This window comes from Leptodactylus fuscus, chromosome 6 (assembly GCF_031893055.1).
Source record: "Leptodactylus fuscus isolate aLepFus1 chromosome 6, aLepFus1.hap2, whole genome shotgun sequence".
NCBI classification, from domain to species: domain Eukaryota; kingdom Metazoa; phylum Chordata; class Amphibia; order Anura; family Leptodactylidae; genus Leptodactylus; species Leptodactylus fuscus.
In genome coordinates, this window is record NC_134270.1 from 117670520 (window position 1) to 117958877 (window position 288358).

The 288358-nt window shown below is 42.9% G+C and overlaps 4 protein-coding genes across 5 annotated transcripts in view; all 4 read left to right on the plus strand.

Moving 5' to 3' along the window:
• Nucleotides 1-22895: 22895 nt before the first annotated feature.
• On the plus strand, nt 22896-209868 carry KCNH6 (potassium voltage-gated channel subfamily H member 6). The gene is made up of 14 exons (XM_075277136.1): nt 22896-23404; nt 72855-73085; nt 167531-167689; nt 170294-170505; nt 190080-190505; nt 191574-191973; nt 193343-193542; nt 204444-204696; nt 205849-206042; nt 206199-206298; nt 206411-206713; nt 207646-207826; nt 207927-208125; nt 208236-209868. Exons 1-14 carry the CDS (start codon nt 23329-23331, stop codon nt 208503-208505), a joined length of 3204 nt encoding a protein of 1067 aa, XP_075133237.1. The 5' UTR covers nt 22896-23328; the 3' UTR covers nt 208506-209868.
• A 14129-nt stretch (nt 209869-223997) lies between these two features.
• Nucleotides 223998-233571, plus strand: DCAF7 (DDB1 and CUL4 associated factor 7). The gene is made up of 7 exons (XM_075277121.1): nt 223998-224228; nt 226880-227038; nt 227125-227236; nt 230396-230514; nt 231065-231274; nt 231386-231503; nt 232261-233571. The coding sequence occupies exons 1-7, from the start codon at nt 224091-224093 to the stop codon at nt 232431-232433; spliced, it is 1029 nt and encodes a 342-aa protein (XP_075133222.1). The 5' UTR covers nt 223998-224090; the 3' UTR covers nt 232434-233571.
• A 23967-nt stretch (nt 233572-257538) lies between these two features.
• Nucleotides 257539-277547, plus strand: PSMD11 (proteasome 26S subunit, non-ATPase 11). Its single transcript, XM_075277144.1, has 14 exons — nt 257539-257686; nt 261152-261253; nt 263842-263966; nt 265584-265655; nt 265856-265913; nt 266583-266777; nt 266936-267080; nt 268227-268287; nt 268961-269023; nt 269155-269280; nt 271655-271690; nt 272339-272390; nt 274483-274625; nt 276823-277547. The coding sequence occupies exons 1-13, from the start codon at nt 257596-257598 to the stop codon at nt 274623-274625; spliced, it is 1269 nt and encodes a 422-aa protein (XP_075133245.1). The 5' UTR covers nt 257539-257595; the 3' UTR covers nt 276823-277547.
• A 5813-nt stretch (nt 277548-283360) lies between these two features.
• CDK5R1 (cyclin dependent kinase 5 regulatory subunit 1) overlaps nt 283361-288358 on the plus strand; it is an 8896-nt gene continuing 3898 nt past the window's right edge. The window contains exon 1 of one of the 2 annotated variants that reach the window (XM_075277148.1): nt 283361-283899. The gene's annotated coding sequence lies outside the window, so the exon portion shown is untranslated. Of the gene's footprint in view, nt 283900-284136; nt 284154-288358 lie in introns of those variants that run through there. The other variant, XM_075277149.1, reaches the window with a different exon arrangement.

Below are 288358 nucleotides of genomic sequence, written 5' to 3' on the forward strand. Positions count from 1 at the left end.
GTCTGAGCTTCTCCTGTTAATAGCAATTTATGATATGCTTTGTTTTACTGTGAGTTCAAAGGACGGTGTGAATGTGACACATCACTGACTTAAGTGATTTTAATAAAAGATAAGGCCATGAAGCAAGTAAAAGATGATGAGAAACCCAACTCAATAAGGGAAGGCCATAGGTTGTGTGCTGATACCCCAAGATTTACAGGCAATTCAAAGAAATTCAAGAAAAATGATTGGATATCTAAGGTCAAATGGTTTAGCTGGTATGATGTGTATAAAATCCATCCCCAATGACTTGAACTTTCCAGAACTTGAAACAAGTCTTTAAGACTTGGGGCCACACGGTGGCTCAGTGGTTAGCACTGCAGCCTTGCAGCACTGGAGTCCTGGTGTTCAAATCCTGCCAAGGGCAAAAAACCATCTGCAAGGAGTTTGTATGTTCTCCCCGTGTTTGCATGGATTTCCATCCCATCTTCCAAAAAAAAAAACATACTGATAGGGAAAAATGTACATTGAGCTCTATGTAGGGCTCACAATCTACATAAAAAAAGTCTTTAAGACTAAACACAGAATTTGTTTCCAAACTGGAGCATTGTGTGTGAACCTAGACCTAGTTTGCCTAAAGTTTAAAAGTGGATTACAATTGTTTACTTTTATAGGAGACAGAGAAAACTTGCCCAAAAGAGAAACCATCTACTTACAGCAGCTCTATAACAATCAACTATGTAAAACATATAATAAAGACAAAAATGTATCACTTCATATACGTATAATCAGAATCTTTCTGTTAAAAAAGAGTGAGTTTGACATATTTTACAGGATTGTAACTATAGGGGGTGCAGAGGTAGCAAAGGCTATTGGCCCTCATGCCTGAGGGGGACCTCAAAGGACCCTCTACAGAATAAACCACAGCGTTATAGATGGCACATGTTAAAAGGGTTGTCTAGTTTATATTTATATGATTTAGTAACAGTTATTGGGGTTATAAACCTAACAAACCAGTACTGTCCTCTCCCTTTGCCTCCATTTCCAACGGTCATAGTGCTGTTGGTTTGTATACAGGTCCTGTATTGTTTTGTCAATGTGGACTACTGCAACCAATCACAGGCTTAAAGGGTCAACACATTTGCAAACAGTCAAGCATTGTTTATGATGAGGCCTGTGATGGGGGACAGTTGTAACCAAGCACAAATGGGACATCACTGGTGACATCAGCCAAGGGACTTGTATGTATCCAAAAAAAAAGACATGGACTGCACATCCCAGTCTTATACATTGATCTAGTGATTCTCAGAAAATTCTACAATACTGAACATGAGGTTCTTAGTATACATTGTAGGCCGATGGCTGGTCAGATAATGGAGGGGGTGTACATCTCATCCAGACTACTAAGGTGGGTGAGATGAGAACTCCAGAAGGAATGTTTGTTCTCAGCAGACGAAAGTTGGTAAATGCTCAGCATTGGGCTGGATATTTAGGAATGGCAGGTAGGTTGGTAGTGGAACTTGTCAATTCCCCCCCCCTCCCCCTCCAGTCCATACTTTGGGGATGTTCTGGCAGTGAGTCTGCTCATCAAGGGAGCTTAAGAAGCCAGCTCCAGCAGCAGACTTTGGGGCAGAGCTTGGCTGGAGTGCAAACAGAGGTCATATTCTTGGAGTGGTGTCCTGAATGATTCTACTGGCTTTTTGATTTGTTATTCTAGTTGAGGTAACCTATTCTATGTTTGTTAGTCTAGCCGGGCAGGTATTTATTTTTGTATTGTTTCCTTTTGTTGCTGCACTATTTTTGAGTGAAAATAAACTCAACCTTTGTTTTGGACTAAAGAAACTGGACTTGTGTGTCTGCCACCCCACCTAGCAACCACAGACCCTGACAACATATTGATCAAGGTGCATAAGCCCACTAGCCACTTCACGGCAACCTCTTATAGAGGGTCCTTACTCTACTGGGCAGGGCGCTGCACAGTGAACACCACAACACTGCGCCCGCAGGGGGAGCAACCCAGTGGTCCGGCAACACCCCTGCCAACAGACCAAGCCCCCAGTCTCTGTGCTGCCCCACAGGAGCAGCAGACACCATGCAGCACTGCAGCATGTGAACACATCTCAAAAATTCACCTTACCATATTGCCCCAGTCAGAGGACTGAGAGCTTGTAGGTGGGTCCCTTCTTGCAGTCTCCTAATTAAAAACACCTGGGCCAAACAGGAGCAGGTGCTGGTACCAAGGAAAAACAACAAAAATGAGGGGACAGACTTACCATATGTATCCAAAAAAAAAAAAAAAAAAAAAAAAAAGACATGGACTGCACATCCCAGTCTTATACACTGATCCTAGTGCTTCTCAGCAAATTCTACAATACTGAACACAAAGTTCTTAGTATACATATTGATCAAGGTGTATAAGCCCACTAGCCACTACACAGCGACCTCTTTATAGTGGGTCCCTACTCTTCTGGGTGCAGACTTGTATAAATGGCATGCTGCTGGAAATGGAGGCACAGGGGGAGGTATGTACTGGTTTATATTTATCCCCAGTGGCAGCTGAATGAAATCATAAAAATATGAATTGTACAAACTCTAACTCCAATACCTCTTGTATACTGTTTTATGGCAAAGATAATGTGTATGTGTTTACTCAACCTTATTGATTGTATCTATAGTTCTTGTCTATGTTGATACTTAACCGTAGCTGGTATATTCTAGTACTGAACTTTTGGGACCCACTGGCAATTGCCAGATTAGACATTGCATTTTGTCATGCCCACATGGCGCTAAGTTCACACATGCGTTTGGGTTTCAGTTTGTGGGGTCTACCAAAAAGTGATTACTCATAGACTATAATGGGGTCTGACTGGCTTCCACCCAAAAAATGCGGAAAGAGAAGTCTTTCTTGCATTTTTAAAGTGGAATGGGGAGTGGCGATAAGGTGCAAGTGTGAACCTAGCCTGAACCTGGCCTTTGGGCCCACTGACCTACAATGCTGTAGCGTTCCATAACCCTAGCTTAGCTAAGGCCCTACATAGTGGGCAGCAGCAAAAAAAAAAAAGTGCCCTGGGAATAGCTGCGGTGGCAACACATTGCACTGCACATATTTTTCTGCGATTTGTGGATGGGAGTTGCTTTACAGTAACTGTAAAATGCCACAGTTTTTGCCATGGCCAGACTGTGGCATTTACAATACATGGCACCCTTGCCTTAAAGTCCCATCTCAAAAAACATCTAGTTACTCCTGTCATTGCACTTGCATAGTCCCACCTCAGTTACTATGATGCAAGGATTTAGACAGTCTGAACTACGCACTTATTACAGCTCTGTTCTCATGACCATCATGAAGATTGGATCTGATCTGAGTTAGGGCATCACTTGAAGGTAAGTAGCTCTTCTCATGGTATATTCCAAGTTTCAATGGTGGATGAATGATATGGACAAAATTAATCTCTGGGATAAATCGTAATAAATCCTTCTCAGTAATTCAGATAATATACTTTAAATTGGAATAATAAAACTGCATGCTAATGTGAATACCTACAGTGAATTGTACTGAAATGATGCACATGATGTGAAATTAACAGGTTTTATCCCATTTCATCTTGCAGAATATTTGGAGAATTCTACTGTATGTGAGTAGTGTTTCCATCCCAACCAAGACATTTGCTCCAGGAAGTCACATTCACAGTCGTACATTGGAGAGAAAAAACATCAGGGAGACGTTTCACAAGTACAGGGTCCCTATGGACAGAGTTTTCCATTGCTCTTTAGTAACTAAGCTCCCACTACCACACAGATGTCTACAGGGAAAACGGCTAAAACGCAAGCTTTGCTTCTGTCATGGTTGATTTACTCACATCCTTCCATATAGCTCATGCATATACAGGTGTTTGCTATGGCTTTATAATGTTAAGCTTCTATTTTCACAAATGAAGTTTACGGAATTTTTTTCTGTGAAATTGTAGGTCAGATTGTGGAGTGTCTGTTTCTCCCACAGAAATAAACACGCATGGTTATGGTAGAGTTGGGAGAATATTCCGACAGATTTTCTAATGCCTTCTAGAATGTGGAGTAAGGCTCCACCTAGCAAAACGTAGGTAGAAAATAAAAATATGCTGCAGAAAACACAATGCACTTTCACTGAGTTTTTGTTTCCCTTTTTGCCTCCCCCATTAAATCTATAGGGAAACAGCTCACGATTCCGCATTTAATATTAACTTTCTGGATTGTTCAAGATACTGTAAGAATCCACAATGTGTGGTTGAGATTAATGATCTCATCCACTTTGATGGTACTGTAAATTTGTGTTTCATTCCTTTTTAACACCACTCAATCTGCAGCAAAAAGCATTGCATTTCCTCTGTTTGGCCTTGGGTTAACACAACTGTTTTTTTACCCGATATCAATGTGTTCTCAAACCAGCCGTGTGATGGCAATGGGCATTTATTAAGCTACTTGTACTTATAAACAAACACACACATTTGTCCAAAAAAAGGTCTCATGATAAACTCCCATTGTCTATTCACATGTCTATAGAAATCGATGGATCCATTTTTAACTGGTGTAACACAGACCCATGACATACATTTTGTATTCATTGGCAGTTAAAAATTGAGGCAGAAATGATGCCTCCTGGCCTTCAAAAATGGACGCTAAAAGTTGACGTTTACTGCCATTTTTAATGGTAAGATCATCAAAACTTTACTGTAATTTCAATAAGGCCTACAGGTATATTCACATGGGCTTTATAAGCAATATCTGCAATACAAAATCCACTACTGAAATCTTCCTGCCGTTGGCAAAAAAATTCCGGGTCCTGTTCTTTGGAATGTACCCAAAAATCAGACGGGACACTTTTTATTCTTTTGGAGTAAGAAAAAGCACATGCACCTGGATTCATACAGTTTAATATGCTCCCTGGAGCTGCTTCAGGTGAAACCTGAGAAATTTGACATATTTGTGAGGATCAGCCCTCCACTTTAGCACTATTATACTCTGGGGTCTGAGGAGATCTCACAGTATAAGTAGAGGCAAAGGGAAAGTGATTAAAAAAATAACACACTAAGGGGGCATTCACACTACGTATACTGAAGCTTATTCTGAACGTAAAACACGTAAAATATACGGCAAGCTCTGCTCATGCCGAGCCGTACACGCCGGCACTTCCCATTCACTTCAAAGGGACTGCTCACAGTGAAAGAAGCAGCCCATTCATTTCTATGGGGAGCGCTCGTATGCCGGCTCCCATAGAAATGAATGGAGCTGCTTTATACGCCGCTTATTCTGAACATGTTTTACGTTCAGAATAAGCTTCAGTATACGTAGTGTGAATGCCCCCTTGTACCGCTCCTTGCTTCATACCTCCTTGGCATCCTAGCTTTGTCTGGCTCTCTTCAGGATTTTCTTTGGCCCTGTTCTGCTAGCAACTGAGGTGACGCATCTCAGACATTGCTGAGGCCAAAGCATAGGCCCCAGCAGTGATCACACGGGGTGCACTGATGTCATTATGTCAGTGCCCCCTCTGTGACCACTGTGGCCCAATCGGTGTCACAGGTCAGAAGAGGCCGGGAATTGTCAGAAGCCCAGGAGAGGAGGATATGTATTTTTAGTCCCCTTCTCTTGGGCTGGCACGTCAAGCGCCTTTTAAATAGTATAGTGGTTGGGAAACCAGGCTTTCCCTGACCATAGCCAGCTGGGGGTGTGACTACGACAGTTACTCAATTGATAACCAGTGAGTCTTTTCCCTGCCAAAATGAGGAATAGTGAAGGGCTGCATAAACTGGCATGTACTGTATAAGGAAACCATGTGAAGTGTGCATGTCCACACTGATCAGGCATATAAAAGGAGCTACAGCGGAGTAGGCACCTTCCAAGTGTGACAATGAACTGAAGAATGACCTGATAATATGGTTCACTGTTCATTCGTGTCTATTTATAAAGCATTACTAAAGGGTTGTATAACTACACAGTGTCTCGTAAGCTAGAATTAAAGCTTGAATCTAGACTGTACTATATATGGTGCTTTAACCCTTCCACATTACAAATTTCATGTGTGTGGATGGATGGAGAGATTGAGTACCGTTTTACAAATGATGGAGGTTAACATTACAACACTATAAAACCTTAAAAAATTTCTCGGTAGTTAACAAAGCCTTCACCAAATTTGTTTGGGCTTCGAAGCCCCCTCGTATTGCCCGTAACATGCTTCCCCGGTCCAAACGGAGAGGAGGTCTGGCGGCCCCGGGCTCCGCGAAATACTATTTGGCGGTGGTCGCTACACGCATCCTTGATTGGCACCACTCTGCTAAGACTAAGCTCTGGGTCGCCCTTGAGGACTCATTGAGCCCCGTTCCCCTCACTGCGCTTCCCTGGCTCCATGAGAGATACTGGGCCAATGATAAACTGTATCCGCTTCCCTACGTGGCGCGTCAGACTATGGGAGTGTGTCGCAGGTATAGTGCCATGCGCCTTCTCTTCACGAATGATGGTCCCATGACTCCCATATCGGGTAACCCGGACTTTCCTGCAGCGTTGAGCTCTTCCTTTTTATCTCACCATGTGGGATCTCCCACCTTCCGCTTCAGGCAAGTTACTTCGACTTCCTCGCGCTTCTCCCGCTCTGAGATTCTGACCCAAACCTCTTGTCCAGATACGCCTCTCTTCCATTGGCAATACTCCCAACTCTCCCATTTTTACTCTTCTTTGTGGTCTTCTCAGAACCTTCATAGACCCCTGTTGCCGTTCGAACGTCTCTGTATCTCCTCCTCCCCTCCCTCCCATACTGTCTCCCTTCTATATGGTCTTTTAATGGATGGGGTTGAGGATTCGCGTCTGTCATTTACTGTCGGGTGGGAGAGGGAATTGGGAGTCTCATTCCCTCCAGAGGTGTGGTCATCGGCCTTCCGTGCGTGCCATACTTTCTCCATATCGTGTAGGGCACAGGAGACCAATTTCAAAATACTTTCCAGATGGTATAGGGTCCCGGCTCTCCTACATGATATTTACCCCTCCATCTCTGATAGATGCTGGAAGTGTCTCGCCGACCGAGGCACGATGGCCCACATCTGGTGGGGTTGCCCTCTCTTGCGCCCCTTCTGGACTGGGGTCAGACAGGTTATTCTACAGGTGACGGGGATTGATTTAGAAGATGATCCAGCGCCGCTACTTCTTTCCCTATTCTCCCGGACGTTTCATAAATCCACCCGTAGACTTCTTGGATTTTTGTTAGTGGCAGCTTGCTCAGTCATTCCCAGGCTATGGAAGTCCACGACCCCAACCTTGCTCATTTGTTGGCTGAATGAGGTTCTTGCCTTGCGAACTATGGAGACCCTGGTAGCTGAGCTCTGCCAGGATTATGCCAAGCATTGACAGACTTGGCTCCTTTGAACAAACAAATCACACAGGGAGACGTTACACAGGGGACATAGAAGGGAAGAGGGAACGGAAATCGGCAGAGTAATAAAAATGGTTCCAATTTTCTCTTCATTTTACCTGACAATTGATACTCGTAAGTTTCGAGGTTTTTGCACATGTTTTGTTTGTAAGCTCTGCTGCTCCAGCGCATTTATTGGTTTCCTGCCTATTTCCCATCTCCCACTTCCCCCTTTCCACCCCGTTTCTTTCTTCCCCATGCTTTGCCATCAATTGATACCTCTGTATGCTATTTTGGCCCCCTCCCTCCCCTCCCCCCCTTTTTTTTTTTTTTTTTTTCTTTTTGCTTCCTCTCCCCCCCCCCCCCCCCCTGGTTTTGTAGGATCCAACCAATCGTCTACTGCCTGTCAATCCATGTCTTATGACTCTACTTCCATAGCCCTTCTGTGGGATATCTTAAAACCAGAATTGCTAAATTATATTTATACAAAAAAACAAGTGTAATGTCATTATGAGAATAAGAGCCTGTGTTGGATATCCTGCCTATACTGGAGTATTGTATGGTGAATTATAAAGTTTGTATCTACAGTATATGTATTTACTGTACCATTCTTTTATATACACCTTTTATTTACACCATAATTTATTATATAGGTATGTGGATTTAGCAATTTTTCTATGGAATAAAAGAAAAATTGCGTTATGTACAGTCATAGGAACAATACATGAGTAATTTATGGTGTATGCAAGGTGATAAAAGGATTAATCCACTTTAGAGCTCTCCTCTTTAGTCACTAACCAATTGATGAAGATATTATCTATATAAATTTTGAAATGAAAGAATTATATGGGGAAACCAAGAAGTGAAATTGTGTTCACCAAAAGACCGTCTTAAGTGTAATGTTTGTGTATGAGATAGGGAGGGACCTGCCTGCAGTCCTCACATACCTGGTTGATCCTGTGAGGAAGTCAGCCTCCCTAGTGGGACATCAATAAAAAGCAAGTTTAAAAAAAAAAAAGGGAAAAAAAAAGTTGAAGAAAAGTGAACTAATTAAAATTAATCACGCAAAGAAATAGTTTTCGCCTTTATAAAAAAAAAAGCTATAAAGTGATCAAAAAGTCACATGTACTCCAAAACGGTACCAAGAAAAAGCACAGGTTATCCTGCAACAATAATTGATTTCTGTCCCCAAATGGCCTTTTTGTCCTACAGAATTAGTAATGCATCCTAATAATATTATAAGTGTGAAAGTTTGTGTGTTTGGATGTTTGTGAGTTTGGATGTTTGTTCCTCAATCACGCTAAAACGCCTGGACGGATTTGCGTGCAATTTTCCACAAACATAGTTTTCCCTTAGGATTGAGTCACAGGCTACTTTTGGTGCCACTAAACAACATGGCTTCCTAGCAGGAGACTCACAAAAGCAGGACTCCTAGCCCCAGCCATAGACTCACACACACTGCCTGGCATTTCCTGCCTCAACCTGCCTGCACACTCCTTACTGTCACCTCAGGAGTAGCCCTCACTCTACTCACTCACATTTTACATATAGCTTTCCACTATATAACACATCACATTGTCTGTATCACGACATACACAATACAACACATCACATTGTCTGACACAATACAACACATCACATTGTCTGTATCACGACATACACAATACAACACATCACATTGTCTGACACAATACAACACATCACATTGTCTGTATCACGCCATACACAATACAACACATCACATCACATTTGCTAGCCCACCAAACTTTTTAAAGCACTTTTACAGTTTCACACGTCTGTGTCCGCCCAATTCTCAAATCACCGTAGACGAAGTCGCGGGTAAAAGCTAGTTTAAAATAAAATAATTAAAAAAAAACCTGTTCCAGTTGTCCCACATCTCCTGGTTCTTCTGCTCTCCTGGGTCGTTTCCGATGTTGTACTGAAGCCACTGATTGACCTCAGCGGCCTCAGGAAGGAAGGACCTGGGATGTCTGTGTAATTCAGACACTTCACTAATAGACCTCAGTGGCTTCCACACAACGCTGGGAAGACACTGGAGCAATAGTGACAAGGGAGTATGCATTTTTTTTTCTTTCATAGTAATCAGACATCAGAGTTTTATCCACTAGAAGTAACAGAATGAATGACAGCAAGCAGAGATCTAGAAAACTCTTGAGGATTTGATACAGAAAGTTTATTGGAAAATTGTACAACTTTTTTTTTTATACAAACCATAACATTTGTCTTTCAATATTGGTCTGAAAGTGACAAATCCTTTTTAATTAAGACAGCTGTCAAAAGTGTATGGCCGCTCTTTGTAATGATCCCAGCTAATACACCCCTCTCGTCAAAGGTGTCAGATCAATGCCATAATCAAACACAGGTATTGCATTGTGGAGCAAGGACCATACCCTACTCTTAAGAGCAGTAGCATAACTAGGAAGGGCGGGGCCCCATGGCGAACTTTTGATATGGAGCCCCACAGACACCGAAGACCCCGACCAACCGACCTCCCCCCCCTTACATTCCTGCACGCACTATTATACCCCATAGCAGCCCCTGCACACAGTATGATGCTCCATGGTGGCCCTCGCACACAGTTTGATGCCCTATAGTGGCCCCTGCACATAGTATTATGCCCACTGTGGACACCCATGAACAATTATTATACTCTGTGGTCTTTTTAGACCCCAGAGTATAATAATTGGAGACTGAGGGCGGATACCAACATAAAAAAACACTTACCTCTTCCTGGCTCCGCTGCAGTCCTCTGTGGTGTTGGCAATCTTCAATGACGTAATGTTCCCTTACCACTCCTGGGCCTCCGATCATTATACTCGTGGGTCTGAAAGGATCTCTGAGTATAATAGTGCTTGTGTGGCCCACGGCATCACTTACCGATCCCAGTCCCTGCCAAGATCGGTAAGTAAATAGGGCCCGTTACTGGCTGGAATAACTCCAGCTGGTAACGGCCTAGTAAGAAGAAAACAAAACGCAGCGGTAGCAGCTGTCGCCGGGCCCCTAATGTCCCGAGCCCTGTGGCAGCTGCTACCGCTGCTACCCCAGGAGTTACGCCCCTGCTTATGAGACAAAAGACTATTGTGCAGTTTTAATGTCTTCAACATAAAACTAGAACTAGATTAAAAAACAAACAAAAAAAGCAAAAAAAAAAAAAATAGTCTTATGCACCTGGAAAGGTCATAGCTACTATAAAACATGGTATTAGAGGTATTTTGCAATATGGCATTCAGTACATTTGACATTTTAAGAATCTAACAAAAAAAAAATCACAGGCATGTGAATGATACAGTATGACCACATAAGTCTTCCTAGAGCAACAGCCTAGAGATTACATTTCTCTTGGGTCTGTGGGCCCTCCTGTAATGATGTAAAATCCACACCAAATATCTTAGTCTGCGCCCCACATGGGAGAGAGAGAGGATGCACTTAAAAGGTTTTATTTAATCCACTTGCAATAGGATTATATGCTAAGACATTGTAATTAGACATTGTATTGTGTGCCAGGTTAGACAAGGCTACTTAGACTTATATGGGTTCCATGTTACACCTTCTTAGTCAAAGCTCACATCAAGCCATACTATACTTGTGTCCATAAGCCCTAGGTCTTTCTATTATATATTTTTGTCGGTTTGACACTAGTTTTAGTCACGTAAACTGCCCTGTGTAAACCCTGCCTTATCTACTGCTGCCTAGTAGACTCTGCAGTATATAAAAGATATAAGAATAGAGTTTAAGCCATCCATAGTGCAGCACTTTTGACACTGCACAATAAAGGACATGGTATGAATTAAAATTCATTAGGAAAGCCAACATTCCTCCTATCATATGTTTAATGTTCATTTTTCAAACTTTTCCAGCCATGAAATTGCTTTCAGAATGATTTAAGGAGCGGAGGAATCGCCGATCTGTTGGTAGTCTTGTGTAATTGTATTGTACTAGGCCCATCTAATCACTCACCGCTATCTATAGTTATTTGTTAGAGGTTCAGTACAGATAGAAAAGACACACACAGTGCAATTCACTTATGTTTTCATGTACAGCAAGAAACTGTCCAAAATCCTGAGGCCAGTCTCATTGTCGGGACAAGTAGAAGGGATTACATCTACATTATATATAGTACAGTAATAAACCTATTCCCATTAGAACCGAACTACCAACATTGGCTGTTTTCTAAGGAGTCCTGTTCCTGCCTGACTTCATAGTTTTGGATAATTTTGCACTTATTCTCTTTTCTTATTAAATAATAGTATCTAGAGGTGTGCAACCTGGATTTGACCAAAACATGAGCTTGGAGTTCATGTAGGCTTTACCAGGGTCATAATACCTTGTATTGGCAAGGACTGTAGGTCTTGGGTCATTGGTGTCTATTTGATGGGTCATCATTGTTTCATCGGCATTCCAAAAAATTCAGGCACGAAGAGAAGGTGTCCATTTTGTGAGGACAGACTGGGAGATAAGAATACATAGATACATTACACATCCCCACTGCATGTTATTAATGTATTAGGACACATTTATAGAGATAGCCTAGAGTCACTTTGGGTCTGTCACACTCTTAGACCAGAAGCACAGCGTGTGTTCTGCAGCAGCTGCATCAATCTCAATCGCAATTCATACAGTCAAAACATTCAAATTCAATCTGAACTATATCCAAGAACACACAAGTTAGTCATGCCACATGGCACGCTCTTTAGAAGATTGATTGAAGGAAGGAAAAAAAACATGGTCCATTTAGTCTGCCTTACTATTGTCACCATTTTATATTAGGATAGATGTGAACATACCTGCTGTCATTGTACATACCTGGCATAATTTGATCTTTCCTTCCCAAATGTCCACGAGTTGTGAAGTATTACAACAAACCTTGGCCTGTTTTCTGCCTTGCCAGACACACTGGAGTTATATATACTACACTGTACTAGCAATTCTACAATTTTTGTTGTATCAAAATGGTACAGTGGAATTTGAACTGACAATTCTGAAACACATTGGTTGTGTTGATTGTGCAGCTCAAGATTCATTTGCATTATTATTATTTTTGTTTATGTAGATCGTGAGCCCCACATAGAGCTCACAATGTACATTTTTCCCTATCAGTATGTCTTTGGAGTATGAGATGGAAATCCACGCAAACTCAGGGAAAACATACAAATTTCTTGCAGATGGTTTTTTGCCCTTGGCAGGATTCAAACCCAAGACTCCAGCACTGAAAGGCTGCAATGCTAACCACTGAGCCACCGTGTTGCCTCAAGATACATTTACATTTCTAAAGAAACTGAAGTGACCATTAGAACAAAGTCCTCAGATATGATGGATCACACTAGAAATACTAGGTTCTGGGGATAATATCACTCCTTAAGAAGAGGTCACCTTCACAGGCATATGGAATCTTACAAAAGCCTTTTTCACTCTACTAGGGGATTATGGGAAAAATATGCACTCAGTTTTCCAAGATGTAAATAAGAAAACAGTGCCTCTAGAGGCAGACCCCTTAAACAGCATGCATGACTTTTTCAACAAGCCTTTAATGCTATGATATGAGGTTTATCCAAATCAGTATCCCAGCTGTGGACAGTGCTGTTTCGATCTGGTTGGATCTCCTCAGCACTGCGTAGGGAAAACTGATTTGGCAGAGATGAGAGACTTCTAGACCAGGTTCTGGAGATATTATCACTCATTAAGGAGAGATTACCTTCACATGTGTAGAAAGACTCTAATACCAATCTGGTTTGGTGTATGCCAGGAGAATCTGTCCATCCCAAAAGCATGGTGTCTATAAGGTGAACTGCAGGATTAAAGCCACTCCATGTTTGGTGTCAGTTGAGTTCCTTTAGTAAAGTAAAAATTTTAGCAGGGCTGTCTGATTTAGAAACTGGGCTGAGGAAACAGCCAAACTGAATCGGAATGGACTCTTAAATGGCTGACAGCCATGGTTAGGCAGTGGCTCTTCTAATTTAAAAAAAAAAAAAAAAGCCACTGATATCAAACAAGATTTTCAGATGACACCAGGCAAAATCAGAGTGGGAAGCGATCAAAGGTTATTTTAAGAATCTTCAATAACTGGAAGAAAAGAAAAGTAAGAATCTTTGGAAGAAATGTTCTAGATCCAACTTTAGACTTCTATAGCATAAGATATATTTATATGATAACAGTTTTAAAATTTCCTGAATTCCTATGAAAGTAAATATGGAACAAACTATACATCTAATTCATTATACAGTATTAAAATTGTTTAATCTGGTAACTTTTTTTTCTCCAATTCCCTACGAAATTGCCACAACTCTGAAGCCACAGCCCTGTTTAGAAAATTCCATTTCAATTGTTATTGAAAATTTTTTTTTTAGCTCTCCTCAACAGAGAAGAATTACACAAAGAGCTGCATTCAGATTTCAGGATCCAGCAGAGAAACACTTTGTAAACAGCATATTTTTGAAGGACAAATTTAACAAAAAGTGTTCTCCAAAGAACAGAGCTGTGTTATGCAGAATTCAATGATAAATGTAGGAATTGTGTACTAATGGCAGGCAATACTCACTTTGACTCCATTAAACATCTCTAGATGAACTGCACCTACTGAGAACCAGGCCATCACCCCTACTTGCCCACTTGAATCTTGATCATTCTGAAATCAATGGTTTTAAGCCTCAGGACATAACAATAATTTAGAAGGTCTTCAAATTAGGTAACACCTCAGATAATGAACAACACACAATAGATCACACAATGTCATTATTTATTTAAAAACAAGGCCAACAAGGAGAGCCATGTGTAAAAAATGAAGTGTAACCCATGAATCAGTAGCTTGTAGAACCCCCCCATCCCCTTCGTTCACATCTGCTTTCAGTATTTCGTTCGGGGGGTCCGCATGGGAACCCCCTGAACGGAATACCGAACGCAACTGCAAGTGGTGTGCAGTAAAAGCACACAGACCCCATAGACTCTGGTGACTCTGTCCCTCTCACACCCAGCACCATTCAGTACATATATAGAAAAGAACTCTACCAGAAGTGTCTGTTTTGAGCCTGGATTTCTTCTGTTTTGTTCTGCATTTCCGGCTCATAGACTTGTATAGAGAAGAGTCATATGAGTCATGTGACCTGCAGTCTGTCTTGAGACAGCAGTGACTTTCACAGTACAAGTCATCTCAGCATAGGGAGTGGGGCCAGGGACAACATCTGACAAGAGCAGAAAGAGGCATTTCTCTTTGATAAAATATATTACAAAGGTTTTTGTTTTTTTTTTACAATTTTCTGTACTATTCAGATATCCAAAGTTTGTTGAAATGACAGTGCTTTGTTTACATCTGCATTAGTATTCCGTTCGGGGGAGTCCGCATGGGAACCCCCCGAACAGAAAACCCAACGCATTTGCATCAGTGTGCAGTGAAAGCACATGGCTCCCCATAGACCATAATGGGGTCCGTGTGCTTGCCGCCAGATCTCCGCAGGGAACATGTGGACAGGAAAGTAGTTCACAATCTACTTTCCTGTCTGCAGGATTCATTCGGGCAGCGCGCGGTAAGCACACGGACCCCATTATAGTCTATGGGGTCCATGTGCTTTCACTGCACACCGCTTGAAAATGCGTTCGGTAGTCCGTTTGGGGCGTTTCCATGCGGACTCCCCAAATGGATTACCAAACGCAGATGTGAACCAAGGGTAAGATCATTGCTAATGTCATTACCCCGTGGAATGGTGTTGAAGCATACCTGAATGCTCCATACCAACAAACCACTGAAGATTCTGCTTTTCTACAGGTGGCCCCACCTGCTGATGATCAATTAGTCAAAGGCATTTGATAAGCAGCATCTGGCAACTACTTATCCTCTTAATTCCTATGGAGACAGTAAAAGTATACCTGCTTCTACATTCCTAGTTTTTATTAACAAATTGCACTGTATTCTGCTTATAATATCACTCCTTAAGGAGAGATCACCTTTGCAGGCGTATGGAGACTTGCAAAGCAATTTTTTCTGGGGGGTTATGGGAAATATGCAAATTGGTTTTCCAGGATGTAATTAGGAAAACAATGGCTCTATTGCTGCCCTCTAGGGACAGCCCCCTTAAACATCATGCATGACTTTTTCCACAAGCCTTATGCTATGATGTGAGGTTTAGCCAAACCAGTAAATCTAATCCAAAAGGAATAGGCCCTCCCTGCTACTTGTCTCCCTTGTGTTGGTGTCTCAGGGAGGCCTTAGTGTTGGGTGCAAATGAAGGCATTGTAGATCATAGTTGAGACAGACACAGCTTGGGATTCTGTTTCTTTTGGAATAGATTTACTGGTTTGGCTAAATCTCACATCATAGCATTAAGGCTTGTTGAAAAAGTCATGCATGATGTTTAAGGGGGCTGCCCCTAGAGGGAAGCAATAGAGGCATTGTTTTCCTAATTACATCCTGAAAAACAGATTTGCATATTTCCCAATTTGCACTGTGTTACTGTTTGTGGAATTTTCCTCTGACGTTGTATTTACCTAATTTTAAGACCTTCTAAAGTCCAGATTTTTTTTATTATGTCTTAATACATGAAACCATAGAATATAGTGGGTATACATAGTTTTTCTCATGACTATTTTTTTCTAAATCTGCTTTTTAATAAACAGAGCATTTTGGTTTACTTACAATTCTTAAAGGATTAAAGGCTACCAGATTTACACATCGATCTGTACATTGCTTTATACTGTCACAGGAGCAATAGGTGACCCAATTACTACAAGAACCATGAGACACATAACTTGCAGGCAGCCGAAACCTGTCCCGAGCAATATACAGCAAAGAGGTGAAGTTGAACTTTGAAATTGAGATCTACTGCTTTAATAAAGTTCTTACATGTTTTTTTTTTCAAATAAAGATGGATGAAGTTATACCATCATTTTCTAGGACTTCCACATGTTCATGTTCTCTCTCTATATATAGCAAATGCTGGATCAATAAACAAGATGTTCTTGGCTGATACCCTGAGCAAGGGATATGTATTCTTCAAGGATGTCCATTTTAACAGATCCCTCAATAGACTGAATCTATGAAGAATCCATCAATAAAATAGGTCCTGGAATGATGCAAAACAGCAGTGAAAAACAGACCGTTCAATCTATATTAGAGATGAGCGAACAGTGTTCTATCGAACACATGTTCGATCGGATATCAGGCTGTTTGATGTGTTCGATTCGAATCGAACATCACGTGGCAAACTCCAAAAAAATTCGATTCCCCTCCCACCTTCCCTGGCGCTTTTTTTGCACCAATAACAGCGCAGGGGAGGTGGGACAGGAACTACGACACCGGGGGCATCGAAAAAAATCGGAAAAAGTCATTGGCTGCCGAAATCAGGTGACCTCCATTTTAGACGAATAGTGGATTTCAAATCCGGGTCATATGAGAATGTGAACTTTGTGACTAAGAGACAGGGATAGCTGTACAGGCAGGGATAGCTAGGGATAACCTTTATTTAGGTAAGAATGTTATTAAAAAATAACTTTTTGGGGCTCTATCGGGTGTGTAATTGTGATTTTTGTGACATAAATTTTTTCCAATAGGAATGCATTGGCCAGCGCTGATTGGCCAGAGTACGGAACTCGACCAATCAGCGCTGGCTCTGCTGGAGGAGGCGGAGTCTAAGATCGCTCCACACCAGTCTCCATTCAGGTCCGACCTTAGACTCCGCCTCCTCCGGCAGAGCCAGCGCTGATTGGCCGAAGGCTGGCCAATGCATTCCTATGCGAATGCAGAGACTTAGCAGTGCTGAGCCAGTTCTGCTCAACTACACATCTGATGCACACTCAGCTCTGCTACATCTGATGCACACTCGGCTCTGCTACATCAGATGATGTACATCTGATGTAGCAGAGCCGAGGGTGCACTAGAACCCCTGTGCAAACTCAGCTCACGCTAATAGAATGCATTGGCCAGCGCTGATTGGCCAATGCATTCTATTAGCCCGATGAAGTAGAGCTGAATGTGTGTGCTAAGCATACACATTCAGCTCTACTTTATCGGGCTAATAGAATGCATTGGCCAGCGCTGATTGGCCAGAGTACGGAATTCGACCAATCAGCGCTGGCTCTGCTGGAGGAGGCGGAGTCTAAGATCGCTCCACACCAGTCTCCATTCAGGTCCGACCTTAGACTCCGCCTCCTCCGGCAGAGCCAGCGCTGATTGGTCGAATTCCGTACTCTGGCCAATGCATAGCTGGCCAATGCTTAGCACACACATTCAGCTCTACTTCATCGGGCTAATAGAATGCATTGGCCAATCAGCGCTGGCCAATGCATTCTATTAGCGTGAGCTGAGTTTGCACAGGGGTTCTAGTGCACCCTCGGCTCTGCTACATCAGATGTACATCATCTGATGTAGCAGAGCCGAGTGTGCATCAGATGTAGCAGAGCCGAGTGTGCATCAGATGTGTAGTTGAGCAGAACTGGCTCAGCACTGCTAAGTCTCTGCATTCGCATAGGAATGCATTGGCCAGCCTTCGGCCAATCAGCGCTGGCTCTGCCGGAGGAGGCGGAGTCTAAGGTCGGACCTGAATGGAGACTGGTGTGGAGCGATCTTAGACTCCGCCTCCTCCAGCAGAGCCAGCGCTGATTGGTCGAATTCCGTACTCTGGCCAATCAGCACTGGCCAATGCATTTCTATGGGGAAAAGTTAGCTTGCGAAAATCGCAAACTGACAGGGATTTCCATGAAATAAAGTGACTTTTATGCCCCCAGACATGCTTCCCCTGCTGTCCCAGTGTCATTCCAGGGTGTTGGTATCATTTCCTGGGGTGTCATAGTGGACTTGGTGACCCTCCAGCCACGGATTTGGGTTTCCCCCTTAACGAGTATATGTTCCCCATAGACTATAATGGGGTTCGAAACCCGTTCGAAAACACTCGAACAGTGAGCGGCTGTTCGAATCGAATTTCGAACCTCGAACATTTTAGTGTTCGCTCATCTCTAATCTATATGACAGACATTACTCTAAGCAATTGTGTGAATATAGCCTTGGTCTGATCATGGCAGTCAGATTTTCACATACAGTACATTGACTAAAATAAACTTCAGTGCTGGTGGATCCTGGAAATTTGCTTTCATAGGCTTTTCTAACTTCAGACATATATTGTTCTGCTCAGTCTGAGGCAGGTTGAATAGCAATAAAAGGTTAAAAAACAATTTATAAAATATGTGACTTTTTCTACTTCTTACAGAGCAGGGTTCACGCTCTCTTCTTTACAGTACTCTCAGGAGTATACTTTATTGCCCAATAAATAGATTATTCACTCTACCCAAACCATTAAAATAGTCTAAACTATGTGAACTACTGATATCTTTTAATCTGTCTCTTCCTGGATATTCTTTAGTTTTGATGGGTTCATACATTATATTATTTAGTAAAGAGAAGGTTCTGTTTTAGCAACTTAAGCAATTGGTAGGTAAATGCTAGCGGAGTGTTTGTTCTGGATGCACAATATGGAGTGGGTCTAGTATTAAAAAAAAATCTAAAAATGTGCTATTATTTGCAACTGAGGATATCGGTGTAGAGTTGACGTAGGAATAGGCTCAAGGTAGCAACGTATCTTGTTACTGTGGCTTCGACACCAAATTCTCTTAAAGACGTTATACCGACATGGTGAGGTTCGTCTCAGACTAGGTGATGGTGTTGAGTCCCTCGGGCACTCCCTGCTACTTGTGTCCCATGTGTTGGTGTCTCGAGTGGGGCCTTGGTGTTGGGTACGAATGAAGACATGATAGATCACAGTTGAGACAGACACAGCTTGGGGCTCAGTTTTCTTGGCAAAAGCAACATGGAGGCACAATTCACTTACAGGAGCAGGTTCCACACATATGGCACTTTAGCTGACAATTTTTTTTTGTCAATAATATGGGAACTGCACCATTAAAACAACCTCATGAGTGCAAGGCAATGCATGCATGTGATCATTTTAGGTTTACTATCATGGGTGACATCCTGCTGGAGCATGTGAATGCCCTGTTTCTATTCCTCAATGACAGATGACATTCGTAGGAGGGTTAAAGTACCCAATCCCCAATTGGGGATTATGGCAGTTAATGGGTTAAACACACATGCACTGCAGTGGCTGAAGGAGGGCACATTTCGGTCGTGGATACCCTACTTTCCACATTATTCAGCAGTGGAGACGGACAATAATCAGCACGTTTTTTTCTAAGGTAGGTTGCGGAGGGGTCAGGGGCAAAGCTATAGGGAATGCAGTAGTAACAATCAGTACCAGGCCTCATTACAGCATAATAAGGTACCAGTATTATACATATATACATCGTGCATGGTAAGTGGAGACCTGTTACAGATTTTGCACCAGGGGCCAGGAGCTTTTAGTTACATCTCTGGTTGGGGTGTTCTGGCTAGTGATGCGAACAAATTGATTAAGAAAGCTACTATGGTAGCTACATGTCTCTTTAGGGTAAGTTCACACAGAGTATTTTGGTCAGGGTTTTGAGGCCATATCCGCCTTAAAACCCTGACCAAAAAGACAGCTCTCATTGAAATCAATGGGAGCCACTCATCTCTTTTTTCCAGGAGCTGTTACTTCTCGCTCCCGGAAAAAAAAAACAAATTGCTTATTCAGGCCAAGTCGCCTCACGATTCCATTCCATTCATTGGGCCTAATCTTGAGCAGAGTGCGCAGCTGGATGCCGGTGCAGTGCACCTGCTTTCAGTTGCAGCTACATGGTTTTTGGATCGGAATCTCAGGTTCCGATCCAAAAATCCCTGTGTGAACTTACCCTTATAGGTTTGAGAAAGTTGAGGAAAACAGAATGTTGGTTAACCTTTTGGTCATAATGTGGAATCCAGTTCACCTGGTAAAGCCAATTCTGAATTCTCAGCGGAGTATGTTTAGTAATAGACTTGCTGAAATCCGCTATAGTAAGGACTAGTTTGGGAGATCTTTTTTGCCTAAGGCATTTGCTTTTTATGATGGCTCTGTGGAACTGCATTAAGGGCGAAGTAAAGTAGATTGACAAAAAATATTAGACCAAATGGGTTGGTAATAGATTTTAATTATATTATATTACATTTCAGTGTTGTATTAGTATTTTGCGCTATATTTTATACGTAATACACTGAATGCTATGTATAATTTATGCAGAGTTTTTGTTTCAGAACTAATTTTCCTATCCCAGAGGTTATAAAAGTGGTATCTTAAAGTGATAAGTATAATTTCCCACTCCATCTCTCTGTATTAGCTGGGGTCTGATATTATATAGAAGGGATGAATATATGCAGAGGGTCTGATATTAAAGGAAGCTTACCACCACCGAAATCTCTACTAAACAGTGGATATGGATATTTCTACCTTTTGCTCAGTCTACTCCTGATATTGGCTCAAAAAACTGCAACAAAATCTGCAACAAAAAAAAAAGCTGCGTTTCTGCAAGGTGGGGCCTAAATCTGTATGCAAAGTACCTATTTGGTGCACCCAGGGTGTGACTGCACCTGTCAGGGTACCTGTTTTTAGCTGTCACCCAGAACCACCCCATAACAAAGATTGCTATGCCCTGATGTGTGGTAACCAGGAAGTCTAGCAGATGCAGTCATGTGCCAGGTGCACCAAATAGCTTATTTTTACATGGGTTAAAAGGCATTTTTTTTCCAGCAGCAAGATTGCACTCTGAAACAAAAAACGTAACCTCACTATGCCACTTAAAGCTCCCAGAAATGGAAAGAAATTATTTTGAAGGTGGTAGACTTCATTTATTACAGCAGTCTATAAGGGTCTAATATTAATATAGAGGTCTGAATATATTAAGACTGAAGCCTCACGTTTGTAAAAATGCAGCTTTTTTTGTTGCAGGTTTTGCTGTGGTTTTTTGAGCCAAAGCCAGTAATGGCTACAAAAGGAATTGGATATATATAAGAGGTTCTCATACTATCTGCTCAATCCATTCCTGGATTTGGCTCAAAAAACTGCAGCAAAATCTGCAACAAAAAAAGCTGTGTTTCCGTAGTGTGGGTCTCAGCCTAAGGTCAGGGCCCCACGGGGCTTAAACAATGGAATTTGCCCACGGCAGAAATGCCGCAGGAAAAATTGTGGAGTTTCACAATCAGAGCAGTAAAAACCAGCATGGATTTGTAAATTGTAGCATGTCAATTATAACTATGGAAGCACACACTGAATTTCCCCATGGTGGGACTATTAAGGTTTATCTTATCTGGATTATCTTATCTTATTGTGCTGAATGTATTGAAGTGTCATGGCATGATGTCACCCAGGAAGTTGGAAGAGGACCCCAGGGGAGTACCAGACAAAGCAAGAATTTCCAGAAATGCTAAGGAAAGATGACTAACGCTAGGTTCACACTAGCGTTCGGGTTTCCGTTCTGTGGTTTCCGTCTTCTGCATGCAGAAGACGGAAACCTGTCAGATCAGTCCGGCCGTGAGCAGCGGTGAGCGTTTTATGCTCTTTGCTGTGAAACCAGTTTTTTAAATCAGACACAGAGTACTGCATGTCCGACTCTGTGTCCGATTTAAAAAAAAAAAATTTCCGACGGAGAGCATAAAACGCTCACCGCCGCTCACGGCCAGGCATCTTTCAAACCCATTCAAATGAATGGGTATGAAAGAGTCCTACAGGTTTCCATCTCCTGCCTCTGTTTTGTGCAGGGAACGGAAACCTGCAGAACCGAGACCGGGCGCAGATGTGAACAAGCCCTAATTGATTTTTAGGAGAGACCCCAGGAACCAAAGTTTTGGACCCGAACATGAAAGGAATCTTCAGACGTTCGATCATCTTTAGTGATGAGAAAACTACAACCAAACACATGCTCATGAAACTTGGAGGTTATTCTGAGAAATAAACCCTGACACCTTGCTATGGTTACCTTTCCCTCTGGCACTAGAAAGTTGTAGAACTTCATTGTTCAATGTATCTCCAAAAGTCAGGACTATCCCTTTAAATCTTTTAGTTTTTCTATGTTGTGTGTCTCTTCTCCGTCATAAACATGAGCACTCATCTGATCATCTCATCTTATTACAGATTAAATCCCGCATTATAAGAAAAGCAAAAAAAAATCCTAAAACATGAGATCCAGCACTGTAAGAAGATAAACCCATTAAAAATCCAGCTAGTAAAATATTTTGCAGGGAAAATAAATTGTAATGCTATTTGGAGGTGTAGCCTGCTGTATCTGGTGTACCAGCTGTCTGATGAAAAGGTAATCGAATGTAAAAATGACAGAAATGACAATAACCTCAGCAACAAAGACTTGTGCTTAATGTAGCTGGGTCCTATTGCATCAACTCCTACGTCTGTATCTCATAGGGAAGAACCTGTGTAACTATACACCCAGCTGCTGTGGCCACAGATCTGCCCAGCAACGAAAGGGTGAACAGAAGGGATTTCCTTGCAAACTGTCTTCTAGACACACAGAATAAGACTTGTCTGTGCATGCAACGTGAGTGTGGATTTAATAGAGAGCGGCCCCATCCACCCCCAACCGCGGATTACGCGCAGCACGTTCAGCACCACACACACAGGACAGCTCCTGCTATCTGCCCATTCATCTGGAGGGTGCAGGGGAGGCACCTGTGATCTCTGACCTCGGAGGGGACTTGGGCTGGGTTTATTTTAGGACATCAGGGAGCTGGGGCCGGATTGAAGTTGTCATCCTAACTCACAGTTGTGGCTGCTGACAACTCCTGTCTCCTGGCACATGTGTAGTTTGGAGGTGGGGGGAGCACAAGCTCTATGCACTGCCATTCCCATCCCTGCAAATCCCTAATCCTCCCATCGCCGCTGGTAGGATACGCTGGGATAACTGGTTTATGCTTCCAGAAGGGGTTAAACTGATCCGCAAGATGTTATTGCCATGAAGCTAGAAGATCGGATACGTGTTGTGACATTTCCATTGGAAAAAGGCGCAAATACAGGGGTCGCCTAGGGAGATTGGGAACTTTCTGCTGTGCTTACTGAGAGAAGACACCTGATTCCAAGATGCCGGTGAGGAGGGGGCATGTGGCCCCCCAGAATACCTACCTGGACACCATCATCAGGAAGTTTGAAGGACAGAGTAAGTACTTGTTACAAGTCTGCATTCACACTTACACGTCTATAGTCATCGTCTAGAGTGGGCCATGTGAAGGAGACTCACCACAAACAAGTGATTAGTAAATGGAAGGACACATAATAAAGCCTGCAGACAGATGCCACACCATGCACACCAGGCAGCAGACATAACGCACACAGGAAGGGCACAGGCTGTTCTAAACACTGGCTCCAGTCATCATGTCCATCTCATCAGCCTGTTACACAGGGATCTGGATGCCCAGGAATGATCCACATTACAGTCTCCGTACTCAGATGTGTAACCCAGCTATGGGATCACAGAGCTGCCAAGGCTGGTGTGCAGGGACATCAGTAATGTGTCCTGCCCTGAGGCATAAGCACAGCCATGCTCATAATGATTCCACTTCATGCTGCTTAATACAACAAAAGTAGGATCCTGTGTGACTGTGAGAGACGCCAGCTGAACAGACGATTCACTAGGTGCCATACACTACATGACCAATGCTCTATTGTATATTCACTTTCTACTGATCATCTTACCATCGCAATCATATGTCACAGCTCTGACCTGTCCCCATCTAATCCGTCAGTCCATGTGTCTCCTGGGCTAGATAAGTACTTACATCTGCCCTAATGATTTGTGAACACGATTACCAGGTACATAACAAAGATCAAGCACTGCACTCTTACTGAGAAGTTATGCTATTATAGTGGGACTTTACACCCAGCGCTGCAGAACCTCTTGCGTATAGCCATAGCATTGCAAAGGATCCCAGTGATAGTGAGCAAATGCCCATTTTTCGGCTTAGAAGTCAAATACCAATAATTGAAAATAGTGGTGAGGTGAAGGAGGGTGATACAGACCAATATACACCACCTGCTGTCTATATATACATATCTTCTGCTGATCGCACCTATTTACTTACTCTGCTAAGAAAGCACTATGTTCAGTTATTGTATATTATTGCATGAAACCAGCTTTCTGTACTGTTTCCCTTTATGTGAATTTCACTGTTCTTATATTACCGGGATCATGAGCACATGGTTAGGATCACTCTGGCACAATATGGGCAATGTTGCTTGTACCAATAATTCTGCTTCATAATGGTATAAAAAGTTCAGTCCAGTATATGTCCATGCCTATTCTTGCCCATTGTTACCTATGTATTTCAATTTAGTTACCATATTGTGTATGGTTTGTCTGCAATATACTGTACAGAGTATGGTGATAATACATGAAGAAGAGTTAGCCCGGTAATATAGATTAAGTTAACCATTCCTCTTATAATGTACGTAGTGTAACAGGTCCGTGATGTCTTGTAGGACTATCAATGATGTCTCTTTTATGATACAGTGTATGATACAGATATATGGCATCTCCCACCTCCCTGCTTAATACCTCATATGTAAGAGAACTCATTAAGGTAACAAATGCCTGCTATCAAATGTGAGGTCATAGATGACATGTATATGATATGGCGCACTCAGTCGACTTGCTTTAAATGCCATCTAAGCAAAATTATTCATTTTTCTTCATTGGTTATCTTCAGCAGAGTGATTAATACATATAGATATGTTAAAGAGGTATGCCGATGTTAGACAATGGTAGCATATCGTTCTCTGGCATTGTCTTCTGAAGCCCAGCCCACATGGCTTCTCTCTGACACAGTACCACACCGGACCAGGTATTATATATAGGATCATTCAATAAATGGGGTTTGTAGCAGTTCTTACACAGCTACTGTATATTGTGGGAAAGCTGAAGGAGCCTGAGCACTGCACTTTCTTTTGAAGCTCATTTGTTTTAAGAATTGCTGGTGGGCATTCAGGTTTTTCCCACTAACAGCACAGTATAGGTTATAGGTGTCTGACAGCTGGGGGTAGAACTGCTGGGACCACCAGTGATCATGTAAATGTGGATCCCTCAAGTCTCATGTCAATGGAGTTGTAGTGCTCATGTAGAACTCCTGCCCTATCCACTTCTATGGGACTGACAAAGAGTCCAACACTGCTTCAGTCCCATAAAAATGAATGTATTGGTGGTCATGCATGCATAATAACATTCCATTCACACAGGGGATTTTTAGTCCCTCCATTCTAGTGATTATTGGGGTGTGGGTTTTTGGACCCCCTAACAATCATCAACTATGCTGCGAGATTTGTGGCGAAACTTCGTTAATGGGAGGAACCACCAGAGCCCATCAAATGAGCCCAGCCATGTAGATTGATAGCTTAGGGTCACCTGACTCAGTATTTCCCCTTGTGATTTGGCACTTCTGTTACCGAGATATAGACTTTTTTATTTTTTTATTTTGAGCAATGATGCCATTGCCATTGCTCCATAATGGTTTGTGGCAATGCCCTCGTTACTCCAATTAGCTAATTTGCATCTTGACAAAATAGGCCATATCTTGGCAATAGAGAAATCTATTCACAAGGGGAACATACTGTCTACCTGCTGGGTTCTGGTGACAGACTCCCCTGAAGGTCTGACCCTCTCTGCTCAGAAAGTAATGGCATTGCCTAGCAATATTCCACCATTGTCTATAATCAGAATGTGTTTTCAATAATATCTTTTATTTATTAGAGCAGGAAGCCATTTTGATTATGAAATATATGAGTTAATAGCCAATAGCAACCAGTATCAAATATGTTTCTGAAGTTGTTTAAGGAAAGGAGCTTTGTGTTCCTTAGTTTGCTACTGTACTATTATACATAAGAGAATCCGCTTTCCAATAGCTTCCCAGCAGACCCAGGTTTTTCATAGAATATTGTGACTGCTGGCGCTTTGCAGGACAATACTGAGGAATTTAATTTTCCCACAACGCCTCCTTTAAGTATCAGACAGCTCCTGCATACAAGGACTTTCTAGGAATTACAATAATGTTCCATCCTTAGAATAGGCCAACAATGTGTCATCAGTAGGGTCTTCCCACCAGTGTCCCTCATTCAGTACCTGGGGAAAAAGTGGTGCTGTCCAGCACCGTCCATATTGTTCTAGGCAGCCGGCTGTGCCAGTAATCCAGAATAGGCAAAGGCTCACTCACATTTTCTTGAGATCAGACTCTCAGTGATCTTGAGGATAGGTTAATATAAGAATTATTGAAACCATAAAAAGGAAAAATGTCTGAATGCAACCTTTTATCATTCATGTACAATCTTATCTAAGATCCCACCAAACACACAATCATATCCAGCTGACCTATACTTAGTCTAAGCGTCCATGATGAGATTCATGAATACAGGGCAGAGTCGGCACTATACTACAACAGAATTACAATCCAATGTGCCGCTGAGCACAGACAATGAATCAGCACTCTCACAAATAAGAGAATTGAACCAAATGTAAGGACAAGTCAAAGGGTTAAGAAATCTGCAACTAGAAATAGAGTGAATGAAGATGTATGAAAACCTGGTGTGGGGGGAATACTAGATGAGAGCAAATGTGGCCTAAAATGTCCCATTATCTTTTAACAAGTGAGTGGATTCCCAGTTGTACCCTTAGGCCATCATTACACCAGTACTGCTAATACTGAGTACAATGTATCAAAGTAACACAGAGAGACGAGAAGAAAGGGACATTAGGAGATTATGGACGCTTTCTTCTTTCTAACACATTTTCATCACAGCATGTTTTTTTTTTTTTTTTAAATGTGTATAAAGACTGTATTACATGCCATAAAATATGGGGGGGGGGGGGGGGTTAACAGGAAACAAGCCATAGTAGATACTTCCTATAAGGGGATACGTCTTCAATAACAACTAAACCCGACCAATGTAAGATTAAGCATATCCACACTGTGATTTTCTCCATATCATATGCATGTGGTTCAATGTGTCCCTGTGTACATCTCGGTGTATTCCTGTGATCTATACACAATGATGTATACCTATAGACTCTTACTACAGGTGTACAACTTATAATAAGAAATTATAAGCTGACTAAAAGGATTTTATGGATAGGTTATACACTGTCTACCAATAAGTATTTGGACCCTTGTGGTAGAATAGAAAACAGCATTTATTCATATCCAATAGTTGGTAGACCCCAGCAGATGCTTCCTTACGGATGGTATTGATCCACGCAATACTCCCGGATGCCTGGTGAAACTCCTGGTGTATGTCAGCCATCGGTTGGGTGCGGTTTCTCTGGCCAGCACTCATCGGTCTCTATCTCCCAGTTTCGGGGGTCTGACGACTCGAGGCAAATTCTGACAATCACCATTCACCTTATTGGTAGACAGTGTATGTGTTATTGGGAGGCTGACAGGAGGCGGTCACATGGTACTTTACATGTCCATATTATATACAGTACAGTACAGAGCTGGAAGCATTTGGTTGCTGAATAGTAGCCAGGCACCCATACTGCAACAAATATAAAGTTTTGCATCTGGTCACTAAAAATATTCACGCATCATATGCCCTATATGCAGGAAAATAGGAGTCACTTGTAGAGACGTATTTGAGTGTACTTGTAGATCAAAGACTAAGTGATAGACTACAGTGGGAATGAACTATTAAAAAAGCTAGCAGGATTCTTTACTGTAAGGGTAAGTTCACACGATGTAACGTGCAGCGTGATCTGGCACGTATACAGTATGTCAGAGTTTGCGCTCCATAAAAGCTCCCATTCATTTCAATGGGAGTTAGGATCGTATACGACGCGTTATTTTGCGGCCGTGATTTAACGGCCGCAAAATCACAGTCGCAAAATAATGCGGTGTATACGATCCTAACTCCCATTGAAATCAATGGGAGCTTTTACGGCACGCAAACTGTGACACGCCGTATACATGCCAGATCACGCTACATGTTACATCGTGTGAACTTTATCCTAGCTGTGATGGTAGGGAAAGGCTTATGGAGGCAATTGATAGCCCAAACAATTCATTGCTTCAAGAAAGGCTTAGCCAATCCCTTGAAAGAAAACATCATACACACTTAAGTGATTGTATAAACCGTTTTCTGCATGGTGAACCAGCCTAAGCACATCTTGCAGTCAGGAAGGATTTGTTTTTTCTTTTAGGCAAGTTTTCCTGTACATAATGGGAAGGTCACATTCTAGGTACAAACACATTTGTAAACCTGCCTCCAAAATTCTAAGATTTACCACCTTTCTCCCAGTCTTCCTTTCATCTATATCCTGCCCCCTCCTCTAGATGAAATGGATGGCTGTATGCCTTTATGCTGCCATGTTGTGTAGTTTTGCTATACATTTCAGTGTCTTTCCAGGTTCAGATGCCTGAATTTAATTCTATAGAATGACGTGTATCCTTGGTTTTTTACATTTCTGCACTTTCTTTAGTTTCAGCACAGGTAGTATGTCAGTCTCAACTATCACTCTTAGGCCTCATTCACACATCCACACATCGGCGGACAATACCGCACCTTGTTTATTTGCTGTCTGTGTTTGATCTGCTTTTCTTGTCTTTGTTTTTATATATTATCTGTACTTTGTAGGTCTCTGGGTCAGTGAAAAACAGATCAAACAAGGATGTCATCTGTTTTTTTCTTACAGACCTGTAAACTTTCAGTGATGTGATACATCTGTGATAAATGTGACATGCTTCTGTTGTTTTCTGTAGACATGTGATTAAGGCTTTAAAGGGATCCTATCATTGGGTATCCTTATTTTCTGACTAACAATTAGGAATAGCCTTAAGCGGCTATTCTTCTCCAACCTTTAAAAGTCTTCTCCGCATCACCATTCGGTAGAAATCTGGGTTTTCTTCAGTATGCAAATGAGTTCTCTTGCAGCACTGGGGGCAGGCTCCAGTGCTCAAACAGCACTGGGGGCGTCCCCAATGCTGTGAGAGAACTCTCCAGCAACGCCTCTATCTTCTTCTAGAATGCCCTCTCCCTGTGTCTTCTTCTGTCCTGGCTTTCAATTTTCTAGGCCTTGGGCCTCGGGCAGAGCCAACTGCGCATGCCAGGGCCACAAGAAAATGGCCGCTTCCACAGTAAGCTGTGTAAGTGGCCATTTTCTTGTGGCTGCTTACACAGTAAACTGGTGTAAGCTGCCTTTTTCTTGTGACCTAAGCACGTGCAGTCAGCTCTGCCCGAGGCCTAGAAGACACAGGGAGAGGGCATTCCAGAAGAAGATGGAGGCATCGTAGGAGAGTTTTCTGACAGCATTGGGGACACCCCCAGTGCTGTTTGAGCGCTGGGGCCTGCTTCCAGTGCTGCAAGAGAACTCATTTGCATACCGAAGAAAACCCAGATTTCTGGTGGTGTGGAGAAGACATCTAAATGGTAGGAGAAGAATAGCCTTTCTTAAGGCTATTTCTACGTGTTAGTCAGAAAAAAAGGGTATCCAATGATAGGATCCCTTTAAGGTTATTAAGAAAAATTATTTACAGTATCTTATGGCCCTGCACTTTACATGTAAATGTAATGTCATAGGTTTTGTTGCCTGATCATTAAACTACATAAACTAAAGCTGTGGCATCAGAATCTCACTTTTTAGTCCTTATTCACACTTGAGTGTTTTAGTCAGTGATTGTAAACCAAAACCAAGAATGTGTCAAAAACACAGAGCAGGTGTAAATCTTTGTATTATACCTTATTTCTGAGCAGTCTCCACTCTTAGTTTTGGCTCACAAGTGATGCAAAACACTGATGTGTGAATATGGCCTAAGTTGAGAACATCAAGCTCTGGATCATCTGCCAGCTCTTGCTTCCTACTCCCGCTGGTGCCCCGGGGCTCACAATCTTGTCTGGACACCTCACAAATTATTCAGCCAGCGTGGGTGAGATGCTTTTTGTAGGCTGTTGCTGTGAAATTCAGAAGATATGCAGAAAAGTGTCTGATTTATGGGACACGTCCTTGTCGACAGTAAGATTGATTCTGTTTGCTACAGTTTATATGAGGATGTGGATCGTGTGTGAGTTATGATGACGTGAATGTGGTTAGGGAAAGAATTCACAAAGATAAAAATATTACTGGTATTAAAGCACTCTTTGTACAAGGTATTATATAGCATTATCTGCACTCATTCGTCATCCTGTTCACACTTCACATCAGTCATTCTCTCCTCACATTATGCCATTGTCATGAAAGTTCGGTACTGTTCACATACAGTTTTTGATGTGGATTTCAGCATGTTTTTAACACATAAATCTGCATGAAAAACAGTGATACCCTTTGTTCACATCTGGGTTCAGTTTTCCTTTCGGGGAGTCCGCATGGGGACCCCCCAACAGAATACTGAACGCAACTACTAGCGGTGTGCCAGTGAAAGCACTAGACTAGACCCCTGTTTAGACTATAATGGGGTCTGTGTGCTTGCCGCACCCTGCCCACACAAATCATGCGGACAGAAAAGTAAATTGTGAACTACTTTTCTGTCCACATGTTCCTTGTGAAGATCTGGCAGCAAGCACACAGACCCCATTATAGTCTATACAGGGGTCTAGTCTAGTGCTTTCACTGGCACACCGATCTGTGCCCCGGGTAAAGAACTAGTGGTCCCAGTACCGTAGCTCTTTACAGTCGGAAGGGCGTTCCTGACAGTCAGTCAGGTACGTCCTTCTTCAAAGTAGCGCCTATCACGCTGTACAGTGTGTGCGGGGAGGAACGCCCCCTCCCCTCCTGATAATACTCGTCTATGGACGAGCACTGTGAGCAGAGGGAGGGGGCGTTCCTCCCCGCTCACACTGTACAGCGCAATAGGCGCTGCTGTGAAGAAGGACGTACCTGACTGACTGTCAGGAACGCCTTTCTGACTGTAAAGAGCTATGGTACCGGGACCGAAAACTCTTTACCCGGGGCACAGATCGGGAAAGCCGACAGTGCGCTGAATTCAGCGCACTGTTGGCTTTCCAGCAGTATATAAAACTGCTTGTGCCCCAGACCATGAAAGATTAATCAAAAAATGTTGTCGCACACACAGGTTTTGTTGCCAAAAAGGGAAATAAATTTATTTACAACACCGTGTACATCATTTGTTGTGCCTTTGGACATAGGGGTCGCAGTAATATGAAAAAGACTAATAGATCACAATAGTTGACGTTTCGGTCGTGTAGACCTTCATCTGAACTGATCTGTAACAAGCAAAAGGTATCTATTACCAAAACTATTCATCATAGGAGATATAGTGATAATGCACAACAATAGTGGAAAACATAAAACAAATATGCACCGAATCAAAGTCATGGAAACAATAATACAGTCTGTATGAAATATAAAAAAATAAAAAAATCCAAAAATAAATGCACAGATGAAGCTGATAAGGTGAATTAAAACAGAAAGCAGCATGACAGGCAATAAAGTAGATATAAAGTCACTGAGGTTTATGTCCAAATCACTCATGTGGAGCAGAGGCAACCAAGTGTAAAGCAGGGGTTAATTTTGGGCCAAGCATGTAGAGAAATAGGTAAAAGGGGAGATATGGTAGACAGGATGGTGGATAAACAGTTGCAGAAAAAACAAGAAAGTTAAGGTAAAGAGGCAAAAAAAATAGGCCAACTGACTTACCTATAGTGTGAATGCAAGGCATGTAGGATGCGTCCCAGGCATAGGTAGAAGCAGCTCAGTGAGTCCCTGAGATTTTTCTCACGTTTGTAGCATGCCATCGGGGGGGTTTTGAACTCCTCAATACTAGGATGAGCCCGATGTAGAAGCGGCCAATGCTTCCGTATGATGTTGTATAATTTGTTAGAAAGGGGGTGGAACTTCTGTATAAAGGGGATTCTATTATGTGCCCTACTCCCTGGTGCGCTAACTGGAAGAGATTCATGCCTGCGGGCTTCCTGAAGTAGTTTGTGTGGATAACCCCTATGTAAAAAACGGCGGGACATTTCATTCAGTCTCTGTTGTCGGGTCAGTTGGTCAGACACTATGCGTTCTACTCGTTTAAACTGTGAGAAGGAAGCGATTTCTTTGTGTTCGGTGGATGATTACTGCTGTATGTGAGAAGGCTATTTCTGTCAGTGGGTTTGGTATATAAATCAAAATTGAGAGTGCCGGTGTTATCTTTAATGACCCAGGTATCCAAGAAATTAAGTTTATTGAGGTCATGATGTATAGTAAATTGTAGCTCAGGATATATACTATTAATGAACTCATGAAAAGTAAACAAAGTATCAATGGGGCCATTCCAGATACAAAATATGTCATCGATGTATCTGCGCCAATAGATGGCGTGTTGGCAGAACAATACGTTGGGGTAAATATATTTTTGTTCGAAAATATGCATGTAGATATTGGCATATGGTGGTGCAACATTGGACCCCATAGCTGTGCCACGAATCTGTAAGTACAAGTCATCCCCAAACAAGAAAAAATTGTTATGGAGTATAATGTGTAATAAATCCATGCAGAAATCTAATTGATCACCCCATCATTTATGACAGCAGAGTGCATTCCTCAGTGGAACGCACATGCTGTTTTCCCGGGCTTCTTTCAAGCAGCTGACTCCGCCCCCTGCATATCCCTGCCTCCTCTTCACTATATATACAGCTACTGAGCTGCTTCTACCTATGCCTGGGACGCATCCTACATGCCTTGTATTCACACTATAGGTAAGTCAGTTGGCCTATTTTTTTTGCCTCTTTACCTTAACTTTCTTGTTTTTTCTGCAACTGTTTATCCACCATCCTGTCTACCATATCTCCCCTTTTACCTATTTCTCTACATGCTTGGCCCAAAATTAACCCCTGCTTTACACTTGGTTGCCTCTGCTCCACATGAGTGATTTGGACATAAACCTCAGTGACTTTATATCTACTTTATTGCCTGTCATGCTGCTTTCTGTTTTAATTCACCTTATCAGCTTCATCTGTGCATTTATTTTTGGATTTTTTTATTTTTTTATATTTCATACAGACTGTATTATTGTTTCCATGACTTTGATTCGGTGCATATTTGTTTTATGTTTTCCACTATTGTTGTGCATTATCACTATATCTCCTATGATGAATAGTTTTGGTAATAGATACTTTTTGCTTGTTACAGATCAGTTCAGATGAAGGTCTACACGACCGAAACGTCAACTATTGTGATCTATTAGTCTTTTTCATATTACTGCGACCCCTATGTCCAAAGGCACAACAAATGATGTACACGGTGTTGTAAATAAATTTATTTCCCTTTTTGGCAACAAAACCTGTGTGTGCGACAACATTTTTTGATTAATCTGATTGTGGGGTCGAAGGACCCTTTGATGTCTGCACCACACTTTCTAAATTTGTGAGTGTGCGGCACCATTGCCTTTTTTTCACTTCCAGACCATGAAAGGTCCTCTTTAACAAATCTTTAGCCACCACTAGGGGGAGCTTAAGACTTAAAGGGATATTCCCATCTCAAGGATCCTATCTATACTGCTAGCTTATGTAAATGCTGCTTAGTTTTCCTGCTATGTGAAATTATTCCTTCCATTGTGTACAAGGACAAGTGATGTCACTTACTGCTCTCACTGTTCTCTACAGTTCAGCTAATTGCTGTTTGCTGTTAAAGCCCTGTCTGTTATCTCTCTATGTAAATACAGAGTTCCTTCTAGAGAGTCCCTTCTCTAGAAGCATGTGCATATTATTTAATCAGCATTTATATTAGATTTCTAGTAATTATAAGTATTGTTATAGTGTCCTGTTCAGCAAGCTGGGGGAAGGAGGCTTTGACTGTTTGATAAGGTATACAGGAAGTGAGAAGAAGAGAGAGCAGGCAAAGCTGCTGAAACATGGAGATGGGAAACCCCTTTAATCGCATACAGTATTATTATTATTATTATTATTATTATTATCATTATTTGACATGTCACTATAAGATTACAACTGCATCTTCAGTTACTTATTGAAGATGCTGTATATGTTGCCCAGAGATACTCATACAGTAGTAGATGAATGTGGGAAGAAACTTGTATAGACCTAAATACATGAACAACTGATGGTCAGAAAGCATGGAGCCTATACCAAAACTTTAGTAGGGCAATCCACCAAGCCATTTACTGTAAGTTGGGATGCTTAGACAGATTTAAGGTTAGGTTTGGGAATAAAAATATAAAAATTACTGGTGATACCACGTCTGTCACATTTTCGGCACAGCAGATTAAAGGAAAAGAATACCATCTACGACGATGAAACTGGGTTGCTCTAGAAGTAGATGCCATACAAACCTATATTCATAAAAGTGCAAAGCAGGCACTATGGGATAAAGCATGGGAGATCAGGATAACATTGGTAACACTGCATATGATAAAACCATATACAGAGTGAAGAACCCACACATTCTCAAAAACAAATACCATATTCCCATGTTCTGCCAATGTAACCAAAAGCCTCTGAACCGTCTTGTGTATGGAATGGTCAGACCAATACTTTATTCTCAAAGTAAAAAAATATTTCGAACAAGACGGGCTGCCATATAAAGTCCTGTTAAAAATAGACAATTCCAATGGCCATCCAGAATGTGCTTGCTATGAAGATGAAAATGTCGAGGTTGTATTTTTACCCCTAAACACAAGCTGATTGTTTCAGAGCATCATCTGGTGGGTCAAGACTACATAAACTCGCCTGGTATATGCTGGCACTCAGCCATTGATGTAGACCCTAATGTTATCGTAATCCAGTGCTGGAAATCATTTAACATTTATCAGAGCTGTACTGGATGGATTAGAACCAGAGGCTGTAAAAGCCTCCAAGGCGAATTTATAGAATGAAGCTGGGAATGATTTTGTAGGTTTTCCTGGGATCGATGAAGAAGTAAGTGGCACAGTAGAACAAGGTGGTGAAAAAGTTTTTGTTAGTATGCTCAAACTGAAAGGATGTCACAAAGTGTTAAATGAAGAAATATCCAACACGTAAAAAGTGCCAGCTACATCCAGGAGTAATTGTAGTTACTATGTAACTTTTTTAAAGAAGAAGATGCAATAAAAGTTAAATTTTATTACTATCACGGAATTTTGTTGATTACCTCTTGGATGTAGCTGGCACTTTTTACGTGTTGGATATTTCTTGTGGACGGCGGGTTGAGAGTCACCTGCAAGCCGGGCTCCCTTGAGGTTCCTTTCTTCATGTGAAAATACGGTGAGCTGATTTTTTTTCTCTTGGATTTTGTTAAATGAAGAATTGGAAGAATTTGTCAAGGGGAACCCGACAGATCTATTTAGGATACTAAATCATCTACAAATCCGTATGGACTGGTGTTATACAGTAGAAGTCTAAATAGCCCACTCCTAAGTGGGTGTTCACACTACCATTGGTGTCCGCTCAGCAGTGTCGGTGGCTATTGTTTGTACAAGATTTTAGCAACGGACACTAGCTGGTCTGTTTGCAATTTCCATTCATTTTAATTGGATTTTTACCTTGTGTCCTTTAGTTTCCGTTTACAACCATGTCCGTTTTTTTTTTCACTGTCTGTTTGTGTACATTATGATAGGTATCCGTTTGTTGTTGTTTTTTTTAATCGGACACCTTCTGAGTGGACACCAACAGCAGTGTGAACCCTACCTTAAACTGTCAGTGGCCACTATGGAAACAAATGACCCTTTAACACGTACCTAGAGATGAGTCTGCTGAGTCTCACTGGACTCTTTTCTAGTGCTCCAAGTGCCTGCGCATTCGTTCATTGAAGCCAACGCAGTAGATCTTTGTCTCACTCCACATGAATTCTGGTCCCAGGAATGAGCATTGAAGCCGAGATATACTATTCCAGCTTCAATAAATAACTGCGCAGGCACCAAAAGTACAGCAGATGGCTAAGTACAAATGTATATATTGTTTTTTGGGTTTTTTATCATATGTGCCAACAGGATTAGGAGTATGCTATTTGGGACACTAAATAGCAAGAGAAGGATGAATAGGAAAGTGAAAAAGAAGCAGCAACAAGGATATGAAAGAACTATGCCGAAGTGTACAGCCTTTACAGAACTAAGTTATGAATCGCGATTCTCAAATCAAATATGGAATTAAAAGATTTACCCACAAATACAGCTTATCCCCTATCCATAGAGAGAGAGTGCTTGACTGTTTCTGACTCTCCTTTAAAGATAAGCATCATAAAGGCAACTGGGGTGTCCAAAAGGTGTGGAGGGAGGGGCTACACGGTGGCTCAGTGGTTAGCACTGCAGCCTTGCAGCACTGGAGTCCTGTTGTTCAAATCCCGCCAAGGGCATAAAACCATCTGCAAGGAGTTTGTATGTTCTCCCCGTGTCTGCATGGATTTCCATCCCATATTTCAAAAAACATACTGATAGGGAAAAATGTACATTGTGAGCTCTGTGGGGCTCACAATCTACATTTAAAAAAAAAAAAAAAAAGTGTGGAGGGCACTCTCAAATAATATCCACAAATATATGTGTTGGTGAGTCAGTGGATGGCGGTATTCCACATGAGGAGTACTTCTCATCCATCATCCTTATGCTCCTCACTGCTATGTTTGCACTTTTTTTTTCTATTACGGCTTACTGAGTCTGACGAAGGTCAGCATTTTACCAAAACGTTACTCACTCTTCATATTTGTTATCTGTTGGGGAATGAAAACCACATTTCACTGCATAAACTATATATACAAAGGATTGATGCTTATTGAGAAGGGGGGTTACATGGGACGTCTGTCCCCATGATCACCAGAGTTCCAGTGGATAGACCCCCACCAATCTACAACTTTGCCTCTATTCTCAGAATAGAGGATGAGTTGTATCTATGGGAAAACCCTTAAAGTCATCTGCAGGATCTGCAGCAACATCTTGATAAGGTAAAAGGAAATAAATTAAAACTTTCAATCACATTTTTCTTCCAAAAGGTAAAAGCTTCTGTTATCGAGTCCCCTCAGACATCAACATTATCTGGCATGAAACTGATATACCAGGGTCACCCAAAGCAGATGATACTTTTGACATATCATGAGAGGGTTGACAGTCTAACACTATATCACAATGTCTATAGGATAAACCGCATTTCATCAGGAAAGTGTCTTTCATTATCACAAGAACTTTATCATATCTGCTGGGGTATTTAAACCCTATTTGCATTTACTGTGGATACCGGGCATATATATGTATGTATATACTGTGATAGCTGCCTTAGATTACAAGTGTATAGCATCATCACAATCTGTGGCCACAGGGCATCAACAATTACAATGATTCGGCTCAGCAGCTATTCTGTATTAGAGCAGATGAATTGATTTCCGCACACGGATGACTGAGACATACTGCTGTGCAGAGTCTTAGATAAGGAGTACTTCTACTTCTCAGGAATGTCTCAATGATGATTCATAAGCAGTCAGCCAACAATTCCTCACCTTTCTCTAGTCTCTATACACTCATAATACTGTAGATAGATTACAGTACTTTTCTTTGTCACTCACAAGACATTGACTTCTGTATTAATGGAGCGTGAAGAGCGGATTACCTGCATATGCAATACACAAATCAGGTAATGTAAAGTATATAGTGTCTGTCTAAACCCGAAAGGGCATCCTATAATTCTTATCATAGGGCAACATATTTATTCAAATGGATAGCATTGTCTTACTATATATCTCCTATAGCGGCCTCTTCAGGGTAAGACTTGGTGAGCAATATCAATTGTTCGCCAGGATTTTCAGAAATCAAATGCTACCTATTTTAATGGCAAACACATGTAAAGCTGTACGAGATATTACTAAAGATTTACATTTACAAGTGTTGAAGCTTTTAACTTGCAGAGTTTCAGAGATGTCTTTCCTATTTGACCAGTTGGTTTCTTAAGAAATGACACAATAATAACTAGCCACTTGGCTTGGCTCTTATTTACATGCCATCTTAGCAAACAGCCATATTATCATTTTGGAGAGAGGGATACCAATAAATATTTCCTAAACTCAAACATCAATAACTCAGTATAAATCATTATTTAATCAAATCTCTAATATGTAATCTCAATCCATAATGTATAAAGTTTCAAGGTATTCATAAAAACAATTAAAAATGTAAATGTATACAGGAAATAAATGTATAAGTAATCCACAATTCATAAATATATGAATAATACCACCTGTCCAGTACTAACATTACCAATAATCCATAAATAAACAATGTTATATATAAGGAGATCCAATATATACCAGTATTAATCCACCAACAAAAGGAAATAAACAAGGGACAAAACTGTACAAGCAGCTTCCTCCTCCCCAATACGCGCTTGTTCCACACTCCACCCAAACCTTAACGGAGGTAAACGTAGTGCACTGATCTGAGTTATCCGGTGTTATGTTCTGGAAACACATGGGGGCAAAGGGATTAGGTTATAAAGGTAGGAAGAGCATCATCCAGTACAGCCATCCATCTTGAAGAGTAGCCTAAAGTCTGGGAGAAGTATTGTGCAGTGCAAGTGACTATATAATATAGAGCAAATCAGCTTGTTTGGATTGACAGTAGGGACAAGAGGAATCCCTGTGCAACCCTATATAAAAGAGGAATTTATATATATATACATATGATGTTGCAGGTAGAGATGAGCGAACACTGTTTGGATCAGCCGTTCCGAACAGCACGCTCCCATAGAAATGAATGGAAGCACCTGGCATGGCGACCAGCCACCGGCAAAGTGTACGTGCCAGATGCTTCCATTCATTTCTATGGGAGCGTGCTGTTCGTAACGACTGATCCGAACAGTGTTCGCTCATCTCTAGTTGCAGGTTTAAATGAGATGCTTTGTGTCCTCCACTTATTGACATTTGATGTGGTATTCCCGGGATATGTTGCCAGTGACCATCCCCAAAGATAATTTCATATCCACTCCTCACAGCCCTCCAAAAATTGCAATTGAGACAACCACAGAGTATCCCAAAGGGTTCATGTCTTCAATGCCTTGGGGGCCTCTGAATCTTCCCCTATAGCTTATAGATCAAATAGAGGGTAGGGACTCTTCAGAGAGTAGTCCGGAACGTCTAAGCTAATATTCACAATGTTGTATTAAGGCAATGCCTTTGAGATCACCCAACCTCTCCAACTAGTACATGCTGTAGTTGGGTAATGTATCCATGGGTTAGGGACTGCCAAACCACCTTCGGCTTTCCCCCTCTGAGGTACCTCCAGTCTAATATGAGCAGGTCATTCCCACCACAGCAATTCGCTGACCATGCTATTGATTTTAGAGGGGGGTCCATACAAATGAGTTGAGCAGCTGGGGCATCTAATGAGATTTGCTTTGCCAACCATATTAAGGGACTATTTAGATCAGGCCTTCATTTTCGCTTGAATTTAGTGCGAAGTGGAATGAGATTCAGTCAAAGTTAGTGGATACAAGAGCAACCATTGAATTCCTGACCTGGGGTCAAAAATATACAGTATGGCACCATGGATCCTGTGTGATCACTCAGTCTAAACCAAGCAATATATGCATTTTCACATATTTCATGCAATTTACTGACTGACCCCTAGAGCAGGTTCTCCATCCATTATAAAATTACAACTTTTAGAATGACAATATCCTCGATGCACGTAAACGGATAATATAAAATTGCTATTTTCCTATTTTAATAATAGCTAACAATTTAATTTACAATAGATAATAATACCCTTAATGAAAAAAAAATCTGACAAACTGAAAAATGTCATTTCTAGCAAATGGAAGAAACACTGGAGCATTTAGCTGTCAGACGTAAGGTTTCCAAGTCTATATCTAGAATATGAAACAAGGGCAAACAATTACTGTAGCGACCATAAAAGCTAAGGTTTCCAGGGTGGAGGAAGAAATCCTTCTGTCCCCTGTAATTACCTTTAGAGTAATTATATTGCTATAAATGGATTAAGGTAATGAGGTCTGTTGATCCGGATTGATTGGGAAAGTATCAGGGATGAATATATCAATAATCGGGATAGTGATAAGGGTGAGCAGGTGCTGGTGGCTTGGTGTGACCTTTGTATTGACTACTAATAGGTTGCCATGCATAGATTATTGTCATAGACTGGAATGAATATATAATGGACAAAGGTCAGCTCCATACATGACTGCTGTGTGTACTGGTGCCTAGGGAATCAGTAAGCTTCTGTCCCCAAATAGCAGTTTCTAGGAAATAGGATGAGCGCTCTCTAATGTTACTTTTATAGTAGGGATAATAAACCTCAGGCTTCTCTTACTCTTTGGAAGGGTTTATTTACACACCGTGGTCTTGTTGCATTTTTGACGGGACACGAATCACTTCTTCTGGTGCTACTCTCACAACCTAGTTAGGGGAAGAGCTGGTGTACAGAGGAGTTGGCTTAGGTGAATTTCTGGGGATGAGTACCCTACTGACAGTGTTTTCTTATCACGCCTGGACTGTATGGTGGGCTCCTGGTGAACTAATCACCCACTTACAAACAATACAATATGTGACACAGAGTAAACCTGACTCCCTCCTCCTTCCTCCTTTGTAATATACAATGCAATGGTTCGCCCCTTCTAGTTAAATCTGATTGGGTCTCCTGTCGAATATCAGATGAGTTGCTTTTCCTGGAATTTCAGCGGAATCATGGCGGGCAGACAGCGTCGGAAGTGTGAACACCCCCAAAGACTGAACATGTATGGGGACTGTGGCGAGACTCAACTCATACTAATTACTCCCCCTAAGGTTCCATAACACTTTACACAGTCATCTCCATATCACATCTGCACCATGATCCTTCTCTATCATTCACCCTGAGTGGTGTCCGCCTCTCATATCATTCCAGGTTCATGCACAACAACTGCTAAATATGAAACTATATGCATAGATTGTTATGTATTCACTGTTTATGTGGATAGAGAGCTGTGGAAGGTTGATTATTATACTGTTCCTATTGTCCTTGTGCTGACAGTGCAGATTCTGCAATTGTATAATATGGTCTTTTGTCTATGGATTCTTTAATAAAACTAGTTAAAAAAAAAACTCTGTACAATGCCTTTTGGCTCTGGATCGGGTACAATAAATACTTGTGAATACTTTAATGTCTTACCCCAGCCAGGTTGTGAAGTAGCGCCATCAGGAGTTATCCATGTTTGCACTTGTGTATTCCCATGAAATAACCAACATAGGTGCCAGTTTTATTGGTGACCACTGCTGGATGACTCGGCTTAAAGGTCTCTAAAGCTTAGAAATTATTTGGTCATTTATCTTAAGACTCTCTTTGAAGTTGTGCTAAAGTCTTACACAACAATTACAAGTTATAGCACAATTTTATTTTCCTGCGATCATCTTTTTATCTGATTCAATATACTACACCTACAAAGCTCCTTCACCTCTGTCATCTCCTTCTGCTTTTCTTCTAATCGTGATGTTAGAAAGTAACATAAAAACAAGTGACACCGTGTAACATGTGAATAAGCTGTAAGGTGTCCAAGCAGATCTTAGGGTGCATTCACACTGAGTAAACGCTAGCTTATTCTGAACGTAAAACACGTTCAGAATAAGCGGCGTCTAAAGCAGCTCCATTCATTTCTATGGGAGCCGGCATACGAGCGCTCCCCATAGAAATGAATGGGCTGCTTCTTTCACTCCGAGCAGTCCCATTGAAGTGAATGGGGAGTGCCGGCGTATACGGTAAGCTCTGCTCATGCCGGAGCGTACACGCCGGCACTCCCCATTCACTTCAATGGGACTGCTCGGAGTGAAAGAAGCAGCCCATTCATTTCTATGGGGAGCGCTCGTATGCCGGCTCCCATAGAAATGAATGGAGCTGCTTTATACGCCGCTTATTCTGAACATGTTTTACGTTCAGAATAAGCTAGCGTTTACTCAGTGTGAATGCACCCTTAAGCTGGAAACATGTTAGGGATTCAAGAAGAACGTTTCTTTATGGCCTAAATGTCATAAATGGTTTATCAGCTAGGATGACAATGCCAATAGTTAATATAAAACTCTTCTTATTTTATACAACTAGCACCAAGTCCCAGGTCATGACAACTATGGCATCTGTCATGACCTGAGACTTGGTGCTAGTTGTATAAAATAAGAAGAATTTTGTATTAACTGGCAAGCAGGCTTCATACTACAGCACAAGGTGTAAGGTTTATGAATGCACAGGATAAGGATATGATCACACAGAGTTTTTTGCAACCTCCTCAAAAAAACACCTGTCTCTCTCTGCCATTCATTTTAATAGAATTCAGTGGCAGATTTTTTTCTTCTAGTTTGTTTTTTAAGCTAGAGGGGAAAAAAGCATCCAGCCTTATCTTCACCTAGATTCCACCTAAAACTCATATAGAAAGGTATGGGAGGCAGCAGCGCCGCACCTCCCATGAGGCGACCTGAAGCGACTGCTTCAGGTGGCGCTATGTCAGGGCCCCAGGGAGGGCGGCATTTTTGATTACCTAAGCCAGTCCAGGACAAGCTGTCCTGGACTGGCTTAGCACCGAGCAGTGGTTTGGGGAGGCCACTGGAGCAGTGCTGCTCCGGCAGCCTCCCCGCACGCTCAGGCAGAGAGCAGGTCCTCTCCATGCCTGCTCTCTGCCGGCGAACTGCACTAAGCCCCGCCCCTCCACGCCGTCACGCCCCCTCCCCATCCGCCACGCCCCCTCCTCTCCGCCCCCTCCTCCGGGGGGGGGGCGGCTTTCCGTAGTTCACCTCGGGCGGCGAAAGGGGTAGGTTCACCCCTGGGAGGCAAAAATATCTTAGGGTAAGTTCACATGGTTTTTTTAAGATAAGATAATCCTTTAATAGTCCCACAATGGGGAAATTTCATTGATACAGTTTCATCGATGGTACAGTAGTATATAACAAGAGAGAAAACACATACAAGCACATGGCAGATTGAGAAATCCTAGGAATCATAGCAACTAAAAAAGAAAGAAACACAGATAAAATGCAGGATTATTTAGTTCTCTGTGCAAAGTGATGTTGATAATACAGCCCGACCGTGGTTGGAGGACACGAGGAGGGGGGGTCACAGCATGTAGATATAACAGGCAGAAAGGTTTTTGCAGAGGTGGGGGACATATGCAGCTATCACGATAACATGTGGCAGTTCCTTTGGTAGGTAGTGAGATCTCATGCTCACAGCTGATAGTTCGGTATCTTGTATCAGCACTATGGCTCCTTAACCACAAAAATGCCCCAAATGTCCTTCATCACAAGCCCTCCTCCTTTCTTCTTACCACTGTGTTCTACTGCCCAAAGAAGTCTGAAGCCATCCAGGTAGACAGGCTGCTGCTCTGTTGCCAAGCTTCCATAAACTTATGGGGTAGGTGGGTGATGGTAGGTTCCCAGGCTGTAACAAAGTCCCACGTGTCCACAGTAAAAGAAAGAAATACCAGTCAGCCGTAGGCATCTTCACACATCAGCAATAGACTCCAAAAATCATCTCCTTGAAAGAAGTCCACACTTCCATGAAGGTTTCTCCTCCAGCTTTGTCTGCCTCATGGTGACCATGCTGTCCTTAGCTCATGGGGGGATGGTAACAGGCACATGTGCACACAGGAAATTCCAGCTCATCAGGTCTTGAGTCTTGTCCATGCTTTAACAATAGAAACAAAAGGAAAAAAATACTCCACAGGGTCTTCCATTCGATTTATAGTTGCTAATTCATAATGCTAGGTTGCTTGAGTAGAGAATTCTTGAAGATACAGACAAAAAGAGTGAAAAGGAGAGATAAAGGTTGCTCTCAGCTTGGAGCTCTGTATTGAGGCAGCCACTCAATGCGGCGCCATCTTGGCACCGTATCAGCCTCAAAGTCCTGACCAAAAAGAAATCAATAGAAGCCGGTCAGATCTTTTTTCCGGTAGCCATTTGTTCCGGCTCCCAGAAAAAGAAGTGAGATGCTCTTTCAGGCGGAGTGCCTGAAAACACTCCCTCCCGACTAGGCCCATTCATTTGGGCCTAATCCGGAGTGGAGTGTGCGACTGGATACTGGTGCAGTGCTACCCGTATTTTGGCCCGGAACCTGAGGTGGCCTTCGCCTCAGGCTCCGGACCAAAAAACTCCTTGTGAACTTACACGTAGGGGAAAAAAAATCATGTTTTTTGTTGCAGATTTTGCTGTGGTTTTTGAGTGAAAGTCATGAATGGGTACAAAAAGAATCAGAAATAGTAAACTCTTGTACATTTCCCTTCTGCTCAATCCACTCCTGACTTTGGCTCCAAAAACTGCAAAAAAAATCTGCAACGGTGGAAACACCATAATTTGCAGTTAATGTGAAATGCCGCGGTTTTTGCTGCAGTGTTTCTGTTAAGTGGGGCCCTGGCCTCTGTCAGATAAAAATCTCCATGTGAATTGAAAGCGAACATTTCAGATAATTTTTACTGCCCTTTCTGACTGCAGAATATGATAGAGGGAAAGAAGTAGATCTCTGTGATTTGAAGCAGGATTTTTCAATCCCATGCCCACTTTGCGGTAAAAACTGAGGTGTGGACATGCCACGATTTCCAAAACCGGCACGGTTTTGGAAATCGCATCATGTCAATTATACCTACAGAAACGTCAGTGGTTTCCTCATAGGTATAATTGTAACAGAAAGTCCACATAGGAAAATTCCATGAACTTTCTGTTTAAAGCGCTGCAGGAAGAACCGCAATGCGTTCCTGCCATTTTTTTCCAGCTGCGCTTTATTGCTGAGGGACGTCCCCTAGGGCCTGAATCCTGAAAGGACTCCTAAGGTAAGGAAAAGGTAAGGCTGAGTTCACACAGAGTTTTTTTTGTCAGGAATTTGGTCAGGAATCCGCCACAAAATCAGCCTAATCAGAGTTCTATTGGGAGGCTTTTTTTGGAGGCTGATTTTGAGGCAGATTCCTGACCAAATTCCTGAGCCAAACAACTCCATGTGAACGCAGCGGATTTACTCCTGCTCCAAATTATGTACATATATATATATATATATATATATATATATATATATATATATATCACAAGGCTCAATGCCTTTCCTTCTCTCAGATACTGATAGAGCTGCAGAAATCACCTGAATTCACTTAAAAGCAATGTATTATTTATAGTGCAGAAAATATTGATCTCAGTAATTTAGTAATCTGCTAAAAGTTTATATCACACAATATCAAAACTATGCAACAAATGGAACGGTCTAAATCCTGGTGTTACCGTCTACCCATCAGAATAGGCAATTTCCATCACTTCAGCTGTGGCTAGATCATACGTTACTAGCTGACCAGCCAGCTGGTGGAGGAGGCCTCATGGGAAATACTCTTCATAGCAGCTGGAAGGCAGACGATTGTCCAGTGTTGTTCCAGCCCTGAACATGCCCTTCTATAAATCCCTTTCTATTGGATAGGTTTGTGATGAATTCGGTACTATTCCGTTATCGGGCCAGCAGCAGCGCAGTTCAGCAGCAGCTTTCGGGACAGCAGTTCAGCAGCGGGAATTACAATGACATCCGAGGACTGCTGGCCCGATGCTTGTGCCCAGTAACCAGTACATCGATGACCCCCCTCCCCCATCCTTCTCCTCCTGCCAGTGCTGCCCCCCAGCTCTCCTTACATCTTCCCCGTACCCTCTCCCCGCCACACGACTAGGCCTCACCTCAGCGCTAGTACCGAGACCGAAAGGAAAGACACCGGGGCTCAATCCAGGCCCTGACAAGAAACACGCCGACTATAGGAACGGTGAGCTACAGCGAGCCGGAGGGACAAACTTTCTGCAGCGTCCGGCGGCTATCTAGTAGCATTCATTGCTCAAGATTTACGGTGAGGCCTATTACAGGGAGAGGGTACGGGGCAGATGTAAGAAGAGCTGGGGGGCAGCACTGGAAGGAAGAGGAGGATGAGGGCATCGATCGATGTACTGCCTACTACACACAAGCACGGCCTCTATCATCGGGCCAGCATCGGCTTAGTCATGTGGCGGGGAGAGGGTACGGGGTAGATGTAAGGAGAGCTGGGGGGCAGCACTGGAAGGAGGAGGAGATGGAGGGGGGGTCATTGATGTACTGGCTACTGGGCACAAGCATCGGGCCAGCAGTCCTCGGATGTCATTGTAATTCCCGCTGCTGAACTGAACTGCTGTCCCGAAAGCTGGTGCTGAAATGCGCTGCTGCTGGCCCGATAACGGAATAGTACCATGAATTCTTCCATTATTGTAACACATTGTACCTAACATGCCCTAAATGTGCCCTTGAATGAATTACATAACTGAGAGTGACAAGCCCCTCGATGAGCATAATGTCTAAGATTCCTGTGTCACAGTGACATCAGCCACCAGGATAGTTATCTATGTACACCACTGAATATCTAGGATGATCTGGAACAGGAAAATCCTGCAGGGTATCTGTTTGTAATTTGATCTTCTGAATGGGGAGTTAAATCCTTTGCTCGCCCTCCTCCCTCCGCCTCTTATGCAGGCTGTGCAGGTTTAGCAGTAGGCTTCCATGGAGAGGAAGGATTTGTATAAAGAGATAGTTACAGTATGTCTCTGGCTGGCTGCACAATGGCATATGTGTGTCTGTCTGAATATAGGGTGTGCTGACACTGCCAACGGAAAGCCTATGATCATATAACCTCTAAAAAGCAGACGGTTCCTCGCCAACAAGGAGCTAGCTAGTATTCTGGCTTCATACATTCTCCAACAACATCTTGTAAAGTCTAATGGCCTCAGCCTGATAGGTGAAGGCTTGCTACAGTTATATCCAGTCTAATGATTTTAGCTGTTATATGTAGTTCACCATAGAATTAGGTCTTTAATGTAATAAAAATGTGTAATGGTATTGGATTCTGGCACCAGACAGTTGGACTATGTAACACTCTACTGTGAATTCTGTAGCAATATACGTAGAATGAACCAACACATACACATAGTAAAGTCCACATCTTTTTGGCAGAATACCTGTGGGAAGAAAGTCTCCCTCTCCTCCCATATGTTAACTGTGGTGGTTGTCCTGATGACCGATCCTAGCTTCTGCAGTGCACCAGGACGTGCATATAGTATACTCGTTTTTTTTGCAACAACAAGAATGTAACTACGTATATTCAACTTCTTGCAGACACAGGGAATAATAATGCAACAGTTTAGATCCTTGGAGGAATAAGGAATAATCATCCAACTGCATTCCATCTCTAGTAGTAGAAAGGAACAATGGCTCAGGCTTGGTTCACTGATAAGTCCGTTTGAATTCAGTTTGAGACTAAAAACGGACTGATGCACATACTTATTACAAACTGACACCTTTTTATGCTCATAGCAAACGCTGTCCGTTTAAACTGTGTCAGGGCTCGTTCACATCTGCACCCAGGATCTCCGTTATACAGGTTTCTGTTTCCTGGGCAGGAAATGGAAAACTGCAGGCATTTTTCAAACCCATTCATTTGAATGGGTTTGAAAAGTGTCCGGCCGTGAGCGCTGGTGAGCGTTTTATGCTCTCCACAGTGAAACCAGTTTTTTTTAATCGGACACAAAGTCGGACATGCAGGACTTTGTGTCCGGTTAAAAAAAAAAACAATTTCGCCACGGAGAGCATAAAACGCTCACTGGCGCTCACGGTCTGACAGGTTTCCGTCTTCTGCCAGCATGGAACACAAGAGGACGGAATACAAGTGCTAGTGTGAACCAACCCAAGCATTTGCTATAGCATAAAAAGGTGTCAGTATGCAATCAGTATGTGCATCAGTCCGTTTTTAGTCTCAAACTGAATTCAAATGGACTGATCACATAAGCATGTGTGAACCAAGGCTTATGCTGGGAAACCTGTAAGACCATGTCCGGCCGTGAGCGCCGGTGAGCATTTTGTACTCTCCGCGGCCCAAAGGAATGGGTTTGAAAAATGACTGCAGGTTTCTGTTTCCTGCCCGTGAGCGACAAAACGGAGACCAGGGCACAGATGGGAACAAGCCCTTAGACATATACAATGTTAAGCTGTAGTGGGATCAGTTCAGACCTCAAGTACTAGTTTAAGTAGCTTTGGTATTCACAGTATCGAGGATTGGTTTCTCAGGGGCTCCAGTTATATTATTACAGGTTTGATGTCTTTACTCACTTGCTCCCAGGTTAAATACTGCTAGAACAGTAGTCTTGTAGGAATATTCTGTGGAAATGTTGTGAAGACTAGAGATGAGTATACACCTTGAGGCTAAGGTCCCATGTAGAGAAACACAGCAAAAAATGTAGCGGAAGTGCATTGCGTTGTTTTCTGCACCATTTTTCACTGCGTTTTTGCTGAGTTTTTCTTGTGGACTTTCTGCTCTTATTACACCTATACTGAAAAATCCACTATAGGCTTTTCCACAGGTATAATTGGCATGCTGCGATTTTCAAAAGCATAGGTGTTGTTGAAAACACCGCTTTTCCACTGCAGATTTTTACTGCAATTTGTGCATGGGATTAGTCAAAATCTCATTCACTTTGCAATTAATGTAAAATGCAGCGGTTTTTGCCATGGTGTTTCCACAGCGGTAAAAATGCTGCATTTTTTGCAAAATGGGGATTGAGCCTTAATCTACATCAATTCTGCAGGTTTCTGAGTTGCAATTTCCCAGCATTCTTTGCTGATTCATTCCCTGAGCAGAGTTTTCTATGGTCATCTGCATTCTGGGAAGTGTCACAGCGCAATAATCAAATAAAAAAAATAAAAAAACTGTTCTAAATTATTAGAGGTATGTTTAACAACAAAATCGCTGTTTCCAGTAACAACCAGCACATCTACGGAGTGTAGCTATGGATGTAGCAACTGTGCACATCCCGTTTTTTGTGCATGGCATGTCACTTTAAATATGGACATAAGTTATACAAGAAATTTATGTCAGTTGACTGGCATAGATTTCTATTCTGGTGCATGGGAGTCCAAAAACCATGTCCCTGCAACCACAATTCCCATCCACACATTGCGGAAAAATACACACAAAACCATTGCGGTTTTGCAAATTGCAGCCTATCACTTGTACCTCTGGAAACACCGTCGGTTTCCCTTTAGGTGTAATAGAAGCAGAAAGTCTGTAGAGGAAACCTCTGTAGAATTTCTGTGAAAAGCGTTGCCGAAAAAACCATAGTGCATTGACATGGCAGTTTTTCGTGCTGCGCTTTTTTTTGCTGTGGCTCATTAAGTGGGGTCTTTGCCTTAAAGAGGACCTTTCATGTCCTCGGGTACATGCGGTTTTATATACTGCTAGAAAGTTGACAGTGCGCTGAATTCAGCGCACTGTCGGTTTTCCCGTTATGTGCCCCGGGTGAAGAGCTAACGGTGCATTTACTGATAGGTCTTCATTGATAGCTCTTCATTGTCAGAAGGGCATTCCCAACAGTCTAACTGGGACCTCCCCTCCTGACAGTCTTTCCGCAGCACTGTACTGTGAGGGGGTGTTCCTAACCACCTACCCATAACGCTGAGTGGTGAGGAATGCCCTCTCCTCTTCCTGACAGTACTCGTCCATAGACTAGTACTGGAGGGGTGTTCCTCACCGATCAGCGTCATGGAATGCCCCCTCACAGTACAGTGCTGCGGACAGACTATCAGGAGGGCAGTCCCCAGTTAGACTATCAGGAGTGCCCTTCTGACAGTGAAGAGCTATCGGTAAATGCATCAATAGCTCTTCGACCGCGTCACATAACAGGAAAACCAGCACACTGTCGACTTTCTAGTAGTATATAAAACTGCATGTGCCCGAGGACATGAGACTTCCTACTAACATGCAAACACAACACAATATGCTGTCACTTGTAGTTCTACAGCAGCTGTACATATACAAGTAGCACAATCTCAGGATGTCGCTGGATGCACGCTAGAACATTTATGCACCGTTACGTTTTTACTATACGTCTGTCACCTCATACACCATTCTGTTACTAAACCAACTAGCTGTAACTCTGCATAATCCCCACCACTTCCATACATATTAAAACATGGAAAATGAAAAGCAATTAACAAATAAACTATACTTGAGAAAAAAAACACAGACAGCTGGGGCAGATGCTCTCCGAGAACTAGGAGGAATGTGGGTTATAAATAACCTGGAGAAGTGGTTGATATATGCAGATTTCTGATCAGGGCTTTTTTTTGTTTGCCTTAATTTTACATTCTGTTGAAATTTTCTTCCATATTTCACAGTTTGGAAACAACTGCTGCAACATTTCTGCTGAATGACGCTATCCCATTCATATCCAGGAATCCTGTGTTCTAGCAGCACAAGTCTATTACACCTAAGACAAATCCTAAAAATATATGCCGACATGATGGATGATTCATTATGAATTTAATTTAACTTTTAATTGGATTCGTTTTTAATAGTGTATCAAAGAATCCCAGTGACCCGACCTACAGTCAAAATGGAAAAGCACTCAGCTCATTTCTTAAGATCTCTTTATTCCTTTTAGCCCTGATAAAGAATCCGAAGAGTTCAGGGTGCAAGGAAAGCCTCATGGGTATTCCTGAGATTAGCAATGATGTACTCCGCTTATTGAATATCTTCTACTTTGCATATTCAGTGTTTAAGCGATGGGGAGGAGGTGAACATCCAGAGAGCAGGAGCGCAAGCTCTGGCTACATTAACTAGGTGTTTAAGGGCCAAATCGCGGTAGGTATAGAGAGTGGTCAGAGAGGTGAAGGGGATACTTTGTTGGAATAAAGGACGTTTTTAAGATAACCACTAGAGATGAGCGAACAGTGTTCTATCGAACACATGTTCGATCGGATATCAGGGTGTTCGCCATGTTCGAATCGAATCGAACACCACGTGGTAAAGTGCGCCAAAATTCGATTCCCCTCCCACCTTCCCTGGCGCCTTTTTTGCACCAATAACAGCGCAGGGGAGGTGGGACAGGAACTACGACACCGGGGGCATTGAAAAAAATTGGAAAAAGTCATTGGCTGCCGAAATCAGGTGACCTCCATTTTAGACGAATAGTGGATTTCAAATCCGGGTCATATGAGAATGTGAACTTTGTGACTATGAGACAGGGATAGCTGTACAGGCAGGGATAGCTAGGGATAACCTTTATTTAGGGGGGAATGTTATTAAAAATAACTTTTTGGGGCTCTATCGGGTGTGTAATTGTGATTTTTGTGAGATAAACTTTTTCCCATAGGGATGCATTGGCCAGCGCTGATTGGCCGAATTCCGTACTCTGGCCAATCAGTGCTGGCCAATGCATTCTATTAGCTTGATGAAGCAGAGTGTGCACAAGGGTTCAAGCGCACCCTCGGCTCTGATGTAGCAGAGCCGAGGGTGCACAAGGGTTCAAGTGCACCCTCGGCTCTCCTACATCAGAGCCGAGGGTGCGCTTGAACCCTTGTGCAGCCTCGGCTCTGCTACATCAGAGCCGAGGGTGCGCTTGAACCCTTGTGCACACTCTGCTTCATCAAGCTAATAGAATGCATTGGCCAGCGCTGATTGGCCAATGTATTCTATTAGCCTGATGAAGTAGAGCTGAATGTGTGTGCTAAGCACACACATTCAGCTCTACTTCATCGGGCTAATAGAATGCATTGGCCAGCGCTGATTGGCCAGAGTACGGAACTCGACCAATCAGCGCTGGCTCTGCTGGAGGAGGCGGAGTCTAAGATCGCTCCACACCAGTCTCCATTCAGGTCCGACCTTAGACTCCGCCTCCTCCGGCAGAGCCAGCGCTGATTGGCCGAAGGCTGGCCAATGCATTCCTATGCGAATGCAGACTTAGCAGTGCTGAGTCAGTTTTGCTCAACTACACATCTGATGCACACTCGGCACTGCTACATCAGATGTAGCAATCTGATGTAGCAGAGCCGAGGGTGCACTAGAACCCCTGTGCAAACTCAGTTCACGCTAATAGAATGCATTGGCCAGCGCTGATTGGCCAATGCATTCTATTAGCCCGATGAAGTAGAGCTGAATGTGTGTGCTAAGCACACACATTCAGCACTGCTTCATCACGCCAATACAATGCATTAGCCAGTGCTGATTGGCCAGAGTACGGAATTCGGCCAATCAGCGCTGGCTCTGCTGGAGGAGGCGGAGTCTAAGATCGCTCCACACCAGTCTCCATTCAGGTCCGACCTTAGACTCCGCCTCCTCCAGCAGAGCCAGCGCTGATTGGCCGAATTCCGTACTCTGGCCAATCAGCACTGGCTAATGCATTGTATTGGCGTGATGAAGCAGTGCTGAATGAGTGTGCTTAGCACACACATTCAGCTCTACTTCATCGGGCTAATAGAATGCATTGGCCAATCAGCGCTGGCCAATGCATTCTATTAGCGTGAACTGAGTTTGCACAGGGGTTCTAGTGCACCCTCGGCTCTGCTACATCAGATTGCTACGTCTGATGTAGCAGTGCCGAGTGTGCATCAGATGTGTAGTTGAGCAAAACTGACTCAGCACTGCTAAGTCTGCATTCGCATAGGAATGCATTGGCCAGCCTTCGGCCAATCAGCGCTGGCTCTGCCGGAGGAGGCGGAGTCTAAGGTCGGACCTGAATGGAGACTGGTGTGGAGCGATCTTAGACTCCGCCTCCTCCAGCAGAGCCAGCGCTGATTGGTCGAGTTCCGTACTCTGGCCAATCAGCACTGGCCAATGCATTTCTATGGGGAAAAGTTAGCTTGCGAAAATCGCAAACTGACAGGGATTTCCATGAAATAAAGTGACTTTTATGCCCCCAGACATGCTTCCCCTGCTGTCCCAGTGTCATTCCAGGGTGTTGGTATCATTTCCTGGGGTGTCATAGTGGACTTGGTGACCCTCCAGACACGAATTTGGGTTTCCCCCTTAACGAGTTTATGTTCCCCATAGACTATAATGGGGTTCGAAACCCATTCGAACACTCGAACAGTGAGCGGCTGTTCGAATCGAATTTCGAACCTCGAACATTTTAGTGTTCGCTCATCTCTAATAACCACCTATGGTGAGTGCCCCCCTTTTCTTCCACTTTGGTATTATAATACATGTAGTTGATCTGAAACACCTTAGAGATCACTTAGTGGATCAAAACCTAGAAGTCCTTCAATCTTGTACATTTCCAAAAGATGCATAGAAGTGTCCCCTCCTCCATGCCACAATGTCAACATCTCAGGGAGGCGGACGGATAGATTTTGTGGAGTTTAGACGGCACATGGTACCATCTGGTCAATAGTTTGTATTCAGCCTCTTGATACTCGATTGAACCCTTATTAGCAAATTCCAGGATTCTGGAACATTGTGAATCAGACAAGACAAGATTCAATTCAGTTTCCCATTTGTTTAAAAATGCAGGCCGATAACCAGGAGGAGGGAAATCAGCAGAAAGTAGAAGCCTAAGGGCCAGTTCATACGAAGTTAACGCGTGCACATTCTGGCATGTATACACGTGTCAGAATGTGAGCGCTTAAAACAGAATCACATTCATTTCAATGTGTCGTTACGGGCGTATAACGCGCGTAATTTTGCGCGCAATATATATATATATATATATATATATATATATATATATATATATATATATACATACACAATATTAGTGTCAAAAGATGGACGCTTACTTTAAAGTCATTTCTAACTTATGATGGTACCCGCAGCATCAGTTTACTGATACAAACCATGAGCATAGGGGCATTACTAAGGACTGTTTCCATCATTTCTGCCACACAGTTTTCAGCAGAATATTTAGTCATGACAAAAGACCAAATTTTTGGTGTCACCCATTAGTGACATCATAGCCCCATGGCAGGACTGAGAACAACGTAATTTGACAAGTCATAGATCTCAGTTATTTATAATTCATTGCATCTAGCCATAGATGATGTATTCATTTCAATGAGAGATATAAATAGTGCTAAGAAATGAAAGCGCATTATAGTATCCGCAAGGTCTATTAAAACTGAATAGGTAATAAACTGCTAAAATACATTGGTAAAATTCTGAAGAACAGTTTGTCTACTATGACAAATACATTCATTTCTAGCTATGAAATTAAAGAGGGTGACAGACTATAACATACAGTATTTTATGAAAAGTGACATACAGTATTTATATAAAGATCAAATATAACATTTTATTACTTCGGCTCTGACTATATAGCCGAAGCAAAATGGCATTAGGAGTGAATATTACAAAATTCTATTTGAGTTTATGTAAAACCTAGGAACAAATTTGAAAGCATTTTTTATTATTGCATTCTACTTATTTAGGATTAAAAATACATTTTTCCTATAGGACTCTAGTTAAAACTTTCAGCCAGTATATGGATATTTTCCAATTCATTGCAGATGCTTAGTCCCTTTGTCAGTGGATTTGCAGCGTTCCTCTGGAAACATCCAGTCAACCTCTGCCAAATTTTTGAAGAGGTTGCCTGGGTTAGTTGTTGGGGTGGGGTTAATCCATTGAGTATGGATTTTCCATGTTTTTCTTAAACCTACAATACTGTTAGTAGAACAGATATTGTATTTGTAAGGTAAGGTACAATATGGCCCAAGTAGCATCAGACCATGTGCTTATAGAATCTGCTATCCAATGTGGTCTACAGTGTCTTACACTTATTATAAGATACAGCAGATCTACTGCCCAAACTATCTTCTTAGAGATAAACTGATTGATATATGGATGTTTAATTGATATCTGACGCTTACCTTCAATTATAAAACATCTTTTCATAACTCACTAGCACATATTAATATATCAAACTTCATAATATTATAGAAATCTGTTTCCTTCTTCACTTATTATTCTGCTGTCTTCCTTATCTTCACTCAAACTGGATCTGTATAGAATCCTCTTTACTCCTGCATACACATAAGTTTATAGAGAAGGGGGGGAGGCTGTTAATTGATTTATTGCCCCAATTAGTATAAGGTAGCAGAGTCCTATATGGAAGATATAGCAGTGTCAAAACAGCTCCATCGCTCACAATGTATCTGAGCCCTTTGTCTCCCCTCTCCATAGACTTCTGTGTTAAAAGTAACTCAACATGATGAATGGAAAAGGAAACATATTTTTTAATAAAGATATATTATAAAGTTTCTTACATTAATTTATAAAAAGCTTTTTTTCTACAATTGTAGGTATGTCATAAGGAGATTAATAGAGATTGCCCTTTTTCCCTCCTCCTAGATAAACGGTCTATTAAATACATGGTCATGGAAGGTCCTCTGAAGTCAAAGATACTTTTTGTAGCAACAATGCACTTAGTGCTAGATGTGCCATGCTGCAAAATTATAGGTTTGCCTTTATTTTTTCATACATTGATAGTGCAAGTGAAGGAACAACCTTTGCAATAGACTTTACTAACGAAAAATGTTTGTGTCTTTAACTATTGTTACTTCTTATGTCATTTTTGAGTTGTTTTGGTCCTTACTCTGTACACAAGTTGTGTCAGTTTACAATGAAGCCTATGGAGGTTCTTAGTGTGAGATCCATTCCTCCTGTGCATTAGTGAATCCCTGTGGTCCACTCTCTTTGAAATCTGTGGTAGACTAGTGATGGTCTACTAATGCTTGGCAGGCCAATGATGTAATCCTATCTAGGTCAGGCCAATGATGTAATCCAACCTAGGTCATACTGTGATGGTCTGAACCCTGACTGTCTACTGTGCACAAGGTTAACAATGGCTATTTAACCATGATTTGTATGGATTTAGTTTTCTAAACTAAAAAATATAAAAAGTTTAAAAAGAACAATGGCATGCTGAAAAGAAAAGCTCATTGTAGCATACCTTAAATTGACAGAAACAAAGCAGCCTGGCGACCTGATGAATAAGGTTCCTGAGTATTTGTACAGATGTAGGCGCTGACTGCCGAGGACTAATGTAACAGTGGCTGAAGGCCTGTTGCTATTTCAGTTGTCCATTTAATTATATCCAGTGGCGTAGGTAACAGATGGCTTACCCCACGCCTACAGAGATCCCCGCAGGATCAAACAGGACACTTTACACAGCATGGATGATAGCTGTTGTCAGCTGTATTTCTGCATTAACCTCTGCAACACCTGTTAGTGAGGCTTAACTATTACAAGAACTCCGGGAAACCCAGGAAATATTTCATTTCGTACAACTGTCTATTAATTCTTGGAGACACATTATCACTCACAAGTATACGGACAATGATGTATCTATCTACTTAACTGTCTGGATTAGTTCTTGGACTGACAATGTAGAAGCAATCCTTCAATCTTCTCCTTACTAAAGGTGGCTATACACATTACATAAATGTCAGCTGAACCTGCCTGTGCTCCCTTAGACCCACTTATTCCTACCAAGTCCATTTGTGCGCTTCAATGTAAAATACACACTGATGAAGTAGCACCCCTCAGTATAATGGACACCACACAGTATATTGTCCACTAAGTAGCCCCACACAGTAAAATGCACCCTAAAATGCCCCCCAAGCGACCCACCCAATATATCTTCCAAATAGCCCCACGTACTACAATGCCCTTTTAGTGACCCTCACAGTATAATGCCCTTTAGTAGCCTCCACAAACCATAAGTGTCCCACCTAGAGGATGAAAATGTGCAGAATTTATTCCCGATATGATCGGCCTGCCTGGGGGATGAGTGGCCCATCATGCAGTATAATGCCCTAACAGTGGCCGTATTATGTTCCCCACAAAGTACAGATTTAAGAAATGTCGCCACATCCTGAATGGTGGAGCAATTAGCTGATGGCTTTGTGCTCTGCCATTGTATTCAACTCAGCCAAACATGCCAATGTATGGAAGGATTAAAAGGAATCTCTTATTAATACTTTAATTTTAATTTTGGCGCTCTATGCTCGTCTGTATACTGCTTTTCCAGCATACTCAGCCACCAGGCTATTTCTGCTGATATATTTTGGCCTCCCTCCATGCTACTTAAAGGTCTAACATGCACACCTATAGCCCGTGGTAACCAATCCCACAAAGGCCTGACCTATTTACAAACACTCAGCCTTTAGTTCCTGTGAAGGTACCTTGGTACGATGTTCCTACTTCTTTATTTACCTGTATACTGACTTAGTTATTAATTCCGACTTGATGACCTTCTGTATATGACCTCTGACTGTCGCTGACCTGTGAACCTGAATGGCCCATCCTGATCTTTTGACTCGGTCTGACTGCACTGACTTATATAAAAACTTTTCATATCTCTCAATGAAATCGATGTCACATGGAGGTAAAGTTTCGGCCCCCAGACTATTGTGTGGACTTATACAAAGCGGTTCAGTAATATGACGTGTACGATCCCTTACTTGAATTTGCAGAGGTGTGCAAGGAATATAAATCACCGGGCACCACATTAATAGAAAAAACCCTCATACACTTGTATAGCGTACACGTTTCTTTCCGGCAGCAGTGTCACTGAGCATGTTTTCATCTCCAGGCCATTATCCATACCCAAGATTAGACTCATATATCACGTGCAGAAATTCACTCTTTCCAGGCAGTCTGCTCCAGCCACAAGCCAAAACTGCAATAATATTATTGTAACAATGCCTTCAGCTCTTCCCGGGTGTCACCTGTTTGGCAGCACTATTATGTTCAGCGGTCTAGTCAGATACAGTATGTGTTTGTTTTATAGTCATGTTGTCTTTGTCAAAGTACTTTTTTTTCCTAGAAGAGCAATGTCTATTAGCGTGAAATGGAAACAAATATAATTCCATTATGAAAGCAATAAATTGGTTGGGAGGACGAGCTCTAAGCAGCAATTACAGGGCTCAAGTTTCTCCATTAAGGGTCGGTCCACTTGTGGCTATAGATTGCAGGCCTTAGTAAACATCTCAAGCTGCTTTTAGGCACTAGAAGTCATTTACAGCAATGAAATGTTCTGGGCACAAGTGCAGCCGTGCAAATGGCATGTTCTACGCACCCAGCCATGCCCCTTACTATTACTTATATGCAGGTGTTACCTTTAGCCCTTGCTTGCAGGGAAGGTAGCCCTGGGTTTTAAGACTGTAAACTGAGTGGAATGACTAGGCTTTCATTGGTAATGCAATCTTACAACCAAAAAATAAAAACTGTGCTTCAAACCTTCCACGTATTCACTCTGAGGGCAAAAAGCTAACTAGAGATGAGTGAACCTCTCAGGGTTTGTTTTGTTTGGGCTCCAAGATTCATTTAGGGCCTAATAAGTTTGGTACACAACACACCTTAAAATGACTTAACCCATAGTGTATAACACCGTCAGGGCTCCTAGGAACCTATCTATCTAGTTTCTAGCTATCTAAGGCAAACACAGCAAAGTTATGTTAACATTAAAGATGAGCGAGTAGTATTCAATTGAGTAGGTATTCGATCGAATACTATGATATTCGAAATATTCGTACTTGATCGAATACTACTAGCTATTCGCAGTAAATATTCAATTCAGAACCAGCGTTGATTGGCCGAATGCTATACAGTGTATAGCATTCGGCAAATCAACGCTGGTTCTGCAGCAGGCTCGTCCTTGCTAGTCGGAAGAGCTGGCAGCTTTCTGTTATGAGGGAGCTGACTTTTTTGTCATAGGAATGCATTGACCAGCGTTGATTGGCCAGTGTACAGCATTCGGCCAATCAACACTGGTTCTTCCGGAGGCTCGTTTGTGATGAGGCGCAGTCTAAGATCGGACCACAATGGAGACTGCTGTGGTCCGATCTTAGACTCTGCCTCCTCACAGATGAGCCTCCAGCAGAACCAGCGTTGATTGGCTGAATGCTGTACACTGGCCAATCAACGCTGGTCAATGCATTCCTATGACAAAAAAGTCAGCTCCCTCGTAACAGTAAACTGCCAGCTCTCCCCAACTAGCAAGGACCAGCCTCCTGCAGAACCAGTCTTTGCTAGTCGGGAGAGCTGGCAGCTTGTGGTTACGAGGGAGCTTAATTTTTATCAGCGCAACTGCAAGCGCTGTGCAGTTAAAGCGCATGGACCCCATAGACTATAATGGGGTCCGTGCACTTTAACTGTACAGCGCTCCTCCTAAACACTCTCCTCCTGCTATTCGTGAACTTGGTGACTCTCCTTTAGTCGAATAGTGGTTTCCCCTGAAATGAGCATTTTTTCCCATAGTCTATAATGGGATTCAATATTCGATCGAGTAGTCGTATATTGAGGCTCTACTTCAAACGAATCTGGAATCTCGAATATTTCACTGTTCTCCCATCTCTAGTTAAAATGAAAGTAAGATTATTATATACTGAGGTCTCTTCAGAGGCCCAAGGAAGGATATGCACCTAATGTTACCTCTTTTGGGCCTCCTCGCAGCATGCTATGCACGCTCTCAGCCTCCTTGGTGATGTCTGGCACACTAAGGTAACCGCTGAGGCCCAACATCATGACGCTTGGCATGTTCATGTGACCACAGCTGGTCCAATCACAGGCCTCAGCGATGACCCTGGGCACATGACGTCACCAAAAAAGTGCCAGACGCCATGAGGAGGCCAAAAGAGGTAACAGAAGGTAAGTATGATTTATTTTTTTATCTTTGTCCTGAAGAGACCCAAGAGTATAATGCGACAGCCATTTTAGCTCACCTGAGATGAATCTTCATTTGTTCAGTTTTGGAATATTCGGGTTAAAACCTGCTCAGTACGAGTTGATTTGCTCATCTCTAATGCTAACCCCATAATACACCGCCATAATAGATCTCATGCAGCTAAAAAGATTTTCCCATTTACAATCCCAATTCCAAAAAAGTTGGGATGTTGTTTAAAATGTAAAAAAAAAAACAGAACTACGATTTGTAAATCTCATATTTAACATATAAATATATAGCACATAGAAAACATATCAGGAACTGAAAGTTAGACAATTTTCCATTTCATTTGATAATTTTAACTCAGAAATTGATGGCAGCAACTAGGGCTGCGGAATTAATTGAAAGATAACTGAAACGACTGTGTTCTTTTTTTTTTTTTTTTTTTTTTTTAAATGTAGATTGTGAGCCCCGCATAGAGCTCACAATGTACATTTTTCCCTATCAGTATGTCTTTGGAATATGGGATGGAAATCCATGCAAACACGGGGAGAACATACAAACTCCTTGCAGATGGTTTTCTGCCCTTGGCGGGATTTGAACACCAGGACTCCAGCGCTGCAGGGCTGCAGTGCTAACCACTGAGCCACCGTGTGGCCCCCATGACTGTGTTCTTTTGCATGTCCGTTGTTTCGGTTTGGCTGTTAAAGTGTTTGCAAGCTTTTACTTGGAATTTGGTTCGGATTGAAAATATCTGAGGTGGAGCTGCTATTCTACTCTGGGGTCATTTCAACAAATGCCAATGGGAAATGAGCAAACATAAAAGCAGTGTTACTCACCTCCCTTGGACTCCAGAGTTGAACTCCATCCACTTCAGGCCTCCTGAATGATGTGATTGGGAACAGTGGTCACATGACATTGTGACACAAAGACACAAGCACAGCACATACTTTAAAGTGGGTGTGGGTTTCTGAAAGGGATGTGGCCTAAATACTTGCCTTTAATCGTAATTAATGTAAAATGCCTGATTAATTGCAATTTTGAATTAGCTCAGAATCGCCCAACTTTATCAGCAACACATCTCAAAAAGTTGGGACAGGGCTTTGTCTACCATCGGGCAGTATCCTCTCTGTTTTTATACAACAGTGTGTAAACACCAGGGAAGTGAGGATATCAATTGCTGGAGTCTTGTGAGAAGACTATTGTCTCGTCTGACGTAGGATTGTAACTACTCAACAGCCCTAAGTCTTCTTTGCTGGATTCTTCATTGTTATGTCAAATCACTGAGGTTCTGCTCACTGGGACCACAAACAATGGTCACAAGAGTGGGGTCTAAAAGCCATATGAAAAGAGTGATGTTGCCCATGTGTGACCACGGCTTCATTCACTACCATTGACGTGCTGGGAGGGAGATCTTAGAAGTCATTGCACACCTTATCTCCCAGTCTTCTTTTAGCCATCTGTCCACTGTAGTGGTTAGCTTATAATGTAGGAAATACATGATTCCAGTGAACCTGGCCCAAATGGTCTGTCATGACGGTAAGCAATGAGCGCGCTGAAAATAGCGATGAACATTTGTTTATTGGAAGCTAAGCTTGGACAGCTGACACTGCTAAATATATCTGAACTTTTTGACAGTAAAATAGTCAAATTCTGTGAAAGACAAGTATCTTTATCACTCTACAAGGACTTGTCATTAGTCAGAGATTTTAAATTAAAGGGTTTTTTGGCCCCAATTCCATTTTTTTATACTGATGACTATCCACAGATAGACCATAAGTATCTGTTCTATGGGGATCTGACACCCAGTCCTAACGGATCAGCTGCCTCGGGCACTGGAAACTACAGCAGTAGTCAGGGAGCAGAAGCTGTCTACACCTATTCAGGTATCAGGACTGAGCTGCAGTTTCCTGGTGCCACCACTATACAGTGGATGAGATGGCAGCTCTGCTACTACTAACTGAATTGGCGTAGACTGCTTCTGCTCCCCTTCATCTACTGTAGCTTCCAGCACCTGGAAGACCCAGCTGATCCGTGAGTGGTTTTGGTGTTGGACCCTGCAAATCTGATACCGATGACTTATCTATAGATAGGTTATATCTATGAAGAATTAATTTGTCGCTGGAAAATCCCTTTAAATATAATAAAGGACACATAAGCAAATAGCTCTCCCTTAAATGGAAGTAACCTACAGGTGGCATCAGATATGCGGTTTTCTTCCATCTGGAGGACAGCTATTTTGCAAGCTTTTACCCAGAGAACATCGCCCTGGAATTAAAACTAGTCCTGGATCACTCCAAGGTGATTCAGTGCTGAGAAAAATAAGAGAAAAAGCTTAATCTCCCAGTATTTCTGCATCTGAAATGATCTGAAAATAATGCAGGCTGGTCAGAATGCAAGTATTGTCATATGACAGTCTAATCCTAAAGTGATCCAGCGGGTTAGCAGTATTACAGTTTCTCATGTAAAAGTTGTGGATTATACCATGAGCACAAGAAGACAGTAAAGGAAACAATGGGGATGATCGTAGAATCGGATACATTTGGATACTGTATGTATGTCACTGTGTGTCTCCCTCATACTTACATGGTACTTACATGGTACTGCTATTAACACTTTATAAAATGCTCATCGGCTCTCTCCTTACACTGTATATGCACAAAAAGTGATAATAATTGATAGTAAGAGAGCCTGTGTGGCCTCTTTCCTTGAAAAGTTGTGAAATAGTCACAGCAACCAATAGGCTTATAAGTAAACACAATTAGGGTGGCAGCGATCCTGTCCTTGCGTCCCTTGAAGACGTCAAACAATGTAGGCACAATAAGGTGGAACACCCACGGACAGGGTAGGACAATTCACGGCACTTGCACAGGCAATACTTAATATAGTTGAACGTAGATTAACTCTTTATTCTAAACATATGGTACAACGCATTTTGGGATCTGCTGTCCCTTTATCAAATGCATACAATCAAGCTAAAGATGCTTTCTGCGTGCTAGGTTAGTGGATAGTCCACACAGAGAGCAACTTTAGCTTTATTGTATGCACTTGATAAACGGGCAGCAGATCCTAAAACGCGTTGTGCAATATGTTTAGAATAAAGAGTTAATCTACATTCAACTATATGAAGTGAGATGTTTTGCCTGTGCAAGTGCCCGTATTGTCTTGCCCTATCCGTGAGTGTTCTGCCCTATTGTGCATACTTTGTGTATAAGGAGAGTAGAGTATCATTTACAGCTGCACAGACTCTATGGACACAGCTATGGTGCACTCAATGTCTGCTCACCCTACTCCCAAGAAAGAATATTTGCTGCCTTGGATTTAGGCTCCGCAATAGATCTGCTGATCCCTGAGAGACTTGGCCCTGTATATCACTATAGTGACCTGTTAAATTGCTCTATTCCAGGTTAATGGGACTCCATAGGAACACCATAGAAACCCAATATTGTTGTTTTGCATACAGTGCACAGAAGATCTGTATATTGAAAATCGCCAATAATGTCTCAAGTAAATAACACAATATATGGAAAGGAAACCATGAATTGGTTTCACAGCAACTGAAACGATACATTCAGAAAATGGGATAAACAAGTCTGAAACAAACAGCTGTCAGATATGGGCTTGAAAAGGGCAGAAAGTAGGAAATTATTTTAGAAAAAATGACTCAGCAGTGCAGCGCTTCTCAAGACTATATTTGTGAATGTGGATCTTGTCCTCAGCAGATAACGCTCACTAACAATATATACAGGCCTTTTAATGGATCATTAAACTAACACAGATTAAGATTATACATGTAAATGCATGGACTTTGTCAATATGACCATAAAACCTAAATGTAACAGTATCAATAAACCAGCGTCTTGCGACACAAATATAAACATTAATCTATATACCACACATCACATCTGGCCATAGATAGTCATGGCTGTATTCCATTCTTACTACGTTATGTATAGGGAATGCTGTACAAAACAGGGCAGTGATATACTGTAGTGTCACAATGGGTCTGTAACAGGACCACCAATCAGTGTCACGAAATACACTCTCTTAGAGTAACTTATATATAAACCAGTGTCTCCATAGAACCATGACGTTCCTTGTCACTTTATAAACACAAAATTAAAATCAGGAGACGTTTTATAGGACAAGCAACCATACTTGTTTTGTAACACTCGTATCACTAGAATAGACAATTCTACACACTCCATATTGAAAAGAAAAGGTCAATTTGAATTCATTGGGCAATGGGTAAAATGTGAACGGATTAGAGTGGGAGGTAGGAAAGATAAAAAACAAAAAACTTGAGTCTTCAGTAGTTGATACCTTTTTTAATGGCTAACTAATAATGATGATAGATTACAAGCTTTCAAAGCTCTCAGCTTCTTCCTCAGTATATTTAAAAACAATATCTGAAGGATGCATATTTATGTACAGAGGGACACATAGGAATACAATTTTAGGTGGGAGGGTGGAAGGTTATTGGTACATACAAGTAAACAATTCCTCAGTTCCCAAGGTTCTTATCAGTTCAAAGAGTGGTCTTTTATGGCTGCTTCAGGTCAGAGACTGGAAGGTGTCAACTGTTCTGGTGGGTTTATGAGATGATGTTCTTCTTAGATACCATCAAAAACCACGCAAGGAGAATTAGGAGAACTAGGTACCAAAAACAATGCAATGAGAAAATGAATCATTTGAGTGCTCAAAGCAGCACATTAAAGTTCTATAGTATCAGCACTGCAGAGCAGTAAAAAACGTTTTACAACAATAAAGAAAAACAACTAAACATTAATTAGGTCCCTGGGAAGGAGATCAAAGATTCAGACTGTATGCTATGGCAGAAGAATCCCATGGGTTTTTATGTAGGAGTCATAGATCCGGTATATTTCCATAAGTGGTTGTGGGGTCATTAAAGTTTAGAGTCGGAGAGCATGATTAAGCTCGAGTAATTGTCGAGAAACCTATCACATACAACCATTTGTATAAGGTAATTGTTGGAAAGCTACCACACTCAACCATCTGCGAAAAGTAATTGTTAGGGTGACCTACTGTACTCAACCATCAGTATAAAGTAATTGGTGGGGAACCTACCACACTCAACCATCTGTACAAAGTAATTGGTGGGGAACCTACCACATGCAACGATCCATATAAAGTAATTGTTGGGGTGACCTACTGCACTCAATCATCAATATAAAGTAATTGGTGGGGAACCTACCACACTCAACCATCTGTACAAAGTAATTGGTGGGGAATCTACTGCGCACAACAATCTGTATGAAGTAATTAGTGGGTCATATACCGCACTCAACCATCTGTATAAAGTAATTGGCGGGGAACCTACCACACGCAACCATCTGTATAAAGTAATTGGCGGGGAACCTACCACACACAACCATCTGTATAAAGTAAATGGCGAGGAATCTACCGCACTCAACCATCTGTATACAGTAATTGGTGGGGATCCCACCTTACTCAACTATCTGTGTAAGTTGATTTGTTAAAAAACTACTCCTGTTTGATCAATGTTCAAGTACTATGTCTCTGTGTGAAAAGTGTTGAGTTCATTTAGCAAAGTTGAACTAATGGACTTGTGATAGTATTATTATGATCTGAGGATGAGGTGAATGAATATCCTGAAACATATAATCTTGAAGACAAAATAAGGATTTAGCTGTTTCTGTGCGGAAAACTTAAGCTCTCAGATGACAGTATTTCACTCCACTTCTCCATAAGCATGGACACTAGAGCTGTGCATGTGCCTTGAGTGAGGAGAGGGGATAGAGCTGTAGCCAGAGAGCTCCGACAGAACAAAATGGATCAGCGAAATAAAATACAACTGTCTAATCTCTCCAATGATTGCCATTGGAGGCGAATCTGAAGGATCCCATAAACATTAGTTGGTCGATTGGTAGGTTTGGCCAACCATCATCTAATGTGAATGTCCAGCTTAATACAGTTATTGTATATAGTTTTACCACTAAATACTTGTTTGTAGGCTGAACTGATCTTTCATGTAGCCACAAAAATCTTCCTATGTAGACAATAAATGATAAAATTTCAGAGTCTTCAGCAGTTTGTACCTTTTAATGGCTAACTGAAAAGATAATAGCAAATAGTAAGCTTTTGAGACTACTTAGGTCTCTTCATCAGGCATAGTATACACGATATCTAAAGAATCATATATTTATACACACAATGAGATCTGGTCATGGGTTGTGATGGACAAGGTATCATCTGTATGGGAACAAGCAATCGTAGTAATAATTGATATATATTGAAATCTTCTCCAGTTGACATTGGCCATTGTGATAGCCCTGTAAATAAGCTTCATATCATTGTTCGGCTTGCATACTATCTAAAATGACCCTTACAGAAATGATAGTTTGTCCTCAGAATTGTACAGCAAAGAACTAATAGTCATCAGCATAAATTATTGGACATTATCCAAGGACCTAAACATAGCAAGCAGTATTATAATGTTGTGAAGCAGACAGCATGCAGTGTACCCTGCTATATGACTTTCTCTGGTTGCTGGACATAAACATATCCATTATTAGGGATTATTACAATCCGGATTAAAGAAATGCAGATGTATAATGGTGATATATAATACCTACCGTATATACTCGAGTATAAGCCGAATTTTTCAGCACAGTTTTTGTACTGAAAAAGCCCCCCTCGGCTTATATTCGAGTCAGCAAAAGAAGAAAAAAAAGGGTTTTTTAGGTTTTTTTTTAGAAGGGGGGGAGGGAGTCTATGACCAGCTGCAATATCAATGTATAGAATCTCCCATAAAATAGTGGGAAAAAAAGCTATAAAAATAAAATAAATAAAAATTCTAAATCCCTCCTTTCCCTAGAATACATAGAAAAGTAGGAAATTATTGTGAAACACATACACATTAGGTATCCCTGTGTCTGAAAGTGCCCGGTCTACTGAATATAGGGGATCTGCAGTGCTCTTCTTCCGTCAGGAAGGGCTTAATAGGAGCACTGCAGATACCCTATATTCATCCAGGCTGAATTCCACGTGGGGGAAAAAAAAAAAAGTCCTCAAGCTCAGGGAAGGGGCAGACAGACAACCAAAACACCCCCTCCCCTTTCCCAGCAACTACTGCACCCAAACACCAACTAGCTGCTACATTCCCCCCCTGGGCTTATACTCGAGTCAATAAGTTTTCCCAGTTTTTTGTGGTAAAATTAGGGGGGTTGGCTTATACTCGGGTATATACGGTACATAAAACAAAGCAAAAACACTTTAATTAATATAGAATAAACTAGTGCACAACATATATACACCCTGTCACGATAATAAACATACATTTTCTTTTTGTTTGTTTTTTACAGACTATGAGACCTGAATAAAAAAAATCATGGCATGCATTGTGTTTTTCTCTTTACTCTACTCATCCATGCAAGTCTGTGGAGCTGTGAAAAAATAGCACCTGTGTGCAGTCCATGTTTCATCCTTTTCTCAGATTCAATGCTAGGTGGTGCTGAAAAATGAAGAAGACACATGGATGGCACACAGATTGGAAAAAAAAAGATATAATAGAATGTACTTTTTTTTTTTTTTTTAAAGCCCTTAGGCTGAGGCTCAACTTTGCAGAACTGCAGCTTTTTTGTTGCAGATTTTGTTGCATTTTTTTTTTAGCCAAAGCCAAGAGTGGATTGAGTAGAAGGGAGAAGTACAAGAACTTCCTATGTATTATCTAGCTCATCAATAGGAAAAATGGGAAAAAGGAAAGCACAGCCGACTCACGAGACCTTCCATGGAAGTCAATATCCTGGTTCACACCGTTATCTGTGGATGACGGATGCTTGGACCAATAAGCCCCATCGGCTTGAAGCGAGATCAACACGGTAAAAAGGATGATGTCCAGCAATCAATCGCATCCAATAAAACTTAAAGGGGCTCTATCACTGGGAAAAGTCATTTTTAAATAATCACATCCTTGTATAGCCTTTAGAAAGTCTATTCCACACCTACCTTTAGTATGCAGATTGCCTCAGTGGTTTCTGAATAAGTCTGTTTTTATTCGTATGCTAATTAGACTGGTGCACGATACATCGTGCACCCCTTTGCTATTGTTTCTTATGGGAGGCTGCTGTTGCTGCTGATGATGAATCAGCTTCCTGTTTGCCTCACACACATAGGAGATAATAGAAGAGAGGAGGCTGCTGGGAACTTCCTGTGCTGGCTGGAAGCTCATTAGCATATGAATAAAAACGGACTTATTCAGAAACCACTGAGGCAATCTACATACTAAAGGTAGCTGTGAAATAGACTTTTTAAAGACTATGCAAGGATGTGATTAGTTAAAAATGGCTTTTCCCAGTGTTAGAGTCCCTTTAACTTTTAATTAAAAAAAACATATTACAATAAAAACAGGGGATGCTGTACGCAAAAAAAATATAACCCTGACTGTGCTATGAATAAGGCTATACTATGCTAGGCTATGGCTAAGGAGATGAGTCCCTCTGAAACGTGTCAGCCAGACACTTTAAATGCACGATAGGGGTTATATTTTTTTGCATACATCATCCCCTGTTTTTATTGTAATATTGTTTTTTATTAAAACTTAAAGGGATCCTATCTTTCAAACTCTTTTTTTTTTTTCTAACTAACACTTCAGAATAGCCTTAAGAAAGGTTATTCTTCTCCTACCTTTCGTTGTCTTCTCCATGCCGCCGTTCACTTGAAATTCCATTTTTTGTTGGTATGTACAATAAATGAGTTCTTTCGCAGCACTGGGGGCGGGCCCCAGCGCTCAAACAGCACTGGGGGCATCCCCAATGCTGCGAAAGAAGTCTCCAGCGTCGCCTCCATCTTCGTCTGGAACAAGGTCTTCACCACATTTTTCTTCCGGCGGTGTCTTCTAAGTTCTAGGCTTCGGGCCTAGGGCAAAGCCGACTAAGCATGCTTGCGGCCACAAGAAAAATGGCCCCTTACACAGCATTGTAAAGTGTCATTTTCTCGTGGCCGGCGGGCCATACCGACAAAAAACGGAATTTTAAGTGAACAGCGGGGCGGAGAAGACAAAGAAAGGTAGGAGAAGAATAGCCTTTCTTAAGGCTATTCTGACGTGTTAGAAAAAAAAGGGTTTGAAAGATAGGACCTCTTTAAGTTTTATTGGACGCGTTTGACTGCTGGACATCATCCTTTCTACCATATATATTTCACATTCGTTTTGTAGGCGTTTTTGGATTTGACTCAAAAATCTGCAGCAAAATCTGCAGCAAAAAAAAGCTGCATTTCCTCAACATGGGGCCTCGGCCTTAAAATGGATTGTTCATGTAAATGCAGCCTGAAAGTTACGCCTGGAGGTGGGGGCAGCAATAAAAATAGGCTATGGCCACCTTTTTTACTAAACCAACAGATTTATAATAAAATTAAGCATGTTTGCAAGCAGCCATGTCTCTTTCCTAGCATTTTGTGCCAGACACATGGCAGTCTGATCCTGTAGTCATACTCTGCACTGTCTACCCCCTACTTCTTCTAAACATGCATTTGGTAGGTTAGCATGAATTTAGGGGCAATATGACTGTAGGATCAGACTGCAGACAATCTTTGCTTGTAATAACCATACAGATACAAAATGGTAGCAGAGCTGAAATCATTTGATATCAGGTCCTATTCCTGTCTGTTTTGTGACCCAAGGTCACTGAAGGAAGTCCATGGGCCTATGGAGGTTTGGGCGACACGGATATCATTCATATGCCCCGGCCTGAGGACACATTGTGGTGTACATTTGTGTGTACATTTAAACTATATGTAAGAACCTCTTGGAAAACAAGAAGTAAATGGCACAACACAACACTAGTAATCTGCATCAATTCATCTGCATCCTTTATGTTGTCATGATGTCTTAATTGCCATGCTGTGTCTGCTTAATTACCCTGCTGTGCCTCCGGCATTTATTAATTATTTAATCTATAAAAATAAAAGTATTATTTAAACCTTAAACCACCCTTTCCTGTCTGAGTAAGGCTGAAGGCCCAAGTAGCGGTACACAGAAAAAAGTGCTGTGGAAAAAAACTGCATTTCTGCTATTTGGTGCACCTAGGGCCGTGATGGCGAACCTATGGGACGGGTGACAGAGGTGGCACTCAGAGCCCTCTCTGTGGGCACTCATCTGTGGAGCAGATAATACTGTGTGTGGGCCTCTGTGGAGCAAATTGTACTGTGTAAGAGCCACTGTGGAGCACTTTGTACTGTGTGGGGATCACTGTGGAGCACATTGTAATGTGTAGGGTTCACTGTGGAGCAGATTGGACTGTGTGGGAGCCCTTCACTATTTATATCACATGATATCTGGTTTTATAGCAGAAATGTGATATTATTACAGGTTATAACATTAAAGAGGACCTTTCACCACTTTTGGGCACATGCAGTGTTATATACTGCTGGAAAGCTGACAGTGCGCTGAATTCAGCGCACTGTCGGCTTTCCCGATCTGTGCCCGGTGTAAAGAGCTTACGGTGCCGGTACCGTAGTGCTCTATGGTCAGAAGGGTGTTTCTGACCATTAGCCAGGGATGCCCTTCTGCCTCGCGGCGCCAATCGCGCTGTGCTGTGGAGCGGGGAGGAACTCCCCCCTCCCGCTCCTGATAATGCTCGTCTATGGACGAGCTGTGTGAGCAGAGGGAGGGGGCGTTCCTCCCCGCTCCACAGCACAGCGCGATTGGCGCTGCGAGGCAGAAGGACGTCTCTGGCTAATGGTCAGAAACGCCCTTCTGACCATAGAGCACTACGGTAGCGGCACCGTAAGCTCTTTACACCGGGCACAGATCGGGAAAGCCGACAGTGCGCTGAATTCAGCGCACTGTCAGCTTTCCAGCAGTATATAACACTGCATGTGCCCAAAAGTGGTGAAAGGTCCTCTTTAAATGGTCACTATAAAACAGATCTGTCCAATGTAAATAATGAACATTAATTGTTCAAAAGTACCAATATTTCAATAGTTGTTTTCAATATTGAAAGCTCTGTAAAGCCACACGACTGTATTTTGCGGGTGGCAGTTTGGGCACTCGGTCTCTAAAAGGTTCGCCTTCACTGACCTAGGGCGTGGTCACACCTGCGGGAGCACCAAACAGCTTATTTTTATATGGATTAAAAATGTATTTTCTTGGCAGCAATATTGCACTTGAACCACAAAAATGTATCTCTAAATGATCACCATGCCACTAACCAGCCCTACAATGGCACAAAAGCGATTTAGATGCTATTTTGGTGATGGTAGACTCCCCTTAAGCTGAGACCCCATGTTACGGATATGCTGTATTTTTTGTTGCAGATCTTAATGCATTTTTTGAGCCAAAGCCAAGAATGGCCACAAAAGGAATATATACAGTGGGGCAAAAAAGTATTTAGTCAGTCACCAATAGTGCAAGTTCCACCACTTAAAAAGATGAGAGGCGTCTGTAATTTACATCATAGGTAGACCTCAACTATGAGAGACAAAATGAGAAAACAAATCCAGAAAATCACATTGTCTCATTTTGTAAGAATTTATTTGCAAATTATGGTGGAAAATAAGTATTTGGTCACCTACAAACAATCAAGATTTCTGGCTCTCACAGACCTGTAACTTCTTCTTTAAGAGTCTCCTCTTTCCTCCACTCATTACCTGTAGTAATGGAACCTGTTTAAACTTGTTATCAGTATAAAAAGACACCTGTGCACACCCTCAAACAGTCAGACTCCAAACTCCACTATGGTGAAGACCAAAGAGCTGTCAAAGGACACCAGAAACAAAATTGTAGCCCTGCACCAGGCTGGGAAGACTGGATCTGCAATAGGCAACCAGCTTGGATTGAAGAAATCAACTGTGGGAGCAATAATTAGAAAATGGAAGACATACAAGACCACTGGATAATCTCCCTCGCTCTGGGGCTCCACGCAAAATCTCACCCCGTGGGGTCAAAATGATCACAAGAACGGTGAGCAAAAATCCCAGAACCACGCGGGGGGACCTATTGAATGAACTGCAGAGAGCTGGGACCAACGTAACAAGGGCTACCATCAGTAACACACTACGCCGCCAGGGACTCAGATCCTGCAGTGCCAGACGTGTCCCACTGCTTAAGCCAGTACATGTCCGGGCCCATCTGAAGTTTGCTAGAGAGCATTTGGATGATCCAGAAGAGTATTGGGAGAATGTCCTATGGTCTGATGAAACCAAACTGGAACTGTTTGGTAGAAACACAACTTTTCGTGTTTGGAGGAAAAAGAATACTGAGTTGCATCCATCAAACACCATACCTACTGTTAAGCATGGGGGTGGAAACATCATGCATTGGGGCTGTTTCTCTGCAAAGGGGCCAGGACGACTGATCCGGGTACATGAAAGAATGAATGGGGCCATGTATCGTGAGATTTTGAGTGCAAACCTCCTTCCATCAGCAAGGGCATTGAAGATGAAACGTGGCTGGGTCTTTCAACATGACAATGATCCAAAGCACACCGCCAGGGCAACAAAGGAGTGGCTTTGTAAGAAGCATTTCAAGGTCCTGGAGTGGCCTAGCCAGTCTCCAGATCTCAACCCTATAGAAAACCTTTGGAGGGAGTTGAAAGTCCGTGTTGCCAAGCGACAGCCCCAAAACATCACTGCTCTAGAGGAGATCTGCATGGAGGAATGGGCCAACATACCAACAACGGTGTGTGCCAACCTTGTGAAGACTTAGAGAAAACGTTTGACCTCTGTCATTGCCAACAAAGGATATATAACAAAGTATTGAGATGACATTTTGTTACTGACCAAATACTTATTTTCCACCATAATTTGCAAATAAATTCTTACAAAATCAGACAATGTGATTTTCTGGATTTGTTTTCTCATTTTGTCTCTCATAGTTGAGGTCTACCTATGATGTAAATTACAGACGCCTCTCATCTTTTTAAGTGGTGGAACTTGCACTATTGGTGACTGACTAAATACTTTTTTGCCCCACTGTGTATGTATATATATATATATATATATATATATATATATATATATATATAGTTCGTATACTTCTACGCTGTGCTCAATCCACTCCTGACCTTTAAAAGCTGCATTTCCATAACATAAGACCTTAAACTTTTACTAGCAAAGAATCTATCCATATAGCAAAATTCATATGCATGATGATGACAGCACACTGAATGCACTTCACCTGTAGCTGTATAGCACCCTCCTAAGGATGTGTAAAGTATTGCAATAACATGACAGTATGTTGCTTCGGTTTAATTACTTTACAAGTTATATTTTTATTTTGTCTCTTTCTCTGCAGGTCGAAAGTTTCTGATAGCCAACGCCCAGATGGACAACTGTGCTATAATCTATTGTAATGATGGTTTCTGTGACATGTTTGGCTACTCCAGGGTGGAGGTCATGCAGCGACCTTGTACTTGTGACTTTCTTACGGGTCCAGAAACCACCCACAACAGCATTACACAACTTACTCAGGCCCTACTAGGATCTGAAGAGCGAAAGCTGGAGATCTTATACTACAGGAAGGAAGGTAAGGAGACTATATATCTAAGGCCCTCAATACCCTCAATGACTAGGTAAATGGGCATTGCATTATTTAATTTGCCTTATAAATAGCCTAAAGATGATTTCCCACAATAATGTGTGTCCATATATGCATACATAGATCACCAGATACGGGAAATGGCTGCTCAGCCAGTCATTGACTTCAGTAGTGATGTGCCTCAGCAGTGATGGGGTGAGGGAGAATTTCCAGGTATTTCCAGTGTGTTCATAGAGGAACAGGAAGCAGTGACCCAGCAAGCACCAGAACAGGAGCGTGAACATCAGTGAGATTCACTTTTTATGTTAGGACCCTCATCTTTAGGCCCGGTTCACATCTGCATTCAGATGAACGGAAACCTATACGCATCAAAAAGCGGTTACTTGGGAAAACACACGGACCCCATAGACTATAATGGGATCCGTGTGGTTTCCGTTCTGTCTTCGATGAAATATGCGGAGAGAAAAGTGCTGCTTTCAGTACTTTTCTCTCCACACGTTTCGTCTGGACACCGAGCAGAAACCACTCGGACCCCATTATAGTCTATGGGGTCCATGTGTTTTCCCAGGTAACTGCTTTTTAAAGAAAAAAACAATGAAGAAAATGCAGCAAAGAGAAAATTAAAAAAAACTGCTGCACTAATAATTTGCATCAATTGTCTGTATGAGTCTGTAGGTTGGAGGTGTAAACAAAAAGAGGGAATTTATTAAGACTGGCGTTATGTACACCGGTCATAAGTCCCCACCTTGTGCAAGATGCGCTCAAATTATTGTGACTTCGGCCTCTTAATAGTTCAGGCGCATTCCCATGTGCCAGAATTGAAATCTACAGCAGTCAAGAACTGGGGAAGTTTTCAGCTATAAGTCAGTAGCGTGAGTTACAGTTAATTTGTCTCAGCCTGCCTTGAAAGAACAATGTGATACATCTTTGGTATGAGAAGGGGCTGTACACCAAAGATTCACCACATTTACACCCATCTATGCCAGAAGAATCCCCCTAGAATTTGTATTCACTGAAAGCATACAGAGATCTTGCAAATAGCGAACAAATATAAATATATATACATTACCGGTAATCTTCTGCACTATAATAATCTATTCCTTCCAGTTTGTGGGTTGTGATGTCACGTATTGTATAAGCATAAAGTGATAGGAACCATAAAAACAACTATATCGTGGTGAAATACATTTCGGCATAAATATACATACTATACCAATATAATAGCAGCTTTAGTAGTGACATTTCTTACTGGAAGCTCCCTTCTTTCTCTAGCATGTTCTCACCTTGAATTACTGCGGGCTACAGGATCCATTAGATTGCTAGCTTTAGAGGGCAGAGTCTTGTGTTGTGTTTCTAAAGTCAGTGACCTATATACACAGGCCTTTCCGTAAAAAGCCATCTCAATCAGTGAATGGAGAAGTAAGTGGTCCTTCCACCTCATACCATTGGGACTCGCACAACGACAAGTCGCTCTTGCTGGTATCATCATATTAGAACATCAAGAGGAACATTGCAGCAATAGGGATGGCCTGTTAAAGCAGCCCAAGGGAGCCTTCAGTGTGTGACTGGATATGGGAATATATTAATGCAGAAGCGGGAAGTCCCACTAGAGATCTGCTTACTATTTAGGGCAGTCAAAGAGAAAGTCACGTTAATTGTTCATTCTAAATTAGGACCGAAAATAAAAGACGAAGGAGCAAGAAAGAGAAGGAAGGACGTGATTCTTACATGGCTGTGATAAACGCCATCTCTAGGGAGGTTACAGATGTTCAGCTTGTAATTGCTCAGAGAAATATACCGCAGCATAATGTAAAGGCGCCATAAAGTACCGCCAGACATGATTTTGTATCAGATTTAATACATGATATTTTACAAAGAAATGTTGTACTAAGTACCATCTAAAGTTGGATCCCAGTGATCACACAAGATGTTTAAAGACTGCCACTTGCCATGCCAAGGTCGTGCCTGCTTTTAACACTACCCCAAGAGACAGCTATCCCAGAATGCATCTGGAACATACTATAACATACTGAGTGGTAATGAGCAGTGTGTTTTCTGCTATAGAAGGTGTGAAGAGGTTAGCTGGTCTTAGGGTTTAGAGGATTCATAGGTAGTCCTAGAGGTTAGCTCGTCATAGAGTTTAGTGGATTCATAGGTAGTCTTAGTGGTTAGCTGGTCATAGGGTTTAGTGGATTCATAGGTAGTCCTAAAAGTTAGCTGGTCATAGGGTTTAGTGGATTTATAGATAGTCCTAGAGGTTAGCTGGTCATAGGGTTTAGTGGATTCATTGGTAGTCCTAGAGGTTAGCTGGTCATAGGGTTTAGTGGATTCATAGGTAGTTCTAGAGGTTAGCTGGTCATTAGTGGATTCATATATAGTCCTATACATTAGCTGGTCATATGGTTTAGTAAGTTCATAGGTAGTCCTAGAGGTTAGCTTGTCATAGAGTTTAGTGGATTCATAGGTAGTCCTAGAGGTTAGCTGGTCATTAGTGGATTCATAGATAGTCCTATACATTAGCTGGTCATATGGTTTAGTGGGTTCATAGGTAGTCCTAGAGGTTAGCTTGTCATAGAGTTTAGTGGATCCATAGGTAGTCCTAGACGTTAGCTGGTCATAGGGTTTAGTGGATTCATAGGTAGTCCTAGAGGTTAGCTGGTCATAGGGTTTAGTGGATTTATAGATAGTCCTAGAGGTTAGCTGGTCATACGGTTTAGTGGATTCATAGGTAGTTCTAGAGGTTAGCTGGTCATTAGTGGATTCATAGATAGTCCTATAGATTAGCTGGTTATAGGGTTTAGTGGATTCATAGGTAGTCCTAGAGGTTAGCTGGTCATAGAGTTTAGTGGATTCATAGGTAGTCCTAGAGGTTAGCTGGTCATAAAGTTTAGTGGTTTCATAAGTAATCCTAGAGGTTAGCTGGTCATACGGTTTCGTGGATTCATAGGTAATCCTAGAGGTTAGCTGGTCATAGGGTTTAGTGGATTCATAAGTAATTCTAGAGGTTAGCTGGTCATAGGGTTTAGTGGATTCATAGGTAGTCCTAGTGGTTAGCTCGTCATAGAGAGTTTAGTGGATTCATAGGTAGTCCTAGAGGTTAGCTGGTCATACGGTTTAGTGGATTCATATGTAGTCCTAGAGGTTAGCTGGTCATAGGGTTTAGTGGATTCATAAGTAATCCTAGAGGTTAGCTGGTCATACGGTTTCGTGGATTCATAGGTAGTCCTAGAGGTTAGCTGGTCATAGGGTTTACTGGATTCATAAGTAATCCTAGAGGTTAGCTGGTCATACGGTTTCGTGGATTCATAGGTAATCCTAGAGGTTAGCTGGTCATAGGGTTTAGTGGATTCATAAGTAATCCTAGAGGTTAGCTGGTCATAGGGTTTAGTGGATTCATAGGTAGTCCTAGAGGTTAGCTGGTCATAGGGTTTAGTGGATTCATAAGTAGTCCTAGAGGATAGCTGGTCATAGGGTTTAGTGGATTCATAGATAGTCCTAGAGGTTAGCTGGTCATAAGGTTTAGTGGTTTCATAGATAGTCCTAGAGGTTAGCTGGTCATAGGGTTTAGTGGATTCATAAGTAGTCCTAGAGGATAGCTGGTCATAGGGTTTAGTGGATTCATAGATAGTCCTAGAGGTTAGCTGGTCATAAGGTTTAGTGGTTTCATAGATAGTCCTAGAGGTTAGCTGGTCATAGGGTTTAGTGGATTCATAAGTAGTCCTAGAGGATAGCTGGTCATAGGGTTTAGTGGATTCATAGGTAGTTCCAGAGGCATTTGACTTTTAGTTATATGTCATTATCTACACCATATGCTCCACTACTATGTTGTGTAGTTTTTGCTTCTTTTACGGTAGAAGCATATACTGTATAGTAGTTATATCTACCTTACTGTACCCCCTGAAGATATGTAACATATACCAACATTCTAGATTCTGACAACCCTTTCCTTCATAACAGAATATTCCTGTATTAAAGTTGTAGATCTGTACAATACATGTATCAAGGGGTGGACTGCATACCTCCCAACCGTCCCGATTTCCGCGGGACAGTCACGATTTGGGTGACATGTCCCGCGGTCCCGATTGGAGGGAGGTATGTCCCGATTTCAACTCAGATCTGCGTCCAGAGGACGCAGATCTGAGTTGAACACATATGCGGCTGAAGCAAGGAGCTGACACAGGTCAGCTCCTCGCTTCGCCGCTGCCCGCCTCTTTCCCTGACACACGCGGCTGAAGCTGCTCGCGTGCTCGCTTCGCCGCTGCGTCTCTCTCTCTCTCGCTGACACATGCGGCTGAAGCGAGGAGCTGACCTGTGTCAGCTCCTCGCTTCGCCGCTGCCGCCGGCTCCTGGCTTGTAGACGCGATGTACAAGCCAGGAGCCGGCGGCAGCAGCGAAGCGAGGAGCTGACACAGGTCAGCTCCTCGCTTCAGCCGCATGTGTCAGCGAGAGAGAAACGCAGCGGCGAAGCGAGCACGCGAGCAGCTTCAGCCGCGTGTGTCAGGGAGAGAGGCGGGCAGCGGCGAAGCGAGGAGCTGACCTGTGTCAGCTCCTTGCTTCAGCCGCATGTGTCAGCGAGAGAGGCGGGCAGAGAGCGGCGAGGGAGCGGAGGAGAAGGTAAGTTTAATGTAGAGGTGGAACGTGAATCTGGGGGCAGATGAAGGAGAGGACGGCATGACACTGGGGGCAGAGATGGAGAGGACAGGAATCTGGGGGCAGAGATGGGGGACATGAATCTGGGGGCAGAGATGGAGGGACAGGAATCTGGGGGCAGAGATGGGGGACATGAATCTGGGGGCAGAGATGTGGGACATGAATCTGGGGGCAGAGATGGAGGGGACATGAATCTGGGGGCAGAGATGGAGGGACATGAATCTGGGGGCAGAGATGGAGTGGACATGAAACTGGGGGCAGAGATGTGGGGACATGAATCTGGGGGCAGAAATGGAGGGACATGAATCTGGGGGCAGAGATGGAGTGGACATGAAACTGGGGGCAGAGATGTGGGGACATGAATCTGGGGGCAGAGATGGAGGGACATGAATCTGGGGGCAGAGATGGAGTGGACATGAAACTGGGGGCAGAGATGGAGAGGACATGAATCTGAGGGCAGAGATGGGGGACATGAATCTGGGGGCAGAGATGGAGAGGACATGAATCTGGGGGCAGAGATGGAGGGACATGAATCTGGGGGCAGAGATGGAGGGACATGAATCTGGGGGCAGAGATGGAGGGACATGAATCTGGGGGCAGAGATGGAAGAGGGACATGAAACTGGGGGCAGATGAAGGGTGTATATGAAACTGGGGGAGAGATAGAGGGGGGGACATATAATTTACGGGTGACTGTAGGAGGATTATACTGTGTGTGGGCACATGAAAAATTAACGAGTGGGCGGAGTCAACACAAAAGTGGGCGGGGCTAAATTTGCCGCGGCGCGCTATGCGCGCCGCACATTTTGTCCCTTTTTCAGTTCTTCAAAAGTTGGGAGGTATGGGACTGACCTCTCAGGCATTAGGGCAGTGCCCAAAGGCCCATGGCCAGAAGATATCCACAGTTCCTGAATTTGATGCATTAAAGTTTCACAACAGGGCAAAAACAAATCAATGAAATCCATTTGTTCTGAGATTGTGTTTAAATGGCTCAAATGTATTACATATATGGCCATTCATAAAGGATCCTTGACCATTTTTGCAAAAAGTGGCAAGTGGCAGAATGAGAAATGTGTGTGGTTTTTTGGTACAATTAGAAGTAAAGATCTGCCATGTTTACACCTATCTACACCAGAGAACTGGCATAGGTAGATTAGTAAATTCCCCAAAGTGTTTTAACTGAAAGCTTCAAGAATTCTTGCAAATAGTGAAGAAATGTAAAAGTACTCACCTTCTGTCCAGCCTGGCATGTTTCCATAAGTACTTCAGCACGTTAAATAGAAGAATTCTTTCTCCAGCACTACATTTATACATTGCAACCATGTATAGATAATAAGAGCTGCTATTCTATGGTAGGAGATCATCCTTCCTCTTTGTAGGGTATAAGAAGGAACTAGCTATTCTAAAGGTACCCGTGCAAATTAGAAGAAAGTCTGTAAAACCCATTGATGTCAGTGGGGTTGACCAACTATCCCATGTGGATGGTGGTTTACTAATTCTACCCGCAATAATAGATGATGTGGGAAAGAAGGATCTACAATTTTGCATGTTGATAATTCCCTTCTCCCCATTAAAAACTAGCGCAAACTCTGCCAAGATGAGTGTTTACATGTAAAGGGGAGTCCTGTTGAATAGCTATATTGATGAAACACACTGGAGGATGGGAGTAGTAGAGATGGTGGTGATGTCACAGGTTAGGTCCAGTACACTCAACTGAACTACTCCAGCCCACCTCCTCTGTAGTGCATCCAGTTGGAGATGGGTCCTCTCTAACCCTAAACCATGTAGTGGTGGTCAGAAGGTCCCTGATGGCAAGCCCTGGAATGACTCGGGAGGAAGTGGTGCCAAAATGAAACATTACTCTGAGAACTTATATCACACAACTTGTGTAGATTCCCAATGGAGGTAATAATTTCCACCTGGTTGCCTATTCCCAGGCTTGGGGTAAGGGACGAATAATGTATGATGGTTATGGGGTGCCTTTACTCCACTCCAGTTAATGTATAATACTCTGCCTCTCCTGGTATAGAGTATAGAGAATGAATAAAGTGAAGTCCCAGGGGCCCAGATACCGGGATGCAAAAGGAGTCCTGGCTTATGGCCTCTCATGAAGCATGACTACTTTTCTCCTGTGAGACACACTTTTGATCTTTAAGGGGTAGGCAGTGAGATCTTCCCTATCTCAGGGTAGTCTTCAGTAGATAATGGGCTTCAGAAATCACCACTCCCTCAGGGGCTGCTAAGGACACGCACAAAGGTCCAGTCTCAATGCCAGAACATACTAGACTAACTCTCCAATGGTCCTCTGGATACTAGAGTCTCCAGCCACGGCCCAGTGGCTTGTGATAAAGGGCTTGGTACAGCGTTGGCCTAACACAGAGGGGTAACCAAACAGTGGGATAAACCAAGGGGAAATAAACATAAGGGAAGTGACACAGAACAAGAATAACATAAAACAAAATGGTTTTAGCAGTGTCCACTGGGATGCTATAATATGGCTGACAGACACCGAGGATGTATGCTGAACATAGAACTGTCTACCTGGTTAAGGGGGTTGAAGGTTGATGTCATATATACTTCAGCCATGTCCTTTATAACTCACAACCTGAAGGACCTTGCAAATTGGACTTTCACACAAAGGTGGAACAGCACTTTAAATCTTAAATTCTACCTCAAACACATGAATTCTACTCACGTAAACCTGAATATACAGACGCGGGCAGCGGGCGCACACCTAAGTACGCAGCACTCGAGGTGAATTAACATAAAATACTGCTGCTTGAAGCAAATTTATCTCATAGGCAAGACAGTAAATAATAAGCCAGCGGAGTTGTGTAGAGCTATAGTTAGAGAAATAAAGGGCTTTATTAGAAGTCTAGACATGAAGGTAGATTAGGATTTACTCCGCATTTTTCTATTAATTGATGGCTGACATTTCTGAGCAGCATATCTGAAAGCGGTAAATATCTAAATATTGGTGCATAGGAGGATGACATCAAACTAGTAAAGGAAATCCTGATATATGATTATAAACTGATATAAGGAAAATGTTTGTTCTTGTACCGTGTTAGCCAGTGGGTAGAAAATATAAAAAAACAAAAAAACAAAACAAAACAAAACTTGAAAGTCTTCAGTAGATCTACTGAAGACTTTCAAGTTTTTTTTGTTTTTTTTTTATATAAACTAATATTACTTTATGAATAACTTCTGCCTAGAATTGCTCTTTATAGAGATTGGGGCACATTTATTAAGCTACTTGTATTTTCTGTGTGTAAATTGTGCCTTTTGTATGAAAAAACAAACAAACAAACAAAGGGCTCAGTGCTCATAGCTTATAAAGGCACATCTCAACTAACACATGTGCACAACATTTAACATGGAGGTATATCTATGTCATAGGTAATGTGTGATGCTGTAGCCCAGTGGCGTAACTAGGAATGGCGGGGCCCCGTGGTGAACTTTTGATATGGGGTCCCCCCCCTCCTTGACCGATACCAAAGACACCGACCAACACCCCCCACCCCTACCCCGCACATTCCTGCACGATCTAAAGGGTTACGTCTTATTGATTTGCACCATTGTGCAGTGCACCTCTTTAGTAGCCACTTTCTGGCAAAAGTAATAGAAGAAAATAAGAATTATTATTTATGAGGTTAGAACATTATTAATAAGCTACAGCTCTTAATGATTTTTGTGGGGGTCATTTTGGGCACACAGTATCCCATAGCCCATATATTTATTTCTACACTGGTAGGAACATTATATGTTTACCTGATAGATCGGATCTGATTCTCGTAGCAGTTGCACCTCCATTTGCACCATCTGGCAGGAACCGTACCAGCCATTAACTATGTCAACACTTCTGTTTATTTACACCCTCTCCTAAATGTAGTAACACCTGCGCATATGTCAGTACAGAAACAAGGCCTATGATATAGAGGTTCATCACTTTGTGGCATCACATCAATGGTATCTGAATGCTACTGAGTTATAGACCATGTATAATTGTTACAATGTACTATATATTTGTACTATACGCTGTTTAACCCCTTCCCATCACAGCCTGTTTGTTTTATGTCTCTTAGCTGTATCAGGGCTTATTTTTCACGGGATGAGTTGTGTTTAATGGTGTTATTTAATGACACCATTTCTGGGTACACATAATATACTACAAAACTTTTATTAATTCTTTAATTTAAAAAAAAAAACAGGAATTCTGCAATTTTTTTTTTCATTTGTTGCATCTTAATTTTTAACTATTTTTGCATAATAAATACAGTTTTTTATGAAAAGCCTTTTTTTTGTCACTATATCTTAACTGCCATAGCTTTTATATTTTTAGACAGTACGTTCAAAGTGAATGGGATTCTAACTAAACCCTTCCACAGATTGCTGAAAAATATCCGTAGCAGACATGCTGCAGTTTCAAGAACCATTGCATTTTGGAAATTTCAGCATGTCAATTATACGCTAGTGTTTTCTGTATAGGTATAATTGAAGTTCTGAGGGAAAAACAGCGATCTGTTTCCACTGTGGGGAAAACCGCAATGCGTTTCCACCGTGCAGTGCTTTATGGCTGTGGCTATATTTCAGGTTGTGCCTCAGGCAGCGCCTAATAGGCTTCAATAACTGACAAACTCAGAGGCCATTGTGAGACCTTTGTCTGCCATAGTAACCAGTACCTCAGAGGCGTGATGGAGACCGCTCTCTCCTTCTGTAAAACAACTTAGATGGAGCAATGTCTATCCCGGCTGTCACAGCAGTACAGTTGCTGCCAGTTACAGCCATACCATCCTCTTTGCAGGTACTGTAAAACGCTGTTTTAAATTTTTAAGGGAATTTATTTAAAAAAAAAATCCAGTATATGAATATGGTATTTGAGATGGAAAAGTATAATGAACTTTTCAGTATTGACCTTTTAAGCTCTTACTTTGGCTGGGGCTAATAGGCATCTGTTAGGCATGGAGATAAGGGGATAGGGCTTTAGCTGTCATCGTGACCCCTCAGCACTCTGAAATTGCAAAGGTGGGGCCAAGTGAGTGGGGATCGATATAAAAATACTTAGATGCCATAATCAATATTGATCTTGTCATGCAAGGGGTTAATCTGCAACTTTAGTAGTGAGAGCTGACAAGCAACATCCAACATTGATGGTCCAGACACCTGAGCCAGTCTGAGATCCATACAAATATGATGCTGAACATTACATACATGCTTGGAGAGACTAACATAGAGCAGGGTTAAGATTAAAATCACTAAGGAGTTAAAATACCCGTACCTGAGGTAAGCTATATGTAGTCTACTATAAAAAAAAGTGACATTTCATGAGGGTTTTTCAATATACAGTATATGTTCAAGTGATTCTACAGATGGAGTTTCCTTTAAATATCATTAGCATTGGTGATATCTACCTTTTAATATACCATATAACTTTTTGACTTCCATGAATATCCCTTCCTATCAGCAACATCACAGGAGCAAATTATTCACTGGTACTCAATCCCAATGAAAACAGTGTTCCCTGCCCATCCCCCAAGCTCCGTAAATGGTTTTACCACCAGCTACAAAAACAGCACAGCTCATTTACTAAGATGTTACCAAAAATATAGCGTGCAGGAGAAGAGAGGATAGAAGCATCTTATATTCACATGAACCATTTCCCAAAAAATTTGAAATGACAGCTACCGTTTTAATCCTCAATAGTGAAAAGTCGTAAAGGTGTCTCCACATCAAGTCCCCATTACAGGCCCGCATACAATAAGGACTCACCATTACAGGCCCCTATACAATAAGGGTTCCCATTACAGGCCCCCATACAGTAGGGCCCCCATTACAGGCCCCCATACGGTAAGGGCTCATGTTACAGTGCTCCATAAAATAAGGGCCCATGTTGCCTATAGTGTATGGAAGCCTGTTACAATGGCCCTTACTGTATGGAGATCTGTAAAAGGGAAGCTTACTGTATGGGGATCTACAACAGAGGCCCTTACTGTATGGGGGCCTGAAACATGTCTATGCCCATGTTTCAGACCCCATATAGTAAGGCCCCCTGTAACAGTCCTCCCTTCAGTAACGGCCCCTGTTACAGGCACCCATACAATAAGGACCTCTGTTATAGGCCCCCACACTATATATTCTCCTTCCATATAGGCCCCACCAAAGGTACTTTAAGCCTGTAGTTCCAATCCACTGCTGTCTCCGCTAAGGCTTAGGCCTTAGGCTCAGCATCAAAACACAAAATTTGGAATGTAAGTAGGTAAGTGAAATCATCCATTACCCGCTGAAGTAATCCAATAGGTAACAGTCTATTAATAAAAAATAATAATAAAAAAGAAGTAGTTTGTAGGGGGGCATGCAGGATGCCTAAGGTTATGGGGCCCCACAACATGGGCCCCAATAGCCTAAACTTTGAGAAAAAACTGCAGGATTAGCTACTCTCATAGCTTGGATCCCAACAATAAGGATTAAAGTAGCAATATTTTCCATGTAACATCCATATGTGTCAGCCTGTGTTTTTATTGTTCCTTTGGATCTTTTGCTAATACTCTTTTAAGAAGCAGAGCTGCGGGCTGTGCGCTGTTCTGTTCTGCGCATAGTTATAACCGAAAAATACAGAGACATTCATTTTCTGCAGTAATGTCTGGCCTGTGTCCTGTGTATTAAACTGCTACTGAAGATTTGTTCTGCAGAGCTTAGGCACAACATTACAGGGTAATGGCTTCTATGTCTTATCTGCTTTCTTTTTGCTTGGATTATTATTGTAAAATATTACTTGTCGTTTTCTTGTTAGATCTTTTGTACACAATATGATTTTTTTTTTTACCACTAGCAAAACAAATATTCTATCCTTTTGTAGCATTGAAAGTCTCTTTTGGCTCTGTTGCATACGTTTTTGCATAAATAGCAGCTAAACATAGGCACATTTCTGGTGAATCCCATGAACATATTGCAGAAAAATACGCAGAACCGCGGCAATATCCAAAACCATCGTGTAGCATGTCAATTATACCTACTAGAGATGAGCGAGTACTGTTCGGATCAGCCGATCCAAACAGCACGCTCCATAGAAATGAATGGATGCACCTGGTACTTCCGCTTTGACGGCGGCCGGCCGCTTAACCCCCCGTGTGCCGACTACGTCCATTCATTTCTATGTGAGTGTGCTGTTCGGATTGGCTGATCCGAACAGTACTCGCTCATCTCTAATACCTACAGAGACACTGACGATTTTCCTATAGGTATAATGGAAGCAGAAAGTTTCTAGGAGAAGTGCTGTGGGAAAAAAACAAGATGCGTTTTTCGCAGCACTTTTTTGCTGCGGCCCACTATATGGGGCTTTAGCTTTAAAGGGGTTTTGAATGGTTTGAACATGACTGCCAAGGTGTCTACAGATCCGGGGTGTGGATTCAGAGTCAGCGCCAGTCTTTGGTTAAATCAGAATCCGAAAAAAAATTATTGACTCTGACTCTGGCTTTAAAATAGAATTATTATTTTAAATGATATTATCCAAATATCAATATTATATAATTAAGTGGATTCAATCATTTGAATCCCATTTTTCTCCCTAACACATAGGAATTGCCTTAAGAAAGGCTATTCTTCTCCTACCTTTAGAAGTCTTCTCTGCACCACCATTCTGTAGATATCCCTGTTTTCTTTGGTATGTAAATGAGTTTTGAGGGACGCCCACAGTGCTGCAATAAAGCCTCTGTCTTCTTCTGGCACGCCTCCCCACGATGTCTTCTTCAGTACGCTCATGTAAGCGGCCACAAGAAAATGGCTGCAGACACGTGTAGTCAGCTGTGCCGACTGCGCATGCGTGAATTTTAAATCCGGAAGAAGCCATCGGAAGAAGACATGATTGAATCCCTTTAATTGGATATACGTTTGTTGAATATTTACTTTCATAGGAATTCAATCACTACCTTTGTTTTCCTGAATTACAGGAGTTTTATAGGATCCTTTTATGAGTCATTGATTTGGCCTACTGAATTAGTGCCCGTGCAGTCAGTCAATAGCTGAAGCAGGTCACCATGGAGGCCATTGACTTGCTGAGTGAGGATCGGTTGAGTTAAGTATAAATTCTTTTGTTTTTATCATATGTACTTACTGACATTTGTGGATCTGGCAAACACTTTAAATATTTCAGCTGCTTTTTCTTTGCCTCCATTTCTAGTTAGACAGTCCATCTCTCCCTGGAGGACCCATGATGTCCTTGCATTACATGGTCAGACCATTTATTTCAGACGGCTCTGTGTAATGGTTAATTTCCCCTGTGGTGTTGCTCAAGGGAACCTTCCATGTTCCGGCTGATCGCTGGAGGTCTCAGTAATGATGATGTGATGATTTTGTTGTAAGAGATTGTCCAAGACAGATTTGTGCAAAAGAGCAGTGGACATGCTAAAATGTGTCATCTAGTATGCTATTGTCCTCAATGTGGACCCTAAATGTACACCAAATATAATACTTATTGACAATATAGAGAAAGGGATCTACATCCATGATAATATTATCTCGTATTGAGTCACAGTTTACATTGAAAGTACATTTTTTAGTAGCATAATACACTGAAATTTGCTATTCTCCAGCAGCCGGTGCCTATTTTAGAGGTTCAGTATCTATAGAGACCCTCTTATCCTGTTTTGCTGATCAGTATGCATAGAAGTAGTTATATTTAGCATTCTATCTAAATAAAATCCATAGGAAGCAAAGGACTGACAAACAATAGCATCATTGTATCTATAGTAGGCTATGAAGACACGGTAACCACTAAGGAACAACTTTGTAGAAGGACACGATACTCGCTTGAAGAAGCAAATACATTTGTTTTTATTAGAAGCCATTTCAAGAATAATGTTCTTCATACTTCCTAGAATCTGGCTGCCTATATTCAATATCCCATATTTCCTCACCTCATTGCTTATTTATTCTTAGTCATCTGAAGTATAACTCCCTCGTTTCTTCGCTCTGTTCTTGTATCTAGAAGAATGCCATTAATCATATCTTGTGGTTTTAGACTGTCCTAAATGCATTATTTTACACTTGCCTGCATGGAAGTGCAATTTCACATTCTGAGAAATTGTTCCTATTCCTGCTAATGTTCACTCAATCTGTTTAGATGGTTGTAGAGGTTAGAAATGCTAGGTCACCTGCAAGACGGAGTCTCACGTGATCCATTTAGACAAGAAATATTGATAATCTTCCACATTATGGCTTGTGATACAAAAAATACTGTAATTTTCCTTAATTTGACAATTTTAGCTGTTTGCTAGGCAGTTACAGTAAAAGCTTCATTTTTTTTTCTTAAAAAATAATATCATAGGATCCAGGAGATCCTGGTAGCATCTGTAATATCATTCCATACCAAGAGCAGGGGCGTAACTACCGGGGTAGCAGGGGTAGCAGTTGGCCACAGGGCCTGGGACATTAGGGGGCACAGCGACACCCGCTACCCCTATGGTTTTTTATGCCTTTTAATAGGTCATTACCGTCTGGAGTTACTCCAGCCAGTAACGAGCCCTACTTACTACTTACGCCGCGGGCCCCACAAGCACTATTATATTCGGGGGTCTTTTTGGACCACCGAGTACAATGATTGGAGGCCCAGGAGAGGTAAGGAACATAAAAAATAGTGTTACTTACCTCTCCAGGCAGGCTTCGGGCCTATTTGCGTGACGTCACATGACTGGGACCTGCGTCCATATGCGTCGCGACGTAGGCCCTCCCCCGGTTACATGACATCCCGGACATCATTGAAGATGGCTGACAATGGCAGAGAGTGCATCGGAGCTGGGAATAGGTAAGTAACAGATTTTTTTTTATGTTTTTATCCCCCCTGGGTCTCCGATTATTATTATTATACTCTGGGATTTGAAAACACCCCAGAGTATAATAATTGTTCACAGGCATCCACAATGGAGCATAATACTGTGTACAGCGGCCACTATAGGGCATAATACTGTGTGCAGGGGCCACTATGGGGCCTAATACTGTCTGCAGGGGGCACTATTGGGCCTAATACTGTGTGCGTGGGCCACTATGGGGCATAATAGTGTGCGCAGAAATGCAGGGGGGAGGATCAGTTGGTCGAGGTCTTTGGTGTCGGTCAGGGGGAGCCCCATGTCAGAAGTTTGCCCCCGCTATTCCTAGTTACGTCACTGACCAAGAGAATGCATTGAAATTAAAGGGATTGTCTGGTAATATAATATTGAGCTCCACTTCATTGTCTCAGGCCAGTGACATCAAGTCCTTTAGGCTTATAGCCCTTCTGCAGCTAATACATGGGGCTGAACTGCAATACTAAGAATAGCCACTTTATGATGTATGGCACTGTGCTTATTAAGTAGGGAAACGGCATCAATATCATAGTCTTGGATAACTTTAACTTGAGATATGTGGCTGCAAACAATTTCAGAGGAAAGAGGTAAAAGATTCTTGGCTGATCATTTCCTAGCATCTCTTCACATGGGTCAAAGCTGTTTTTTGGTACAGTTCTCCAAAACGATTCCATTCACACAGAGTTAAAGAATTATTTTTTGACTGCCAGTATCGCCTTAAAGGGTTGACCAAGAAAAAAAAAAGAGATCACTTGCAGCGGGGGCCTCCACTAGAACAAGTTCTGAGGCGCCGCGGGACTGGACATCGGCCTGGGACACCGAAGCACTGAGGACAGGTGAATATGTTATTTTTAATTATTTTTCCCCTTCCCCAGCCTCCAAGAAAACAAAAATGTTTTTTCCTGGACAACTCCTTTAACCCCTGTCAGATCTATACAGTCACATTGAACTTCTAAATTCACTTTTGAGGTTGGGGCCCCAAGTAGTACTAATGCAGTGATTTTGGCCCGACAAACGCAGCACTTTTTTGCTGTGGCTCACTGCGTTGGGCCTTAGCCTAAAAGGCTGGGAGTATTATGGGAATCTGATATGGGTCTATCCCAGAATGTCCCTTTAGCCCATTTCTGTCCATGCTGACTGTATTATATAGTTAAAAAAATCAACATTATTCTGTAAGCGGTAGATAGCATAGGAAAGCAGAAAGCATGTGTTGTTGAAAGGCAGATGCTGAGCTCTGTATCTTTAATCTTTTTTCTTGTTTTGACATTAAAACTTAGGTTGATTTGAGGCTTCGCTGTTCTAGTTATTACCAACAAATGAAATCTAATTAAATAGAAAGATATAACAGAAAGGAAGCGTAGTCAGGAAGCGGATGATCGATACAGCTTAATATCTCACTATTCATGGCCTGAATATTCCAAGTACTGGGGACTATGAAGAAATACATGGGTGCGGTATCTATCACTACTGTGTTCATTTTCCTTACATTAAGTTCTTTTTGGGTTTTTTTGGTTTCTTCATAAACTGCCTTTTTTAATTCCTAAACCGTATATCTCCAAACCCTGTTCACAAATAGAGCAAAAAATCAAAGCTTGCTGCGGATTTTACAGGTTTGTGTATAGACTGACCTTTTCACAATGTATTTTTAAGGTTCAGCTGAGGATTTTTTAGTGTTTTGGAAGATATTATTGCAGTATAATTCAAATATGCTTTCACCTAAAGAGGACCTTTCTTGTCCTTCAACATGCGCAATGTTACATGCTGCAAAGCTGACTGTGTGCTGAATTCAGTGAGCTCTGGTAACAGAGATATTGGTACCGTCAGTTTCAATACCAATATCACTGCACTGTCAGAGGAGCCAGGCTCACAGCACAGTCATCACTATGTAATACAAGTCTATAGCAGTTTGCCATCAGGGGGCGTTTCTCACTGCCCAGTGATGGTACTGAGCTGTGAGACCGACCTGCACCAGTGCAGTGATATCTGTGTGGAAACTTACAGCACTGATATTTATGGCACTGGAACACATATCTGCAAAATTGACTGTGAACTGATTTTCTGTCAACTGTCAACTTTTGCAGAGATATGTAACATGGCACATGTTATAGGACATGAAATGTCCTTGTTAAAGGAGATGACTTGGGCTATATGAACGTCACAGAGACCAGTCTTTGACAGGTCATATATTGTATACTGTAGAATGTGTAGCCATTAAAATCAGATTGTTGGGGGTTCTAGGAGACAAACTCTTGAGAGTAGTTTCCAAGAATACATATACATACTGTGGGGAAGTTAGCTCGGTAGAAGCAGATAGCCAAAAAGTCATGACAGGGACACAAAATATGCAGCAAACAGGAAAATAAATAACCACATTGCAAGAAGGATCCGCAACATCTTGGGTACGTATAAAATTTAACCTTTAATCCATGAGTTAAAAATAAGCCCCGATGGGCAGGCAAACAAGATAACTAATACATAGTAAAGTGCAGAAAAAAGTCAGAAAGGTGGATAAAAAACCGCAACTAACGCGTTTCGGGGTCCTTAAAGCCCCTTAATCATAGTACTCTGGAGCACTATGATTAAGGGGCTTTAAGGACCCCGAAACGCGTTAGTTGCGGTTTTTTTATCCACCTTTCTGACTTTTTTCTGCACTTTACTATGTATTAGTTATCTTGTTTGCCTGCCCATCGGGGCTTATTTTTAACTCATGGATTAAAGGTTAAATTTTATACGTACCCAAGATGTTGCGGATTCTTCTTGCAATGTGGTTTTTCAAAGAATTTTGAAGCTCCTAGGAGTCAGGAGACAGGGTCGTGCACCTGGGACGTCTATTTCAGGGTGAGCTAACCTCTTGCATTTTTTCTTTTCCGAGGAAAATAAATAAACCTTGACTTCAGGCACAAAATGAGTAAAACAAACTTCAGGCAAAAGCAAAATAAAAACCTGCTCATGTGAGCCACTAGCTAAACAGATCGGATAACCTAACCATATGTGTGGCTTATTATCAGCTACATGAACACAACAAGAGCAATATAGTCTCACCGGACTCAGGGTTACAGGACAGACTCACACACCTCCTTTCTCTCCATGGGACTGCACTGGAGTGCAGGATTTGCAGCCTTTTCTGTACCAGTAATAAGTCAAGGATCTACAACTGGGTTGAGGTCTACTCCAGATCCGCCCTGGACCACACATATGTCAGAAACCTGGGGCTGATATATTTGGACTAGGGTTGAGCAATCGGGACCGGGGAAGATCGGATTCCGATCGGCAATCAAATAAATTTCACGATCACCATCGGGTTCCAATCCCGCCTAAAAAGATTGGGAACGAAATTCTGATCCTGATTGCTCAGCTTACCTGCAAAGATCTGCTGCCGCTCCCTGTTCTTCTCGCTCCTCTTCTCTCTCATTGACATGCCTTCAAAGCGCCCTGCGCGCCCCCACAGGGCTTGTGGCTTAGGAGAGTGTGGGCGGGTACTGGGAGGGGAGACGTGAGTGATGCACTCATGTCTCCCTGCCCACACTTTCCTAAGCCACAACAAGCCCCGCCTACTCCCATCATCTCTAACACTAGCCTAGGGAGGTGGGGGCGTGCACAGCGCTCTGAAGGCATGTCAATGAGAGAGGACCAGACCGAGAAGAACGGGGAGTGGCAGCGGCAGCGGATCTGTGCAGGTAAGCGGACACCAGGGGGGCTAACTAGCTAGGGGATTTTTTTTTAATCGCTACACAGCGTGGAGTCCAAAAATTTAAACAATTTTTGGACTCCATGCTGTGTAGTGAATAGGATCGTTTTTAAAATCTGATCTTCGATAATTTAAAAAAAATCCCATTGACTTGCATTAGGATCGGAATTGGGATCGGGATCGGGTTCAGATGGAAAATGATCGGAAATCGGATTTTAAAAACGATCCTGAAATTTCAAGATCAGCTCAACCCTAATCTGGACTCAGCACTTTGCCTGTCACCTTCTCACAATATATATAAGGGTGCATTCACATGTGCATTGTTTGATCCATTCTTCTGGTCCATTGTAGTATCAATTGAACAGATTAACCTTAAAGATAGATCATTGTAATGATGGACAATAACTAAGGTCTTGAGACTCCAATGACTATAATGGAGTCTGTCAGGTATCAGTTTTTTTCCCTGATATTGCCGGACTACAAAGTAATGCTTTCAGGACTTTTTCATCTACAATTTACGACTAGCTCTGCATTGAACTGATTCCATCATTGGTGGGAACATAGCCATAGCCCTGAATGTTGGCTATCTTAGTACAAGAAAACATTAACGTCCATTTATAAGCCTCATTCAGTCAAGTTTACCTATCTCTAGTTCTTCATATTTCAGATTTAATACCCGCACCATCTGCAGTTTTCATCCTGGTTCAGCAGAACTGCTTCTTACATCCATAATATGGACTGTTAAATATAGGTAAAATACATCCATCTAAATGAGGCCTTATTTACAGGAAAACAGATGGTACAAAAAGTATATTATAAAGTTGCACGGCTTATTAATATGCAATAATTAAATATGCAAATCTTTTTATTCCCGGCTATTGTGCTGAAAACAATAATGTTAATAAAATACTTACTAGACAGACTGCAGCCAAATGTATTGCATTTGCAACTAAGTCTCAGTTCAGATCTGCATTTGGGTTTCTGTTCGGTGAGTCCACTTGGTGACCCCCTGAACGGAAGCATATCTGCATAAAAAAGCAGTTACCTTAAGAAACCGGCAGACCCCATAGACTTAGTGGGGTCTGTGTGGATTCTGTTTGGTTTCCACATGAAAAATCCAGAGAAAAAAGTGCTGCCTGCAGGACCTTTCGCTCCGCGGATAGGGGAACTGAATGGCCTAATGAAACGGGCCTAATGAGGCCACATATACTTTACTTGCCTCCTCACCACCTTATACATAAATATTTTGTGTGAAAAACTGTCTATAACAAAAAAATGGCTGAACTGAAGACTGATGTATAAATAAGTATAAAGACTGAGAGTTCTCAGTAGTTGATCCCTTTTTTAATGGCTAACAAAAGAACTCTCATTCTTTACATTTCATATCCACTGGCTAATACGGTACAAAGATACATTTTTCTTGTATAAATAAATAGCAGAGGGAAACGGTACAATAAGGGTGTGTTTACACAACGGAAAATGGATTCTGCGTATGAACATACCGTGCGGCTAGCTGCCACAGATTGCAAATGCAGTGCACTGACATCCCGTTGCGGCATTCTGCTCTGGATTAAGCCCGAATGAATGGGCCTAATCGGGACGGAGTCCGGAGTCAGCTGCAGAATCTGCAGCAAGATAGGTCATCTCATTACTAACTAGCGGAAAAAAGAAACAAGCGGCTCCCATTGAAGTTAAAGGGAGCTGTTTTGGCAGGCAGATTTTGAGGCGGATTCCGCGTGAAAATCTGTTGCCAAAAAACTCTGTGTGAACTAGCCCTAATAGAGGGGGTAGGGGAATATATATTCCAAATGTTTACCCAGTACCTGAAAAACAGTGGACAGAGAAATATGGTCTAATTTCATGGATTTCTACCTACAGTCGGCTACAACAAATGTTTCTGGAATGAGAGTATATTTCAGTTTAATGTGTTTGCTTATTGTTGTATAAAAAGCTATAACCACTTTACTGCACGGCTGACATCTCAGAATAAATTGGATTAATAAGAGTAAACTTATGTTCTTCCCTTACATATCCTGGTACCAAGAAGAATCTTGGGAGAAAAAGTTTAAGCAGAATAAATTAAGGGGCAAAATCACACTACTTCTATGCAAAGAGGCCTTACAATAGATAATGCAGGGTATATTATGTTATATTATATTATATATTAATACAACTCATTTGCCTAAAATCCATTCTGGACAGAAATCTCAGCGAATATTATTGAATTATTGCTAAAACCATTTTATTACACTAACCTTCGGTAACTGGAGTGTGATCTAACCCTATAAGGATGCAGGGTAGTTTGATTGTTAATGCTCAGGGACTTATTTAATATTTTACATTTATAATGTATTATTTTTAGTTTTTTGTCGACATATCCATGTGAGGGCTTCTTCTTTGCATGACAAGTACTTTTATGGCACCATTTTAGGGTACATACAGTCCTATGAAAAAGTTTGGGCACCCCTATTAATCTTAATCATTTTTAGTTCTAAATATTTTGGTGTTTGCAACAGCCATTTCAGTTTGATATATCTAATAACTGATGGACACAGTAATATTTCAGGATTGAAATGAGGTTTATTGTACTAACAGAAAATGCGCAATATGCATTAAACCAAAATTTGACCGGTGCAAAAGTATGGGCACCCTTATCATTTTATTGATTTGAATACTCCTAACTACTTTTTACTGACTTACTGAAGCACAAAATTGGTTTTGTAACCTCAGTGAGCTTTGAACTTCATAGCCAGGTGTATCCAATCATGAGAAAAGGTATTTAAGGTGGCCAATTGCAAGTTGTTCTACTATTTGAATCTCCTCTGAAGAGTGGCATCATGGGCTACTCAAAACAACTCTCAAATGATCTGAAAACAAAGATTGTTCAACATAGTTGTTCAGCGGAAGGATACAAAAAGCTGTCTCAGAGATTTAACCTGTCAGTTTCCACTGTGAGGAACTTAGTAAGGAAATGGAAGACCACAGGGACAGTTCTTGTTAAGCCCAGAAGTGGCAGGCCAAGAAAAATATCAGAAAAGCAGAGAAGAAGAATGGTGAGAACAGTCAAGGACAATCCACAGACCACCTCCAAAGAGCTGCAGCATCATCTTGCTGCAGATGGTGTCACTGTGCATCGGTAACAATACAGCGCACTTTGCACAAGGAGAAGCTGTCAGGGAGAGTGATGAGAAAGAAGCCGTTTCTGCACGTACGCCACAAATAGAGTTGCCTGAGGTACGCAAAAGCACATTTGGAGAAGCCAACTTCATTTTGGAAACAAAGATTGAGTTGTTTGGTTATAAAAAAAAGGCGTTATGCATGGCGTCCAAAAAGAAACAGCATTCCAAGAAAAACACATGCTACCCACTGTAAAATTTGGTGGAGGTTCCATCATGCTTTGGGGCTGTGTGGCCAATGCCGGCATCGGGAATCTTGTTAAAGTTGAGGGTCGCATGGATTCCACTCAGTATCAGCAGATTCTTGAGAATAATGTTCAAGAATCAGTGACGAAGTTGAAGTTACGCCGGGGATGGATATTTCAGCAAGACAATGATCCAAAACACCGCTCCAAATCCTCAGGCATTCATGCAGAGGAACAATTACAATGTTCTGGAATGGCCATCCCAGTCCCCAGACCTGAATATCATTGAACATCTGTGGGATGATTTGAAGCGGGCTGTCCATGCTCGGCGACCATCTAACTTAACTGAACTTGAATTGTTTGTCCAAAATACCTTTATCCAGGATCCAGGAACTGATTAAAAGCTACAGGAAGCGACTAGAGGCTGTTATCTTTGCAAAAGGAGGATGTACTAAATATTAATGTCACTTTTCTGTTGAGGTGCCCATACTTTTGCACCGGTCAAATTTTGGTTTAATGCATATTGCACATTTACTGTTAGTACAATAAACCTCATTTCAATCCTGAAATATTACTGTGTCCATCAGTTATTAGATATATCAAACTGAAATGGCTGTTGCAAATACCAAAATATTTAGAACTAAAAATGATTAAGATTAATAGGGGTGCCCAAACTTTTTCATAGGACTGTATAATGTTTTCAATAGCTTTTATTAACGTTTTGGAGGATTCAACTGAAAAAGAAAACACATTTTGTTTCTACAATCTTCATTCTCCATTAAAAATGACAAGTTATTAATGTTTTAGGGGGAAGTTGACCAAAATGCATTAATTTGAACGTTGCAGTATATATATATATATTTTACAGCGTTCACTGTATGGGCTAAATAATGCTATTTTTGGATACAGAGTATAATAATCGGAGACTCAGGGGAGGATACAAACATAGAAAACAATGTTACTTACCTCTCCCTCCCTGCTGATGTTACTTACCTCTCACTCCCTGCTGATTTTGGCTATGTTCAATGATATATGGGACATCACTAGAGCCAGGCTTGCGTTGAGATGCAAAAAGATGCAAACCCGGCTCACATGACATCTGTTACATCACCAAGTAAGCCCAAAACCTTCCAGAGCCCAGGAGAGGTAAGTAACTGTGTTTTTTATGTTTCATCACTAGAGATGAGCGAACACTAAAATGTTCGAGGTTCGAAATTCGATTCGAACAGCCGCTCAATGTGCGTGTGTTCGAACGGGTTTCGAACCCCATTATAGTCTATGGGGAACAGATACTCGTTAAGGGGGAAACCCAAATCCGTGTCTGGAGGGTCACCAAGTCCACTATGACACCCCAGGAAATGATGCCAACACCTCTGGAATGACACTGGGACAGCAGGGGAAGCATGTCTGGGGGCATCTAACACACCAAAGACCCTCTATTACCCCAACATCACAGCCTAACAACTACACACTTTACACACTCAATACCACCTCTCTGACAGTAGGAAAACACCTTGAAACATGTGTATTTGGCACTTGCAGTGAGGAGAGCTTGTCACCAGCAGTGAATTTGGCCCTTGTAGTAAGTTGAGGTTGGCACCAACATTTGTTTTGAAAATCAGGGTGGATTGAGCCTCTAACCAGCAGAGTTTGGGCAAATTCATGGTGGAGGGAGCCTCTAAACACCCCAGTTTGGGCAAATTCATGGTGGAGGGAGCCTCTAAAAACCCCAGTTTGGACCAATTCATGGTGGAGGGAGCCTCTAACCAGCCCAGTTTGGGCAAATTCATGGTGGAGGGAGCCTCTAACCAGCCCAGTTTGGACCAATTAATGGTGGAGGGAGCCTCTAACCAGCCCAGTTTGGACCAATTAATGGTGGAGGGAGCCTCTAACCAGCCCAGTTTGGACCAATTAATGGTGGAGGGAGCCTCTAACCAGCCCAGTTTGGACCAATTAATGGTGGAGGGAGCCTCTAACCACCCCAGTTTGGACCAATTCATGGTGGAGGGAGCCTCTAAACAGCCAAGTTTGGACCAATTCATGGTGGAGGGAGCCTCTAAAAACCCCAGTTTGGACCAATTCATGGTGGAGGGAGCCTCTAACCACCCCAGTTTGGACCAATTCATGGTGGAGGGAGCCTCTAAACAGCCCAGTTTGGGCAAATTCATGGTGGAGGGAGCCTCTAACCAGCCCAGTTTGGACCAATTAATGGTGGAGGGAGCCTCTAAACACCCCAGTTTGGGCAAATTCATGGTGGAGGGAGCCTCTAAAAACCCCAGTTTGGACCAATTCATGGTGGAGGGAGCCTCTAAAAACCCCAGTTTGGACCAATTCATGGTGGAGGGAGCCTCTAACCAGCCCAGTTTGGGCAAATTCATGGTGGAGGGAGCCTCTAACCAGCCCAGTTTGGACCAATTAATGGTGGAGGGAGCCTCTAACCAGCCCAGTTTGGACCAATTAATGGTGGAGGGAGCCTCTAACCAGCCCAGTTTGGACCAATTCATGGTGGAGGGAGCCTCTAAACAGCCCAGTTTGGGCAAATTCATGGTGGAGGGAGCCTCTAAACAGCCCAGTTTGGGCAAATTCATGGTGGAGGGAGCCTCTAAAAACCCCAGTTTGGACCAATTCATGGTGGAGGGAGCCTCTAACCACCCCAGTTTGGACCAATTCATGGTGGAGGGAGCCTCTAAACAGCCCAGTTTGGGCAAATTCATGGTGGAGGGAGCCTCTAACCAGCCCAGTTTGGACCAATTAATGGTGGAGGGAGCCTCTAAACACCCCAGTTTGGGCAAATTCATGGTGGAGGGAGCCTCTAAAAACCCCAGTTTGGACCAATTCATGGTGGAGGGAGCCTCTAAAAACCCCAGTTTGGACCAATTCATGGTGGAGGGAGCCTCTAACCAGCCCAGTTTGGGCAAATTCATGGTGGAGGGAGCCTCTAACCAGCCCAGTTTGGACCAATTAATGGTGGAGGGAGCCTCTAACCAGCCCAGTTTGGACCAATTAATGGTGGAGGGAGCCTCTAACCAGCCCAGTTTGGACCAATTAATGGTGGAGGGAGCCTCTAACCACCCCAGTTTGGACCAATTCATGGTGGAGGGAGCCTCTAAACAGCCAAGTTTGGACCAATTCATGGTGGAGGGAGCCTCTAAAAACCCCAGTTTGGACCAATTCATGGTGGAGGGAGCCTCTAACCAGCCCAGTTTGGGCAAATTCATGGTGGAGGGAGCCTCTAAACAGCCCAGTTTGGGCAAATTCATGGTGGAGGGAGCCTCTAACCAGCCCAGTTTGGACCAATTAATGGTGGAGGGAGCCGCTAAACAGCCCAGTTTGGGCAAATTCATGGTGGAGGGAGCATCTAAACAGCCCAGTTTGGACCAATTCATGGTGGAGGGAGCCTCTAAAAACCCCAGTTTGGACCAATTCATGGTGGAGGGAGCCTCTAAACAGCCCAGTTTGGCAAATTCATGGTGGAGGGAGCCTCTAAACAGCCCAGTTTGGGCAAATTCATGGTGGAGGGAGCCTCTAACAGCCCAGTTTGGACCAATTAATGGTGGAGGGAGCCTCTAAACAGCCAAGTTTTGGGAAATTCATGGTGGAGGGAGCCTCTAACCAGCCCAGTTTGGACCAATTCATGGTGGAGGGAGCCTCTAAACAGCCCAGTTTGGGCAAATTCATGGTGGAGGGAGCCTCTAAAAAACCCAGTTTGGACCAATTCATGGTGGAGGGAGCCTCTAACCAGCCCAGTTTGGACCAATTAATGGTGGAGGGAGCCTCTAAACAGCCAAGTTTGGACCAATTCATGGTGGAGGGAGCCTCTAAAAACCCCAGTTTGGACCAATTCATGGTGGAGGGAGCCTCTAACCAGCCCAGTTTGGGCAAATTCATGGTGGAGGGAGCCTCTAAACAGCCCAGTTTGGGCAAATTCATGGTGGAGGGAGCCTCTAACCAGCCCAGTTTGGACCAATTAATGGTGGAGGGAGCCGCTAAACAGCCCAGTTTGGACCAATTCATGGTGGAGGGAGCCTCTAAAAACCCCAGTTTGGACCAATTCATGGTGGAGGGAGCCTCTAAAAAACCCAGTTTGGACCAATTCATGGTGGAGGGAGCCTCTAACCAGCCCAGTTTGGACCAATTAATGGTGGAGGGAGCCTCTAAACAGCCAAGTGTGGACCAATTCATGGTGGAGGGAGCCTCTAAAAACCCCAGTTTGGACCAATTCATGGTGGAGGGAGCCTCTAACCAGCCCAGTTTGGACCAATTAATGGTGGAGGGAGCCTCTAACCAGCCCAGTTTGGACCAATTAATGGTGGAGGGAGCCTCTAACCACCCCAGTTTGGACCAATTCATGGTGGAGGGAGCCTCTAAACAGCCAAGTTTGGACCAATTCATGGTGGAGGGAGCCTCTAAAAACCCCAGTTTGGACCAATTCATGGTGGAGGGAGCCTCTAACCAGCCCAGTTTGGGCAAATTCATGGTGGAGGGAGCCTCTAAACAGCCCAGTTTGGGCAAATTCATGGTGGAGGGAGCCTCTAACCAGCCCAGTTTGGACCAATTAATGGTGGAGGGAGCCGCTAAACAGCCCAGTTTGGGCAAATTCATGGTGGAGGGAGCCTCTAAACAGCCCAGTTTGGACCAATTCATGGTGGAGGGAGCCTCTAAAAAACCCAGTTTGGACCAATTCATGGTGGAGGGAGCCTCTAAACAGCCCAGTTTGGGCAAATTCATGGTGGAGGGAGCCTCTAACCAGCCCAGTTTGGACCAATTAATGGTGGAGGGAGCCTCTAAACAGCCAAGTTTTGGGAAATTCATGGTGGAGGGAGCCTCTAACCAGCCCAGTTTGGACCAATTAATGGTGGAGGGAGCCTCTAAACAGCCCAGTTTGGACCAATTCATGGTGGAGGGAGCCTCTAAACAGCCCAGTTTGGGCAAATTCATGGTGGAGGGAGCCTCTAAAAAACCCAGTTTGGACCAATTCATGGTGGAGGGAGCCTCTAACCAGCCCAGTTTGGGCAAATTCATGGTGGAGGGAGCCTCTAAACAGCCCAGTTTGGGCAAATTCATGGTGGAGGGAGCCTCTAACCAGCCCAGTTTGGACCAATTAATGGTGGAGGGAGCCGCTAAACAGCCCAGTTTGGGCAAATTCATGGTGGAGGGAGCCTCTAAAAAACCCAGTTTGGACCAATTCATGGTGGAGGGAGCCTCTAAACAGCCCAGTTTGGGCAAATTCATGGTGGAGGGAGCCTCTAACCAGCAGAGTTGTGGGAAAGCAGGGTGGAGGGAGCCTCTAACCAGCAGAGTTGGTGGAAATCAGGGTGGAGGGAGCCTCTAACCAGCAGAGTTGGGGGAAATCATGTTGGAGGGAGCCTAGTATTAGCAGAATTGTGCAACGCTTATGGTGGATGAGTATGAGGATGCGGAGGAATTGGAGAGGTTGAGTACAGACATGGAGTTTCATGTTGGGGTGCTTTACACAGGTGGGCACAAAAAAGAAGGCTCTATCCAGTGGTGGTTCATTTTTATCAAAGTGAGCCGGTCGGCACTCTCAGCTGACAGACGGGTGCGCTTGTCAGTGATGATGCCACCGGCTGCACTGAACACCCTCTCAGATAGGACGCTGGCGGCAGGACAGGACAGCACCTCCAAGGCATATAGGGCAAGTTCAAGCCACAGGTCCAACTTCGACACCCAATACGTGTAGGGCGCAGAGGGGTCGGAGAGGACAGGGCTGTGGTCGGAAAGGTATTCCCGCAACATGCGCCTATACTTCTCACGCCTGGTGACACTAGGACCCTCCGTGGCGGCACTTTGGCGAGGGGGTGCCATCAAGGTGTCCCAGACCTTAGACAGTGTGCCCCTCGTTTGTGTGGACCGGTGAGAACTTGGTTGCCTACTGGAGGAACTGCCCTCCCTGCCGCCAACGTCACATGCTGGAAACATCTCCATCATATTCTGCACCAATTGCCTGTGGCAAGCATTGATGCGATTGGCCCTCCCCTCTACCGGAATAAAAGACGAGATGTTGTTTTTATACCGGGGGTCAAGGATAGCAAAGATCCAGTACTGGTTGTCCTCCATGATTTTGACAATACGCTTGTCGGTTGTAAAGCACCCCAACATGAACTCAGCCATGTCTGCCACAGTGTTAGTTGGCATGACTCCTCTGGCCCCACCGGAAAGTTCAATCTCCATTTCCTCCTCATCCTCCATGTCTACCCATCCGCGCTGCAACAATGGGACGATTCGAAGTTGCCCGGAAGCCTCCTGTATCACCATCACATCATCGGACAACTCTTCTTCCTCCTCCTCCTCCATTAAACGCAGTGAAGCGGACAGATGTGTGGACCTACTCTCCAGCTGTGACGGATCGGATGCTATCCCTAACTCCTCTGTGTGATCTGAGTTATCCCTGATGTCAATCAGGGATTCTCTCAGAACACACAAGAGCGGGATTGTAAGGCTCACCATCGCATCCTCAGAGCTCACCCTCCTTGTGGACTCCTCAAAGACCCGTAGGATGTCACAAAGGTCTCTCATCCATGGCCACTCATGGATGTGAAACTGAGGCAGCTGACTTTGTGGCACCCTAGGGTTTTGTAGCTGGTATTCCATCAAAGGTCTCTGCTGCTCAACCACTCTATTCAACATCTGAAACGTTGAGTTCCAGCGTGTGGGGACGTCGCACAAAAGCCGGTGTTGTGGCACATGCAGATGTTGCTGGAGAGATTTTAAGCTAGCAGCGGCTACTGTCGACTTGCGAAAGTGGGCGCACATGCGCCGCACTTTCACCAGTAGCTCTGGAACATTGGGGTAGCTCTTTAGGAAACGTTGCACCACTAGGTTGAAGACGTGGGCCAGGCATGGAACATGTTGGAGTCCGGCAAGCTCCAGAGCTGCTACCAGGTTCCGGCCATTATCACAAACGACCATGCCTGGGCCCAGGTGCAGCGGCTCAAACCATATTGCCGTCTCATCGAGGAGGGCATCCCTCACCTCGGAGGCAGTGTGCTGTCTGTCCCCCAAGCTGATCAGCTTCAGCACAGCCTGCTGACGTCTACCAATGCCAGTGCTGCAACGTTTCCAACTCGTAGCTGGGGTCAATCTAACAGCGGAGGAGGAGGCGGTGGCGGAGGAGGAGGCGGTGGCGGAGGAGGAGGCGGTAGAGGAGGAGGAGGAGGGGGGTGTTCTTCTCGTGTCCCTGCCAGGAATGTTAGGCGGGGAGACGAGGTACACCGGGCCAGTTTGGGAAGCAGTCCCAGCCTCAACTACATTCACCCAGTGTGCCGTCAGTGAAATGTAGCGTCCCTGTCCGCATGCACTTGTCCACACGTCGGTGGTCAAGTGGACCTTTGTGCAAAGCGCGGAACTAAGGGCCCGCCTGATGTTGAGTGACACGTGCTGGTGCAAGGCGGGGACGGCACACCGGGAGAAGTAGTGACGGCTAGGGACGGCATAGCGAGGTGCCGCAGTTGCCATCAGGTCCAGGAAGGCGGGAGTTTCAACAAGCCGGAACGCCAACATCTCCTGGGCCAGCAGTTTAGCGATGTTGGCGTTCAAGGCTTGCGCATGTGGGTGGTTAGCAGTGTATTTCTGCCGCCGCTCCAATGTCTGAGAGATGGTGGGTTGTTGTAAAGAAACGCCTGATGGTGCCTTTGATGGTGCAGGAGAAGGAGATAAGACAGGACCAGGGGAGGATGAGGTAGAAGTCAACAAAGTGGCGGAGGCAGATGAAGTGGTGTCCTGGCTCGTCCTCTGGAGTGCATCGCCAGCACAGTCAGCAGTGGCAGTGGCAGAGGCAGTGGCAGAGGCAGTGGCAGTGGCGTGAACGGCAGGCGGCCTTTGTCCTGCCGTTGCTGCCTGCCACTGATTCCAGTGCTTGGATTCCAAATGACGGCGCATTGAAGTGGTGGACAGGTTGCTCTTCTCAGAGCCCCTAATCAATTTCGAGAGGCAAATTGTGCAGACAACACTATATCTGTCCTCGGCGCATTCCTTGAAAAAACTCCACACCTTCGAGAAACGTGCCCTCGAGGTGGGAGTTTTTCGGGGCTGGGTACGAACTGGAACATCTTGGGAGATTCCGGGTGTGGCCTGGCTTCGCCTAAGCTGCTGACCTCTGCCTCTGCCTCTAGCTACCCTTTTTGGTGCTGCACCTGCCTCAACATCCACACTACTTTCCCCGCTTGACATCCCCCCTGTCCAGGTCGGGTCAGTGTCCTCATCATCCACCACTTCCTCTTCCAACTCCTGTCTCATCTCCTCCTCCCGCACAATGCGCCGGTCAACTGGATGCCCTGACGGCAACTGCGTCACATCATCGTCGATGAGGGTGGGTTGCTGGTCATCCACCACCAAATCGAACGGAGATGGAGGAGACTCTAGTGTTTGAGCATCTGGACACAGATGCTCCTCTGTTAGGTTCGTGGAATCGTGACGTGGAGAGGCAGGTTGAGGGACAATGAAAGGAGCGGAGAACAGCTCTGGGGAGCAGGGACAGTTTGGGTTATTGTTCTGTAAAGCTTCGGAATTTTGGGAGGAAGGAAGACAAGACTGTTGGGTAATAGGAGGAGAGGAGGCAGAGTCTGACTGGCTGCTGGACAATGTGCTGTAAGCGTTCTCTGACAGCCATTGCAAGACCTGTTCCTGGTTCTCGGGCCTACTAAGGTTTGTACCCTGCAGTTTAGTTAATGTGGCAAGCAACCCTGGCACTGTGGAGTGGCGCAATGCTTGCTGCCCCACAGGAGTAGGCACGGGACGCCCTGTGGCTTCACTGCTACCTTGCTCCCCAGAACCATTCCCCCGACCTCGCCCACGGCCTCGTCCACGTCCCTTTCCGGGAGCCTTGCGCATTTTGAATTCCTAGTTAGAAATTGGCACTGTATACCAGTAGTAAAAATTGTGGGTGCACGTAACCCCAATATATTCTTTGAATTCCCAGTCAGACACTGGCACTATATGGCAGTAGCAAGAAATGAGGGTATTTGTATTCCCAATATATTCTTTGAATTCCCAGTCAGACAATGGCACTGTATACCAGTAGTAAAAATTGTGGGTGCACGTAACCCCAATATATTCTTTGAATTACCAGTCAGAAACTGGCACTATATGGCAGTAGCAAGAAATGAGGGTATTTATAACCCCAATATATTCTTTGAATTCCCAGTCAGACAATGGCACTGTATACCAGTAGTAAAAATTGTGGGTGCACGTAACCCCAATATATTCTTTGAATTCCCAGTCAGACACTGGCACTATATGGCAGTAGCAAGAAATGAGGGTATTTGTATTCCCAATATATTCTTTGAATTCCCAGTCAGACAATGGCACTGTATACCAGTAGTAAAAATTGTGGGTGCACGTAACCCCAATATATTCTTTGAATTACCAGTCAGAAACTGGCACTATATGGCAGTAGCAAGAAATGAGGGTATTTATAACCCCAATATATTCTTTGAATTCCCAGTCAGACAATGGCACTGTATACCAGTAGTAAAAATTGTGGGTGCACGTAACCCCAATATATTCTTTGAATTCCCAGTCAGACACTGGCACTATATGGCAGTAGCAAGAAATGAGGGTATTTGTATTCCCAATATATTCTTTGAATTCCCAGTCAGACAATGGCACTGTATACCAGTAGTAAAAATTGTGGGTGCACGTAACCCCAATATATTCTTTGAATTACCAGTCAGACACTGGCACTATATGGCAGTAGCAAGAAATGAGGGTATTTGTATTCCCAATATATTCTTTGAATTCCCAGTCAGACAATGGCACTGTATACCAGTAGTAAAAATTGTGGGTGCACGTAACCCCAATATATTCTTTGAATTCCCAGTCAGACACTGGCACTATATGGCAGTAGCAAGAAATGAGGGTATTTGTATTCCCAATATATTCTTTGAATTCCCAGTCAGACAATGGCACTGTATACCAGTAGTAAAAATTGTGGGTGCACGTAACCCCAATATATTCTTTGAATTCCCAGTCAGACACTGGCACTATATGGCAGTAGCAAGAAATGAGGGTATTTGTATTCCCAATATATTCTTTGAATTCCCAGTCAGACAATGGCACTGTATACCAGTAGTAAAAATTGTGGGTGCACGTAACCCCAATATATTCTTTGAATTACCAGTCAGAAACTGGCACTATATGGCAGTAGCAAGAAATGAGGGTATTTATAACCCCAATATATTCTTTGAATTCCCAGTCAGACAATGGCACTGTATACCAGTAGTAAAAATTGTGGGTGCACGTAACCCCAATATATTCTTTGAATTCCCAGTCAGACACTGGCACTATATGGCAGTAGCAAGAAATGAGGGTATTTGTATTCCCAATATATTCTTTGAATTCCCAGTCAGACAATGGCACTGTATACCAGTAGTAAAAATTGTGGGTGCACGTAACCCCAATATATTCTTTGAATTCCCAGTCAGACACTGGCACTATATGGCAGTAGCAAGAAATGAGGGTATTTGTATTCCCAATATATTCTTTGAATTCCCAGTCAGACAATGGCACTGTATACCAGTAGTAAAAATTGTGGGTGCACGTAACCCCAATATATTCTTTGAATTCCCAGTCAGACACTGGCACTATATGGCAGTAGCAAGAAATGAGGGTATTTGTATTCCCAATATATTCTTTGAATTCCCAGTCAGACAATGGCACTGTATACCAGTAGTAAAAATTGTGGGTGCACGTAACCCCAATATATTCTTTGAATTACCAGTCAGACACTGGCACTATATGGCAGTAGCAAGAAATGAGGGTATTTGTATTCCCAATATATTCTTTGAATTCCCAGTCAGACAATGGCACTGTATACCAGTAGTAAAAATTGTGGGTGCACGTAACCCCAATATATTCTTTGAATTCCCAGTCAGACACTGGCACTATATGGCAGTAGCAAGAAATGAGGGTATTTGTATTCCCAATATATTCTTTGAATTCCCAGTCAGACAATGGCACTGTATACCAGTAGTAAAAATTGTGGGTGCACGTAACCCCAATATATTCTTTGAATTACCAGTCAGACACTGGCACTATATGGCAGTAGCAAGAAATGAGGGTATTTGTATTCCCAATATATTCTTTGAATTCCCAGTCAGACAATGGCACTGTATACCAGTAGTAAAAATTGTGGGTGCACGTAACCCCAATATATTCTTTGAATTCCCAGTCAGACACTGGCACTATATGGCAGTAGCAAGAAATGAGGGTATTTGTATTCCCAATATATTCTTTGAATTCCCAGTCAGACAATGGCACTGTATACCAGTAGTAAAAATTGTGGGTGCACGTAACCCCAATATATTCTTTGAATTACCAGTCAGAAACTGGCACTATATGGCAGTAGCAAGAAATGAGGGTATTTATAACCCCAATATATTCTTTGAATTCCCAGTCAGACAATGGCACTGTATACCAGTAGTAAAAATTGTGGGTGCACGTAACCCCAATATATTCTTTGAATTACCAGTCAGAAACTGGCACTATATGGCAGTAGCAAGAAATGAGGGTATTTATAACCCCAATATATTCTTTGAATTCCCAGTCAGACAATGGCACTGTATACCAGTAGTAAAAATTGTGAGTGCACGTAACCCCAATATATTCTTTGAATTACCAGTCAGAAACTGGCACTATATGGCAGTAGCAAGAAATGAGGGTATTTGTATTCCCAATATATTCTTTGAATTCCCAGTCAGACAATGGCACTGTATACCAGTAGTAAAAATTGTGAGTGCACGTAACCCCAATATATTCTTTGAATTACCAGTCAGAAACTGGCACTATATGGCAGTAGCAAGAAATGAGGGTATTTGTATTCCCAATATATTCTTTGAATTCCCAGTCAGACAATGGCACTGTATACCAGTAGTAAAAATTGTGGGTGCACGTAACCCCAATATATTCTTTGAATTACCAGTCAGAAACTGGCACTATATGGCAGTAGCAAGAAATGAGGGTATTTATAACCCCAATATATTCTTTGAATTCCCAGTCAGACAATGGCACTGTATACCAGTAGTAAAAATTGTGGGTGCACGTAACCCCAATATATTCTTTGAATTACCAGTCAGAAACTGGCACTATATGGCAGTAGCAAGAAATGAGGGTATTTGTATTCCCAATATATTCTTTGAATTCCCAGTCAGACAATGGCACTGTATACCAGTAGTAAAAATTGTGGGTGCACGTAACCCCAATATATTCTTTGAATTCCCAGTCAGACACTGGCACTATATGGCAGTAGTAAAAATTGTGGGTGCACGTAACCCCAATATATTCTTTGAATTACCAGTCAGAAACTGGCACTATATGGCAGTAGCAAGAAATGAGGGTATTTATAACCCCAATATATTCTTTGAATTCCCAGTCAGACAATGGCACTGTATACCAGTAGTAAAAATTGTGGGTGCACGTAACCCCAATATATTCTTTGAATTCCCAGTCAGACACTGGCACTATATGGCAGTAGCAAGAAATGAGGGTATTTGTATTCCCAATATATTCTTTGAATTCCCAGTCAGACAATGGCACTGTATACCAGTAGTAAAAATTGTGGGTGCACGTAACCCCAATATATTCTTTGAATTCCCAGTCAGACACTGGCACTATATGGCAGTAGCAAGAAATGAGGGTATTTGTATTCCCAATATATTCTTTGAATTCCCAGTCAGACAATGGCACTGTATACCAGTAGTAAAAATTGTGGGTGCACGTAACCCCAATATATTCTTTGAATTCCCAGTCAGACACTGGCACTATATGGCAGTAGCAAGAAATGAGGGTATTTGTATTCCCAATATATTCTTTGAATTCCCAGTCAGACAATGGCACTGTATACCAGTAGTAAAAATTGTGGGTGCACGTAACCCCAATATATTCTTTGAATTCCCAGTCAGACACTGGCACTATATGGCAGTAGCAAGAAATGAGGGTATTTGTATTCCCAATATATTCTTTGAATTCCCAGTCAGACAATGGCACTGTATACCAGTAGTAAAAATTGTGGGTGCACGTAACCCCAATATATTCTTTGAATTCCCAGTCAGACACTGGCACTATATGGCAGTAGCAAGAAATGAAGGTATTTGTATTCCCAATATATTCTTTGAATTCCCAGTCAGACAATGGCACTGTATACCAGTAGTAAAAATTGTGGGTGCACGTAACCCCAATATATTCTTTGAATTCCCAGTCAGACACTGGCACTATATGGCAGTAGCAAGAAATGAGGGTATTTGTATTCCCAATATATTCTTTGAATTCCCAGTCAGACAATGGCACTGTATACCAGTAGTAAAAATTGTGGGTGCACGTAACCCCAATATATTCTTTGAATTACCAGTCAGACACTGGCACTATATGGCAGTAGCAAGAAATGAGGGTATTTGTATTCCCAATATATTCATTGAATTCCCAGTCAGACAATGGCACTGTATACCAGTAGTAAAAATTGTGGGTGCACGTAACCCCAATATATTCTTTGAATTCCCAGTCAGACACTGGCACTATATGGCAGTAGCAAGAAATGAGGGTATTTGTATTCCCAATATATTCTTTGAATTCCCAGTCAGACAATGGCACTGTATACCAGTAGTAAAAATTGTGGGTGCACGTAACCCCAATATATTCTTTGAATTACCAGTCAGACACTGGCACTATATGGCAGTAGCAAGAAATGAGGGTATTTGTATTCCCAATATATTCTTTGAATTCCCAGTCAGACAATGGCACTGTATACCAGTAGTAAAAATTGTGGGTGTATATAGCCCCAATTCTATTGCTAGGGGACTTGCAGGGTATTTCTGGGGTGAAGGTGGGGGGGCACACCGTTGGAACGGGTATCGGGGTATATATCGGGTATACGGGAATACACTGACAGTGTATTCCATTCAGGATCCTGGGAAAGCTGGGTTGTGGCGATTGAGCCCGTCAGTGCCACGTTACACTGACAAGCTTCTCCCTGGAATTTAGCTCTTACAAGAGCTGTTGTGGTTGTCTTCTCCTTCCTATCCTAGCCTGTCCCTGCCTACCCAGAATCTAAGCCCTAGCTAGCTGGACGGAAACCTCCGTCCTCGGTGAATTGCAAGCTCAGAATGACGCGAACCTGGGCGGCGCTGTTCTTTTAAATTAGAGGTCACATGTTTTCGGCAGCCAATGGGTTTTGCCTACTTTTCTCAACGTCACCGGTGTCGTAGTTCCTGTCCCACCTACCCTGCGCTGTTATTGGAGCAAAAAAGGCGCCAGGGAAGGTGGGAGGGGAATCGAGTAATGGCGCACTTTACCACGCGGTGTTCGATTCGATTCGAACATGCCGAACAGCCTAATATCCGATCGAACATGAGTTCGATAGAACACTGTTCGCTCATCTCTATTCATCACCTCCCCTGGGCCTCCAGTCATTATACTCCAGGGTCTGACCAGATAGTGGTGTATGTTGGGTCTGACCAGATAGTGGTGTATGTGTATCACAGCCACCTTCACAAAAGCCAGGATTGGTAAGTATATAGGGCCTGTTACCTACTGGAGTTACTCCAGCAGGTAATGGCCTATGAAATAAATAAATAATTAAATCTGCAGTGCTAGCCGCTTCTGCCAGGCCCCCCTAATGTCCCAGGCCTTGTAGCAGCCGCTATCTCAGCTACCCCAGTAGTTACACTGCTGCTGAGGCTTTGGTCTCTGCTCAACATAACCACCCCTAGCTGCCTCCCAGTTCTGTCCCCACTCTTTGAGTAAAATTTTCCCATTTGCTCTCACTATCTGTATTGCCGTAGCTAACATAGTACTGACTGTACTGTGCATGGATGATGACGATAGGCTGCACCCACAAGAGCACGAGGCCACTTCAGAAAAATGGGAGATGTCACTCAAGCACTGGGAAACGGAGCTGGGCTGTATTCTCCTTAAACACAATGCTGGAATATTCATAATATCCTTCCATAGATAGGCATCATACAGCAGCAATAATAGTACCAATGGATTTATAGTATGGAGCTATAAGAACCTTGTGATCCACTCTCGGGCAGGGCCATGTACATAAGGCACAACTATACAATGCTCAGTAACCAGCTACCTGTAAATACAAATGATAACCATATATATCAAACTGATGGGTCTCATTTGCTGACGGGTCTGTCACATGTACAAAAGAAGATGGAAAGTGTTAGTAGCACTGTAATAATTGATAAGGATGGATCCTGCCCAAGTACTGCAGCAGTATGCATATAAAAAGTATACGGACAACAAATCGTGTTGTTGCCTAGCTAGACATTAATGACACCTATGTGGCTTGGTCTTTGATTTAAACCCTTAAAACGTATTGCTAAAATGCAAATATTCACTAGAAATGTCTCTAAAAAAGAAGAAAATAGTGGATTCCTGTAGAGAAACATTGTCATTTTTATGAGGCAGGATTGATGATAGTGTGGTAAATTCACTCAAGGGCCATATAAGTACTGTATACCTGCAATCTATCCTCCTACCAGCAGCCCCTGCGTACTTATACAGCATTACCATATCATCATTGCCTGTGGTATCGGGAGCTTTGTGATGGAATTTGTCTATTTAACCTGTTAAAGAAAATAGTTGCATGCCATCATTCTGGATTTGATTGCATTGAATATGTGACCTGAACAGAGTGAGTCCATAGACTGTTGTAGTCCTAGATGTAGTCCTAGTCCTAGATTGGCTTTGTTGTTAACGGTGTATTAAAGGGGTTGTCTAGTTTCAGCAAATAAATGTTATCGTTTGTAATTTTACAATATACATTCTATATCAATTCCTCGTGGCTTTCTAGATCTCTGCTTGCTGTCATTCTTTGTTTACTTCCAGTGGATAAATAGCAGACCATAGTCATGTGACCACAGGTGCAAAGTGGGGTGCAAGACAGATTTCTAACTACTATGCTGTGACTGTAATGAGCTTTGTGTCCAATACAATGAACTGTATCTCCCTGTCAATGAAGATAACTGAGGTTTATGCAAAAATACACAATATACTAGACTATCTGCGACATAATCATATGTAATAAAATCCCTGGGAATACCAAAATAAATAGAGATCTCCTAGACTCCTGGCAAAGCAGCCAATATTCCCTAGGCTCCTGATTCCAGAGGAAAACACACCCTCTACAACCCTTTAAGTTACACCCTTGGTCTTAGGCCGGGTTCAGTTGGGGTTTTTTGGTCAGGATTTTGATGCGTAATCCACGTCAAAATCCTGGTCAAAAAACGGCCTCCCATTGAAATCAACAAGCCGCTTGCGGAAAAAAGAAATGACATGCCCTTTCTTCAGGTGGATTCTGCGGCTGAATCACGACACCTCCCTCCCGACTAAGCCCATTAATTTGGGTCTAATCTGGAGCGGAATGCCACGACTGGATGCTGGTGCACTGCATCGGCATCCAGGCGCAGCTAGCCGTTTCATGGTCCGGAATCTGAGGCGGCCTCTGTGTCAAATTCCGGACCAAAGAACCCCGTCTGAACCCGACCATAGCATCATTTATGAAAGTCCTGTGATAAAGAAACAGACTGCTGAAAGCTAGGTGGAGGAATGGAACCATACTTTCCTAAAGGGATTGTCCAGTTTATAAATCCCATTGCAATCCCATATGGGTCTGCCAATGGATGCATCTTTATAGCTGTTTTGCTCATAAAAAACTCAGACAGAAAAGAATGTGATCTGAACAGGCCCTTAGTGTATGTTTGCTGGTATCTGAACAAATTAAAAAACTTTAAGGACTGGTTTCTATTTCTTTTAGCTTGAGGATTGGGAGTATAAATGGAAGGCTATCCATCTATCATAGTGTAATAGGGCAAGTCTACACTACAGTGGTGAATACCTGTTAAAAAATGTTTTCTTCTATATTCAGTGAGATTAGTAAGAGAAAGCCTCATTATATGTAAAATGATTTCGGCCTGAGCTTGCATTTAATTGATTTAACAGAAGAAAACAGCAGGATGTGCTTTGTTCTCTGCATTTAATGAGGCTGCTGATCTACAGGAACAGGAATGTGGGTAGAGGGGAATCCTTCATGAATAAGAATTCACAAGTCATTGTGGATAATAGACTTGGTAACCGTGTTATTAGCCCAATTGGCATAGGAATAATCAGTGATTTTATATGCGGCACAGCGCAGAACATCCAAAACGAAAGAAGAGTAAAGAAGCCGCACTCTTCTGTAACCAGACTTTATTCAGGGTGCATTAAAACAGGTATCATAGGTACCATAAAACGGTGACGGGCCGTTTTGCACACTCCAAACTTCTTCGGCTCAGAAATATGTTAACTCTTTAGATATCCTTGGCAAAGTTTTCCTAGGGAATGAACACCTGACATTCTGACTATATTACTATCAGTGCCGGATTTACCAATAGGCTAATTAGGCTTCAGCCTAGGGCCTCAAGATCAAGAGGGACCTACATTCAAATTGTTAGCAAAATTAAAATTACACTATTCTAAAAACAGTGAACACTAAAACACAGCCGAAAATAAGGAGAAATTCTACGCATATGACTAATAAACAAACATAAAAATGTATTGGTTAAGATTGTGGCGGAGCTACCACCAGTTTGCAGCAACAACTTGCCCGCGACATACAAAAACCGGAAGCTGACGTAAGTCACTCTCTCTTCTACTTTGTATTCGACGCGGTGAGCAGCAACGAAAGATCGCGCTCTCGACAATAAAGTGTTTGTTCAGCTAATCTAAGAATGAGTAAAAGATTTGAACGTGGCGCTTGCAAACGCAAACAAAAGAAGCTACAAGAGTATGAGGCAAAGAAGCTAACGCCGATTACTGCTTACATGCATGTGCCAACTAGTACTACTCAATTGGAAGCAATGCAGCACGTTGTATGTGAGGACACGGTTGTTGCACCAACTCAAAGTGACAATATGGAACTAATTCAAGATTAACTTACTGAACATGAAAGAAATTTTCTGAGAGAAGTCCTCAGTAGTTGATACCTTTTTTAATGGCTAACTCAAAAAGTTTTTTGATGACATATTTCGAGCTTTCGGGACTACTATAAAGGTCCCTTCATCAGGATGGTATAACACAATGTCTGAAGGTAGGCATATATATACAGAGAAATGGAGTGTTAGATGCAAAATAGATGGAAAACAGAACATAAACAGTTTTAAAAAAAACACATATATATCAGTTCGCAGGAAAGTTCTCTGGGTTTATGGCTTCTTTGATCAGTGACGTGGTGTCTAGTGGTTATAAAAGGCCATAAAACCCTGGGCCCTGTTTAAACCTTGTTGGAGAGTGCGAAAGGTCTTCATAAGTTTAAATTCCCATATGAGGCGATCTTTTCTGTCTCTGAAATTCCCCCTTAGTACAAGGATATATTTTTTTTCTTTTACTGAACATGAATATACAAACGAGCCACAAGAAAATAATACGAATATTCTGAATTTTTTTCAGACAACTAATGAGAAACACCATGTTCAAGCTGTTGCAAATTTAGATAGTGATGTCAAATATATGTCTACTGTAACAGATGTTGGCTTGTGGACAAATTTATCGCAAAATGATGTATCATATTGGGTAGAGAAGGGCCCTTCTCAAGTTCTGCATCACTGTGGACCATTTTTAAATTCTAAGCGAGAATAGAAGAATCAGTCTAGATTTTGTACAAAAGCAATTTTTTATTCAACAAAAGCCAATGGAGAAAAATATACCCTAGAATGGTTTGTGTATTCTCCCTCAAAAGGCCGCGTTTTTTGCTTTGTTTGTAAACTCTTTCCAAATATTGCATCTTCTGCAACAGCATTAACTTCCGAAGGGTTTAATGATTGGAAAAACCCTGCTATGGTTCATCAGAAATAATGTTATCTTAATTGAATTTGGTTTAATTTGGTTTAATCTTCAATTTATTGAATATATTTAATTTAATTTGATATTTGATTTGCGTATTTTATTTTTGTAGTCAAAGATTTTCATTATTTGAATTTTGTTTCTTTGTAAATGTTGTATGTTATGTTTGATTAGTTATTGTTACAAGTACATATATAAGTATATATGGTGCTGAGAATAAATGTCCAAATAAGTGTTCCAGACTTTTTTTTTTATGTATTATCTGTGTCACATTTTTTTATAAAGGTTACTACCAATAACAACAAGTTTCATTTAACATATTGATATACAGTATATCACAGTAATGATGTATTTTATTATCTCTCAAGTAATTTACAAACTTAAAAATGGGAGGTGAAAGGGCCTCATAAGTGGAATAGCCTAGGGCCTCTTTTCATCTAAATCCGGCACTGATTACTATGGCTCAGTTCACATCTTCATTTGGGCCATTCCGTTCCCTTATTCACATGGAATATGCGGAGAGAAGAGTCCTGCAAGCGGCACTTTTCTCCCCGCATTTTTTGTGCGGAAACCTAGCAAAAACCACACAGACCTCATTGTAGTCTATTGGGTCCACTTGTTTCCTAAGGTAACCGCTTTTTCATACGGATTAGGTTTCCATTTGGTGGGTCCCCAAGTGGACTCCGCAAATGGAAACCCGAACATAGATGTGAACCAGGCCTATCAAAGTGCTCTTTACATATAAAAATGTCCTTGATGGCATTAACAGAAAGGCCTCAGTGTAAGGTCACCTTAGGGGACAAACTGACATAGATATGCTAACAGTACAGCAACTTAACTAAAAGTCCAACATGTTCTCAACAACTTGTATGTTGTAGGTGGTGACAGAGCTGAGACTACACTTAACACAAAAAAAACAAGGCCGGAAGCAAAACAGTGAGGCACAGTTACTCCATAGGACATTGGAGTACCAAACAGGCATTAAGCAAGGACAGCCGAATTCTACCCAAGTAGAACACACTATGTCAAACCAACATTATGTTGGTAGATGTGAACGCATTTCTATTTGATGCATGTGTTGTTTCAGTTATTCAAAATCCTTCTTGCCATGGACAATTTTCATTTTTTGCATTTCCGAGGACCTCGATCACAGGCATTACTGATCAATCTCTGTATTTAAAGAATCTCATATTTAAAGAGCATAAAAATTAAAATAAAATACCATATACATCATTGATTGTTTCCACTTTTAGTCACTTATCCTTTAACCACAAATAGGGAACAATTGTCTGATCACTGGGTGCAACCACTGTGACCCCCAGCAATAAGAAGAATGAGTGATTACAAGTTTCTCTGAGTGCTCCACATGAATGGAGTGGTGGTGCTTGTCTACTGCTCCATTGACTTCTATTGGGCTGTCAAAGATTGAATAGTGGCCACACATACTCACTATTGCTTTTTTCATATAAATGCACATGAATTTAAGGGAACTTTCAGGCCTCCATCTTCTTGTTCACTAGGAGTCCAAGCAGTTTGAGCCCCAGTGATCAGACATTTATCCCCAATCATCGGGTTGTGGCCCAGTACTGGGGCATGGATCACCTGGTACCAGGCAGCAGGATGCTTCACTTCTGAGCAGCAATGGAGGCAGGAATATAATGGTAAAGTAAGTTGTTCCAATTGACTAGAGTTCTCTTTCTTAAAGGGGTTGTGCAGGACTTCGAAAACATGGCTACTTTCTTCCTACAAGGAAGTGACATCATGTCTGATGGTCACATAGTCATACTGTAGCTCAGTTCCATTCATTTTAATGGGATGGAGCTGTGGCACTGCCATGTGAGCAACGGACGTGGGGTCACTTCCTAAGCAGAATAAAGCAGCCATGTTTTCGAAGTCCTGCCTTTTAAGCTTTTGTGGAATAAATGTAGAAGTGCCTTCCATTCAGATTCAAGAGGCCTATGACAGAAATAAGACACATACTTGTAGCAGGTGGCTTGTCCAATTCTCCACAACAGCTGCCGGCAAATACGTCGTCCCTGGCATCAGTATCTACAAAACCTTCCTTATTATAATTTTAATTTGATGGATAAGACTGAGGGATAAAATAGTGGATATTGGTGGGTTTTATCTGGCAGCTAGGCAGTGACAGAAAGGTATTCTGACAGATAGTTAATTACAATAGAGGAAACTGCAGATGCAGCAGTCACAATCTGTACCGTCATATGCGAGGACTATGTGACCAAAATGGGGGAAAGAATAGGCAGAGGCAGGGAAGGATGTGGAGAGAATAACTAGGGCAGACAGTTATTTATGACTAAGAGAGAATACTGGACACAATGTCGGAAACACAGGTCACCTGAAGAAATTGAGCTGAAATACGAGAATCCTAAAGATTTAGGTGCTCCTCAATCCGCTTCAAAGCAGTGACCTGGTCCTTTACGTCTTGTACATCAATACTTCCGTAGAGGTCTGTTCGGTCATCTTGCCGTGAGCAACAGTTTTCTTTCTCCATTTCCCACCTATATATACATCCATTTTTTTTCTCCTATTGCTTTTGTTCTGCTGTGTCATTTGCAATTTTTGACTCTTCACCACCAGTCTTGCAAGATATTGCACTATCACTATGACGATGGTGCCTGAGGCTATGTATCAAGTTATACCATAGGCTAAATTTAATTTAAAGCTATAAGTAATGCACAAGGTATAAGTGCCTACAGCGTCTGAGCTCTGAGGCCTCAGGCACATGACAGACTGTCTTGTACAGAACCGTAATAGGAACATGGGGCTTCTACTGTACCTTTGTCTTATCTCCAATTTTATATTAACTTGACAGAAAAGAAACATTTTGGCATGTTCCATAGGACACTATAAGTATGGAGATATTCTTCCGTACTATATATACTATACCCAATAGCAAAAAAACAGAATTGGGCCAGGGTAAAGGGTCCGGCTGACATAAAGTAACCTTTTCAGTTACATTTGCCTCAACGGCCTCCATTATTTGACTATATACTGACCTACTGATACTTATTAATGTAAGGGGTAATGATTTACTGAAGTATCTGGAAGCAAAATACACTGGGCAGGCAACTACATTGTGTAGAGTTTACGAATCAAAAGTATAGCTGGAAGGAAATAGCTTGAGACAATATGTAATATATAAAGATATAACGCATGCCCCAAAGGGGATAAGTGGCCCATTTGTACATTGTCATAGTTTAGTGTTGTTACGTATGCACCATATAGGTATGTACATCTATCTCTTAGGCTTAGAGTTCACATCTTGCAGACTTAGCAAGGACTTTCTAAAACACCCTTGCAAAGTTACATCCCAAACCTACAAATACCATTGTTTGGTGTACACAGGTATGGAACAAGACCAAAACTCACAACTGGAGTTACGGACAATAGGAATTGCGCTCCACCACAAATATTCGAAAACACAGCTTTATTTGGCAAACAGAATGCATTACAGGCTATCTAGAGCCCTTTTTCAAGTGTAGAAAGATGCTCTGCCAGGCCAGATGCGCATCGAATATTTGTGCTGAAGTGCAATTCCTATTGTCCGTAACTCCAGCCGTGAGTTTTGGTCTTGGTCCGTACCTGTGTATCCGTTTACACTTGAGGGTATTAGGAGTTTTGCTGCTGTAAACCCCTAGAGAGGAACCCTATGGCCTGATTGGTTCCAAAGCTTCTAAGAGAGTTGTGGCTGTTCTGACAACTCACCAAGGTAAGAACCTCTCTTATAACCACCTCACATGTTATCATGCCATGAGACGCTCGGTGCTGTTTTTTGTTTTTTATTAGTGTAGGTACCATATTCCTCTAATGTGGTAAGCGCTTACTGTGAGCACCACTGTGAAAAAAATCAATGGCATCTCTAGCTTTGGGAACTCTGGAAAACAACTGGAGGAAGCTGGGGCCATCCATACATGTAGTATTATATGGCAGATATTTCGATATACACTGATGGCTTGAGATCACTGGATTGAGAGCTATTCTTCTGGCTCATGGGAGGGGTTCTGAAATGGAGACCCCCGATTACGTCTGTATGCCCTTAAAGGGCATATAGTCAGTGGTTGCCTTCACTAGGAAATCCCTTTAACCTTTACTACTCAGTCTGTGTGTCCTTCACTTCTGTCACAACAATTGACATTCCTGCAGGCTTAGCAGGCTGTTTGTTGACAGCATGTCATCGCCACTATCAGCTGTAGTTACTAAACAGGGTACAGGCAGGCAGGGGGATTAGCAGTGAATTTTTTGTTATCTCTGAGCACTTCTGAAGTCAGTCACATAGGCAGCCAATTGTGGTGTTAGATGTAGAGCCGTGCCCAGACGTCTTGCTTCGCGTGTCATGGTCGCTGTTTCAATGACATCTGTTATGTCAGAGTCACTGGATAATTCCATGTTCATAACGATTACAATAACTTGGTAGCATGGAGACAGACGGGAATTAAATGTGACACACGCAGTAGAAAGAGATGTTCGTGGAGTTTCCTTCTTGAAATGACGGGAGGTGATATCTGCCTCTCACCCTATAAAGAAAAACATACAATATTAGCAATATTCCCTTATTTATTGTGAATGTTAGGAACCTGATGCAACAAACCCTGTAAACCCTGGGCAACTAGAATCCTCAAGCGCTGAGGCAAAAACAGTCCTGGGTGTGCTACGCTCTCCTAACCGGAGTGGACCCAGGTTCCGGAGTTCTTCGCCAGAGCTCCTGATGGTGGAGTTGGACTTGGTTAAAGTCTGGGGCCCTACTTGAATTAAAAAAAAAAAAAAAAAAGTCCAGGGCCCAGATCCACAACCTCCCGGAAAGCGTTGTGCACTCAGCGAACCCTCTGTTAAGCGTTTACTGTGAGCACTACTGCAAAAAAATCAATGGCATCTCTAGCTTTAGGCACTCTGGAAAACAACTGGAGGAAGCTGGGGCCAGCCAAGAGGACCCAGAAAGACCCAGACACTAACCTTAGAGTGAAGTCCAGGAGAGCAGAATGTTATGGAGAGGCAGGTGTACAGGAAGGTAATCCAGGAAAGTCAGACAGGTTCCAAAGGAACAAATCCGTAGTCAAGCAAGCCAAGTCAATAACTGGAGGTCACATGGTAACAGCAGGCAGAGGCAGAAGTGTAGTCAGGAGAGCCGGGTCTTACACAAGAGGTTTTACGGAGTAGCCAAATCAGAATCCAAAAGGAAGGTCAGGAGAAAGCCAATAGGTCATACATGGGAGGTCAGGAAGGTGCCAAATCAGAATCACAGAGGAGAGGTCTGAAAAGCAAGCCGGGTCATACACATCCACAGTGAAACAGGGCAGGTCTGAGGCTATATAGGCCTCATTCTGGTCCTGGCCCGCCGCTGACCCCCTGACCCTGGCAAACCCCAGCTAAGGCTTCGGGTCTACCCCACGCTGGAACCAGCTGGACAGAGCGGGCTGTGAGCCTCCGTGCATCGCAGAGAAGGCCCCGGGCCCCCTTACAATGACATTGACTAACAAGAAAAAGTTAGGACTGTAAACTGGGGCTGGTGCAAATATACAATACCATCGGGATATGATGGGAGTTGTAGTTTCAGTGAATCTAGCTTTGTTTGAGGATATTACCATTAAATCCAGGGCTAGTACGGATCTCACATAGTACTGAATGATTTCTTCTAACCTTGTAGCCGTTCCTGATATTGAAATCAATGTCTCTCAATCTATTATATTGTGTTCCCAAAGCTCATAGTTTTTGGTTACCCTATTGGGCATCACAGTTTCGCAGTTCTGCCACGTGAATTTTAGTTTTACTTATTGAGGGAGATATTCCACTCTTTATGGATACAGTTGGATCATTTTCCCACCAAATGTGATCTTAGCATTAGCTATACTATTCTTGGAGCTGGATACAAAATTCTTCTCTGTTCACATCTCGTTTTTCAATTACTTTTGGCATATACATAAGGCTCTGTTCACATTGGTGGCTTCCAGTGTTTTTGACTTCAGGAATATCAGTTGCAGCACTATTTGTGCAGCCGAAATACAGGAACTTCATGGGAAACCTCCCAGGCCCCATTATAGGTCATTAGGATCTGTTCGGATACATTGAGTTTCTGCTATGCCAGTCATGGCTCTGTTCAAAAATGGAAGCTATGACAGCAGTGGGAACAGAGTCTAAAAAACCAAACCAATGTTATTATATACATATGGAAATACCAAGTATTTATGACATAATAAAAATATATGCAAAAATGGTACATAGGGACATTACAATATACATCTAGATATGTTAGTTTCTTGACAAATCGCCCCCATCTCTGCCATGTGGCCTCCCTGTATCTCTCCCCCCCTCTCTGATAAACATTTGTAGTGACCTTTCAGACTGATTTGTGTCCAGTTCTTTCCCCATCTCCTGCCCTCGTCGCTGTTATATAACATTGGTACAGATTTAACTACTGCGAATCCCAAGGATTAATTCTGTTGGACGCTGTCATACAGAATGGGGGAGGGGCGGCTCAGTGCCCAGGGTGGAGCTCATGAATGGATTTTATGATCTAGTAATGGATACCAGCAGTCTGGAGCTATACGCGGTACTTTCCAGATCAATGTGGTCTCCACCTTATGCTGATCTGAGCAGGTTTTCCCTGCATCCTCATTAATATGCACAGCAGTAATTAGGAGGCAAAACACTGTGAATTCAAATTAGTTACATTTATTAAGATTTCCCCCATGTAATGTCCATATGTTACTCAGAACTGCTAACAAGGTTCGTGTGCGTGACAGATAGCTTTCTTTTTGCATTAAGGAGTTGCAATAATAAAACCTAACTTGGAAATGTGCTAGTTGTGTATGGTAGAATAACACAAAAGTACCCGGGCCATTTTCAGGTACGTCCTAAGCCCACATGAACATACAAAAAGATCTGGGAGCTGAAGTGAAAAATTTACCACTGGGCACTTCTTTCCAGTCACCGGCCTGGGTAAGCTAATATAAGACTTTAAAGAGGACCTTTCACCTTCTGGGCACATGCGGTGTAATACACTCGTAGAAAGCCGACAGTGCACTGAAATCACTGTCGGCTTTCACTTTCTGTACCCCCGCTGAAGAGCTATCTGTGCCGGTACCATAGCTCTATACCGTAAGAAGGGTGCTCCTGACAGTCAGTCAGTAATGCCCTTCCTCACAGTAGCACCTATTGCACTGTACTGTGAGAGCAGTGAGGAATGCCTCCCTCCCCTCCTGATAGTACTTGTCTATAGACGCTGGGGAGTAAGCAATGACCCCTCTCAAAGTACAGTGCAATAGACACTATTGTGAGGAAGGGCGTTCTTGACTGTCAGAAACACCCTTCTGACAGTGAAGAGCTATGGCACCGGCACCAATAGCTCTTCACCGGGGGCCCAGAATGGGAAAATTCAGCGCACTGTCAACTTTCTAGTGGTATATAAAACCGCATGTGCCCCAGGAGGTGAAAGGTCCTCTTTAAATGGGTTGTCTCATGAAGACACTCCCATCTGTGTGTTGTATTAGGACCACTTGGAGCGCAATATCAAGGCTCTCCCTCTCTCATTTTGCTCACTACCTGCCAGCAGCGATCCACACCATTAATCCAATTGTACTGTCAACCTCACTGACCTCTTGCAACAAAATCAATGGGTACCAAAGGGTTATCATGGCAGCTGGGGCCTAACAATGCTCCACCAGTGGCGGATCCAGGGTTTGCGGGGCCCTGGGCAATTGACTTTGGCGGGGCCCTACGTGCAGCGCACCGCAGCAAATTAGGCCCCGCCCACTTTTATGTTGACTCCGCCCATTCTCATTCATTTTTCATGTGATTCCACACAGTATAATCCTCCTACAGTCACCCGTAAATTATATGTACCCCCTCCATCTCTCCCCATTTTCATATACACCCTTCATCTACCCCTAGTTTCATGTCCCCCCCTCTATCTCTGTCCCCAGTTTCATGCCATTCTCCCCCTTTATCTGCCCACAGTTTCATGTTCCCACCCCGTCTCTTCCCCAGTGTCATGCCGTTCTCCCCCCTTCATCTGCCCCAATGTCATGCCATTCTCCCCCCCTTCATCTGCCCCAGTGTCATGCCATTCTCCCCCCCTTCATCTGCCCCAGTGTCATACCATCCCCCCTTCATCTGCCCCAGTATCATGCCATTCTCCCCCCTTCATCTGCCTCAGTGTCATGCCGTTCTCCCCCCTTCATTTGCCCCAGTGTCATGCCGTTCTCTCCCCCTTCATTTGCCCCAGTGTCATGCCGTTCTCGCCCCTTCATCTGCCCCAGTGTCATGCTGTTCTCCTCCCTCCATCCACCCCAGTGTCATGCTATTCTCCCCCCTTCATCTGCCTCAGTGTCATGCCGTTCTCCCCCCTTCATTTGCCACAGTGTCATGCCGTTCTCCCCCCCCCTCCATCTGCCCCAGTGTCATGCCGTTCTCCCCCCCTTCATCTGCCCCAGTGTCATGCCGTTCTCCCCCCCTCCATCTGCCCCAGTGTCATGCTGTTCTCCCCCCCCTCCATCTGCCCCAGTGTCATGCCGTTCTCCCCCTTCATCTGCCCCAGTGTCATGCTGTTCTCCCCCCCTCCATCTGCCTCAGTGTCATGCCGTTCTCCCCCCTTCATCTGCCCCAGTGTCATGCTGTTCTCCCCCCCCCCTCTATCTGCCCCAGTGTCATGCCGTTCTCCCCCCCCTCCATCTGTCCCAGTGTCATGCTGTTCCCCCCTCCCCTTCATTTGCCCCCCAGTTTCTTTGGGCCCCCTCCATCTCTGTCCCCAGTTTCATGCCGTTCTCTCCCCACCCCCTTCATCTTCCCCAGTGTCATGCCGTTCCCCCCCTCCACTTCATTTGCCCCCCAGTTTCATGGGCCCCCTTCATTATGTTCCACCTTAATATTTAATACAAAACAAACACTTACACTCACCTTCTATCGCTCACCTTCTATCGTTCCCCCGACGCTCATCTCTCTCACTCCAGTCACATACGCGATGCAGGAGCTGTGACCTCAGCTCCTGCTTAGCTGCGGCCCGGCTTGCGTGTGTAAGCGTGATGTGATGATGTCATCGTGCCTACACACGCAAGCCGGGCCGGAGCTTTAAAGCAGGAGCTGAGCTCACAGCTCCTGCTTTAATCGCGATTCAGCTCATCGGCGGACGGACGCCGATGAGCTGAAATCGTGACAGGCAAGTGCCAGGGCCCCCAGAGGCTCTGTGGGCCCCGGCACTTGCCCGACTATGCCAAGCTGACCGGGACCATTTTGTTAGGGCCGGGCCGCGGGGCCCCGCTAAGCGCGGGGCCCCGGGCGGTTGCCCGGCTCGCCCGGACCTGGATCCGCCCCTGTGCTCCACTCATCTATATAAGCCTATTAGGTGCATCTAATAGGTAGTCTGTTAGATAAAATCTGATGCTGCCTACAACTAACTCTACACTGACACTGGTATAACACACTGCAATACAAGATTTATAAGGGATCAGTGTTATATATGTTTAAGCTCTTTAGTAGGACTAACATAAAAAAATAAAAAGAGAAGTTTTTCAAAATGTATTGAAAAAACACTTTATTATTTTTTTAAAAAAAAAAAAAAAAAAAAAGAGAGTACTCATATTCTGTATCTCTGCATCCCTACCAACCCACTCTTTAAAATAATATCTTCAATTATCCCATCTGGTTCGTATTCTAAAAATACTAAATACCAAACAATTATTTATTTTTTTTATTTGCACACTCCCCCCCAAAAAAAAAAAAAAAAAAAAAACAATAAAAAACGTTTAGAAAATGATGTTTACACCAAAATAGCAACATTACAAATATCAATGTGTCCTGCAATAATTGAAGCCTTTTTTGCAAATGTATGGACTAAAATTACTGGTAAGTGGATATGTAGGACTTTTACTAAAAACAGTGGCGTAATACTGCTGTACAGGCTGCCACAGGACCCGCGATCTTTGGGTGCACGGTGGGATCCTAATTTTTTTTATTTAGCTGTTACCTACTGGAGTAATCCCATTAACTGGCCCTATTTACTTTACCATCCCCATTCCTGTTTATGGCCGCCTCCGCTTCCCCTCTGCCCTCCAGGTGGTCTGTGCTTCTCAATCACGTTGCTGGAGGGAAGAAGGGGAAGCAGTGGTGGCCGTTAGCAGGAGTGGGGATTGGTAAGAAGGCCACGGGCCCACAGCAAAAACCGAATCAACAACGCATCAAAAACCACGTTAAAAAAAACGCGCTGTGGAATCTGCCTGATGATAGGTCATGTCACTTTTTTAAAAAGAAAAAAACTGCTACTGGCTCCCATTGAAATGAATAAAAGGCATTTTTGAGGTGGATTTTGAGACAGATTCTGCCTCAAAATCAGCCTGCTAAAACTCTTTGTGAACATACCCTTCAGAGGCAGGGATACCTAATGTGTGGCCACCCAGTCTGACACTGTATGTCATCTAGGGTTATGATTTCAAATGTAATAATTTTTAAAAATATTTTTTTAAACCTTTTTTTTTACGTTTATCTTCCCTAGTGCATTAGGGAAGTCTCTGGGTGTCTCACTGACATTACCTCCAAGTCTTCACTGTGTAAAACAGTGGTGATGGTGTGGGTATAAATGTTTAAAGTCCTAACATCTGATCCTGTTGTCAGAAAGGAGTTAAAGGTTCCAGAGGGGTTTCTATCCAGTCCTAGAACAGGTTTGTTTTTTCATCCTCTCAATAAAGAGTTAATAGAAATTAATTAAGTTATATGCACTCAAAAATGGTACCATTAAATATACAGCTCACCAAAGCAATCCCACATATGGTTATGCTTACAGAAAAACAGTTATGTGTTAGGAACCAAATAGTGTATAGAGCGGACAATTAGTCCCAGGCAACTAGACTCCCCTGCACACTCAGGCAAAACAGCACTGATGCCCTCCAAACCAAAGTAGAACCAGGCCCCAGAGGTCTTCGCCAGAGCTCCTGATGGTGGAGATGGACTGATAAATTCTGGGACCTAGAACCACAGCCATCCAGAGGGCGTCACACGCACAGCGCACTCCAAGTCACAACAGGACCCAGAATTCCGAAAACCACTCACCTAGGTGGCTGTAGAAACAGATGATGCTGGTCAGCGGAGTAGATTGCAGTAATAGGAGTTCACCAGAAGATGGTGAAAGCACTGCAGTGTAGTCGTACTAGGTCTGTACTCAGGAGGTCACATAGTTTCCAGGGATGAGACAAAATGTAGCCAGACAAGCTGGGTCATACACAGGAGGTCACATGGTACAGAAATATGGAGCAAATAGGTAAAGCCGGGTCATACACTGGGCAGCACGGTGGCTCAGTGATTAGCACTGCAGCCTTGCAGCGCTGGAGTCCTGGGTTCAAATACTGCCAAGGGCAACATCTGCAAGGAGTTTGTATGTTCTCCCCGTGTTTGCGTGGGTTTCCTCCCACACACCAAAGACATACTGATAGGGAATGTAGATTGTGAGCCCTATATGGGACAGTGACTGACAATATCTGTAAAGTGCTGTGGAATATGATGGCGCTATATAAGTAAGCATAATAAATAAATACACTGGAGGTCATGATGTATAGAAGGATGGAGCAAATGGCTAGTCAGGTAAGCTGGGTCGTACACTGGAGGCCACGAGGAATAGAAAGATGGAGCAAATGGCTAGTCAGGTAAGCCGGGTCATACACTGGAGGTTACGAGGTATAGAAGGATGGAGCAAACAGCTAGTCAGGCAAGCTGGGTCATACACTGGAGGTCACAAAGTTCAAAGACACAGGTCAAGGAGAGGTGGTCTGGAAGGCAAGCAGGGTCATACACAGGAGGTAAATGACAGATACACAATAGAAGGGCAGGAAACAAGGTCAGGAGCAAACAAGATAATGCAGAATGAAGCTGATACCAGGGAACTGAATAACCGGCGCAGACAGAGGAGCGGGCCGGCAGCCTCTGTGCACTGTAGCGGAGGCCCCGTCTGGCTGTTGAAATGTAACAATTACGAAAAAAAAAAAAAATTTGCTTGGACATTAAGGCTTAAAATAGCTTGGTCATTACGTGGTTAAGAGGCCCTATTATTCTTGTTGCTTATTTAGCGCTTATGTACAGTTTTATACAGAGTGGTAAAAATCAGTGTGCCCACATATGAAATTGGTAGTATACAGAGCTACAGCAGAGGCCTAAGAAAGCCTATAGATCAATACAATGGAAATATTAGTTTAGAAAATCCAAGTCAATGATGTTTACCCCAGCTGATCTGAAAAAAGCTAAAAACTGGGCAACTGGGCACATTCCTGGATTGACATTTTACATAGTGCTTTGGTAGCGCCAATTATATGTATACTAGTCAGGTTCCAACTGCACAATCTAATAGTTGTTGCATACAAATGCTTTGACAGACATGTTAGTGAAAATTATCCGTTAAAGTTAAGGAAACTTTTATTTTTTCAAAAACCAAATGTGCAGGTGAAGGGAAAAAGGAATTTTTGCAATATATCACACTACAGAAAGGTATGTGTTTCTTTATTTGTGTGCTTCTGTCTTTGCTTTTTAAAGTGATTTGACTGTATTCTATACGCAAGTAGGGTCAGATTACAATGAAGTCTATGGAAAGTGTTAGAGGATATAGGGGATATGCAAACATCTACAGCATTAAATGAGTCATTTCTGTCAGGTGAACGCTGGATAGTAATGCCCGATAACCCATCAGTGCTGCGAATACCGTAACTCCATAATGTAGATGTCTCTCTGTATTGAGGAGCTTTTCTCTTCATAGACTTCTATTGTACAGATTTGATCAGTGGCAGAAGAAGTTAAAAAACAGGCCAGATTGTTACCTTCACCTGCACTACAGATTTCTGAAAAAAAGTTTATTTTATGCTTTAAAGGGGTATTCCCACGTCGCATACTTACCCGTCTTCGTTCCTCTAAAATCTTCTGTCTTCCGGCTTTGTCTCGTCATTGGTGGGCGGGGTCACATATGCAAAGCCAAGCGGCGAGATGCCGCCGGCTCTGCGTCTGCGTTCGCGCTCATACACCAGTCTAGGCTTCACAATGCGAATACAGACCCGACACCCTGCGGGTCTGTATTCGCATTGTGAAGGCTAGACTGGTGTATGAGCTTGCACACAGGGCCGGCGGCATCTCGCCGCTTGGCTTTGCATATGTGACCCCGGAGCGGAACAGCATCGCTTCTGCCGCTTCTGTCTTCATGCAGGGCAGAAGCATAGCGATGTGCCTGCGTCTAACAGTCCCCAGCATCCGCCTATTACAGCGGGTCTCGCTCAATGCCCAGCCATTGGCTTTGAGCTGGAAGAGTTCATCAAATTTCATGCTAATATCTTCTATAGAAAGCTGTAACAGGTCCCAGAGTTAGATGCCGGCACAGGTGAAGCCAGCAACATCGCTATGCTTCTGCCCTGCATGAAGACAGCAGCGGCAGAAGCGATGCTGTTATTCCACTCCTCCGCCTTCCCCCCCCCCGCCCCGGAATAGCAGCATCGCTTCTGCCGCTGCTGTCTTCATGCAGGGCAGAAGCATAGCGATGTTGCTGGCTTCACCTGTCCCCCAAAGGGTAAACTACCTCCCCCCCTCTCCAGGCTCGCTCCCATGTACTTAGCCCCTCCTCCCTCCCCCTGAGAGCAGGCAGACACATCACTTGACTCAGGAGCAGCTAGGTCAGGGCTGTGGCCACAAAAAAAATGAATAAAGTGAGATAGTGGCGAAACAAAGCAGTTTTGCTGAAGCAATGTATTTAGGAAAAGTCTTACATTCACATTTACAAGCATTATAGATAGGATCCTTGTGACGGGACAACCCCTTTAATGCATATTACAGTAACACATTATACTGTACGTTGTGGGGGTTCTGTAGTCTCAAGCAGAGTATGCAAACCATTGGCACTTATTAGGCCCAATAATGCAGAATAAAGGACTATTAATGTATAAAAAAGTATAAAACAAAAACCTTTACACATTTTATAGGTCTCATCTTGCTGAGTTAGACTGTCTCATCTGTGATTTAACTTAAGGTCACCCATTGAGAATGTCAGGGAAATGTCCCACAATAATTTGGACAAAATCTCAGATATTTTGGAATGATCTTTTGCAAGGAAAAGCACTTTTCTAATGATATAACATTATAATGTGAAGGTAGAGATGGTTCTTCCTGTATAATGAAGTGCGATCATATAGTGCACACTGTAGAATTGTAGTATTAAAAGCTAATGTCATTCCCGGAGCCCATCAGATTGCCTTAGTGCCTATGCCCCGCCATGATTAGTCAGAAGATACAGTCATGCACAATGGCTCCTTCTACGTGACCATGGTGCCAGGTTAAATATAGGTTTATCCTATTTATAAGCAATGGGATAATATAGGATTTCTGTATGTTTGTACTGTTACCCATTTCTTCATGCCATAGCATGAGCTGTAATAGTCACAGCTTAGTAACACTGTGGTTAGGTACTTGAGAACGGCACTGGAATACAAAGAAGACTGGCACAGCTTGTGAACGTGCGATGAGGACATTGCGTATTCATCAAGTGCAATCGTGTAACATGTATCTCTGCCCCAGCTGGGTTACTACTCAGCTGGAGACTATCAAGAATAGGACAGTGCTCAGAACAGCCATTACAAGACATTCTTGATATTTCTTACTTTGTAGCTTCATAAATATATAAATTGTGGCTGTGAGGAGGGCGAAGTGAGAAGGGTTATGAACTGATGGCTAGGATAGAAAGTAAAGTATCACAGTATAAAATAAAAAGTTCTGATTAATAATATTATAGGCATTGTACTTTCAGCAAATGTTGCCTAAGTCAGTGGCAGTGGTGAACCTAGCCTTTCTGCTGCCTGGGGCGGATGACAGAAAGGCGACCTCCCCACTGTAGCGGCAACATTACAGTGAATACAGTGGTACAGTAGTGCGTAACATTTTGTGGTGACTTACCAGAGACGTGGAATCAAGTAGTAAGGAATGGCTTGGAACACTCTTCGGGTATAAAATTTCACCTTTAATTTATTTCATAAAAAAAAATACAGCTTCCACACCAATAGAAAACGTGACAGAAAAAAAGAAAATATAGAGAGTGCGTTTACAAAAAACGGAGACGTCCCTAACTAATCACTCACGTTTCCCGTCTCTTCCCTCTGGACTGCCATGACCACTTCTTCCAGCATGTGATTTGTTTCTATAAATTTTGCAACACAGACATCTTTGACTCCTCACTTCTCCAGGCACCTGACCCATATTGTCCTCACCTACACAAAGCCCCTTAAAGAGGACCTTTCATGAGTTGGGGCACAGGTGGTTTTATATACAGCTGGAAAGCCGACAGTGCACTGAATTCAGCACACTGTTGGCTTTCCCGTTCTGTGCCCCCAGTGAAGAGCTATCGGCCCTTTTTAAATAGTGTCCAATATTAATAATACCCCCCTCCCTTATATTAATAATGCCCCTAACAGTCCCTATATAATCCCCTCCCCTTGTATTAATGATATGCAGAATTTATATGCATCCTATTAATATTATAAATGTGAAAGTTTGTGAGTTTGTGGGTTTGTGGGTTTGGATGTTTGCATGTTCGGATGTTTGTTCCTCAATCACGGAAAAACCGCTCCACCGATTTGGCTGAAATTTTCCACAAACATAGTCATTACACTCGATTAAACAATAGGCTACTTTTCGTCACAATAGCGCACATATGTTTGTGCCAGGACCCCCACAAAACCCAAACTCACACCACCATCTCTGCAATCTCACACACTTTGGACCATAGCAAGCCACAAACTTCCTATTGCCCTCTACAGCCTCGCCCCTAACCCCACACAATCTCATATACATATACTTTACCACTTTGCCCCTCACCTTAACGATTCTCTAGGTGGCGCTCTTTAACGCTCCGGAGCAGCCATGTTTGCCGACCCCCACCACTCTGACACTCCGCGACACCGCCCACCCATGTCAATACCCCTAGGCGGTCTAATAAATGCAAAAAAAAAAGTTTAAAAAAAGTAAAAAAAATATAAAAAAAATAAATAAAACGGATTAAAAATTCAAATCACCCCCCCCTTTCCCTAGAACACATATAAAAGTAGTTACAAACTGTGAAACACATACATGTTAGGTATCCGCGCATCCTAAATCGCCCGCTCTACAAAGTTATACAAATATTTTTCCTGTTCGGTAAACGCCGTAGCGGGAAAAATGGTCAAAAGTGCCAAACTGCCATTTTTTCACTGTTTTGATTCTGCTAAAAATTTGAATAAAAAGTGATCAAAGCAATAACATTTCCCAAAAATGGTAGAACTACAAAGTACACCCGGTCCCGCAAAAAAAGACGCCCTATGCATCCCCGTACACTTACGTATAAAAAGGTTATGGCTGTCGGAATATGGCGACTTTTCAAAAAAAAAGTTTTTAACACAGTTTTGGATTTTTTTAAGGGGTCAAAATGTAAATAAAACCATATGACTTTGGTATCCCCGGAATCGTAACGAAACACAGAATACAGGGGACAGGTCATTTTGGTTGCACAGTAAAACCAAAGCCCGTAAGAAAGTCGCAGAAATGCATTTTTTCTTCAAATCCCCCCCATTCTGAATTTTTTCCCTGCTTCCCAGTACATTATATAGAATAAATAATGGTGGCATCATGAAGAAAAATTTGTCCCCAAAAAATTAAGCCTTCATATGACTCTGGGAGCGGAGAAATACAAAAGTTATGGGGTTTAGAAGGAGGGGAGTGAAAAACGAAAAACCAAAATCAAAAAATGCCATCGGCGGGAAAGGGTTAACTTCAAATACTTCTGTCCCAAAGTCACTATGTAAAGTTTCTCACAACACCGTATATATAGCGGCTCAAATACAAAGTAACTTCAACACAAAAGTCTCACGTATTCTCTGAATTACAGCAAAAAACAAGATACAAAGTTACATTTCATATCCCATACCTTATACACACTACTAAAACCTTACCCGCGCCTGTATATACCCACTTCTACAATCACCGCAGATGAAGTCGCGGGTACCAGCTAGTAATATATATATGCAGAATTTATATAAGGGCTGTTATGGGGCATTGTTAATACAAGGGGGGTTATTTGTATAAGGGCTATTAGGAACATTATTAATACAAGGGGGAGGGTTGGAGTGCTGTGGGGGTTGGGGTGCTGGAGAAGTAGGAGGGGGGCTTTTGAATGTCTGTCTGGCCCTTCCTCTGGCTTGAGGACTGTTTTTCTTTTTCCACCCACTTGCAATTCTTGCTCTTGGGGGTTAACAGGAGCACTAAAGTCTGTAGCGCTCCTATTAACCCCCAAGTGCAAGAATTACAAGTGGGTGGGGAAAAAAAACCAGTCCTCAAGGGCCAGACAGACATTCAAAGCCCCCTCCCCTAGCACCCTAAATCCCCCCCCCCCCCCCCCCCCCATCATCAATCTCATATTTATCCGCTATCCGTAGGATAGGGGATAAATACTTGAAAAATCACTTTTATCTCCGTGCTTTTTTCAGCAGCAGCGTACTTACTGTTGTCTGATCTTCAGCCTGCGCAGCAGTCTTGTGAGACCAGGTAGGAGCGCAGGCACACGTCGGGTGCGGGCCTGATTATGTCGGGTGCGGGCCTTATTAGGAGGGGAAGGAGAAGGAGGAGGGGGCGGCATTAGCATGCAGAGAGCAGGCAGGGAAATGACCTGCTCTCTGCTAGGGTTAAGGGGCTGCTTCTAATAGGGGAGAGTTAAAGCAGCGCTGCATCCACAGGCCTACCCTAAGGCACCACTCGCTTCCCCTGCCGGGATGCCATAACGCTAAGCCAGTCCAGGACAGTCAACATGCAGCTTGTCCTGGACTGGCTTAGGTCAGTAAAAAGGCCGCCCCCCCCCCCCAGCATAGCGCCGCCTGAGGCAATCGCCTCAGGTCACCTCATTAGAGGGCGGCACTGGTCAGTGGTACAGGACATATAGGAAACTTTGTAATCCATCATATTAGGGAAAAAAACTTATGTCACTTATCAGGCTTCTTTTCTCTTCCCTGACTTTGCTTCCTGAATTTACTGCTAAATCCAGCAAGATGGACTATAAATTCACTGAGGGATTAAGGCCTGATTCACACCTGCGTTTGGTATTCCATTCGGGTAGTTCACTTGGAAACCTCCCCAAACGGAATACCGAATGAATTGACAAGCGATGAGCAATGAAAGCACACAGACCCCATAGACTATAATGGGGTCCATGCGGTGTCCACAAGAATCATGTAGAGAGACAAATAGTTCATGAAGTACTTTTCTCTCTGCATGACTTGTGCAGATTCTCCGTGGAAAACACACTGGCCCCATTATAGTCTATGGGGTCCATGTGCTGTCATTGCTCACCATTTTTCAATGCATTCGGTAGGTTCCCAAGCGGACTCCCCGAACGGAATACCGAATGCAGATGTGAACCAGGCCTAAGTTACATTGAAGTCCATGAAGGGGGAGGTGGACAGGAGAAGGGGAATTTTTGAGAGAGACAGTAGCAGATACACAGAGACATGGCTGTGGCTTCTAGTGTATGTTATACCTCACCACAGTTCTGGATTGAGAGCTACACTGGTCGCTTCTTCCCTATAAAGTACTTAAAGGGGTTGGCCACTTTCAGACCAATATTGAGAGACAAATGTTATTGTTTGTATAATGAAAAGTTGTACAATTTTTCAGTGTGCTTTCTGTTTCATTTCCTCATGGTTTTCAAGATCTCTGCTTGCTGTCATTTACTTACTAAAGTGAAATAAAAATCAGTCCGTAATCATGTGATATACAGTCCGTGATCATGTAATATATAGTCCATGGTCATGTGATGGACACACAGGTTAGTAATAAAACATCTGCTTGGTAACGAGCCGTGTACTTGTGCGTTCATCACATGGCCATGGACAGACTTTTATCCATTGACAGTAAGCAGAATGAATGACAGCAAGCAGAGATCTAGAAAACCGTGAGTTACTGATACAGAAAGTATATTGGAAGATTGTGCAAACCATTATACAAACCATAACATTTGTCTCTCAATATTGGTCTGAAAGTGCACAACCCCTTTAATGCTATCGCTGCTTCTGCATGTGTATCTGTATCTCCTATTCTTTATCTGCAGTCTATGGGCTATATCCCAAAAGTTCAGAAAAAAAATGTAAATTAGAGATGGGAAAATGTAAGTTCTACTATATTAGGGAGAAGAAACTGGTGAAAAATGGTAGAAAGTGGGCAAAATAGTGGTACTCCTCATGAACATACTCCTCATGAACATACTCCTCATGAACATACTCCTCATGAACATAAAAATTTAAATGTCATCTGAAGTGACCTGTACACTTTAAGTCTATGTGAAATATTCAATAACATTTTAAGTACTTTGATACTTGAGAACTTCACTTGGTTTAATTGTGTTTTTTATGTAAAAATTATTTTAGAATTCTACAGGTTGCCTATTCCTGGAGAGCATTGCATTGTTGGATCTCAGGTGACAATGCCACAGTTAGGCTGTTAAAATCAGATGGTAGTGATATACTGTTGCTTCTTTCCATGGGCAGATGTTTAAAAGCATTTAGGGATAGGTTTGTTAGTTTTTTTCGTGGTAGGTTTTGTCTTGCACTCAACACAATGGAAACCCAGATGGCCTTTATTTCTATACAGTGTCGATCACAGCTTTGTTATTGTCAGAAACCATTATACAAGTGGAAACAGTGTTTAACTATGCTTATAGGGTTTATTACAGTGTACAGTGTGTAAAAAAAAAACGCAGCGGCAACACATCATGTTTAGAGATGAGCGAACACTGTTCGAATCAGCCGATCCGAACAGCACGCTCCCATAGAAATGAATGGAAGCACCTGGCACGCAGACCTTGCTGGCGGCCGGCCGCTTAACCCCCCGCGTGCCGGCCGCTTCCATTCATTTCTATGGGAGCGTACTGTGAGCATGCTATTCGGAATGGCTGTTCCGAACAGTGTTCTCTCATCTCTAATCATGTTTTTTCCTTAGCATTTTTCATTGTGTTTTCGCTGAGTTTTTCTCTGCGGACTTTCTGCCCATGTATATGGAAAATGCCAGTGTTTCCGCTGGTACAATTCACATGCTGCACTTTACAAAAATGCAGCTTTTCCACAGTGGATTATTTTCTGCAATGTGTGGATGGGATTAGCTTCACTTTGCGGCTAATGTAAAATGAATGGCAAAAACTCTGCATTTTCGCAACGTGGGGTCTTAGTATTTGTTTATTTAATATATCTGGCCCTACCATAATTTTTTTTTTTTTGCAAGGTCAAATTAAGGCTATCACAGGACCCACATATAGTTATGGCTGTAAGTATTGGCACCCCTGAAGTTTTTCCAGAAATTAAGTATTTCTCCCCAAAATTTATTGCAATTACATATGTTCATGTTTATTTCCTTTGTGTGTATTGGAACAACACATAAAAACAAATGACAAAGCCAAAAATTATATAATTTAACGCAAAACTGCAAAAAAGTGTTGGACAAAATTACTGGCACCCTCAACTTAATATTTGGTTGCACGCCATTTGGAAAAAATAACTGAAATCAATCGTTTCCTATAACCATTAGCAAGCTTCTTATACCTCATGTGGAACTATGGAGTACTCTTCTTTTGCAAACTACTCCACATACTGTATCTCTTATATATGAAGGGTTCCTTCTCCCAACAGCACAATTTTAAGATCTCTGGGAGTTAGATCCGGACTTATTGATGGCCACTTCAGAACTCTTCAGTTATTTGTTTCCATGCATTTCTGGATGCTTTTTGAAGTATGTTCAAGGTCATTGTCCTTCTGGAAGACCCATGACCTAGGATGCAAACCCATCATTTTGATATTGACCCAAAATCCATTGGTAATCTGCAGATTTCCTGATGGTTTGCACACAGTCAAGGCACCCAGTGCCAGAGGCAGAAAAACAACCCCAAAACATCTTTGAACCTCCACCATATTTGAAAAAAATACAATCTAGCTTTTTATGTCTCTGTTTCAGTAGTGGGGTGGTCTTGGCTCTCCTGCCATAGCGTTTCATTTCATTCAAATGTCAATGGTTAGTTCACACTGACACTGATGCACCCTGAGCCTGCAGGACAGCTGAATGCCTTTGGATCTTGATTGGGGCTATTTATCCACCAACCGGATTATCCCGCGTTGCAACCTTTCAACAGTTTTTCTCTTCTGTCCAGATTCAGGGAGATTACGGGACTAAGGGATACACTAAAACACTAATGGCATTGATGGGTGTAGATCAACCTACCCAACCCCTGTACACTCATACAGACAAGTGGTTACCAGTTGTCTGGAGTACAAGACATAGACAAATCACAATTGTTTGCACAAATTGTGGTTTTGCGCAAAAAAATTAAACTTTTTCCTTTCTACACCACCTTCAGTATTTTTCTGAAAAAAGGAGCAGTGAGGGTATACAGGTAGGCTATCATCCCTGTCAGATTTTTATTTTTTTTTTTATGTATATTGTGATCCCCATATAAGGATCACAATGTACTTTTTTTTTCTTCCTATCAGTTTGCAGAATGGGAAGAAATCTATGCAAACACAGGGAGAACATACAAACTCCTTGCAGATGTTGTTTCTGGTGAGATTCGAATCCAGGACTCCAGTGCTGCAAGGCTATAGTGCTAACCACTGAGCCACCGTATTGCCCCTGCCCTGTCAGATTTATCATCATTTACACCAGAAATCTGGCAAAAATTAAGCCAGAAAACTATGCTAGTTATGAACTGGCATAGATTTCCCCTGTAGGCACAAGGCTTCGTCATAAATAAGGTGCACCCTTTATCCATTCAGGATTTATGAAGACTGACTCATAAACCCTATGTACCAGGGTCAGGAGAACCTGGAATCCCATCCACTTTGCCCTGACTATAAAATGCCACAGTTTGTGGCAAATTGTGGCGTTTACGCCCCACAGGGCCTTAGCCTCACCTGGGCTATCTGAATGCAGACATTAACCCTTTAGATGCCTTGGTAAAATGCAAGTGAAGGCATCTTGTGAGTGGCAACTTATGTGCACTGCCATGTTGATAAGGATCACAATCTTCTAGAGAAGGATGATGGCTGGCAATCCATTATTGGTCTGAAAACATAACAAAAACTATATAAATTCTGAATGTTGTAGGGTCCATTCACACAGAGGAAAGTGGCGCTTTATTTGGCACTGAATTTCAGTGCCGAAAAAAAAAAGCTTCCCATTGATTTCAATGGGTTCTGCTAGCTTTTTTTTTTCCACTAACGGAATTTTCCACGCTGAAAAAAAGCTATAGCGGCACCCATTGAAGTCAATGCGAGGCTTTTTTTTTTAACACTGAAAATTCAGTTCCAAATAAAGCGGCATTTTCCTCAGTGTGAATGGACCCTTACAGTTTCTCAGTACATCAAATGAAATACAACACATCTTGCTAGAAGTTAGACACTATCCCTTTTTAAAGGTAAATCTTAGTTACCTTACTTTATTTTGCACTAAAAAAAATGGTGCATTTCAGAGGTAGATTTGGGTATACTATATATTTAGACTTGCACATTACTAATACATTTGTCTAAATGAATATGCATCTAATGGGAAGTCAAACTTAAGACATAATTATGATGCAAGAACCATATTAAATGTAGGCCATAGTGGGAAATTTATCAGTTGGTCTTAAAGAAATCATTGCCCATAGAAACCAATAATGGCTAACAATGTAACATTTACTACAATGGACTGAAAAATCAAAACTATGCTGCCTGGTGGCTACGGGCAACAATGACGTGGGTGGAATTCATTAAAGGTATCACCAGAACATCCTGTATTAAACTATAAATCAGATAGTTGTATAATGAGCTGTTTGGTCCAATGAGGGTCACCCAAAACTGCTTTAATCATAGGGCAAACAGTGGATCTGCACCAGGCCCTATGGTAGAGAAAGACTATTAACTCATGATGCAGTTGAATACAATGGTGGAGCATAGAGGTATCAGCCATGTGCTCCACCATTCAGGCTTACAGTGGTGCAGCGTAGAGGTATCAGCCATGTGCTCCACCATTCAGGCTTATAATGGTGGAGCATAGAGGTATCAGCCATGTGCTCCACCATTCAGGCTTACAATGGTGGCGCATAGAGGTATCAGCCATGTGCTCCACCATTCAGGCTTACAATGGTGGAGCATAGAGGTATCAGCCATGTGCTCCACCATTCAGGCTTTGGTGTGGCAGGGAGGTCCTATGAGCACTGAACCAGAGACAGCACTACAGCTGGAGCCCACATACTACTCCATGGGAAGGATGGAAGGTGAATAAAACTATTGAACTCTTTACACAAAAGAACCTACTCCCTGCTATGATAGTCAGGACCAGGCAGTGTACATGCGCACCATAGCAGGAAGGAATGGAGGGACTGGGCACTGGAAGCATAGCGCCTGGGCGTGTTTTATTTACATGAACCCCAATTATCTGACTGTGCTTATATTTCAACAGGGACTGTCCTAGACACAAACTTCTTTTAATTCCCATGTGCTAAGTATTTTTGCCCCTAAAGTGGGTAAGATTTTACAATTTTTTTAGGTTTCTAAGATTTTACTATTTTATGCCTAACTCTTAATTTTTACAACAAGCAGAAAATCGTGATTAGTAGACTTGCATATATAATATGTGGAGAACAGACCTATCTCTCTTTCCATTGTGGGGTTAAGTAATTCCTGTCATTAATCTTACTTTATTTTTAAACTATTATAATAACTTGCCTCTGGGAAGGAAACCTGCTCCTGAATTAGCCGGCGACAGAGCAGTCATAAATGGGAGTATAAAAAATGCATGGATCGTACTGGCCGCATGGTATCCCAGAGCAGAGAACACGGCCTTATCCAGTTACACATCATTGTGAATGGGCCTTATGGAATTTTCCCAAGATAACCAAATAGAGTTTACGCTCCGTGTATTCTGTCTACGCTCCGTGTATTCTTTCCATTTTACGCGTGTAAAAATACACGTGTTAAAAATGTAGTTAGCCATTGAGTTCAATGGCTTGTTCATATAATGCGCGTCTTTTTTCGCAAAAAGACGAGCGTTATACAAACAAGCCATTGAACTCAATGGCTAACTCCATTTTACATGTGTATTTTTACACGTGTAATATGAACAGAATACACGGAGCGTAGACAGAATACACGGAGCGTAAACTCCGTGTGAAGGCATATACAAGTATTCCTCAATATTAGTTAGTTCCCTGGTGGCCAGTTGGGAAAGCGATTATATTTTATATATATGCTTATTTGAACAAAGTGAGTATGAGATAGAGTGAGAAGAAAGAAAGATTATGAATGATAATCTGTTTTCCCTTAGCCCAAACAGCAGCACAACTGGGGTATTTCTGCCCCTAATGAGCTGTTAGGACAGGTGGAATTTTTAATTACCTAACAGCTTTTGACCCCTATAAGAGGCCGGAAGACAAGTATGATATACAGAGAGCAATTTATGCCAAGAGCTACACACACATGCACAAAATCTGTACAACAGTACCTCCTAGGGAGGGAGCCTTGTGCTGCTGTTTGGGCTAAGGGAAAACAGATTATCATTTATAATCTTTCTTTCCCCCTACGCCCAACAGCAGCACAACTGGGGATTTAGCAAGTATTGTTTCCCCTAGGGCGGGTCCTCCTGGCAGGCTGATGCCAAGACCGAGTGCCCAAATGCTGTAGCATCGGCCGTACGCCAGTCCAATCTGTAGTGTTTGGCAAAAGTCAGCTGTGAGCTCCACGAGGCTGCAGCACATATCTGCTCTAGAGAGAGGAACCGTGTCTCTGCCCTTGATGTCGCCACTGCTCGGGTGGCATGGGCTCGTAGGAAATCTGGAACAGGAAGATTCTGGGCCCGAAGGGAACAGCTGATAGCTTCTCTGATCCATCTCGACAGGGTTACCTTTGATGCTTTAGCACCTCTATTGTGGCCAAACACATTAACCAGAAGATTCTCTGATCTTCGGAATGGTGCTGTACGGTCTAGGTAAATACGTAGCGCTCTTACCAGGTCCAGTGTGTGTAGCTTCTCCTCCTGCTCCGTAGCAGGAGAGGGAAAGAAACCCGGTAGGGTGATCACTTGGTTGGTGTTCTGAAGTGTTGGTACCTTTGGCAAAAATCCTGGAACGAACCTTAGCTGTACCCTGTCAGGGAAGAAGGTTATGAAAGGTTCGGAGGCCGCTAGGGCCTGCAATTCGCCAACCCTCTTGGCGGAGGTTATTGCCAGCAGGAAAGTCACCTTAAATGACAGGTACTTCCAGTCCACTTCAGACAATGGTTCGAAGGGGGGCACACATAGCCCTTGTAGAACCGTGGCCAGGTCCCACCTGGGGACAGGGGGCCGTACCTGGGGGCGGAGCCTGGCAGCCCCCCTAAGGAACTGTTTGACAAGAGGATCTTGTGATAACCGTGTCTCCAGGAGAGCAGATAGAGCTGACACTCAACCTTGAGGGTGGCAGGTGCTAGTCCTCTCTCCAGGCCGTTCTGTAAGAACTCTAGGACTGCATCTCTGTCTGGATCGCGGTGGCTGCCTGTACACCAATCTCGGAATATCCGGGCGATCCTTTGGTAGCTCTAATTGGTTGCCTCTGCTCTTGAATGGGCTAAGGTACTTAGCACTCTCTGGGACAATCCTCTGTCTGCGCGTATGGCGCGGTTAGCCTCCAGGCAGTGAGGTTGAATTTGTCTAGGCCCAGGCACGGCCGACTGTTCAGTGACACCAGGTTCCTGACTGGTAGAAGCCTCCAGTAGTTCCCCCGACTCATAAGGATAAGATCGGTGAACCATGCCCTTTTTGGCCAGAACAGCATGATCACTATTGCCGAAGTCTGGTCCTGCCTGAGTTTCACCAATACCTTTGGGATCATCGGGATGGGAGGGAACACGTATGCCAGTTCGAACCTCCATGGTATTGACAGGGCATCCACAGCCAAAGGGTTGTCTTCCCGATACAGGGAGCAAAACCTTTCTACTTTGGCATTGTGTTGGGTGGCCATCAGATCCACCTCGGGGAGACCCCACCTCCTGGTCAGGTAGTGGAAGATGTCCTGATTCAAGGACCATTCGCCTGCGGTCAGGCGGCCTCTGCTGAGTTGATCCGCTAGGATGTTCAGGCGGCCCTGGATCTGTACCGCGGCCAGCTGAGAGAGGTTCCGTTCTGCCCAGGAGAAGATCAGGTTGGTGACTTGCAGGAGCGAGGGGGACCTGGTTTCTCCCTGCTTGTTGATATAGTGGACTGTCGTCAGATTGTCTGATCTTACTTTGACCGCTTTCCCTCGTAGAAGTGGTGCAAATGACAGAAGGGCTCGATGAACTGCGGTAAGCTCGCGCCAGTTGGATGAGTGCGTCCTCTCCCGCTGATTCCATGTACCTTGAACCTGGGTCTCCCCCAGATGAGCTCCCCAGCCTGTGAGGGAGGCATCTGTAGTCAACAGGGTCCAGGCGGGCTGGACCGAGGACTTTCCATCTCACAGATGGGTCCACCAGGGCAAGGTTTGCCGGGTGCTGATGGTTAACTGGATTGGCTTCTGTAAACCTGAAGGACTGTGATTCCAGACTCTCAAGATCTCGTTCTGTAAAGGGCGCATATGCCATAGGGCCCAAGGAACTGCATCTAGGGTAGCGAACATCAATCCAGGACCTTCATAGCCGTCCTGATGGTGACCTTCCATGTAGAAGACAAATGATGTGCTGCCCGAGCAATTTTCCTTTTGCGAGGAGAGGGTAGAGAGACCGTCATGTTGAGAGAGTCTAGAATAAGTCCCAGGAACTGAACTCGTGTTGATGGCACCATTACTGACTTCTGCCAGTTTACCAGCCACCCCAGCTTGTCTAGTAGAGCTACGACGGTCTGCACCTGCGTGGTAAGAACCTCCTTTGAATGAGCCTTCAGAAGCCAGTCGTCCAGGTAAGGGACTATGAATATGCCTTGAAGGCGCAGGGCGGCAGCGACCGGAGCTATGACCTTTGTGAAGGTGTGGGGGGCGGAGGATATGCCGAACGAGAGGGCTGCGAACTGGAAGTGCGCCTCTTTCCCTTCTATGTATACGGCAATCCTTAGTAACTTTCGGTGTGCCGGAAAGATGGGTACGTGGAGGTAGGCATCCTTCAGGTCCAGAGTGACGAAGTGATCTCCAGGGTGCATGAAAGGTAGCACTGACCTGATGGTCTCCCTGCGAAACCGCAGCCTGCGGATGAAGCGATTCAGATACCTGAGATCGATGATCATACGCCACTCGCCTGATGACTTGGGGACCAAGAAGACTGGAGAATAGATGCCTGTGCCTTGATCTGCGCGAGGAACCACCTCCAGCGCGGCTTTGTCCACGTACTCCTGAATCAATTTCTCCAGATGAAGTTGTTTGGGGCCCTGAAGAGGGCGGGTTCTTACCATCTTCTCTGGTGGCTGGGAAACAAAATTAATTTTATAGCCTTCCTGGATCGTCTGGATGACCCAGGGGTCCCGAATATTCTGGCGCCAGGCATCCACATAGTGGGAAAAGACGACCGCCCACTCCGGGGGAGGGGGGGGGGTGAGGAGAGGGGACGTAGGGTGGAAGGATTAGAAGGAGGTGCCCTTACGTTTACGAGAGGAGCCCCGACCTCTACCTCTGCCGGATCGTCGCTGGCCTCTAGTTCCTCTTCTGGAGGTGCCTCTTCCTCGAAAGGAGGGACTCCGACCTTCAAGGGGCTGTGGCAAATTCTTGCCTTTGGAGTCGGCCAGAGACTCCATAATCCGGTCGAGCTCCCTCCCGAACAGCCGTCCCGGCTCAAAGGGGAGACCACACAGGCTATTCTTGGAGGAGAGGTCAGCCTTCCAGGGCTTCAGCCACAAGGGCCGGCGAGCAGCAGTAGCCAGTGCCATAGATCTGGCGGCCAGACGGGTCTGAAAATGGGTCGCCTCCGTCAGATGATCCACCAGCAGAGAGTGTCCGACATTGCTGCCAGGAGGTCATCTCGATCCACTCCGGAATCTATGTCCTTGGCAAGTGACGAGAGCTCTGCCTGCAGACCAGTGGCCACCTCGTTTGCAACCATGCCCAGGGAGGCCTGGGCCGAGGAGGCCGAATAGACTCGTCTCAGTGATCCTTCCACCCGACGATCCATCGGATCCTTGAGACTCGACCCGTCCTCTGTCGGGAGGACAGTGCGCCTTGACAGCTTCGCCACAGCGACGTCAACCTTCAGCGGAGGACCCCACGCCTTTAGCTGACCTTCAGGGACCGGGAATAAGGTCTTAAATCGCTTGGATGGCGCAAAGGGTTTTTCCGAGTTCCTCCATTCGCTCTCCATCAGGCGAAGCATTTCCGAGGACGGTCTGAAGGTACGAGAGCTTCGACTTGGGCCTTCACCACCTTCCCGGTCTCTGATCCTAAGTGTATTGAACACCCTGGACATCTTCTCTAAGGGGAAGATCTCCTTTTCCTCCTCAGAATCGGATGATGACTCCACGTCCCTAAGGCGCAGGTTCTTCAGGGGCGGAAGGGACAACTCGCAGTCCAGCCGTGGTCTTTTGGCTGAGGACTCCATCCTTTTCATGGAGTCCTGGATGAAGCCCTTCACCCAGGATACCATCTCCCGCATGGGGGTTGCCTCAGAAGGGGGGGCTCTACATCCTGGACAAAAACGAAACTGGGAGTCGTCAGGCAGTGGGACTCTGCAGGTAGCGCATGAAAGATGTTTCCTCTTTGCAACGGCCTTCCTCCGAGGAGGAACAGTAGAGGAGGAAGAAGAAGACATTCTGAGAAGGAACAATGAAAAAGAATACTATCAACCTTTGCCCTCCCATAGTGGGAACCGCTACCACCCCTTCCCCCTGGCCGCCTCCCCCAAACCTGAATCAACGGAGCTGCCTTCTAGGACAAATTGACCAAGGAGTTTCTCTAGTTGAGGTGCCAGTAACCGGAGCAACAGGCACTGAAAGATGGTTTTTGGAGGGGTTATATAGGCCAGGGGGCGGGACTACAAAAAGGAACGCCCATTCCTTCCTTGGAGCAATCCTTTTTTTTGGGGGGGGGGGGGGGGGCAAAGGCAAAAACTCACAGAGGGGGCCCCTCAATACTGACAGGATCCCCAGAAACTGGAGGGGCCCCCCCCTCAGGAACCCCGGCATCCGCTCGTCTCCAGGGGGTTTCATTCGCCCGCCGCGCGAACCGCATACCACGCTTGTGCGGCGGAAGAGTAGGGCGGCGGACCCGGGGAACCAGAAAACGGTTCCCAGGAGAAAGGTTCCTAGCCACGCAGGGAAGCCCGGCTCCGGCACGGCAGCACCCCAGGCGCACGCATGAGCCGGCGGGCTCCCCCGGCGGGGGAGGAAGCAGCAGAGGCTCAGAAGAGCAAAAAGAAAAGAAAAATATAGCAAAGTCTTCCGCTTGTCAGGTAAGAAGGAGGGGGGAGAGAGAGTAGCAGACCCCTATGAGAGGTCAGAACCCCTGCTCCCCCTGCCACCTGTCCTGTCCCACAGGACAGAAAAAAACACAAGGGAGGAGCATGTCTTCCAGCCTCTTATAGGGGTCAAAAGCTGTTAGGTAATTAAAAATTCCACCTGTCCTAACAGCTCATAGGGGCAGAAATACCCCAGTTGTGCTGCTGTTGGGCGTAGGGGGAAAGCAGTATTCTGTGGTGCCAAGTAGGAAAATGGTAAATTTATATGCTTATGGTAATTTATATTAGGTGCCCTAGGCAAGGGGATAGAATAAGGCTCCGTTCCCACGGAGTAAACCGCTGCTCATTTAGACACGTAAACACATGTCAGAGCGAGGCGCTTCAAAACAGATCCTATTGACTTCAATGGGTGCTGGCTTACGTGCGCTACACATTGAAATCAATGGGTTATAAAGCCTCCCATTGATTACAATGTGTAGCACGCGTAAGCCGGCACCCATTGAAGTCAATGGGATCTGCTTTGAAGCGCCTCGCTCTGACACGTGTTTACGTGTCTAAATGGGCGGCGCGTTATTCCGTGGGAATGGGGCCTTAGGCTAATGCCCCACGCAGCGGGCCGCAGCAAAAAAGCGATGTAGGGAAAACCACAGTGTTCTTCCCTGAAAGACTCTCTGACTTTATTACACCTATAGAGAAACTGCCAACATTTCCATAGGTATAACTGACATGCTGTGATTTCCAAAACCGAAACAGTTTTGGAAATCGCAGCATTTTCCGCTGTGCGTATTTTTCTGCAATATGTGAATGGGACTGTAAAATGCCACAGCCAAATCGCTGCATCTACTTCACATGGGGCCCCAGCCTAAAAGGATTAATTTATTAAGTTATTTTCTCAAGGGTCAAGATATAAAAAAAATTCACAATTTGAAAAAAAGTGAACAGGGTTTAACATGTGGATGTGGTCAGCCATGATCTGACAAATATACTTTAATTTACTCTAGAAACTGCCTAAACTATAAACTATACTGTATATCTAGCTCATAGCTCCAATAAACTAGACTTGCTGGTGCAAGGGCTATTAGTGATGCGCCAAATGTGTCTCTTAATAAATTTGGTGCATCTTAGACCCATTTTACTGGTGCCCAGAAATCTACCATTCTGTAAGGGATGTTAAACAGAGTACACTCTTTTAGCCTCCATAAGTAGATATGTGCGTATGGGCCAGTTTACCATATGCACCAGGACCTTTACCAGGGTATACAGTAGATATGCACAAAGAAGGTAATGTGAATGAGTCTTATACCAGGGCACTCTTGAAACGCCAGTCTTAATTACTTACCCCCCAAGGTGTGGCAACAGTGTCACAGGTCTAGAAATGCTGTTGACTGCTTCATTTTCAGACACTATCTATGGCACATGTACAAAGCATCCTTGTTTTACATGGATACCAGGAGTACATGAAAACTATTTAATATCTGGGCACAGTCACATAATACCAGGTGCACATGTAAAGTATGCCTATAGTATGCATATAGGTAGAGAGAATATTAGAGATTGGTAAGAGAGCTACATATCTGTCTATAGTGAAGACAATAGTGAAGATAGCAAGAGGATGCTGAGGAAGTCACTGAGATGTTATCAGAGGTTAACATCAAGTTATAAATTCCTATGTCTGCAGGTAGAGGTAGGATATGTTGAGGAGATAGAGGAGACAATGTTTGTTCCCATTACAATGTATTTACAATATTGTACAATGTTTCTTCTTCTGCCTCAGAATCTGAGTCCAGCTGAGTGGGTATAAAGCCATTGCACACTCTTGGGAACTCATTATAGGATTTTAAGCCTCAGGACGTCACCAAATACTCAGAATTAATAAGGTTCTTTAGACATTAGCATGTTAACTCTTCCACTATCAACGATTTCTAATCTCCAGTGGGTTGGAAAGGGTTAACAGGTTCACATTTCATCGTTCTATGTACGTGTCATGTCTCCTTTCGCCACGTTTGAACACATTCCTTTATTTTTAGATCTCACTTGTGTTTATATACTGATTAGATTTGGCTCATTCTGTTTATAAATGGGGATTGTGTCTTTGCAGATCAGCAGGTGGAGGGTTAAAGCCATAACACGGCAAGGAGACCCCCACCCACAGGTTTAACTCTGCCGCGCTGTGACGGGAATGCGAGTCTGTGTTCTGCTAAATCCCTACCTTCCTTTTAATCTCAGTCCCATCTGTTTTGGTTTAATATGAAAAATTAATCAGATGAAGAGGTAGAGAGAGGGAAAGACCTTGCCAGCATGATGACCAGATTGTCCAGGAGGTGGTCCTTGCTTCAGTTGTGGTCCCCACTCATCTGTGTGTCACCATGTCCTTCCCAGAGAGGTCAAAAGGCAGAGGTCAAGGAACGGCACCAGCAAATCTGTTTATAAATTCTAAATAAGCAGTAGTGAAGTGGCGGATATAGTGCGGGTAAATACGGGGCAGCAGTGTAAACAGCGGTCAGACATGATGCTCAGGCCAACCCTAGATTCATGCTGGACCACTGCTGACACTTAAATACTTCATTTATTACCCTTGAACACATTTTTATTTCAACAAATATTAATTATTAAAGGGATTCTACCACTAAACTAAATTTTTTTTTCTAATTACCATGTCGGAATAGCCTTAAGAAAGGCTATTCGTCTCTTACCTTTAGATGTGGTCTCCGTGACGCCGTTCCTTAGAAATGACGATTTTAACCGGTATGCAAATGAGTTCTCCGCAGCAATGAGGGCGGGCCCCAGCGCTCAAACGGTGATGGGGGCGTCCCCACTGCTGCCCGAGAGCTCTTTCCAGTGACAACCCCGCCTCTTCTGTCTTCCGTCTCGGTACAACTTCCGACACCTGCGCAGTACGCTCCTGTATTGAACTACAAGATCAAGAGCGGCCTCCCAAAAATGGCTGGCCAGTGGCTATTTTCGGGAGGTCACTCTTGCTCTTGTAGTTCAATACAGGAGCGTACTGCGCAGGCGTCGGAAGTTGGACCGAGATGGAAGACAGAAGAGGCGGGGTTGTCACTGGAAAGAGCTCTCGGGCAGCAGTGGGGACGCCCCCATCACCGTTTGAGCGCTGGGGCCCGCCCTCATTGCTGCGGAGAACTCACTTGCATACTGGTTAAAACTGGTATTTCTAAGGAACGGCGCCACGGAGACCACGTCTAAAGGTAAGAGACGAATAGCCTATTTTAAGGCTATTCCGACGTGGTAATTAGAACAAATTTTGAATACCTTTAAAGAAAACTGTGCTAAAACCAATAATAGAAAAATACAGATGAAATTTACAGACTTTGGCTCAGATTTACTAAGAGATAGACAATATGAGCTTACCCCTCGTTCACATCTGCGTTTGTATTCCGTTTGGGGGAGTCCGCATGGGGACCCCCCTGAACAAACTACTGAACGCATTTGCAAGCACTGTGCAGTGAAAGCACACGGACCCCATAGACTATAATGGGGTCAGTGTGCTTGCCACCAGATCTCTGCAGTGGACTCTACTTTCCTGTCCGCATGACTCATGTGGAGATCTGGCAGCACTGTAGTCTATGGGGTCTGTGTGCTTTCACTGCACACCGCTTGCCAATGCGTTCGGTAGTCTGTTCGGGGGTCCCCATGCGGACTCCCCGAACGGATTACCGAATGCAGATGTGAACGAGGGGTTAGGCAGTCACTATTTTGCCACATTTCTGGCGCATCATGGCTAATTTAAGTCATGCCGCCATTTTCTGAGAAGCCATCCCCACATATATAGCAGGTCAAACATTTTTGCATAAACTAGATGTGTTAAGATGCACCACATTGTGCCAAAAATGGGCCATGTTTACACTACTTGAATTACACTACAGAATTCTCAAAGATATATGGATTTATGTGAGTTGGGTGGCTTGGATCTGAACAAAGTATAGTGGCTTTTTCTGGAACACACCTCTTGATCATTGAATTAAGGTGCTTTGTATAGTCCCATTGCCACAGGTGTATAAAATTCAGCACCCAGTCATGCGGACTGCCCTTAGGTTAAGGCCCACAGTTGTAGAAACACAGCATTTTTGGCTGCTGTGGAAATACAGCGTAAAAAAACGCTACATTTTACAGTAGTTCCAAAGTGACTTGCTGCTGACGCTGGGTTCACACCTGCGCCTGAACTCCGTTTTCAGGTTTCTTCATGCAGAAGACGGAAACCTGTCATGCCGAGTCCGGCCGTTTATGCGCTCCACGGCGAAACAGTTTTTTTTTAAACTGGACACAGAGTACTGCATGTCCTACTCCGTGTCCGGTTTTAAAAAAACAATTTCGCCGCGAAGCGCATAAAACGCTCACCAGCACACACAGCCGGAGACTTTTCAAGCCCATTCAAATGAATGGGCTTGAAACATGCTGGCAGGTTTCCGTCTCCTGCCCCTGTTTTGTGCAGGAAACCGAAATCTGCAGAAAAGAGTACAGGCGCAGATATGAATGAGCCCTTAATCCCATCTTCAAATGGTGTGAAAAAAATGCTGGGAAAAAACAACAGCATGTCAATTTTACCTGTGGAAATGCTGGCATTTAATAAGGGAAGAAAAACACTGAAAATTGCTGTGGAAAAAAAACAAAGCAATGCTTTCTGCTATGATTTTTAGCTGCGTTTGCTACGTGGGGCCCTGGCCTTATAAACATTTATGAAAGAATGGCTAAAGACCCCACTGACTTCCATTTGTAATAGTGCAGTGCAGTATAAATGGACAAAAAGTCGATCTCTTGGATTAAAAGTGGAGCGGGCAGATATGTTGGGGAAAAAACAAGTAATCCCAACTATAAAATAGCATATACTTATAGTACTGCTGCTGAAAAGGCAACTCATTTCACAACATGCACTCCCAGCAGCTCACCGTTAGGAACAGTTTGTCTTCATGCATGTTACCACACTTTTACCAGCCGCTCATCTTCTCATTTCTTTCACCACTGCAAAAGCAGACTGCGCACATGGTATAATACCATACAGTCTCGTTAGGGTTAACATTTTGTATTATTCTCACAATAAGCATAAAAAACAGAGCTCATCTCATTAAAATCTCCCCGTGATGTTGCCTGACCCAAGGTTTCTCCCATTCGTCTCCCTTTGAGGCATGAAACTTAGAGAGGACCTTTCATGTCCTCTGGCACTGGCGGTATTATATACAGGTAGAAAGCTGATGATGCACTGATTTCAGCACACTGTCAACTTTGCCAGTATGTGCCCGGATGCCAGAGCTATCAATGCTGCTAGCTTCAGCACTAAATCTCTTCACTATCAGAAGGACGGGCCTTACTGCTCAGCATCATCTCTGCACGGTAAAGAACACCCACCGTGACAGTATATGGCTGAATACAGCGCACTGTCAGCTTTGTCAGTATTTGTCCTGGATGCTGGAGATATAGGTTCTGCTAGTTTCAGTATCAAATCCCTTCACTATCAGAAAAACGGGCCCAGCATCATCGCTGGGCGGTAAGGAACATTTCCCATGACATGGCTGAATTCAGTCAGTTATTATTATTATTATTTATTTCTATAGCACCATTAATACCATGGTGCTGTACATTATTATATTAATTCCATGGTGCTGTACATTATTATATTAATTCCATGGTGCTGTACATTATTATATTAATTCCATGGTTCTGTACATCATTATATTAATTCCATGGTGCTGTACATTATTACCGTATTTTTCGGACTATAAGACGCACCCAGGTTTTAGAGGAGAAAAATAGGGAAAAAAAATTTCAGGCAAAAAATGGTAAAATATTTAATATATGGGAGTTGTAGTTTTGGAACAGCTGCAAGACCACATTGACAGGTGACCCTGCAGCTGTACGGGGATGTATAGGGCGTTTTTTTTGTGGGGCCAGCTGTACTTTTTAGTTATACCATTTTGGGAAATGTTTATTGCTTAGATCACCTTTTATTTAATTCAGAGGCAAAACAGAGAGAAAAACCCGGCAGTTTAGCACTTTTGATTTTGACGTTCACTGTACATAAAAATATTAGTAGACCGGGCATTTTCAGACACAGGGATACCTAATGTGTATGTTTCACAGTAATGTTATACTTTTATATGTATTCTAGGGAAAGGAGGTGAACTTTTATTTATTTTATTTTTTATTATATTTTTTTAAGTGTTTTTTTTTTTTTTTTTTTTACTATTTTAATATCCCCCGCCTAGGGGGCTTGAACCTGCAATCATTTGATTGCAAGTCCCATAGACGGCAATACAAGTGTATTGCCGTCTATGGGAGATTCTATACATTACTATCGCGGAGGGTCATAGACCAGCCGCGATAGTAATATATAGCTATGACAGGCCTGGGAGCCTTCATTAGGCTCCCGGCTGTCATCGGAACAGGTCGGCTCCTGCGGCCTCGCCGTGCAGGAGCCGGCCTGCATCACTAAAGGTATGGGGCCGGTGGGGGGGGGGCTAACTGACTGCCGGGACCTGCGGAGGAGGAGCGGATTTGCAGCATGGCCGCGCTACTGCCACCGCTGGTTTTCTTCAGCGGCAGTAGCGCGGCAATCTGCAGGCCCCGGCAGCTAAGACAGTCCCCGGCATCTGCTGTAATAGACCGGCGGATGCCGGGGAGTGTCTTAGCTGCCGGGGCCTGCAGTATAGTCACGCTCCTGCCGCTGAAGAAAACCAGCGGTGGCAGTAGCGCGGCAATCTGCAGGCCCCGGCAGCTAAGACACTCCCCGGCATCCGCCGGTCTATTACAGCAGATGCCGGGGACTGTCTTAGCTGCCGGGGCCTGCAGATTGCCGCGCTACTGCCGCTGAAGAAAACCAGCGGTGGCAGTAGCGCAGCCATGCTGCAAGCCCACTCCTCCACCCACATTCAGACTATAAGACGCACCCTCATTTTCCTCCGAAATTTGGGGGGAAAAAAGTGCGTCTTATAGTCCGAAAAATACGGTATATTAATTCCATGGTGCTCTACATTATTATATTAATTCCATGGTGCTGTACATTATTATATTAATTCCATGGTGCTGTACATTATTATATTAATTCCATGGTTCTGTACATTATTATATTAATTCCATGGTGCTCTACATTATTATATTAATTCCATGGTGCTGTACATTATTATATTAATTCCAAGGTGCTTTACATTATTATTAGAGATGAGCTCTAGTCACCCCAAGGGCCAAAAAATGAAACACTGCTGCTGCATGGCTTTAGTCACCAAAAGGGCATAAAACACTGCTTTTTAAAGGCTGTACTCACTCCAAGGGCCAAAAGCACTGTATTTTAAAGGCTCTACTCACTCCAAGGGCCAAAAGCACTGTATTTTAAAGGCTCTACTCACTCCAAGGGCCAAAAACACTGCTAGTGCGAGGCTCTACTCATGCCAAGGGCCAAAAGCACTGTATTTTAAAGGCTCTACTCATGCCAAGGGCCAAAAACACTGTATTTTAAAGGCTCTATTCATGCCAAGGGCCAAAAACACTGTATTTTAAAGGCTCTAACACTGCTTTTTAAAGGCTGTACTCACTCCAAGGGCCAAAAGCACTGTATTTTAAAGGCTCTACTCACTCCAAGGGCCAAAAACACTGCTAGTGCGAGGCTCTACTCATGCCAAGGGCCAAAATCACTGTATTTTAAAGGCTCTACTCATGCCAAGGGCCAAAAACACTGTATTTTAAAGGCTCTACTCACGCCAAGGGCCAAAAACACTGCTTTTTAAAGGCTGTACTCACTCCAAGGGCCAAAAGCACTGTATTTTAAAGGCTCTACTCACTCCAAGGGCCAAAAACACTGCTGGTGCAAGGCTCTACTCACGGCAAGGGCCAAAAACACTGCTGGTGCAAGGCTCTACTCATGCCAAGGGCCAAAAGTACTGTATTTTAAAGGCTCTACTCACGCCAAGGGCCAAAAACACTGCTGGTGCAAGGCTCTACTCACGCCAAGGGCCAAAAGCACTGTATGTTAAAGGCTCTACTCACGCCAAAGGCCAAAAACACTGCTGGTGCGAGGCTCTACTCACGGCAAGGGCCAAAAGCACTGTATTTTAAAGGCTCTACTCACGCCAAGGGCCAAAAACACTGCTGGTGCACAGCTCTACTCACGCCAAGGGCCCAAAACACTGTATTTTAAAAGCTCTACTCACGCCAAGGGCCAAAAACACTGCTGGTGCGAGGCTCTACTCACTCCAAGGGCCAAAAACACTGCTGGTGCAAGGCTCTACTCACTCCAAGGGCCAAAAACACTGCTTTTTAAAGGCTCTACTCACTCTAAGGGACAAAATCTGAATCTCTGCTGTTTAAAGGCTCAACTCACCCAATGAACCAACAAATCTCTGCTGGTGCAAGGCTGAACTAAGTTAAAGGGCCTAAAACTCTGCAGGTAGAAGGCTGAAGTCACTTGAAGGGTCTCAATCTCTGCTGGTAGCTCAGCTTAAGGGCCTGTAACTTAATTTGGAAGGGCTCCTGTTAAGGGCTAGAAAAGTGAATTTTGGAAGGTCTTACCACATCTCACACACACACACACACACACACACACACACACACACACACACACACACAATGACAGTTAAGGGTGGAGGCGTTTGGATTTCCCATTGCCTATTCCATCTGTGGTTGTCATGGTCAACGTAATTTAAAGGGGTGCTTGTTAATGTTTTTTTTAGCTTAAATTTGGGTTTGTGTCCATCCATTTGGGGAGTAAAGAAGGTTTCCAGGTATTTTCCCACTTTGATAGAGTTTTTTTTGAATGTGGAAAGTGTGTAGTTGTAAGGCTTTGATAGTGGGGTAATAGAGGGTCTTTGGTGTGTTAGATGCCCCCAGACATGCTTCCCCTGCTGTCCCAGTGGCATTCCAGAGGTGTTGGCATCATTTACTGAGGTGTCATAGTGGACTTGGTGACCCTCCTGAATCGAATGGTGGGATCCCCTGAAACAAAGCATTTTCTCCCATAGACTATAATGGGGTTCGATATTCATTCGAATAGTCGAATATTGAGATGCTATTCGAAACAAATATCGAATATTTTACTGTTCGCTCATCTCTAATTATTATATTAATTCCATGGTGCTGTACATCATTATATTAATTCCATGGTGCTGTACATCATTATATTAATTGCATGGTGCTGTACATTATTATATTAATTCCATGGTGCTGTACATCATTATATTAATTCCATGGTGCTGTACATCATTATATTAATTGCATGGTGCTGTACATTAATATATTAATTCCATGGTACTCTACATTACCCCAAATGGTACTCTTCTTTTCCCCAAATTTTTGGGGAAAAGAAGGGTGCGTCTTATAGTCTGAAGGTGGCGCCTGGCATCCGCTGTAATAGAGAGGCGGAAGCCGGCAAGTGATAGACGCCATTACAGGTGCCGGGGCCTGAGACATCGCTGCGCTCCTCTGCCCTGCATGAAGCCAGCAGCGGCAGGGGCTCCTCCGTCCCCCCGCTGCTGGCTTCATGCAGGGCAGAGGATCGTAGCGATGTCTCAGGCCCCGGCGTCTATCCCTCCCCGGCATCCGCCTCTCTAGTACAGCGGATGCCGGGTCAGTATCCGTGGCCCCTTCTCCCCCGGGGCCGGTCCCCACCGGCCCCATACCTGTAGAGTTGCAGGCCGGCTCCTGCGCGGCGATATCGCAGGAGCCGACCTGTCCGGGTGACAGCCGGGAGCCTAATGAGGCTCCCGGGTCTGTCACTGCTATATATTAGTATTGCGGCTGGTCTCTATGACCAGCCGCCGTAATACTAATATACAGAATGTCCCATAGACGGCAATACAGTTGTATTGCCGTCTATGGGACTTGCGATCAAGTGACCGCAGGTTCAAGCCCCCGGGGGGGAATAAAATAGTAAAAAAAAAAAAAAAGCTTTAAAAATATTAAATAAATAAAAGTTCTAAATCACCTCCTGGTTTTTTTTTTTCAATACAAGGTGATCTAAGCAATAGATATCCCCCAAAATGGTATAACTAAAAAGTACAGCTGGCCCCGCAAAAAAAACGCTCTATGCATCCCTGTACAGCTGCAGGGTCACCTGTCAATGTGGCCTTGCAGCTGTTGCAAAACTACAACTCCCATATATTAAATATTTTACCAGTTTTTGCTTCAAAAAATTTTTTCCCTATTTTCCTCCTCTAAAAGTCCGAAAAATACGGTATATGCGCTCATTTTGTATTTCCCATTCCTTTTGTACCCACAAAAAAAACAGCAAAATCTGCAACAAAAAAGCATTTCTTCAACTTAGCCTTAAAATACAACAAGTTTAAATTCTTACCTGATTTCCATTAACTCTCATGATCTGTCAGTATAACTAAAAAAATGAGTAGGTATCAACAGGTCACATGATTAATACCAATCAATTATGTCCAATAAAAAGAACCTCATTCACAAAGTAAGGCACACAGAAGACAATAAGGATAACTCCACAATACTACAATTACAATGGGCATTTCTGACCAGTCACATTACAGAATCTCACCTATTCATAATATAAGCATTTAAAGAGGACCTTTCACCTCCTGGGGCACATGCGATTTTATATACCCCTAGAAAGCCAACAGTGCTTTCAAGTTTCCCATTCTGTGCCCCTGGTGAAGAGCTATCGGCGCTGATACCGTAGCTTTCCACTGTCCGAAGGGTCAGTGGTGAACCTAGCCTCTCTGCTGCCTAAGGCGGATGATCAAAAGACCCCCCCCCCCCCAGTATTGAGTCGGGGGGGAGGGTGTTCATCTTTTGATCATCCGCCACAGACAGCGGGAGGGGTTGGGGTGCTAGCGGTAACATTACAATAAATACAATGCAGTAACATTTTGTGCAGTATTACTCAAAGGAGACAGGAGACGTCTTCCCACATTTCACGTCTCTTCCCTTTGGACTGCCATGACCACTTCTTCCAGCTGTGACTTGACTCTGTAAAGTTTGCAACACAGACATCTTTGACTCCTCGCTTCTCCACGCACCCTACCCTATATATAGTGTCGCACAGCAGCCTATATTATGCCCCACAGTGGTACAATAGACTGTGAGGCATAATAGAGGTTGCAGGGGGCCGTAGTGGGGCATAATGCAGGTTACAGGGGCCATAGTGGACCCTTCAAGCTCTACTATGCCCCACAGTTGCCCACCCAACTTATTATGCCCCAAAGTTGCACACCCATAAACTATTATTAAAGAGGACCTTTCATGAGTTGGGACACATGTGGTTTTATATACCGCTGGAAAACCAACAGTGCGCTGAATTCAGAAGGGCCTATAGCACTGTATTGTGAGACGGGGGAGGAACGCCCCCCCCCCCCCCCCAGTACTCATCTATGGATGAGCACTATCAGGAGGGGAGGAGGTGTTCCTCCCCGGTCTCACAGTACAGCGCTATAGGCTATAGAACGCCCTTCTGACGGTGAAGAGCTGCAGTACCGACACCGATAGCTCTTCACCTGGGGCACAGATCGTGAAAACTGGCAGTGTGCTGAATTCAGCGCACTGTCGGCTTTTCCAGCAGTATATAAAACCACCTGTGCCCCAACTCATGAAAGGTACTCTTTAACCATGGAAAAAAAACCAGACCTCAAGCCCAAGGAAGCGGTAGACAGACATCCAAAATCCCCCCTCCCCCTTCCCCAGCACCCCAACCCCCCGGCACCCCAAACCCTCCCCCCAGCACCCCATGGATAGGGGATAAATACTTGGAAAATCACTTTTATGCAGCAGAAGCTTACTTACTTCTGCTCTCCAGCCTGCGCAATGGTCTTATGACTGGAGACTGCGTACGAGTGCAGACACATGTCGGGTGCGGGCCTGAGATTACGTGGCCACATCACCCGACGTTGTGGGGAGGAGGGGGGGGGGGGCGCCGATAGGATGTGGAGAATAGGCAGGGAGACCTGCTTTCTGCTAATGATAGGGGGCTGCCAATAGGTGAGTGATGAAGCAGCGTTGCGTCCACAGGGCCGCCCCAAGCCAGCGCTCACTTCCCCTGCGATAATGATAAGCCACCCCAGAACAGTTTGCATGCAGCTTCTTTTTTTTTAAAAGTGGCCTGTCCTGGACTGGCTTAGGTCAGTAAAAATGCTGCCCCCCCCGGCATAGCGCCGCCTGAGGCAGTCGCCTCACCTCGCCTCATTAGAGGTGCAGCGCTGAGAAGGGCGATTCTGCCAGTCAGTCGGGAATGCCCTTCCTCACAGTAGCACCTATAGCACTGTACTGTGAGAGTGGTGAGGAATGCCTCTCTCCCCTCCTGATAGTACTAGTCCATAGACAAGGCTTTTTTCGGAGGCTGATTTTGAGGCGGATTCAGCGTCATAATCAGCTTCAAAAAACTATGTGTGCACTGACCCTAATAATACTCACCACAAGTAAATATCTCCCCACATAAATAATACTATTACTTACTTATGTGCGGGGGATTATTACTTATGGGGGGCACTGTTACTGTAATAAATGCCCCCAAGTAACAGTCTCCTCCCACATAGGTAATAGTGCCTCCAGATAATAGTTACCCCCTCACATAAAGGAGAAGACTATTACCTGTGGAGGAAGGGGATAACTACCACCTGGGGGATAACTATTGGAGTATGTGGAATTCAGTGACATTACTTCAGGTATGTGCCCTGGTTGTAGAATATATCAGTGTTGTTAGTTTTGGCACCAATATCTCTTCACTGTCAGAGGGGTCATCCTTACAGATCAGCGTCATGACTGGATGAGGAGGAATTCCCCCCTGACAGTACAAAACTATAGAAGTGTACAGTGAGGGGAGCGTCCCTCACCGCCATAAGGCTGGCTTCTTTGACAGTGCAGAGATATATATAAAGTAGCAGGAGAGACAGCAACCCAAGCACAGGAACAGAGGTGAAGGTGTAGGCAACTAGAAAGCTTTTTCATTTTTTTACACGTCCTCTGCTGCCTGCATACTTTATTTTTTTAAATCCCGGATAAACCATTTCATATAAGGGAGTATGAGGGAGCAGTATGTACACACAGGGGCATCCAGGACATAATATAAGGGGGTGTTAAGGGCTATTACCCACTAGGGAATTGGAATGAATTAATTTTAGGTGGCATTATTAATTTATTTGCACTATTAAAGGGTACAAGAGGTATTATTAAATGAGGAGACACACGGAGGCTTTATTATTTTAAAAGGGCACACAAATAAATTTATTTGGCATACAGGTGGTATTATTAATTTCCAGGGGATTTTTATATTATATACTTCATAATTGGGGGCAGCAACGTGATGGGGACTTTGTGTGGGTGAGGACAATGTGGGTCAAGTGTCTGGAAAAGTAAGGAGCCAAAGATGTCTGTGTTGAAAACTTTACAAAGACAAGTCACAGCTGGTAAAAGTGAACATGGCAGACCCGCTGGAAGAAAAAGGAAATGTGCACAATTAGTCACAGACTGTAATAGTACTGTATACAGTCAGATGGTCTGCAGACCCTGTGTAGAGTCAATATCTACCACTACATGGTCACTGTATGATGGTAATATTGGCACTTGGATATGGTTTCCTCCCCTGTACTGAACCCTTGCTATGCCTCTGAATACAACAGTACGGTGTATCACCTGAGATTGTAAGATTAGCACATCAGGGATTTGGAGGTGCAGAGTCAATTCTTATACGTACAGATAGAAGGACATGCATGCCCTGCTTTTCTCTAGGGAACTTGTTATGTGAATATTAGCCATCTCCGGGCTTCTCATTATTTTTAGTAAAGGAATTTTTTATGCAGTTCTTTTCTCTCCTAAATGAGGTTAACCCCTAGTTGCAATTTAGTGAAGATACCTTCACTAACTGGATTCATAATTTTCAACGAATGTCAAATGGGCACCATGTTAAGCATCCCTAAGCTGTATTCGACTAGCACTTGTCACTGTGCCACTGTATTGACTGAGTACAATATGTGTGATCTCTGTTAATCAGATGAATGGCTTCCAATTTTTAACAGGTGTCTATTGACCTTTCAGCTCTGCCAAAATGACTATTTTCATAAATACTTGTATTCCCCATTAAATGATAATTATGGATTATCTTTCCTTAACATGCCCATCCATTTAAGAAGAGGAATGGTGATACCAGTTTGTCAATTTATTCATTTATGAAACACTCCAGTAAAAAAAACTAAAAAACCCTTTATTCCATCACCTGATTGTCCTTCACAATTCAGGCTTCTTTTATGTATATTGCACCCAGATTCCTGAAATCCAACTGCTCACCTGTTCACTAGTGTCCCTTTAATGGCTAAGATAGATAACAGAGGAAAGGCATAAAAAGAAGCTTTAATAGAAGCTGCTGAAGAACTAATATTTTATAGGAGCCATCTTCTTACTTTAAGCCACCAGGTTAGGGACTTGCACCCCTTTATTTTCACTTTATGATAGTACTTAAAGGGGTATTCCCATCTTCTCATCTTTGGACCTGCATCTATCTCGTGAATCCATTAATCAAAGTTATTGCTATAACAGTGGGTCACATAGGTGGCATATCTTATAGATATAGCTATAAATTCCAAGATGGGAATACACTTTTAGGCTAAGGACCCACATACTGAGCTGCAGCTAAAAAATACTGCAGAAAAAAATGCAGTACATAATAATTGAGTTTTTTCTGCAGCATTGTTCATTGCGATTTTGCTGCATTTTATCTGCAGTTTATCTTCCCTTATTAAATATATAGGGGAAAAGGCTCACATTTCTGCAGCTAAAATTCATATGCTGTGATTTTTGAAGATCTTCTGTGGTGGTTTCTTCCATAATGCATGGATGGGATGAGCCAGAATCTCATTCACTTTGCTGGTACCAAAAACACTGAGATCCTACAATTTGGGGCTTTAGTCTTCCGTTCGGAGAGACGCATGGGCACCCCCAAATGGAATACCAAACGCAACTGCAAGCGGTATGCAGTAAAAGCACACGGACCTCATAGACTATAATGGGGTCGGTGTTCTTGCTGCGCGCTGCCCGCACTAATCATGTGGACAGGAAAGTAGATTGTGAACTACTCTCCTGTCCGCATGATCCCTGCGGAAATCTGGCGGCAAGCACACGGACCCCATTATAGTCTATGGGTTCTGTGTGCTTTCACTGGCACACCTCTTGCAGTTGCGTTCGGTATTCCGTTCAGGGGGGTCCTCATGCGGACTACCCCAGATGGAATACCATTGCAGATGTGAACGAGGCCTCATCTAGCCACATTTTTGCAACCTCTATTCTTTTGATTCCAGATTAGGCAGTAACACTGTCTGGACTATGCAACGTCATAGGAATAAATTGTGAAATCTGCTTCCTCCAAAGGTCGAAACATAAAGAAAGCAATAGCACTCAGTACCTGAGCTTTATTTCAGAAATGTCCTTGGCTAATCTTATGGATGGCGTTCATGAACCTTGATCAAAGCATCTCGAGAGACCTGTGAAATTTGTGATGTATACCATCTACTTGATTAAGCCTGGTTAGGATGACAGCGACTGCTGAAGGTTCAGTTCACCATAAAACATATCCAGTATACTGTTTGCAACAGAACTTCTCGTATGAATTGGTGTAATGCCAGTCTGAGAAAGATAGGTCAATAAATCAGAGATTATCGATTTTACACTTAATGTTTGATCTCTGTAACTTGTTTAGCTACTTGGAAATCCAGAAGGTGCTCTGCCCTAATTCATCGGAAAAAAGGACAGAACATAGTATAGGTAGTATTTGGTTAAAATGGAATACTTGCAATAATAGGATCTGGAAGAAACTTAAAGGGGCTCTATCAGCAAAATTTTGCTGTATGAGCCCCACATATGCGTGAATAGCCTTTAAAAAGGCTATTCAGGCACCCCTAATCTTATTTTAAACCCCCATCCCGTTTTAAAATAAGACTATAAAAACATAGATGTAAATCATACCTTTGCACGCACGGGGGGGTGGTCGTGCACGATACGACGTCATCTTCTGGCACGCCTACCTCTTCTTTCTTCTTCTTTCGGCGACACCCTCCGGTCCTGGCTCTTCCCGACTTCATCTTTATCTTCTTCTGGTGGTTCGAATACGATTGGTTGAAATCCGGCGCATGCGCAGTAGCGCTCCCTCCGCAGCTACTGCACACACTCCAGCGCCATTTTTCTCAATGGCAGTACCACCAGAGTGTGTGCAGTAGCTCCGGAGGGAGCGCTACTGCGCATGCGCCGGATTTCAACCAATCGAATTTGAACCGCCGAAAGAAGAAGATGACGAAGCTGTGGAAGAGCCAGGACTGGAGGGCATCGCCGAAAGAAGAAGAAAGAAGAGGTAGACGTGCTAGAAGATGACGTCAGTGCACGTTCAGGTATGATTTACCTATATGTTTTTATAGTTTTATTTTCAAACGGGACAGGGGTTTAAAATAAGATTAGGGGTGCCTGAATAGCCTTTTTAAAGGCTATTCACGCCTTTGTGGGGCTCATACAGCAAAATTTTGCTGATAGAACCCCTTTAACAAACAGAATCTGAGAAGTTTCCCAATCATTTATTCAGCTCAAGACTGGACAACCTGTACATGGAAATCCCATAGCAATAGTATGGTACTTCTAGATGTATTGTGTGCTGGCCAATTCTTAATGAGTACAGTTTATGTCCCAGAGTGCAAGAACTATTTTGGCATAATGCTCCGCGTGGTCAAGCATGAATTCAGAGCTAGATGAATATGTAAAAAATACTTGAGGAAGTTGCCCCTGTGGATGCCATATTTAATATCATTATATAGATGCGTTAGGGTGCGTTCACACAATGTAACGTACCACGTGATGTGGCACATATACGGCGTGTGAGAGTTTGCGCGCCGTAAACGCTCCCATTGATTTCAATGGGAGTTAGGATCGTATACGCCGCGTTATTTTGCGGCCGTGATTTTGCGGCCGCAAAATAACGCGGCGTACACGATCCTAACTCCCATTGAAATCAATGGGAGCGTTTACGGCGTGCAAACTCTCACATGCCATATACGTGCCATATCACGCGGCACGTTACATCGTGTGAACGCACCCTTAACCTGACCCACAGGATTATATGCAGCCAAACTGGCTACAATTGAGTTAACAGATGCATTGAACATCACTATCCATTTTTTCTGTTTATAGACATTCACTGAGAGAACCATAATATATTAATTTTGCTTAAAGAAGCACTCAATTAAACTTTGTTTTTAACCCTTACATTGGAAAATGAGCCTGTGTGTAGTGTAATTGTCATGAATAAATTACTGACAGCTTTTTTGTGATGTTGTCTACTCCTCTCCAGAGCAAAGAATTCCTCTCTGTTCCTCTGTCATTCCTGTATGAACCGGAGGTCAGATCCATAATGCAGGTCTATGGGAGTCAGATTAAGACTGTAAAAGTTTGACAAAGAACATTTTATATGCATTTCCTATTCCAGTTGTAATCTACTCCATCACTGGTACAAGATGAACTAGAATTATTAAAGGGGTTGTCCAGGATAAACTGATAATTATCCCCTAAACTAAACTCTCTCCCCCCACCTAATTTCTAATTTACTTCAATTAAAAAAGTGTGTAATTACCCATATCCTTGGAGCAGTCATGTGAGGGACACTTTCTGATAATCCAGTTATGTTCCATTTCACCACTTCCAAAACAGAACGCCACTATCACTCTTCCCCCTTCTCTAACCCCTGCAATACTTACTAAGCCTTCCTGTGTCTGGGGAATGAGTCCTTCCCCTCTTCCTGTCTTCTAGCGGAATAGCTTAGCTAGGGAGACAGGGAGAGTGGGAGGGACTAGTAATGGGCGGAATCTCTAGGCTAAAGAGAGACAGGGCAGGGTGGGAGGGGCTAGTAATCGGCAGGATCACTAGTCAGTGAGGGTGGGAGGGGTTAGGTTAGTGGCGCGGAGGGTTTGTAATGGAGTGAGAGAGGAGGGGGAGGGGGCCTGAGTGAGAGGGAGTTAGTGCAGCAGCTACGCAGGAAGCTGTATAGCGAGAAGGTAACAGCACGTAAACAAACACAGAGGATGCAGCAGCAACCGGAGACACCCAGAAATCAAGCAAACACTGCTAAAGGTATATGGATGTATTTGTTAACCCATCACTACCACTAACACACCTTTATAAAAAAAAAAAAAAAAAAAAAAAAGATTTTCTGCCTGGAAAACCGCTTTAAGAGACTGGAAGACCAGGCGCACTCCTTCCATGCACCAGAAGTCAGAGACTGGCACAGATGCCAGGTATGACTCACACCATAGTAGATACGAAGAACCATTTACACCAGTTTTTGGGTATAGATAGGCATAGATGTGGCCCAGGCCTGTTGTGACATCTGCCCCAATCTAACCACTTTCATAAAAAGTTGCGAGAGAGGTGCAGAACCAACAATGTGATGCAACTTTGCCCATGTCTCAAAGACATGAATGCCCATCTATATTGATCCTCCACTGTGTGCATCAGAGTAGCAGAGAGGAGGTCAATGCTTCAGAGGGAAACATGTAACTTCAGAATAAAGCAGTTACTAAGTTATTCACTAACATTACAGGCATATTTTCAACCACTTCAATTCAATTTAGAAAGTGCCAGCCATGTTTCTAATCAGTAAGAAGGTAAAGCCTTTATCTCTTGTTAAGTATAGGTCTTTACTTACAAGGACTATTAATAAGGGATATTAAGAAAGCCTAACCTGGTGAGGCAAATTAATCTTTTTGCTCCTTCATGAAACTGTGCAGTGTACAACTCAATAGAGGTGATAACTTCTTGTGATCGAGTAGCTGAGACTCCTATATCTGCACGGACTATAGATTGCTGTTAAAGGGAAGTGTGCCATATGGATTGTTCCCAGGGCTAATTAGATTGATTCTGGTAAAGTCTCTGATTTACGATTATTGCTGTATAAGCACCACATTTGGATTAGAAATGGAGAAATTTTAGAGGTTTATCTCCACGCATGTAAACATTGTACAGGTATAGTGAACAGAGCCAAAATTGACCATTTTCCAACTCTGCTTAATAGAAGGAAAATGGGTGTCAGGAGGGAAGAAACCTCCATATTATGATCCTTAAGTGAAAGGATTGGCATTACAACAATACACAGATTTTCTGCAATTAATAGCCTCATTATGGCTGCAACACTTTTTTACTTTTTTCCCTGAAGCTGTGGGCATGTACAATACAGTCAGCCCCCTCTCTTATTACTACTACTAATGTGGATATACATGTAATTCAGCCAAGAGTAACTGCAAGTGAACATAATTTTAGAAGTCAAAATTTGACTCAGGAAAAAAATAAAAATCTATGAGCATGGTCAGGAAAGCTGCTGCTGTCTATGACTAACATCCCATCAGTAATAACACAAGCATTCAGGCATATGTAAAAGTGTATAGTACATTTTCTTACAGTGAATGGTGGGAGATGCTGTCAATGCAGTGTACAGAGAAAACCAAGGGCAAACATGTACAAGCTGTGAAGAAGGACCAGCCCTTCCCCTCTCCATTTACTGTGTGAAGAGATCTCTGCCTCTGCTCCCTCCACTCATGGTGAACCTGCCTTTATAAGGGGGGCATTCACAAGATGTAACGCGGCGTTGATTCTGACACGTAAACTCGTGTCAGAATCAGCACTGCAAAACAGAATCCCATTGACTTCAATGGGTTCCTTTTAGCGCGTGTAACACATTGAAATCAATGGGAGGCTTTTTAACCCATTGATCTCAACGTGTTAATCGCGCTAAACGGAACCCATTGAAGTCAATGGGATTCTGTTTTGCAGCGCTGATCCTTATACAAGTTATCGTGCAAGAATCAGTAACGCGTTACATTGTGTCCATGCACCCTAACTAAGGATGGGACAGGGAGTAAACAGCAAATTCACTAGAATGGAGATGCATAGTGGCAGAATACAGAGAGCTTTGTCAGGCAGAATACAGCAATATTTTAAATAAAGTACACTACATTTTGGTGCAGAATCACATGTTTTGTTAAATCAGACTAAGTTGTCTAAAAAGTTAATGACCATGTAAATACGGAGCCTATAAGTGAGTGGCGCTGTTTTTTTTTCTTCTAAAAAGGTGTGATTCATTTGCGGTTCATATTCCGTTTTGCCGTGGCATCTTTGTAAAATATTCAGTACAAAGATTTCATCAGAAATCAGTGCAGGAATTATCCATGGGAACCCAGCCTTAAAGGGAAAATTTTGTTATGTTCACCTGTTCACAAGTCATAGACATTTGCTGTGTCATATAATTGATGCTTTTGAGGCCGGCAATTAGGGACCATGGGCAGTGCCCTCTGGCAATTCCTGCCACTTACCAAACCATTAATTAAATCGAGTGCACTGAAACATAGACGTGCAGAAAGTACATGTTAGAGCTGGTTTAATTACTGATTTGGGTAGAGAAATACCACACTGTATATCATTACCATTAAACGCATTGTATATGCCTGGCTGGAGAACTACTTACCGCATCAGTTTTTGTGAGGAACATTTGGGGTAATGTGTAAATATATCTGATGGAAATCTGTATACAGCAAAAGCAAGACAATTCCTGCAAACCTTGTCAATGAAAATTTAGAATGAGCACTAGAACTGCAAGACAAACATACAGAAACCTGACTTTGTCATCTATCGTATACTGTGTGTAATGCTTTATATTTTCTTCTTGCAGTATAAGTAACTTAGTAATCTTTATACGTAGAAATCCATTGTGTGAATTTATATAGAAACCCCTTATTACAGCTTCAACAAGGACTTTAGTCTTGCTATACCTGATACCCTGCATATCTATGCAGAATTACAGGGGCAGGGTATAGCATTGCTGATTTATATACAGGACTCTGGTTAGACTGCTAGCCCTGCTTGGCTCAGTGAGTAAGGACATTGATGGGGATTCATAAAGACCAGCGTATTGTACACTGCACGGGTACAGGATGCAGTTAGTTCATGAAAAGAGATATCCATGCAGCTAGGTCATTTACTAAGTGGTATAAATGATATTTGTGGCGTAAAAGGGCAGGAACCCTGCACCAATGGAAGACAATCTTGACTGAAGTCTCCTGCACCTTTCTCACAATTAGGCATTTATGTGAGAAGTGGAAAGGACAAGTCCATTGGCAGTCAAACTCTTTCTCGAGCTACACTTCCCAACTGCAGCAATACGCAGGCAATTCTGAAGTGGTTTCAGAAGTAAGAAGTAAATCAAGGAAATGGCATGAAGGGTAGGAGAGGACGCCAGGCAGAGTCACTCAAAATCAGTGGGGTTTCAGTGGAGCCAGAAGGAGGGGTTCAGGGAAAGGCAAAAGTGGGATAGTTGGCTATAGTAGTAAGGGGCCCTAGGAAGTGATTAGTCAGAAGATACCAGGTCTTAGTGCTAGAGAGGAGCCAGATAGAACCTGTGTAAAAAATAAGGGGATCTACCCATGAAACGATTTGAGGAGACACCTAGATTAAGGAAGGGTTGTCGGAAATTGTAAAAAAGGGCCCATGTGGATTTATGAGAGGACTGAGTGCATGCATATATCTCAAGGACACTAGGGTGAAGTGTGTGCTGAACAGGGCCGCCACCAGGAATTTTGGGGCCCCATACACCCTAAGTATCTGCCCCCCCCCCGCCATTTTAACACTACTTTATTTTGTGACATACCAATTATGTATTACCTCCCAACTTTTGAAGAGTAGAAAGAGGGAGAAAATGTGCGGCGCGCTCTGTGCACCGCAACAAATTTAGCTCCGCCCACTTTTTTGTTGACTTTACCCATTCTCATTCATTTTCATGTGCTCCCACACAGTATAATCCTCCTACAGTCACCTGTAAATGATATGCCTCCCCTCCATCTCTCCCCCAGTTTCATATACACCCTTCCTCTGCCCCCAGTTTCATGTCCCCCCTCTATCTCTGTCCCCAGTTTCATGCTGTTCTCCCCCTTTCAACTGTCCACAGTTTCATGTCCCCCCATCTCTGCCCCAGTGTCATGCTGTTCCCCCCCCTTATCTGCCCCAGTGTCATGTCATTCCCCCCTTCATCTGCCCCAGTGTCATGTCATTCCCCCCTTCATCTTCCCCAGTGTCATGCCATTCCCCCCCTTCATCTGCCCCAGTGTCCATGCCATTCTCTCCCCACCCCCTTCATCTGCCCCAGTGTCATGCCATTCTCCCACTTCATCTGCCCCAGTGTAATGCCATTCTCCCCCCCTTCATCTGCCCCAGTGTAATGCCATTCTCCCACTTCATCTGCGCCATGTGAAATGCCATTCTCCCCCCCTCATCTGCCCCAATGTAATGCCATTCTCCCCCCTTCATCTGCCCCAGTGTAATGCCATTCTCCCCCTCTCATCTGCCCCAGTGTAATGTCATTCTCCCCCCCTTCATCTGCCCCAGTGTCATGCCATTCTCTCCCCACCCCCTTCATCTTCCACAGTGTCATGCCGTTCCTCCCCTCCCCTTCATTTGCCCCCCAGTTTCATGGGCCCCCTTCATTATGTTAAACGCAAAACAAACACTTATTTACACTCACCCTTCCTTCCATCGCTCCCCCGCCACTCCTCTCTCTGACACTCCTCTCACTCCACTGACAGGTGTAAGCATGATGTGACGTCATCACATCGCGCCTACACACGCCGAAGCCGGGCGCAGCATTAAAGCAGGAGCTGAGCTGAGCTCCTGCTTTAATCACCTGTGTATTCAGCTCATCGGCGTCCGACGGACGCCGATGAGCTGAAAACGGGACAGGCAAGTGCCGGGGGCCCCAAGAGGCTCTGTGGGCCCCGGAACTTGCCCAACTATACTACAGTGATGCCGGCCCAGGGCACAATTGCTGCTGCGAGCCCCAGGGAGCCGGCCAAAACCGGGCCCTCCCCCATTCTTCAATTTGGCCGGGCCCCTGACGCCAGTAGCGGTAATACTGGCCTATCGGCGGCCCTGGTGCTGAAGGACAAAGATTGCAACAAGAGGTCAGGTTGCAGACCCATGGAAGGGTTAAAAGAGTAAATTACCTGTGCTAAATGCACCCAGAGTTTATGCGGCCAACCATTAAAAAAAGTCTAATACATGTGCACGGACCACTGCATAGTAATATTTCCGGCACTCCGATAAACCATACCCACTTCTATCTTTGAGTCTAATTCATGTATACAAACCCAGGCACACCTTGACGGCTAGCCAGATGAAATGGATGAAATGACTCTTCAAAGTTGCCCAGAATGCAGCTGAAATAGGGATAGGGATTGTCGGTAGGAGGTATAATAATCTAGGGAGGTTATTCATTTTCCAAATGCTAATGTGGCCAAACCAGATTTCAGGACTCAAGATCTTTAATGAGCATGGGTGAAAGTTAAGATCACACAAGTCACTATGAGCATTCACCCCCCAGTTGCATATACCAAAGGGGGGTCATTGAATTATTTGAGTAATAATTCCAGAGGAGGGCAAGTTCCTCAGGTGGAAGAGAGACGTTCAGGGCCTCTGATTTGTCCATGATAACCCTGAAATTTGACCAGCTGCTGAAGTGATCAAGTTAAGGCATTAAAGAGGGAATGGAGGTGTGGGGATGGGTGACATACAGAAGAAGGTCCTATGGTCCAGATTTTAACAACCATTTTTTTTAGGTTACAGACGCTTAACCTGACACATGGCCAAAAAAACTGATGAAAAAATAAATCACACATTGATGGAAAATGGATGCTAAAAAAAGTTTCATCCATTTGTAATGCCTGTTTTTGGGGGTTTTGTTTTTTAACTGTCATGTACATGTAGCGTAATCCTTTTGTTGTTCTTGGAGATAAGCTGCTGCCATGGATGCCTGGCATCAACTCTCCCCACTGGAAAAACATGCATGTCAAAATGAGTGTGTATGTACCTGGAGGAGTTGGGAGGAATAGCTATTGGCAGACAGCTATAAAAGGTGTTTATGTATGCTCAGTGAAATAAATCACTTGAATTCCACGTCCAACCATTGTGAGAAGGTGACAGGCAGAGTGCTGGAGTCACGGTATATCTCTCCCAGATTAATGACATATGTGTGGTCCTGTGCGGGTCTTGAGTAATCCTCTGCTCAGGTGTGGGTCCTGGGTTCGCTACTAGGCCAGAAAAGGTTGTAGAGCCTGCACTTCAGGGCAGATCCTAGGAGTGAAAGTAGACGCCTGAGTCTGTCCAGGAATACTGAGAGTCTAGTGAGACCTAACTGTGCTACTTTGTTTGTTCTTGTGCTTGGTAGTAAGCCACATGTATACTTAGCCTTATTTTGCACTAGAGCTCAGACGAGCAGGAGTTTAATTTTACCTTTTTGCTTGAAATTAAGGCTGTATTTTATTTTGCTTATTTTTGTACCTGACGTGAAGTTTATTTATTTTGCTATTTTTCAAATAAACCTGTTTGCACCAGACATTGTGTCCCTGTCTCTGACTGGTTGGATCGGCATCATTGCTACCACCAAGCTACCAACCCCTCACCATTTAAAAGATGTTGATCACGGGTATAGTGGTAAAGATATGTTACATGTCATTTAACATTTTGACAGGTCCTCTAAGTATCAACCCAAACATATTGAGACTATTGTGTCCCAGAGCAATTTGTAGGTCAAGAGGAAAAATCCAAAGTCTTTGATTTTTTTTGTGTTTACTAAGAAAAGTTGGTAAGTGCCAAGTATGAATTTATGGCTCTTATTCATCTGTACCTTCATCTTTTTGTGACTGCCCTCTACAGGTTCCTGCTTGCGGTGCCTGGTGGATGTTGTCCCAGTAAAGAATGAGGAAGGAGACGTCATCATGTTTATCTTAAACTTTGAGGATCTGGCCCTGTTGCTGGCAAGAAAAGCCAACAAGACTCTTCATCAGAGGTTGACACGAGCTGCCTTCAATTCAGGTCAGTATCTTCTGTAGCATGGCTCTTTGGTTGGTTAAAACCTTTGCTTGGAGAAAACGTTTGTGCCTGAACAAATAATTTGAGTATCTTTCTGTCTGGCCTAGAGTATAGACCATATATGTAACAAATATTTTATATCATTTATATCCAGGAGTGTACACAGCATTTCTGCTGCATGAGTCAAAATATGAAATGGAACCCCCCTCCCCCAATATTAGGCAAGGTTCACACTTGCACCAGTCTCTCCGACGTTTAGGTCCACCAGGGGTTCATGGCTTCATGTATGTCTGGGCCCACTGCAAATGTTTCTGCTTGTGAGCACTGTTTAGGGGTGGCCGTAAAGTAGGTGTATGCACAACTGCAACACCCTGGAGGCACTTACACTTTGAGCTTTGTGGGACTCCACAGGCACCAGCAGCTTCAAATACATGTTTGCTGCTTTGTAGTGGTATTTAGCAACTACTCTCTTGACCCTTTAAGGACGCAGGATAGTTTGTATGTTAATTTTTCTTTATACTTTCCTTCCCCGCCTTCCAAACTTCATAACTTTTTGGATTTTTTTTTGTTTTTATGTAGATGGTGAGCCCCATATAGGGATCACAATGTACATTTTTTCCATTTAAGTATGTCTTTGTAGAATGGGAGGAAATCCACGCAAACACAGGGAGAACATACAAACTCCTTGCAGATGTTGGTCCTGGTGGGATTCGAACTCCAGTGCTGCAAGGCTGCAGTGCTAACCACTGAGCCACTGCGTTGCCCCAACTTTTTGCATTTTTCTGTCAACTAAGTGAGGGCTTATTCTTTACGTGACGAATTGTACTTTCATTTGGCAACATTTTGGGCTACATATAGTGTTTTACTTACCTCTTATTAACATTTTTTTGAGGATCCATGTTTAAAAACCCACAATTCTATTATAATTTTTTTGTATTTTGTTTTTATAGCATTCACTCTGCATTAAAAATGACAAGGCAACTTTCTCTGGCGGGTCATTACGATTACTATATTTATATTGGTTCACCCTACGGGATAAATAATGCTATTTTTGGAGTGATGGCTTACCGTATTTTGCAGACTATAAGGCGCACTGGACTATAAGGCGCATTACCTGTCTATAGTCCTGTCTAGGTTCATATATAAGGCGCACCGGACTATAAGGCGCAGCGTTGTCCGGTGCGCCTTATATGTGATTGAAATATGCGTGCCAGCCGCTTCTATTCATTTCAATGGCACGCTTCTATTGAAATGAATGGAAGCGCTCGGCACGCGAGGCGTTAAGCGGCGGCCGCCGGCAAAGTCTGCGTGCCGCTTCCATACATTGCAATGAGAGTACGCTATTCGAATAGTATTCGCTCATCTCTAACTTTAATTGTAAGAAGGCGCACCGGACTATAAGGCGCACTTTCGATTTCTGAGGAAATCGTTGGATTTTATGTCTGGAAAATACGTTATATGCGCATAGGGATACTTAACATGTTTATTTTTTGTTTACATTATGTGTTTTCTTAAAGGTAAATGAGGTTTTTCTGAAATTCTTGTTTATTTTTATCTTTTTCAACTTTTTTTTTTTACTTTTTCCTGTCCAACAAGAGGACTTGAACCTGGGATCTCTGATCACCAGTGCAATGTATACATAATATTGTAGAACATCACACATAGGGAGCCTATGCATAAAGTGCATGGACAGTCGGGAGGCCATTTCTTGGCCTCTTGGCTGCCATGACAACCTCTCAGACCACGCAATCTTATCTCAGGGAATCGGAAGAGAGACGGAGAAGAGATCTTGCCCCTGGATGCCGTGATCACTATATATCACGGCATCGTGGAGCTTAGTCTACCGGAGTCAGAGTATCTTCCAACTCCAGTGCCTAGTCCCGGGTCTCAGCTGTGGTACAGAGCTGTACTATTACACACTGAGCATTAACAACACAATCCACGCAATGTAAGAGAAATGCACAGAGTGCAAAGGGGTTAACCTGCTGAATTTGTCTAACAGAAACCCTTCTCATTATACCTTTATCTGCACAAACCCATCTGTTCACTGAATCAACCTCAAATCTCTTCACAGCATAAAGATCACGCTTAAGTTTTTGTGAAATATGTAATGTTTTCATACCCAGTCTAAGGCATTGCTCTATTTGACACTTTTCATCAGCAGAGAGATCCTTTTTCTTTGTCATGTTGATGGAAACCTGTGGTCTGCTCAATACGGTGGAATGTCTTGCTTAAAGGGGTTGTCTGGGATAATTTGAAAGCCCTACCCTATCTAAACACCCCCTCCTACTTTCTAAATAACATTATTAATAAAAATTAAAAAAAAAAGTAATTTTATATATATTACTTCGCAGTGAGCACCTGTTCACACTGGGATGTGCAGTCTTAACCTTTGTTGTGTATCTATCCATCCATCCATCCATCTATCTCTATCTATCTATCTATCTATCTATCTATCTATCTATCTATCTATTTATCTATCTATCTCTACTTCTAAAAGTCTATATAGCATAGAAACCGTCAGACACCGTCAGGGCAACAAAGCTGTGCTGGTCCTTCACCATCATCCATGCTGTTTCTAACTCTTTTCTCCATTTTTTTCAATAGAGAGGTCAAAAATGAAGCCGAGCTTCTTAAATTCCTCTTCTGATGCAGACCTCATGAGGTACAGGACCATCAGTCAGATACCCCAGTTTACTCTCAACTTTGTGGAATTCAACCTAGAAAAGCACCGGTCTGCTTCCACCACAGAGATTGAGATTGTTGCCCCCAGCAATGCCTTCGAGAGGACACAGAATGTCACGGAGAAGGTGACCCAGGTGAGATCTTTTTTCCTCTATTTACCACAAACATGGCGCACAGAAGAATACTACATATACCAATCACCATTTTCCTCCCTGGTGGGGAAGGCAAGCACACAACTATTCAAGTGAAAGGGTCGGCTTAGGTTGCCTGCACTAATGTACAAGGAAAAACATTGAAAGCCATACAGTAAAGGTCAGAACCCCTCTGACCATAAAGTGATAGCATATCATTGCAACATGTTATCATGCTCCTACAGTTGTATTCTGATTCATTGTTATGAGATAATAATGTGATTTATGTGATTCGGAGGAACACTTTAAAATCTACAGTGGGTACAGAAAGTATTCAGACCCCTTTCAATTTTTGACTCTGTTTCAGTGCAGCCATTTGCTAAAATCAAAAAAGTTCATTTTATTTCTCATTAATGTACACTCAGCACCCAATCGTGACAGTGATTTTTGGCAATCTCTATGTGGGCTTTCATATGTCTTGCACTGAGGGGCTTCCTTTGGGCCACTCGGCCATAAAGCTCCAACTGGTGGAGGGCTGCAGTGATAGCTGACTTTGTGGAACTTTCTCCCATCTCCCTACTGCATCTCTGGAGCTCAGGCTCTTCTCCCATGATTGCTCAGTTTGGCTGGACGGCCAGGTCTAGGAAGAGTTCTGGTCGTCCCAAACTTCTTCCATTTAAGGATTATGGAAGCCACTGTGCTCTTAGGAACCTTGAGTGCTGCAGAAATTCTTTTGTAACCTTGGCCAGATCTGTGTTTTGAAACAATTCTGTCTCTGAGCTCCTTCGGCAGTTCCTTTGACCTCACGATTCTCATTTGCTCTGACATGCACTGTGAGCTGTGAGGTCTTATATAGACAGGTGTGTGCCTTTCCTAATCAAGTCCAATCAGTTTAGGAGCAGTTCACACTTGTACCCGGTGTACGGTTTCTGTCTTCAGCCCCGGGAAAACTGGACAGGGGATGGAAACCCGGTGGTAAGTTTTAAAACCCATTCACTTGAATGGGTTTGTAAAGTTGCCCGCCCATGTCTGCCTGCAGCCTATCCACGGGGAAACCGTTTTTTTTTTAGCCGGACACAAAGTCCTGCATGTCCGATTTTGTGTCTGGCCAAATAAAAACGGTTTCCCTGCGGACAGGCCACAGGTGGACACAGGCGGTCACCTTTACAAACCTATTCAAGTGAATGGGTTTCAAAACTGACCGCTGGGTTTCCGTCCCCTGTCCAGTTTTGCCGTTACTGAAGACAGAAACCTGATGGAATGCGCAATGTCTACGTTTCTGAGTTTTTTCTGTCAAAATGGGGTGCTGAGTGTACATTAATATGAATTTTACAAATATTTGTGAGGCATATCTGGGGAGTGTTGCCCAATAAATACTTATCTCCGTAAACTCCCATGCTCCACCACAGTAATTACTGTATCTGTGGATGCCTATACAGTAGATTATGAGGTCAGATTATAATGGGAGCAATTGTGAAATATTTGCTGCTGAGTATGCTTGCAGCTTTGGGTCCCAAACACATTACACCCTTACTATAATCCGCCCCATTTTTGCATGTTATTTCAGTAAGTTTCCACTAACCTGCTTCATAAATCCAGAAATGATGAGTTCCTTAGAGTCTGGCATTGTTTTCCTTCTTATAGATTTGTTCTGCATCACACAAGCGCCACCTAGTGGTTATTTTAAATCACTGACTGTGATGATTTTCATAAAGAGTATTATACGAGAAAAGCAATACAAATATGAATGATACTATTGTAAACCTTGGCAAAAAAATGCATAAGAATCATTCATGTAGAAATTCTGAGCACAAAACATAGCTTTCTATATTATATATATTATTATTTTATGGGAAAGTTGCCTGTGGTTTTTTAGACATACATGGACATTAGAGATGAGCGAACACTGTTAGATCGAATACATATTCGATCGAATATCACGAGGCAAACGCAGTAAAAATTTGTATCCCCTCCCACCTTCCCTGGCGCTTTTTTTGCACCAATAACAGCGCAGGGGAGGTAGGACAGGAACTATGACAATGGAGGCATCGGAAAAAATCGGAAAAAGTAATTGGCTGGCTAAATCAGGTGACCTCCAATTTAGACGAATAGTGGATTCAACATTTGATTAATTTGAGACTGTGATCTATGTGACTGTGAGACAGGGATAGATGTACAGGCAGGGTTAGCTAGGGATTACCTTTATTTAGGTGGGAATGTCACTCACACAGCCCTTTGGGGCTCTATCTGGTCGGGATCCCTGTCAGCTTGTGATATGCACGAGCTGACTTTTTCCCATAGGAATGCATTGACCAGTGTTGATTGGCCGAATGCCATATAGAAGATAGCATTCGGCCAATCAACGTTGGTTCTGCCGGAGGAGGGGGCGTCTAAGATCGGTCCACAGCAGTTTCCATTGTGGTCTGATCTCAGATGTAGCAGTGCTGACACAGCTCTGCTACATGGAGTAGCAGCAGAGCTCAGCACACACACCAGAGATGCAGCAGAGCTGAGTGTGCAGCGGGGTTCAACTGCTACATCTTGTAGCGGTGCTGAGTGTGCGTTGAACCCTGCTGCACACTCAGCTCTGCTGCATATCAGATGTAGCAGTGCTGAGTGTGCGTTGAACCCTGCTGCACACTCAGCTCTGCTTCATCTCAGATGTAGCAGTGCTGAGTGTGCGTTGAACCCTGCTGCACACTCAGCTCTGCTGCATCAGAGATACAGCAGAGCTGAGTGTGCGCTGAACCCTGCTGCACACTCAGCTCTGCTGCATCTCTGGTGTGTGTGCTGAGCTCTGCTGCTTCTCAGTGTAGCAGAGCTGTGTCAGCACTGCTACATCTGAGTTCGGACCACAATGCAGTCTGCATCTTCGGAGTAGGCGAGCTGAGTGCACGGCCAGCTCTGCTTCATCTCTGATGTAGCAGTGCTGGCCGTGTGCTCAGACCGGCTGCATCTTTGGAGTAGCCGAGCTGAGCGCATGGCCAGCTCTGCTATATCTTGGCATAGGAATGCATTGACCAGCGTTGATTGGCCGTATGCCATACAGAGTACAGCATACAGCCAATCAACGCTGGTCAATGCATTCCTATGGGAAAAAGTCAGCTCCCCATATCACAAGCTGACAGGGATCCCGACATAATACAGTGACTTGGGCTTGTTAGATGCCCCCAGCCATGCTTCCCCTGCTGTCCCAGTTGCATTCCAGGGTGTTGGCATCATTTCCTGGGGTGTGATAGTGGACTTGGTGACTCTCCTGAGTCGAATGGTGGGATCTCCTGAAACGAAGCATTTTTCCCCATAGACTATAATGGGGTTCGATATTCGTTCAAATAGTCGAATATTGAGCGGCTATTCGAAACGAATATCAAATATTTTACTGTTCGCTCATCTCTAATGGAAATACATGTCTAACTTTCTTTATTATTTCCAGAATTATCATCAATTTAAAAACACATTTGGGATGGCATATTATATGCAAATTCAGCTTCTCCAAATCCCAACTGTTTCTATGATACATCATGAAATGAGGACTCGAAGAAAGGAAACCTAATCCACTAAAAAAGTAGTTACCCCTGAAAGACAGTGTACTGCCAAGACTATAATGGGGTCCATCTGGTTTATGTTCGAAAAATGCAGAGAGAAAATTCCTGCTTGTGGGACTTTTTTCTTCACATTTTTTAAGCGGAATGGGGGACGGAAACCCCACACGGAGACCAAGCCTTAGTGTGAACCTAGCCTTCCCTGCTTTATTAGAGCCCATCGAGAAGCTAGTGAGAAAAGCATGGCAAATACATAAGGGACAAAAGTAGATTTCAGCACAGAATTTTATTGAAAGGAATCAAAATCTCTTCCCGGTTTTCTCTGAACTTTTATACAAAACCAAAAGGAGTGTATTTAGGTTACAGCAAAGAGATTGTAATAGATAGAGATAATAAAAAAAACAAAGAGACGTAGTTATGGAGAACTCTGATAGGGCAGAGAAGTCTGGCAAATGTCACAAAAAAGGGGTTAAAGAGGGCCTTTCACCGCCTCAGCAAATTCAAGTTCTAAGAATCTATACCGCTCCAGTGATTCCAGCACAGATGGAATTTTTTCTCTAGTCCCCACTATTCCTAAGCAACAAGCGTAGTTAGTTTTGGTGTCTGATGTGCTACTTTAAGGCTAAGGCCCCACGCAGCTTATTTTGTTGCAGATTTTGATCCAAAGCCAAGAATAGCTTCAAAAGGAATGGGAAATATATTTCTACCTTTTGCTCATTCCACTCCTGACTTTGGCTTAAAAAACACAACAAAATCTGCAACAAAAAAAGCTGCGTTTCCACAACGTGGGGACTTAGCCTAAGAGGACCTTTCATGTCCTTGGGCACATGCGGTTTTACATACCGCTAGAAAGCCAACAGTGGGATGAATTCAGCACACTGTCGACTTTCCCGTTATGTGCCCCCGGGCTGGAGATATTGGTGAGTTAGTTTCAACGCCGATCTCTGCCCACCATCAAAAGGGCGCTCCTGACAGCTAAGTTGTGAAGAACGCCCCTCCCTGACATTATTCGTCCATTGCCCCGTATGGTCAGAGGGGGCATTCCTTACCACCCAGGAATGACGTTGAGCTGTGAGGAATGGACGAGTACTGTCAGGAGAGGCATTACTCACAGCTCAGCCAGACTGTCAGGAACACCCTTCTGACAGTGGGCAGAGATCTGTGCCAAAACTAATTGCACCAATATCTCCAGCCGGGGGGCACATAACGGAAAAGCCGACAATGTGCTAAATTCAGCAGTATATAAAACCACATGGCAGGAGGACATGAAAGGTTCTCTTTAAGCTCTGTAATGTCAGAAGAGCGGTGTCAGGCGGGGGAGGGGGTGTTACTCAGAGCTTCAATCATAGGTAGCCACTTACAAATGTCTACTTACAGTCAACGTCACTCTCATAGGAGAATAAGCAGAATTGTATATTTGACATAGGAACATTGTCTAGCCTAAAAATCAGACTTGTTTTACTTCAAGGCAGTGCTTATCTAACTATTTTGACTATTTATCTAAAACAATGTATCTGGTGTTGCTTGGTTTCATGTAATTCCATCATAGGTGAACAATCTTGTTTACATAAAAAGGTCACATGTGAAAATGTCGGCAATAAAGGAATTAGCCGTATATTACATATATACAATGGAATTACATTTATATTTTCAATTATTAGTAAACACTAGTGTTGAGCGAGTAGTAGTCGATCGAATACCTGGCTCCCATAGGAATGCGTGTAAGTGGTCGAACACCAAGGGGTTAAGCGCATCAAATATTCACTGCGCTTAACCCCTTGGTGTTCTGCCACTTACACGCATTCCTATGGGAGCCAGGTATTCGATCGAATACTACTCGCTCATCTCTAGTACACAATATAATGATTATTTTCTTTAACACCAGTTTTAGACTGCCCATTGACTTATATAAGTCCAGATGGTTCATTCTTTAACCCTGCAAGGACACACCCTACATCGGATGTCCATTTGCATTCACCCCTATGTAAAAAAAAAAACAAAAAAACATGACAAACTTTCTTCCATCATGTTTTATACATTTCTGATGGGAAAAAAAAGTTGTGCATGCACAATTTTTTTTTTTTTTTTTTTTTTTACAAAAGTAGGCAAACATGCCGGAAGACAGCATGCATTATGTCAATGGGAATGGACACAGACTGAAGGGACAAGAGATAAGTGGGGCAGCAGCGGCATAATTAGCAAAGACTGGGCTCTACAGCAAAGTTTTGACTTGGCCTACCCACACAGCATAGGTATAGCGTAGGTACAGTGTCCCAAAGTGGCCCCTCCACAAAGTATAATGTCCCATAGTGGCCTCTTCACACGGTGCAGGTCTTTTGGCCTCTTCAATGACAGACATGGGATACACTGGCATCATCATCCACCGTGACGCCAGCCTGACTTACATGACGTCATTGAAGATGCCTGAAGACCCATGCTGGAGTCCAGGAGAGACGCATGCAGGAGTCCAGAAGAGCTGAGTAACACTGTTGTTTTATGTTTGTTCTCCTTCCCTGGGCTTCTGATCTGAAGAGTCCGAACAAAACCGCCAGGTGAACCTTGCGAATCAAATCTTGTGAGGTGCATACAGCAATACTCTTGACGCGTGCCTACCTACTGATCCATACTCCTTCTCAGGCTGCTTCTGCTTCCCCTTCAGCCCTCAAGGTGGCCTCATGTATTCCATATCACGTCCGTGACATGAAATAGGATGCAGGGAGCCCTCTGGAGGACTGAAGGGGATTCATTGGTGGGCGTGGCCAGGAGTGGGGATCAGTAAGAAAATAGGGCCCATTACAAGCAGGTAACAGCCTATTTAAAAGAAAAAAAACAGCAGCATGAGGGCCCACCAGGTCTACTAAGATTGCAGGCCCTCTAACAGTTGTACGGTGGTAGTTAGGATATACATCCACTTTGGAACTTGGGAGAGAGTATAGCATAGTATTTAAAATGAAGACTGCACCAACATGTATGAACATCATGGGCACTAAAACCACCATCTGGCTCAGGGAGGCCTAGAACAACTCAGTAGTGCCCTGGCAAAAACATTACCATCACTTTCAGGTAACCTGCAGGCCCCCTCTACACTGCAACAGCCCAGTAAGAAAGCTGGAGGATTTGGTCAAATTTCTAACCACTGTGATGATTGCAAGTATACTACTCCCAGCCTCGACCAATGGGCTGCTGTACGGGTGCAGTTGGGACTAGAGTTTAACCCTTCCCATGCAACAGGCCAAAATGTTTAGGGTGTGCATCTTTGCCACCTTATATACCTACAATGCATGTTATCTTACCTGTACTAAACACATTGATACCTCAAGAAAAACAGAATTGGGGCTATGTCTGACTGGGGTCATGGTTTTCTGCTAACACACAATGAATCTAAAGGCTTCTTGTTTCAGAATGCAGTTTCCATTACTTAAAGAACATTGAAACACAACACACTTATTCCACATTAAGCAGGGAACATCTAGCTCAGTCTTCCTCTTCCATTAAGAATAGGCATAGTTTGACACCCTCGAATAGCAGCCACTTTGATAAGTCTTGCCTCTAAATCACATGTAACATTTATGTTCCTTATCTACCAGTCTGCATTGCCATCAATTTCTCGTACACATTGAATTGCTATTACTTTAGATTTCAGCGTTGTATGCGATCTACAGAATGACCTTTAAGCGCTGCACAGTACCTATTCTGGGCAAGAGGAAATATTCTATCATACCCATTTATAATAGTGTGACTTTTCAGATAAAGAACCACAGAGGCTTACATCTAGTCTAGATTATTCTTATATCGTATAAGTATGTGTACACAGCCATTCAAACTGTCTTTGAGCAATGCAACATTATAAAAAAGAAATCAGTTGTCAGGCAGAAATCACACATGTAGTTTTTGTGTCAGTTATTGATGCAGTTTTTTATGCCATTTTTTGCAATAGTATAATGCTATGATGGTACAGCTCATGAGTTATGCAAGTGTAAGTGGCGTTGGAGTGACATCTAAGTGGCTATGGCAAGGGGAGACACACATTCACCCCCTTGACCTCTCATCCAAAGGCAGGACCTAACAGTTGTCTGCTGAAAAGTACAAGATACTGCACAGAAGTATTACTGAACAGAAGTATTGCAGCACATTGTACAAGTTAAGACTCGACATATAACTCAACCTTTATCCCATTATTAAAGTGTTACTAGTATGAAACTGAAGCTACAAATACACAATAGCTGTCCAGATAGCGAAACTACCATTCAGAAACTGAAACAGGACCACCTTCCCCAATTCCAATTGTTTACATTTTTCAATAGGCACAATTTCACTGATTCTGGCACAGTTGGAATTTTTCTGTAGCCCCCACCGTTCCCAAACAATCAGTGCTATTAATTTCAGCACAATTATGTCCTCTACTATCAGGTGGGTGGGTCTATGTTGGAGCAGAAAGACAAGGCCCACCCACCTGACAGTGGAGGACAAAACTGTGCTGAACTAACAGCAATGATTGCTTGGGAATCAAAAGTTTTTATAAGTTACAAAACAACATAATTGGAAGTTGAAATAACAGAGAAAATTTTTCTATTTTGCAAAGTTTTTAATTTTTTTATAAGGTATCAAAAATGACAAATTCTATATAAATTTGGTATCACCATGATTATACTGACCCACAGAATACAGATAATATGTCACTGTCACCACATAATGAATGCTGTAAAATTACATCCATGTCAATTTGGTGCAAAAAAATTTTTTTTTTCAATGTCATCTCATTCTGAATTTTTTTCCAGCTTCCTGGTACATTGCACAGGATACTGAATGGTGCTATTACAAAGTATAATTTGTTTCACAAACAATAAGCAAAACATGTAAACAGAGCAATCAAAAACGATGCCACAAAAGGCTGGAACCACCAAATTATTATAAAAGTATCAAAAAAAAACTTTATTGAAAAAATAAATAAAATATTACATATACACATAAAGAAAGAGGGAAAATATTACATCCATAATGCATGAACACATGGAAAGAGAACAAAGCATAGGAGAAAGTAATGCAGAGTAGGGGCCAACAAATGAATATATAAGGGCTCGTTCACATCTGCGCCCGGTCTCCGTTCTGCAGGTTTCCGTTTCCTGCACAAAACAGAGGCAGGAGACAGAAACCTGCAGGACTCTTTCATGCCTATTCATTTGAATGGGTTTGAAAGATGTCCACGTGAGCGGCGGTGAGCGTTTTATGCTCTCTGCCGCGAAACCTGTTTTTTAAAATCGGACACAGAGTCGGACATGCAGTACTCTGTGTCCGATTTAAAAAAAACGGTTTGGCAGCAGAGAGCATAAAACACTTACCGCCGCACATGGCCGGACCCGCTCTGACAGCTTCCGTCTTCTGCATGCAGAAGACGGAAAGCTGAGAACGGAGACCTGAACGCTAGTGTGAACCTAGCGTAAATAATAATAAAATTGTGACACAATGCATAAACCCCAAAAGCTAATATATAATATATAACCCCAAATGGCTAAGTGAGATCCCAATAGTGATGAAAAAATGTGACACAAACGAAAAATAATCCTGAATTAAGAAAGCCCCTATACATACAAATACTGAATGTAAATAATGCAAACACCTTACCAAGTGTAAACGTACCCCGACAAAGCCAATATGGCGAAACGCGCGTCAGAGCGCGTTTACACTTGGTAAGGGTGGGTTCACACCTGCGCCCGGTCTCTGCTTTGCAGGTTTCCGTCTTCTGTCCAAGAAACTAGGAGGTGGAAAGCGGCAGTCAGTTCTCAAACTCATTCATTTGAATGGGTTTGCGAAGTGTCTGCCCGTGAGCATCTTCTGCCTCTCTGCGGCGAAACCGTGTTTTGTTTTTTTTTAAACGGACACCAAGATGGACATGCAGGACTTTGTTCACTGGTTAAAAAAAAAAACGGTTTCGCCATATGACACTCACGGCCACTCACAGGCGGAAAATGACTTCCGGGTTTCCGTCTCCTGTCCAGCTTCTCGGGCAGAAGGCGGAAACCCAGAAAGCAAAGACCGGGCACAAGTTTGAATGTTCCCTAATGTGTTTGCATTGTTTACATTCAGTATTTACATGTATAGGGGCTTTCTTAATTCAGGATTATTTTTCGTCTGTGTCACATTTTTCGGCAGTCCTTGAGTAAGCAGATCTCAGTGTGACACAATCAAGTAAATCCAGGGAGTGTTGCGATACATAAAGAATGTCATAAATGCTCTAAGTTGACAAAGAAAGGTTCCATCTTGTTTTTAAAATTGCAGAGAATGGTTGTGGCTGCAAATGGAGGGTGTTCCGTCTGCATCTGCCTTAATCTGGGAATAACAAACTAAAAAGTGTGAACCTAGCCTTGCCTCATACAGTACACTAAGCACTGGTTGGGTGTACACATTAATACAGTTACCATACATATAAAACATTCATCGTAGTCTCAATACACTTTTCGATGCAAAAATATAAGGCTTTGTTCACATCTGAATCGTGGCTTCTGTTATAAATGTAAACCATGGCATAATGTCTGTTTTTTTCTCATTGCAGACACCACCTTTACCCAACAGATCCCATTGACATACAGTGGGGTCTGTTGAGTTTTATCAATTCATGCTTTTACATTGGACATTTGTAATGATTTCTTGTTGCAACTCCAGATACAGACTCACTAATATTATAGTATCAGTCCGTTTTGAAGTGTCAAACTGTATTCAAACAGACGGATGGCATACTGATGTGTGAACATACCTTAACATGGTTAAAACTTTTACTGCTTGTCTATCACTTAGCTATGGCCACTCACATACCAGCTGTCCAGCTCTGTGCAGATCAGTTACAAAGGAAGTACTATATATCACTTGGGGAATACAGCAGCTACAAAGGAAACAGAGAAAAGACAGGGGTTGTGGAAGGACAATAGCAAGTTTAGCAAGGGAAGAGACTATTAGGCTGCTTTCAGTTTACTACTGAGCAGTAGGCCCCCTTAAACCCAGTGTGCCTTGGCATCTGTCTGGGTCTGCCAGGTGCTTGCCTGGTCATGTTCATGGACTGTTTGCAGCTCATTCCCATTAAATAAATTGGGCACAGCTGCAAAATAAAGCATAGCTCCTATATAATGTACAGTGTTGTGCTTGGTAAGTAGTGAAGTAACAGAATGATGAGGCCTCTTCAAACAGCTGCTCTCATGTGGGAGGGACTGAATTTTTTTAAAGTTTCTTAAAGTTTAAAAAATATTTGTTAATGAAAAGTTGAATAAAAAATTATCAACATGAACATTTTAATTTTATAAAAGACATAAATTCTATATACATTTGGTATTATTGTAATCATAATGCCGTTGCAAAAAAAGTTAACTTATTATTTTTATTACTCCGTGAACATCTTAATAAAACTCCAAAAAAACATGGTGGAATTTCAGATTTCTTCCACACAGCACCCTCCTTACCGAAACAAAAAAACATTAATAGCAGTTAAACAATACATTGGGACAGATTTACTAATATTGTGTTTAGACAGAGAAAATAATAATAATCTAAAGTTTAGACAGTTGTATGATAAATCTTGTGCGTTGTTAGACTTTCAGGTCTTTTTATTGTAGGATGTTATACTGTATGGAGGCCACTATGTGACATTATAGTGTGTACAGGGGCTACTGTCAGATATTGTACTGTATGGAGGCCACTCTGGGACATTTTAGTGTATAGAGGGCCTACTGTGAGACATTATTACACTATTAATTTTTATTTATTTTAAATGTAGATTGTGAGCCCCACATAGAGCTCACAATGTACATTTTTTACCCTATCAGTATGTCTTTGGAATATGGGATGGAAATCCATGCAAACATGGGGAGAACATACAAACTCCTTGCAGATGGGTTTTTTTTTTTGCCCTTGGTGGGATTTGAACACCAGGACTCCAGCGCTGCAAGGCTGCAGTGCTAACCACTGAGCCACCGTGTGGACCTACTATAGGGCATTATTGTGTGTGTAGGGGTCACTATAGGGCATTATAGTGTGTGGAGGGGCACATTATTGCCTGGACCCCCCATATTATTTCATGCCCTCTGCAGACTTTGTCCACCAATGAGGGAGGTGGAGTGTGTATGTATTTCAAAAGTGGCATGAAAGTGAGGATGAAAGGGTTTTCCCATTTCCCTATCTCACTAGTTTGCCTGCTGTCTTTTCTTCTCACTTCCTGTACTCTTTAACAATTTGGTGGACGAGCTTTGACTGTTTGATGGACAGGACACTAAGAAGTACCTCAGTAGATATAGACATTGCCTTTACCATGAGAGATTATTTATTATCATTATTAAAAATCTATAATAGTAGATATGAATATTGAGCAATAGCAAGTACTAAGTATCTTACACCTCTGATGACAGAGCAACGATTCCATGTGCTCTAGAAACGCGTCAGCTGTAGGTGCCTAAAGAATTAGGAGATGAGATACGTCCTTGATTTGAACTAGTGGCGGAGCTCTATTATATATACCCTCTTCTCCTAGGACAGTGTTAGCTGACCATATATGTAGTCTTAAGCACACATTTGTGTTATTAGCCAGCTAATCTGACCTGTCCTGAAGTTTATAGTTAGTTGAGTTACTCTGTTAGGGATGTTATTTAGGATAAAACAATATTATTTTCACTCCACCCCATGGTTAATAAGGAGATTGGCCTCTAGCTATAGAGTCCTGAAAAATGAGTTTCTCCTACTAATTATAGGGAAGATTCTTTGGGAAGATCCTTGACCATAAGAAATATTGGTCATAGTCCCATATCCCCGTATATATATTTCTAGTAAAAGGTTATAGCTATCATACCCAAGATATTTTAGCTTATTATTAATAAAGATTATTAAGCTTTAGATACCTATTTTGGGATTTTCACATATCCTTAGTGTTTGATCCATGTAACATAAGGGGGAACTAGCTCTGTCTGCATAAAAAGGTTTAATATCCAGAGTCAACAAGTCCTATTCACTGTAAGGACTGTGTATCTGTCGAATAGCCTATCCCCAGAAGCTGGTTATAGCAGCAAATGCTGACAGCTTCATAAAAGGTTTCTATCCCTTCTTACAGTAAGGTTAGTACTACTATTATTTCTTTCACTTTTCCCATCAGTCATGCCCCTTCCCTTTCCAAGGTTGAACTTGAACTATGTAACGACAGGAAAACCAGATTCCATCTTCACTATACAATAATTATACTTTATTGACACACGTAATGGAAATCCCTTATAAGATAATAAGTGCGCCAGCTGTGCTCCGGTGATGTAATAAAACATTGTTGTGTGTATTGGAGTCCCTTTAAGGGATTGGCATTGGTGTCCCTAATGGCCTTTCAGGCATGGCTCCAGCTCAAGGGAAACTCCAGGTGCTGATCTCATGAGGATTGAGTAAACCTCTTCAGACTGATTCTGGATTTTGTCAGAGGTTACTTTCAATGCAAACATAAAATGTGATGGCACAGAACCTGGGTACTAAATGGTCCGTACTTAATCCCTAAATAACAACCTAGACCTTTCATAGATTTTTATATTCCCCTAAATTATCAGTTCTCTAACTGTAGTGGGATCTGTCAGCCATGTACTGTATACGGCAGTGTTTCTGGACACCGTTACTCCTCAGTATGAGCCTCTCTGCCGCTTCCTTTATGTTACTCATTCAGATGAGAATTCTTTCCAGCCTCCAGCCATTCCTATATACTGCATGTCACAATTCAAAGCATTTCCCTGCCTGTTCTATGTCCTGAGTTCAGACATGTTGTATCATGTCTAAATGTGATCCCGCAGCCTTGTACTAAAGTGATTTTACAACTGGCTCTTGTTTTCTTTAGTTACGTTCCAGTCCAGTACAACTAATGCTCCATAGCAACTCTCGTCACATGATGGCCACAGTTCTATTGCCATGTAACTTCATTGTTTCCCTGTCACAGGACAAATCCATGAATTCCCACATTGTTAGAATTCTTGTGATTGTCACAAGTTCCTTGTGACTTTTTCCCCATAGGGGAATACAGCGATCATGTGATCATTATGGTATCTATAACTATTTAAAGTCACACTGGTGCCCTACCCTTAAAATAATTGCTAAAATATAGCCTTAGGCCTGGTTCACATCTGCGTTCGGTATTCCGTTTGGGGAGTCCACTTGGGGGACCCCAGAATGGAATACCAAATGCATTAAAAAGTGGTTAGGGCGGGTTCACACCTGTGCTCGATCTCCGTTAAAAAAAAAAAAACAGTTTCGCCGCAAAGAGCAGAAAACGCTTGCGGGCGCTCACCGGTGGACACTGAATACAGGGTTTCCGTCTTCTGCCGACAGAAAATGGAAACCTGCAAAAAAGAGATCGGGCACAGGTGTGAACCCGCCCTTAGCTATGAAACCACACGGACCCCTTATATTATAATGGGGTCTGTGTGTTTTCCGCGCAATGTCCACATGAATCATGCAGAGAGGAAAGTGCTGCTTCCAGGAATCTACGTACGGTCACACAGCACAGATGTGAACCAAGCCTGAGTTATAATTAATATATCAGGCTACGGTATCCTCAGCCGCTCTATGCCCACATTTGCAGGAAGTAGTCTTGGACCAAAAATGGTCCACGTTATCCCCTATCTGCAGAAAACTGGCACAGATGTGTGATAAATTTTCCTCTGTGATTTCAATGTGTCCATTCACATCTGCTTTTTTTTCATGTCCTATTTTCATAGATCCCTCAATAGACTGACGTTTGTGAGGGATCTATAAAATTGGGTCCTAGATGGATTCAAGACGGTCATAAAATAAATGGATAGTTTCATCCAGTTTTCACAGCTGATTTTTCAATTTTTTTTTACAATGAACGTAGCTTTAGAATTACCTGCACAAAGGCAGATTTTTCCATTGAGGATGCCCTAATAGATTTTGAAGAAGAGTTCCACCTCTTATATTTAAAGGAGTGAAAATTTGTGAAAAAATTGACATGCTGTGTATTTTAAAATATGCACTATATGATGATTTTTGCACAGAAAACTTTTGCAGCCTGTGGATGAGATTTATTAAATCTCATCACTTGTGCTGCTTTTATACTATGCAGCGGATCTGCCACTTTAATATATGTGCAGCTAAGACTTTTGTGCATACGGCCATAGAGAGCTATAAATGCTACCGTATTGGTCGTCAGCCAGATTTACCCCTAAGAACTTGACAGAAGAGGATATATGTCTGTAGGTGACTTGAGACTCATGTAGTCAGGGTGTAGCGGTGGCACACAACACAGTATAACAGAACGATACTGGTATGTTCAGGAGTCAGAGGGTTGCTGATGCAGAAACAGATAAAGCCAGGGCTGCGAATGTTTGGAGAAGTGATGTCACGTAGGGAAGAGCTGCGAATGAGTCTCAGTGTCACCCAAACACACGAAGCATGAGCCTAAAAACACAGTTGAAGCCGGTAAGTGTGTGCTACTTTCGCAGCTTTGCAGCCTGGCACCTTTCCTGTTTTACCACCATCCTCCGCTCTGCCTTGCTTCTCACATATCCCGTGTCTTCTTGGTAGGACTTAAGCGCCCAAGGAGCGTCAAGTGTACTGTTTGCCTGCTCATCAGTTCAATAGTTAATACAGTCAGTTCTCTCTTCCAGTCTTCTGTCACACACAGACTATTCTCCCCCCTTTTGACTTGGGCGAATATGACAACAGAGCTATATTGAGCCAGGAGGAGGGGTTCTGGGCTGAGCTCGAAGGGGGTGTTGTAGAAGGCATAAGATCATACAAGCATCTCTGAATAGTGACAGCTCATCCTGGCTCTGATCTGTAGCTGAACCCGCTAAACCTACCTGTGTGTGTGTGGGAGGTAGGTGACACCCTACTCCTCCTGATCCCCAATGTGCACCCCAAAGTTCGTTTGTGATTTCTCCTAAGTCAGCCTGAGGCGAGTAGAGGAAAACATAATCCTACTTGTGGTTTTTACAGCTCAGTTAGTGATTCTTATCTGTAGCATAAAAGAGACATGTCAGTGCCAAACAATACCCAACCTCTCCCTACCTCCTACAACCCTTATCGCTGCCATATTGTATGTTCCATATGATCTGACAACTTTTACGGTGAGTAATGGGTGATATTTCCACTCTTTTGCCTATAGTTAAGAACAAGCAGCTGCTGTCAGACCTTATGTAACTGTCGGCTTTCAGTAAATTTGGCCATTTTATTATTTTATTCATATACTGGGAATTAGTTGGGTTGTTTTATTATCTTATTTATTGGAAATTAGGGCACAGCCGAAAGCTTTCGCAACCAGCGCGGACATGGTGCTTACTTCCTATGATATCTGTGTGTGTTCAGAAATAATGTAATGGAGCATTCACGTTACATGGAGAACAGATGAATTATGTATTGAGACAGTTATAGGCTTATCCTTACAATATATACAATGGAAAGCAATGAAACCAGGCGGTAACTGGCAGAGCTGTACTGTAATAACTGGGGCAGTGTATCCATGCGTTATTGTTATTGCTTATTACCCAGGCATGGAAAGTATAGCAGCGCTGCTAGAATGCAAAAAAATAATACTATTGGAATATGGTTGTATTATGTGTAGTAGTTAATAATGTAGCTTTGTGTCATAATCTAATCTAATGTATAAAATCAGCATTCACTACTCTTATAATAAAACCAGGAATTGTCTTACATGTGTTGCAACATTTAAGAAAAGTATAAATATATAAAAGTGTCGTATAAAATATACTAAGTAAGTATAAAGTATAGTATAAAATATACTTTATGGTTTAATTATTCACTATTCTAAGAATAAATCTTGTTTTTTTATTTATATCACCAACATATTCTACGGCACTTTACAAATCATCAAGCTCATGTACAGAAAATTTGAGACATTACAGAGTAATAAATCTATTCACGCCATAGGACTGAGGGCCCTGATCACAAGAGCTTACACTCTATGGGATAGAAGAGGTAACACAAGAGGTAGAAGTGCTTATAAAGTGGAACAGGCATTTTTAGTATATAAGGTTACACAAAGTTGTATGAGATGGTCACCGGTCAATGTCCTTTTATGTACAGATACAATGTCAAGAACTCTGCTAGATGTCAGAGGATAGAGACATTATTGTTCAGCCCTATATGGGACAGTAACTGCTAATGTCTGTAAAGCGCTGCGGAATATGATGGCGCTATAAAAATAAGCGTAATAAATAAATAAATCCAAAGACTGAACATCTGTCCAGAACATGTCAGTCGGGTACAAGTGCTCAGATGGTCGGTTGCTGTATGTGCAGGACATGATCAGAGCTGGTTTTCAGCTTCTGGATATTAACATGAATTGTTCTATTCCAATCGAGAAGAGTTCAAAAATATAGAACTCACCAATACGGCCATTTGTCAGGCCTAAAGAAGCATGTTGTCCTCATGAAATGGCCTTTCCCTTTTTGCTTGCTGTATCCATACTTGGATTGACAGAATAAAGCCCTGGTAACGAAAGGTATCAGTGAATATAACTCTTCTCCATTGGACGTATGTATATGATGATTGCATCTAGGCTAGGAAACTAGTATCCTTATATAAGCATTCCTTCTCATGTGGAAGATTTTGTCACAGAAAATCTGCGAATGAAATCCACTCCATTCTCAATACACTATTTTACCACCAAAGACCTAAACTTCTGCCAGACCATTCAGATGAATAGAGCCAATCTTTAGCTGCCGATTTTTTGCAACAAAATTTACCCTCTCGGCACTTGCAGAGGGGTGACAACACTTTCTATTGACTATCCGCTATGGACATCTTGAAAATGTGAAAAGATTTTAGCCACACAGTATCTTAAAAAATTGCAGAACTTTTCACTATGCAAATATTAATCTTTAAGTAAAATATTAAGAACCCATTTGTATAGCAAGTTTTGTACTGTGTTATGGAAATAGATGGATTATAATAACTGTATGCTAATCATACTCAGTACTATATTACATAACAGCACTGCAAGGACCATATATCCAGCCACATCCCCTGCATAAGTGGAGCTTATCATCTAATATCCCTGTTAACCATATACTTGTTATATAGAGACCACAGCCCCAGCTCTGTATCCAATACCGCTATGGTGATAATGTAGCGGTACTAAGTTTATCAGGCACTGTAGAGTTAAGTTTGTCATTTGGGAAAACTCATTGTGAAATCATGATGTGTTGTCTATGGTTTTTACATAATACCATTAACTCATATCCTTATCACATTGCAGGCCCTATAATAGTTAAATGACTCTCAGCTACCTCAATGTATCTAGAGCTTGTGTTTATGAAGACTATTGTCCAACACATATGGAACATCTATTGAATTCTGTTCTATATCATTATTATTGCATCATTTTCATTTCAAGGGTGGTCTTCTCATAGAAGATTGCTGGAATACATAATGTATGATGAAACTGAAAATCTTTCAATTACATCTTATCTACGCAGAGATGGTTTTTCAGCAAGGGTTCACTGTATTTACATTCTTTCTGGCAAGAGCCCCTATGGCCATGGAGCCATGATTGTTTCCTTAATACAGCACATATAATGTAAGATAGCATAATTCTAATCTTTGCACAGAGACCAAGCCCCTCCAGCAGTGAACAGGTCCCTTAATTTCCATAGTGGTTCAATGCTTTTAAACTCAAGGGTGAATAGGGGTTAATCATAGGCCGTAGGGGTTGGGGGAAGGGATCTTCTGCCTGGCTGACAAAACTCCTGCACCCTGCTGGCACCCACATTGATTGGGTCTAATTAGCATCCAGTCGCCTTTCCGATGCCCTTTGCAGACTCGTGCACTGTGTCCATAAGAATTAGTGTCTCTCTGTCCTGGATAGGCAACAGGAAGCCCACGCCTGCTTTCCCAGCCATTGAGCCAATGATGAAAGCGGATCATTGTGTAGATATTGCTCTTTCGTCCATGATTTCTTTTTAACGAAAACTGCGATGGAGACTCCAAACAGAATCTTCGATGCAGATGTGAACATAGACTTAGTAACGTTTTATAAATCTCCCATATCTTTGCACAGCCACAATGGATTAGTTTTGCACCTTCTAGTTTGCAATGAAGGGGTTATCTCAGTTTGAGTAAAAGCATGTGCTTTCTTCTCAGAAGCAGCAACATTCTCGTCCAGGGTCTGTATCTGGTATTGGTGCTCTGTTCCTTTCGAGTCATGGTGCTGAATCGCAATATCAGCCCATGAAAGGAATGTTACTGGCCCAAGAACGAACATCTTTTAATACTTAGACAACTCCCTTCATTGGTTCTTTATAGTCACCCAATATTGGTTGGTACCATGTTTTCTTTAAATAATATCCACAGATGTATTTCTGATGTATGCCGCATATATATGCACTGTATACAATTGGTGCCACTTGAACTTGCTACCAGCTTTGCCCGTGCCCAGTTTCATCTTCAGTAGTGCGCTCACAGTCAGGACATACACAAAAAGACAACAACTTGCTTGAAGGTCGTAACGGAATACTTTGGATGTGGCAGGTCTGCTATATATGTCTACTGAGTATGAAAAAAAAATATTATTGATATTCTTAATCATATAAATGTTTAAAGAATATAATTCCTGAACTATTTATTATATAATCCAGCAGCAAGTATTAAACTCTCTTGTGGCACTACCACAGGAGAAATAAAGTTCTCAATGGCGCCAATTTGCTGTTTATACAATCTATGAGGGAAGAGGGATAGAGACAGAAGGTGAGGGGAGAGTGTACAGATGGTGGTGTGACAATAGTGTTATTGGAGGTTGTAGGCCTTCCTGAATAGGTGAGTCTTCAGGGCCTTCTTGAAGCCTGTGATTGTGGGGATCAGTCTTATGTGTCTTGGTAAGGAGTTCCAGAGTATGGGGGATGCACGGGAGAAATCTTGGAGATGGTTGTGTGAAGAGTGGATAAGAGCAGAGCAGAGTAGGAGGTCTTTGGAGTATATGAGAAGTAATGAGTTACAAAGTAACTTTAATTGAGTTGCATTACATATGCTCATGAATTTTCCTCTTGCCATTTACAGGTCCTTTCCCTGGGGGCAGACGTGTTGCCAGAGTACAAGCTGCAGGCACCGCGGATACACCGATGGACCATCCTCCATTACAGCCCTTTCAAAGCAGTGTGGGACTGGTTAATCCTGCTGCTGGTTATCTACACCGCTATTTTTACCCCGTACTCAGCAGCCTTTCTCCTGAACGACCAGGAGGAAGAAAGAACTTGGGAATGTGGTTATTCCTGCAACCCCCTCGATATCGTGGACCTGATAGTGGACATTATGTTCATTGTAGACATTGTCATCAACTTCCGCACCACTTACGTCAACACAAATGATGAGGTGGTTAGCCACCCAGCCAAGATCGCCATCCATTATTTCAAAGGCTGGTTCCTTATAGATATGGTGGCGGCAATTCCCTTTGATCTGCTTATCTATAGGACGGGCTCAGATGAGGTAAGAATTCACCATAGCAAGATTTTTTGACAATGAAATTGTAGCAACAAACTTAAAAGATATAAGTTTTAATTTAAGCCATTAGAGAATAAGAGGAAGGTAAATAATGTAAGGGAGCCTTCACACGGAGTTACGCTGTGCTCATTCTGAACGTAAAAACACGTTCAGAATGAGCATGTAAAAAGCAGCTCCCATTGACTTGAATGGCAGCTGGAATACGTGCACTCCCCATTGAAATCAATGGGAGGCTTTTTTCCCTATTGCTTTCAATGTATTTCGCATGTAATACATTGAAAGCAATAGGGAAAAAAGCCTCCCATTGATTTCAATGGGGAGCGCACGTATGCCGGCTGCCATTCAAGTTAATGGGAGCTGCTTTTTACGCGCTCATTCTGAACGTGTTTTTACGTTCAGAATGAGCGCAGCGTAACTCCGTGTGAAGGCTCCCTTATACAGTATTCAGTTGTGATCAGCCGAGGCAAGTCTAGCTTCTGAACCCCTCTCCACCATCAGCAGATTTTTGTTGCATCTGCCTTTGCAAGAAGAATGTAGTTTTTACAAGGCGATCATTAAAATTAATGAGCAGCCATGTCGTTCAGGTTCTCCAGAGTGGGATTGTCTCTTCCTTACAAGCTCATTTATTTCATTTATTTGATGATTTGCTTATTTCAATGAGTAAGGGGGATAAACAGCTCTGACATAGTTCTTGTGGCTTCATAACCAGAATGCATTGAAAACCTATCCTTCCAAAGTTGGTGGTCCTGATGACATTTATGCACCATGTACGGAGGAGTACTGGTGGACCATTTCTATGATTTCTATATACCCCAACAAGGCATATGGGCCAGGGTTGTCTTTAAGAGACAACCACAGTAATGTTTCTTTAAAGATAAGCTATGCTTTGTAGATAAGAAAAGTATATGAAAATATATTAATATATATCCCCTGAATAAGAGTTCTGCTTTCCCAATCCATTTGATTTTTATTGGAGACAGTTGTGTAATTTGTGATATGCTTTCTTTTTAGATAAGGACACATGACAATGATAATTTTTTCCATCTCCTACAGACAACCACTCTGATTGGCCTTCTGAAGACGGCGCGATTGCTGCGTTTAGTGCGTGTTGCCCGAAAGCTGGATCGGTATTCTGAATATGGAGCTGCTGTCTTATTCCTCCTCATGTGCACCTTTGCCCTCATAGCTCATTGGCTTGCTTGCATCTGGTATGCCATTGGCAATGTGGAGAGACCCTATATGGAGCACAAAATTGGTTGGCTGGATAACTTAGCCAACCAAATTGGAAAGAGCTACAACGACACTGATCAGGCTTCAGGACCATCTATCAAGGACAAGTATGTGACAGCTCTGTACTTCACCTTCAGTAGCCTGACCAGTGTTGGATTTGGAAATGTCTCCCCAAACACTAACTCAGAGAAGATCTTCTCTATATGTGTCATGCTGATTGGATGTAAGTAACAGATCTACTGCTCCCAGGTGGTCCCTGAAATCTTCCTACAGAATTTATGGCCATTGGGTGGTATTTAAGAATTATTATTCAGCTCAGATTGGTTTTTAAATGTGTTCAGCAAAATGGAGGCCTTGTTCATTCATAATCTGCTATTTGATACAGCAAAATCTAAAAGGGTATTTCAGTAGTATGATATTGGTGACCTATCCTTAGACTAGGCCATCATTATAAGATCAGTGTTGGTCCAACACCTGACATATAGAATAGAATATAACACAACTAGTACACTGAATGGGAGACAGGTGCACAATGTACAGAGCTTTGCTATTTCCTGATCTGCAGTACCATTCTGGGCCACTGCACAGTATACAGAGCTGTGCTATATCTTGAGCTGCAGTACCATTATGGACCACTGCACAGTGTTCAGGGCTGTGTTATTTTCTCAGCTGCCAGGTTCCCAGGAATCATTCCCCTAACTGTCTGATATTGATGACCTATCCTAAACATAGGTCATGAATATAAAAGTATTTAAATGCCCAATCAATAGTAAATCCATAAACTTCAAAAAAGGGTTACCCAGGAGCAAATTATATTATTTGTGACCAACTGCACTCATGAATTGTACCAGCTATTGTTTCCTAGCTTACTTTCAGCACAGTCTGTCTATAGTTTGGTATATATGTATTTGATGCATAGAGGCCACAGTTAATCAGTAAAGTCCTATAATTTAATCTTGAATTTATAGCCGTTAAAAAGGACCTTCTTCCACCACCACCAACTCCAATTCTCTAGCTCCCTACATTCCCTAACAATCACTGCTGTTAGTTAGACTCTCTACAGTTTGGTGGGCAATCCTAGACTGGAGAATCTATACAGGGACCACCCACCTGACAGTAGAGAGCATAGTTGTCCTGAACCCAGCAGAAATAATTGCTCGGGAAAGGTGGGGGTTAGAGAAAAAAATCCAAGTGCATTGAAATCAGTGGACCAGTGTTGAAAGTTGTTCCTCTTTAAATATATGAGAATAGAACAGTGACTGCCATGTGTTCCCAGATAAATATATTGTGTAGAAGGGTTGGCAGAGCTTTTATCTCCTCCCAAAATTTCTTTATACATAATCAGAACTGGCTCAAGTCTATACTTTGTGGCACAAGCCTTCCAGGTATAATATTAATAGAAAAGAAAGTTTCAGTTCTCTTGAATGGGAATGAGCTGCAATTCTAGACACAAAGTCCTATTCAAAGCAGGCAGCTAGGCCCTTGTATGCACTATCTGGGTAAGCAAGTAAAGTATAAGAAGACCTGAGCTGATGTTTGTATCATTTCTGCTATGCGGTGAATGTTACACCTCTTCTGTATGTTTCTCTTAGCCCTCATGTATGCCAGTATCTTTGGCAATGTCTCCGCCATTATCCAGCGCTTGTACTCTGGCACAGCACGTTACCATACCCAGATGTTACGTGTGAAAGAGTTTATCCGCTTCCATCAGATTCCCAACCCACTGAGGCAGCGACTGGAAGAGTATTTTCAGCACGCTTGGTCCTACACCAATGGCATAGATATGAATGCGGTGAGTATGTTATAAGCATTATAGGTTGTAAATCAGATGGTTAGTTCTATCTAATAGCCAACATTTTTGTGGTCCCTAAGTTTGTCCAGAAAGATATTTTTCCACTTTCTAAGGATATGTCAGATTTACAGGAGGATACACTTCCAATTTCCTGATGTCATATTCAAAAAGATTCAGAAAGCTAAAGTTTATACTGCTGTTTGTCAGGACCTCTTCTAAGGGGTCGAACAAAAAAGGTCTCTATATCGCTAACTCAACTCTCCAAAGTCAAGAGCGCACAAAAGGGTAGCCCAGATCATAGGTCCCCAGAGAACGACTTGTAGGTAACTGCAATCTGAATTGATTTTAGTGAAGTCACGGTGTTACATTCCTTTAAGGCAATGGTAATATCCATTGAGGGGTTTTGTCATACTTTATTTCTTTGCATGTACAGCTTTGTTTCAGTGTGTTAATCTATATACTGTACGATCCTATTGTACCTGTTGAAGAGGTGAGTACTCTGGTGAGCACCTGAGCTCACCCTTGCATGGCAGAGTACACTTACTGTACTTCATATATGCACTCCTCATAGATGCCATGTAATCTGGGTAGTTTCTTAAATAATCTAAGTACAAAGTCCACCCACCATGGACCCTTCCGCCTTGGGCTCCTTCTCAATCACGCTCCAGGGAATCATCTTGTAGCAGCTTGCCACAGCTTGAGGTCTGCTTCTACGTGGCATGAATCCCTGGTTCACAGAGCTAAAAGGCCACTAGTTCAAGGCAAGAGCCAGACAGCAAACTTCTACCAATGCAAGGCAGCTAGTACTGAAAAATAATTTTATGTTGCCAACATTTTAGGAATTTGCGAACGAGTGTCAGGTAATTGAAACTGTATAGTGGGCCATCAAAATTAATATTACTGGTGGGCTCTTAGGCACCCCAGTCCAACATTGTACCTGCTTTTCACAAACATGTAAAGTAGAATATATTCCAAGTTGGGTTATAGTCTAGTAGATTACTATTCAAGTCATAGCACCAGTCGAGAAGAGAAGTCTCGCTGTAGCTGGATTAATCCCATGGAGAATATACAACTTGTATACTCCCCAGTTATGCAGTGTCTAGAGCCTAGTAAATAATGCTGTGTTTTATAGGATGTCTGAGGAGATGACATACCAGAAATATGGCATCAAATAAAGTAGACTAGCTCAGATATCATCAGCTTTATAATTATTGCGCTACGATCAGTGCTGGGAGAACACGACAGGAACACATCACTCTGTTGCTTTATCTTCTGGTTTCCTTGTGTGACTTTATAGCCGTGCTGTTTTATCAAGGGGCAGAGCTGCTTCACTACCTGGCCAATCTGGGAAAATAGCTATTTTTTAGTCTTTTTCTATTCGGAGTTACATATTGTTTGTAGTAATAATAGTAGGAACTGATGTGATAGAGACAGGAATAAATAAAAAAAATAGCAAAAATATCACATAGGCCTGATGAAGGAACCTTATAGCGGTTCGAAAAGCTCGCAATATGTCATCATTTTTTGTTAGCCATTAAAAAGGTATCAAACTACTGAGGACTCTCAATCTTTACATCACATAGGACTAGTCTTATATAGGCATTATTCAGCTACTTGTTATTCATGTTCATATAATTTCCATATTCTTCACGGGCCAGACTATGTACATTGACATACATTGAGTAGCTTGAAGATCTCTTGATAATCTCTAGCAATTTTCCTGTTATTTTTTGCAGGGGTGTTACTAGGGGAAGGCAACTCTGTAAGCAGCACAAAAAGCTCTGTCACATGGTGGCAGCAGTTTTATATGCCTGGTGGAGGTGATAAACTGCCTTTAAACAAATCCCATCCACATGCTGGAAATAAATCCAGGAACATATCAATATTTGCTGTGGGGGTTTATTGCAAAGGTAGAAAGTTGCGGAAAACCTGCAGAGAAAGAATAACCTCTTTCATTCTTCCCCTCCTAATTTCTGGAGTGTCACAGGATATTGGAAACCCTCCTACTATACAATTATTCCCTGTGTACATGCCATTAATTCTATAGAAATAAGTTTAACATCACTGAGTCTTTAGATATAACTCTTGCTGTACAGATTGCAAACAGCCCAGAAGACAGACTGCAAACAGAAGATTGTATCTTCTTTACTAAGCCTAGATGGATACTAAATTATCTTTTTATTGCCGTTCATGATGCGGAATGCGCATTATTCAACTGTAGACAATATTATTATTCTTGTTTGTCACATTTTTGAGAATTACAGGATGCATTGATCTATCTTTTAACATCAAACTTGCTGGAGCAGGTAAAACTGCATGAAAACCGCACTGAAAAACATGCACGTCATTTTTATGCAGTTTTTAATTTTACAATTTTAATTTTAAGTGAAACATGATTGATTAATTAATTAATTAATTAATGTGTTTCACCTGTAATATTATGAAACTGCACCAAAAACTGCATGCATTTTTTTCTATACAGTAAAGTTATATTCACACAACCATGGATAGAAACAGACATGAAAAACACACTGAACTGTATATTTTAACAACCATTTTGAGTCCCTGGGGCAGCTATTTTTATGGATCCTTCACAGGCTTGAGTCTCATTTGGGATCTGTGAAAATGGGAAAAAATAGAACGTGACTGACCCGCACAGAAAATCTTTTGGATGAAAAATAGAGATTGTGAACCAGGAGATAAAGGATTTGCATGTTGAGATCCAACATGCCCAACGATTCTCTTCTCAACAGCTGATGTCAGGGAGAGTTGGGGCGCCCATACACATTAGATTGTAGGTTGGAGTGACCTAATCTCAAAGATCTAATATGTATTGCCAGCCTTAGTCCACTGCAAATATTCAGCACAATTTCCCACTCATGTCAGATATCAGACTAGAGAGGTATTAGAAGTGTGTCCCTGCAGGGCTAGACTGTTGTTATGTTATAGACTATAATGGGGTCCATGTGTTTTCTGCATGGTGTCCGCATGAATCATGCGGAGACAAAAGTACAGGTAGTCCTCGACTTACGACGTTGATCCGTTCTTGCGCGGCGTCGTAAACCGAATTTCGACGTAAGTCGGAAACCTACCATACCGACGCCGCGTAGGAACGGATCAACGTGATTTAGTGTGCAGCAGCTCGGAACTACCCCCCCCCCCTTTAAAATAAAACCCTGAAACAGAATGTGAAACTTACCGAACGGTGCAGGGTGGGCGGGCATTCAGGCCTCCTCTTCCTCCGATGTTCCGTCCTCCTCCTCCGGCGCTCGCGAACTGATAATGGCCTGGGCGCATGCGCAGTAGCTGTAGTAGAAGCATTATGATACTGCACATGCGCCCAGGCCATTATCAGTTCGCGAGCGCCGGAGGAAGTGGTCAGGACATCGGAGGAAGAGGAGGCCTGAATGCCCGCCCACCCTGCACCGTTCGGTAAGTTTCACATTCTGTTTCAGGGTTTTATTTTACAAGCTCACTTGTAACAGCAAGCTGCCAGCTCTCTTCCGACGAGCAAGGACGAGCCTGCTGCAGAACCAGCATTGATTTGCCGCAGGCTAGTCCTTGTTAGCTGGGAGTGCTGGCAGTTTTCTGTTACAAGGGAGCTCTCATCTCTAGTCGTAACCACGAAACGTCGTAACCCGAGACTGTCGTAACCCGAGGACTACCTGTAGTTCTTGAAGTAGTTTTCTGGCTGCATGACTGGTGCGGATACCACGTGGAAAACACACAGACCCCATTATAGTCTATGGGGTCTGTGTGCTTTCATTGCTCACCGCTTTTTAAAGGGATCCTATCATTTGAACTCAATTTTTTCTGCCTATCACTTAGGAATAGCCTTAAGAAAGGCTATTCTTTTCCTACCTTTATATATCTTCTCCGCGATGCCGTTCCGTAGAAATCCCGGTTCTCGCCGGTATGCAAATGAGTTCTCTCACAGCACAGTATTGTAAGCTGCCACCTTCTGGTGGCCGGCAGACGCAGTCGGCTTTGCCCTAGAAGATGGAGGCGGCACTGAAGAGTTCTCTCGTAGCATTGCGGACCCCCCAAAACTCATTTGAATACCAATGAAAACCGGGTTATATATACCGAACGGCAGCGTGGAGAAGACATCTAAAGGTAGGAGAAGAATAGCCTTTCTTAGGCTATTTCTACGTGATAGGCAGAAAAAAATGAGTTTAAATGATAGGATCCCTTTAAATGAGTTCGGTATTCTGTTCAGGATGTCCCCAAGCGAACTTCCCAAACTTAATACTGAATGCAGAATTGAACCAGGCCTGAGATTTGTGGTTGCACAACACCTAGAAAAACATAAACTGGAGACCCCTACCTAATGTGCGGAGCTATAAGGATGAGTACATTGCAGCTAACCCTGTTGGTGTTGACCATACAGATGTTCGGTTGGAGGTGACATCTCAGCATCCCGCAGTCATTGGGATTATCACCACATCTTCAGGAATCCTGTTTGTGTGTATTTCTTGTGCTAGACTATAGATCCTGTACTCCTGTGTATATGTTGTGTTTCAGTGTCTTGTTCGGGGTTTGTCTGCATGCGGATATTGTCTTTGGGGAATGTATTAACATCTTTCAAGTGTATTACCAGATAACCAATCTTTGTTCTCTTTTGTGCCAGACAGGTGAGTGTAATATTTATGTCTGTTTCAACAGGGAATATGTTTGTGTGAAATATTATATGTGGTGGAAAAATCTGACCTTAAAATAAATGGTGTACGATTTCTTTTCTTCTGACATGTTATGGAATTATATTCGCTGATACTATCTTTGGAGATGCAAAGACTGAGACTCCAACCAACCACTACAACAAAGGGGCCTGCAGCAGTCTTATAAGCACCATGCCCCTGCAGCGCCCGTCAGATTCACGTGGCAGCCATTCTGTCCAACTAATAACTGACATCTACACCCGAATGAAGCTGAGCGCAGCCGACGAGAGTCTAAAGGGCACAGTACTAGGAAGGCTGCTGCAGGCTCCTTGTCTTAGAAATAGGTTAGGGTCTCGGCAGCAGGACCCTACTGATACTGTCTTCTAATATGCTTCTATAGAATGTCAGAAGCCATTTGCTTTAAGGAGCATTTTCCATTAAAATGATCTTAAAACACCCCAAATATTTTTATTTACCCCCTGAGTCAAGTTGTTAGACTTTGTTAGCTGCTTCTTTTATCTGTTTATGGGAAAAAGTTGTCATCTAGGTCTTGTAGTGTTCTGTACAGTAAATTTGCGTAGTTGTGCAGCTATATAATTACACAATAGTTTTGTCATTCAGGAATCTGGAAAAGCTGGATGACATACCCTGTTGGAGCTGTATTGACAGCATACTGGTTGTCGATCTTCCTCAAAACAGATAAAAAGAAAGGCTCAAATAGAATTCTTAACAACTTGACTTCAGAGATTATTGGATTTTGGTGTTTTCGAAGGTGTGGTAGGGATCCTGTGTGTGTGTGTTGTGATCTTGTCTTTACAGGATTCCTGTGTTCATTGAATCCATACAGTTTTCCTAGGATTATATTGGGATGGTGTTGGATGTTGTACTCTGCCAGGGCCTCATGGTTTCTCTTCCCTTTGAAAGGCTAATATTCATCCTGCGGCTGGATCTCAAGCAAAGATCATCTGCCAGGCAAGGGCATAAACTTTCTGTCCTGCTCCATGTAATTCAGCGGGTAGCATGGAATGGCGGTGCATCTTATATGATGACGTAGGAGTGGTGACTTATTGACAGCGAGATCCTTCATTGAGCATTTATGCTAGGTCACTACATAGCTGCAGGCCTAGTGCCATGCGTGACATAACATACACTGACAATGACTCATATAATCATTTAAAAGACACATAGATGAGATCGCCAGAGATAACCCTCAAAGTGTATGACAAACACCATTAGAAACCAGGCAGTAGATAACCCTCCCGGTTTGGATTACCAGATTTTGAGGTAACTGTTCTGGGCAGAAATGATAAAACAAAGGAAACTAGAAAATTAATATTTATTTAACCTATCTCTTTAATATCTATTTAATATATCTCGCCATCTTCTATCTATGTAGGTTTAGATTGAAAGTGTATGATTGTAGGAATTATGATTATTATAGTGATGTTGTAGGACTGTACATACACACTGTAATTTTCCAATAGGATCTCATGCAACAATAGGGCTAGAAATGATAACAATTATAAATATTAGATAACGGTATTACAGGTTAATAAGAAGGAGCCTTCCCGTCTACTTAGCTATCTATCTATCTATCTATCTATCTATCTATCTATCTATCTATCTATCTATCTATCTATCTATGTGTCTGTCCATCTATCTATCTATCTATCTATCTGCGTATCCATATTCTGTCTATCTATCTATCTATCTATCTATCTATCCACGTATCCTGTCCATATTCTATGTACCTAACATCAATCTATCATATCATATGCTGACATCTCTTATCAATTATCTATCTAACTATCTGGTGTGTAACTAGCAAAGACTGAATCCCCATAGCAAACATTTAACTTGGGCCCACCCCCAACCCAACACGATATAGTGCCCCCTTTCCAGGCCCCCACACTGTATGATGCCCCTTTTACACAAAATCTAATAATGTTCCATAGCAGCCCCTCCACAAAGTATAATATACCATAGCGGCCCCTCCACAGAGTATAATGTCCATAGCCCCTCAATACAGTATAATGTCCCATAGTGTCCCCACCACACAGTATTATGTCACAGAATGGCCCCTGCACACAGTAAAATGTTCCGTAGTAGCCCATCTACAGAGTATAATGTCCATAGCGTCCCCCACACACACACAATATAATATCACATAGCAGCTCCTCCACACAGTATAATGTCCCATAGTGGCCCCTCCACACAGTATAATGTTTAATAGCAGCCTCCATGCAGTGAAATGTCCCATAGTGGCCCCACCCCACAGTATTATGTCCTTCAGTGGCCCGGTCACACAGTATAATGTCACATAGCTGCCCCTGCACACAGTATAATGCCACAAAGAGGCCCCTGTACAAGGTATTATGTCACATAGTGGTCCCTGCACGCAGTATTATGCCCATAGTGTCCCCTTTACACAGTAATATGTTCCATAGTGGCTCCTAAAATGTTGATTGCAAATATTGCAAAAATTTCGACTTTGGCAGGACCAGAAATTTGGGGGGTACACCACCCACAAGCTATTATTATATAATAATCGGAGGTCCAGGGGAAGTGAAAAACAAAAAAACGAGTCTTACCTCTCCTGGGCTCCTGTGTGAATCCCTGCTGTTTTATTGACGTCACATAAGTTATTACGTTGTCATGCTTCCTGACATGAGTCTGACCAATGCGACATCTGTGACATCAGTAAAGAGGCTTGAGGACAGTAGGGAGTTGCGCCTCAACCTAGGAGAGGTAAATAACACAGTTTTTTTTTATGTTTCCTCACCTCCCCTGGGCCTCCAATCATTATATCCTGGTGTCTGAAAAACAGAAGCCCCCTGAAGGCCAGAAGGGGAAGCGGAGGCGGCCGTGGGTTGAAATGAGGATTGGTATGTAAATAGGGCACTTTACCTGCTAGGGTTACTTCAGAAGGTAATGGCTTATTTAAAATTAAAAAAAGCACCAGGGGCCCACTAGGCCCCTAAAGTTGCGGGGCCCGTTACACATCTATCTATCTATCTATCTATCTATCTATCTATCTATCTATCTATCCATCCATCCATCCTATTCATCATCAAGTCAACATCCATCTAACTATAATCTATCCTATCCAGGCCTATGATATACATCATCTATCTATCTATCTATCTATCTATCTATCTATCTATCTATCTATCTATCTCCTATCTATCTATCTATCTATCTATCTATCTATCTATCTATCTCCTATCTATCTATCTATCTATCTATCTATCTATCTATCTATCTATCTTTATCAATAGATCTATCTATGTCTCAGAAGAATTTCACGCAGACTAAGATATGGTATCAAAGATATGCCTAAGGCTGGGTTTAAACTTTATGATTGTAGGAATTATGGTTATTAGTGATGTTGTAGGACTGTACATACATGCAGCAATTTTACTATAGGATCACATGAAATGAAAGGGCTAGTGATGACAGTTCTGAACATTAGATACAGTTACTGCAGGTTAGTTAGATGCATCCTTCCCTATAAATCTGAGCATTTTGCACATAGTGATTCCTACCATTGGATGGTAGCAACAATTGTCCCTTATATATGTAATGTAATTCCTCATTTATTAATGGCTTATTAATACTAGACCCTAAACAATTGCCTTCCACAATAACTGATAAAGTTGCTAGCCCCCCGTACAACTGCTGAACCACCATGCCCCCAGCTACAGTATTCCCTGAGATCTTTTAGTCACAATACCCACACAACGTCCCAACTACAGAACCAGCATCAATATTCCTTAATCCATTGCCAGGCTCAATGCCTTAAGTTTACCCCTAGCTGCCATGTCTAAAACATTTTGCTAGCTAGGATACCCCCAAAGAATTTTCAGTACAATACATCCACTACCCAGACAACTAGAGAGTCCACAAAACGGTGTCCCAGATGCAACATCAGCTTCACTGTCCCGAGAACATTATAAGTCACAATACATTGCTAGCCACTATGTCCCTGGGCACTATGTTCCTCCTTATGAAATGACAGATAAATCTGCATCAATGTCTTGAAGCTTACGATCTATTCTCAGTAAGGTAGATTAAAACTGAACTTTATTAGTGGCTGTATTCAGGTTTTGAAATGGTTGTCCCTATATGGAGCTGGTCTATGTATTAAACCAAGTTCATGAGGCAACTGGTACATGAGCAACCACTCTTTACCTGTTTGTATTTCTAAGGTCCCTTCAGAGAATGCGAATTCTCGAAGGAAGTTGCTCAGCAAGTATTGAGTTAACACAACTGGATGAATTCCCATTTTCTCAGCCGTCAGGTTTAATAACCTGCTGAAAAGTTGAGTCTGTCAAAAGGACTTACAGGTCTGTTCATCATCAGTCATCTGCTATTAGAAATGATTGACCCTTATGATGATGTGATACTCAGCAATATACTAGCAGACAAGGCGGTGGGTTTTACATGAGCCCCGCTGCCCTATTAACATATTTAGACAAAAAAATAATTACAGGAACAAGTCAGTAATCAACGCATGAATATCACGGAGGTCGTAGGTCATGGATATGACCCCATTTATACTGATCAGGTTGCAATCAAAGTCTTCCCAGAATGTGGATCAATGTGGAGGGTAAAATGTAGTTGTTTTTTCTGTTTGTTTTTTACAGATCCAAGCATATATCACCAAAAGACAAGGTGCCTTCATGGGTTTTGTGTCTTGATAACTGTACTAAAACAGTTCCTAAAGACCAATACATGTCCTATAGTCATTCCCCAGTTTAATACATTGACCCAGATGTTTCCATTTTTCAGATCCCTATATATAGTGCGTCACCTCCACTGATCAATATTTCACACCAATCCCCATGTTTACATATCATCTCTCCAACACATTTATCTCTTCTCATTGCCTTTGTACAATTATATATAGATGAGACTTCCATTTTCCATTGCCACCTTATTTTCCATCCACATACTGTATATTAGATCTATCCCCACAACTCTACATATGATAATCATACAACTTTCCTTATTCCGATCGCCCCCATCTATGAATTCTTCATCTCATTGGCTTTTGCAATGGCTACAATTTTGTACATTATCCTATTATTATGTTGTTCCTTGAGGGTATGTTCACAAAGCAAAGTACTCATAAACCTGTATTTTTGTCATGGAATCCATAGCAGAAATTCAAGGATGAGCCTTGGGTTTCTGCCATGGTTTGCCTTTTCAGCTATTTGCCTTTTCAGCTAATGCAGCTCTACATGCTCTGGTTCGCTGAGGCTGATCCATGTGCGGCCACCCGCCACAGTTTTAGTGCCATTTTCAGAGCAGAAACCTTATCAGTACTGTTCATGCTGCTTCTTTGTTTCCTTTGGCAGTGGAATTTCAATCTGCACTATATGAACTATCCCATTGGAAAGCAATGCAGAACATGTACTTAAATTAATGTGAACAAAACGCTCTGTGAACATACAGTACTTTTAACAATTAGACCCCATGCACACGACCAAGTGTACATCCTTCCATTGTGCACTTACCTTTATGGGGGCTTTCGTTCCATTTCGTTCCAATGAAACGGAGCAGAATCGGACCTGCTCTATTTTCATCAGAATGGAATGGACCATGGACGTCCTCTCAGATGGCACACTCGGACGTGTGCATGGAACCTATCACAAAGTGTCCCCTGATTGAACCCACAGCAATCAGATAGGGTAACATTACAGTAAGTATTCAGTTTTCCAGGTAAAATTTAATGTGGTATTACACAGTAGCCATTGAATTTTCTGTGCAATGCAGAACAGAACAGTTCCTCAAGAGTGAGAGATGCTCTGACTAACTACTCTCAAATCCATACAAGAGATGAAGGTCAGAAACAAGCGACCCCCTCATCTATTCTATCCAATTCTATCTACTCAGAAATCACAAATAGTTTATAGAAAACATATTTTCTAATCTAAACCTCCTCTTTAATATGTACAGTACATTCTTTATTGTTTTTACACATACGGTACATTTCTCATCCTCTCTTTACTTCTGAATATTATGTTGTCATTGTCCCTATTCTGTTATATCGTATATTTTTTTTTAATGCACAAAAGGTATCATTCAGTGATCCATATGAAAGTGACCAAAGCCTTTAAGTGACTTAATGTTCAACTTCTTTATTGAAATCTACATATTTTTGTCTTCTATACCCCCTTACATTTCTCATGCCTTCATTCTACTTCTTCCTCTCTTTTCCTTTGACTTTGTTCTATCCAGGTGCTGAAAGGATTTCCAGAGTGCCTACAGGCAGACATATGTCTGCATCTCAATCGCACACTGCTTCAAAATTGCAAAGCCTTCAGAGGAGCAACCAAAGGATGCTTGAGGGCACTGGCCATGAAGTTCAAGACCACACATGCTCCTCCAGGAGACACCTTGGTTCACTATGGGGATGTGCTCACTACCCTCTACTTCATCTCTCGTGGGTCAATCGAGATTCTCAGGGATGACATTGTGGTGGCTATTTTGGGTAATAATGGACCTTTAAAGAATACAACTTAGGTTATCTTTAGAGATGACCGAGTAGTATGCGATCGAGTAGGTATTCGATAGAATACTACGGTATTCGAAATACTCGTACTCGTTCAAATACTACTTGCTATTCGCAGTAAAGATTCAATTCAGAACCAGCGTTGATTGGCTGAATGCTATACACTGTATAGCATTCGGCAAATCAACGCTGGTTCTGCAGCAGGCTCGTCCTTGTTAGTCGGGAGAGAGGCAGCTTGCAGTTATGCGGGAGCTGACTTTTTCTCATAGGAATGCATTGACCAGGGACGATTGGCTGAATGCTATACAGTGTACAGCATTCGGCCAATCAACGGTGGTTCTTCCGGAGGCTCGTCTGTGACGAGGCCGAGTTTAAGATCGGACCACAATGGAGACTGCTGTGGTCCGATCTTAGACTCCACCTCCTCACAGATGAGCCTCCAGCAGAACCAGCGTTGATTGGCCGAATGCTGTACACTGTATAGCATTCGGCCAATCAACGCTGGTCAATGCATTCCTATGAGAAAAAGTCAGCTCCCGCATAACTATACAGTGTATAGCATTCATCCAATCAATGCTGGTTCTGCAGGACGAGTAAGGGCCGGTTCACGTTAGTGCTTGCCTCCCGTCCGGAAGGAGTCCGCAGGAGGACCCCCCGAACGAAATATCAGCGCAACTGCAAGCGCTGTGCAGTTAAAGCGCACGGACCCCATAGACTATAATGGGGTCTTTGTGCTTGCCGCGCACTGCCCACATGAATCATTCGTGCGGGCAGTGCGCTGCAAGCACACGGTCCCGTTATAGTCTATGGGGTCCGTGTGCTTTAACTGCACAGCGCTCCTCCTAAACACTCTCCTCCTGCTACTTATGGACTTGGTGACTCTCCTTTAGTCGAACAGTGGTTTCCCCTGAAACGAGCATTTTTTCCCATAGACTATAATGGGATTCGAAATTCGATCGAGTAGTCGAATATTGAGGCTCTACTCGAAACGAATATCGAATCTGGAATATTTAACTACTCGCTCATCTCTAGTTGCCTTGTTTGCACATAGCGTCATCTTACCTAAATTGATTGCGTCACAATATAGATATTGAAGGGCAGTTTATTGATATTTGTCTAATGATTTCACAGGAAAAAATGACATTTTTGGAGAGCCTATCAGTCTGTATGCCCGTCCTGGAAAGTCAAATGCAGATGTGAGAGCTCTGACTTATTGTGACCTTCACAAGATCCAAAGAGAGGACCTTCTGGAGGTGCTGGACATGTACCCAACATTCTCTGACTGCTTCTGGAGCAACCTGGAGATCACCTTCAACCTAAGAGATGTAAGGAGGTTACAATCTATAGCATTAGATGTCATATGGATAAGACTGGGCATAGTGGTAAAAGAGGATATTGTGCTTTAGGCCTGGTAGAATTTTAGATACTTACGTAAAATAACTGTCCATAAGCTGCTGTTTTTCTTCCCTCACCCACATTAGGCAGACAGTATTCCCCGTTCTCCTGGGAGTGAAGAGTTTAACTGCAGTTACCGTAAGCCACGTAGATGTAAACAATCAGGACGCCGCCGGAAGAAACATGGTAAGGCAAAATTGTAGGACTTTAAGTGACATTGAGTATATAGTTATGTCTAATAAACAATTTGTACTCAGAATCAATGTGCTTATAGAAATCTCATTGCTTTCAAATTAAGTGGATGGCATCGATGACATAAATTCAGATGCTGAACAATATCACACCTATTCTGAGCTGACCAATCTCCAGCGGCCACTGAGTAGAGAACAACAATGGGATGAAATGGCGAGCAGCACCACTCCGTGCTCCCAGACCAGTGATGATGAAACCAAACCGCTAAACTCAGGACGTTTAGACAGGCTACCAGTGCCAGCCGCCGACAAGCAAGAATTCATTCCAGCTGTGGTCAACCTGGTGACGGCCAACATCAGCACCCGTGAAGGAGGCAGGAAGGTGTTAGAGACAGTGGAGACTTATTCAGGTGACTGATATGTAACATGTGTGACAGATTAGGTTTTTTTTACAATCTAGTGGTGTTATAAAAAAAAATATAACTAAAATACTTTTTGCTTGTTATTATCTTACAAGGTGCTAGCAGACACAAGTATATGGATATCACTTTAGACTCTAGTACCTGAGGGTGCGCAACAGCTCTTTAGCTACATAAAAAGACAGTGAACCCTATTAATGGCAGGTGTTACCAGGGGCCGTGGTACAGACTTATAAGCTATACATGTAATTTTTCAACATATAGGGGCAGATAAACTAATACAAATGTGCCAAAATGATGGTTTAATTTACTCACAAAACTGTCATACTTGCTGTACACTTCATTTACTATGTCTCTTGGACATTTTCCATATTTTGGACTTTATATGATAGGTGGGTTTGGCTTGTTGAAAATGGGTGGAATTTAATATTCAAAAATGCACCAACATTTCGGCACAATTTTTTGTTGGAAACTATGCCATCTAATAAGTGGAGTAAAATTAGATTAGACAGTCTGAAAGTACGCTAGTGTTATGGAATTGCTTCTTGAGCAATTCCCCAGTGGTTGCAGCTGAAACTAGGAAGGAAGAGAATGACAAAAACAGTGATTCTAAACTTGGCCCAGCCCCTGTCCCTGCCTACTTGCCTCAGCTACCTTAGGCAGTAGCAGGGCAACTGGGCAACAGTCCCTCCTCTGAATAAGTGTTACACACAACAGGACAAGACAAAACTAGTCTATCTTTGCACTGTCTAAAAGACAATTTGGGGAAATATGCCCATCTTCTAGCGTAAATGGGTTGATAAAATTCCCCGCATTAGTTTATCTGCCCCATTGCATTCAATAACTTATCTCCTGTCACATCAATCTACCAGACATATTTTTATTCTTTCTTGTATTTTATTATTTTCATATTTCCCTGTCAGCTTCTCCTATTGAGGTCCCCAACTTGTTCAGTTTCTGGGGTGACAGACGATCGGCTGCATGTCCGGACGCCGCCCAACACATTTCTATGGTGCATGATTCTCTGGATCCCCCGCTCAGTCCTGATGACCGGCCAGGAGAGGTAGAGTCACGGCTGGAGCTGCTCCAGGCTCAGCTAGACAGGTATGAGCAACCAACTAGAATGCAAGTTATGGTTCATTTAACCCTGCGTTATTTTCATATCTATGACACAGCTGTAATTGCTTCATATGTTTTCTTCCAGGTTGGAATCCAGGATGTCTTCAGATATCAATATAATCCTGCAGTTACTGCAAAGACAGCTCTCTCAAATCCCTCCTGCATATAGCCCCATCTCCCCCAGCTCCCATACTCTAGGACTCTATCACTCAGCCTCTAAGAGCCTGGAGCCTATACAGAGCAACCCCTCCCTTCCTACAGACTCTCCCATCTCTCCTCTTCAGGTCAGTGCACTTCTATGTTCATGCAGCATGGTCAGGACTGCAGAACTCTCCTTGTACATTTGTCTGCATCTATGTCCAATAATAAGATGTTTTTCCCTTTTCTCTCACAGAGCCCAGCACTGACTGACTACAATGATTTAGAGCCTCTTAACCTTAAGCCTAATGTTCTGCATCTCAGCACTAGTCCCCAAGAACCTGTTGGTGTAATACCAGGACCTGGATATCCTCAAACCCATCCCATTCCCCTTCCAGAAACCCCCTCCCAGGCAATCTTAGGGAGCTTCCGTTTTCCATCTCTCCCTGACCACCTGGAGTGCCCTTCTCCTCCGGACCTGGAATTTCAAAGACACCTTTCAGATCCAGGTCTCCCAGGGAGTTAGGGCCACCATGGAGAATGATACAGAAGATTAGCCATTTTCATTGCACAGGAGGGAGGAGGGGAGAAAGATGTTTTGGCCTGAGCTCCCCCTCCTTTTTATGCATAGAATAGATTTTTGTGGGTCATTTCTACTGGAAGAAGAGGTTAGAGGGGAATATACTTCCAAGAAGTCAGACCCTTCAAGGTGGTGGCACCGTTCTTCCTACAAATGGATCTCTATTTCTTCACATCTCATACTTCTTAACAATACGTGCTAGAGAGAGTCTCTTTTATGGAGAAAGACTAAGCTATGGGGAGTGACATCACCAGAGACTTAATAAACCTGGCTGGTGTCTGAGAACATGAGCGGTGCCACATCAATGATGGAAAAGACACAAATCTGAAGAAATAAATAGCTCTTCCATCCGGATCATATGCAGTGCATGCAATCTTATAATGACCATGATTTGGGTGGCAGGAGAATTTTAGGAAGGGGATTACAACAGTCAGGGTCTCAGAGAGAGTTACATTAGAAATGCAATGAAGCAATGTATTCCTTAATGATAGCTTCAAAGACTTATGTATTTAATATCGTCATATAGAGCAACAGTTCTGATTTAGCCTCATAATATATTGATCCTTCCTCTGGAATATATTACTGTACATCATTCATTCAAGTCATACTGTATTTTACTATAAACATGAGTGTCCGTATGTACACTGCCAAAGCGTAATAGGACCTTGGCTGGACAGTTCAGTTATCCCCCATGCACTCGTTCCATGTATCCTTGTTTTGTAATCTTGGTCATCTTCTGCTTATGTCCAATTTAATTTACCGAATTTTGCACATATTAACTATATATTGAAAAAGCCATACAATTAGGACATAATACTGTTATAAGGGTTTTCCCATCCATTTAGCAGGAATAGATTAGCAGTATAGAAGAAAATACATAAATATTTTAAGATGTTTTGCTCCTTTGAATATCAAGAATTTAGAGAATTTCACGTCTTCCATCAACTCTTGGGCTTCACATTATTCCCACCAGAATGTATAAGGTTGTTGAAGTCTAGAAACTCATGGGTATAGGTGGTGGTGTCGGTGTTCTACAGTGCCTCAGTGACACTGTTACCAGATTTCTCCATATTCTTATAGAACTAATGTATCTAGTAATAGCATTTTGTGATTTCATTGCCAAAGTATACAGATGATGTGGTTTGCAGGTTTTAGTGAGAGGTTAAAGTGAATGTCACAAAAAATATTTCTCCTCTGTCCAAGTTGATCCCAAGAATGGGCTAGGAAGTCAGCTGTGTGAAAAGCAGCCAAACCCCGGGCGGACTCAGACGTGCCCCTGTTCCCATTCATATTAGTGAGAGTGCCAGACATAGGCAAAGTACAACACTTGGTTATCTCTTGAGCTCCTTTTGAAGTGAATGAGAGTAGGGGCACTTCTGAGTCCAACAGAGGTTCCTACAGCTATATTTACAGCAAGGGTTAAAAAAAACAACCCTGTTCTCAGGATCAGTGGGGGTCTCAGCAATCAGACCTCCACCGATCTTCAATTTTCCTCTGCCCTATGGATAGAGGATAAAGATTGTGACATAACCCCTTTAAGTCTAGAAGTGTAATTAATTTCTCAAAGGGGATCTGTTACCAGGAAAGTTGATATGAGACCAGTCACAGCACATTGTAGGGAACACTATGCTGAGAACAATCAGACCTTTACATAGCCCAATAGATTCACCCTGAAAAAGCTGACTTTATAACTATGCACATAAGGCTCAAGTGCAAGGGAACCTGAACCTAGGAGTCTCTGGCTTGCCCCATTGCATTCGAATCTGTCTGTCTAAAGATATGATGATGTTTAGCATAATATTCTCTACAATGCACTTTCACTGGTAATATCAAGGTTCCTGTGACAAACTCCCTGTAATATATCTGCATAGGGATCAGAGCTCCATTTTTTCCAACTCAGAGCTCTATATATATATATATATATATATATATATATATATATATATATATATATATATATATATATATATCAGTAAACCATACCATTTTGGCTGTTTGCAGCCACCATTAGAGGGAGCATTAGGTCCTTACCTAAGTCCCCCCTAGTGGCTACTGCTGGAAGAATTTTTAACCTATTTAGGAAAGAAGAACATTAAATAAAACTGAAATCAATAATATCAATTGGCAGGGTCTGACACCAGTACCCCTACCAATTGACTCTTCAAACCAGCATATGTTTAACAAGCCATTTGGTGTCACATATATTGTTAACATGGCCTGGATCTTAGTACCATTCAAGTGAATGAGAATGAGCTGCCTGCAATACAGAGCAAATCTGCTATGCAATATACAATGCTGTGCTTGGTAAGCTCTGAGGCCTCTTCGCTGCTTGTCTGAACACTGCGGCCTCTTCCAAGATAAAGACTGGAGATGCTGGGTACCTGACTTCCACCTATCTGATATTTATGCCCCAAAAGGCCCCTACAAAAGTAAATCTGTCAAATATGATTTAGTATGACAGATTCAGGGTAAAAGAAAATCCAGAGTCCCTCGGAGAAAATAGAAAAGAGCATTTTTCCTTTGCCCCCACTGCTGTTTAGTGACGTAGCATCTTATGACAGTGTCTATAACAATAGGTGATGTTACGGCTGTTATGTAGACAAGCATTACCTTGGCATAGCCATATAATTGGACAAGTGGATACTGCCAGTACCATGGTTGTTTTAACCCAGTCACATCTATATGGCAAAGGAAGTTCTCAGTGGGGGTGTATATGTGACTAGTCCTGAATTTGCTGGGATTGTCCCAAACTTTCATCCAATCCAGGTAATTTGAGGTTGTACTGTCCCAAAATGGCGCAGGACTTAAGGAATTGTTGCTAAACAGCGGACTTTTCCAGTCAGGTGTGGGTTTTGGCTGAAATTTCCCAAAGCAAGCAAATTTTACTATACTATAGTAAGTATAGTTACTATAAGGGTATCGGAACCAAAATTACTTCACGTCAATACAAAAATGTGTGTGACCCTACAGCTTTCATTGCTTTTTATAGATTTTCATGCAGAAACACTAAAAAAAAAGTCTTACTGTTTTCAATAGGGGTTCTGTCAACTAGGCTGAAAAATACAGACCCCAACTGAAGCTGAAGTGTTACTGCACGTAAAGGGGGTCTTTCACCAGGGGGGAGCACATTAAACAAGCAACTCAGCTTCAGGCTCACCTGAATTAAGCACCTTTTTCCCAATAAAAATTTAAACCTCCGTAGCCAAGATATTCATTTATTTCACTATATGTAAATGAGCCCGTGCCCAGCGGGGCCCCGAGCGCACAGCCTGCACCTAACAAAACACAGGTCGGGTCAGTCGGTTAGGAGCGCGAGACCCTTAAAGGGGTATTCCCTTGTCCCTTACTCACCAGTCTTCGCTGCTGTAAACTCTTCTTTCTTCCTGGTTTTCTTGCGTCAATTGGTGGGCGGGGTTTCATATGCAAAGCCAGCGGCGAGATGACGCTGTTTCTATGCCACTGGCCTTGCAGCTAGGCATCGGACATACAGCTCTATAAATAGATGGTGAGACCAGTCCCCCAGCTTTCACATACTTCACTCATTTCCTCCTCCACTATCTGAGAGCAGGAAGCTGGGTCACATGTGTGGTGCAGACACAGGAACTAGCTAAAAAAACGCCTCAAAAACGCATTTTTAGGGCTAATTTTTTCAAAAAATCCTGGGGGGGGACCTCTAGACCCCCCGTTCCCATGGGTGGTATTCCCAGACCCCCCGGTAAGTAGAGCCCTGTCAAAGTCAATTGCCCAGGGCCCCGCAAAGCCTGGATCCGCCACTGCTGCTATGCCCAACACAGCGGTAATATATCTTCCTTCCTTCCCCCTTCTTTGAGCAAGTCAGGGAGCTGCGCTGACATCTCGCATTTATGCCAATGTATTAGAGTAGTGTGGGGAAAAAGAGATTACATTCTGGTCAGAGACTGACTTACCTATCTGTGATACTGGATTAATGTGCTTCACCCTGGTCCCTTTAAAGTGGTTGTCTACATGTACATTGGATACTAATAACTTATGTTGGACCTCCGCTGATCAGATATTGATGACCAATCTTGTGGATAGATCATGAGTATCCAAAAGACATGGGGTATTTGCTAAGCCATTAGGCTAAAGTCCCACGTTCTGAAAATGCAGCGTTTTTGACTACTGTGGAAATGTAATTAAAAAAAAAAAAGCTGTGTTTTTCCAGTACAAACACAGTGAATGAGATTTTGCTAAGGCCTGGTTCACATCAGTGTTCGCATTTCCATTCAGGGAGTCTGCATGAAGACCCCCGGGCGGAAACCTATACACATTAAAAAGCGGTTAGCTAAGAAACCACATAATATAAAACATAATATAATGAGGTCCGTGTGGTTTACGCACGAAACATGCGGAGGGAAAAGTACTGCAAGCAGCATTTTTCTCTTTGCATGTTATGTGCAGAAACCACATGGACCTCATTATAGTCTATGGGGTCCATGTGTTTTCTTAGGTAAAAGCTTTTTAATGCGTATAGGTTTCGTTTGGGGGGGGGGGGGTCCCTGTACGAAAATCTGAACGCTGATTTGAACTGGGCCTAAATCTAATCCACACAATGTGAAAAAAAAGCCTTTCAGAAAAGCAGCATTTTTGAGAAGGATGTTTATTTTAGCTGTGTCGTCGCAAGCCTTTTCCCTATAGATTTAACAGGGGAAAAAAAATGTTTCAGAAAATACAACAAAAAAACAACGAAAAATGCTGCGGAAAAAAATACAATGCGTTTCCTCTGTGTTTTATCCAAAGATTTTTTTTTCGCTATATGGGGCCTAATCCTTTACGTTTAATACGTTTTAAAGGAAACACTTCATACTGAACAGTCCTATCTGTGGACCTCCCACTGGACTCCAAAGCCCAGAATGAGCAGCTTGTTCAGGAAATGACAAGTCTTACTCAATATTTCCACAGAAACCACTCTATATATACGTCAGCTTAGATCTTTCTCTTCTATAACATACTGCCTGCAAATCTCACACTCTGGTCAACTTCACAGGCTGCCTTTAAGATTAAGGTCCCATGTAGCAAGCTGCAGCCAAAAAACTCAACGGAAAAGAATGAGGCAGAAACGCATCAAGTTTTTTCTGCAGTGGTTTTCTGCTTTTATTATACCTATGCGGAAAAAAAATAGCGATTCCATAGGTATAATGTTGCGATTTTCCAAAATGCGAGGCTTTGTGGCATTATCGCAGCAGATTTTTTTCCTGCAACGTGTGAATGGAATTAGCCACAATCCCATCCACTTTTCAAGTAATGTAAAACACTGTGGTGTTTTTTGCTTTGGGGCCCCGGCCTAAAGTACATATCTTTTAACAAGACTGTTTCTAAACGTTGTAGTGGGATACCGTAGGGTGTATGACTGGATGGCAGGCAAGCAGACAGTAAAACACCCACTATTTAATGTACGTGTAGTATTTTGATTATGGTTTTATTTTAGTAGAGTAGCATTAATGTTTTACAAAATATACTATAGAAATTATGTATCTCCTGATGTCAACTAACAACTGAGAGCTTAGTACAACAATGATTTAGGCCACCTTATAACATTAAATAGTGTGTCCCTTTAAATTAGGTGTAATAGGATTTGTTAGTACCAAACATTGAATCTCATTTTACTCTAAATACGTCCCAATTAATAATGAAGATCAGGTTGTCATTGTGCATCCAATATATACTGGTATAGGTTAGTACACTGCGCCTCTAAGGAAGTGAATAGATTATAATACACTGTCGTATGTATTGAGCCATAGAAGATAATGGTGAGAAACACAGCTAACACACTGACAAAGCGCACAATTGTGTGCATGGAACCTTATGTGCAATTAGAACCGGTGAAGAGTAGTCCTAGGATCCTAGCTATTTATTAAAGGGTCACTTTATGGGGTCATTCACATGTAGGAATTTGACGCTGATTTGAGGGCAGATTTTGGCCCTGAATTAACAACAAATTCCACTCAGATTCTGCCGTTGTCTTCAATGGGAGGTAGAAATCACAGCAGGACACTGAAAAAATAAGTGTCCTGCTCGACCTCAATGTGGATTCTGCGGCTAGCTGCGGAGTTCGTGGCCGGGTTGCCCTGATGATTAGGCCCATTCACTTGGCGGCAGAAAGCTGTAATGGAACGCTGGTGCTGATAAGCATGCTGCCGCTTTGGCCAGAAAATAAAGAAGTATTCCTCTTCATTTTCTGCCATGTGAAAGGCCCCTATATGTGAGTGTATATGAAGCACAGGAGAGTCTAGCCCATGCATAATATGTGATCAGAGGGACCTGCACCGGATAGTTACAAAGTCATGAAATGATACATAGATCCGAATGCTAACCTGCCATAAGGTTACCATAGACATCACATTGCTGTTAGTTATCACATGTCATTTTACTTAACAAGAGAGATAAATGGCTGCCAGTTACCTTCTACCACTTATCCCTACAGGAAAAAATAAGACCAATCAGGTAAGAATCCAACCTGCCAAATCCATTTCCCTGGGCACCAGGGCTGGAAGTACTCCTAAACATGAGAAATGTCTACTGACAGAAATGTAATGTCTTTGGCCAAATGTAGTACCTGTAGAACTATGTTCATCATAGACTAGAATTATTTAGGCAATAAAAGGATATTCTCTTCACTGCCCTGATAACAGGATGGTGAGACATTGTTCCCACCTCTGCAGCACCACCAACACAATAGAGATCTGATTTCTCCTATATATGTGGTATGATGAAAAAATAGGTTGACTTCCACATTTTGGGTCATTAGAAGAACCTAATTTCACCCCATATATGGCATGGTTCCAAAAACATGCATCACAAAAATGTTCATCTACTATGGCCAACGTGAATTTTTCATTCTGATGTGACTTATGCACTGTTAGGTCAGTTCTCAATCTGGACTGTGTTTGTTCCTTTTTGTTACGGAACTGGACCCGAATTACCTTCAGCATTGAAATGGTTACATGCCCAGGTTGCTTCTTTTTGTCACTTGTCCCATTAAAAGCTGTTATTTTACTGCAATGCTCATCATCCTTAGGGTGTGTTTACAGGTTCGTGGGTTTAGATTCCATTTTCAAAACCAAAACTATGTATGGATCATAAAAGGAGTTAAAATGTAGAGAACAGATAATACTTCTCATTTTTTCAAAAATGGCATCTGAAAACCCGATGCTAAGGCCACATGCAGTGAATCCCAGGTAAAGAGTACAACAAAAACACTGCGGAATAGAACAGTAAAAAAAGCTTCTATTTTTCACTGCTTTTTCACTGGGTTTTGCATTTTTGTCTTTACTGCCTATATAAGTCTATGGGGAAAAACGTAGCATTTTTGCTACATGGCAAACATACCATAGAGGTCCATTCTGGCACATGGGAAAGTTCTCCATGCCAGTTGGGGCTCTTATTAAAGAGGACTGTTCACATCCTCATAGATGTGCAGAATTATATACCGCTAGAAAGCACACTTTCAGCTTTCCCGGTATGAACCCCGCTGCTAGAGATATGTCTCTACTGTCAGAAGGGAGGGCCTAACAGCACAGCATCGTTGGGCGTTCCTCACAGACCAGTGATGATCTGACTTCTGCACACTGTCGCCTTTTTCTAGCGGTATATAATATTGCACATTTATGAGGACATAAAAGGTCCACTGTAAGGCTGGGGCCCCACGTTGCGGAAATGCACCTTTTTTGTTGCAGATTTTGCTGCGTCTTTTTGGGCCAAGGTCAAGAATGGCTACAGAAGGAATGGGAAATATATAGGAAGTTCTTACACTTCTCCCTTCTGCTCAATCCACTCCTGGTTTTGGCTCAAAAAAAACACAGCAAAATCTGCAACAAAAAAGTTGTGTTTACACAATGTGGGGCTTTAGCCTATGACTGGTGTAGGAAACAGTAGACTTAATAAATTTTCACCTGTGTTTCCGCAACATGTGGCCTCAGCTATAGTCTCATCTCTATAATGTGCTTTCCCACCATATTACACTGCAATAGCTCAGAACAGATTACATGGAGTCTGGTCAGTGGCTGTCATCCCCTGCTGAGAACCAGAACATCCGTCAGAGTAAATTTTGACATCTCTGGGTTTCACAAGCCAAGCACCCAGATATTATAGAAAACTGTGAACGTTTTTATTCTTGAGTTTTAGCAATTATTATAAAAAAAAAACTTTAATAAATATGCATTTTTGCCAACAATTGGAGTTTGTGTTTTTTTTTACATAAGTCTGCTGCATTTATGAAAACTGAAATTGACGAGGTAATGGAGTAACTAGCTTAGTGATTATATTATAGATAGGCATTGTTGGGGTTAATCTATTTACATGTAACTACGGCAACTTGTTTTACCGGTCAGCTTACATGAGACGTGCAGAAATTGCAACTAAACGTTACCTCATAGCTCCAACTTCACGATCAATATTGCCTCTAAGGCCTAGTTTTACCAAATGCATCCTATTTTAGTTATCGTACACAGAATCACTACCAGTCTGTAGGCTATCACTGCCTGAGTTCTGTAGGAATCCTGTCACACTAAATATAGCGTGGAACATAATGAAGGGGGCCCATGAAACTGGGGGGCAAATGAAGGGGAGGGGGAGGGAACGGCATGACACTGGGGCAATGAAGTTGGGGGGACGGACGGCATGACACTGGGGCAGAGACGGGGGGACATGAAACTGTGGGCAGATGAAGGGGGGACAACGGCATGAAACTGGGGACAGAGATGGAGGGGGGACATGAAACTGGGGGCAGAGGAAGGGTGTATATGAAACTGGGGGAGAGATGGAGGGGGGCATACAATTTACGGGTGACTGTAGGAGGATTATACTGTGTGGGAGCACACGAAAAATGAATGAGAATGGGCGGAGTCAACATAAAAGTGGGCAGAGCTAAATTTGCTGCGGCGCGTAGAGCCGCAGATTTTGTCCCTCTTTCTACTCTACAAAAGTTGAGAGGTATGGCGTTGGTGACGCCACACTCCTGCGTGACGTCACTCACATCTGCGACGTGCAGTATCCCAACTCCCCCGCCTCCTCCACAAGGGGGCCCACTGAGGCTCTGTCGCCCAAGGGCCCATAAAAACCTGGAGCTGGCCCTGCTGTCTGGTGCAACCAGCAGCTTTGCAGATGGGGTAACAGTTGCAGTTCAGTCCCACTGCCTTGTTCATAGGAGGCTGCCCAGGGATGTTACAGGCTCTAACATGATAGTGCTCCACTACTCCTCCTCTCGTGCCACTTCCAATTTAGTAGGATGGGGATATAGTAGGGCAAAGAGTCGCTGACAGGGCTGTACCAAGGCACTGGTTTGAACTGCAGAGGGGGAAAATAAAAGGGAAAACCATATATAAGTTACGTTTAACATAGAACACATAGGACAGGACATACCAACATAGCCTGATAGACAAACACAAGAAATAACAGCTACTCCAGGATGTTGCACTGACAAAGTAGAATATTAGAAATCTTTACTAATTTATTGAAACATAAAAACTAAAATATTAGGGAATTTTCATACTACAGTACTGTTAAAAATATCCATTATTCTCATCTGTCATAAGATAAGAGCAACAGACATTAATGGTGATAGAATGATGGATGCAGACAGAGACCTCTTAGGCTCCGTTCACACAGAGTAACGTGCCACTCATTTAGACACGTAAACACTAGAGATGAGCGAACAGTGTTCTATCGAACACATGTTCGATCGGATATCAGGCTGTTCGATGTGTTCGATTCGAATCGAACATCAAGTGGCAAACTCCAAAAAAATTTGATTCCCCTCCCACCTTCCCTGGCGCTTTTTTTGCACCAATAACAGCGCAGGGGAGGTGGGACAGGAACTACGACACCGGAGGCATAAAAAAAAATCGGAAAAAGTCATTGGCTGCCGAAATCAGGTGACCTCCATTTTAGACGAATAGTGGATTTCAAATCCGGGTCATATGAGAATGTGAACTTTGTGACTAAGAGACAGGGATAGCTGTACACGCAGGGATAGTTAGGGATAACCTTTATTTAGGTAGGAATGTTATTAAAAATAACTTTTTGGGGCTCTATCGGGGGGGTAATTGTGATTTTTGTGAGATAAACTTTTTCTCATAGGGATGCATTGGACAGCGCTGATTGGCCAGAGTACGGAACTCGACCAATCAGCGCTGGCTCTGCTGGAGGAGGCGGAGTCTAAGATCGCTCCACACCAGTCTCCATTCAGGTCCGACCTTAGACTCCGCCTCCTCCGGCAGAGCCAGCGCTGATTGGCCGAAGGCTGGCCAATGCATTCCTATGGGAATGCAGAGACTTAGCAGTGCTGAGCCAGTTCTGCTCAACTACACCGTGTGCCGGTCAGCCCATCTGATATAGCAGAGCCGAGTGTGCATAAGGGTTCTAGTGCATCCTCGGCTCTGCTACATCTGATGTAGCAGAGCCGAGTGTGCACACTCGGCACACGGTGTAGTTGAGCAGAACTGGCTCAGCACTAAGTCTCTGCATTCCCATAGGAATGCATTGGCCAGCCTTCGGCCAATCAGCGCTGGCTCTGCCGGAGGAGGCGGAGTCTAAGGTCGGACCTGAATGGAGACTGGTGTGGAGCGATCTTAGACTCCGCCTCCTCCAGCAGAGCCAGCGCTGATTGGTCGAATTCCGTACTCTGGCCAATCAACGCTGGCCAATGCATTCCTATGGGGAAAAGTTAGCTTGCGAAAATCGCAAGCTGACAGGGATTTCCATGAAATAAAGTGACTTTTATGCCCCCAGACATGCTTCCCCTGCTGTCCCAGTGTCATTCCAGGGTGTTGGTATCATTTCCTAGGGTGTCATAGAGGACTTGGTGACCCTCCAGACACGGATTTGGGTTTCCCCCTTAACGAGTATATGTTCCCCATAGACTATAATGGGGTTCGAAACCCGTTCGAACACTCGAACAGTGAGCGGCTGTTCGAATCGAATTTCGAACCTCGAACATTTTAGTGTTCGCTCATCTCTAGTAAACACGTGTCAGGGCGAGGCGCTTCAAAACAGATCCCATTGATCTCAATGGGTGCCGGCTTATGCGTGCTACACATTGAAACAGTGTCGTAACTAGGAATGGCGGGGCCCCGTGGCGAACTTTTGATGTGGCCCCCCCAACCGACACTGACGCCGAAGACCTCGACCGACCCCCTCCTCCGCACTCTATTATGTCCCTTAGTAAGCCCTGCACACGGTATTATGTCCATTAGTGGCCCCTGCACACTGTATTATCCCCCATAGTGGCCTCTACACACTATTATCCCCCATAGTGTCTCCTGCTCACAGTATTATCCCCCATAGTAGCCCCTGCACACAGTATTATCCCCCATAGTGGCCCCTGCACACAGTATTATACCCCATAGTGGCCCCTGCACACAGTATTATCCCCCATAGTGTCCCTTGCACACAGTATTATAGCCCATAGTGGACACCAGGGGCGTAACTACCGTGGTAGCAGCAGTAGCAGCTGCCACAGGGCCCGGGCCATTAGGGGGCCCGGTGACAGCCGCTACCGCTGCGTTTTTTGTTTTTTTAAAAAAAAAGTCCGTTACGGGCCCCATTCACTTGCCGATCCTGGCTGGGCCGGGATCGGCAAGTGACACTGCGGGGCCCACAGAGGCTATCATTATACTCGGGGGTCTTTGCAGACCCCCGAGTATAATGATCGGCGCACCGGGAGGGGTAAGGTAACATAAAAAACAGTGTTACTTACCTCTCCGCGATCCTGCCAGGCCTCCGTCATTCGAGTCTGACGTCACATGACCCAGGCCAGCTTCCCGGGTCATGTGACGTCTGACGTCATTAAAGCTGGACAAGAGCGGACAGGACAGCCGACAGGAACAGGTAAGCAACTGTCTCTGTTCTTTTAATGGTTTTAATCCCCCGGGTCTCCGATTATTATACTCTGGGGTCTTTTCAGACCCCAGAGAATAATAAATGTTTATAGGTGTCCACAGTGGGACATATGGGGACACTATAGGGGTTAATACTGTGTGTGCAGGGGACACTATAGGGGTTAATACTGTGTGTGCATTGGACACTATAGGGCTTAATACTGTGTGCAGGGGACACTATGGGGGATAATACTGTGTGTGCATTGGACACTATAGGGGTTAATAATACTGTGTGCATTGGACACTATAGGGGTTAATACTGTGTGTGCATTGGACACTATAGGGGTTAATAATACTGTGTGTGCAGGGGACACTATAGGGGTTAATACTGTGTGTGCATTGGACACTATAGGGGTTAATAATACTGTGTGTGCAGGGGACACTATAGGGGTTAATACTGTGTGTGCATTGGACACTATAGGGGTTAATAATACTGTGTGTGCAGGGGACACTATAGGGGTTAATAATATTGTGTGCATTGGACACTATAGGGGTTAATAATACTGTGTGTGCAGGGGACACTATAGGGGTTAATACTGTGTGTGCATTGGACACTATAGGGGTTAATAATATTGTGTGCAGGGGACACTATTGGGGATAATACTGTGTGTGCAGGGGACACTAGGGGTAAATACTGTGTGTGCAGGGGACACTATAGGGGTTAATAATATTGTGTGCATTGGACACTATAGGGGTTAATACTGTGTGTGCAGGGGACACTATTGGGGATAATACTGTGTGCAGGGCTTACTAAGGGACATAATAGAGTGCGAAGGAGGGGGTCAGTCGAGGTCTTAGGCATCGGTTTGGGGAGGGGGGGCCCCATGTCAAAAGTTCGCCACGGGGCCCCGCCATTCCTAGTTACGCCACTGGTGGACACCCATAAACAATTATTATACTCTGGGGTGTTTTCAGACCCCAGAGTATAATAATTGGAGACCCGGGGGAATAAAAACATTAAAAATTACTGTTTCTTACCTGTCCCCGGCTCCTACGCTGTCTTCTCCGCTGCCGTCCTTGTTCTATGACGTCGGACGTCACATGACCCGGGAAGCAGGCCGGGTTCATGTGACGTCAGACAAGGAGGAAGGAAGCCTGGCAGGATCGTGGAGAGGTAAGTAACTGTGTTTGTTACATTCTCTTACCTCTCCCGGTCCGCCGATCATTATATTCGGGGGTCTGCAACGACCCCCGAGTATAATGATAGCAGCGGTAGCGGCTGTCACCGGGCCCCTAATGTCCCGGGCCCTGTGGCAGCTGCCTCTGCTGCTATGGCGGTAGTTACGCCCCTGCATTGAAATCAATGGGAGGCTTTTAAGCCCATTGATTTCAATGTGTTGCGCGCGTAAGACCAGCACACATTGAAGTCTATGGGATTCTGTTTTAAGCGGTCACTTTGACACGTGTTTACGTTTCTGAATGAGCGGAGCGTAAACTCCGTGTGAAAGCAGCCTTATCATGTTTGTTTTACGTTTGAGTAAATGGGAACATACACAAACAGAGAGGGCTCCATCTGCATCAGTACCTCTAGCTATCCTATGACATCTATCCTATCCTGTAACGATAATGTGAACTTACCCTAGATTCACAAGACTGTATTGATTAAAGCACGGGACATTATTTCGCTGGGAAGTAGGGGCTCTATCTGCACACTGTTCAGGGCAGGAAACCTGGCGCACAGAAAGACAGAATTTCACTGGTGAAACTCAGTCATGTAAATCTAGGGTTAGGTGGAGCACCTTTGCCAGTGATTACAGTCTCCAGTTTTCTTGGGTATGATGCTACAAAGTTTGCACACTTGGATTTGTGGATTTTCTAGTTCGCAAATGCAAAGTCTGTCATGTTGGTGACAGTCAGTGGGCAGCCATTTTCAGACCTCTCCAGAGATTTTCGAACTGGGTCAGGACTCTGGCTGGGCCACTCAAAGACATTCATATAGTGGTCCCTAAAAAGATCCTGCGTTGCCTTGCTTGTGTGCTTAGGATCATTTTCTTTTTGGAAGGTGAACCTTCAGCCCAAAGCACTGTAAATCAGGTTTTCATTAAGAATATCTTTATACTTTGTGCCGTTTAGCATTCCTTCAAACTTGATCAGTCTCCTTGTCTCAGCCGCTGAAAATCACCCCCCAGAATAATGTCGCTACCACCATGCTTCACTCTAGACATGGTAGTGGGCAGGTGATGAGCAGTGAGTGCTTTACTCCAGACATTACACTTAGAAATGAGGCAAAAGGTTCCATCTTGGTTTCAGTTGACCAGGGAATCTAGTTTCTTACAGACTGAGAGTCTTTTAGGTGTTTTTTTGCAAATTCCAAGCAGGCATTCATGCTTTTTTTTTTTTTAGCAAGGCTATTCCACGCATACCTTTTGTATGTAAATTACCTCAGTAGATTTTGCATAAGTCCGTTTTTATTCTTATGCTAATTAGCTTCTCCGTGCACCCTGGAACTCTCATCTTCTGTGTATACAGCACAGGCTGCTGCTGACTCCTCCTCCCTGCTCCCACATAGTACACAGCAGGGAGCGGAGAGCTGGCTGACAACTTCCTGTGCACCGAGAAGCTAATTAGCATATGAATAAAAACTGACTTATTCAAACACCACTGAGGCAATTTACATACTAAAGGTAGCTGTGGAATACACTTTCTAAAGGCTATGCAAGGATATGATTAGTTAAAAATGACTTTTCCCAATGATAGAGCCCCTTTAATGAGGCAGATTTTTTTTTTATTTCAGCTCAACACAAAAAAATGTGTGAAACAGGTCTGAAGCCTTTCTGAATGCACTGTACGTAACGTTTAGCGGCGAAAACCTCCATATTACAGCACACTGTCTATGCTTTCCTGTTTTTGGTTGTATAATGTGGGATCACATAACAACCCCTTTCCTTTTGTTATTGCCTTATATAAGATACCACCTGATCACACCGTCCAATCAGCTCTATCAAACTCATTACCTCCAAATTACCATTTGTTTCCAGTACATATACCTAATGCCAAGGCCTAACTTCACTCCCCTCTGTTCCCTCTTGCTCAGTCCCCACCCAAATACAATGTACAACCTCCAAGCCTCTCACAATCATTCTGAGCCAACCAGAACTGCATAGCAACCTATCACAGCGCAGAATGCATTTCATAGTCTGCTGTGGGAAAATAAAAGCTGTGCCGCGATTGGTTGCTATGGGCCGCCATTGTACAGGAGTCATACTAGGACCCCGTGAATAAGATCTAATACTGAGTGTATTCATTTTATCAAAGAAACAAAAGAAATGTTAAATATTTCTTGAAGCCTAAAGCCCTGAAGGTTTACAGTTTTCCTTATCACGCCTTCATACTCCCAGTGCACCAATCACGAAGCATAATTCTAAAGAGAGGCTTGACACGCAAATGAGGCCAATTAGCAACCAACGTTAAAGATCCCGCCCACTAAATGGCACGTCGAATTGGAGGTAAGGAAACTTTCCGTCCACGCCCAATCAGCGTTGTCGCTATCTCTAGGAATGTTTATGTCCATGCCCCGCCCCTTCCCTCCTGTTGGCTGTCCGTGCAAGTGGAGTCTGGGGTTTTGCGCATGCGTCGTTTTGCTTCACGGAGGTTTCGGTGATTGTGTTCACGGTAACGGTCTGCACTCTGAGTCACCATGTCCCTCCACGGGAAACGGAAGGAAATCTACAAGTACGAGGCGCCATGGACCGTGTACGCCATGAACTGGAGTGTGAGGCCGGACAAGAGGTTCCGCCTGGCTCTGGGGAGTTTTGTGGAGGAGTATAACAATAAGGTAATGGGAGTCCGGGGTGACTTATGGGTCTGGTGGTAATATAGTCTACCTCATGTGCATCCTGCTGTGTATTGTGGAGGGCACACGACCACTCATACCAGGCCACATACAGGGCTCAGTGTGATTCATTGGCATCAGCTGTGCAGCCGCTCTCTGGTGTTTGCTCCGAGCTGTGGCCTGTAATGTCATTTTGCCTCTTCACAATTCTGTGAAGCCCATCATATGCAGCAGTCACGTCACCTAAGTGGTCTCCTAATTTAAAGGGACATTCCACATCAAAGATAGATGATATTGGCATTAGATCTGCCACCATTCATACTGCCTTGTGTACAGCCCAAAACGCCACTGCTGTGTTCAGCTTCAGTATTGCATAGGACATGACCCATAAATATATCGGACCAGAGTGCAAAAGTCCGAAGAGCCTTGAGCTGCGCACGCTGTCATGTGCATGAGCCCCAGATTTGTTTGGGCTGCACCAATCACACAAGGATTACCTGTCTAAGTAACAGGAGCTCAAGGACTTGGTAGGCGTGCGGTACTTTGGGGGAAGGGAGGATGATAGCCGTCAATATGCGGCAGATACTTACCGATTTTTGACCGTCATCAAAAATCCAAACGTGTTGGAATTTCGATCACTAGTCACATGGAATTAGACCTTCGTGTAAGGGGCGTTCTCACTACCGTTGTTGTCCGCTTAGCAGTGTCTGTAGTGTCCGCTCAGTTTGTGTCCTTTAGTGTCCGTTTTTTCAAGCCGACAAAAAATGCTACATGGAGGACTTTTGTGTCCATTTGAAAAAACGGACAGCAAGTTTTCTTTTTTTTCTTTTTTTTGTAATATTGAGGTCTATGGGCAACAAACATATCAGGCAGTAACTGATAGCCATCAGTTACTGTTCGTTTGTGACCATTATGATAGGGGTCTGTTTTGTGAACCCTACCTGAGGCTCCTGCAATTACTTATCTGAAATGTTGTTTTTTGTCACAGCCAAATTATACCCCTGGTATAGTCATACAGCAGCAAGTCACTGTCTGCAGAAGAACTGGTATCTACATATATGGAATGTAACAACTGTGACAGGCAATAGACAATGATTATATCCATGTGCAGTGTGAAGCACAGACACAGGTAGAAGGATATCCTGAGATGGTACATACAGGCCTGTTTTGGACTAGGCATCATCTGATTGTACACTGATTCTATAGTGGCCACATACAGATAACAGTGAGATATAATGTTCCATAAGGTGACTGTATGACTAGTGGGGGGGGGGCGAATTAACATTTCATATAGGACAGAAACAACCTTGGGTATAAAGTGAAGTGGCACAAAGGCGCTCAAATTGAGTAATATTTTGAAGCCTTCATTTGGAAGAACTTATGAAAACCCTATGCCAGGTTTTGACACAAAGAATGTTGTAAATTTAGCAGTTTGCCTGCTGTCTCCTCTTCTCACTTCCTGTATCCCCCCACTTGCTGAATAGGACACTATGAAGCATTACAATACTTATGCAGATCAGATAATATACATGTGCTTGTAGAGAACACTCAGTGTTTACATAGAGAGATAACAGACAAGGCTTTATCAGCAAACTGTGGCAGAGCTGTAGATGTCACTTCACCTATCACACAGGTCCCACACTATGGAAATGCTGTGTATACAATGGGAGGAATAAGTTCACATAGCTGGCAAACAAAGCAGCATTTCTAAAGCAATATATTTAGGAAAATTAAACTTACCAATGAACTGGTAGGGCATGTGGGCATTTCTAAGTACACCTACATGGGCTAGTCTTTAGTATTACGTAATGGAAGTTAAAGTATAAAAGCTACTTGATGGTACTTTACAAGTATTTGGACTTGTAAAAAATATCATTACATGATACAGTTGTAAAAAAATGGAGCAATGTAATACACCAGTAATGTAATACACCAAGCATATCAGAAAGGGTGGATAAAGAGATTACCATGTTACTCTGCAATATCGTAACTAATATACGAGAAGAAGGTTATCCAAGCCGCTAATAGGGAGAAGTTGGTGCAGCTAACCTACAGGTATCCAGTATTGCAGTTTGTGGACTTCAATTCTTTTATTTTTCTTTATATTAGTTATTACTATTACATAACAAATTGGAACGTTTCACAACTTGATATTCTATAGATTGCTATTGGGAGTGTGTTGCCCTTTGTATGGATGACAGCAGGACCCACTATCTATACCACTGTTGCATAGGAGTAATTATGTATATGGTAATATAATTTGCCTATTAGAGCGGACCTGTCACCAAGTAGAAAATACTAAATAAAAGAATTTGATTCTCTCCGTTCCTCTGATCAGTTTGGTGTTTTCCTTTTTAAAATCTGGCCACCCATTCAAAAGAATATAGCCCTGGAAAATGATATGTAAACTAGCTCTGATTCTTCAAGTGGGCGGGACCCTTATGTTTTCAACAAGTTTACATATAACTTTCCACGGGCCGCATATTTTGAATGGTTGGACGGATGTTTAAAAAGAAAAATTGTCCAGGGCAACGGCAAGAATCAAATGATGTATTTCATTCAGCGTTCTATACTTGGTGTCGGGTCATCTTTAAAGCTATTCTAAGATACACCATTGCCATGTATAACTGTACAGAGCATTTTTTTTCATGCAGGTACAACTGGTTGGTCTGGATGAGGAAAGCTCCGAATTTATTTGCAGAAACACCTTTGACCACCCATACCCCACCACAAAGCTTATGTGGATTCCTGACACCAAGGGAGTTTATCCAGATCTACTGGCTACAAGTGGGGACTACCTACGTGTCTGGAGGGTGTGTATTGTTTGAATATGAGCCATAGAGGTTTCTTTTATTTATCATGATATGGTCCATTTCATATGTTCTTGTTTCTGCAATAGGTTGGAGAGACAGAGACCCGCTTGGAGTGTTTGCTGAACAATAATAAGAACTCAGACTTCTGTGCACCTCTCACATCCTTTGATTGGAATGAAGTAGATCCCAATTTACTTGGTGAGTATTAATCTGCACATTGTAGTACACTGTCTACCAATAAGTATGGACACCCATGCAAATGAAGATATCTGCGGTCATGATGACGTTAAATATCGTGTAGGAAACAGCATTGAAATTAGTTGCATGCAAGATGCCACGAAATGCAGGGTTGTTTCGAGAAAGGGGTAATTGTGGGGTACCACAGAAATGGTCGATTCTTAACCCCTTCCCAACATTCGCCGTAATAGTACGGCGCTGCAGGGAAGGGCTTCCCGCAAACCGCCGTACTATTACTGCGGATGCATGGTGTGCACACAGAAACTGTATGCGCACCATGCACAGCGGGTGACAGCCGTAATACACGGCTGACAATGCCCTGTAACACCCGCGGTCGGAATCGGGTCCGATCGCGGGTGTTAACCCCTGAGATGCCGGTGATCAACATGACCACCGGCACCTCCGGGGTTACAACGTCATATGGTGCCGATCGGCACCCCCGCGCCGGTTTCGGGGGGTGCCGGTGTTCGTAGGGGGCAGCCCGGGGTCTGATCAGTGACCCCAGGTCTGCCCCTTCACTTAACCCGTCCTCGCGCCTGGCCGATCCTGCCGTAAATGAAGCTGTCAGCCTGTGCGTCTACACAGGCTGACAGCTTCCTATACTCTGCAATACACGTGTAACACGTGTATTGCAGCGTATATCTATTGAAGCAGTGATCAGCCGATCACTGCTTCAATCCCCCATGGGGACAGAAAAAAAAAGTGAAAAAAAAGTCAAAATAAAAAAGTTTAAAATAAATTATAAATAAATAAAGCCCCAAAAATCCCTTTTTCCCCATATAAAATGTTTTATTATGTAAAATAAAGAAAAATAGAAAAAAACATTACATATTTGGTATCGCCGCGTCCGTAATAACCTGAACAATAAAATTAAAACATTATTTAACCCGAACGGCGAATGTCGTAAAAAAAAAAACGTAGAAAACCGCACAAAATAATGATTATTCACCACCTTTCCCTTACAAAATGTTCAATAAAAAGTAATCAAATGGTCAGATGAAAACCAAAATGGTACCAATAAAAAGAAGAGGTCTTCCCGCAAAAAATAAGCCCTCAACCAGCTCTGTCTAGCGAAAAATAAAAACGTTATGCCTTTCAGAAGATGGCGATGCAAAAACAATAGATTTTTTTTCCCTGAATTGAATTCTATCCTGCACAAATAGCAACGCATTAAAAAATCATATAAATGAGGTATCGCTGTAACCGTACCGACCCGCAGAATAAAGGTAACATGTTACTTATGCTGTACGCTGCACGGGGAAAAAAAAATGCTAAAAAGCAATGCCAGAATTGATGTTTCCTTTTACATCCCACCCAGAAAGAGTTAATAAAATGTAGTCAATAAGTTACAGGCCCCAAAATGGTGGCATTGAAAAGTACATCTAATACCGCAAACACCAAGCCCTCATATGGCCACATTACCAGAAAATAAAAATCTACCTTGTACAATGTGAAGACAAAAACCCCAAAAGTCGCCAAATCATTAGGACATAAGTGGCTGCGACTAGAAGGAAATGTGTAAGCGGTGCGAGCGTTTTCAGGGGACACCCCATATTTAGAGCTTATGAGAGAGCATACACCAGCGCTGACCCCCCAGAATGCCCCTCTTCCCCGTCCGCGTCATAGGAGCTGGTGGGAATATAGAATGGGATTTGGTGTACCCAATTTACTCCGCACAGCTTACACATTCACTTCAGGGTTACTAATGCTACTACATCACTTAATAAATACTTTGAGGGGTGCGATTTTCAAAATGGGGTCACTTTCTAGAGGTTTCCACTGTTTTGACTCCTCAAGGGCTTTATAAATGCGACATGGTTCCTGAAACTGATCACAGCCAGATCTGCCCTCTAAAAGCTCTTTGGCGCGCCTTCCCTCCTGCGTCTCGCTGTGCGTCCATATATTCGTTTACACCCACAAGTGGGGTACTATGGTAGTCGGGAGAACTTGCCTAACAAATTGTGGGATGCGTTTTCTCCTTTAACCCCTTGTGAATGTGCAAATTCTAGGGCTAAACGAAAATATTAGTAAAATAAATTCAAATTTGAAAATTTCACCTCCATTTTGTATTAATTCCTGTTAAGCACTTATAGGGTTAAATTACTAGGTATATGTTGTTTTGGCTTATTTAAGGGGTGCAGTTTTGAAAATGGGGTGATTTATGGGGGGCTTTAATACAAGGGTCTTTCAAAACCCCTTCATAACTGGATTAGGCCCTTTAAAAAATGGGTTTTGGAAATTTCTTGAAAATTTTGAATATTGTTGTTTCACTTGTAAATCTTATAATGTCCGTAAAAATTAAAAGGGCGCCTAAAGTTTGATGCCGACATAAAGCAGAGATTTGGGACATGAGATTTATGATATAATTTTGGCGGTCTGACTGTATGTAATGTACATCATTTCAAACTTTATAAAATGCTTATTTTTCAAAATTTCCACCAAATTTCCAATTTTTTTATAATTAAACACAAAACATATCAACCAAAATTTACCACTAACATGAAGTACAATGTGTTACGAAAAAACAATCTTAAAATCACTTTGGTAAGTTAAAGCGTTCCAAAGTTATTGCCACATAAAGTGACACATGTCAGTTTTGAAAAATCGAGCTTGGTCAGGAAGTCAAAAAGTGCCATCGGCGGGAAGGGGTTAAGGGACGCATGAAGCGAACTGAATTACCCAAAATCGACAGTGGCCTATGTGATTACGAAGAGAATGGTGAACGGTGATTGTTGGAATGTACCCCAAGCGGCAGACCCCCAAAACTGGGAGATGGAGACCAACGGGTGCTGACCAGAGAGATTCGGAAGAACTGCACCCAACCAATGGCTCACATACACCAGGAGTTTCACCAGGCATCCGGGAGTATTATGTGGATCAATCCCATCCGTAAGGAAGCATCTGCTGGGGTCTACCAATTATTGAATAGGAATAAATGTTGTTTTTCTATTCTACCACAGGGGTCCAAATACTTATTAGTAGACAGTGTATAAAAGACGTTCCAGTTATGTTTGGCCCCTGATTCTACCATTAACTATGTCTTCCTGCCACTTTAACACTTTAAAGAATAGATTTTTAGCCTTAAAAATCTATTCTAAAGTAACTTCTTATTGCATTTAGGAACTTCCAGCATTGACACAACATGTACCATCTGGGGTCTGGAGACTGGGCAGGTTCTTGGCAGAGTCAACTTGGTGTCTGGCCATGTGAAAACACAGCTCATTGCTCACGACAAAGAGGTGAGACCCTGATTGTTGTTTTGGTAGAAATGCTTTAGAGGTTAGGTGTGAATGAAGCAGTTGGATGTGCCAGTCTTAAAATTAAATCAATGGGCTGTGATGCAGGGTGGCAAAACTCCCATTGAAAATGAGCCAAGGAGGATCTGTGGATATGTGGGCCATCCATAAGTGACTGATGTAAATCTGTATGCTATCTTGATTGTGGGATCCAATACTGATCCCTTGAAAGGAAACCTGCCAGTGTAATATTGCTGCCCATTCATTCAGATTGATTTTCTTCTCCCTATCTTAGTAATAGTGAGAAAATTATCAACTAGCAGTGGATGGATTTGGGGTAGCCTGCATCATATGAATACATTGGACTCCTAGGTAACAGTACTGGCATTGCACTGCAACGAATAACCTGCAAGTTCTACAAAATTACAGTATAGTCACATATACTGTGAGTTACGGACCACTGAAGTCAGCACTACATTATGCTATCAGAGAGGACAGGTACTTTTAACTATTGTAAATAGAATATTGAGTTTCTTTGTTGTGTGTGTAACAGGTGTACGACATTGCGTTCAGTAGAGCAGGCGGTGGCAGGGACATGTTTGCATCAGTGGGAGCAGACGGCTCTGTAAGGATGTTTGACTTGCGTCACCTAGAGCACAGCACCATTATCTATGAAGACCCACAGCACCATCCTCTGCTCAGACTGTGCTGGAACAAGCAGGACCCCAACTATCTAGCAACTATGGCCATGGATGGGATGGAGGTAAATTTTAGTAGTCTTAGAGTGAAGTATTATTGTATAGAGGAATGCATTTATAGTGCATATTATATGAACATGTTTTGAATAGCAGCCTTGCTACTTTGTTCCCCACAGGTTGTGATTCTGGATGTGCGAGTGCCATGCACCCCTGTGGCCAGGCTGAATAACCACCGTGCATGTGTGAATGGCATTGCTTGGGCTCCACATTCCTCATGTCACATCTGTACAGCAGGTAAGTAGAAAGATAAAGTCATGATTACTTCTTATACATCCTAGAAATATGATGTAGGGCATATTCATTGTGTAATGAAAAGTCCTCTAATTTTCTAGTACATATTGTATATCAATATTTTCTGGTTTTAAGAGCTTATGTTTTGGATATTGAATGAGAGTTGGTCCTCTACTTCTAGGAGACCTGTGGATGCATTGCTCATTTACAAGAGAGCTCTGATAGCTCTGCATTATGATGGGTGGAATCTACAGCAAAATTGTACACTGCAGCAGGTGTATAATCGACTGCATTTATTTTTGCTCCATGAAAGTGGCTTGTAATGTATTTGCAAATACTTCAGCTCAGACATTGAAGTCACTGCTTCACTAGTTTCAGAGCAGTTGGAATTTTTTCTCTAACCCAAACTATTCCTGAACAATTGGTCCTGTTAGTTTCTACATCCAATATGCTAATTAGGCTCTGTAATGTCACTTGGGCGGGCATAGACTGTCTGCTCCAAGCCCAGGATTGCCCACCTGACAGTAGGGAGCCTAATTAACATATTGGTTGTTGAAACTAACAGGATCAATTGCTCAGGAATGGTGGGGGCTAGAGCAATATTCTACCTACACCAGAATCCGTGCCTATTTAAGGATGGCAAGAACTAGAGTTGGTGGAGGTTAGTTACAGGGTTAAGTTTGGACAGTGGAAATTATAATAGCATTAATATTCTGTACAGGGTTTACCAGATTTCATTGTATTTTATGTCTTTGTTTAGCTGATGACCACCAGGCATTGATCTGGGACATCCAGCAAATGCCACGTGCCATTGAGGACCCGATACTGGCATACACTGCAGAAGGAGAGATCAACAACGTCCAGTGGGCAAGCACCCAACCAGACTGGATTGCCATCTGTTACAACAATTGCCTGGAGATCCTCAGAGTCTGACTTTATTTATTCCAAACTCCTTTGACCCCGCCGCTCCTCACCCCATCCCAGAATCTGGGCATTTTGTACATCGTTGGCGTCTTTTAATCTCAATATCTTCCTGTTGGGCTTTTTGGACCATCTTAAATATGCAGCAGTGTTTACATACAGATGCCCAATGGTTAATGTGGTTATTGTCTAATTTATTGGCATCTTGTGACTCACCCCAAAATACTGCTCTAATAAACCAGGCCCCAAAACAGGAGCTGACGGAACGTAATACACTTCCCCAGGAGTCCCTTATTTTATTTTACTGTGTAGACGACTTATTAGCAGCAATATCTTCTTGCAGTGTTTTATTGGTATTACTTTAAGGGTAAAACCTTTTTTCTGTTGAACACTTTACCCGTGATACTGCTTATGTAGTAATAGAAGCATATACATGTCTGTGGACTTGATATTTGGTTATTGGGTTTTGACAGTGCCGATTAACTTCTTGAAGGTGTTGTCCAGTATTTAGAAATACATGGCTGCTTTCATGCAAAAACGGAGCCACACTTTCCTACAGTTATGTGGCACAGTTTCTGGAAGATTTTTTTAAATTCATGTTGAAACCCTTTTAAGGCTTTTTGAGGCCCCACTTTACAGAAAAGCAACTTTTTTTTTTTGTAGCGTTTTTTGGGGTTTTTTGAGCCAAAGTCAGGAATGGATTGAGCTGAAGGTAGATGTATAAGAACCTCCTATATATTTCCCATTCCTTTTGTAGACATTCTTGGCTTTGGCTCAGAAAACTGCAACAAAAAAAGCTGCGTTTCCGCATTGTGGGGCCTCAGCCTTAAGGAGCCTTTTTTTTCTATGGGAGGGGGGTATTATTGGATGTAGAAGTGTGTGATCTGTTCTTTTTCTTTTCTTTTTTTTTTCTTTTTTTTATTGTTAAAGAAAAACATTGCATTTGAACAAAAATGTCATGGAGTATGGTCAGAAAATTTTGCACGTGGACATCAGCTGCATTTTGTTCTAGTGGTAGGTTACCCTTGTCACCTTGGCAGGGTTTGCCTAGGGGTTTCCATAATAGCCACCAAATTTCCATACTCTGTCCTGTACCATGAAATGTAAATATCTGCATAATGGCTACCCCAATAAATTTCAGTTGACTTAACTGTTAGTCCTTTTGTTTTAATGCTTTTTACTGCAGCAAGTGTGTGTTTTATATGGTGGGTATTATGGTTCATAAATTGCTACTTTCCTAACAAGCACCTAGAATATCTAATATACTATAAGTATAATATATTTATATAGCGCCAACATATTCCACAGCACTGTACAATTTGTAAGGTTCAAATACAGAGAAAAAGATACATTACAAAGAAATAGTCACTTCACAGAATGGGACTGAGGGCCCTGCTCACAAGAGCTTACAATCTATGAAGTAGAGGGGTGATACAAGAGGTAGCAGGGGCAGCATTGGAGGTAGTATTGCTTATACAATGGTCAGATAATTTTTTAGTAGAGGTTATTGTCATTACATAAACATAAAACTGAATGAGCTGTTACCAGTCGTGTCCTTTAACATTCAGATTGTGCCTGGACATATAAAGTTAGCCTGAAATGGCATCATATCATGTGGGGTAATGTGGGAGTGGGGAAAGAGGAGGGTTAATTTTAGGGATTCTAATTACGGTACCGCCGGGTTTACATTAGGAATTGTGATAGGCCTGTCTGAAAAGATGTGTCTTTAGTTTGTGCTTGAAGCTGTAGAAATTGGGAGTTAATCTGATTGTCCGGGATAGAGCATTCCAGAGAAGTGGTGCAACTCGGGAGTGGTCTTGCATACGAGCGTGGGAGGTTCTGCTAATAGATAATAGATAGTGTTGCTGTCTGACTCTCTAAACCACTGCAGGATAGCAAAGGACATCTAGATCTCAGGCTAGTTTCACTCTAAAGTATTACAGTCTGTTTTCAGCTTTTTATTTTAGATGGCAGGAAAAAGCAACATTCTGCACTTTTTCTTCTGATGGAAAAAAGCGCTGCCAGAAGGAGTTTTCTCATTATCGTAAACCTATTTGAGGCTGAGGCCCCATGTTGCAGAAACGCATCTTTTTTTGTTGTTGCAGATTTTGCTGTGTGTTTTTTTTTTTGTTTTTTTGCACCAAAGCCAGGAGTGAATTGAGCAGAAGGTAGAAGTATAAGAAGCTTCCTTTATTTTTCCCATTCTTGGCTCAAAAAATTACAGCAAAATCTGCAACAAAAAAAGCTATAATTTCCATTTCATCTACCATGACGGCTACACAAGGAGGTTGACCTCTGACCCGCTGTAGGGACAGGAACTGAGAGACTTGTTAAATACACCACTCCCACCACCATTCACCAGTGTTTCCTGTCCTTACACAGGGTCGGAATGAGAGGCTCTCCTCCGTCTGGGGGAATAGGTAAGTATTACCACCGTCCGGCCCTCGGTCGTAGTCAAAGGCGCCTGCCTCCCTGGGCCATTAAGGACACGGGGGTATCGCTCCGGCCTGCCCTCGGGTGGAAAACTCCCCCCTTCCAGCGGTCCGTTATGGCTAATGCAGGGGGTAGAGTGGATGCCGGCTCCGGCCAGCACACAGGGGAGGAACGACCAACCTAGGCGTACTGGCGTTCCAGGATGTGACATAGCCGGGCACAGTGGCGTGCGTCCCAGCTTCCTGGGACGCTGCAGGATCAAGGAATTTCTGGCTACACAAGGGATGAATGCCGGGCGGTGAGTGAACTAGGCGACATTCCTGCAAGGTATGTGATGTATCACTGTATGTTCCAGCATGTTGCTCTCTGAGGCACAGCTGTTGATCACAGATCCCCTGGCTGTTCCAGCTCCCTTGGTGTTGTGAGTACTTGGAACAGCTGCCCTATACCTGAGAATTTTATTTATTTATTTTTTTCCCTTTCTCCTTTTAATGGGGCAGAGTGTAAATTGGGCTTCCAGTCTCCAATTGTAATTGGAGACGGAAGGTTCCCATAGGAGCAAGGGTGTATTAAAAACTCCCAGGGAATGACCACTTTGTGGGAAGGAGTTGGCATTCCTGTTCTAGAAGCCCTATGCTCAGGAAGTACGGCGAAGGCCCTTTAGGGGGGAAAGCTGACTTTGGAGGACTTAGGCCTTTCAGTATAAAGAAGTCCAGTCCTCTAGTTCTAGCCTTGTGCCCTGTCTAGATGACAGAAGGAATGGTATATAATGATAACTATATAGAGAGAGATAGAGGGAGATTATATTTATATATACACTCACCGGCCACTTTATTAGGTACACCTGTCCAACTGCTCGTTAACACTTAATTTCTAATCAGCCAATCACATGGCGGCAACTCAGTGCATGTAGACATGGTCAAGACAATCTGCAGTTCAAACCGAGCATCAGTATGGGGAAGAAAGGTGATTTGAGTGCCTTTGAACGTGGCATGGTTGTTGGTGCCAGAAGGGCTGGTCTGAGTATTTCAGAAACTGCTGATCTACTGGGATTTTCACACACAACCATCTCTAGGGTTTACAGAGAATGGTCCGAAAAAGAAAAAACATCCAGTGAGCGGCAGTTCTGTGGGCGGAAATGCGTTGTTGATGCCAGAGGTCAGAGGAGAATGGCCAGACTGGTTCGAGCTGATAGAAAGGCAACAGTGACTCAAATAGCCACCCGTTACAACCAAGGTAGCCAGAAGAGCATCTCTGAACGCACAATACGTCGAACTTTGAGGCAGATGGGCTACAGCAGCAGAAGACCACACCGGGTGCCACTCCTTTCAGCTAAGAACAGGAAACTGAGGCTACAATTTGCACAAGCTCATCGAAATTGGACAATTGAAGATTGGAAAAACGTTGCCTGGTCTGATGAGTCTCGATTTCTGCTGCGACATTCGGATGGTAGGGTCAGAATTTGGCGTCAACAACATGAAAGCATGGATCCATCCTGCCTTGTATCAACGGTTCAGGCTGGTGGTGGTGGTGTCATGGTGTGGGGAATATTTTCTTGGCACTCTTTGGGCCCCTTGGTACCAATTGAGCATCGTTGCAACGCCAAAGCCTACCTGAGTATTGTTGCTGACCATGTCCATCCCTTTATGACCACAATGTACCCAACATCTGATGGCTACTTTCAGCAGGATAATGCGCCATGTCATAAACCTGGAATCATCTCAGACTGGTTTCTTGAACATGACAATGAGTTCACTGTACTCCAATGGCCTCCACAGTCACCAGATCTCAATCCAATAGAGCATCTTTGGGATGTGGTGGAACAGGAGATTCGCATCATGGATGTGCAGCCGACAAATCTGCGGCAACTGTGTGATGCCATCATGTCAATATGGACCAAAATCTCTGAGGAATGCTTCCAGCACCTTGTTGAATCTATGCCACGAAGAATTGAGGCAGTTCTGAAGGCAAAAGGGGGTCCAACCCGTTACTAGCATGGTAAACCTAATAAAGTGGCCGGTGAGTGTATGTGTGCATGGCACATATGGCATACATAGCACCATTGTGGAATGGTGCTATGTATGGTTAGCTACAGATAGGTGTGTATATATAGCATGTATGACACCATTTTTGAATGGTATACCGTATTTTTCGGACTATAAGACGCACCTAGGTTTTAGAGGAGGAAAATAGGGAAAAAAAATTTTGAAGCAAAAACTGGTAAAATATTTAATATATGGGAGTTGTAGTTTTGCAACAGCTGCAAGGCCACATTGACAGGTGACCCTGCAGCTGTACGGGGATGCATAGAGCGTTTTTTTTGCGGGGCCAGCTGTACTTTTTAGTTATACCATTTTGGGGGATATCTATTGCTTAGATCACCTTGTATTGAAAAAAAAAAACAGGAGGTGATTTAGAACTTTTATTTATTTCATATTTTTAAAGTTTTTTTTTTTTATTTTTTATTTTTTTACTATTTTATTCCCCCCCGGGGGCTTGAACCTGCGGTCACTTGATCGCAAGTCCCATAGACGGCAATACAACTGTATTGCCGTCTATGGGACATTCTGTCTATTAGTATTACGGCTGGTCATAGAGACCAGCCGCAATACTAATATAGCCGTGACAGGCCGGGGAGCCTCATTAGGCTCCCGGCTGTCACCCGAACAGGTCGGCTCCTGCGATATCGCCGCGCAGGAGCCGGCCTGCAACTCTACAGGTACGGGGCCGGTGGGGACCGGCCCCGGGGGAGAAGGGGCCGCTGATACTGACCCGGCATCCGCTGTACTAGAGAGGCGGATGCCGGCGAGGGATAGACGCCGGGGCCTGAGACATCGCTACGATCCTCTGCCCTGCATGCAGGGCAGAGGAGCGCAGCGATGTTTCAGGCCCCGGCACCTGTAATGGCGTCTATCACTTGCCGGCTTCCGCCTCTCTATTACAGCGGATGCCAGGCGCCACCTTCAGACTATAAGACGCACCCTTCTTTTCCCCAAAAATTTTGGGGAAAAAAAGTGCGTCTTATAGTCCGAAAAATACGGTAACTAATGCAATACACCAGTATTGAATGCTATATATACGAAAAGATATAGCATGCTCAATACCATTTTTGAACGGTATATAATGATATAGCATGCATAACACCATTACTGAATGATATATAAAGGTGTATGGGTATATAGCTTACATAACACCATTGTAGAATGGTATATAATGGATGCAATATGCCAGTATTGAATGATATATACAGAAAGTTATAGCATGCTCAATACCATCTTTGAATGGTACATAATGATATGGCATGCATAACACCATTACTGAATGATATATGATTATGGGTATGCATGTATATATATGTAGAGATATATGCATATATGTGTATATAGCTTGCATAACACCATTGTTGAATGGTATATAATGGTTGCATTACACCAGTATGGAATGGTATATATGCATAGAGGTATAACATGCTTAACACCACTGCGGAGTGGTATATAATGATATAGAATACATAATGCCATTATGGAAGGGTATATTATGTGGTATATAGATAGGTGTAGATAACATGCATAACACCATTGGCGAATGGTATAAGGGATACAGTACATCAGTACTGAACAATATATACAGATAGAGATATAGCATGCTTAACACCATCATTGAATAGTACCGTATTTTTCGGACTATAAGACGCACTTTTTTCCCCCCAAATTTTGGGGGAACAGAAGGGTGTGTCTTATAGTGCGAATGTGGCGTCTGGCATCCGCTGTACTAGAGAGACGGATGCCGGCAAGTGATAGATGCCGGGGTCTGAGACATCGCTGCGCTCCTCTGCCCTGCATGAAGCCAGCAGCGGGAGGAGTGATGCTATTCCGCTCCTCCGTCCTCCCGCCGCTGGCTTCATGCAGGGCAGAGGAGCGTAGCAATGTCTCAGGCCCCGGCACCTGTGCCAGCGTCTATCCCTCCCCGGCATCCGCCTCTCTAGTACAGCGGATGCCGGGTCAGTATCGGTGGCCCCTTCTCCCCCGGGGCCGGTCCCCACCGGCCCCGTACCTGTGAAGTTGCAGGCCGGCTCCTGCGCGGCGATATCGCAGGAGCCGACCTGGTCGGGTGACAGGCCGGAGTCTAATGAGGCTCCCAGGCCTGTCACTGCTGTATTAGTATTGCGGCTGGTCTCTATGAAATCATAAACCATCGGGTTTTTTTTCAATACAAGGTGATCTAAGCAATAGATATTCCCCCAAAATGGTATAACTAAAAAGTACTTCTAGCCCCGCAAAAAAAACACTCTATGCGTCTCCGTACAGCTGCAGGGTCACCTGTCAATGTGGCCTTGCAGCTGTTGCAAAACTACAACTCCCATATATTAAATATTTTACCATTTTTTGCTTCAAAATTTTTTTCCCTATTTTCCTCCTCTAAAACCTAGGTGCGTCTTATAGTCCAGTACGTCTTATAGTCCGAAAAATACGGTATATGGTATGGAGATATATACTTATGTATATGGCACGCATAACGCCATTGTGGAATGGTACATATTGATCGGTGTGTGTGTGAATATGTATAATAGGACTGACGCCATTGTCGAATGGTATATGCCTATTGCGCAAGGACATAATATTCATTACAGGTTCCTGCTTATATCAGGTCAGATATCTAGTGATTGGAGAATAAAACCCCTTTCTAACAACAGTGCAAACGGCTACAGTCTTCTGTGGTTTACAATAGGTCCGTCTGTTCTGATAATAGTGTATGTTATTATACAGGTGGCCTCTTCTGATAATAGTGTATGTACTGTAGGTGACACTTTATGTCTGTTCGGATAAAGGGGTATGTTCGTAGATATTGGGCAGGTCCGGATAATGGCCTATATACATTCTGCCTGTTCTGCAGCAGGGTCAGTGCCCAGATCTTTTCTAGGGAGAGAAGGTTCTCATTCTATCCTTCCTGGATTCTGAGCAAAGGATTATATCTATGGATCCTTATCCTATCAGTTTCAAAAAGAAATTTCACTCCTGAGGACAGGGATGAAGGATTCAATGCCATTAGGTAAAGCCATGAACATTGAAGAGGTAGTTTTGTTCGCTCTCTCCACTGCGAGGCTCTTAGGGGAGATTCAGGCCCTATCTATTAGGGAACCTTATCTTAGAATCAAAGTGACAGGATTCTTTAAGGCCGGATCCAAAATTTTATGCCGGAGGCAGTGGCAGAGTTCCTCAGAGAGCAGGTTAGAGAACTACCTCCTTTCGCTCAAATCCCTCTTCTTCAAAAGAGAGGGAGTAGCAGGCCATGGACGTCAGAAGGGCAGTGGTCGCCTACCTGGAAACTACCTCCTCCTGGAGAAAGGATGTAAATTTATTAAATTAAATTTGTGGGTACAAAAATAAAGGTCATAAGGCTTCCAAAACTACCATTGCAGGGGAATTAATGTGACAATCCTGCAGGCTTTCCTGTTAAGGAATCTACCAGAGCCAGGGAACATCAAAGCTCATTCAACTGGGGCAGCCTCCTCCTCTTGGGCTGAGAGACAGGAAGCTTCCCTAGAGCAGATATGCAGGGCTCCCACTTGGGCTAGTTCGCTGACCTTTGCTAAACACTACAGGTTAGGTTCGGTAAGTGTTTAGCCTTTGGACGTAAGGTCCTTTCGGCAGGTAATCCCGCCCTAGGAGTTGTAATCTGGTATATCTCCTTGTGTAGCCGTCATGGTGGATGTAATGGAAAACCGGAGTTAGACTTACCGGTAACTCTATTCCCATGAAATCCACCATGACGGCGTCTAATTACCCTCCCTAGTTAATATCTTTATGTAAGACAGCATACTGTAGTTTATACTTCGCACCTTTCCTTTGTAATTTGGTAAACACTGGTGAATGGTGGTGGGAGTGGTGTATTTAACAAGTCTCTCAGTTCCTGTCCCTACAGCGGGTCAGAGGTCAACCTCCTTGTGTAGCCGTCATGGTGGATTTCATGGAAATAGAGTTACCAGTAAGTCTAACTCCGGTTTTCGCAATGTGGGGCATCAACCTAATGGGGTTGGCCAGGTTTTGCAGAAAATTTGGTGTGCAGCCGAGCTGGGTATGAGGGAAAAAAAAGACATACAAATCTGGCTCTTTGTTGTCCCCTTGCCTAGAATACGTCTAAGAAGGCAATAAATAAGTCCTGATAAGGCGCTGCGATCTGAAAAATAAAGTAGTCATGGCTTCTGAACTGCGTTTTGGAAGGAAGGGGTTAAGTAAAACAAAGGGAGTCTGTCATCACTACATTTGTTAGGGCGTGTTTACATCCATGCCCAGTCTCCGCTTTGTGGGTTTCAGTTTTCTCGAGAAACTGGACAGGGGACGGAAACCCGGCTGTGTCCGCCTGTGAGCGTCTTCTGGTCTCCACGGCGAAACCGTTTTTTTTTTTGTTTTTTTTTTTTTTTTATAACCAGACACACAGTTCTGCTTGTCCGACTTTGTGTTCGGTTAAAAAAAAAAAAAAAAACAGTTTCGCGCGGAGAGGCAGAAGACGCTCACGGGCGGTCACTTTGAAAACCCATGGGTTTGAAAAGTGACTGCCGGTTTCCGTCTCCTGTCCAGTTTCTTGAGTAGAAGACTGAAACCTGCGAAGCAGAGACCGGGCGCAGGTGTAAACCCGCTCTTACTATTACGTTGTAGAGGTGATTTGTACAGTTTCTAAATAAGCCTCTGGGCTTTAGAGCCCCATTTTCAGGTAAATCTGCATTTCATTCATATGCAAATGAAAGTAAAGTTCTGTGCCTGGAAATCTAGAACTTTCTCCTCATTTTCATAAGAATAAAATACCGATTTACGGAAAAATGGGGCTCCAAAGTTGAATAACGTAGGCATATTTAGAAACTAGAATCATCTGTGTAAGGTTATAGGCTCTGGGATTAGGTTTACCTACTGCTGACAGACTCCCTTTAATCCCTCTTGTATTCATTTCTGACAGACATGGTGCTGTGCAGTGAGTATTGGGGTAAAGTAGGGTATAAGAGGCCACCTGTTTTTACCGTACACAGTCGCCAAACTTGTTAAGTTCAGATTGAAGATACGGCTTTTATCTTAAATCATTCTGTATGACTGAGAAATGGCTGGTGGCTTGTTCCTTTGTTTGCCTTGTGTCAAAGCATTGCCCTGCGGGGAGAATACAGTGTCTGAAATAAGCAGTACACGCTGTGGGTTTGCGTCATAGACTTTTAGCAAGAGTACTAACTGCTGGTTACCATAAATACATACAGCAGAGGGCGCTCATTCCTATAATGATTCACATACAGCCCACACATTATAATCCCTATGTAGGAGGAAAGTCTAAGCAGCTACCAACCAGTGCTACTTATCACACAGATGTGGAACAAAGGGAGCTGCCATTTTACTCCCCTCGCCAAGTTAAGATGCCAAAGAGTATGTAAGGTCATCCTTTGTGTGCTACATTATTGATAGAGACATTGAAGAAGCATGCAGAGGAAGTAAACTAGTTCTTCAGTACACAGGCCCTGCAGATACAGTGCTGGGATGTCCTCAACCCTAAAGATTCACACTGAAACTCATCTCAATCATAAGATTTGCAGAAGGGAAAGATGGACTGGGAGCTGCAGTCAGCAAAAAGGAAAATATTTGTATTGCATAGGACTATGCTGCCTATATCTCCTACAAGTATGGAAATGAAATACCATCAATGCTTTGCCTCAGCACCTACCTCAGTCCAGGCTCCATGTCTGAAATGTAGCACCATTCAAGTCCCTGAATATCACAGATAGCACTGAGATATCATCTATGTGTTGTCTGTTGTTTATTTGAGACCTAGAAGAAACCACAGCAAATCTTTTTTTTTTTTTTTTTAACATTGAGCCCTGTGTATATTGATGCCGTGCCATTGGCATACATTTTTATCAATTTTAGTGAATCTGGTAAATGGAACTACTAAGTAGATGGCCAAGATTTAACATCTCATTTCTACCCATCCCTATAAATTGAAGGATTTTTCTAAGGCTTTTAAACTAATGACCTCTTTTTAGGATAGGTCACCGATATCATATTAGTGTGTGCCTGACTGCAGACAGCCACATCAATCTGACATTGATGGCCTATCCTAAGGATATACTAGGGTACGGCATTGCTTGATTGTAGGTTTGAGACTGGCTGCTATAGAGCCAAGGACAGAACATGGATAACGCTGAATATGAACTCAAGACTGTATTGACACTGAGTTTGGTTACTTCCATACTACAGGGATTGTGTCACTTGTAACATACTGTGACTCCCACCCCCATACATGAGAGCAAAGGATCAGACATGCTGGAAACCAACATGTCTGACTCTTCTTTCCCCCAACATCCTCATGTCAGGGAAGAGTTGGAACACCCCCTTACACTTCAAAAAGTTGGCTGATCCCATTGAAAGCAGCAGGTTTGGCTGACTAGTCTGTTATGTACATTGCCCTTTTCACATTTTGTCACCTTACAACCACAAACTTAAAAAATGTATTTTCTTGAGATTTTAAGTGATCAACCAACACAAAGTAGCAGATAATTGTGAAGTGGAAGGAAACTGTAACGTGGTTTTCAAAATTGTATTCAAATAAAAATCTGAAAAGTGTGATGTGCAAAAGTATTCAGTCCCCTATATCAATACTTTGTAGAGCCAGCTTTCTCCGCAATTACAGCTGCAGGTCTTTTGGGGTCTGTCTCGACCAGCTTTGTGTATCTAGAGATTGAGATTTTTGCAAAATAGCACAAGCTCAGCCAGATTGGTTGGAGAGTGTCCAGGGGTGAACCTGCCCCTTTCGCCGCCCGAGGCGAAGTGCAGAAAGCCGCCCCCCCTTGCCGGGGGAGGGGGTGGAGCGGGGGCATGGCTTAGCTGAGGGGGCGTGGCTTAGCGCCGTTCGCCGGCAGAGAGCAGGCCCGGAGACTGCCTGCGCTCTGCCTGAGCGTGCGGGGAGGCTGCCGGAGCAGCGCTGCTCCAGTGGCCTCCCCAAACCACCGCTCCGTGCTAAGCCAGCTTAGGTTAGCAAAAATGCCGCCCTCCCTGAGGCCCTGGCATAGCGCCGCCTGAAGCGCTCGCTTCAGGTCGCCTCATGGGAGGTGCGGCGCTGAGAGTGTCTATGAACAGCAATTTTCATGTCTTGCCACAGATGGGATTTAGGTCTGGACTTGGCCTGGGACATTCTAATACATGAATCTTCTTTGATGTAAACCATTCCACTGTAGCTCTGGCTGTGTGTTTAGAGTCATTGTCTTGCTGGAAGGCGAATCTCCTTCCCAGTCTCAAGTCTTCTGCAGTCTCCAACAGGTTCTCTTCTAGGACTGTATTTAGCTCCATCCATCTTCCCATCAACTCTGACCAGCTTCCCTGTCCCTGCTGAAGAAAAACATCTTTGCAGCATGATGTTGTCATCGCCATGTATCACAGCGGGGATGGGGTCTACAGGGTGATGAGCTGTGTTACTTTTTCGTCACACATAGTGCTTTGCATATAAGCCAAAAAGTTCAAATTTGGTCTCATCTGACCAGAGCATCTTCTTCTTCTTCTGTTTGCTGCAAACAACAAATAGGGCTTTTTATGTCTTTCTCTGAACAATGGTTTTCTTCTTGACACTCTTCCATAAAGGTCAGATTTGTGGGGTACATGACTTATAGTTGTCCTGTGGAGAGATTCTCCCACCTGAGCTGTGGATTTCTGCAGCTCCTGCAGGGACTACCGAGTTGCTACATTTAGGAGTAGTCATCTGCTGATGCAGACAAATTAAGAGACAACAAAAGAACAAAGAACAATCCAGGGTAGTCAGGCAGAGTCTGTGTGTACTTGTTATCCAGACAGGGGTGAAGGCAGGCAGCATATAATTAGTATGGTAATCCAGACAGACATCAGGTCATCCAGCACAGAATCAGAATCCAATAGCAAACAAAGGTCAATCATGGATAAACAGCAGCAAACAAGCTAGTAAGGTATACTGCTGAGACACCTTCCTATGGAGGAAGGTGCCTTATATAACCAGTGGTCAGTGAGTATTGGCTGGGGATACATTATCCTGTATCTTTTGAAAGAATGCAGCAAAGGTGTAGGAGGGCATGAGTGGGAAGGGCATATAACAGTGTGTTGAAGACTGTAAGTAACATGGAGGCTGACAATCAAGAGGTGTGAGATGCCAGAATTCACAGACTACTGGCTTTACAGTTTAAACTACCATACCTACTCATCTTTGGTCCAAACCAAACGTGAAATTTTTTTGGAGATGCTTGGAGCACTGATGATTTCTGCGAGCCACTAGGACCTTTTTTTCAGAAGTAAAGGACTTTCTTGGCATCCAGAATATCTGTCTTCCAATTTGTTCTCGGGAACAACAGGACCAAGCACAGTGACCAGCACAAAGAGCTGACCTCAATCCCATAGGAAGTTACACACGTGGACAAAATCGTTGGTACCCCTTGTTTACTGAAAGAAAAACCCACAATGGTCACAGAAATAACTTGAATCTGACAAAAGTAATAATAAATAAAAATTCTATGAAAATGAACAAATGAAAGTCAGACATTGCTTTTCGCTTCAACAGAATTAAAAAAAAAAAAAAACTGATGAAACAGGCCCGGACAGAAATGATGGTTCCCTTGACTTAATATTTTGTTGCACAACCTTTTGAGGCAATCGCTGCAATCACACGATTCCTGTAACTGTCAATGAGACTTCTGTCCCTCTCACATTTCTCTCTAGAATCCCTTGATAGTCTTGGGATTTCATTGTACCCTGCGCAGATTCAAGACACCCTGTGACAGATGCAGCAAAGCAGCCCCAGAACATAACAGAGCCTCCTCCATGTTTCACGGTGTTGTTTTCAAGATATGCTTTATTTTTCCATCTGTGAACATAGAGCTGATGTGCCTTGCCAAAATGTTTGATTCTTATCTCATCCGTCCATAGGACATTCTCACAGAAGCTTTGTCAATGTCACAGAAGCTTTGTCAATGGCAAATTCCAGTCTGGCTTTTTTATGATTTGTTTTCAACAATGGTGTCCTCCTTGGTCATCTCCCATGAAGTCCACTTTGGCTCAAACAATGATGGATGGTGCAAACTGACACTGATGTTCCTTGAGCTTGAAGTTCACCTTTAAAGAGGACCTTTCACCGATTTGGGCACATGCAGTTCCATATACTGCTGGAAAGCCGATACTGTGCTGAATTCAGCACACTGTCGGCTTTCCCGATCTGTGCCCCGGGTAAAGAGCTTTCAGTCCCGGTACCATAGTGCTTTACAGTCAGAAGGGCAATCCTGACAGTCTGTCAGGTACATCCTTCTTCACAGCAGCACCTATCGCGCTGTACAGTGTGTGCGGGGTGGAACGCCCCCTCCTGATAATATTGGTCTATGGACGAGCACTGTGAGCAGAGGGAGGGAGGTGTTCCTCCCCGCTCACACTGTACAGCACGATAGGCGCTGCTTTGAAGAAGGACGTACCTGACTGACTGTCAGGAACGCCCTTCTGACTGTAAAGAGCTACGGTACCGGGACCGAAAGCTCTTTACCCGGGGCACAGATCGGGAAAGCCGACAGTGCGCTGAATTCAGCGCACTGTCGGCTTTCCAGCAGTATATAGAACTGCCTGTGCCCCAAACCATGAAAGGTCCTCTTTAATCTTTTTAGAAGTTTTTCTGGGCTCTTTTGTTACCATTCGTATTATCCGTCTCTTTGATTTGTCATCAATTTTCCGCCTTTGGCCACGTCCAGGGAGGTTGGCTATACTCCCACGGATCTTACATTTCTGAATAATATGTGCAACTGTAGTCACAGGAACATCAAGCTACTTGGAGATGGTCTTATAACCTTTATCATGCTTGTCTATAATTTACTTTCTAAGCTCCTGAGACAATTCTTTCCTTCGCTTCCTCTGGTCCACATTGATTGTGGTACACACCATGTCACCAAACAGCACAGAGAGTATCTGTATCGCTATATACAGGACCACTGACAGATTACAAGATTGTAGACATCTGTGATGCTAATTAGTGGACACACCTTGATGTCACATTTCCCTTTGGTCACATTATTTTCAGGGGGACCATCATTTCTGTCCAGGCCTGTTTCATGAGTTTTATCTTTAAAAAAAACCTCTATTGCGAAAAGCAATGACTTTCATTTGTTCATTTTGATAGAAATTTTATTAATTATTACTTTTGTCAGATTCAAGTTATTTCTGTGACCATTGTGGGTTTTACTTTCATCAAACGAGGAGTACCAACAATTCTGTCTAAGTTTGTATGGGCAGAGTTGAAACAGTGCAACAAAGTCTAGAAATCTGTTCTTTCAGCTGAAAAGGGCCAGAATTCTAAGCAATTGCACAAGCAATCCTGAGGCATGACCTAAAGATTTTTACTGTTCCAACTAAAAAATTAATAATCATGGCTGCATGGTCTGCCAATTTTGTTTGTACACCCACAATTGTAGCCCATCTTCTGTCTGCCATATTGCATTCAGAAAGCAAACTAGTCTCTCATACCAGAAAGTAGAGGGGCAGAATCATTGTTTGACGCCCAACCGTGGCATAAGAACTCCTCCGTGGAGACTTTATCAGGACAACCATTGCACAGGAAGTGCCCTGTATTACAATAACAAATCATGCAGCAAATTATATATTTGGAGTATGCAAGACAGTTTTCTCTTCCTTACAATGTTTTATAACATACGTACAGTAACAACAAATGATCTGCCAAAAATTAATTCAATCTTTACTAATTGTAAGGGCCATTTTAACCATAGGGCAAATGATGCACAGGCCCTATGGCAGTGGGGGCCCGTCAGCCATCCCAGATCTAGCAGAATTTTTATGGGCGTCGTATTTCAAATTCAACTGTATCTGCATCAAACCATTGTGTTGTATGCCTTCACCACGTTTTATACTAGCCAAGACAAGATACACCCTAGGCCAGGGGTAGGCAACCTTTTCTGTTCGGCGTGCCGATTTAAATTAAAAAATCAAAAATGAGGTCCTCGGAGTGCCGGGCAATAATTGTAAAGCCGACGACACCTACACTAAAGTCATATAGCACAGGGGTGCTGTCATTCTGTGCTCCCAGCCACATGCGCTTACCACTATTTGCCTCGATACACATGTTCTTTTCCATTAGAAGCAATGTAAGTACATGTGTAACCCACAATTAGTGGTAATGTATGTGACTGGGAGCAGAGTGAGGTCATACCTGTAGAGTGGTGACACACAATGTACCTGTATGCTCCATCCAGTCCTTGGCCGTTAGTAACTTCAGTTTTCTGTAAGGGAGCGTTCACACTACCGTCTGTGTCCAACAGCTAGTGTCCGCTGCTAATGTCCCTTCAGAATCTTGTGCGGATATTAGTATCGGACACTAGCTGTGTCTGTGACATTTTGCATTGATTTAAACAGACCGGGTGCGTTCTTTTACTGTCCGTGTCTGTCCTTAACTGTCCGTTCACAAAGATGTCCAACTTTTCAAGCGGACAGCAAAACCCAAAATGTAGGTTTTTCTGTCCGCTTGAAAAGTCGGACATCTTTGGGAACAGACACTTAAGGTCACCCACGAACAGTAAACGAACGCACCCGATGTCCATTTAAATCAATGCAAAATGTCACAGACACAGCTAGTGTCCGCTGCTAATGTCCACACAAGATTTTGAACAGACATTAGCAGTGGACACTAGCTGTCGGACACAGACGGTAGTGTGAACGCTCCCTAAGTGAAACGCAGATTAATTTGTCACTTTTAGTTCTTGGTGGTGCAGTAACAGCAAAACCCCAGCGAGGAATTAATGGGTGTCACACTTTCAACAAAGTGAATGCACTGGTGCCCAGGAACTGGATTTGGCTATAATTGCATCTAGTTACAGTGTCACCACCCAATAGAATCACACTAAGGCTGAGGCCCCACATTACAAAAATGCAGCTTTTTTATTGCAGATTTAGCTGCGGTTTTCTTTCCGTCAAAGCCAAGAATGGCTAGAAAATGAATGGGAAATATATAAGAAGCTTCTTATATGTCTCCCTCCTGCTCAATCTACTCCTGGCTTCGGCTCAAAAAAAAAGCAGCAAAATCTGCAACGAAAAAAAGCTGTTTCTGCAACGTGGGGCTTTAGCCTAAGGCCCCCATGTTGTTGGAACACAGCTTTTTTTGTTACATATTTTGCTGTGTTTTTCTGGGCCTAAGCCAGGAGTGGATTGAGCAGAAGGGAGACATATAAGAAGCTTCCTATATATTTCCCATTCCTTCTGTAGCCATTTTTAGCTTTGGTTGAAATAAACCGCATCAAAATCTGCAACAAAAATGCTGCGTTTCTGCAACGTGGGGCCTCAGCCTTAGGCCTCCTGCATACAAGTGGCACGGATGTGGTTTTCACTGACCTATATGTTAAAAATGAATTGACAGGGCTGGAAATGCAGACAGATATAGGGTACGTATAGGACAGATATAGGGGATGTATAGGACAGATATAGGGGATGTATAGGACAGATATAGGGGATGTATAGGACAGATATATGGGATGTATAGGACAGATATATGGGATGTATAGGACAGATAGAGGGGACGTATAGGACAGATATAGGGTATGTATAGGACACATATAGGACCTGCTCAATAGTTTTCAGTTCTTCAATTTGGCCCAGATACACAGCCACAAAAAGAATGGCTGTATATATGGGTCAATTGAAATATATAGGTCTGTTATTTTATCCACAGTTGTAGATAAAGAGTCTGGTCATGTGCATTGCAGGTTACAACTCAATGAGCCTCATATTAATAGCAGTTAACCCCATCATGTCCCTCACATTAACCCCCTGTGTGCTTTACATAAGGGACACAGATATGTGAGACATATGGAGGTAATAAGTGAATATCTTCATTATATAGGTCCTTTATTAGTACCTCCATATGTCTCACACATCAGTAACCCTTATGTGAGCCACACAGGGTTAATGTGAGGGACATGATGGGGTTAACTGCTATTAATGTGAGGCACATGGAGTTACTAAAACTAAATTAATAAAACCAAATGCCTGACAGTAATAAGAATAGTTAGTAACACACATGTACCTGGTGTTTTTACTTTCCCTTTGCTTCCTCTCCTCAGGGCTGCAGATGGCAGGAGCCTCCTCACATGTAGCAGCAGGTCCAGGGAGCCCTTATCCTGTGCAGTGAGAGGCTCACCTCTGATTGGTGGGCAGTGAGAGAAGGGGGCGTGTCCTACACAGCAGCTCTACCAGAGCACTAAAGGGACGCTCTCTCTCTCAATTTTAGTGTGAAGTCTCAGGCTGGCTGCCATGCCAGCAAAATATGCCTCGGGTGCCAGTCTTGGCACGCGTGCCAGGGGTTGCCGACCCCTGCCCTAGGCCAAAGTTAGAGCAAGTCCAGTAGAGTGGCAAGGTGAAAATTACTCATAATACAGTCATTATTAAGATATTATTATCACTTAGATTCCCAAGAAAATACTGGAATAACTGGACACTAGCATGCCATGACTGAGGAACCTAGAAGTCTACAAACCCTATGGAAGCTGTAAAGTTGGTTTGCTTCTCTCCCATATGTTATTAAATATTTTACATCATTTTTTGCTTAAAAATATTTTGTTCCTATGTTCTTCCTCTAAAATCTAGATGCGTCTTATGATCCGGTGCGTCGTATAGTCTGAAAGATATGGTATCTCCTATATCTCTGCTGTGTATCAGTGTCACCTTTTAACCCCTTCCCGACATCCACTGTAATAGTACGGCGCATGCTGGGTGTGTAACTATGGTGACCGCCCGGGCGGCCGCCATAGCCGCTGGGTGTCTACTGCTTTAAGTAGGGGTCCTATGAAAAAGTTTGGGCACCCCTATTAATCTTAATCATTTTTAGTTCTAAATATTTTGGTGTTTGCAGCAGCCATTTCAGTTTGATATATCTAATAACTGATGGACACAGTAATATTTCAGGATTGAAATGAGGTTTATTGTACTAACAGAAAATGTGCAATATGCATTAAACCAAAATTTGACCGGTGCAAAAGTATGGGCACCTCAACAGAAAAGTGACATTAATATTTAGTAGATCCTCCTTTTGCAAAGATAACAGCCTCTAGTCGCTTCCTGTAGCTTTTAATCAGTTCCTGGATCCTGGATAAAGGTATTTTGGACAAACAATTCAAGTTCAGTTAAGTTTGATGGTGGCCGAGCATGGACAGCCCGCTTCAAATCATCCCACAGATGTTCAATGATATTCAGGTCTGGGGACTGGGATGGCCATTCCAGAACATTGTAATTGTTCCTCTGCATGAATGCCTGAGTTGATTTGGAGCGGTGTTTTGGATCATTGTCTTGCTGAAATATCCATCCCCGGCGTAACTTCAGCTTCGTCACTGATTCTTGAACATTATTCTCAAGAATCAGCTGATACTGAGTGGAATCCATGCGACCCTCAACTTTAACAAGATTCCCAGTGCCGGCATTGGCCACACAGCCCCAAAGCATGATGGAACCTCCACCAAATTTTACAGTGGGTAGCAAGTGTTTTTCTTGGAATGCTGTTTCTTTTTGGACGCCATGCATAACGCCTTTTTTTTATAACCAAACAACTCAATCTTTGTTTCCAAAATGAAGTTGGCTTGTCCAAATGTGCTTTTGCGTACCTCAGGCGACTCTGTTTGTGGCGTGCTTGCAGAAACAGCTTCTTTCTCATCACTCTCCCATACAGCTTCTCCTTGAGCAAAGTGCGCTGTATTGTTGACCGATGCACAGTGACACCATCTGCAGCAAGATGATGCTGCAGCTCTTTGGAGGTGGTCTGTGGATTGTCCTTGACTGTTCTCACCATTCTTCTTCTCTGCCTTTCTGATATTTTTCTTGGCCTGCCACTTCTGGGCTTAACAAGAACTGTCCCTGTGGTCTTCCATTTCCTTACTATGTTCCTCACAGTGGAAACTGACAGGTTAAATCTCTGAGACAACTTTTTGTATCCTTCCCCTGAACAACTATGTTGAACAATCTTTGTTTTCAGATCATTTGAGAGCGGGCTGTCCATGTTCGGCGACCATCAAACTTAACTGTACTTGAATTGTTTTGTAGAAAGAAATGGTCCAAAATACCTTCATCCAGGATCCAGGAACTGATTAAAAGCTACAGGAAGCGACTAGAGGCTGTTATCTTTGCAAAAGGAGGATCTACTAAATATTAATGTCACTTTTCTGTTGAGGTGCCCATACTTTTGCACCGGTCAAATTTTGGTTTAATGCATATTGCGCATTTTCTGTTAGTACAATAAACCTCATTTCAATCCTGAAATATTACTGTGTCCATCAGTTATTAGATATATCAAACTGAAATGGCTGTTGCAAACACCAAAATATTTAGAACTAAAAATGATTAAGATTAATAGGGGTGCCCAAACTTTTTCATAGGACTGTATATATTAAAAATTCAAATCACCCCCCTTTCCCTAGAACACATATAAAAGTAGTTAAATACTGTGAAACATATACATGTTAGGTATCCCCGTGTCCGAAATCGCCCGCTCTACAAATCTATAAAAATATTTTTCCTGTTCGGTAAACGCCGTAGTGGGAAAAATAGTCAAAGTTGCCAAACCGCTGTTTTTTCACTGTTTTGATTCTGATAAAAAATTGAATAAAAAGTGATCAAGGCAATAACATTTCCCGAAAATGGTAGAACTAAAAAGTACACTTGGCTCCACAAAAAAGACGCCCTATGCATCCCCGTACACTGACGTATAAAAAAGTTACGGCTGTCAGAATATGATGACTTTTAGAAAAAAAAATTTTTAACACAGTTTTGGATTTTTTTAAAGGGGTTAAAATGTAAATAAAACCATATAAATTTGGTATCCCCGGAATCGTACCGAAACACATAATACAGGTGACATGTCATTTTGGCTGCACAGTGAACGCAGTAAAACCGAAGCCCGTAAGAATGTAGCAGAAATGCATTTTTTCTTCCAATTCACCCCATTCTGAATTTTTTTCCAGCTTCCCAGTACATTATACAGAATAATGGTGGCATCATGAAGAAAAATTTGTCCCACAAAGATTAAGACCTCATATGGCTCTGGGAGCGGAGAAATAAAAAAGTTATGGGGTTTAGAATGAGGGGAGTCAAAAACGAAAAACAAAACTCAAAAAATGCCATCGGCGGGAAGGGGTTAATTGTCCTTTAATTTATTTTTTACATTAAGATGGCTTACAAGTCTGTGATTTTTCAGATTTACAAAAATTTACAAAGCCTATATATTAGAAACTCCCCCTAAATCACCCCATTTTCAAAACTGCATCCCTTAAAGGGGTTGGTCACTGTCAGACCAATATTAAGAGCCAAATGTTATTGTTTGTACAATAAAAAGATATACAATTTTCCAATATACTTTCTGTATCAATTCCTCATAGTTCTCTAGATCTCTGCTTGCTGTCATTCATTCTGTTACTTCTAGTGGATAAAAGTCTGTCCATGGTCATGTGATTTACGGTCCATGGTCATGTGATGGGTACACAGGTGTCGCTCGTTACAGTCACAGCACATCTTCCTGGTAATCAGCTGTACACCTGTGTACCCATCACATGACCATGGACCGTAAATCACATGACCATGGTCAGAGTTTTATCCACTAGAAGTAACAGAATGAATGACAACAAGCAGAGATCTAGAGAACTATGAGGAATTGATACAGAAAGTATATTGGAAAATTGTTTATCTTTTTATTGTACATTTGTTTGTCAATATTGGTCTGAAAATGGCCAACCCCTTTAAATAATTCAAGACTGCATTTGGAAAGGTTTTTTTTTTTTTTTTTTTTTTTACCCTTTAAGCATTTCATGAGAATTAAAACAATATGGAGATGAAAGTTAGACATTTCATTTTTTTTCAATAATACGCATTCATTTTACCCTAATATTAACACACTGGTTGTTTGAAAAGCAGATTTGCTGAAAGAATTTTCAGATGCAGAGCCCCTAGAGTACCAATAAAATGGAAGCCCTCTAAAAGTGACCCCATTTTAGAAACAACACCCCTCAAGGAATTTGTGGAACGGTATAGTGAGCATTTTGACACTACAGCTATTTTAAAGATTTTATTAACATTGGAACATGAAAATTAAAAATTACTGTTTTTTCCATCAATGTAGCCCTAAATTTTCACTTTCACAAGAGGATAAAAGAAGAAATGCAACTGACAGTTCATTACACAATTTCTTCTGAACTTGGCAATACCCCATATGTGGTTGTAAAATGTTATATGGGTACATGACGGGGCTTTTGAAAGGCAGATTTTGCTGGAATAGTTTTCGGGTACCATGTCACAATTGAAGAGCTTCTAAGATACCAGTTCAATGGAAACCCCTTAAAATTGACCCCATTTTGGAGACTACACCCCTCATAGAAGGGGTATGGTGAGCATCTGACCCCACAGCAGTTTCACAGATTTTATTAGAACTGGGACATAGAAATTAAATATGACTTTTTATTTGACACACCGGAACAGATGGTCTGGATCTTGGACCCCTGGAAGAAGAAACAAAGAAATGACAGTGCTGTCACAGCGAAATGGGAATATGGAGTTAGCTACTGGACTCCAGGGATGCCACCACCAACCACAGGGGCTCCATATGGAACCTGCAGATATGGACAAACCTGTAGAGCTCCTTCAGCTCCACGATGGGGTGATGAAAGCCATCCTTTTTAGGAACGGTGAACAGGTTACAATAAAAGCCTCGGAAATGCTCCAAAGTGAGGACTGAAGTGATAACACCCTGCCGCTGAACCGTGAAGATGTCCTGAAGAAAGGCAGTCACTCGAGTGGGGGAAGAATGCAAAGTGGAGGAAAAAACATTTCCATTTTGAAGGAAGGAGAACTTGATAGAGTAGATGGTCAATACCATCTCTTAAACCCAGGTGTCATTGGCAAACCAGATCTCCCAGAATGAGAGCAGCCGACACACCCCACCCACCGATGGAGCCCTGAGCAGAAGAAGACCTTCATGCAGAGTAGAACTTGGAAGAGGAAGGCCTGGAGGACTTGGTGCAGGACTGCCAGGTAGTTTTGGACTTGAAAGATTACTTCTAAGAGTGAGAGTCCTTGGAAGACTGTCCACCAGTCGGCGAGAAGTGGAGCCTCAAACGGAGCGACAATGCTGAGTGTGGCTGGCGCATAGAATTCCTCTGGGGAGAAGAGAGCTTTTTCAACATGTAGCCTCACTTATGAGTTTTTCTTAGACTTAGCCAATCCTGATGTTCTGTGGCAAATGCCCAGTGTCCTGCATGGTGTTGGGCTATGAACACAACCCTCATCTGTGGACGTTGGGCCCTCATACCATCCTCATGGAGTTGGTTTCTAACCGTTTGTGCAGACACATGCACATTTGTGGCATGCTGGAGGTAATTTTGCAGGGCTCCTCCTTGCGGTCTTATTGCTGGGTTGTTGCCCTCCTACAGCTCTTTACTGCTAGGGTCACACTAGCGCCAGCTCTCCATTGTTTAGGTCTGTAGAATCCGAACAGCGGAAAAGCGGACTGCAAAAAAATAGTTGAACAGAGTCTGGCGGACCCGGTTGACTATAATGGGGTCCAATCTTTTTAAAACTGAAAGCAGTGGGGATCCTCTGTACAGGACTTTTTCCTCCTCACTACATCTCACCCGATGCTACCAAGTTGCTGCAGCAGAAAGGACTGCAGGGGAATGGGTTGAGGTGAGTATTAGGGTTCATTTTTTGAGCATTATAGTGTGAGGTCCACAAGCGGGGACCATATATATATATATATATATATATATATATATATATATATATTGACAGTGGGGCCATATTGGACAAACCATCACCAGATTTGACTTCCGGTACCATCTTTATGCTGATGAAACCCAATTATACACATCTTCCCATGACGTCACCCCTGCACTAATACAGAGAACCAGTGACTGTCTTTCTGCTGTCTCAAATATCATGTCTTCGCTTTATCTGAAACTAAATCTCTCTAAGTGTGAGTTCACACTACGTAAACGGCAGCTTATTCTGAATGTAAAACACGTTCAGAATCAGCGGCGTATAAAGCAGTTCCATTCATTTCTATGGGAGCCGGCATACGAGCGCTCCCCATAGAAATGAATGGGCTGCTTTTTTCACTACGAGCAGTCCCATTGAAGTGAATGGGAAGTGCCCGCGTGTACGGCTAGCTCTGCTCATGCTGATCCGTACACGCCAGCACTTCCCATTCACTTCAATGGGACTGCTCGTAGTGAAAAAAGCAGCCCATTCATTTCTATGGGGAGCGCTCGTATGTCGGCTCCCATAGAAATGAATGGAACTGCTTTATACGCCGCTTATTCTGAACGTGTTTTACATTCAGAATAAGCTGCCGTTTACGTAATGTGAACTCACCCTAGACTGAACTACTGCTGTTTCCACCATCTAATAGATCTGTCCCTGATCTATCCATTGCAGTCTCAGGCCTTACTATAACTCCTAGGCAGCAGGCCTGCTGCCTCAGGGTTGTGTTTGACTCAGATCTTTCCTTCACCCCCCATATTCAATCACTCGCACACTCATGTCACCTCCACCTCAAAAACATCTCCAGAATACGCCCTTTCCTTACCAGAGATACATTAAAGACACTTATTACCTCTCTGATTCATTCTCGCCTTGACTACTGTAACTCCTTACTAATCGGTCTTCCCCTCACTAAACTCTCCCCTCTACAATCTATTCTGAATGCAGCGGACAGGCTCATCTATCAGTCTAGACGCTACAGCGAGGCCTCTGGTCTGTGCCAGTCGCTACATTGGCTGCTTATTCATTATAGAATAAAATATAAAGTTATCACTCTCATCCACAAGGCTCTCCATAATGTCCAAGCACCATCCACATGTTAAAGGACACGACGACTGGTGACAGCTCATACATTTTTGTTTGTCTAATGACAGTAACCTCTATTACAAAATTGTCTGACCATTGTATAAGCAATGCTACCTCCGATGCCGCTCCTGTTACCTCTTGTGTCACCCCCTCTACCTCATAGATAGCTCTTGCGAGTAGTGCCCTCAGTCCCATTGTGTGAAGTGACTATTTCTTTGAAATGTATCTTTTTGCCTGTACTTGAACCCTACAAATTGTACAGTGCTGTGGAATATGTTGCCGCTATATAAATACAATTTTTTATTATTATTATTATGTGGAGTATTAGACTTGGGGGCATCATTCTGTGGGGGTCATATTAAAGGGAGCGTTACAAGAGCTCATTACACTGCATGGAGACCACAAGAAGTGTGATACTGTGTCGAGGCCGCTATAGCTGGATTATACGGTGTAGGGAGGCACAAAGGGACCAAGCCAAACCAAAGCAGACCTGGTTAGGCCTAGAGGTGCGGTTTATAATACTTAAATTTGCAGGGGCTTCTACATTTGCCACAGATTTTGGCCCTCTTTCGGTCCTTTAAAACTTGGGACCTCATGTGTAAATGCAGTTCCTAGCATTTCCTGACAACATGGGGTGGAGCCATAGCAGTTACAATTCACTGGTCTTCACCCTATACTTTATACATTTACAGCACCAGTTGCTCACACTAAGAACCTGTCTCTATACCCCAGCAAGTAAATCTCCATACGCCATTATCCCACCGCAAAACTACACTACCCAAGAGCCCCCGCGTTATCCCCCGGAACAGGCTTGCCCTGAGGGGGGTGAACTTCCGGTACCGCTACTTCCGGCCCGGAAGAGCTGTGTCAGGGTGCAGGAATAGGGCAAGATGGCGACAGCGGCTGTGATCGAGTTCCAGAGAGCGCAAGAAATGTTGGTGACGGACCGAGCAGCGAGTATAGACATCCTGCAGTCTATAGGTGAGGGGGGCGGCTGTGTGAGCCGGGAAGAGAGCGCTAGTGCCGGCTGTGTATGGGGGCAAACATGGAGTCCACAGTGCTGACAGTGTGCCATTGTTATAGCTGTGTGTATGGATATGTAGAGCCTGGACCCGGGGTAGTGGAGCCGACAGGCCGAGGAGCACACGTGATCAGTGTATACCAGGCTTCTATCCATATAGTGCCATTGGCTCCTAGTATATTCAGTGCACTGGGTGCATGTGTGTAATATAATTATATATAATATGATATAGCAGATTTTTTATTATAGTTATAAAAAGACATCCAAAATTTTAGACTTAAAATGCCAACCAAATCTCCATTGTGTCACCCAATTACTTATATGTATCAGAATCTGAGAAAGCTGAGTGTCACACAGCTTTCCTACAGCCACAAAAGGCAAATCTGCCTGGTTATATAGACTAGGGCAGGTAAGGCACACCCACTATAGCATATAGGTTTCCAAGTATAGCTGCCCATCAGTTTCAAACAGGATGCACAGACCTCTTGTGGGACAGTAAGTTTCAGCACAGTCTTAAAGAAAGTCTTGGACTAGCAGTACGTGGTGCATTGAAAACCCAAAGTCATCCCATTATAATTCAGAAGCTGTACCTATGTATTTCTAGTCTGTAAGTGGTCCTTACTTGTCGCTTACTCATAGTTGTAGGTAAGGACTACTTGGGGGTTTGATACATGTAGGAGGACTGTACACAATCTCAGTTCTGATGGAATGAAATAAGTGCTATGTATTACTGCATGACTAGGCAGATTCGCCATTCCAGGCTGTTGGACAGCTGTTAGTCAAGCCAGATGAGAATTGTTTTTGGTGTCGTATTGGTTGTCAACAGATACAACAAAGGAACATGAATTGAATCTTTACACATATGTCAAGTGAGAAGCTAGTCACTAAACGAGGACATTGTAGTTTATTCCCAGAGGCTGAAAAAAAATTATTTTCTTAATAGGCTGGGCAAGGTGGGAAAAAAAAATCCTACTCGCCGGTGCTCCAGTGGCCTCTCAGTGCGGTCCAGTCCTGCTGCTCCAGTGGCCTCCCAGTGCAGTCTATTCCTGCTGCTCCAGTGTCTTCTTGAAGTGAAACTGCTCACCGGCTATAACATCCCTTCTGCTGCTTGGCCTCAGTGGTCACATGACCACTGATGTCAATATTCAGCCCCAGGAAGTGACTCGTGATGTCACATTGTCCTTTGCTGAGGCTGCTGATTGGCTACAGCAGTCATGTGCGCCAGGGTCTTCTGCCGGAACACTACAATGGACAAGCAGGACTGGACTGTTTTGGGAAAAGATCAGTATGATTTTTTTTATTTATTTATTTTTTACACTTTCCCTTGCCGATTTTTTTTTTTTTTTTTTTTGCCTAGAATAACCCCTTTAACAGCCCAGGCTCCAGACTGCTAGGGGTTGATTTATTACAGCGGTTGTCTGGCATAAATTGAAAATTTGTCCCTAAACTAAACACTCTACCGCTGCCTAACTTCTTAAAGTGGTTGTGAAGGCACAGAACAGGGTATGTAGTGCGTCTTTGGCACAAGAAAGGACCTTGCGCTAAGGATGCGCCACATTGTCAAACATTGGGTTTCCAATGTTTGTACCTGTGACAACAGAAGGCAGAAGGCTACTCTCAGAGAATTGTTACAACTGTAGTATACCCTCACGTATGAGATGTTTTACATTGATACATGTTTTAAGGCACAGACTGTAAGGGCCCCTCCACACGGAGTTTACGCTCCGTGTATTCTGTTCATTTTACACGTGTAAAAATACACATGTAGAATGTAGTTAGCCATTGAGTTCACTGGCATGTTCGTACAACACGCATCTTTTTGCGCGCGCGCTCTCAAAAAGACGTTTGTTATACAAAAAGAGCCATTGAACTCAATGGCTAACTACATTTTACACGTGTATTTTTACACGTGTAAAATGAGCGGAGCATATACAGAATACATGGAGCGTAAACTCTGTGTGAAGGGGCCCTTAGGCTGGGGTTACACAGTGATTTTGGCAGTGACCAAAGGTCTCTGTGACACCTTGCATTGGTGTACCTGTCTTATATACACATACAAGCTTGGCTGGGCATGCAGTGGGAGCTTAGGAAGGGCTATTTAATCTGTTAGACTAGCCGCTATCTTGTCTGATATCCTCACACACATGCACACTCTGCTTGGCTGAGCCCTGCATGTACACAGAATAGGAGGAGGGAAGAAAGCTGTTGTCGGGCTCCTTCAGGAGTGGTTTAACTCCCTGAAAACAAAAGGAACTGCTATATTTGCTGACTGCAAGACAATATGTTGGCAGTGATATGAAATTGATTTTTAAATGCTGATATAGAATATAAGCACAAGAGCATGTGTTTTTTCAGTGTGATAGCCATGTTTTTCAAAGTTAGCAAATTGACCTGTTCACCTCTATGACTCCATATACATGCCGTGTATTATCACAGATTAGTGTATGCAGTAGTGAGCCTGGGAAAAACACAGTATCGGTCCCATACATGTCCATTTTGCAGCTTGTTTGAAATATTGAACATTTAATTATATCGTTGGGTTTTCTTGCTATGTTCAACATATACAGTAAGACCCCTTGAAGTGTGTATGTAGTGGAATGCAGTCGGATGACGCTCAGTGTTATCCAAGTGCATTCACATCTATGGGGGCTTCCTCTCTGCTCCGATGGTATGGAGCAAGATCGGGACTGCAGAGCAGAAGGACTGGACCACACTAAACAACTAAATACTGTAGTACAACGCACAAAAAATCTAGCAATACCAAACACCACATTGTTGCACTGACTACTTCCCAGCAGCATCATGTATCAGCATCCAGCAGAAGATACCCCAAAGTGCAGCACATCTCGCCTGCACATTGACAAACTCATGTCACCGTGCAGGACAAAATACCTCTGCATAAGCGCCAAACACCAGAGTACAGCATCACTGCCAGCATTTTTGCACCCATTCTTCCCTTTGTCTAATAGAAGGTACAGACTTCTTTTCATTTAAGGCCCATTGACAGCAGCATTCTCTCAAAATAAAACCTTCAAAACTACCAGTAAGACGTTACCCAATTCCACACCACCTACACTCTGAGGAGCCTCTCCACAACAGGGGAGGAGAGAAGGGCCTCCTTCCTCCAATATCAGTGTATCATGCCTCCAGATAAGATCATTCAGTCGCAGATTCTGGCTGGACTGCTTTGGGGTGCAGAACCTGTGGATTATTTGTGACTGTATCTTCACAGGTCCTTCATACAAGGTTGCATCCTTGATTGCAACTATGATTGCAACCAAGATTATTAGGTTCTATCGCTGAAATGTATTAAATCTGGATCAAAGATGCTGTAAAGAATCTAGATTTAGAATTGGTATCTGCTGTAATGTGTATCATACCATAGACAGATGCTGGATCTTAAAGCTGTCTTTCTTTGCTTTTAGTGAAGCGAGACATTCAGGAAAGCGATGAGGAAGCCGTACGCGTCAAGGAGCAAAGCATCTTGGAGTTGGGTGGGCTTCTGGCCAAAACCGGACAGGCTGCAGGTGAGTTCATATGAGAACACTTTGGTTCTACAAGATAATAGAATTGAACACATCAGAGTATAATACATTGCTCAAAGAGTCTGCTTTTATTTCTAGAACCTGTTCATGGGATATGCCTGGTGTTACAGCTGATCCACTTTTACTCTCATGCTCACATCCTTTGGACATGACACAGACCCATTGCCAGTGTATAGAGCCACAAGCACTTCAGTTTATTTCATGCTAGCCCTTTTGGGTTTTATGAAGAAAAAAAAACAACTTAGGGCATGATGTGTTCTGGTCTGTTTTTTTCAGATCAAAATAGTCTGTTTGGGTGCACATACGCTTCGGCACCCCACTTTTTTAAAAAATTTTATTCTTGGTTTGCAGATGTACCATGTAGGATTACAAAAATAGGCCGTGTGAATGCAGCTTAGCACTTGATGTCTGCTTCAGTCTCTTCCCTCAGATTGGCGGTTGTGCTTGTATGAATTCATTGTCTAACCACACTAGGGCATGGAGATTTGGCATTGTCACTCCCAGGCCGCTCCTGTTATTTTTGGCAAACAGGAATTATTCATCATGAACACTGATTCCCTAAGGCCTTCTGTGTAATATCCGAGCTTCAGTGTTTTATGAGACCGGTGACCTGAGAGGGCTGCACAATGTGTTGATGGCCAAGGCCTCTTTACTCCATACTTTAAAGTGAAGGTTATCTTTTTACAGAGGCTATTTATGAAAGATTGATCCATAAACAGCTACTAGGTGTTACAAGGCAGTGACAAATGTAGTGGGTATTGATGTTGTTCTTCTGTCATGGTAGTTGTGCTGATGCTGGACCTGTTGACAGGCTATTGGGTTTCATCCCACAAATTGTTTTGCAACTTCTGAGATGTGATCAGATCCTATCTGATGTACCCTAGAGGCCATCTTTCACTTTCCGAGCGCATGAAAATAGCAGTGGATGGTGTCTTATTCCAGACCCTCTGCAGAAGTGACATCAAAGACAGTTTATGGGATTCATGTTCATTGTTGTTTGAGAAATATATGTCTTATTATGCTTTTATGAAGTGAAGATACCTGTAATCTACCATTAAAGAGACACCACTGGTTTCTCGGTTATCTCTGCAACTTCCACTAAAATTGGTGGTGTAATGTGTGCACACTGACCAATCACCATTCCTCTCAGATCAGGGGACAAAAATCCCCCATTCTCTAGATTGAAAACCTCAAAAGAAAATGACAGACGCTGAGCGGCACATCTTGTACATCATGAGTGGAAACATAGGTTCTTTGTGAATAAATTGACCAGTTGGTCTTTCACCTTGGTGTGTCATGATATAGTCACAACAACTCAGAGAGCCTGGTGTTAAATCCAAGGTGGGAGTGGTAGCTGGGGTCATCCTACATCAAGGAAAGGATCGGAACATCAAAGTACGCTGGGAGAATTGGGTATAGCAGGCCAGGAAAATGGTGGACAGCCTGTGCTCTTGCACAATATTACCCGGTCATAATGGAACTTTAGTACAAACTTCCTTTATTGTATACAGGGCACTTTACATTTTAGAGCTAAACGCTCCTTTATCAAGTGCAATAATTACCAATCTGGTAGCACGGGCTGTCTTCCGTTTTCCTGGGCTGTGATACCCACTTCTCCCATTATTCTCTAGATTGGTGGGGTCTAACTAGTTGGACCTTCATTGATCTGCAAGTTATTCCCTCTCCTATTGATAGAGATAACTTAACTTGCCCAAAATGGGAAAACCTGTTTGTTTCCCTAAATTAGCTGTTTAATAATTTAGGATTATACTAATGTTTTCTATGATGGTAGTGGAAAAGCTCCCCTGACATGTCTGTGTTTGTAAGATGTAGTGTGCTGTACCATAAAGATAAAATGCTCCAGAATGGTTACTTTATGGAGATATGCTGGTATCTAGTAAAACGGATATATCTGTGGTGGAGTACTGAGAGCTTGTGAGCACCGTAGCCTCTTCATCTAGCTGATCGGTGAGGTACTGGGTTTTGGACCCCCACCAATTAGATATTGATGACCAGTTGTAAGTATTGGTCATCAGTATATTAGTCCCAAAGAAACTCCTTTATTGGTGCCCAGACCTACTGTGTGACACTGATTCCATGTTCTTCTGTACCCTTCTTGTTGGCAGCTTTCCTTAAATACAGAGTGTTAATAAATAAACTGTCACTCAGCATATACATGTGTATGGGGGGAGGTGAGATACCTGGTCTCATAGATGTCACAGCTCATGTATTCTAATATAACTATATAATAAATAGAATGTTACAAGTCTGTATAAATAATCTTCAACTCAAAGTATATTGTACTTCCCTCTATGTACATCCAAAGCTGTTAAATTTCACCTGGATCACATGACCAGCGAGGGATCTTGCAGTCATTTGTCTCCCACAGTGCACTGCTGTCTGGTAGCACGCTGCGATGCTTTATACCAGACACGTGAGAACCAGCAGTCTTCTTGAATGGTGGAATCCTTAGGAAAGGACTAGTGAAGTGCATGCTGGGTGCAGGTTAATTTTCGACACTTCTGTTTTTATTGACTTTTCTAATGTGTTCTTGTCCCCTCCTGTTTCAGAGCTTGGTGGTCTACTGAAATATGTGCGCCCCTTCCTGAACTCCATCAGCAAGGCAAAAGCGGCCCGCCTAGTGAGATCTCTCTTGGACCTCTTCTTGGATATGGAAGCTGCCACTGGACAGGAGGTGAGAATGGAAGGTTGTTTTAGGCTCTCCTGAAAATTATGGACTGCTGTAAGTGTTTCCCGCACACTTTGGATAAACGTGTTTGGACACGGAATACGTGGCTACCAAGAATAGCACTTAAAGGGGTTTTTTTCTGGGTTTGCTAGCTAATGGTGATATCGATGACCAATCCTCGGCATTAGGTGTACCACATAGCCTTCACCGTACAGCAACCGTGCCAGAATACTGCACCTCTTTTATCATTCACTTGAAAGGGAGAAAAGCTACAGTATCTCGGCACCATTGCTATAGTGTGGACTTTGTCTACTACTTTTGCATCAAGGACTGTCTGGAACAGCTGATTAACGTGTAGTGCGGATGTCAGTCCTCCACTGATCTGATATTGAAACACCTTGAATTCACTTGTGAGGGTAACATACATGTTACATACCAGGCAATTGGCCACAAATAATAAACATTGATATTAGAGCCCCAGCTGGCATCGCTGCAATGCAGTGTAGTATTATGTGTAGACTAGCAGTAGAAAGCTTGTAGAAATCCACTGTAGTAAAATAGAAGGTACCAAATCTCTCCCATGACCTAAACAGTGGTCCTTTTTAGGTCATGGACGGCACTTATACAAGATGCTCACCGTTTCAAAAGTGTCTTGACTTTCACAAACATTCACTTGAAGATTTTTGCTTATTTCATCATATGCTTACATATTCCAAAAAAGCTGCAAAGACTTGGTGTATCTGCAGACTATTACTACATTTTGTTCCAGAAGTTTATTCTCTGAGAGTTTGAGAACCCCCTCCCCACCCCCAGTGACTCTTTGTAGTTGAACTAAAGCAGTCCATACACCAGTAGTTTGTACCATCCATTACCCTTCTTAAAAGAATAAGACAATGTAAGGGAGCCTTCACACGGAGTAAACGTGCGTGTATTTTTGCAAAGTACACGTGTAAAAATAAGGCTCGCATTGACTTCAATGACTTTTTTTACAGGCGTATTTTTACACGTGTAAAAAATGCCATTGAAGTCAATGGGAGTCTTATTTTTACACGTGTATTTTGCAACAATACATGCGCGTTTACTCCGTGTGAAGGCTCCCTAAAAAATAATTTGTACACTTCCTAGGTGTTCTGTAGAATAAAGTATTAGTTTTTTGAGCAATGTGAAAAACAAGCTAACTGAAGCCTAAAACTTGAAGGCAGATTATAACACAAATAAATCACTACATATTGTATTACCCTAATAAAAAATAATTTTACTCATATACAACCTGTATAAAATAAATATGTGCGTACACACTTAATAAGCTAACAAATAAAATGATGAAAATGACCAATCCACCGTAAAACATGAAGGCAAGGTGGACAATAAATGTATCTGTATGCTCATTCTAACCCTAAAACTACAATGATACTTAGTTCTAAACTTTTCTCATTGCCATGGGCAGTTCTATTTTTAGTTTTTAATAGATTCCATTAATAAGGGTACTCTCTCGCTATTCTGTAAAATCCCTAGTTAAAGTATATAATATCAAAACCTTATTTCCTACTTTGTAGGTGTTCTGTATATTACCGGCCTTTCACACATTGTGTGTAACCTGTGATTGTTTTCTTTTATTTTCAGGTGGAGCTGTGCTTGGAATGCATTGAATGGGCCAAGGCTGAAAAGAGAACCTTTCTGCGCCAGGCACTGGAGGTACGAGTGACTCAGAGAAAAATAAGTCTAATCCTTTTATATGAGCTGTCAATCTAGACAATCTTACACATCAGTCTGTAGCTCTCATTTTCTAATAGCCATTTCCAGTTATATGGTTTTGTCATTAGCATCATGAGCACTTCACTGTTTTCCTATATTACTCATTCACTTTGTCTTTTTTTTTTTCTTCTCTCCCCTAGGCTCGGCTCGTGTCGCTCTACTTTGACACTAAACGTTACCAAGAGGCATTGCAGTTAGGTAGGTGTGCCAGCAGGTGGCAGTCATTCTCTTATTGTCACGTCACAGTCGTGACGTGAATTCTCACTTAGTTTCTTAAAGGGAGTCCGTCACTAGATTTTAGGGCAGTGAGCCACCAGTATTATGTTATACAGCTCTATACTGTTGTGATTTAGTATTCTAAACGGCATTCAGTATCAGTGAAGCATGGTGTTCTGGCCTCTGGTTATACGCTGGGTGTTACTAGGCTTGTGAATGCATTGTCATGAATGTTCTCTGCTCATTTTATATAGCCCTCATTTTCTTAGAACTTCTGTTTAGATTTTACACCCCATTATTAGAGCATAACGGTAGTTTTGTCCCCTAAAATTTAGTGACATGTTCCCTTTTAAGTGTTTAGTGCACATGTAGTAAATTTGTTTAGAAATAAAGAAGCATTGGGACATTTATAATATATATCGATGACAATTACCCTTCTGGTTAGCCTTGTTAGAGAACGTTAGATACAGTATTCCACTAGGTTTGAGAGAATTTGCAGAATGTTAGACAACTTCCTAAACAAGAATCGACCTGGTTGTTATAATCCAGATGCCTTCGGTGCTTTGTCACTATCCTATACACATAATCTTTATTTATTTGGGTTTATCAGTCTGTGTCTTCATAAATTAATCCAGCTTGATCTTTTGCTAGGTTCACAGCTTCTACGAGAACTGAAGAAGATGGATGACAAAGCCCTTTTGGTTGAGGTTCAACTCCTGGAGAGCAAGACCTACCATGCCCTTAGTAACTTACCCAAAGCCAGAGCCGCCCTGACATCTGCCCGTACTACAGCCAACGCCATCTATTGCCCACCCAAACTCCAAGCTGCACTGGATATGCAGTCAGGTCAGTAACATACATTCTATATAAAGGTGTACATTACTTCACCTGCTTACGAATCATGGACACTACTGAACCTGAAGCCTATGAAGTCCTGATTTAACTAGGGCAATACATTTATGACTTCTCATGTTTGTTCAGTCTTATTTGTGTTGGCATTTCAGGCATAATCCATGCAGCAGAGGAGAAGGACTGGAAAACGGCTTACTCTTATTTCTATGAGGCTTTTGAGGGGTATGATTCCATTGACAGTCCCAGAGCTATCACAGCTCTGAAATACATGCTGCTCTGCAAGATCATGTTGAACACGTAAGTGTCACCTTAAAGGATTCATCCATTTTTGGGAAAAGAGGTTGGTGTTTATTTGGTTTGTAGCAGCTGTATGAAGTTACAGGTCCAAAGCCTTTACTATGTGATCATGATAACACTGGCCCAACATTGCCTTGTGTGCAGACACTAAATAACAATTCATCATTTACATAAATGTCCACACATACACCTGCCAGTTACTCTATACATATTGATTTGCATGATGATGATTTCAATCCACACGACGTTCATAAGATTTGTCTTGCCAAGCAAGAGTACAAGTGTGCAGCAAAATGTTTGCTTGCCTGTACACTAACAGATCATGAATATTTTTCCCTTTTGGTTTCCCTCACACAAAATAGTAGCTAAGAAAATAGAAGAGCATGAATGGGAAGAGTGTGCTGGGTATAACACATATGCAAAGTGGTATAAAGTGGATCTGTGGCTTACTATACTACACATTTGACTAATAGGAGAGCTAAAATAAATCACTGGACTCATAGCTTTAGTTTATTCATGAACAGAGCCCCCATTCCCTCTCCTATCACTCACTTTAAAGAGGACCTTTCATCTCCTGGGGCACATGCGTTGTAATACACGGCTAGAAAGCCGACAGTATGCTGTACCGTAGCTCTTCACTGTCACAAAGGTGTTCCTGACAGTCAGTCAGGAGTGCCCTTCCTCACAATAGTGTGTATTGCGTACTATCAGGAGGGGAGGGGGCGTTCCTCCCCGCCCACACAGTGCAGCACAATAGACGCTGCTGTGAGGAAGGGCGTTCCTGACTGACTGTCAAAAACCCCCTTCTGACAGGGAAGAGTTACGGTACTGGCACCAATAGATCTTTACCGGGGCACAGAATGGGAAAGCCGATAGTGCACTGAATTTAGCACACTGTCGACTTTCTAGTGGTGTATTACACCGCATGTGCCCCAGATAGGGAAAGGTCCTCTTTAAGCCTAGATCCTGAATAAGAGGGTGTTATGTCCTTCAGTAGTGTCGGTGTTAGAAATAACTGGATTTTGTGTCATTTAGTGATTACCTGGTGGTGATTACACAGGTGAAATCATAGAACATTGTGCTTCAGGATTTTAGAAGGTTTTTCTGCTTAGAACATTCTCCTGAGATTGTTTGTCCACCCTACAGGCCAGAAGACGTGCAAGCCCTGGTGAGCGGGAAGCTGGCACTCCGTTACGCTGGACGACAGGTTGGTAACTGACAACTTGACCTTATGTTTGTCACATCTGGTGTTGTTCCTCTAAATATGATGAAAGATGTAAAATGAGAATTTTTAGCCTTTCTGTGAAGTGTTCAGGTTTGTGGTCAGTAACTTTCTCTCCACTAAGTATTGCCTAATGGGGAAAAGCACCTAAACACTAACACACAGTGCACATATCGAAGTCCTTAATTGGAGGCAGCTATATAAGGGCTTGCATAGGGGATCACTACAACTAACAGCTAATTTCAAGAGCTCCATGCAACAGGTTTCCCCATTACCAACTAGTTTCCAAGGGCCCTGCAATGTAAAAAGAGATTATCCAAATCTATGAACCTTTTCAAAAAGACTCTGTCTTCTCCTTCCTTCAGTGGTCAGCTGTCTTTGAGAGGGGAAGTTACCACCATTGACACGTGACCGTTGAAGTCAAAATGTCACATTTCTTGCTAGCAGTTAAAATGCTTGATGTCCTATGCTATGAATATATTCTCCATTTCTTCCTCTTTGATCTGGAATGTTGCAGAAGGCTGATGTGAGGGACCTTTTTTTTTTTTTTTTTTTTTGCCCCAACAAAACCCCTTTTTCCTCAGTCCAACAGCTATTAAATGTTCTGGCTTCTTTATTGAAATGGAAAATGGAATTAATATTTGTATTTGCCTTACAGACAGAAGCATTGAAGTGTGTGGCCCAGGCCAGCAAGAACCGCTCTCTTGCCAATTTTGAGAAGGTAAGAGGGTCTATTGCTTTTAGACCCCGGTCATAAGACTGAATTTAGTAATAATGTTGCTCAGAAATCACTTTTGTATGACTAAGACGATAATAGAATCCATGTTAATCTCTTATAATCGTCTCCTATAGGCGCTGACAGATTACAAGGCAGAGTTGCGGGAGGACCCCATTATTAGCACCCATTTGGCTAAACTCTATGACAACCTGTTGGAACAGAATCTTATTCGAGTCATTGAGCCTTTCTCTAGAGTACAGGTAAGTACTGGGCTGGCTGGTATAATTCTTATCTGTCTAAGAAAAGTGAGATTGGGTTCACTTTTAGCCGTCTCCACTGACCTCACAGTAAGCATACCTGCCCTTAGCTAAATGAGTTTGTAATTTCTATTAAGGGCAAATTATTAAGATAGAACCAGATTGGATTGCAGTATGTCCTTATACCTTTATCTCTGTAGCATACTTTCAGGGTCTACCTGCTGTTTCTGATCCACTTAAAGGGGCTCGATCAGCAAAATCATGCTGATAGAGCCCCACATATGCGTGAATATCCTTTAAAAAGGTTATTCAGGCACCCTTTAAAGTTATATTTTCACACACACCCATTTTAAAATAAAACCCTAAAAAAGAATATGATCTACTTACGCATCGTGCACGCTGGGCGGGTATTCAGAGTGTGTCTTCTTCTTCATCCACGCCTCTTCTACCTCCAATGTCCTCGGGTCCTGTCCTCCTCCGGCGCCCGCAAACTGACATTGATAGAAAAAAAAATGGCCTGGGCCCATGCGCAGTAGCATGCGGCTTCTACTGCGCGTGCGCCCAGGTCATTTTTTTTATCACTGTCAGTTCGCGAGCGCCGGAGGTGGACGGGACCCGAGGACATTGGAGGAAGAGGAGGCGTGGATGAAGAAGATGGCGGACCTTGAATGCCTGCCCACCGTGCACGATGGATAAGTTGATCACATTCTTTTTTAGGGTTTTATTTTAAAACGGGGGGTAGTTTAATATAACTTTTACGGTGCCTGAATAGCCTTTTTAAAGGCTATTCACGCATATGTGGGGCTCTAGCAGCATGATTTTGCTGATAGAGCCCCTTTAAGGCTCTTTCAGTTGGTGGTAATGCATCGTAATTTTAGCATTCATGTTAAGACACATAGCCGCTGCACGATGTACAGGTTTTGTGACAGTAATGTAGACGGTAAAAGGCAGCTTTATTACATGTACAGAGGCATCTGTTTAGTATTATTAGATCTGGATAATATTGAATGTATCAGTTATTATTAGCCAACGGATTATAATGGGAGCATACTCTTGGCCCTTAGCAGCATCATGTTTGAGCATCACTTACAGATGCCTCCTTTTTAACCCCTTAAGAATCATTGTCTGCAAGATTATTTTTTATATATATATTTTATTTTTGCCTTGGTGCAGAATTTATTTCATTTTTCCATCAACATAGTTGTACAGAGCTTGTGTTTTGACAAGGTATGTTTTATTTTTAAACTGCAGCAGACTTAACACTTATTGCCTTGTTTGGAGAAGAGAAATGCGGAAGGCCATTTCCACCCTTGTTTTTTGCATTTTAGATTTACAGTTTACACACTTTTACTGCACTTTAATGATATGTAAATAAAATGAATTAGTTTTATAGTATAGGTAGCTATGATGCCACTCATGTGTATTTATTTATTTTTTTCGTTTATATATTCAAAAAAATTTTGTCACTAAAAATTTGATTATTTAGCCACTGATATACAGTTGTAGCAACTAACACTAACAGGCATCCTGTTAAGCCCTGCCTCTTAGGGCTAGTTCACACGTAGTTATTTGGTCCAGATTTTGACGTGGAATCTGCGTCAAAATCCAGGGCAAAAAAACGCCTGCATCTACATCAAGACAATCCCTCCGGACTAGGCCCATTCATTTGGGCCTAAACCGGAGCGGAAAGCCGTGACTGTCGGAATCCATGACAGTCGCAGCTAGCCATGGCAGGCGCAAATAACTACCTGTGAACTAGCCCTTAAAGGGATATTCCAGGCGCAACAAGCTACCCCCTCACAGGATATGGTGTAACTTGCTGTTTGGTGCTGCTACCTCCATTAACCACAATAACTGGGGTGTTTTGTACACCAGTTTGAACAGAGATGGCATTTGGAAATGTTCACTCCCACTCCATTTATTTCTATGGGACTGCCAGAGATGGCGAAGTATAGCACTCAGTTACCTCTGGCAGCCCAGTTGAAATGAATGGAATGGAACATACATTTGTGACCGCAGGCTGCATTCAAACTGGTGTTTAGAAGATACCACAGTTGTCCTCATTGGTGGATTCGGTTGGACCCCCTTGATCAAACTACCCCCTATACTGTAGATAGTGGGTAACAAGTTGTTTCTGAAATAACCCTTTGCGTTAAGGCTTTATTGTTTGAATGTTGTTTGGTTAAAAGAGATGAAAACTGAGATTTCATCCAGTACATTAGGAGAATATCTCCAGTGATAAATAGCTTATATTCAGGGTGTCCTAACAATAAGAATTATTGACAGCAGACAACCCATTTTAAGACTTCTTCATAGAACATTGCTATGTGTTGTCACATCAGCTTTTGGATGTAATTTTGTCCTATTTTCCTTGTAGATTGATCACATATCCAGTCTCATCAAACTGTCAAAGGTAAGGAATATTTCTCTTGTAGTTGGTCTATATATTCAAGCTCTCATCCATCTATGCACGTGTCTGCTTTGCTATTCTTGTAGTCCTTTAAAGTGTCATGGATGCATTTTGTAGGTGGGATGATAACATGCAATGGGGAAAAAAAAGTTGTGCCCAGTACTGTGTTTATAGCAAAGGTAGCTTTAAATGAAGCTTACGCTCCTTATTCCCATACTATAATGGAGAGAAACCTCGCATTTGCATCCAGTGCTCTAAGGGGACTCTGGGCATTAAATGTAATGTGTTATATCAGGATAAAGTTACGGGCTACATATAAGGCCACCATTCAGTAAGTGGAACATTACTGACGTATGCAGACTCAAGCTTCAGTAGCTGTAAGTGACAAGCAGCTCCATGTCAGAGAGCTTAGAATTTTTCAGGTTTTACATAATACTTCATGGTATGGTGATTAAAAGGTTAAAGGTCGTGAATATTTTTTTGGTGTCTGCATACCATTGCCCCAGAGCAACTGGACAGTCTGATACTCCACCTATAGACTAGCGGAAGTTCTGCATCCTGTGCTTGGTCAAAAGGTTACAGGTCAGACTCATTTTGTGCAGGTCATATTTTTGTCCTTTTATCTAAATTCCTTCTTTTTTCTCTTTTCAGCCTGAGGTAGAACGCAAACTATCCCAGATGATCCTAGACAAGAAATTTCACGGTGAGCCTTAGAAATATATCCACACGGGTTTACATGACTTAGAACTTTACTTATGACATTCACTTGTTTTCCCAAGTGTCACGTCTTGCCTGATGAGAAAGGGTTTAATATGTTGGTACATTTAGGCTAAACAAGACGTTCCCAGCCATCTGGGCAGAATTTATTAGCACATCAGTGCGGAGGATTAACAGCGGCTCAGAGAGCGGCCTGCGTGCTAGAGATAAGGGATCAAGAAGATGAGCGCTCCCTGGAGGCCAGTTAAATAGGTGTTACGTAAAGAGCTTATATGCTTTCTAATTGTTTAGTTAGAACAAAAACAAACAAAATACAGTTTGACTACAGTATATTTTACACTGTCAGAGTATGGGACTGACAGTATGTTTGTGGGTACACGAGCCGGACTGTCAACAAGAACCAGCTTGTCTTGGCCAAACGGCAATATATAGGGTAATATAACTGAAATATGAATTGAAATGCGTTGTAGAATCACAAAAGGGTTTTTATAAATATACATAGGTGCTGATGGGGCTATCATGCATATGCAATTCTACAAACATGGTTAAAAAAATAACCTATATGTGGTACAGCTGGAGAACCTCGGGAGAGCTTTGGCTGGCTTTGAATGTTGTTTGTTTGTTTTTTTTCCATTCTTTGTAAAGCATTTCTTGAGTAAAGACGTTCTCCAATTTTCTAATCTAAATTTTTCCTTGAATTTCTCACTGCCTTCAAAGTTTCTTCTTGAAGACCATGAATAGGGACATTTTTGTTTCCCTCCGGAGGCCGATAAGCCTGTAATTCCTAGTATTTTTTACATCTTGGGAGTTGCATCCAGTCTAGACCGTTATCTACTGGAGTTAGTGCACTATATATACAGTATATATCGGTTACAGGTAAAATGTATCACTTTAGAGTTCAGGTTATGCCTGGAGACACCCCCGAATGGAATACCGAACGCATTAAAGAGTGGTGAGCAATGACTGCACACGGATCCCATAGACTATAATGGGGTCCGTGTGTTTTCCACGCAGTGTCCACAGGAATCATGCGGAGAGAAAAGTAGTACTTGAAGTACTTTTCTCTCCACATGATTCGTGAGGAAAGCACACGGCCCCCATTATAGTCTATGGTGCCATGAGCAGGCATTGCTCACCGCTTTTTAATGCTTTCAGTATTCTGTTGGGGGGGGGGTCCCCAAGCGGACTTCCTAAATGATTACTGAACGCAGATGTGAACCAGCCTTAGCCGGAGTGGTAGTTTGGCCTTCTGGCTCCCTTCATTAAATGGTTCCCCTAGGGCAGAGTTGTCAAACTCTTTTTCACTGAGGACATCATCCCTATGGTTGTCTTCAAAGGGCCATTAGTAATTCTATAACTGTATCAATGTAACTGGAAGTTATGTGTGGTTAAATTGAAGGCAACCATAAGGCTGATGTTAACATATTGTCAAAGAACACAAAACATGTTTGTAAAAACGCTTACCTATTTTGTTTTCTGCCTAGATGTTGGATGTCTCCCCAAAGGACAGTAATTACCCCCCTCCCCTCCCTCCAACATAGGTAATAGTGTCCCAATTACCCCCCACCCCTTAAAGGTAATTGTCTTCCCATTGGTAATAGTGTCCCCGACAGGTAATAGTACCCCAGCCCACATCAAATTACATATTTAATTTCATACTTACCTATTTCTCTTGTAAAGCGCTGATGCGGCACCTGGTCGTGCACCTCTTCTATCCTTCTGGCTACCCTGTCACCTGCACTATGGTACCATAAAGCAGGGGACTGAATGACTGGAAGGACATTGAAAGAAGTGCACAACCAAACACCACATCAGCACTTTGCAGGAAGAAGAAGTAGAGAGTAGAGTGGCGAGGGGGCATATGAGGACGATCACTGTGACCCCTATAGCTGTTTGTTCTGTCTTCGGCTGGAAGGTCTACAGTAGTACCCAGCTATAGAGGGCTGGAGACCTTCTGGCCGAAGACAGAACTAACGGATTGTAGCTGCACCATTAGAGCAGCCATGGGTCAGATTTGGCAGATGGTACAAATGTGATGTGAACTTTGCTTTTACTACTTTTTTTTTTCTCCTGTGCAGGTATCCTAGATCAGGGAGAGGGGGTGTTGATCATTTTTGATGAACCACCTGTAGATAAGACATACGAAGCTGCTCTGGAAACCATTCAGAACATGAGCAAAGTTGTGGATTCTCTGTATAACAAGGCCAAGAAGCTCACATAGGTGAGTGGTAGTGGGTGCAAGTGTTTATTGTAGATGTGGTCAGAGCTCATGAAATATAGAAAACATAAGTGACAAGGAATCCTCACCCTTTCGTCAAATTAGACTATTTTCATAGGATGCTTGACTAATCTAGTCATAGCCTGTGATAGAGCTAATCTATGTAGGCATGTCCTTGAGGCAAACATTTTCACAGTATACATTGATATCTTTTTGGCACTATATTGAAAGACGTAATTGAATATAAATACATGATTTTACTTCTGCTGCATAAAGTGAGAGCAGTCGACAGTAGAGATCCACTGTGAGCAGAATCCATTATTTAGTCCTGCAGTATGGTACATGAAGAAGTTTAACAGACCACCTCAGTCACCCAGCAGATGTTCAGAGAAAGTTCCCCTATTTTGAGGTTTGAACCACGTTAGATCAGGACACAGATCTTTTATTTTTGGTAAGCGGAGATTACACAACATCAGCGAATGTCAAAGACTGCTGCGATGACGATGGTTCCTACATGTCACAATGGGCAGTAACAACATCCGTGCCGTCTGTGTAGCAGCGTAACCAGCTGCTTCTGCTTTATGCACCATGCAGACAGGATGTGTTTGGCTGTTTCAATAAAAAGGGGTTTCTTGGTTAATTGAAGCAATGTTTGTCCCCCTAAGCGTGCACCCAGGATGAGGTAGTTATTCATAGTGCTTCTATGTATGTGTACTGTCAGCATGTAGGATGACGGCAAATAAGACGCTATTAATTTTAATAAATTTTGTTTCCGAGTCTCTGGATTTCTAAACATTGTATGGACCTTTAAAAAAAAATTAAAAAATTATATATATATATATATATATATATATATATATATATATATACACACATACACACACTCATACACGCACACTGCCTTGTATTGCTGCATAGCCCTATTCAGTAACTCAGTCCACGGGCAAGTGCGGTGCTGCTACTTTTAATTTATTCTCTATTGGAGATGAGCGAACACTGTTCGGATCAGCCGATCCGAACAGCACGCTCCCATAGAAATGAATGGAAGCACCTGGCACGTACACTTTGCCGGCGGCCAGCGTCACAGGTGCTTTCATTCATTTCTATGGGTGCGTGCTGTTTGGATCGGCTGATCCGAACAGTGTTCGCTCATCTCTATTCTCTATAGCTTTTTTAGGTAATGACTAGATGTTAACTGAAATTAATCAGTCTATTTCTGGAAGGGTTCTGCTCACTAATAGTGATCATGGGAGGGATAGGATTATGGGGACAATGTCACTCCTTAAGAAGAGACCACCTATTATGGGAGGGATAGTAAAGCGAGTTCTAAGTCTGAACACTGAGACCACAATAACAGGATTTGCATGTATAGGTAAAAGAGATTGGTTATTACATTTAAATAATGCTAAAATAGCAAGTTACATCACTTACCAACCATAATAAAGCAATCGTAAAGCCTCTTGAAAGGACCACCTCTTTGAGAAGACCATCTCCTTAACCAGACCTGATTTTCTGTGATGGATTTTGGGTTGTCGTCTCAAGGAGGTTTCACTGTACATTGATTATTCAGGATGCCCCAATCTCCAGATACCTGCTCTGGTCCAGATCCCAGCAAGTCCATTTCTGTACTGTGCGTGACACAGGAGAGTATATTCTGTTAGGATATAAAGACCTGTGAATGCTGGGTTCTAGTTGTTAGCCTAAATCAGTCACGCCTTGGTCTGTGGCTGTTGACTTGCAGACTAGGGCACCTTTGGTTATATTAGTAAATTATGAAACTTGCAATTTAAGCCTTGTTTAAAGGGGTACTCCTGCTGTTTCAGTATAATAAAGGTGGCTCTGAGAAATTACAAAAAAAAAAAAGTCTCCTACCCTTCACCAGTCCTCTGATGCCCACAGATCCCTTCTCTTCCCTCCCTGATGTCTCTTAATAAACAGGAAGTGGTTTGAGGTGCCAGTCACCAGGCTGCAGTGAATGTGGGTGTCCTCACCCATTTCCTGTGTCTGTCACCATCTAACATCAGGAGTGTCAGAGCCAGTTTGGTGATATGTGAGTGACTGGAAAGCTTATTTGACCTCACGTACACACGTATAATATACATATATGAGGTTCATACAGCTGCATTTTATGATGGCCATAGCAGAACATGTGCATTTATGTCTTCATGCTGGTCCTAATGTCTTCCATTTTTAATTTCAGACCATTGAAAACTATCAGCCATTGAGAAATCAGAGCGGCAGGAGCAGCGGACACCTCTCCTCCTCATGTGGGATGGTGGAAAAGGGGCAGGGGGTGCTGAAGGGAATCCTTTAATTTTTTTTTATTATTTTTTTTTTTTTAGTTTTTCCATCTTTCCTAGGAGCATCTTTTCTTTTGAACGGCAGTTTTAAAATCTCCATGAATGGGTGCATCCTTAGCACAGGCCTCTATCAGGTTCTGTTAAATCCATGCTCTTGACTATTTCCACTCTTCCATCCCACGTCCAGGGGCCGGGGTTAGAACACTTGCTTGTTTTATAGGTTTTTCTGTGTACTTACCTGAAGCAGTGCTTGTGGGGGGTCTCTTTAAGCTTACCCATGGTCCCCAGAGCCTTTGTTCCGTGGGCACACAAACGGCATATGCTGTATGTGGCAAGAGCCACCAAGGCTCAATAGGGAAAAGACTCATTAGGGCTCACGGTTCAGCTTTGGCAGGGAACCCTCACTTTTCATAAATTTAAACGGGTTTGCTGCTTGCAGGGGTTTAACGAAACAAAAAATTGCCATTGCCGCTCCTATTACCACTCCTTTAAGACATGCCCCCTCGTCCCTGCTGATGTCCTTTGGGTTTCAATGTCCCACAAGAGGTGCACAATTTCCACCCAGCTGAAACCAGAGTATATCTGATGTTCAGATGTGTTCCAATAAAGATCTTTTTTTTTTTTTTCTTTTTTTCCTTGTCCTTGGTGTGTGAAACGTTCTTGGAAGTAAATGACTGGGCACCACTATATGTACAATATATACCTAATGACATCCAGACATACACTTTGTACAAGTTATGAGCTGCAGGATTTGGGTATCGTCACATAGGGACAACTGATGTTTGCCTCTGTTTTTTTTTTTTTTTACTTACTACAACACACTTTTTTTTTTTTTTTTGAAATGTATTCTTTTACCTTAAAGGGAACCTGTCACTTTGCCTGATATGTCTATGCCTGTTAGAAATTATTGGGAGTCCCCATGAAATGAGAACTCTGGGGTATTGTTCTTAGAGCTATCCATTGTGCTGTGTGTTTGTGGTTCCTCCTGGAAAGTCGTAAATGAATTATAACTAGTAGTGTGTCCCTACAAAATATGGCACTAAATGGACAAGGTCAGACTGTAGGGTCACATCCCTGAATCGAAAGACTAGTAAATTTGGATGGGGGAATGGTAAAATGCACTATGAAATATTTTGTTATCACAATATTATACCTGAGGATATGCCTAAATGTCTTAGATGAAAATACCCTTTAAGAGCATATCCACATGACCATATCCCTAAGATAGTTTTCACCAGCCCTAACAGTGGTGGCAAAATCGCTGTATAACCTGACCCAACAAAGGTTCACTTTGACTTGAAGATCATCTACTATTTGGATTGAAGAATGGGTTATATGTTCCTTATCTAAACATTGTAAAACCCGTGTTCCAGTTTTATTTGCATATTGACAAAAACAGCAATAGCTTGGCAACAGAGGGACGTATTCACAAGGGGAAAACATTGTTGGCTTAGGGTCACCTGAATATTATCTATGGGGCTAGGTTGGTAATTTGGGCTTTGATAATAGACTCCCTTTAAGCTTTTCTCTCAAGATCATAGACAGCCCCTGTTTACAAGCTGATATCTGTGGCTTCTTAATACGGGGAACTGTACAGTTATCTGTAGAGTGGTGACCGAGCAGTACAGGAGAATATAGGGACTACGGTACAGTTAGTCACTGGGTAATATGTATACAGACGGGTATGTTCAGCATTCATATCCATGGTGCTGAGTGAAGATCCGCCTTATATATGATGAAATGTGACAGCTCCTCTGCTGTTAAAATCTGCGCCGTCTATATTTTTTGCCACGTGTTTGACTCTTATGGTTGATCTGGTTAGGTTGAAAAGTGCACAATACCCAGAGGAAAAAAATTTACCTTCGGCAAGTTGTAAAGGCACAAGACACTTCACCCTGCAGATTTTTTCAGCAACGTGTGGTTATCGCAGTGGGTTAGCCATCAGCAATTCTGCCAGTGATTTACCGACTGTGACTATACCACATGTTGCCCAACCCTAAGGGTTCACATTGCAACTTTTGGAACCATGCCCGTAACTAGATGCTTAGCCTCTGCTTTTTGCCATGGTCTCCATAGGGCCCATTGTTGGAGAAGATTTTGAGGCAGAAAACAATCTCAAAATCCTCTCTTAAAGCCATTGTACCATCATGTGAACATACAGGACGGGGCAAACTTGACGTACACACACAAGTATCTGCTGGTGGTATTGCTGGCAGCTAACCTGAAATATACAGTGCCAGTGTTGTGGAGGGCATTTAAACAAGTTCCATCCACAAACTGCTGAAAATACCACAATGTAATGTGTCTTGTGCTGTAGGCCTTGAACCAGTAGGTCACCACCTTGGTTTGGGTTTGGTGCAATTTTCAACCTTTGCAATGCAATCGGCCCAGCCACAGGGGTAAAGACCCACGTAAAAAGAAAAAAAAATCCATTTGTGTGTATTTTAAGGAGAAAGGGTCCACTGCTGGATGATACACTCGGGTGACATTCTACATGTGGCCTTAGCCTAAGGCTATATTCAGAAGACCATTGTAAAAAATGGATGTGTAAAATGGTAAATTTTTCATGTCTGTTTTGCCTGAGTGGGTTACTCATTGCCCACTGATCCGTTATAGACAAATGTCTATGAATGATATGTGAAAAACTACCAGAAACAGGACATGGCCTAGTTTTTGATAGACCGGTTTCTCTGAACATGTGAATAACTCTGTAGATTCATTGTATTGAATTTTTTTTTTTTCCTGGCTTGTAAGTAAATAACACCTAGTACTGTTTTGGGGGTTTATTTTTTCGTTTTTTTTTTTCTTCCTTTTTCCTTCTGTTAAAATTTACACTAGATTTAAAAGCAATCTGAAGACTGGACCGTCCAGTTCATGAGAAGATGTCATGTTTTATTGTGAAGGAGAATCTAGTCAGGCCAGTTCAGTGTAGGCTAGTCTACTGTATTCTGGGGAATTTGCTGTCCTGTTTCCTTGTCTCATTGCCCTGGGCCGCCTCATGTTATCCACGTTGTGCCCCACAGATATTATTGTCAGTAGAAAAACCCGCAATGTTTATTTAATTTTTTTTGTCGTCTTGTGAGTCACTAGATTACTGGAAACAGGTTCTCTTCCTGGTTCACTGATGGTAAGTTATCTACAATTTCAGCTAATTAGGGGATTTTCTGTACCAATTTTGGCTGAAATTTTTGGGGCTCAAGTCTTACAGGTTTCACTGTTTACATATTTTTGATCACCATGTTATAATATCTATATGGATTTATGTTTGGATGTAGTCTGTTTGGATGAATAGATGGAAACAACTGGAGCCATCATCACGTGTGTGATCTTCATTAACCTACTGCCTCAGCGATGACTTCTATGGCTACATTTCCACCCTTTTTCAGAGATCCACCATTTTTTAGTGTATGGCGGGGTTCATGAAAAATGGACAAAAATGGGACATGACCTATTATCCGTGCTTACCGATAGAAGATCCTTTTATTGATATACTAAAACACAATGCCTTTTGGGGTGGTCCCCTTTATCAAGTGTATATCTTTATCCTATCCTTACTAATATACTATAATATTATAAATGGGAAAGTTTGTGCATTTGGATGTTTGTTCCTTAATCACGCAAAAACAGCTGAACGGATTTGAATGAAATTTGGCACTTAGTTTGTAACCTCAATTAAAACAGAGGCTGCTTTTTATTCTGGTAAATTACATGGCTTCACGACTGTTATGGATTTATGTTGATGCTATATTACACTGATGTTCATGCTATATTACACTGCTCTAGCAGCAGCTTATCTCAGCTTCTGATAACCCCAGGTCTGTTATCTCTCTGTGTAAACATTCAGTGGATTGTGTACACACATTTGCATATTATCTGATCTGCTCCAGGCAACATGCTGACACACTGGATAGGAAAACACCTTTAATCTAAATTGGTAGTTTGCTACTTTTATGCATGCCAGGGAAAAAGAAAATCAATTTGTTGCAAAATTCTAAAACAATGAGAACTATGAAGGTAGCCAGAAGTCACAGAGTTCTCATCAAGCGGAGCTGATGGGGATCATTGGCGCCAACAACACGCTCATTATATGGTGTCCCAGCGAGCTGCAGAGATGCCAAAATAATCACGGGAATAGCGCAAAGAACGAGTTAAGCGGCAGGCCAGCTTGACAGCTGCCAGAGCAGGCGGATTATCAACGCCAACTACACACTCATTATATGGTGTCCCAGCGAGTTGCTGAGATGCCGGAACAATCACGGGCACAGCACAAGGAACGAGTTTAGCGGCAGGCCAGCTTGACAGCTGCGGAAACACTGGAGTAGGCGGATCATGAAGCGCCAACAACATGCTCATTATATGGTGTCCCAGCGAGCTGCTGAGGTGTCGGAACAATCACAGGCACGGCGTGAGAAACAAGTTCAGCAGCAGGTCAGCTTAAAGGGGTATACCCATAACCCTTGTTCACCAATCTGCAGGCTGTCTGTTCACTTCCTGGTTTTCTTGGCACATTAGTGGGCGGGGTTTCACTTGCTCTGCTATGTTTGCAGTCAGTAGTGAGCGATTGATTGTAAATGCATTACCACAGTATGAAGATGACGTAGAAGCTGATGTAGCAGAGCTGGATTTGAGTCAGCTTGCATTACATACAGGGGTAACTGACTTCTTATCTCAGCCCTTATCAGCCAATTTCAATTAAACCAGGAGCTCTCACCTCCCCTATCTGAGGAGCTCCAGTACTTGTCAGACATACACAGAAACTGAGCAGATAAGCCCAGTGGCCATAGAAACTGAGTGTAAACAATGAAGTGAATAAATTAAGATAGCAGCCAAACAAAGCAGTTTTGATAAAGCAATGTATTTAGGAAAAGTCTTAAATCCACATAAACTAGCAGTATAGATAGGATACTTTTCATGGGACAACCCCTTTAAGAGCTGCCAAAACATCGAAGCAGGCAAACCATCAACGGCAGCAATTTGCTGAATATAGGCGGATCATCGACACCAACAACATGCGGAGGCTAGTATGACATAAAGAAACAGGTAAACAGACAATTTATAGGGATATTCACAGAAATTAACCCCCATGGGAGGACGGGGATGGGGAATGCTCAATTTATACTGAGCAGTGCTAGTCCAGGAGGGGGGCCATGCGAAAGAGAAGACACCTGCGTGGTATACAGCCATGCATCTCTTACAAATCTACCAAAATATAACAATACAAATATGTTATGTAATATATACAAAGCTTGTATGGTGGTGAACAGCTGTAGGTACTATCATATACATTCATAATATGGTATGCGAAGTTAAAGGTACAATATGGGCATATAAATCGCTATGAATGATGTATTGTGGATGTGTAACATGTCACATAGTATGGTTGGAAAAAGACATGTCCATCAAGTTCAACTGGAGGATGGGAAACATCTTGACAGTCAATACATTTCCCTAACCATCAATGCTATTTTGCTGTAAAAAGGCATCCCTGTCCCCTGGAGACTCGTGAATGTGACCTTATTAGGGAGCCTTCACATAGAGTAACGCCGGGCTCAATGTGTGCTTATTTTTAATAAATAAGCACACATTGAGCCCGGCGTTACTCCGTGTGAAGGCTCCCTTACAAGGTGGTGTCTCTTGAGTTATACCGAGCAATAAGGGTTTTGTCCATATGTTATCTGCTTTTATGTGTCAGTGACCACGGATAGCATATGGTCCAATTATATCCATCTGTAGGAATGAGCCGCAAATATGGAGCAGGTTCTATATCTGTCTATTTGTGTGGCTAACACTAGGTTCACACCTGCTCTTGGGTTTCCGTTCTTCGGGTCTGTTTACAAAGCAGATTTCATTGGGTTAAAACCAACCCGCATGTACTCGTTTGTGCCATTTCCGTCTGGTTTCCGCTCTTTTGGGCAAAGAAAAAAGTTGGACTTGCAGGATATTCCCTGAAATGTGTCTGTAAAAAACGAGCGGCGCACAGATGCCAATCTGTATGACATTTGTCTTGTTTTTATGGACTCATACACTACCTATACATGACGCCTAATTTTTCTTTTCACCTTCTAGCCATATAATACATGTGGGTGCTGGACTGGTAGATCACACTGGCTGGGAATGTTTTCAGCTAATCCACTTTCCCCTATAAGGTCCAGGGTGAGGGAAACAGATTTTTTATCCAATATCTATGGCCGCCTGCTTCGGCTACATAAGGAGACTCTTAGTAGTATCATAACTTATTGATGGTAAATGATAGTCTATCACATCACTGTATATATAATTTACTGCACTACTGTATATGTGCGGCTAGTATCGTCCTTGTATCTTAGCCCTAAGGACGAGGTTCTTCTTTCCCATATAACCCTGTGTATGGTCACGGGAGGGATGAATGAGACTAGAGCTTGCAATGGGCTGTGCTGGGAAGTGCAGCTGTTTCCTGGGAGGAGCAGAAGCCTGTGCTGAATCTGTCAGTCACTCACAGATGCTGGCTGTATACAGTCCTGGTGGCGAGAGCTCAGCCTGTATACAGTATCACTAGTCGTGCCATATAGCATGAAGTAACATGGACACTGGGCCTGTGTGGCAGGGCATGCACTGGGCACATATACAAGGAATCCATCACGTATGAAAGAGCCGACAGTGAAGGCAAAGCAGACTGTCAGGAGATCTGGGACACTAGACAGCCTGAGGTCTCAGCTGGGGCACATTACAAGCTACAGGGACTCTACAAAACTGCAGATTTAGGTTTTATAGGGTCAACAAGAAGCAGAACAAGCATTTCCTGGATGAAGCTGATCAGAACCAGCCTATTGCAATTACCATCAATCTCAGATGACATCCCAGCAGAACCTGTGAGGATGGAGGTCCAGAGCACATAAGAGGCGACTATCCTGCAAGATCTTGTCCATACACTATAAGATCTGAATCCAGATAACCCTGTGGACCCTGCGCCACCTTGGATAAACCCAGGGGCATTAGAGGTAAGTGTTCAGGGGCTGAGGGTTGAAGTGTTAGTAATTCATTGACATTCTGTGTCCAGAAAGCTCTTGTGACTCCCTGGGGTCTTTTACAGAAGTCCCCATCCCCCTCCTCATAATTAACTGTAACATGCCATAGAACCGCTGCAAGTGGGAGGGAGGAACAATGGAGATCCTATAATAATCAGGTTGCTCTCTTATTGCTGATGCTTCCCTTGCTGTGGTTATACGGTTGCTGAACAATGACTGTCAATAAGGTAAGGGCTCCGCGGTCTATGGCGGGGAGACCCCTCTCACAGATATATAGCTATAGATCTATAGGGTGGTCAGGTATTTACTATGTCCCAGAATAAGGTGTAGATGTATTGTTATCTATAGACAATGCTATAATGGAACTGGTTTATATGATCTCATATTTGTCAGTGTACTTATTATTTGGGAAGCAGACGACGGAGTGGACACAATGCTGAAATAACCTAAGCCGTATACTAGTACAGGGATTTTTCCATTGTAATCAATGGGAAATTCCTGACTAAATTGGAACCAATTGCTTTTCCTCCATAGATGCTCTGATCATGTTCTTATTTGCCATGTATGGCCTCCTTTGTTGTTAACCCCTCTGCGTACCACAACACGTGTCATGTGATTGCATGGGACTTGGCATGGTGTATCTGTATACAGAGTATTGAGCCGTGCATTGATGTAATCTCCTAATACACGTGCCGTTACTGTATACATAACCCATATTCTTTTACAGGTATTCATAGCTCAACACTAGATTTATTTATTTATTTTTTATATTCCACCTTCTCCTCCTCCATATCTGCTCAGCAGACTATTCCATCTTCTCCGTGTCACTGCGATCCTCCATTATCCATCACTGCCTCTCCCCCTCCATAATACTCTGCATTCTATAATGTGCGGCCAGTCCAGGGCTGTCATCGCAGCTGGTGTCCCCAATTCTTCATTTGCTGTACAGTATCTGACATCTACATGTCCTGTCATTCCACAACATAACACCAGCATTGTCTGCAATCCCTCATTGGCATCTGAAACCATCATGTCTGGCCAGTGTTTTTGGTAAAGCACTACGGAACGTGGTAGCCATGGCCTCCATGATGCCCTTTGTCTGTATTTTTTCACGTGTTTATATACAGCCAGTTAGATCTCATTCACACCAGTGTGTTTATGTAATTAAAAACCTCTCCAACCTTAAATTCATTGGGGCAGTTACATAAGCAATATGGCAGACAATACACACAATGAACACAGATGCACTGGTCCATATTTAGTGTCTGTATTTACAGGGTTGTACAAGATTAGGAAAGCACCACATCTGCCCATTGGTTGTGACTCGTATTGCAGTTCGGTTTCATTGAATAAAATAAGGCTGAGTGGCGATTCCATACACAACCTATGAACAGGCGTGACGTTTTTTTTTGTTTTCTAAAGGTAATCAGCTATGTCTTTCTAATCCTGGAAACCCCCTTTAACTGTCTAGTTCCTGGATCATATAGAGTCACACCTAACTGTTTAGTTACTGTCCGCTCCTTATATAATGGTGCTGGAGCCATAATATAGAGCAGCACAATTCTGGGAACTATTAGACCGGAGGAGCCGGTGTGTCTACTGTCTGCTTACATTAACCTACTTAGTGTTGTTCCTCTGGGCCTATGGGTATGATTCTGAACAGGACATATCTGTACGGGGTAGATCTTCTTCCCTTAGTCCAAAAACTTTGCTTTTTACAAAACTGCCCCTGATATGTGTATGGGAGGAGAATTAGATCCTAGTAAAACCCATTTGGTGCTGACTTTGGAGTCATTTACTAGAGTCATTTGGGTTAATTGTGAGTAAACCCATAATAGATCTTATATACTGTATGATGTGATCTGTCTAGCACCATCACCTCTGGGGACGAAGTCTAAGTATATTTCCTCCAGGGGCCTAGCTATAGGAGATGTAGCGGTAGAAGCTGCTACCAGGCCCTGCACCCTGAGGGGCCCCAAAGGTCCTTCTGCCGCATAAAATATGGTACTATTCTAAATGTCACAAAGTAGGTAAGGGGCCTCAATAAAGATTGTGTGCTGGGGCCCAGAAGCTTCAAGTTCTGCCTGTTCTCTGTGTCATTGGAGAATAAGGTCACACGAGTTGGTGCAAAGTGATGGATTTCAGTGCGAGAAGGATGGTGGGGGAGGGTGGGCCGTACACTCCATGGATACTGCCCTTCACACGACAGAGACGTTAGACTGGTTTGAAAAGCTAATATTGGCATAAATACACTGAAGTGGAGAAACACACAGGTGACTGTCTTCACCGTGACCACAACATCTGTTAACCTAACAGGTTTACCTTCTAACAATATAGAGTCAATAAGTTACAATATAAGCGAAAACCCTGATGTCATGGCCAAAGCTAAGTTACGTATGTCTTCAACCCTGTTGGTTTTTATGTTATCTGTGAAAGCCGGTCAAGAAAATGTAGGCATAGTGATAAAATCCTGACAGTAAGGGCTCATTCATACTACGTAAACACCAGCTGATTCTGAACGTGTTTTGCCTTCAGAATAATCTGGCGTTTACGTAGTGTGAATAAGCCCTAAGACTGTGGCTGAGATCAGTGTGCTATATTTATTTTTCCCGGATCGCAAACTGATCCATTCATTTCTATGGGCCTGTACACATGACCGTGAATTACTCTTACATGTGCGGCCTGACAGTCCAAGCCGAAAAATATAGAACAGGTCCTAGTTTGCGTGCCTGCTTCCATGGCTCCTATTTATTTAATGAAAGGGACCGTAGAAGCATGGCTGGTGTACGGGTGACATCTGCGTGACCCCCATGCGCCGCGCCTGTGCCTTTTAATTCGCGTCTAGCCACGGTCTTCTGCAACTGGCCTAATTCAGTGTAGTATGTATACACACACATCCTCTTGTCAGAAATAGTGCCACGTCTGTCTACAGGTTGTGTTTGGTATTGCAGCTCAAAAATATTTGGCCATTTTTATAATGCTTTTAAAGGGGCCCTATCAGCAAAATTAGCCCCACATATATAGGCTATTCAGGCATCGGTAATCTTATTTTGACCCCCCCCCCCCCCTTGTTTTAAAATAATACACTAAAAACAAATATGCAAATGATACTTAACCGTGCACTGTCCGACGTCATCTTGCTGTCACGCCTTCCTCTTTTTCCAGCGACGTCCTCCTGTCCTGGCTCTTCCATGCCTTGATCTTCTGTTCTTCTGGAATAAAGAGGTTCGCGAGCGTACTGCGCATGCACAGTACGCTCGCATAGTTCTAAGGGGAACTTAGAACGACTACAAAAATTGAACCAAACCTGCCGGAAGAACAGAAGATCAAGGTGGGGAAAAGCGAGGATAGGAGGGCGTCACTGGAAGAAGAAAGAAGAGGAAGGCGTGACAGCGCCCACCGTGCACGGTAAGTATCATTTGCATATTTGTTTCTAGGGTATTATTTTAAAAGGGGGGGGGGGGATTAAAATAAGATTAGCGGTGCCTGAATAGCCTTTTTAAAGTGTGGCTCAAACAGCATAATTTTGCTGATAGAGCCCCCTTTAACAAGTTGTAGATCTTGTACACAGGTTCATTTTTGCTCCATATTTTTGACGATTTCTGCTCCGCCATCACTGGGTGTCTTTGGCCAAGCCAGAAGCTGATGGAATTAATAGATAATTTATGACCAAACCATCATAAATATGAGATATTGCTGCATATGGAGACACTGGTGAGATTATTGTCGGCAACAGGGACAGCTGAATGCAGGCGACTCTATGCTCTTACCATGGGTAATGCACCACTAGATTATCCAGCCCTCATGCCGCTGCCACCCACAACAGCCCCCACCCCTGCTGCCTGTGACCTTTATTACTGCACCAAAGGAGAAAGGCCACATGTGACACCTGGCTCCACATTGTGGTTTCCAATCAACCACACTATTCTAAGTGGTGGTATGCTAACATTACTAATACTTTACTCTTACAATGCTCCTACATGCACTCATGACCGGGGTTAAAGGGGCTCTATCATTGGGAAAAGTCATTTTTAACTAAGTACATCCTTGCATAGCCTTTAGTAAGGCTATTCCACACCTACCTTTAGTATATAGATTTCCTCAGTGGTTTCTGAATAAGTCTGTTTTTATTCACATGCTAATTAGACTGGGTGCACGATGCATTGTGCACCCCCTTTGCTATTGTTTCCTATGATTGTATACAGCACAGGCCGCTGATGATGATGATGACACTTCTTCCTGTTTGCACATACGTAGCATATGAATAAAACTGACTTATTCAGAAACTACTGAGGCAATCTACATACTAAAGGTAGGTGTGGAATAGACTTTCTTAAAGGCTATGCAAGGATGTGATTAATTAAAAATGACTTTTCCCAGTGATAGAGCCCCTTTAAACCAGTCTTGGAGCAATGAACCAACTGTTCAAGAT

Excerpts from the sequence above, each read along its gene's own strand:
- KCNH6 (XM_075277136.1), top strand. The coding sequence starts at position 23,329 with ATGCCGGTGAGGAGGGGGCATGTGGCCCCCCAGAATACCTACCTGGAC. Across the intron at positions 23,405-72,854 it reads CAGGAAGTTTGAAGGACAGA|GTCGAAAGTTTCTGATAGCC; the intron begins GTAAGTACTTGT and ends CTTTCTCTGCAG. Across the intron at positions 73,086-167,530 it reads CTTATACTACAGGAAGGAAG|GTTCCTGCTTGCGGTGCCTG; the intron begins GTAAGGAGACTA and ends TGCCCTCTACAG.
- DCAF7 (XM_075277121.1), top strand. The coding sequence starts at position 224,091 with ATGTCCCTCCACGGGAAACGGAAGGAAATCTACAAGTACGAGGCGCCA. Across the intron at positions 227,237-230,395 it reads AGTAGATCCCAATTTACTTG|GAACTTCCAGCATTGACACA; the intron begins GTGAGTATTAAT and ends TATTGCATTTAG. Across the intron at positions 231,504-232,260 it reads ATGTCACATCTGTACAGCAG|CTGATGACCACCAGGCATTG; the intron begins GTAAGTAGAAAG and ends GTCTTTGTTTAG.
- PSMD11 (XM_075277144.1), top strand. The coding sequence starts at position 257,596 with ATGGCGACAGCGGCTGTGATCGAGTTCCAGAGAGCGCAAGAAATGTTG. Across the intron at positions 261,254-263,841 it reads CAAAACCGGACAGGCTGCAG|AGCTTGGTGGTCTACTGAAA; the intron begins GTGAGTTCATAT and ends CTCCTGTTTCAG. Across the intron at positions 272,391-274,482 it reads CCTAGACAAGAAATTTCACG|GTATCCTAGATCAGGGAGAG; the intron begins GTGAGCCTTAGA and ends TCTCCTGTGCAG.